We start from the raw sequence: 235,822 nt of genomic DNA on the forward strand, positions 1-235,822 counted from the left end.
ATCTGTGTGTGAAAGAGAAGAGACAAAGACAAATGACCTTTCTGACACAATGCCATACTCCCTCCAGCTACTACACACACACACACACACACACACACAGGAGAAAGTGGGAATGAAACAGATATTTCTTTCTCGTGCACGAGTGCTCAGGTTTTCCTGTCTCATTCCTCTCCTCTCATTCCGCCCCAGATGATTGTTTCTTCTCTGAGAGACTGAAAGATTGAAATACCTGCTCAGCAGAGGGAGAGAAATCACGTCCATTGTGTTGCAGGTATCAGGGATGGGTGTGCGACTCTGACCTGTTACACAATCTGGGTGGATTTCAGTGACAGATGCATGTATTTGTTTTTTTATTTTAAGCTACACTGCTGATGCAGTTCGAGGGCCGATGCTGCTACTTACATTTAGCATTGTAACACTACACAGAGACAGTAAATAGGACAAACTTTATAAAAACATCACCATACTAACATGCTGATGTTAGCGATGCTGCACCTTAAGACTCACCATTCTTGTTGAAACAGTGAATAATTGTAATAACATTTCTCATTTCTCTAACACGGCTTTTATGCAAATAACACTGCTGGAAAATGTTCATCACTTCAGGACTTTCCTTGTTTCGCTTCAGACTTTTTTTTGGCATCACAGAAATCTGAAAAGAATTCCAAGTTTGTCCTTAACACCAGCAACTCAGGATTTGATTTGGACTTGGGTTTTATGACTTGAACGAATTAATTTCAGCCACAAATCCAAAGAGAATAATATTGTTTTATAACAGGACAGACGTTCAGGACAGTATCCAAACTCTAGGTCTCTGGCTGTATTGTTCGCATCGAGGTCACTGCAGAAGGTGCAGCAGAAACAGATCTCCTTTGTCATAAGTGTCGGTGAAGATTCTCAGTCGTCCAGGTGAAGTTATCTGGAAGTTTAGTCATGGCAACTGGACTTCCTTTAGTTAGGTGAAACGTTTCGCTACTCATCCAAGTAGCTTCTTCAGTCTTTTGTCATAAGTGACTACAATCAGGTGTTTGTGTGTATGTTTTATGTTCTCATTCAAACCATTAAATTACCATTATGTAACAAGCTCCTGTTACTTTTTTAATTTTTCTTTGTTCGGCCCTTTTCTTATCAATCATTTTTCATCTCTCTGCTTCCACCACTCCTCTTTATATCAGTTTACTGAAGTGTCCCTCCCCATGTGTCAGATTATCTCTGTTTCTCTCACACACATCAATGTTTTGTAAGTGTGGTGACTTTCCACCAACGGCAGTCATTCTCTGAGGGAGGGATGCTAAAAAGCAGCACATTTAGATGACACATATACATTTAGTCCATTGTGATGTAAATACACTACAAGCGCAGCTAAAGTAGTGTAACACAGTTACAGAACACACCTATTCATGTCAGCTCTGGCACTGATCAGCAGGTATAAACATCAGTCAGCCCTAATAGAAAGTAAATATCCACCTCCTGGACACAGCACAGTGCAGAATGTAGAGCAGGACCAAAAACTGTGTAGAGAATTAACCTTTATATATAAATGACAAACACCACCTCAGGTAGATTTAGAGTGATAAATGTCATTAATATCTTTATCAAAATCTCATTTGTACTAACTTGTATTATTGTCTGTTTAAATGCAGCAGCTCTCTGATTGGTTGCTGTCTGTTGATGTGTGTGTGCTGTGACAGGCCGCTCTCTGATTGGCTGTCAGAGTGATGATGCAGGTATGACTCATCTTCTATTCTGAGCCGAAGAGGTGACACAGGGCTCTGACCTTTTGTCTCCTTGGTGCCCGGTGTGATGTCATCACCTCTCGTCTTCACTGTCGCCATCCTCTCGCGTCTCTCAGGTTCGTTGGCAGCACAGTTAAGAGGAGCAGGAACTTCAAAGTACTGAGGTGGAAAACACACTGTCAGTGTGTGTGTGTGTGTGTGTGTGTGTGTGTGTGTGTGTGTGTGTGTGTGTGTGAGTCATGTTCTCTCCACCACTCCATCGCCATCAGACAGTTACTATTAGTCCTAACATCGTCTCTAATTTGCACTCTCTGCACTGACCCTGTTAACAAGCTTCTGTCTATTCACTGTAGCAGCCATCCATGGCGATGAATATAAATTAACGACTTTAGTTTAATTACTCGTATTTCCATGCAGTCTGATGAAGAATAAATGAGTAATCAGGGCTGGCACAAGATGTTTTGGGGCTCCGGTTAGGCAGGAATCGCTGTGACCACGACAAACCAAATCATTTTTATACACACATTTAAACAAACCTTAATTATGGTGCTTTTCAGGTGTTTTATTGGTGCGACTGTGATTATTGTAAACTTTAGAAGACAAATTAGGTTGTCCTGCTGATACAAATGAAAAATCAGATGTATTGGCACTATTATTTTCTAACCTTATTGATCCACCTCTCAGTCTCCTTACAAGTGGTTGGAGATGGAGCAGTCTGTATAAACAGTGTGGACACATTTAGTGTGGCTAAAAGCAAACAGCCTTTTTGTGCTTGTTACAGACAAATAAGATGCCAAAAAAAATCTTTCCATGTTTTCCTTCCATGTAATACTCTGTCTTATTTTCTGTTGCTGTTTTTTTTTTTTTTTTTTTACCCATTTGTCTCTCGATGATCATAAAGTTCAGAAGTTCGGAGTGAGCACTGAGGAGAACTGAGTTGAAATATGCCAAAACTGTAATAAAAAACAGCCGTGTACTTTACACACTGTTACATCATCTCTACTCGTACAACACGGGCAAGTTTGATTGTTTTACTCACAGACTGGTGGCATTTAGTGGCTGGATCAGTGATTGACTCGCGTGATTTTTGTGTTATAGTATAAACATCAAAGGGACAAATCATGTTCATAAATCTGCCTCTCTGACCCATCCTGTCTTCTGGGAGGATTTTACAGGGGGTTAAAGGGGTTCGGGGTTCTGTGAACTTCTTCCACAGCAACCGAGACAGAGTTCTACTGTATTTTATGCACATAACTTGAGTCACAGTGTATTTGACTATGAGACTGAAATGATTGTACTGCCCTCTACTGGAGAATGAAAACCACACACAACTCCTGTGGATGCAAATAACTGCTAATTTAAAAAACGACATGCAACAAACTGTAATAAGAGGCACATATTTTAATTGTGCTTCAAGTTGTCTTACTGTATTTCTACCTGAATGGCACAGATGTTATTGACTTTTGAAATAACTTTGTGTGGTTATTTAACATTAAACTTCAAAAGTTATATCATCTGTCCTTGGGTCTTCTAAACCCAAGGACTTTTGCTCTTTCCACAAAAGAAAAGTAGTTTTCACCTCTGATTAATTTCCCCTGAAAATATTTCCAGGTCTATTTAACAGTCTGCTGCTTTTAAAGAGGATGAGGGGAGCTGCTGTGATAGGGAACGTTACTGAAGCTTGCCCCAACTCTTAACCTTAACACATTATTTCACCCTCTAACACCGTATTCATCCTGAGCCAGCCTGTTTCCAGATCGCTTGTTTGTCACAATCATGTCTTGATTACTAAACGGGCCAACCAGGCACAGGTCGAGCAGCCCCAGTAACACAGATAAGAGATATGTGACAAACATTAATGGAAAAAAAAATGACCGCTAACCATCGAAAAGAGACCAAAAAGAAACATGAGTACGATAGATTTGGACAAAATGGCAATATATACCAAACATTAACAATAAAGGACACACTGAAACCACAAATAGACTCAAAATGGCCACAAATTAAAGCAAAAAATATTTCATAAAACTTTGTGACAGCCTCATTTGTTGTCATTTTGTCTCAGTGTGCACAAAAAATCCATCTTATCGTTTTCTATTTTTACTGATTTGCTTTACGTAGCAAAACATTAGGCTCTGGTGATTTGTGTGCCATTTCTCCTTTGTTAAACCAACAACCTGTGAATCCAGAAGCTGCTGACTGACTGAGTGCCGAGCAACTCTAAAACAGTACACAACCACAGTACAACATACACAGTAGATTCATTAGACACAGTACAAACTACAGTTTGAACCTTGTACCTTGATGAGGTTCCTTTTTTCTGGTGCCCCCCATACATGCTGAGTGACAGAAAGAAGATTCGACAAACACCATCTTTAAATTTCAGTGTTGTCTGTTATGAGACCAGTCAACAGAAACTATTTTAAATGTCCCACAGTAATAATAATCTGGTGAATTGTTTGTTTGCTGCAGTCACCACTGCATGGTCTTAGATCGCGTCAGTTTCCGGGTCAGAGCGTGGCGAACGCTCAGCATGTAGGAGCGGCGGTCAGGTAGAGGACGCTGCTGGTCCAACACCATCCTGTGAGACGGGAAACAAAACTTCAACATCATTTTGTGGCTGCTTTGTGGGACACATGCTTCCATCAACAGCACAAATAGTATGAGTATGTAGAATATGTTGCACATTGTTTATCACATGTATATTCTTGACATTAAAGAAAAGAAATTAACTAATAAATAATGGAGTTTGTGGTGTTGGGTATTCAAAACTGCGTGAAGTTGAATGTACTACAGTTAAAACACACCTGATGAGCTGAAACACTGCTGATTCCACAGCTAAAACAGTTTCCGCCACAGACAGCTCCCTGAAACCACACCTACACAGATATGGTGAATGTTACCCTGGATATTTAAATATCACATAATTATCAAACACCATCTTCTATGAGCTGATTTTTGATAAATGAAACTTTATATACAGTTCTACTCTAGATTGAGCAGAAGCTAATTACTGTAGATCCATAATTAGTCCATGACATCATCATCATCTTCTTCTTTCCATGGTATTATTATAACAGTAATAAAACAAACGCTATTTAATTTATATAAATATTCACATAAACAAATTAGATTACCTCAAATTTATGGAATCCACACACAAACCTTAAATCTTTGGCCAGTCTCTGTCCTTCCTCTGTTGTCACCTCCCTCCCTATTTCCAAGTCGGCCTTATTGGCGACCAGCACTGTGGGAACAACTTAAACACACACATACAAGAAACCAAAACTGTGATGCTATTTGTGTTCTAACACATTACCTACAGAGCACAGGACAGTGTGTGTGTGTGTGTGTGTGTGTGTGTGTGTGTGTGTGTGTGTGTTTGAAAGTGACAGAGAGTCAGAACAGACAGTCTGTTGTCAGACTGAGTCAGAACAGAAACTCACTACACGTGAAGACGAATACCGTGAACACACTGTTCCTCTGGAGATCATGGTGCTGCTTCAGCCACTGCAGTGTGTTGTAACTACTGTTTCATATGTTTTTACACTGGTATTATATTTTCATTATAGTGACATTTGAAACTTTTGACCAGCAACTACTAGTAGTAAAATAAAAAATATACTCTCGTCAGTCAGAGGAGAGAAACATGCTTCCACTTTTCTTTCAGATTCAGATATTTCAGATAATCAGTGACTTAGATTCCTACCTAGACTCTGTTTGGTTTGCTCGATGAGTTTCTTCAGTCGTGGCACCTCCAGAAAGGTGAAGCGTTGTGTGATGGAGTACAGCAGCAGGAAACCATCAGCCCAGCGGATCGATGACTCCAGAGAGGCCACAGAGCTTTCCTGGAGGAGATAATGTCACATCATCTAATCTTTCATGAAAAACCTCAAACGTATTGGTTTATTAAATGCACTTAAGGTGCAGTTGCTACCAGGCAGATAATCCCAGCAACTGATTTTTTTTTTTTAAGGCAAAAATATTAGTTTTATTATTTTAGAATACACCATTTTCAATTCAATTTTATTCAAGTTTATTTGTATAGTGCCAAATCACAACAAAAGTCATCTCAAGGCACTTTTCAGTGTTTAAGGTTTAAGAACTTAAAATATTACTGTAAACAGAATTATATTAAAACCCAACAACCCCACTTGAGCAGCTGTAGGAGACAGTGGAGAGGAAAAACTCTCTTTAGAGGAAGAAACCTCGAGCAAATCCAGGCTGAGGGTGGGTGGCCATCTGCCTCGACCGGTTGGAGTGAGTGGAAAGAGGTGAGGGAAAAGAACAGCAGGCAACAAAAAACAACAACAAGCAATAAAATCACTGGACAGGCGGGTAGGAGGTAACTGCACTCTGGAGATACTTTGCTCCAAGGAGGAGGATACCTGCAGAGGAGAACAGAGAGGAGGAAACACAACTACGGCACAGAGAAGATACAAAGTTGATGACATGCAATGGTGGCATTATGAATGGATAGAGGAAAGGAGAGAGGAGAGAGGAGAGGAGCTCAGTATACCAGTAAAGGTCCCCCAGCAGACTAATTACAGCAGCATGACTAAGAGATGGTCCAGAGTCATCTGAGCTATCTTTAACCATAAGCTTTATTTTTTAAAAAAGGTACGTTTTAAGTCTAGTCTTAAATGTAGAGAGGGTGTCTGCCTCCTGAACCTGAATTGGGAGCTGGTTCCACAGGAGGAGAGGAGAGGAGAGGAGAGGAGAGGACAGAGGAGCTTGACAGCGAAAGGCTCTGCCTTTAAATTTGGAAACTGAAGGAAACACTCATTGATTAGTTTCTTCAGGTTTCATAGATAAATATAGGAGGGTACGAGTGCTTCCTAATAATAGGGGGGGGCATATACAGAGTGAAAAGAACCGTCCCAAGCACATACCCTTGTGGAACTCCGTAGCTAACTTTTGTTTGCATGGAAGACTCATTATTAACATGCACATACTGGAATCCATCAGATTATCTAATAGTTATGATTTTATTTGTAAAGAAATTCATAAAGTCATTGCTGCTGAGTTAAGGGGATACTAGGCTCAACAGAGCTATGACTCTTTGTCAGCCTGGCAACAGCGCTGAAAAGAAACCTGGGGGGATTAAATGATCAATTTCAACACTGCAGATCAAGGGTGTGATTAAAACAGCGAGTGGGTTTATTTACATTTCGAGTCAATGAAGTCTAATAGTGAATGAAATGCAGTGTTGAGGCAGTTATCATCAACATCTACATGGATATTAAAGTGACCCACTATAATGACTTTATCTGCACTAAGAACTAAATCAGATAGAAAGGGACTAGAGGAGCTTAGCTTAGCACAAACACTGGAAGTTATTGGAAACTGTCAGCTTTCATTATCATTATCAGATGTCTTCATGCTGATGCCACTGAAACATGTTCTGTATAGTGTGACATCACTGTATTTACCTTATTAGCTATGTCCAAAATCTCCAGATCAACAGTTTCCTGATCTATCACCCGACTGCATCTGTAGGTGACTTCTGTCTTATGGAAAGACAAACAGGTTTTAGTTATTTATTTCAGTCAGAGATAGAAAGATGGTTTAATATCAGTAATGGATGATATTATGTTTCCATGTCAGTGGTTCAACTGCAGCCTTACCCTTTTTATGGTCATATTCACCAATGAAGCGCTTGGTTATGAAGCGAACACACAGTGCTGGAGACACAGAACAGACACGGTCACCAGAGAGTGAGCAGACATGAACTAATTCATATTTTGCTTCACAAACATGAAGTCTGCATCTGGTCTGCGGCCGACTGCACGCTCACGTTTTCCTCCTGGTAAAGCTACCTGCCTTCCTCAGACAAATGCTCTGCTGCGTTGAGTGTTTGTGTGAAGGAGTCTGGATCAGTTCAGGCTTGTTTGACTTCTGTGTCGCCTGTTTGAAGGCTCACTCTATTTCCTTTACGCAAGACGCATTAAAATGTTGTTTAAACTTATTTGAGAAGTTATAAAGTTCACAGATGAATTTTAATTAAATCTATCTTTATCCCATGTGGGTAGTTTTAGTGTGGATATTTTTAAGGCTGTACTTTGTTTTAATATGAGATATTTGCTGACACCGCCAATATAGTTTAGGTGAATGGAAGTTAATTTGTGATTAAAAACATGTAGTTTATCTGGGTTCTCTTGACTAAGGACTGTGGAAAAACAGAAAGCTTCAATTGTTTTACTTTGGAATCAGGATCTTAACAGAGTAGGTATTCGCACATATTAACCTGTGTAAAATAAATCTGCTTGTCGTGCTGTTGTGCAGGTGTTCTGACTTAACGTCTTAGAGGACTTGTTGCTACCTTCTGCTAATTTGTGTCTCTCATTTTATGGTAGAGATGCAACCTAATAAGTCACCCAGATCATATAGTTCTCAATAAAATATGCAAAATGCAACAAATTAAAATAAAAAAAAAAAGTTCTTTACATGAAAAGCACAAAACATCCAACAGCAATTTCTGTTTTCCCTCCATTAAAGGACACAATTGGAGACAGGTAACAGTGATTACAGAGAAGGATGGAGACAGTTACACATCAGCTCAGAAAGAAGGGTCAACTTTAGACCTGTGTAATGTTTCCATATTTAGCAAAACCTTTTCAACCATGACCACAATGTAACCCATAACATAACCTTTAATATTTTCACAGTTAGATAATCCTAAAAATGTGCTCACACATTTCCATCCCGTCTCTCACTTGTATTTCTGTGTGTAGCTCACCTGTTTTTCCAGTGTTCTGCGCTCCCAAAATGAGGAGTTTAACTGGAACCATTTCCCTGATGGACCTGCTCCTCAGTCCTGCTGTTTGTCCCCAACAAAGAAGAGCTGATGCTGACAAACAACATGCAATACCTGGAAGAAACAATTCATACTTCATGCAACCTTTATGTGTAAAAATGCAAATGTATCACGAATGAGCCAAAAACTCTGCCTGGTGTTGCCTTCATACTCACCTTTAAATAGAAATAAGCTCCAGATATTGAGAGGAGTAAAATAACACAGTCATTGTGCTCAGTCTCATGTGCAGACAGGGAATGAAGAGATGGGACTGTCTTCTCTCTTTTTGTAAGTGAGCCACTCTCTGCTTGCGTCCTGTTTTAAGAGCTGTCTCTCTCTATTAGGGAACTGTCGATGACGAGAACCATTTGTCTGGAGGGACTGTGTCCAAGTCCACACACCAATAAACTATTCTAGACCCATTCTAGACACAAATAAACACCCGTTTTAAGGACTTTACTGCAATGGTTTTGAAATGAGAGTCTCTGAAAGTTCATACACAGTTCAGCCTCAACATGTCAGTGAACTGGAACAAAGCTTTAGAATATGGGGGGGCGCTGTTGTATACTCAAAATCAAGCAGCAGTTAAAATAATTTGTGTGCACGATGGGGATCTGTCCTGTCAGCTAACCAACTGGTGAAGCCTTGTTTCTTACAAACAGCTCAACAAAAGTCCTCCGCCTCACTCACACAACAGCCTCGACGTCACATCAGGACGCATTTGGCAAATGCTGCATAAATTTCATGTAATGCAACTTTTCAAAACCCAAAAGGACATAGGGGCATTTACAAAATTATCATGTTATTAAAGTGGGCTCCGTGTGTTCTGACCAGTGAAGTGTGTCTGCACCTGAGGCCATGTGACTAACAGGAAAATTAGGTTTCATTCAGACGTGCGCCTCGCTGTCTTTATTATTTTCAACATTTCAATGGCCATGAAAGAACAGAGCCAACATCACCTGAACTGAACTCACTCTTCATTATTACTCCCCTCATACTTATTCACAAAAACAGTGTTTGGCACCTCTTATCACATTTGTATGCCTGCAAGATAAATGCATGCGTAAAATAGAGACATTTAAACATTACAATCCCGAGCTGATGATGACTCATGACTGTATCATAAGCAACACCTCACAGTGAAAACACTCAAACTGGGATAAAGACAGTAAAGATTTTATTCATATTTTACGTTTTTCTTTATGCAACAAAGCTCGTTCTCAGGAGTGAAAACGATTCAACTGTTTACAACAAGCTCTGGGGACAAATTTAAGTTAAGGAGCGGCGAAGTGCGTTGGTTCTGTAGAGAGAGAGAGTGTTCAACAAATCGAAGGCTCTTCAACTGCAGCGGCTCCTTCGGTCACAGCCTTGACGCATTTGGCCATCGTCTGGGAAGCCCGGCTGATGGAGTCTGAAAACAGAAGGGGAGTGAGTCCAGGGAGATTATCTTGTATTTGTATATCAAGCTTGTTTATCTACTAATAAAAAATTCACACACCTGTCATATAGAAATCCTTTATTGTAAGTTGAGGTGGTACCAGAGGAGCTGCTAAGAGGTCCTGTTTTACAGCCTGATAAAACAGAGTGAAACACAATTAACAAAAAAACTCACAACATCAGCAAAAAGATATTTTTAAGAGAGATGAGGGATGGAGAAACAACTCCAGATATACCTTGGAAAGTTCATTGGCTTGTTTGAAGTAGTTTGCCTCCTCTACGTCATCATAACGGACCAGATTAGGAGACACCTCAGCTAGTCTTGATCGGATCTCTTCCAGTGAGTCGTAGGGCAGCGGCACACCAACCAGCTGCAAACGCAACAGCGTCTTTAAATAACTGAGCTTCTGGTCAAATTAAATGTTAATTAGAAGTATGAGCATTTTATGTGATATGTGAAGAACTTCCTGCTCACTTCAGATAGAGCTCTGATGATCTTCCAGTCCTCTCGGGCCATTCCAGGAGCAGTGATGGCCACCCGTGTGTGCTGGCTCCTGCCTTCGGTGTTCACATAGGTGGCGTTCTTCTCTGTGTACGCAGCACCAGGTAGGATGATGTCTGCCATAGTAGCTCCCACATCACCATGGTGACCTGAAAGGGATGAAACCACATGTTATCATATTTTCAGAAATGACTAACAATGCCTTTTGATTTTCTCTCTGATTGGGAGTATGCTGTGTAGCATGTGTGTACCCTGGTAGATGACGAGGCTGTCTTTAGGCAGGTCAGCTCTGGTGATGCAGCCGGCATCAGCTCCCAGCAGGAACAGGACTTTGGGTGGATTCTTCCTGATGGCATCCACACCAGCCTTGTAGCCCAAATCCAACGCAGCTACCTGACTGGCCACTCTAGTAACAGACACACATATACAATGTTTGAGCAGGAGGAATCTTCACTCACGGAGGCTGTGAACTAGGACTTGTTACTCCATGTGTGTCAGAATTAAATCCACAGAAACACCAACTGCTGAATCCAATAATTCGCACTTTAAAAGAATCTGAAGCTGCACCTGTGCAGTACGTTGAGGACTTTCCAACCCTCCTCCACTCCACTGCTGGTTCTGGCGTTCTGAGCAATGGTAGAAACGGTGCTCAAAATGGCAGCTCCATCTTGTCTCTGCAGAGCACTGCTGCCCACAATCACCACTGGACGCTTAGCAGCTGAAAGGACCTGGAGAAACGCAAAGGAAATTAGACATTTAAGTAACCAAAGCTCAATATTCAGATAAAAAAAAGACCACATCAGTTCATTATTCAGCACTCAATTCCTTGCATGATCTGTGCACCACTTACCTGACAGAAGGGGTGTGTGCCATTAGCCAGCTCCTTCAGTACTGAAGTATCTTCTCCCAGGTGGTCATAACTATAACTGAGGTCAACACCGTGACCCACCATGGCAACACGCAGCTCATTATGGAGCCAGCTGACCGAAGAGGACAGTGGGAGGTTAGTTTATGTATAAACAATCAAATGACAAACTGACCATAATGAAAACAAATTACTGAGTAGTGCAACTGAAAAGACTAAAGGAACAACTCCATCACATCACTTTCTTACATCAACATCAGGTTTTAAAAAAGAAAAGCATTTAAAGATGTTGGTGTTTATTAGTGAGTGAGAAGATACTAACTAAGCAATGACTGGAAAGTGTGATGTACACATTTACCTCTTGCGGATTCGGGCGTTGAACAACGGGGCTTCGTAGCGTGGGTTGGTTCCAATGAGCAGCAACAGGTCACAGTTCTCAATACCAGCGATGCGGGAATTCAGCAGGTAGTTGGAGCGGAGGTCGGTGCTACAGAGACAAGAAAAAAAAAAAAAAACAAACATACTCACGACATGCTCCACAGCAGAAGACACATCTGGTACATCGCACACATTTGTTTACTTCTTGAATTGTTTAAGCTCAAAGCCATTACAGGACAGGAACACACTTACCCTGCTCCCGCCATAGGGAAGACCTCCTCAGTGCAGAGATCTTCTGAGTTTAGTCTGTTGAAGAGGTCTTTAAGGGCAACAAGAGCTTCAGCGTCGGCCATCCCTCCTGCTATGGCTGCTATGCCACCACCCTGCACGCCCTGGAGCTACACAAACAAACACACACGTATTCATACAGGATCAAATACAATAATAATAATAATAATAATAATAATAATAATAATAATAATAATACAATTACACAATTCCTCAGCTGTCATAAAAATTACCTCTAATAACTGACAGATATATATTTGGCTGCATGAATAACGTAAAGCATATAGACATCATGTCTCCCAGTAACACTTACTACTCCTGCAACACGGGTGAGAGCGTCCTCCCAGGTGGTTGGGATCAGCTGACCTGAATCATCCTTCACCATTGGCTGAGTCAACCTCTGCCTCTTCAGACCATCATATGCAAACCTGAGACACACAGTTCGGATCTCTTTACCCTAATTATCAACACATATAGCTTTTAAAAGTGGAATAAACCTAATGTCTTTAAGGAGCCTCAATCATTCAAATCACAGACTCTCTTGTAAGACAGAGTTAATGCTTTTATCCAGTTCGAAACATCTTCATGTTTGGTGTCCTACCTGGTCTTGTCAGAGATCCACTCTTCATTGACATCCTCATTCATTCTGGGAAGCACCCTCATCACCTCACCTCCTCTTGTGCTCACCACGATGTTACTGCCGACAGCGTCCAACACATCAATAGACTCTGTTTTTCTGCAAAAAGAATCAGACACCAAAATGAAAATGCTGTCTAAGCTAAGTTCAAGAAGACCTCTTTAAACCTAAGCAACAAACATTTAGTCTGAATATATAAGAAGGAGTACCAAACCCTTTCCCACCTGGTCTCCCATGGTCGTGCAGTAAAAGCATAGGGTTTGGAAGTGAGTGCTCCAACAGGACAAACATCAATAACATTGCCCGACAGCTCTGACATGAACATCTTTTCCACATATGTCCCGATCTGCAGGTCGTTTCCTCTGCCTGTTGTTCCCAGGTCTTCAACTCCTGCAATCTCACTTGCAAACCTTCAAATACACACACAGAAATGCAAGAATATTCTGTTAGAGGACCTGAAATAAGATTGCAACACGTGGTTTATTACATTTTTCTCCAATTGATATAAATAAGGATGCTAATGATGCCCTTACCGGACGCAACGTGTGCACTGAATGCAGCGGGTCATGATGGTTTTGATGAGTGGCCCCAGGTTCTTGTCCTCCACCGCTCTCTTTCCTTCTGTGAAACGACTGCGATCTGAACCAAACTGCATGGACTGATCCTGAGAACAGGAGCAGGCAGAATGTAGGAGGAGACAAATATGTGAAAACCGTCCACTAACTGATTTTTATTTGCTTGCACTGTATTAAGGTTGATGTCTCAGCAGCAGATATCTCTGTCCGCATGGTGAGATACAACGAGGGATAAATGGAAGTATGTTTTTGTGCATGAACCAACCATTTAACCTCCATAAATATGTGTTGTTTTTACCTGTAGGTCACACTCTCCTCCTTGATCACAAATGGGACAGTCCAGCGGGTGGTTGGCCAACAGGAACTCCATCACTCCCTCTCTAATGACATAAACACACAGAGATTCATTGAGCCTGATTAAAATAACTTTGGTCAAGTTTCAGTCATACTGTGATGAACCCACAGACGTTTGTACCTGGCTTTACGTGTCTTCTCTGAGTTGGTGAGGATATTCCAACCCTTCATAACAGGCATGGCACAGGCGGCTACAGGCTGACAGCGGAGACACATATCAGTTAGACATTATTACTCAAGTGTTTAGTTTTATTTCAGTGTTTGTTGGTTAATTTGATGAGGGGCTACTAAAGAAGCCTATCTGTTACCTTTGGAGCCTTTTCAATCTCAACAAGACACATGCGGCAGTTTCCTGCCACAGAAAGACGTTCATGGTAACAGAACCTGGGGATCTGGATTCCTGCCTTCTCACAGGCCTGATGTTGGAAGAAAATCAACAACTTAGTGGAACTAATCTCTCACTAATCTGTGGTTATGTGGCAAATTAGAGTTTCTCATAAATCATGGTTACACTGATTATTATTCAGATTTCTGAACTACATAAACTGTTGTTCTGCTGTCTGTGCATGACACAAGTTAAAATAAACTTCCCTAACATAAAGATCACATCATTTTAACACCAAAGATAGTAATGTTGATTCATGTTAATAACGATTTAACAAGTAAGATGTTTGAATAATGTATGAATGTCAAAAAAATTACTTACTTACTATAAACTTAATTACTCACAGGACAACACAAAAAACAGAGAGCTGTTGCTGAACAAACATAAATAGAAGAATCTGTAGTACATGCAGTAAAATGACCTGTTTCTTACCTGCAGCACAGTTGTTCCAGGCTCCACTTCCACTGGTTTCCCATCCACAAACACTTCAACCATGTTGCTGGCAGCACGCACTGGAGTACGCACTGGAGTACACGCTGAAAGACACCAAGACCTAACTTACTGAAATAACCAAAAACACTTCATTCAACAAAATACACTGGAATACATGAAAAATTCACCATGGGAAGGCACCTCAATACAGAGACATACCTGATTGAAAAATAAAAATAAAATAAATACAATGAACAAATACATGATTTACATAAAAAATAACTACAATAGAACAACTAAAATAACTCACTCACAAAGAGTGAAGGAGAATAACTGTTGTTAGGCCGCCTTGTCTCTTTCTCTCTCTCTCTCTCTCTCTCACACACACACACACACACACACACACACACACACACACACACACACACACACACACACACACCTTACCAGCGCTTGAAGAGGCCTTGGCAGCTCCGGCTAGAGCTCGGCCGACGGTCGGCAGTCGCAACATGATGCTGTGATAGGTGAAAAGAAAGCAAATGAGCAAACATAATGATGTACCACACACCAAACTATGAACTATAAAAATCAGCGTGTATCTAATAACAAAACTGAACTGAATAAAGTAAAAGAAATAACTAATTATTAATTAGTCTGGCAAATGTTTTCTTGATAAATCCATTATTTCACTAGTCTCTTACTTTAAGTGCCAAAAGTTAAATACATAAAAAAATAGAAAGATTAAGCACTAAAGTTCCTTATAAACAATCGTGTATATTTACTATCATAGAGGACCAAAGAAAGTCAAGATTTCAAAAAAGTGAAAAACTCCCTAAATAAGAAACTGAAAATTGAAATAATTGATTTTTTCTGTCAGTTTAATAACAAATTGTCTGAAAACTGTCTCAATGTTACACATACTGCAATTACATGTTGAACCGTTTGTTTATTTATAGGTTAAGAGAGTCATGTTCATATATTTTTTTGTCTGTTATGCATTATTAAATATTTTCTGTTTTACTAAAGTAAAAAACATGAAGATGTTCAACCCCAACATACAAAAACAAATGATATAACTATGTGTCTTTAACATGCACATTTACTATTTCATGCTAACTATTAAACCCAAAAATGCTGACAGCAAATGCTACAAGATCCTTAATTAATTTTAAGGTGTAGAAAACATGAAAAATCATGTATTACTATGTGAATTAAGTTATTTTGGATTTCATACCGCTATCTGATTAAATACAGGGGCACAACTAGAGCTGTGCTAGCTGTTAGTGCTAACTAGCTTACTTGCGGTCAGTGACAACAGTAACACTTCAACGTAACGTTTCAAAAAGATAATACCCAGAGAACATGGGCAAACTTTAAAAAACACGCCAATAAAATGAACATATTAGGCTCGAAAACCAACTTGAACTGTGACTGACTTCTTGCTTGCAGGCTAACAGCGCTAGCTAACAGTACCACTCAAGGACACGGGCACTGCAACGTTGTAACGGGGTTGAGGTCAAACACGTTATTGTGCACTGTTCTTGCATTGAAACCACGTATGTATTTAAACGTTTATTGGTGCATAATGTGGTTATGGCACTTACCTTTCGCTATTTGGCCTTCTTGACCAGAACAGCGGTGATCTGGGTTCACTACCAATAAAAATGCTATGGCGTTGTTAGCGGAAGTACAATAGGTTCTCCTTCCGTTTGAAATGAGGTTCGAGATTTCATAATAAAAGCACAATTTCTAGAAAACATAAACAAAACAACCCAGCTGCATGAATACTTGAATAATATTAAATAATAGAAAATAAACATTTTGGTTCAATAAATGTCTTTAAAATATGGTTATTTTATATTAGTTTACACATGAGTTTACACTCTCCATGACATCACCCTCGACTACATTTCCCATGATGGATCGGGTGTTCCCCGGATGTGGCTACGTGTTCGGTTTCGCGACAGTTCAGGAAGTGTCTATAAACAGCTACAGAAACGAGCAAGAGTTGGTGCTTTCTCCTGTGAAGGAGTACAGCACAACAGGTAAACAGTCTTCAAGATATAGACATGTCGTTTATATGTATTTTTAAATTGTTAGGATTGTGTTAAAACCTACAAGTAAGATTAACCAGTCGTCTCAATAAACTAGCTAGTTAGGAACATGCTAACTGTGTCTGCTAGCAAGAGCAGCTTCAAGTAACGAGGAAATAAAAGTTATAATAATGTTATTTAGTATCTGTCGGTGTTGAAAGTGATAACACACAGTATGTAGAATATGTAATTGGTTTATGTAGTAATTGCTTGGTGTTTTCGTCCCAATTTGGTCAGTGTGTAACATTTAGCTTTGTAGCTAGCACCCTCGGTTTCTGTGTTGTCATTTTTAGCAGTTTCTGCCCATCAGCAGTGTTTTAGACTGATCCGTGACAGTATGCTTACTATATAAAGTAGATATTACAAGTTTAAAATGGGGTGTTTTAAGTTTAGGAAACACACGACTGCGTGTGTTGTTGTCAACATGTTGTAACTAAGCTACACAGTAGTAGTGTGTGCGCCAGTAACTCCTCTTGTCCAGTGGCCTTTTTTAAAAACACTGAATGTGTCAGCTCCATATGTGATCCATGGAACTGTGGTTAAAAGTCTGAAAATGTATGGCAAAATAATATGGCACTAATAAAACTTGCAGAAGTGATGGAAAAAGAATTGCTTTGCTTTCCTGGATGACATAATCTCCATATTACCTGTGATTTATATTTGTCACTGTAAAATTAAGGTTCTTGTTCTTGATGTACAGAGTAAGTCAAGATAACCTATAGAACAAATCAAAACATTTAAAGGATCATACAATTTAGACAACATTTGTAAAAATGTCAGAAAAAGTCAGAAATGCTTATTTCATGCTCAAGTTGGACAGCTTTAGTCTAATGTTGGTGTTGAATTTCATGACGATGTACAAAGCATTTTCACCTTGTTCTTTTTCTTTGAAGTTCTATCCATCCCCTGTTTGTACTTACCTCCCTCATTCCTTGTGAACTTGTAATCTATTTTTCAGCACCATGTTGCCGACCACCTCCCCACACGGCAACGGCACTCTCGGTTCCAGGGATGCCGCACGCCACACAGCAGGTGCAAAACGATACAAATACATGCGGAGGCTGCTGCATTTCAGGCAGATGGACTTTGAATTTGCTCTGTGGCAGATGCTTTACTTGTTCACGTCACCACAGAGGGTCTACCGTAACTTTCACTACAGGAAACAGACCAAGGACCAGTGGGCCAGGGATGATCCTGCTTTTCTGGTTCTCCTCAGCATCTGGCTCTGTGGTGAGTCTGTTGTTATTATCTGTCATGCTTTTTTATTAACCTGGCGGTGTCTATTAACAGTCTGGATTATAGTATTGGCCTCCTGGTTTACATGTCTCTTTTCAGGGTTCATCTCTGTACAGTTTTCACAGTTTGAATATATTTTAAGAAATGCTGGTGCATTGTAGTTTGTTTTAACTTGACTTAATGCATCACTGTATTCAATTGCAGTTTCGACAATAGGCTTTGGTCTAGTGCTGGACATGGGTGTCCTAGAGACTCTAAAGCTGCTTCTATGGGTGGTTTTTGTTGACTGCATAGGAGTCGGTCTGCTTATATCAACACTCATGTGGTGAGTAGAAAGTTTAAATAGTTTAGTTTATTAAATAAATTGGAAATACTGATTTCCTTCAGTTACATTAACTGAGACTTGTTTTCAGTTTCTTATTATTGGCACAACAAACACTGACTTTTGTAACCCTGTGCTGTAGGTAAAAATATCATATCATATATTGTCTTTTCAGGGTGATCAGCAACAAATACCTGCTAAAACATCCCAGCAGAGATTTTGATGTTGAGTGGGGCTATGCATTTGATGTTCACCTCAATGCTTTTTACCCACTTCTAGTCATCCTGCATTTTCTGCAGCTCTTCTTCATCAACCGTGAGTAAATTGTGTCTCTGGAAATTGTATTGGCTTTTATAATTTTATTATTATTCAAGCCACTAAGTGGTCTTCATTACACTAAATTCACATTTAAAAATCACAAATCAGTTTCTTAAGACATGTTTCTCGTGGCTGGCGTGTAATAATGTTCTCTCCAGTGAATAATTCAACCCTTGACACCAACATACTAATAAAAGGATCAGTAAGTTTTGGATATAAAAATATTGAATATGTTTTTTTTTTTTTTGTCTTTCAGATATTGTTGTGATAAGCTCAGACTGGTTCCTAGGATACTTTGTTGGAAACACTTTGTGGTTGATTGCCATCGGCTATTATCTCTACATCACCTTCTTAGGGTACAACGGTGAGTCCTCTGCACTTTAAAATACATTGAGTGTCTGAGTTTACTCAAAAAAAAAAAAAAAATGACAGCATTGCTTTAAACAAACGATCACACAGTGACAAAACAAATGTGATGTGGCTACATATGGGAGGGGTTCTTTTATTGGGTGCAGTGTTTATGTAGTTCTACCAACCACACATTTTACATGCAGTAGTTTTATTTCAGTGGGACTTTATAGAGCTGCACTGTTTACAGTGTCTGCTGTCTGTAAACCATCGTCTTTGGTTCTTCCCACAGCTCTACCGTTCCTGAAAAACACAGTGGTGCTGCTCTACCCCTTCGCTCTGCTTGGCCTCATTTACGTCCTCTCTGTCTCTCTGGGCTGGAACTTCACTAGGGGTCTCTGCTGGTTTTACAAGTACAGAGTCCAGTAGAGCAACAAAACAACAACTCCACCTCCAGCTGCTGTCAGTCAACATGTGGTTGAGAGGAACTTGACTTCTGATTGACTCTTAGTAAACTGGGACCCCGCGTTGATTGACACTAAGCTGGTTGACTCTTCACTGATTTTCTGTTTGGCTCTGACGTGGGAGCTGGAGCTCCAGTGATTAGTGCGATCCAGTGTGTTTGGACTAGTTTCAGAAACAGGGGGACAGATGAGATGCAGCTTTTATTCCCGTTCTTTTTGTATGATTTGTAAATAGGACTCTGGGAGGTTGAGTTGTAATATATGTGCAAATGATTGTTTCTGAAAAGGAATACATTTTCTTTGTTTGTTTGAGTTTTCTCAAAAAAGACTGAAAAGATTAAAACCTGGTTAGAAAGTGGAGAATCGTGGGATGTAAACGTTTTTTCTCTCTCTCTTTTTTTAAAGGTTACATTCCAAAGCACTTTCAATAAAAGGTTTAATTAACTTAAGTTGTCTTTGTTTTAGTCTCTAGAGAAATATATAATTGTTCACATTTTGGAACCAGCAATCAAACCAGTTTGGGGTTTGTAGTTGATTGCTCTACCAACTGCTGCCTGGCAGAAACCTATGCAAGTACATCACTCACATTAACAGCAAGCAGTCACAACATGTAAAATCCTGAAGATAATTGTTAAAGTGGAAATGTTTCTGCAATAATTAAGGGATCAAGTGTAGTATACACCTTTAACTGGAATTTTTCTTAGCCTTTCTAAAGACCTGTCAAATGTGAAGACTCCTGGGGCAGCATGTTAGTGGAATGGTTTGCAGCAAGTCACGTAACAGCAGCTGCACTGGTGCGAGTACAGCCGAGGACCTTTTCTGCATGTTAGACACAACTCTCTCCTCCCATGTTTCTAGTTAGTTTGTCCCCTTCGTTCCATTACTTACAAACCTGACTGTACAGTAGTACCACATAGTACTCTTATGTTCTGCTACTTCTTTATGCTCTCAGTGTTTTTCCTCCACATCCTTTTTCACATTGACATGTTTGGAAATAAACATTGTGTTAAATCAAATTACTGCTCTCACTTCTACTTGAATTTTTATGTGGATGACTAAAGTTTGGTTGTATGATTTTAATAATAATGGTAAGTAATTAATTTTATGAGAACATTAGAAAGACCAGAGTTTGAAGTTTGTTTTGTCCATTCATGCTCACTTGCTTGAAAACAAGAAAATATTGTAAACAAATATATTTATCAGCTTTATTTGTGTTTTATTTTAACAGTCAATCAACATAATCTTCCAGCGGATTTTGCTTTTTCATGTCTTCACATGGACGTTAAACATTCCAGTGTTTGATGTTTGATTTATATTTGCACAACTGCATACTCTCATCTCTTAACTTTCTATTTCATTGAATTCATGAGCATTTGCTTGAACATCTCCAAGTCAATTTTCTTTATGATGAAGGCCTTGTGACTCTTCTTCAGCTGCTCCATGTAGTCCAGCACCATCATGCCTCGAGTGTAGGTCCCCTGCAGCTCCACTGTCACTGCAACCTGCAGGCGGAAGTTATTAGAAAATGAATAAAAGCGCAATGAGTTGTATTTAAAACACATAAAAACTACAGTTCATCACCTGTTCGCTCTGTGTAATCAGTGAGTCATTGATGGCTGCAGCTACAGCGTAGCTGTCACAGGAATTGAACCCTTGTCCTTCTGTGGACTCCTTTTTATAGTCTGCTGACTGAGCTTTCTGCAGAAACAATACAAATTAAAGAAATGTAACATGTTGACAGAAGATCAGGCCAGAGGATGCCCAACACAGACTGGACTGCTGCCTGTCCACAAACACTGATGAATGTGGGGTTGGTTTAGTTCTTTTTATATTTGCTCTTGTGAGTTTTTACACTTCGTCCACACTACACTGGCTCTATATGCCAACCTCCCCCGTTGTCTTATTAAAATCTTTGCGCTCTTACCTTAAAGGAAAACTCTGAAATCTTTTTCATGAAGGCAGCCTTCTCAGTCTTTTGGGCCAAAATCTCATCACAGAAACTCTGAAGCAGAAGAACAGAGACGCACCAAACTACTAATCTGCAGGCTGTGTTAACTGTTTATGAAGTTATTTAGAGCACATGAATCGCTTTTTGTAGTCTCACCCACGGCAGGCTGTTCCTGCAGCTGAACTCCCAGGTGGCGATGTAGGTGGGACAGGTGTAGCGGTTCAACACAATGTGGGCAGCTTCAGGGTCAGCGACGAAGTTAAACTCTCCACACATTGTGGTGTTGCCTCTTGCTACACACACACACACACACACACACACACACACACACACACACACACACACATCGTGATTCAGAGAAGGAAGTCATGTGAAGAGTTAAGATATATGACAGATAACTTACATTCAGTGTTTCCTCCCATGATGTAGAGCGCCTTCAGCTTTTTAGGAAGGGAAGGGTCCAGCTGTACTGCGACAGCGAGGTTAGTGAGGGGGGCCACGGCCACTAGAGTCACCTGAAGTCAACAACAGCAAAGCAACACACAGTTTGTACCTTTTCTTAATTCCCCTGGTTTGAAAGTGGTCAGCAGCTGAACAGATTTTGTGAATATAGTTTATGTTAATAAAAATGAACCCCCCCGTTTGTCTCACCTCTCCTTGATTCTCATTAACAATCTTAATCATGGCCTGTGCAGCTTTATTCTTCTGCAGCAGCTCCAGGCCTGGAGCGCTTGGATCTGGGACGTCACCCAGCCCGTCCTTTCCATGGTAATCTCCTGCATGTTGTTTAGAAGCCACAAGAGGCATTTTGCAGCCACGATACACTGGAATCTGTAGATTATGATAAGTTATGTTTTATAAAACATCAACAATGGTTTAATCCCCTAATACAAGCAGCTAATCTCAATAAAGCACTTGGCACACCCATGTGCTGCAGCTTGTCGTCTGTAACACTTACATCCAGCTTGTTGCAGACTTTCAGGACACGCAGAGTGTTTTTGAGGACATTCTCCAGAGTTGTGTTGCCGTGGCAGCATGTGATCCCCAAAATGTCCACATTGGGATCTGCGAGGGCCACCATGATGGCCTGGGCATCATCCACCCCTGTGTCTGTGTCGATGATCAACTTTTTCTTCATTCTACGTTCAGGAGCAAGAAAAAGTGTAGTTTTATAATTTACAGTGGCTCACAGAGCTTCCCTCTGTCAGTGTGGGTTTCTCTCTCTCTTTTCTCGAGTATAAGGTGTAAAAGAAATACTGAATAATGCCCATCTGTGCTACAGGTCATATGATCAATTTACCATCAGGTGTGGCAGCGTCGGGGACTTTTGTTTGTTAGTCAGAAGAACATTAAAATTAAAAATCCCAAACACGAGTCTCAGACAAATATTTGAAACGTACTGACACTTTTCTGTAGATGAAATAATACAGCACCAATGTTTCAAGAGAAATGTTTTAAATGATTAAATGCTATTTTAGTGTGACCCCCAACTCATACATAATGTCCACGGCTGGTTTAAATATTTATCTAAAATTAGAACAAATATAAATTCCTCACCTGTTGAGTGGATTGTGACAGATGTTCACTGCTTCAGAGTGGAGACGACTGACTGACCTAACCTGACACTCTGCCTTTTAAAAGCAGAAACGTACAGAGAGGTGTTGCACTGCATGCCGCTCGCCTCGGGGATGTTTTACTTACACAACATAACATGACAAGCTTTTAGTTTTTGAATGGTTTGATTTGATTTTACTTGGCATGTTACATCTCTTCACGGGGCACCTTCTCACTTTTCATTAATGCATTTTCCTTGTTGTTGGGCTCATTAATGTCAAAAGAAAAAATGACCTAGCCATCAAATTATACAGAGCAACACCCACACAGTCATCACAAAAAGCTACTGGTGTGTAGAGTTAAGATCACATTTGTACAGAAAACCTGCATTTCCAGATTTTTAAGCTCATGAAACAACTGGATTTTCTGGTTAGAGCCAAAGATGACCAAACACAGGTAACGAGAGGAATGCCCCACAGGACAAACTTTAAATATATTATATAATGGACTTGTGCAACTTCTTCCAAACTAACTATAACTATCCAATAATGTCTAATGTCTAATAATGCTGCATTGAGTCAAAAGGAAAGTGAAATTAAACGTTTTAGTAGCCTTAAGAGAACTAACAAGCAGTTAAGTGTAGTGTAATGTGGGTAATTTGTGTTTTCTAATGTTATGTGAACGGGTGTGTTTTTGTTTTAGCTTTAAATGTCAACGTGTGCTGATTCAGACAGACTGGGAACATGGATTAAAGATTTGTAAGTTCATTTGACCTGTGGACTCATACTGCACGGAGTTAATAGACTTTTTCAAAGCTCCCAGTTGCATTTCAAATTCCACGATGGACCATCTGTCCAGATATCACAGCACATCTTAAATTCCTGTGTTTGACTGTGTGTCTCCTGCTCTGCTTCTTGTGTCAGAGATCCATATCTGTGATTAAGTGGCACATAGCACTAAACAGCAAAGATAACAGTGGAATTTGGTGTGCAAGTGTTGATTTTTCTCATAGGGTTTACATAAAAATAAAAGATTTAATACATATATAAAATTATAAATTGACTGCACTGATTTTCAGTGTATTTAAGTTAATTCAGATTTTTATTGAAAGTTTGTTTCAATATGCAGCTGATTGACCTTTTAATTCTTTCAGGAAACATAAAGCACTTTTCCTGTAGTACAAGTATTATTTTTATATTTAAATGATTTACACCTACTTTAACAATATAATGATATTGTGAGAAAAGCAAATGTACTTAATGTATTAATGAATAAACAGCCATTGGCAATGGTTTTAGCTTAGATTCTACATGTCAATGTCATATGGTTAAATAAAATTTAAAAAAAAATCAAAAGTAAATCTGACAAATGAATACAGCGGAAAAAACAATTCTTCCTTTGAATTTTAAAAGAAAATGGAAATTTCCAACACCTGAACTCAAAAACAGCATCACAGTTAATTTTATCCCACCACTGTTGGGCTACATACGTATATTATATAATCATATCATTTATAGTCTATATAATAATTCATGTGATTAATATGATGGTAACACCACGTCACATACGTCACTCTGGAGCCTGCTATGTCGTCATCCTTCTGATAGTAATGACGTGACAGTGACGCTGCAGCACCTCCTCCTCCACTTCTACTGAGCATCTCCATCCGCGGACAGTCCGGGTCTGCAGCGGGTTTGTTGAGGACTTAACTCCGGTAAGTTGTCCTGTAAAGTACCGTAGACTAGTTATAGGAGCACGGTCACGTTTCGGCATGTGTACTTTTTAGATAACTGCGCTGATTTCAGAGTCATGTTTGTGAGATAAATGTCTGAGACGTTAATTGAAGGAGGATAATTAACGGGAAAGTTAATTGAAAGACATCAGATTCATGACAGCACAGGTCAGTTTAATAAGCAGCTGTAACATTTGAAGACAACAGAGGCTGGTTTCAGTATAATCTACTATACTGCTGCAAGTGTTTGTACCGCTGGGGTCGTTCTATAAATAGGCATTTTAATTATTTAGGCCGTTTTAATTATTCTGTAGTGGCAGAGATTTGAAGCACCGTTTGATCTTTTGATCTTTGAAAGAGTGCACCATGTAATTAAACGTAGTCTACTATACCCACACATACTGCTGCTTAGGATTGTTATATTGAGTGTTCATGGTGACTTTGTGGGACATCACTTTGCACCTTAACAAACACATTTTTAATTCCTGAATGTTACTATACACATTCAGGTTTTACGTCAATATATGTGCAGATTATAGAATATGATGCATCATTTTCAACCAGATGAAACATATAAACACTGCATATAACAATCAAATAAATCAAATTCTATTAACATAACACAGAGAGGATCCATTATGTTGCAGGTTTAACACCTTTTATACTTCAGGTACATTTCGCTTCATACTTTAATAACTTATTTTAGTTTATAATGAAGTAAACTAAAGCACATGATTAGAGCTCTGCTGCAGGTTGCAATGCAAGTAGTTCTTCATAAAAATGAGGTAGGTGTTAAATCAGAGTCTCTGTTTGTTGTGACCTTTTTTTTTACACCTACTATACAATGCCTTCAAAACGTCAAACATTTTATGAGATGCACAGCTCAGCTGAGACCTCATAAAACCATACAGTCATGTAGTGACTCACATAGAGATGCTTTGCACTGTGTGTGTGAGTACAGAGGGGGGTCTGGACTCCAGCTGGTTAACTCTGCCTAAATATTTAAGCTATGATACACGGTAAAACAATCCCCCATCACTCACAACAACACTGTAGTCTAATTCTTCGGTTGCAGTCGAGTGTCTGTACCTCAGCACAGAATCAAAAACAAAAGCAGTTGTGTGACAGAAGTTAAGCTGCTGCTACGTGTGTCTGGTCGATAGAGCTGAGCTGCTGGAGATCGGCTGAACTTCAAAGACAACCCTGGTGGCCTAAACCTTCAGAGACTAGCACGGAGCAATTATCCTTTATCTGAGGAATTCAATAGTTCACATTTGACATGTATTTGTACTACTTATTTCAGCCCTAATGACTGTGAGAGTGTAGTAGTTGGACTTACAGCACCTTGTGACTACTGTAGTCATTTTAAACATTCGGTTTTAGCATTGGGAGGTTTTTTTTCTGCACATTTAACTGGTTTGAATCTGTACAAATATCTTGTCTAACTAATATCAACTGGATGAATTTGGTAAAAATAAATCAGTAAGCATTTTTAATGACACACATCTTTGTGTCATTAAGACATAAATATTTCTGTGACAGTTTTTAAAAGCCAACACTGACTTGAGTTACATGTGTCTGGTTGTCATCATACATACTACAAATTTTGCACATAGTCTCTGAACTTTTCATGATGGATTTAGAGGAAGAGGCTCGGCAGATAAAACCAAACTCATCTCTGTTATGAAGAGGTTTATTTTTTTTAATGAGAAGTCTTTGTTTTTAAAATTTGGAGGAGAGAACATGAATAAACTGTGTTACACTGACACTGGTTACTGTATGCACGAAATAACCAAAACTACAACAGTACTAGCTGCATCCTACAGTATCTCACTAATAATATCACAGTGACCAAGAAGCTGCACAGTTCAGGACCCCTCATCGACTTTTACACTGTTGTCAGGGGAGACCGGAGGATTTAAAACGCGCTCTCCTTCAGATTCTCTCAGCCCTCCGTAGCCTTTTTACTGGGACCTGAAGGAGAGGGTCGGTGTTGATTGAAGCCTGAGTGATATAAAAACCTCTCCATCTCCATCCCTCTCCAGTCGTAACAGGCATCTATTGTACCTAATCCTCACTCTCCTGCCTCCTCCTCTCAGACCTCGACCAAATTTTACTCCAGGCAACGCAGAGCATCTGTCAGACAGCTGAAAGTTGGAGAGCTAATCTCAACTTTCCCTTTCAGCACATAGCATATCATTAGAGCTATACAGTAGTACTAGAGCTCAGAGCCGTTTAATCAGACTGAATTACTTCTCTTCTATTAGTCAAAGTAGTATTGTATTATGTAGTCAAGCTGTTTCCAGAACAGCTCGACTTTTTAGTGCTGGCTAGTTTTAATTAGAAGTGATGCAAAGATAGAAACTGAGCTACAGATGAGATCTGACTGGGTTCATTAGTATCTAAAGACATGCAAATCTAGAGAGGAGGCCTTTATTATTTTAATAGCACAAAATCCATTTAAACAAACTAGCACTGAAATAAACAGTGTTACTAAAATCAAAGATTGACTACAGTAAAGCACGGTGTGGTTCTTTCTGCAGCAAAGATGTGCATCAGTTTTACTGGGGCATAGATAATGCAAAGAAAACAAGCATTTGCAACCACACAGCAAGAACCATGCCTGAGGATAAAACCCATGAAACACAGTCGAAGGCATCTGAACTCAGAGCTGATCTTAAGCACTTGTACTCGTCCGAGTGCAGAACCAGGTCATCTGGTATTTAATTCATTGACTGACATTTCAGTGAATCCAATGGCACATTTGGTGCGAGTGTCCTAGGATGAGTAGTTTGTGATGTCAAAGAAATTAACCCAAACCCAGCTTTATTCTATAGTTATGTTACTTTAACAGATGATGCTCTCTTACTGAGAGTTACTGAGCATGATAAGATTTTGAATTGTACTATATAAAACTGAATACATCCAATAATATATAATAATGGAAACTATGGCTGAAATATGTTGATATATGCATCAATATTCATAGAAAACTAACATTTTTCTTGGATATAAATGGTGCTTTTAACCACTTAATACTGTATTGTCGGACTTATTTAGACGTCCCACAAATAAGTCCTGTAATGTAATGGCCAGCATGATAATCTTTGCCGCAATAATTGAGCGGCTGTCTTCCTGTTTGAAGCAAAGAGCTTTCAGATACTCTGAATGTGGTTCAAGCCTGGAGGCAACAGAGAGATGTTCATGCTGGGGAGTTATTCTATGTCCATAACTGGCCTGTCAGTCAGTATCAAAATAAGGCATGCTGTGATTATTAAATGGTCTCATATGTTGTGTACATTACACATAACAGCTTTTCTTATTTTAGTTAATAATCTTGAAAATAACATTTGATTTGACCAAAATTCAGTGTATTAAAAAGGTGAACGTAGCAAACAGCATGTTGACATTGTCATTGCTTTAAACATGCATTTAGTTACTGTAATTAAGTTTCTCCCGAATTAACAGCATTAGTAAAAATTTATCAACAATTATGAAGTGGGGTCAAAGTTTTAGCAGGTATTAAAATATGAAATATCACATCTTACATACATTGAATTGTTCACACAGTCATGTAACAACTTGTGGTGTAGTTAATATTACCAATTATTAATCCAATACAATACAACACAGTTCAGGTTTTTAAAGGCCAAATAGACTTCCTATGTTCCAGTAAATAAAATAAATTAAAACACTCTCTTTGCTGTATTACAGTGACATTTCTATAAGAAAAAGATAAAAAGATGAAACGAGTTCACAGCATGAGCAGCACACAAACCGGTTTCTTTTGTTAGATTTCAGCATCACCTTTCTTTCTTGAAGCCTCCTGTTATATTTGTTTTCAGAAATAATGATTTAACCTACAGCAGGTTTATTTTTTTTAAAAGACATTTTATAACACGCAGGTGAACAATGAACTGCATTTCAAGTTTATTTCCAGCTCTTTACATCCTGTACTTTCATTCACAAATGATCAGGTCCTGAGCTCCTTGCCTCTTCTCCTTGATGGTGTTCCCGTCTCTCGTTCACTCTCTCTGTGTTCAACAGGTGCATGAAGATACCTGGGGCCCATGATGGAGGCATGGCCAACAGTGGCTTGGGTCCTGCTGCTAACCACCATTGCTGACTGGCTGAACACTGCTCAGTCAAGGGACTTCACCATGAAGGACATAATACTGCTACATCCATCAAGTAGGAGCATAATAATACTGCAAATGAGAGAATATAGTCACATCATGTCTATCCCACAGTGTAATAAGGTTTGTGTCCGTGCTCCACAGCTACACCTCACCCTGGTGCCTTCAAGTGCTTCACATGTGAAGATGCTGCAGATAACTACGAGTGTAACCGCTGGGCACCAGATGTGTACTGTCCAAGAGGTACATGTTCAGTATCATCTGTATAAAACTGGTATGGCTCAGTTTTTCTCACTTGCAGCTGATCTTAACGTGCTGTGTTTTCCAGGAACTAGATACTGTTACACGCGCCACATGATGGATAATCAAGGAGACAGTGTTTCTGTGACCAAGCGCTGTGTCTCCATGGAGCACTGTCTGTTGACAGGCTGTGATGATGTTCCTTCTAATGGAAATCGGGTGTGTGTGTGTGGACCCTCTGGGCTAAATTGATATATTTGTACATTCAGTACATCTTCTCAACAGTTACATCTCATCCGTCAGGTGTGCTCGTCCTGCTGTGAGGGAAACATCTGTAATGTGATGGTGCCGAGGAACGAGAGTAGCGCAGTTTTCTCCTCAACTTCTCCTCTGATCAGCTCGAGCAAGAAGCTTCATCCTGCAGCACTGAGCTTCATCATCAGCATCTTCACAGCTGCACGTGTTTGAAGGGAAACTCAGCATCTGTAGTGTAGTAAAAAAAAAAAAAAAAAAAACACTAACTAAAGGCACTAAAAGCACTGATGTTTCAGGAAGTTAGTGTCCAGGCTACTACTGCAGCATAGTCCCTTCAAATGTGTTTTCCAATATGTACATTTTCTTTGAACTAATTGATAATTTATTTATGTCCAGTTGTAACAGTATTACTGTAACCATGCCAGTCAGTATTTTTTACAGGTTCTATTAATATTAAATTGCTTGTTTTTGTATGTAATTATTATGAGTGCTTTGTTAGTGTCTCCACGACCAAGAACCATAAACTATTATAAAAACATGCACAATGACAAAAATACACATAATAACCACAACGCATAATAAACAAAACAGAACCCACAGAAACATACAAATACAGGTAAAGATTCGCGTGTGTAGAACATTATGGCGTTCCACAGGTGTGTTCTGGAGTTCTGGTTCCTTATGATGAATTCTGTTCTATGGTCGCTCTGATCTCAGCACAGACACAGAGTAAACAGATCTCCTCAGAGAAAGCTACGGAGAAATACCAAACATAGAGAACATCCTGGATAGTGATTCAGACAATAAATCATGTGTCGACCCAGAAGATGAATATTTCCAGGTTATATCAGATGAACTGGGAGAAATGAGGTGTAGTGATCTGGACGTGCCTCTGTTCACATCACAGGTCTTCGAACCAGTCATCAAATCATTTCTACCCAACATCACAAATGAGTAAGTCACAAGTCATTGAGTAAACCAGCAGCATAAATCACAAACAATAGTCCAAAGGTGTGTTCTCTTACTATTTCCTAACCTTTTCTCCCAGGCAGTGGACGTCCTTGACAGATGGACACACTGACACGCAGACGGCCATTCTTCTATCCAACGTTTGTGATCAGATTGTAGATTTAATCAGCGGCTTGGTCCTGGAGGTTGTGTCTCCCCAAGTTATTGCCAAGATGCACAGCCAGTTTGACCTGGACGGTGCCAGCAGCTCCTCAGACACTTCCACCAGAATGTAAGTTAAACGTATGCACAGACAAACACTCACGTCTTCTTCTCAAACACACATAGAAGGTTATTTGACTGATGTGTGATTGTGTCTTTTTAAGAGACAGAAACTTTTACAGAGTGACAGAGGAGGACATGCAAGCCAGCCTTGGAAACTCATTTCGCCTCTGCTTTGGCGCAGCGTTGGGTGTCACACAGCAGAAGTCGTACGACTCTGAGAGGCTGGTTGAGATGTTAGCAGCAGATGTGAAGATGAGGGTGAACCAATCACTGGCTCTAATCAGTGAACCAGCCTCTATCACACAGCTGGATGGGGCTGCTGCTGAATTGGAAAGATATACGTCTGACGCTGAGGATATGGTTTTTCACATCGTCCATATATTGAGAAGATGCGAAATAGCACAAAGGTTTGAGATGAGTTGCAAAGATTGCCCGGACAGCGATTATTCAGACTGTTCCTGGTCAGATGAGGTGACAGACGAAGAGGAGTTCTACTTTGCAGATTCAGAAAGAGTCAGCACTGAAGAGGAGTTGTCACAGCAAGACACCGCTTTTCTCACTGCGTTTCTTAAAAAGCTGATAGACCACATTACTAACACCAAGACATCCAGACTCAACCTGGACTTAGATAGGATGTTGTCATGTCTCAGAGAGAAGGCTGTGGGAGAATTAAGTTACAATCTCCCAACAACTGTTGGAAACATCCACATCCCCGTCTGTAAAAAGCTTACTCAGCAGTTTGGATCTGCAAAGCTGCTGCAAGCTGCCATGATGTCAAATGAGGGGACGTTTGAAGAAGCTGTTGTCAAGATTTTAAAAGCACAGCTGCAGAAGACAGAAGAAAATGTCAGCTTTTTGAAGAAAGTGAGGCGGTCTTTCTGTAAGAGGATCAGCAAAGTTGCTCCACTCTGTGAAGAGAACATATCAGTGTCTCCCAGTGAAGCCATCAACCAGGACAAAGAGCCGACGCTCACGAAGAAGAAATGCCCTGCTGTCATCAAGATGCTCCCACCTGTCGCCAGGACTTTGATACAGACGTTAACCTGCTGTATCAGCAATGGATCAAAAGATCACTAGGACACAGAGGTGTTCTCCAAACCTGCATGTTTCTCTCAGCATCTTCTGTTTTGTACTCATCTTGAAAAAAAACAAAACAATAATTTGATCTTTTTCAAGATGAATACACACTTGGAAATAAAATTACAGTGATTAGCCCTCTTCTTTTATTTATTTTTTTGAGATTTATCAAGTTTAGATTCAAATGAGTCGCTTGTGTGCAGTAAATGTAATGCTAATTAAATACCAGATGGTGAAAGATAACATCACTCTCATACACACAAGATGAATCTACAGGGCTCACAGACCAAATAATAGATTACAAGATTCTGGTGTTTTTAACCAAAGCATAAAATGAAAAATACAGTACTGAAGAGAAATTTGGGTCATTAACTTCCAAACTGATTAAAGACTGTGTTTATTAAATACATTTTTAACGCACCTTGGTCTTGGTCACTCACACTGACATACATACAACTTTAAAAATCCATAACTATTTGCAACAAGAGATGGTCTGAAAATGTTGCCTGAATCTGTTTGCATCTGCTGCTGCTACCCAACATGTTAGTTGGTTAAATTATTACATTTAGGATGTTTTTAAGATTAAGTTCAGTCATAACCATGTTAAGAAAACTGTAAAAATTTCATTTGTAGAACTCAGATAACCCCCAGAAAAAAAAACTTCATCACATGACAAGTCACTTTATTAGTTCAGCAGCTCGGACAAGTGTAGTGCTTCAACTGAAACAGTTTCAACTCTTCTTCAGATCCTGTGCAACAGATAAACACTGTTTACGGAAAGTGTCGATAGGTGTTTTCACATTACTCGCAGCTGGCTGAGTATGTCTGAAGGGTTTCTATTTCATATCCGTCATTTTAACATCATAAAACACGGATAATGTGAACCTCCAAGACTTCTCAAATGGGAAAGACGTATAAATATATAATTTATACGTATAAACTTGACCAATCAGAGACAGCACAGAAGTCTGTATTAGTCTCTCAGTCAAGTTCTTAATTATACTAACTGTGTCTCGCTGCTGTGTGCGGCAGTAAGACAAACTCTGCACAATCTTCCACTGATACAAACCATGTACCAACAATAGCCGACATTAGCTTGCCAGCATCTTCAAATCATAAATAAAGGCCCTGTGTTTGGATTTAGCTCCATATACATACAATTTAAATAAAAGCCTATTCCTCATCATCAAGTATGTTTGAAAGTCCTTGTAGCCTGGCAATGGCAGCACTGTGAGTAGGTGCGTTGGTAAAAACCGTCCCTACAAACAAGGGCGTTCCTTTCAGGACATGTTGAATAACTGTGCAGGAGGCCGACACCTCGATGTGAAAGCCTAAATGTCTTAGCTCCTCATCTGTTTGCAGCGTGGTCTGACTGGATGGAGATGCAAAGAACTGTGGAGCACAAGTAAAAATAAACAACTATTATATTAATTAAATATTAATGTTGCACATCTGTAACAAAGTTCTATATTAGTCTAGATCCTCTGTGTTTACTCAGTGTATTGTACAATACATACATTTCAATACCACTGACTCTCAAAACAAACTTAATACAGTGCATCCAGTATTCACACTTAATTTCTTCTACATTGTTATGTTATAGCCTTTTTCCAAAATAGACTGAATTCATTGCTTTCCTCAAAAAACCACAACAACATAATGTTAACGTGAAAACTCAACATTGTTTTTGAAAAATAAAAAAACAATCAGATATACATAATTATTCACAGTCTTTGCTCAATATTTTGTTGAAGCACCTTTAGCATCAATTACATCCTCAAGTCTTTTTTAAGTATGATACAAGCTTGGCACATCAATTTTTTTGGACAGTTTTTCTCATTCTTCTTTGCAGCACCTCTCAGGCTACATCAGGTTTGATGGGGCGCATCGGTACAAAGGCATTTTCAGATCTCTCCAGAGATGTTCAATAATCGGGTTTAAGTCTAGGCTCTGCCTGGACCCCTCGATTACATTCTCAGTACCGTAGTAACGCCTTTGTTATCTTGGCATTCAGTGAGGACTGGTTTCCGCCTGGCCACTACCATACAGGCCTTACTGGTGGAGTGCTGCAGTGATTGTTGTTCTTCTGAAACGTTCTCCCCTCTCCACAGAGAAACGCTGGATCTCTTTCATACTGACCATCGGGTTTTTGGTCTCCTCCCTGACTAAGGCTCTTCTTTCCCAATCGCTCAGTTTGGCCGGATGGCCCACTCTAGGAAGAGTCCTGGTGGTTCCAAGATTCTTCCATTTACGGATGATGGAGGCAACTGTGCTCATTGGGATCTTCTGCTGCAGTAATTTTTCTGTACCCTTCCCCACATCTGTGCCTCAATACAATCTGGCAATTTCTGAGACTTCATGGTGTAGTTTATGCTCTGCACTGTTAACTGTGGGACCTTATATAGACAGGTGTATGCCTTTCCAAATCATGTTCAATCAAACCAAACAAATTGTCGAAACATCTCAAGGATGATAAGTGGGATCAGGATGCACCAGAGTTCAATTTTGAGACTGTGAATTTTTTTTTTTTTTTAATTAAAAAAGAAAAAAAATAATAATTTCACTTTAACATTATGGGGTGTTTTCTTCTAGAATTTTGAGGAAAATTATGAATTTAATCAATTTTGGAATAAGGCTGTAACATAACAAAATGTGGAAAAAGTCGCTGTGAAAACTTTCTGTATGCACTGTATCTCACTCAGGTTAAAACAACAGTTTTTACATTTTCAAGATCATTTTTGTAGCAGATTTCTGTATACTAAAAAAAATCAAAGAAAATCTATAACAAATGAATCCCAATTGCTAGAAATCCTGAGGATCCTCACAGAGTGACACATTCACATGGAGAATCCAGACAGAATTTAAGGAAGCTTTTTTTTATCAAGGACAAAAAAAGTTCCTTTAGAAATTTAAATTGTGAGCAGCAGAGCAATGAGTATGACATGACTGAGGTACACATGTATCCTCACCTTCTTAACCCTTTTAATTTTAATACCTTTTTCTTTTTGGTTGCAATGCATTGTAGTTATGCTTCGAGACCACTGAGTCAAATGTTGAAATACCAGAACTAACATTCCCCTGTGTTTTCTGTTAATACCTCACTAACACAACACTACTGAAGACAAATGAACTCACAGGTGCGCCTGTTGTTGGGTCAATGAAGTCTGCCCAGTATCCTGCAGTCCACAGAGCGAAACACATCTCCTTAGCACCACTCATAAACTGTAGTTGGGAAGAAACAAAACAGCAGCCGCTTCAAGTTTATGCTGCTCACAAACATTGAATGTTAACGTAAAAATATCACAGGACTGACTTTATGAAGCAGCTGATCTCCGTCCTGCTCAGCTGTCTCCTCACGCCGATTGCTTCTCTGTGTAACTGTCACAACTGTGATGGAAGTTGTGGGCGCCGTGGGGAACAACACCTCCAGATCTGACAAACATTTGTATTATTAATGGTAATGACTCACAGTATAAGATGATTCTACTGACAGGAGTTATTACTGAATCCCCATTACTTACCCTTTCTTAACAGCTCAGGGCAGGAATTTATGGAGCACTCTGTGTCTTTTTGATTAAAGTACTGCTCAGCTTTCTGAACTCTTGCAGATATAGGACCAAGTTTTCCCTGGGGAAAACACAAAAGCACAGGTTTCAGCCACATATTTAGTTACAACAGTGTCCACTGGAAAAGTAGTCTTGTTAGTCAGTTATTCTATTCCTTTCTAAACATTTTTATTTTTTATATTACGACACAAAATCAAATCCCAGTATTACTACTAAAGATATAGCAGTTTCTTAAACATCGCCAACTATTACAGGTGATTATGAAATGTGTCACTGATTTGCTTTTGTTTACTCTTAAAAAATACATTCTGGGGAAGAAATGCTAAAACTTATATTGATTTATGCCCTATAAGTGTCATACAGATATCCACACCAGTCTGCTTAAACTCTTGCATTTTTAAATAATAATTAAAATAATAATATTAATAAAATTTCAAAATAAAAACTAAGGACAGGCCTTGCCCTGATATTTATTTAATAACTAATAAATGGTTCAAAAACTTACGTTGAACTCATTGACAAACTGTGCCAGTATAAATTGGTGTCTCTCTGTGCTGCTTGGAGTCGTCAGTACGTCAGGCACCATAGTGCGAACTAGAGGTTTCTTTTGGTCTGCCATGCCTTCCAGGTGGCAGTCAAACCCAACATTGCCTGGTAACTGAAAGCGCTGGTCCTGAGGTCCAAATGGTCCCATGTTCTCATCAGGCCACACAGTCCTGGGGCCTGCGGGGGACATGACAGGCAAACTGAGGGCTCTTTGCCGTCTTACGTTTAGTTTTGCTTGATGTTGAAAAGCATATCCACACACTGCCTGTCTCACCATCCCGTCTCTACATGTAACTTTGGAAACAATTCTGGAGAAAGTAGGAGGAAGCAACCAACTAAAACTAAGTTGTATGAACTCTTCTTAGACATCAAATACAATAATAAATGTACACTATGGTTATATTCATTAGTAACTTGTGACTAATTTACTCCTCGACTCACCTGAATGTGTGGGGGATACAGCTATGTAAGGCTCATCTGAGCTTGCAGCAGAAAAGTTCCTGGTTTTACAGACCCTGAGAGCTCCTAAGGCTTGGCGTCCAGCGGTACGAGATAGGACCAGCCTGCCTCGACTACACAGCACCTGAAGAGTGAAAACACCGTCTGTTTATCTCCAGCATCATTTTAAGATAAACCACATGAATGAGGCACAGGAGTAATTTCCTTGCCCTTGAGCCTTTCTGCTATATACTCCTGTATTTGTGCACCACCATATTAATAGCCAACAGACAGTTATTTACCTGAATAAATATTTTTTTTTTAGAACTGAGCAAGTGACAGTAACATTTTATATTCTGTGTGCAGTGTTTTAATGATAATATATTGTGAAACCTGTCGTAATTTTAATTGACACTTTTACAAAAGAGTGTTGATTTGAGAAGGAGATGTCACTTACGCCGCTGGACATTGTAGTCGCTCTTCTGTTTTGTACTTGTAACCTGTTGGGTAAAAATACGTCAACTATTGAAAAAAAAAAGACGCCTCATACTGTACTTTACACTGAAACAACATGCTGCAGCTGTCTATACGACTAGCAGCTAAGGTTACAGTTCATGCTAGTTACTCTAACATGCAAACATGATGCAATGGCTGTGTTATCTTTCAGGAGGCAGAAAAGGCAGCAAGAGACAAAGATATTGTTTAGTTTCTTCATAATTAACAAGAGCAGTGAACCTTTACATATATGAATTTACACATCAGAGAGGTTCAACACAAACAAAATAGCTAACTAACCTAGCTGCTACCGTTAGCACGTTGTTAGCTAGCGTTAGCTGACATTGTAGGTCAGCTGATATGTTGTTTTGACTCTTCCAATGTGAAATTAGACAAAATAGCATACATCCTAAGTTTACTCTTAAATTAAAGACTTACTATTGCTAATACAACACATATACATAATTCTGTTAATGTGATTACACTATAAAAAGTACATGTTGTTCTTACCTGTCAAGCTGCACGTCTACAACTTTTCGCTTTCGCAAAACAACTACGGGAAGTGACGAGGGACAAATGGCTCATGCGCAGATTGAATAACAATTGCGTCAACAAATGATCTACAATTGTAAAAAAGATGAAGTGATGTGAGCGTCAATATGTGTTTTAAAATGTATTTAACGATCCACCAATCACTGTATGTAATATTTGGTTATTATTAGTTGATAAAACACCAGACTTTTAGTGCTTCGAGACGCACATGTCACACATTAGGTACTAATAACTGTGTTTTTCCGTATCTACACAAGATGGCAGCAAATTAACACTAAACAGCACAAATAATTTGATGGTGACATCAGTACCTCCCGTTTATCTTCACACTGTGTCCAGGATGCTATTTGGCTTTCCTGATTATTTAAAGTTTTCATTGTGTTAAATTATTTTCCATAAACAGGAGACAGAAAATCTATTTTTCATGAATAAGCTCAGTAATAAAAAAAACATCTTTTGATATTTATGGAAACCAGCATGATGCCAAAGCAGCCAAACAACCCTCCAACAATAAGGATCAAGTAGAATAAAGCTCAGACACATCATTAGCAGATCCATTAATAATTAGAACATACAATGTAAAGATGGAAAAGTCCAACCTTTTATTTTGACTTTAAAACTCCCAAGAGCTGGTAGAGCTGAAACAACAATTACCACCAGGTGTTCCAGCTGATTTCAAGTTAATTAACCTGGTGACATCCTTATGGACTGATTATACTTTTGTATTTGCATTTCCAAGAGTTAACACCTGATTCTGCATTTATTTATATTTCATATTTTAAATTATTGTTTTTATGTTATGGTTTGTAATGCTTGCTGACTGAATAGAACAATCTTCAGAATATAATTTGTGTTTTGTTTTTTTTGCTTGATTTTTTTCTGTTGATTTGAGAATCTTATGGACATGCTGTAAAAGTTCTGGTCCTAATGGCACAATGAATATGAAGTAAAGTGTACTACATTTGCAGTTCAAAGGCTGGTCATATTAAAAAGATTAGTGTACAGTTATCTGTATTATTTCTTGTACAAAAAAAATACACAGCTGTGTCTAATGCTTTTACTGTTGTGTACATAACTTCAGTGGACACATGAGCCTATCTTATGGCAATGACTTTTGACTAGTTTCTATATTTTTCTTATTGTCAGCAAATCCCCTAAAGAGATGTTGTCATAGACCTCTATAGTTATGAGCTGATGCAATTCATCATTGGTGTTTTTGTCTCTACGTGATTTGTTAACAATAACACAAATACTGAAAATCACAGGCCTTATCTTTTAACTTCTTGGAATTTTTATTAAGGTGAACATCACCTTAGCTAACATCTGAGTCCAGAATCAAAGACTGAGCGTGTACAGGGAACCTGTGGAGGAATGGTACCCATGCTCAGCACAATCCCCTCCCTTGATCAATAAGGTTTAAAAACCAGGACAGAGGAACTGTCCTGGCAAGAACAGTGTTTATGTGCTGTCAGACGTCATGAAGGACAAGGGCAGCTAGTAAAGTACATTTTGCTGGCGTTGACACAACTCTTTAGCTGATTTGGACAAGCTGATTGACACTTTCTCTGAGCTGACAGGATATGCAGTGGGAGTTTACCCTGGGACCAACATGCTTCAATCACCATGGGCAACTGCAGCAATGTGATGTGTGCGAGTGGAGCTGCACACAGTTTGGCTGTCAGTGAGTCTCCCACGGGATCATTTGTACCAGTAAGGCAGCATCCACCTAAGATGGAGCCCCTGTGGGACACAGACACACACAAACACACAAACATGCACCCTGAAAGAAGCAGCAAATGAGTTCTTCACCTCAGGCTCTCTCCGACACCGAATAAATGAAGATGAGCTGACTCTCGTGGAAAATAAACTTTCTTGTGAAGTGATATATACCTGCAATAATCAAAAGCCCCACAAACTTTCTTAAATGTTAAATCAATCTATCAGTGTAAACAACTTTTACTGCTCTCCTTTCTCTATGTTAAAGTTAAAGTTATGTTGAGATGTCGAGTTGCTTAGCTCTCTGGTTTTAAGGCTGTTCACAGTCAGGTCATATCTATTTATCAGCTAAGAAGATGTCAAAGTATTCCTTCAACAATTAAACACATTCAAATCTAAATGGGCACATACAGTAGATACAATTTATTGTGTATATCTGTGGTCAGGGAGCCTCTGTTGTATCAACAAGGACCTGCCCCGCACCCAGCGTAAGATAACAGTCCATTAACAGTAATTGTTTCTGTGTGGGGCGTTGTGAGAGGGATTCCAGAGTGCAGTAAAGCCTTGAGACCTTTAGACAAAGCTATGAGTCAGTAGAGGTCTTTTTATTGCTGCACTGTGAGGCCGCACTGTATCTTGTCTGGAATCAGCACTTTTCTTTTGCCATTTCATCCTCTGTCAAAGAACATATTTCAGTCTCCGATATTTGGAGCTACCTGCCTGTGTCAGCACACCATTAACGGCAGTCTGTCGTTAACTAAAGACTTGGTAAGTGCCATTAAAGGTCAATTTCCCGTCTCCTGAGCTTGTAGGAAAGAGAAACCATGAGTCATCAGGATGAGTTACAGGTTTTGGTCATGTTTCCCACCCACCACCACCTCCACCTTGTTTACCCGTGCTTTCTTGTGCTGAATTTAAAGTGCTAGTGCTCATGTGTAAGGTTTTAAATCCTACACCACTGACATTTATATCACTACTACTTAGTTTCAAGCTTGCAATAGCAAACTTAAACCAGTCAGGACAAAGCATTAATACGATACAAAAAGTATTTACATAAGAATGTGACAAAGGAATTTATATTTATTTTTTTCCTGCTGAGAATTAGATAAAAATATATGTGGGTTTAATCTGTCATCTTAAAGATTGCTGTATTTATCATTAGGACTGGAAGCAGAAAACAAACAGGCTAGACAACAAAAGTCCACTGACTACCACCTCTAGGGCTCACTAAACAACATAATATACAATAGTGTGTTAATTTAAGAAGTACATTTGTTTCCTGGGCTGTGGCGGGTTGACAAACTCATGTTAATAAAAAGATACCAAACTAAACAGGTGAACGATCTGACTCACCTGTCAGGCCAACAGTGCACTCACATTACAGTGAATGGATATTGAGTGACAGTAACTTGTTTATTTATACTCTCGAACGTTTGAGAAATAAATAAACTTAATAGCTGTTTTGCTATGACGATATATACTGTTGATGCTGCTGAAGTAAATAAACAAAACTACTAGTTACTAATATTAATTATCATGACATACTTGATTGATTTCTTTGGGAAAATTGTAAGAGAGTTAGAGTTCCTTGTCCAACAAAACTCCTGAAATCAGCAATCAATCCACTGATCCTAGGGTTTATAGATGAATTCTCTACCACCTCAGCACCCTAAGTCTGACTCTGGTGAACCCACAACATTTGAATCACATCTCAAGTGCTTAACTTGAAGTCTGATGTGCTAACCATCGCACCACAGATCCAGCTGCTGCTAGAGGTGTTTATCATGACGTGAATATAATGATGATATGTGATAAGCTGGAGACAATAAAAGTCTAACTATAAATCAAACTGATTTGAGAGAGCTAGAGTCTGCAAGCAGCAGGAACAGCATCTACAGTCTGCTATGACCCTGGTGCACAAACATATGTGGTGAAACGCCCCAACATGATGTTTTCTAGGATGTTTTTTGTGTGCAGGTTGCAGTTTGACTTGTACTCTGTACATGTACAGTAGGTAAGTCAGATTAGGTCAAGTCTACAGGTTTGTTGTACTTAGCGACCAATCGCAGTGCGTATAGTTAAATGTTGTCACTGGTGCTCAACAGATCATGTCTACTTCCTGTAGCCAGTGAGAACCAGTGCAGAGCATGTTCAGAATGAACTTACAAAAGTACCACTCAGACTCTTTTTAAAATGTCTTTAATCATTCAAATGGTCAGACAAGTTGCCACATGAATTAGTGATCACCCACTACTGTCTACAGAGTCTCATCACCATCTGGCTACGGACTGCCTGCTAACACCGCAGTGGATGCTTTCCCAGCTGGCTGACAGAAAAGAAACATAATGTGTCCTGATTTTTTTTTTCTCCAATCTTCTCTGTGCCAGTCGTGTTGGTGTTTTTTTGTATGTGTGATCTGTTTTTCACTAGATTTTTTTTACATGAATTTGAATTTTTCCTTTAAAACATACACAGTGTTTTAGGGCAGAGCAGGAGGGTTTGGGGTATAGTTTAGTACAACAGTCTGATTCCATGGACAGGAAACTGTTGTCAAATTAAGTTTGGACAAGTTGGTTTTAACAGACCACTCATCCCAACCGGTCAATTGATTAATTGATCTCTCCAGGTCTCCAGCTCTAATTTCTTATGAACTAAACTTACTGGATTATGTTTTGTTGCTTTTTCATCAGTGGTTTAAACAACTCAGTGTGTTAATCTACATCTTTGTTATTATTTCAACTCCTCTACTATAATACTATAATTTATATATGAGCTGATTCCACCGATGAGGTTAATCTTAATTTTTTATCCATTTTGTCACTTTTGTCACTGATATTTTATCTTTTTGAAATAACTGTGAACATGGTCATAATTGGCACCGATGCAAAATGCATGAATAGCCCCTCCTGAAATATACATATTTGTATGAGTACAGAATTTGAGCACACACACAGTGGTACTTCATTAGTGGCTGTGAAACCCAGACTTGCACTTGGGAAATAATTCAGCAGCCCTACTGACAACGCTCTGAGCGTTTTGGAGCACATTTTAACATAAAATCAGCAGGTGCAGGTATGGAGGACAGTACATTTTATGATAATATCTTAAGAAATTTACACAGAGGGTCAAGCAAGTGCCACAAACCACTGCAGAGATTTATTTTAGTTTAAGGTTCTTCACAGCAGTCAAATAAGACTCGACAGCTGATTATTAATGGTGGCCTGACGAGAATCTGGAGCCACTCTAGATGCTCTGTAAGTGCATTTCTACTCACCTATTTTTAATGCACATTTTTAATTTGCACATAAGAAACCTTAGTGGAAACTGAAAAAACATGTTGTAGATAGTTACTGATAAAAAAAGTAGAAAATGCAAAAGGTGCGAAGGAAATTGACTTTGTATCAAATGGAGGAATTATAAATTGAAAGTGTGTCAGTTTCTTCACTGTGATTTATTGTCTGCATAATAAGAAAACTAATTACTGGTGAGTCATAGTATTGACTTGACCACAGCCTGGACTCTGCACACTATAAAAATCAAGTTAGGTTAGCATAGGAGCTTGGATTGCTGAGTGCACTTGGCACACGCTGGCACTGTCATCCACACAGCTAGCACAGATAAAAACCATAGATAAACATACTACAGTGTAGCATAACAGTATAACAGCATGTTTACAAATCAACAGCTGAAGAATATTTAAGACATTTAATTTGTCTTGTGCACAGTGACATGTGAAACCTAACAGGTCCAACTTTTTGGCTTGTTCAGCCTCAGTGAGCTTTTCTTTGTCCATCTGTGCTCCACAAAGTTCGAGAGACTTACTGTGAGCTTAACTCGGCGTTAACAACTGTGACAGGAAGGGACAGAAATAACAGAATATTACTGTAGGTGCTTGCACCTGATGCTCATTTGTCAGAGTCTGTTCCAAAATGCTCTGAGCGCTGTCAGTGCTGCTGAACTGTGCAATTAGACCTTTCCTCAGTTGTAAGCCTCAGGGCTGCAGTCACTAATGAGGTAACAGTGGGTGTGTGTGGTGTTATAGAGTGTGCATAAAATTATGTATATGTGTGGAGGACCCCTGGGTGCAGCTGCACCGCTAGCACCAACTGATGCTCAACTAGTGACTAGTAGTAGTTCAAGACAGCTGCTCGTGTGCTGGCAAACCTCCTGCAGAGCTGAGATCCCAGATCACGGTTTGTTGAGTTTTACTTTGTTCAGTAACACCCACGTCATACCTGGGTACAGCTTCTTCATGCAGCAAAAGCTTCATTAAAATTCAGGGAAGTAGCAATTATGAGGAAGATAATTACCACCAGTTTGTATATGAGAACACTCAGGCGTGTAGCACCCTAATCATTTATGCTTTTTTTACGTATCTTTACATGTTATGAATGCAAGCACCCCTATCAGGCTCAGACAGGGGTTTAATAGTAGGTTATTCAGTTTTAAATGATTTTTATTTCTTGCACAAGCTCTGTGTGCCAAAATCATACAGCTGGTAGCACTGAGAGACCTGGAATTTCCATTAACCATGGGAATATACCTGTAGAGATGTTGACAATCTTGTCAGTTTTTACTCATCTTCCTATGAAATTTGAGCATACAGTACATCTTTATCGAAGTGAGGAGGCGTCCAAGATTTTATCATCTCTAGTTAATTAATGTTAACTAATGTTAACATTTTAAACAACAAAAACTCTGTAACCTGGTCTTAAATGTAAACTTGATAGAGACTAAAACTAAAAGCTTCATGTCACCAGGCAAAAAGTCAACATACTGACAACAAATAAATAATCTCACATCCTAGATGTAGCATTGTTGTACAGTATTGTAAGAAACAGATCAATAAAAATTGTATAATAGCACATTGTTTAAAGAAAAAATTAATGTTATTTATGTTTTTTAATACTGTTTGGATTGTCACTACAAAACACAATGTACCCATATCTAACAAAATAGAAATAACTCAGACAAACACCTTCTTTACTTATATTTTTGGTATCCTAGGTGTTGTTCGTTCTAGAGCTCAGCGTAACCAGCTTTAGATTCTTGACAGATTTAGCAAAATGTCATTTGGCTGAGTCAACTGGCTCATCAGCCTACATGGCCCAGGATTAATTTGGAAAGGCTGCAACAATACAGAAAACCCGCCTTTCTTTATGGTTATTATCATTATTAACAGTTCCAGTTAGAAGACGATTTTAGATTTTTCCACCTCTGGATCTGCAGAACCTGAAATTTGATGTTTACGTAGCTAAAATTTCAGTCTTCCTGTGCATCCGCATGACATCTGTGCATGAGTTTGTGTCTGTGCTCATCATCTTCCAGGGACCAGAGGCAACGTAGGGTGACATTTTTGAAGGCTCGTAAAACCTTGCCACTGTCTCACAGCACTGTCGGTTTGGATTATAGCTGCACTATATATGGTGCTGACAGGGAAATCTTTCTGAAAGTGTGTGAAAATATCCAACTTCTGTCATGTGTGATGCACAGAGAGTGAAAATAGACAACAGAACTGCAGTGAGTATTAAAAATAGCTGACAAATACCAGATTATGTTAAAATGTTTAAGTGTTACACACAGGAAAACAGACTGAATAATAATGAAGTGATGAGCCACAGTTTGACGAATTTCCTACACATTTAACTGTAATTCTTGGAATAAAAAGTCAGGATCAGTTCACCTACTGTAAATTTTATAACTTGATCCTCGTGCAGACTCTTTTTAAAATTATGTATTTAATTAACCGACAAAATTACTTAATGTTTTTACTACAGTGTAGTATTTTGTTATACAAAATAAAATTTTCACAATAAAGTTAGATTGAAAGGTGGTTTAATATGGTAAAATAGTAGTATTTCAAGAATAGTCACAGTTGTGTGTTACAAAAAGGTCAAATGAAAACAGTGTCTTAGTATTACCAGAAGAATGCACCTTTTGTAGATTAATTGGAAACAAACGAAATACATGCTTTTATTATCAAAATATTAAAACTTTACTTTCAAAATATTGCAAATAATAATATTTCACGTACAAAATACCACATTATTCCTAAATTATCATGAATCAGTATCATTGGAAGTGAATTTCTCTGCACAGCGTCTCCCCACAATAAGTTTTAATATAGTTTTTTTTAATTAATTGATTTAAATATGCATTCAGTAGCTTTATTGATGCTATCTGAATGAACAGTATACACAAACAAGCATGCAGTATTGTTTCAGTGTGATCGACCACGATCTTTTCTCCCAGCAGCTTGACCAGACGCCTGTGAGAAACTTCTCTACAGCTTCAGGCTGAATGACACAAGCCGGCATTGTGATGACTCTGTGGTGTACAGAGGGTGTGGAGGGGGCTCGGCGGTGTCATGGCACATAATGCCCTGCTAACCTGTGCTTTCAGATTCCATTCAAAGCAACAGAGGATCATAGTCTTTGTCAGATGTAAGAGGAAACCACAGAAGAGATGGGTTTTTCCTCTCATGCCTAGCAGTTATGTATGAACTAATAACAGTGTACAATGCTGCTGTTTGTGAACTAAAACAGTTCCTTCAAGAAATAGAAATGCCTCATGGATTTGAGACGTAAAAACGTACTTCTCCAGATGTTGATATCACAAAAAGGACATCTTACAAATTGGGCAGATCTGATTGGCGCATACATTTCTGCAAAAAGTTACCATGTTCATGATGTAAAGCCTAATGTGTATTGAAGTGTTCATGTCAGTTGTCTGTTTGTCTTCATCACTCACTCTGCTGCCTGAGACCCACCTACACAGACCACATGAAGGTTTGAGACAATAGTGAACATGTGTCCACATGTAGGAGGATGTGGTAAGATGAAAGGCTGGAAGGAAGCTGGCGTCACTACAGTATATCAACACTGAACCATTTTTGATAAATAATTCTTAGCTGAGTCAAGCTCTCAGCTAAGAATTTCTACTGACTCTATGAAATGTATAATTTGCTCTCACACCACCCAGGTAGTGCTAAAACAATTAAATGTGAAAATTACCCTGCAGAAAAATGTCCACCTTCACTAAACAGGACAGTAGCTAATGTTAGCAGACAGCTGGAGGTGCTCTAGTGAGTTCATCGCACGTCAGACGCCTCAGGGCTGATTTACTCTTCATGGTTGGATTACATACACCAGCATGATACTGTGCCACAGGGCAAAACACCTTTGAGAAACATAACCTCATTTTGTCTGGGCCATTGGAAAATCTCGAAAAGGTCAAGGGTTGTTAGGAGCGAACAGTTTTCTAAATATGTTTGTCATTTCAAGTCAAATAAAAGGCTACGTGAATTATGTGTGTGTGAATTATGCAGTATTAGTATACTAGTTGTACACTATTTTATTTACTAGATATAAAGCTAATGTGTTCTCATGTTATATTGCTTCCTTGATAAGTTTCAGGGTCTTAGTATTTAGGATTAGGATACGGGTATTCAGATAAATGTGTAATTCTTGATTCAGACACAAAGTTTTAATTTCCATGTTCAGAATTGCACATCACTGTTATCTTAGTCATTTTTGTCACCTCCTATAAGTGGCAGCAGACTGTAGTTGTTAGTTATCCAAAATACTGTATGAATGAAATGGAGGTATTTTTACAGTCAATAAATTCTATGAAAAAAAAATATCATAGCAGGTTTGTTGGGGACTATTTGCAGCAGTGGATTAATACACATTTAGCGGTATTAGGAGTACATGGGGGTTGTTGCACGACATTGATAAAATCAACTAGATTCTGTTTCTATCTATCTAGATTCTAGGTTTATGGTAGACCTGTATGGCACAGAGGGCGTCAGCATAGTATAACATATCATACAACTACAGAAGACTGAAACAATGAGCTGAAAGACAAAACAGATCCACAGAGGTCAGGTAAACTGTAGTAGCCATTTGGCCCATGTTGACATGAAGATACTGTAACCTGTAACCGTTGCAGCACCACTGAATAAAAGCCTTGTGATATGTCAGAGTGTGCACGTCCCTTCCTCTTTTAATGACTCACACTCTATAAACCAGAATACCACCAGCGGTACAGTGGTGAGCACTGAAGCGAGACCATATTGCACCACTTTTACAGTTTTTGTCTCCTGGCTCTGTGCCTGTGTGCTGTGCAGGAATGTCTGTATGTGTGATGTGCCAGACAAGGTGAGACTACTGACCTGTCTCAGTCAGTAAAGGGCAATAATCCGGCGAACACTGACCTAATTCGGTGGGGTATCCATGATCCGGTCATGTTACCGTCAGAAACCTGCGCTCCGCTCACAACCCCTGCAGCTGTTAGTCTTGACAGGTGGAGAGAAACCAGTGGAAGTGATGGTGTGTTTGGTGATCCAGGTCTGTGTTGTAGTTATTGTTGTTGTGTGAAGACATTGTAGTGTATTTGTTAGCCAACATTTCATTTATATATTCCACAAGTCCCTGTTCGGTTAGTGAAAGACTCTAACACAAAACAATATGCACATTAAGTCATGTTATGTGCAGATACTTTTATGCTATAGAAAGACTACATTAGGCTAATGTACAGTAATAAATGCAGGGACAGTTCGTCCAATCTTTCCCTTATGAAAGCATCCATTGTATCTATTTTGGTATTGATTAGCCCGTCATTCCAAAAGGTCAAAATCAAATCTACAAGGACCAGGGGTCTGAACAAATTAACTTGACTAAACAGAAAAACGTATGTGTGGAGGCATCCGTCTATTTTTTGGTATGTAACCAAATTAACATCAGGAACAGATATTAATTGAGGCATTGAGCTAGATGCCTCGGTAAAAACACATTTACTATTAAAATTATGAAACAGACCAAATGAAACTACACTAGAGGACATTTTGGGACCAGTCCCCTTCTTCTATTTTACTTCTCCAACTGGATTAAGGTAATCAATTCACCCGGTGCAGTTCGAGGTCAGAAATTGGCTGTTTGCCCAATCAATGACCACCTTACTGCTGTCTGTCTGCCAATCAATAGACCCACCTGCTTTTAAATTTCCCACAGCACCTCCACAACATTCAGCCTAGTGTCTATCGATGTGTCTCTATATGGTCCTACATCTTCTCCAGCAGTAAAAAACCCATAAGGGAGCACAAACTGGTCTGGATCCCCTGAGGAAAGAAATCCAGATCAATAATAAGAGAAAGAGAAGCTGAGATGTAGCACACAGGTATTGTTATGTTAAGTTGTTGTTCGTCGTAGAAAACCAACAGTGGAGAGATCCAGGTTCTACCTACCTGCAGCAGGTAAACACACAATCAAATGTTTTACTTTGACATGTTACAAAACAGTAGACGTTTACTTAAAGCCATCGTTGTTTAAAGATTTTAATGATGACTAGACGAGATAAGCAGTGAATAAAGACAGTAACCAGGATGTTGGGCAGTCGTACACTCAAAGGTTAGATAAACTGGTTTGGGAGCGCAAGGTCTCCTTAGATCCCAGGAGGATAGGGGGAGTAAAAAGCCCCTTTAAAATGTGATCAATGAGGTTCCTGCTATTTCCCAACAGGAAGACAGAAGCTGCAGTAAAGATTAGTTTGGCCACTAATGCTGAAAATCTGTGTTCAACTTAGTACATACCACATCAGTATCGTCTTTACCAGCAACAATGGAGTGAAAAGAAGAAGAAAAGGAGCATTTTGTGGATCATCACACAGTAAGAGGCAGTGACAGATCACCCACAGCCCATCACCCCTACTGTGCTCTCATGGTGGGGCAGGGCCAGATGAAGGAGGGAAATAGGTTTTGACAGCGCATTGCAAAGCCTCTCGGCTGGGCTGGATAGAAGCATTGTGTGTTTCAGAGGCTGCTGAAGGACGCACAACACGCAGTAGTATATAGTAGACAACAATATTTACATTCAGGTTTGCTCTATTTTAGATGTGGTGTAGGCAGGTATAGGTGAGATATGGACCGTTCACAATGGTGCACATGAAGATAAGATGCTGAACCACCTTCCTAAAAGCTCATTAAGATGTTTGTATCTCTTTTATTCAGTTGTATTTACAGATTCTGGTTAGATGTCGAAATACAACATATTTTATTCTCTAAAGCTCAAGATACAAATAAATACTTTTTGCTTACAAGGCTATTTAAGCTAACCACCTCTTGGCTTTATATTTAGCAGATAAACATCATAAATCAACTTGTTTTACTCTCAGAAAAAGCAAATATGTTTAATTTATATTTGGGTACATACTATTACCAAAATGTTATAGAAACCAAAATGCAGGCTACTTCATTATGTAAGAGTTAAGATGCAGATCCTTATGTAATTTTATTCCAGCAAAAAAATTGTCATCACAATTTACACAATGGAAATCAGCTCAAATCACTTGCTTTATTCAATACATGAGGAAACACAGTAAATTTGACAGATATTTGCCCACTTACTTTGTCAAGGTCACAACAACAGCCTCCCCTGCTCGAGGCGAATTAGGGTAAAACATCTGGTTGTGCAGGGACATGTGGAATCTCTGCAATTATTTTCTGCTCTCAGGAACCTTGAATAATTGTTGGTATGAATGCTATAATGCTGCACTCCCCCATTTTCTATTGAGTGTCTCTGAACCAACCAGGATTCAGCTGTTTTTTACCCCCAAGGTTAAAAAATACTCTACCCTTTACCTCTGCACACACAATGTCAACCTCCATTGCTTATTCATACAAACACACACACACACACACACACACACACACACACACACACTGGCAGCAGAAGATGAGGGTCAAGGACATGTAGGACCTGAGAGAGACATTGTTGAAAGCTGATGGCCTTTCCAAAACAAGCACAGAGGCTGGGATGCAGAGAGAGAGAGAGAGCGGTAAATGAAAGAAAGCTATCAGAAGTAGCAGCTGGATTGGTTGTGACAAGGCACTGATGGGATAGAGAGGCTCCACCAATATAGAAAGCCCTGCCATCAGCAGTTCTGTGCCTCCAGGTAATGGGCAAATAACATGAATTCACTACCTTGTGGATGCACTCACTGCATCAGTGTGGCACTTTGATTCCTGGGAGAGTGCTTTCCTTTGTCGCCCTGCGAAGCAACAAGGGTCGTGGGAGAGGCAGCCCATCTGGTCACACCGTTCCTCCTCCAGCAGATAAACGTCCGTCTTTGTCTTCCAGACTGTTGCTGCTGCCTTGCATGTTTCTGCTGAGCATCCAAAATGAAAAAGAGAAACAGTCATTTCAAGCAGCTTCTGTTCCCTGCTACACAAAACCAGCTCTGATTCACTTTACCCCGACAGATGGAGGTGACGCGCCTGTTCCGAGTTGCAGCCACCAGCCGGGCTTCACTCAATTACCCAGTGGCGTTTTAGTGACCTTGCACAAGATAGTAATGCCCTCTCATTCCTGCTGAGCTCTTCCTTTATATATTTTTCTTTTTTTTTCACGGGACAGCGAGTCTTCCATCACAGCATGAGCTGATTGATGTCATAGGTGTCGAACCTCATGTTAAACATGAGGATGACAGGAAATCCATTCTCAAGTTTCTATTCCAAAACCCAATTATTTTCCTAGGGGGATTTTCATGTTCTTATTTTATTTTAAAGACTTTTCACATCTAGAGTTGGCTGAATTTAGAATAAATTATACATTTCCTGTTAAACATTAACCAAACCACACACAGATTCCAGATGTACTCCCTCTGAATCCCTCTGCATGAATAATCAGAAACACAAGAAGGACCCTATGTGCTGCTTTCCAAATGATGACATGAGAACTGTTCTGCTCAAATGTTGTTTTACAATAAATAAAACTGAGTTTAAAACATGCTGGAAGCAATAACCACACATGAAACAATAACAGAGAGCTGCAGACAGGATCGTTTAAACATGCTAAATGCAAAATCTGTCAGATCCAAGAAAAAACATTTTATCCTGTTTCACAGTCAAACTGATGGTACAAAGTGAACAGAACCTCATATACAAGTGCAGTTATTATGCACATTAGCACCATGCATGTATGATTCTTATTCACAATAGCTTGCTGAATGTATATTTTATTAGCAAAGCAGATTTTCTGGCAAAACATTCAGTTAAATTTAACATTTCTTCTTCAAAAAAAAAAAAAGAAAGAAAAGGAAATAAGTCACACATCATACTTCCTACAACATCCTAATAAGATTAACACACACAAAATAAATCACATTTTCATCTTTCATAATCTCCTTATTATACAAATCAGCTCTGTTTCAAGTGAAACACTGTCCTACTTAACAGAGGAAAACACGAACAGTTGAAATCCTCAAGCTTCTGTGGAGAATAATTTGGGAACAAAAAGGAAGAAGTGCTTGACCTTTGACCTTGATTGTGACGCATCAGAGTTTTTCTTGTTCACGCTGCTGGACGAGGAGATGATCAGTCAGGGGAGATGATGCATGAGCATGATAAGGTCAGATGATGATTAATCCGAGCCAAACAAAGAGATAACAAACAGGACAGTAAGGCTGGATGCTGAGGCCACAAGCGCCACAGACGATCTGTAGTATAAACTGGAAGAATCTAATTAGGAGAACGGGGGGCAGCAGGTAAAGTGAGAACATAGAGGTGCTTCTAGAGATGGTGTGATGCTGTGTCCTAATGCTACAGAATCAAATACAGTAAATCTTCATAGTTTACTCATTTCATCATTTGTCTACAAGAAATAATAGTTTTATATAAGCAAATAATTATATTCTGGATGTCACTCAACTGTGAAATTTGCAGTTTTAACTAAACAAAAGAAAGTGAAATGTTTTCCCCCAAAATATTAAATGAAGAGTTGAATTTCAATTCTGCAGCTGGTTCGTTATAATTTGTTTGGATGTATTCAGCTGCGAGCAGCTCCTCGAGTCGTCCTCGGTGCAGTGCGTTGTGGAACAATATCCACAGCACATCCAAAAACAAGCCTTTTCTAGTATGCACGCTGTCTGTTTATACTGTACATGCTTTATTTTGCTAATGTTTTGCTCCTAATTGAATTTTTTCCTGGAATAATTAGTGAAAACAGAATTTTCACTTCCACAGTCATTTTTGTAAAATGACTGTTCAGAAAACTTTAGATTTAGATGATGACACTTTTGTTTATAGTCACTATAATTGACTAAATGAGCTTTCTCAGTCAGAGTAGTACATTAATGCTGTTAGATGCACTTCATTACTACCTCATCCTCCTCACATTACTGCACACAAACAGCTTCAAGCTGCACCAGCATTAAACTAGAATGCCTCCAGGAGACTGTGAGTAAAACACACACTCAACACACACCTCGCTGTTGACGAGCAGTGATTTGAGCAGTGACAGTCACCGCTTTGTGCTGTCTAATGAAGTACAGCGGCCTGGCTCCATATTTAACGTGTCACTTGCTTGTGTGTCATTCTGGGACTGAAGTGTTGTGACTGAATATGAAGCTTTGATGCACACAGTAGCTTTTGTTCAGCAGTGATGTACTGACACCCCGAGGCCTCTGTGCCGCTCCTCCATGTGTCACGACGATGATGAAGTTGTTCACAGACCTATTTGCACCTTTTGTTCATAAACAAGTGTGTTTGGTTGTTTTAAGTATTGAGAGAGCAGAATGTGTTTGCAGTGACAAACAAATAATGTGGTGCAATAAAGAAGTACATGCAGTAAATTTAATCTGAACTGGTGAAACAAATTAGTTTAAAGGCAATAAATGGTCTTATCAACATTTTACAGAGTCTGCAGAACATTGGCTCAGTGAGATATCATTTTCAGCTTCCTGGGGGAATGTGCCAGTGTTCATTTAATCTGTGGCTCCCTGCGACACTTCCCTGAAAGTGGCGAAAAACAAAGGAGGCGGAGAGAAAGGAAAACACAACTCGTATTTCATTAAATCAGTAGGAAACCAGAAAGCAATCAATGCACAACACGACTTTGCCATTTTCTTACTGACTCAGAAATGAAAGGATAGAGATCTTGTAATTTAAAAGCTAAATATTAATTCTGTTTGCGTGATGGCGGCTGTAGTTTGTATGTATTTATAAGTATATCGATGCATGTGCAAGTGAAAGTGCACTCACCGCAACATTGTGACTATATTGGTTATTCATTACAAACTTCTCCACATTTAGAGAGTGTACACACACTGTCATATTGATTTAAAGCCACATCAGTGTACGGAAACAGTTTTTCTAAGCACCATAATTTTCAGCTGTAACTGGATATAAAATAAAGTAGGAGGTGATGAGATGTACAATTTCCCCAAGGGTACCAAAGTGGGAGCTTCTGTATAGTATCAGCTGCAAGAAACAAGTGGAAATAACTACATAGAAATATCTATTTCTGTTATTTTAGTGCATACGTATAATATTTCAAACAAATTTCTTCTTTGCAGCATCCACTGAGTGTCACAGGATGTGACAGAAGGCTGAGGACAGCACCGTGCTCTGCAGTGACACTCTGTCCGCTTGCATTAACAGTACTGTCCCCCACAGCGGCCCGTTGCTGTTCTGCCCCTGTAACCACCTGCTCAAGGGGGAAATACAGCAGCAACACCTGCCCACATCTGGCGGCTCTGCTGCCACCCAGTCACTGTTTTTATGGGTCACAGGATGATAGCTGGTCATTTTTCTGATGACCGGGTACAAAACGCTGGCAGGCTACCGAAGCAGCACAATAGTTGGTTTTACTGCATTGTAAAGGAAAGATTCAGTGGAAATAGTTTAATTTTAAAACAAGTTTTTATTATGATTTATTATGATTATTATGATTTAACCCTTAAAGATACATTCTGTGATTCATCCCCTCACTTCTTTTATCTACACCCCCTAAAATTGATGCATGTTTATTTGCACTATATGAAATTTATGCACGCTCACTATGTTCGCTAAAGCTGCTACAGTGGTAACAGGAACATTAGCTCCACACTCCACTCCTGTATCTAACAAAATAACAACAATAACAATGCACATTTGCAAACAAGCACGTTCGCTGAGTGGCATTTGCAGCAGCCAGTGCTCAAGCATGAATGAGTCCGTCTGGGCCTCTTGGTTAAAGGACTTTGTCATGTTGGAGTCTGTATCCAGGCCCTATAATACATCCAATGATGCTAAAATTTGTAGACAGACAATCTGTATTATTTTAGGACTAAGTTGTTTGTCGTTATCTTATCTTATTTTTGCACATCTGGTTTAAACAACTAAACACATTTACCAACAGACACAGAACTCCTCGATATTGCCCGATAAGCCCTTTTGCTTCTGTGTGAAGTCTGCAGCGTGTGACGCTGATTAAATTACAGCAGTTATCTTAATCATCGTCACAGTTGGGGTCTGCATTTATCAGAAGATTAAATAAATTCAAATGCAAACTGCTCTAACTGCGGAGAGATCAGTCTGCCATGTTGTGAGACAGAGATGAAAACCGTAAAATGAGCTGAATTACTTTATAATGAACTGGGACATCTGCAGGAACTGTTCAGAAAAATACCAGAAGGGAACAAAAAACAACTGTATGTGCATATTTGTTGTTTGCAGTCTGTGTTTCATGTGGTTTTCATACTGTCACAGCCACAGAGATCACTGTTTGCCCAAAAAGGAAGTGCAGTAAAGCATCAATAGATGGTTTTTAATTGCAGTTACAGATGGGGTTTGTATGTATTAGGTTTAGGGAACATAGTTTTTGTTTTAGAAAGAAGGACTCAGGTAGCTAAAAGTTTCTGATGTACAAGTTATGAAAAGAAGTTTCAGTATGAAAACTGGCACTGGGCTGTAAGAAAAGTCATATTCATATACACAAAGCCTGAAAGCTGTAAAGGCTTTTTCATTGCTTTTGTAATATTACTGGGAAAACGGAGCAATCTAGAATAAAGAAGAGGAACAATATCCTGTACAGTGTCTCATAATCAGAAAAGTCTCGAGCAAACACTGCCGTCGTATATTTAATTTAAAACTTTTCCATTTGCAGAATGTGAGTGCAAACACTGAGTAAGAGCTTTTGGAGGCAGGTGAACCAGGCGAGACAAGAAAGAAGTCGTAGCGGTTAACACATTTTTAATGCTCATGCTCGGCTTCACTGTTGTCTTGGTAGGATTGAGTCGGCAGTGGTCGTGCAGCAAAGCCACCTTTTAATTAACACACTGTATTTGCTCATCTAGCTTGAAACCACTTCAGCTTCTGGCAGCTCTTCCAGTAAATATTACAATTATAAGAGAGCGAGCAACTGGGGGTTCTTCATTTCAGTTTCTGCAGTTTCACACATTATTCGTTTGAAAAAGAAATTCATGAAATCTAATTTTCAAATCTAATTTCCCTCACAACGCTCAGCTCCCCCGGTGACAAGAACAGATTAAACTGAGCCAAACCAGATGTGCAACAATAACCAGTTTATTAAATTTCCCCTTGAAGTTCCTCAGCAGCAAATTACTTTTTAGGCTGTAACAATTTTAACTAAATGTAATTGCTGCAAACACTCCAGAAGTTACCTGTTTAACTGCAACTTTGATTTCCAGTTATGCTAATAATAAACTGATTTCACTAAAAAGTTTTCTTTATTGTGAATTCAAATTGTGATTTGATTTTCAAATTTTGGAGAAATATTCATTTTTATTTATTTATAACATCACAATACATTGTCAGTTACTGGAAACGTCTATGTGTTACACAAACCTGGTCAAAACAAACACTCTCTTTTAAAACATGAACAAATATGCAAACTGGCTGCAATTTATATATGAAATAAGATTAATATTGAGTCCAGAACAGGTTGGTGAATGTTTATTTTTTCTAATAACGTATAAAACCATCCTTCCAAGACTTCATGGTCAGCAAACAGCTCAGTGTTCACTCTGACCTCCACTTACAGCCAACTCCTCGATGGCAGCACTGTGGTGTGGCCTTCTGTCGTTTCTCTGTTGCCATCCCCTCAAGACCAGTAATGACTTTGTTATTAAAAGACCAGTCGCTTCTTCATGTGCAGCCTTTCTGCTCAGTGGGACGTACACGAACCAAGAGACAGCCGCCTGCTGCCTCCACAGAGCTGGAGGAGAGAGAGAGCTCAGCGTTACACAGCAGCAGAAAATAATCTCCATGATTTAGTTCGACAAAGCTAAAATGTCAGGACACTTCAGCAGTGAAAAGGTCTTCTAGGATTAGACGACTGCAGCTGCTGCACATTTCTCTGTGGTTTTTACTTTTACATTATGTTTATCTGTGTGTATAAGTTCTATTTTATCCCCCAGATGCCGAAACACTGGAGGTGAAAAGCACCAAAACATGTAAATCTGTATGATTATGAACTCCCACTCAGCACCTGTTCTTCCTGTCTGTGACTCAGCCAATCTGCTGGCTCAGTTACTAACATCTCTGTCTGTAAAGGTATGTGTGCCCCATACGCACACGTGCATGCTCAACACACAGAGCAACGCGAACCGTGTCTCTCGCTTCATCCTGATTCGTCTTCCAAGCCGTTCTGACGACTCTTCAAGTGTATCTGCATATGAGAGATATGCAGCTTGCTTTTGTTAAACCGCCATTCTCTGCCTGGAAGAGAAAAACTCCCCTTTTTTCACTGCTTGAAAATACTAAACAAAACATACAAAAGAAAACCACAAAGAGCCAAGAGCATCCGTTTGGTTGCTTTTATCATGAAAAGGCAGCAGTTGGACTTGCGGGCTTATTGGAGAAGGAGAAGTCGTGCATGCACTTATTATGGATGACAATACCGATAAAGTACAAGCTTTGTGTGCCTCTTTACAGCAGTGCCACATCTTAATTTTGTCCTTGGGTCATGAGTTATAGTTAACTGCTCTGTCTGGTTTTTCACCGCCAGTCTGTGCCACCATGTCCGCAAAGTAATCCCATCAATTCTGCTTCAGTTTTCTATTGATGTTGGCCTTTTGTTCGGCTTCTGAGTTTAATGTGCTTAGAAACTTTTGAGTAAGTGCCAAAATGTATGTGTCATGGCTGCAGTCCAAAAGACACCACTTCTGCTGGACTATTTGCTAAAGGAAGTAGATACTTCAGTGGGGCTTTCCGTCATTGTTTTTGTCCACATAAGCTTGAAATAATCAAATCAGATCAAAATCATTTACCAAAAGATATTACACTGCATCATAACAGAGCCTAGGAGATAGGATTTAGCAATCCCTCCCTGCAGGCCAGCAAGCATCAACAACAAAACACATTTACTGTAAATGTTACATTTGGTGCTAATGGATTATGAAACAGTGATCCCCACGGGTGCAGCCGCATGCATCGCTCTCAGTCATTATGTGCCTTTTGCTGCTGGTTAACGATCACACTAAAGTTTTGTGCTGAAAACAGATCCCAGACTTGAACAGTTTGTTCACGTAGAGATGAAGAGAGGCTGGATAAATCTCTGCTGCCACAGCAGATGTATTTTGACACATCTCCTATATGCATGTTATATTTATTTTCAACAAATCCCAGAAGTCAACTCTCAACACTTTGTAACTTGCTGAACTTGTCTCTCATGCTCAGGCTCACTCGTCTGTACTAAAGATGTAAAACTTATAAAAAAAAGGGGGTCACGAATATATAATTTTAGTTTTTCAAAAACATTATTTCCCATGACTGCAGGTCGCTGTAGATTTTACCAAACGATACTCAGACAGGAGTAAACAATGCAGCTGTTGAGGACGGTTTTCAGCAGTGGATTGATGCTCATTTGTTTGAAAAAATATTTTTGGCAACAGGACAGTGTATGTGGAGTACCTCAAATACTTATTATGCTACAATGCCTTCTTCTAATCGATCATACTGTATGAATTTGTATTCACAACAGTGGAAATTAGGTTTCAAACAGGCTCTGAGTTACCTGTTTTTACACTGAAAACATTATCATCTCAAATGCATGAAAACACGCTTTCAGTGACATAGTCTAATAACCAAAGGGCAGTTTGTGTGTGTGTGTGTGTGTGTGTGTGTGTGTGTGTGTGTGTGAGGAAGATGTCATATTTACACAATCTGACAAGCAAATCTATTGTGGAGGAAAAATGCTCAGCCACTGGAATAAAACTTTGCAGCTACAGAATTTGAAAAGATAAGTCTTCTATAAAACGCATCACAGATATGACAGATCTGGGTCTGCACCAGCGTAGAAAAATTGTCTCAGACTCGTGCATGTAAAGTCACAACAATTTGCTGTCATATTTCCGCTCCGTGCTGGCGTCAGTGAGTCAGCTGTGTTCAGGATTTCAGGCTTAAATTAGTCAGGCTGCTCCTGCTGTGTCAGATGATTCACAAATATAAATTATATCTACCCAGTTACTAAGCACAGTGTACAGCATGCTACTGTATCTCCAGTTTATAAAAGCCTCCACAACTTCTTTTAGTAAAGTAACAACATTTACGACTGCTTCAAGGGTGGAAAAAGCCCAACTCTGTGTATGTAGTGTAGAGATGAACACACACATACACACACACTTGTGTTATCAATGGGATCCTGCACTGTGCGCCCCTGGCATCCGGCTGTCACTTGGGCAATAGGGTGTGTGCGCGTTTCTGTGGAGCCAGTGTCCTCATAAGGAAAAGACCAGGAAACGATGACATATTTGGGTTATATGGGATGTGGATTTGGGTTTAAAATCAAAGCTGGAAACGAGATTTAAAGGCCAATTTTAACCCTGTTTTGGACATGGTTTAGAGGATCTGTGCTGCAGGCTGAGAAATAGAGCAGGTCACTGGCAGTCAGTGCTTATGTTGAGTTTATGGTGAACACAACGCGTCTGTTTGCTTCAGTAATTGGCCAAAATTTGGAGAAGTTAAATTAAAATTCTGCTGGAGAAACAACCTGTAAACTGAGGGTTTCACACAACCTGAACTTTGAAGAACCTCACTAGATTTCTGCTGTGTATTTAACACCAATGCATTTAATTTCTATTCTCTTTTTACTATGTATGGATGTAGCATATGTGATGTTAGATGGAGATGCTGAAAGTCTCGACTAAGCCTCTAGATTCCCACTGCCATTCTCTGGCATTCACATCCACACAGAGAGAGTGCTTTACCGCTTTAACGGTGCATAGGAAGCGTGTGAAAAACACAGAGTAGATAATAACTAACGTGTCAAACCTGGAGCGAGATCAAAGCAGCCCTGTAGCCAACACAGCAACGGTGGGTTGGGAGAGGAGGAGGGATTTACATGTTACGCAACATGGTAGCTGTCGTATTACTGCTCAGAAACATGCGCAAAAGTTCTAAATGAGATTCTGTTTCACGTTGCACTGAACCTGGCAGCCCTAAAGTCATTCCACAATCAGAAAAACAAAAACTGAAGGCCACTTGTCTCTTGCAACTCTATTATGGGATATGATTTGCAAATGGCACTTGCAGCAGTGCAAGAGTTTGGTTTTAATTGATCTTCTGTGGCGGTGCAGACGGATCCCTAAAAGCAATTAAATGCTTTTCAGTTCTTTTCTCTGCAACTGACGACTAATTGTGTTTTCATCAGAGGCAGGAGAAGAGCTGAGATACACCTGCAGCGTTTTTTAATTAGTCGGTCTTCTGAGGCGGCATTAGAGAGTCTAATCTGTGGAGAGATGCTGGAGTCTCTTGATGTTTACCTCGCTCCTCACTCCCACATGGGTTTATACACAAAACATGAGGATAATTAAGTGTACAAAACATGCAGAGGGATGGAGGAATGACAGTACGCCAAATCTATTTTTCTTTATTTTGGCAGATATCACATCAGTCCCTCTTCATCTGAGTAAAGTTTTCCTGTGACAGTTCCAAATGCACCCTTGAAAACTATACAAAGTTGAATATCTCATGTGCTGCTTCAAACTTTTTTCCAAAAACTTTCAATACCCAAATGCATGGTGTTGTTTTATTTAAACTTTTGCCATTTATTATTAATCGTTTATACAATTCTGTCAATGAATTCGTAATAATTTAGCGATAGTTATACAGTTGTGACCTCTTTTAGTAGCAGAAATCTTTGGTAATATTGGATGTTGTTACTTTTTCAAAGTCTACAGTCACTGATTTATAAACTAGAACTGACAAAAGACATTTTGCATATAGGTGCATTAGAGGTTCATAATTATAGGGACTGTCTCTCAGCTGTGAAGAGGAGATTTCCTTTTGTTTGACCCAGTTAATCCAATAAAGTTTGGGGTCTTTGAACGACATGTGTGTTAACTGTTTAAAAATTAAAAAGAAGTGTGAAACTAATGGAGAAGCATTAACGTATATACAAGAGAAGACGTGTGCTGTGCTAAAAAGCTGATGATGAAGATCAAGTGTTTACAGGGTTCATGAAGTGAATCTTAGCAATTAAGAAAAGCTGTGAACAAAATAAGAGTTACGTATGTTATGGACACTATCGCTTCTTTGAATGATATTCACACTTTATATTCACAAATAAAGACAAATACACAAAAGATATTACTGTATAAAGAAAGAAAGTGTTTAATCAATGCAAATACAAAACCCTTGCGACACAGAGACAAGTCATTATTTGAGCACACAACTGGGTCTGAAGGTATTTAAGTTAGAAACTTGAGTCAGATATATTTTAAAGGGAAGTGATCCACCAGGATGTTTAAGGAGACCAGCCCCCATCCTCCTCCTCCTCCTCTCTCCATTTCTTCCTCTGTTTCCACTTTGAACTCCACCAGCTTCAGCCCCAGCTGAGAGGAAGGAAAGACAAAGAGAGAGAAGAGGAAATAGGAGCGCTCAGGAGGAGGTGGATGGGTGGGGAGGGGGACACTTACAGCGAACCCTCCATGAGTTAAGAATTTGAGAGGAGATGAGCTAGTTCACACAGAACGAGCTCCTCCACACACATCGTGCTGCAAAGTCCAATTACACACAAGGTCAGAGTGTAGAGAAACACATTTCTGTGTCTGTAACAAGGGTCTTAAAGTTGTGCATCCAGTTTGTAGGAGATTGACCCGTTGACCTGGTGAGTAATGACAGGGAGGATGTGTTCAAGGTCACATGCACAGTACATTATACCTACAGGACGAGACAGGAAACAGGATCACTTGTGGGAAAATAATCAGTAATTTGAACAGCTAAATTAAAATAAAGTTTTAGCTTGTTCTTGTTTTTACAGCTTTTCCAGGCAACAAAAAAATTAAATTTATATTTTACTGAGTGGTAGTTTAAAGGTTTTTGTGTGAATTATTTCTGACTGTATCCACATGTACAATAGCTAATGTCATTAACAACAAATGCTTTAATGATGATGGACAATGTGATGAAAGAATTATACTTAAAGTAATGACATACATTAAAGTCTATGTTCTTTTTTCTCCATTGAACAAATATTGATCACACATGTCTGCAGGAGATAAAATGAGTCTGGGCAGGATGTGGTGAAACTGCTGTCATCTGATCCTGGAGGTTGCAGGAAGTAGCCTCATTGATTCCTGTGTGTGTTTCTCCAAGTGGTCTCTCTACAACACAACCGAGTAGCTTTATACAAAATTAATGAGTTACTGGATGGTGCTATTAGACCTTCTTCCTTTGAGACTAAGCAATTAAATTTAACAAATAAACTTACGGTAAATTAGACTGAATTAAAATAAAAGTGACAGGAAATGTAACGGGATTATTTTAATAAATACTTTTCTTGTGTTTGCTTCAGTTTTGAATAGTCAAAACAAACCAAGCAAATATATATTGATTACTTTGTAAAAACACATTTTGATTTCAGTTCAACTTAAATTCTGCAAATTTAACCCCTAGATGAAGGTTGAATATCAGATAATGCTTTTTTTTCCATTAAACAAGGTCATGTCATCAGTGCTCCCCAGATTTTTCACCCCGATCAATGCAACATGGATGACTGCCTGGTTACATGGTCTCCTTTGATCAATTATTAATAATGCTGACGTGTTGCTTTTTGTTGTGTGTGGGTCCTCAGAGGAATCTTGGTCCATACAGCATATATTACTGGTAGCAGCTACAAGAGATTGTTTTTGGCAAACCTCCTGGAAAAAAGTTTTTAGTGCCATAATGTGGCTGTTGATTAATGTTGCAGCCATTCATCAGTATCAGTGTTGTCATCCTCCTACTCACGTTAAACCAGGAGCTGCAAGAAAAGTATTTGTCGTTTTGTGTCATCATGATAATTTAATTCTCAGCACAATTTAGAGAGTTATTACTCTTTAGCTTTTTCAAGCTCTCCTCTTCTGAATCAGTCTGAGCTGTTTAATGTAAAACGCACTCACTACCAACCCTCTTCAAAGTAAAAGCCTTGACTCCACGCTGAGATAAATCAAAGCTCCTCTTATGCTGAATCACAGGAAGATGAGTTGCTATTAAAACATGACACCGGTGTGACTTCTCCTGTAGATGAGAAATAGTTTGAGGCCTTTGAATCCAACTACCTGACACAGATGTAATGACAAAAAGTTCATTCTCTTGTCGAAACGAGTCAAAGAAGCAGGTAAACACAAGCAGATGAAGCAATCTTTTGGGTAAACAATGGCCAAAGATTAGCTCTGTGTCTGCAGACGTCTAAACCAGACCTCTCTGTCTCTCTGGTGCAAATGGAGAGAACAACAAAAAGCTTGGTTTTAAATATGCACTTGATGGAAACACACTGCACAGTAAATTATGTTGTGCTGAAAGAGGTCAAAGCTGCGAGTCCCAGTCAAAAAGACACAAATTATGTATGTTGTATTACAGGGTGAAGTTCCCTACCCTAATACAGTATTATATTACAATAAAAAAAACTTTAATTATGTGTTATTTTGTTCTTTATGTGGGTTTGGATGCTGATATACGTAGCTTGATTCATGCTTTGTATTTTGAAACATGTTTCACCTAGGCCTTAATCATACTTTCATTTTGAATCACTTTAAGCTGTGATATGCTAAACACACCGACTGCCAGACCTCTTCAAAGTCTTTATGTGGATGGCACTGTAGCAAATTAGCGTGGTGACTGCCAGAACACCAGAATAATTCATGGATATCATCAGCAAATAGCAGTGTAGACAACATTTAGCAACTATATTAGCTTCATTTGCTGATTAAAATTACAAACATTACATTGTTTGTCACTAGTGGATCCTAATATGGATAAAAGTTGGATTCTTCAGTTATTTGTTCATTTATTTACTGTAATATTAATAATGTAGGCTTATAAACTTAATATTTATGAACCAGGGCCTCCAGTGTTTGGATCAAGCAGAAAAATAGGGTGTGTCACATTACCTAACATACAGTTGGTCTGTATGTGTGACAGAAACATATTATTAAATAGTTGCTTTAAGGAAAAATAATTATCAGAGCAGACTCAGTAAGGACACGGTTATTGTTTGTACCCTAAAACAACCTTTTTACCATTAAACTAATTTACTCCAGTGAGTCCAGTATGCAGTTAATATATCCAAGGCTGCAACAGTTGCTGCTTCGTGTTTATTACTGCTAGTGGTGGTTAGATTAGAAAAAAAAGTTTTTGTGAAGAAAATGATGGAGTTTTGATTTAAAAAACATGGGAATATGCTCATTCCTGACACAGTGTGAGGCACACATTAAACAACAATACAAGCATTCAGCCAGGGACACAAGGTAACAACACAGAAAAGGCTTTTTTTATTTAGAGGGACTATTAAGGGATCTCTTAAGGGGCCTCTTTGAATGTCTGACATTAAAGCAACTTGAAGCAATTTCACATACTGGCAGCTGCAAATGGAGGCAAAAGATAAGTGCTTGAAATGTAATGGGTTTGGTTGTGAGAAATCACAGTGTGACTTAAGTAAACTGCGTTTTATATGCACATGTTAACAAATGCAGGACTGAAGCACATTTAAGAAACAAACTAGGCAAAAGGTCACATGAAAGGAAGGAATGTTTTACAGTATATTTCATTTTTGAGGTGGGTGGAGACCTTTTCCTGTCAAAATCAAATTCCACCACTCTTCATTTAATAATAACAAATGTCCTTAGCGTCTTTTTTTTTAACACGGCCCATACATCTCAGTTTTGAAAACACCTGATTAGATGATGCAGGATGTTCTAAAAAGTCCTTCAGGATTTTTCCTTGGGTGATTTCTTAATTTTCCAGATGGTGGGGAAATCCCAAGAGTTCGCCTTGAAATATGCAGAATGACAGCGGAGGTACAGTTTTCCCCCTGTTTAATTGAGTTTCGGTTTTTGGGCCCCCACCTCACAGGGATTCTGAGGCATCCATAAACTCACTGTGGTTTAATTGCTTTTGGCTGTGGAGCACCTCGGGTAGAAAATTGGCAGCTGTACAGGATTCCTGTGTTAGGAGGTACTCAGACACACTTTCACTGCACTAAAAAGCTTCAGTAGTCATCATACAGGGCATTTTTCAACTTTTAAACAAAGACTATCATGGATACACCAGCATTGAGGTGTTGTCGTCCTGCTAGTAATGGTTTTCTCATGTTAGTGTAAAACCCCGCCTCTCCGTCTGTCCTCCGCTGATCACTATGACAAATTAACAACATAATTATCTTACATTTTCAACCCACATAATCCGTCATGATTAAACAGCTGACAGGCTGTTCAGTCGCCTTGTGTTGTCTTAAACATGTTGTCTTTACTCACAAATTCACCATCTCTTCCTTTGAATTGCAGCTTTTAAAAAAAAAGGAGCTTCATAAAGGGGCTCAGTTTTTTATTTCTACTGGTTGTCCCACTCTTTCATGCACTGATGCTGTCATCAGAGGTATCTCCTTGAACACACAAAGGAGTATCACTGTTTGCTTAATTCACCTTGATTCTAATGATCACATTCACCAAACAGAGAAAGCAAAGATGCACTCTCTCACGGCTCAGCAATCTACTGGCTGCTCTCTATTAGCATGCATGTGAATGTTTTTCAAAGGCTTTCTAATAATAGTGTTGCTGTGGTTTCTTCCATCTGTGATCCATCCACAATCTTTGGCTTTGCTCAGAGATGACTGATAGGTGAAGAGTCAGTAGGCTGCACACAGCTGATAAGACAAGTCTACACAATCCTATGGACTCACCTCTAATCTCAACACACAGTTTGATGCCAGAGGTTTATGTGTGTGTGTGAGTGTGTGTGTGTGTGTGTGTGTGTGTGTGGTGTGTGTTTGTGTGTGTGTGTGTGTCTTGGGCCACCTAACCTTGACAGTTTCATTTAGTGATTCTGGCTCCAGAGATTTTATCTTTCAGGCTTAAAGTAGAAAAGTAAAGACTGGGCAACTTGGTTTTTAACACTTTACACAAAACTGCACTGACCTCACACACAAACATCTTTAATGCTGATTAGAAAGTGAAGAATTGTTTGTTATTTTGGAAAAGTTGTGGAAAATATACAAAAATATAAAATAATGCACCGGGTAGTCCTTGAGAATTTGGCATTAACTAGCACTAAACACAAAATACATCTGAGGTCGATGGGAATGTCATTAGTTTGCAGCTATTTAGTCATGAATAGTTTCATATCAGATTATAGCACTAGATTAAAATCACATTAAAAAGTTATTACACTTAATCCTGTTGGACATCAATGTCTGGTCCAAACTTTCTGACATTGTTGGAATATTCCAGTCTGGTGGTGGACTGGATGGACCGACTGACAGAGCAGCTCAGAAGCATGAAGGCCAGTTCATACTTTGCACGTCTGGTATGTGATGTCTGTGACGAGCCAGATGGACTGTCTACAGATGTCTGCACAGACTGTCTGCAGTGCCAGAAAGGTAAACTAGCAGCTTATTTCATACATTGGCTGTATGTAACATTTATTTATGTTCAGGTGAAACACATGCAGCAGTTAGTATTTTAATTTGTTTCCCCTTTTTCCAATGTGCATTTGCTACTGTCCACAGATGTCATCAAGTTCCATAAGGCTGCAGAAGAAACGGGACGTTCAGAGGTGGAAAGTAAACTTCACGTATATTTCCTAAAAAAACGACAACACAACAGTAACAGGAACTTGCATCATTGCAGATGATGACAATCAAAAACTTCTTTGAGCTGTTTACTTCCAGTGGCTGTTCAGTGCTAACATCAGCATGTTAACAAACTTTATTCCAACTCCAGGCTTTTTAAGAAAATAAAACATTTGGAGACTGACACCTGATTAGTCCTTAGCTGACCCTGAGAGGAGGCTTTGATTACAGTTATGCTAATCATGCTTGCACCTCCACCCACTGCTCCATCAGCACATGAAGGATCCCAGAGGAGGAGCTCCTCCCTGCTTCCTCCCTGCTGAGACACTTTAGAGTCATATAGAGATGCTGTTACTTGTATTTGCATTTTTTACCCATTTATCAACCATTAAAATTAATCACATGTTTTTTAACAAACATTATTGTGCAGAGTTCACAGAAAATTCACTCACACTCTTCCTCTTTGTTTCTTTCTTCCTTCTGGGTGAGCTCCTTCGCCTCTCATTCAAAAGTATGTGAGAGGCTCTCTGCTGAGCTAATGCATCTGAATACATTACAGTCCATTAACAAACAGCCGCAGCAGGAATGTAATTGTGATTTAATAGCCTGAGACAGGAGAGGCACCAAATGGATAAGACGGGATTGATTTAAGAAGGCGATCATTAAGTGTGAACCATTCTTCATATGCGCATAGATTGTTAAGGTGAAATTTAGCTATAGCATAACCTTGATCTCACTCAGCATGTTTCTCCAATCTGATTAAAGCCTGATGTTCATTTCTGTGCACAGCACACACTTGAACTGACAAATATAAACATGCACCATATCTTTGAGGCAGAAAAATAATCCTCTGACAATAACACTCGTCATAGCTTTCTTTTCGGTAGCAAAATGCGATCTCAAGACATTCAGGGCTCATCAAAAGAAAACAATAGCCATCAGCAACGATGAGATTTTTAGTCAAATTGAGTTACAGCTCAGCAAAACAAACGCACCGCAGGGTTTCAGCAGCTCGCCAGGAGTGGCTGACAACTGATAAGCGTCTCTGGCACAATGACACATCAGTGGCACAGTGGGGGGTTTGAGTGTGTGTTGGGGTGTTGATGGGTGGTGGGCATGCCATGGACTAATCCAGAGCTGATTCATGTTAATCAGGGCAGGTGGGAGTCCTGGGTGCTTTTTGTTATTAGTAAAGTAAACACAGTCATTGGGGGTGGATGCAGTCCCTCTGTTTCACTCTCTTTCTCTCTCTCACACACACACATACAGTGATTTTTGTCTCATCTTTAGAGGGGGCCTCAGCTCATGGAGACACTGTAAATTAACCAATAAACAAACACACACTCACAGGCGTTAATGCCTCATTGAGAAGGGATAGAATTTGCATTAGAAGTGACCCAAGTGTGTAGGTGTGTGTCGGCCAAGTCCGTGTCTGCTGGACAGGAATTAGTGAGGTTAACAAGGTTAGAGCCTCAAGGAGATGCTGCTGAGACGAGCCAGGAAAAAAGCTAATAGGGCTCCGCTGCTGTGCGACATAGCAACATGTGATTTGTATGAGAAGAAAGTTTGTACTGAAAATGTTTTTACGATATATCACAACATATAATTTGTTGTAATCAGTTCTTGTTGAGCTGGATAGTCACTAAGAGAAAAACTAAATGTGATGCACGGTGGTGAAGTGGTTAACACAGCTTCCTCCCACAGTCCAAAGACATGCACTAATTGTTGACTCTAAATGTGAGTGTATGTTTGTCTGTCTCTGTTCATCAGACCTGTCGCTGGTGACCTTTCAAGGGTGTACCCCGCCTCTGCCCCAATGACAGCTGGGATAGGCTCCAGCACTCCCGCGACCCTTAAGAGGACAAGAGGTTAAGATGATGGATGGATGAATTCCTCTACTACTACATTTGATTTGTCTTTGTCTTTGTGTTGAGATCCTTTAGGTTTTAGTCTTGAAGTTATTTTGAAAAACACATGGGAATCTTGTAGATTTCTAACATTTTCTCACTGATGAGATAAACTGGGAAATGTAAATGTTTAATAACTAATGACTAATAAATATTACCAGACAAGAACGTCTGCAACTGGATGATTCTACAAAACCCTGGATTTATGTACATGCATACACATCAGATGGTGCGAGGGGTACAAATGCACCCAGGTCTGATGCATCATCGTACAATATTGTTAAATAATGTTTGTTAAGAGGCTAATTACTAGTTACTATTAGGGTTAATGCATTACACCTGTACATGGACAATGGTTGGATCATGTTAATGCATTACTGTTTAAATGCACCGAGGACAAACTTACTGTAATTGACTCTTGTTTGCACAGATATAATTATAAAAATGTGTTGAGGCTGGTGTCACGAGGCTCTAAAGCAAGGATTTCGGGATAGAGGAGAAACGGTCCTTGTTTGTAATGTTACATGTTAAAACAACACAGAAACAAAGTCCTCCATGTTTCCCCAGCTGATCCTTGGCTCTATCCCACATAATGTTAACTAATATGTTTGCTAAAAAGCAGATACATTCAGAGCCCAAGCAGCCGATAGGGACTTTCTCCTGACAACATGCTCAGACATGTGTTGAGTCAGTCAACATTTGGCCCCTGACCAAAAAGGCCAAGCCGGGGAGCAGATGGCAAGGAGAGGAGAGATGTAGGAGGTGAGTGGTGTGGTTGTAGCCCACAGTGAGGATCAAACATATGGCAAACCGGATCGGAGAAGAGAGCATGTTGGAGAACGATGAGGGAATCCAGTTTGCCAGGATATAAAAATCTGTTGTATGCAAAGTTCAATATTTAAATGCAGCTTAATGTCAAGTGTAAATGTCAAAATAGCTCCGAGCTTTGTAGTCAAAGCTCAAATTGTTCCAAAATCTACGGCAAGACTTGGCACTAGTTAACTTATTGGCAAACTCTGTACCCAGCAACACATGGGTCAGGATCATTTCTGGTGCTTTGGAAGCCACTCAACAGTTCACCACAGAAACATTCCACCAAGAAGAATGAAAAGCTTTTCCTGTGGTTCCCACAGTCCTCCTCCAACACAATCCCACATTATATACAAATAAATGCTGGACTGTGTTAACAGTTATAATAACACGCAGCATTTGGCCCTTTTATCCAAAGAGAGTTACAAGGTACAAGACAAAGGTGGGGTAAGCATAAGGAGGTCTTACCTAAGGACCTCTACTGGACGTAGAGGATCTTAAAGTCCCTGAAAAGCTGTTTTCTCTATCAGTAAGACATGACCACAACATTTTCTGGGAAAGTCAGAATGATTTTAGAAGCCACAGCAGAACTGATGAAGCAGAGTTTAGGACAGTGAGTGTTAAAGTGAGACTGTTTAACTTCTGACACAGTCTCACAAATCTGTCTCAGATCAATACCCACACTAATAAATAGAAAGTTTATGAAATGTAGTTATATATATTGCAGATCTACACCACTACTGTATGCATTAACAACATATTGGAGGCATTTGGAGTATTCTGTTGACAAAACATGGCTTTATGTTATAGCAAGAAACAAAATCCCCACAATTAATTAAAATATGCAGCTGGACATGTGTCCTCGGGAGGGAATGAGATCGTATCTGTGTGGGAGAGTGAGCACGGATTATGAAACAAAGTAGGAAGCTTGAGTTTCCAACTTGGTCTTTTAGCAAAATCTTAAAATACTGATTCCCTCTCAACACTGAGATCTCAGTATTAAAAAGTGGATTCATGAGAACATTAATGTGCTGTAAATTGAATTTTGAACTTTGTGCTCTGCTTCAGTAAAAGATTCTTACTTTTTGCTTCATTTTTTATTTTTTATCTGAGTAAACCCACTCTTGCATGTGGAGGTTCTACATCTTTACTTGCCTACTCGTGTCAGCATTTTAGATTAAGCCACATTTTTCCCGTGTTGCACCAGTTCATTCATAATGAACTAAATGCTTGTCATTAAGCCCAAGCCGTCTGTGCGCCTCAGAGCCACAGGGAACACGTTTTTCTCTTCATCCTCTTTTCTCAAGACTTTCAGCTCGAGTCCAGCACAAGCTTTTTCTGTAAAAACACCCATTGTTTTGCTTTCAGACTGTCTCTATTTTACAGCTGTGCATGACTGATTGTCTGAGGCAGTAGGATTTGGGGTGGGCGGTGGGGGGCAATGCACCACAAGTTTAGACCTATTGATCTACACGCTCCCAGTCTGTGTCCGCCCCAGCTGGTCCTGCCGGAAAATAGGAAAACGGGGAGGTTGGGGGGTGGAGTCTAGCCGCTGGTCCCACACACAGTATCTTGGGGAAGCCAGCACATTTACATTCAGATAATTCAGCAGAGTGTGTGAGGATATTCTGTGGGCGATCAACGAGGGCTTCTGCTTTATCGAGCTGTTGTACGAGACATAACAGCTCACTTCCACTTCAGCCTTGACTTTACCAGGTTCAATATCAGACAGTCGATTGCACATAAAAAGTAATATGTGTGTGATAGATTATCATCTCTGCTCAATTGAGTTGTTGCTTTTGCCATAACAGTTCATCCAATTGTATTATAATCCAATTTTATTATTTAATCAGGATGAAAAAAGACCCTTTTTTACTTCTATGAAGATGGTGACGAATGCCGTCCCTCTCGCTCTAAGACTGTTATTCCACACAGATTAAGACATTTATTCTGTTTTGCTCTGGAGAACGGCAGGAAGATCTTTGGCTTAATATTGAAACGATTCATCAAATGTGTGCATGCGGGGAATCCTAACTGATGGTTTCAAATGGTATTTGGAAAGCTTACAGATTTGCCCTTTATGAATCAAACTCAAGCTTTTTATGCATTAATCCACTTATTTCTGCCAAACTAAGGAAAATGTCCAATGACGAATGGCATTTTGTAACAATTCAACACCTCGCAGCTACATTTCAAAGCACACAGTTTATCACCTGTCAGATTAATGGACTGGAAAGCAGGTATAAACAAAAGAATATGATGGCAAGATTCTCTAATCTCTTTTCTTCAAACAATCCCTGTCTTTTGGGACTCAGCTGCCAAAGGCTACAATAGAGCTCAACCTTTTCACATGAGCCAGATAGGAGTGCTCTGTTATCACTTTTAACACACATAAATGCCACTGCTGAATGTGTGTGTGTGTGTGTATATGAATCTATTCGTCAGTGGTTGCAACACTAAAGGCGTCTACAGCCACGCTTGCAGCTCTGTGATGCATCCAACCAAGCTGCCAGTGACAGTGCTAACATGTTGATGCATAGCAGTTGTAATGTTTTAACAATCTTAATTTAGCTTCTTAGCATTATAATGTTCGCTAATTATCTCTAAACACTGTATTGTACTGGGGACATTTTGGTAGTGGAAAGGTCAGGAGATAAGTAGCAGTCAGGTTAGGAATCGCCTAAAGAAATAAAACTTTGTTTGTATCAAATGATCCGTTATCATACAAAATTCACTAAAAACCATAGATTTCAACTTAGTTAGTGCCACACTAAGAAAAGTCAGGTGATCAGAAAAGTATTACACTGTCTGGAAACCATACACACACATTTTGTGCCAATCCATCTAATGAATGTTGAGATATGTCACTAGATAACCAGATAACATTGACCTGATGGTGACAGTAGGAATAATCCTCCGGGCACCGTGTATGTCTGCCAATAGTTGATGAGACAAAAAAACTCATCCTCCTGTTGGCAATAGGGGTGAAGTTATTCTGGAGGATCCACTCGCTGAGAAACCATGAATACTGTATAAGTACAAACTTTCATTGCCAGCCATCCAGTTGTGGTTGTAAATAGTCGTCGACCAAAGTGGTCAACCAACAAGCATCTAATGCCACGATCGTGACCAAAAGTAGTATCTGAACAGCTGCAAAGCATAAGAACGCAACCTTGGGAGCGGCGGAAATAACTTGCAGCACATCTGCAATCAATGCATTAGCTCACTTCACCTCCCCTACTTATACAACACGGCTGGGTCAAATGAGGCGGCGTGGGACACATGCGGTGCAGGACTGGGTGGACTGCAGACTTGTTAAAGGCAGTTTTTCTGCCAGTTCTGTCCACCCATAAGGAGTGCTCAGTGGTATTGCTTTCCTATTACAGTATCTAGGTCAGACTAAATACTATTACACGCTGGCCCCGGCTGTAGACTTAACGTTAAATGGCCTCATAGATGTTGTATTCACTGTAGGGGCAGTGGTCGGTTTTCCACAGCTATTGTGGCGATTTAGTTTCAAGGTGTAAATGTATAAAAGCGTAGCTGTGTCAAGTCAAGTCAAGTCAAGAAGCTTTATTGTCATTCCAACCACATATAGCTGAAGCAGTACATAGTGAAATGAGACAACGTTTCTCCAGAACCTTGGTGCTACATAAAACGGCAACAAGATAAACATGGAGCTGAGGACTGCTAAGTTGTCCTAGCAAAACACATAAAGTGCATCCTGTGCAACCTAGTGCAAACAGTGCAAGAACACAAAGAAAAGACAGACGTCTGAAGACAGTGCAAAAACAGAACACAAAACACAAAACAGCAGCGACCAATAGCGGAAATGAATACAATTTACATCTGAAAGATGGAAACGTGACAAATCTAGAGAGTGTGTATGTGTGCTCGGTTCAGTTTGTTGTGGTTGTGTTGAGGAGCCTGATGGCTTGGGGGAAGAAACTGTTCAAAAGTCTGGTTGTGAGGGCCCGAATGCTCCGGAACCTCTTCCCTGATGGCAGAACTGTGAAGATTGGGTGTGAGGGATGGGTGGGGTCGTCCACAATGCAGGTAGCCTTGCGGATGGTGGTGCTGGAGATGCTGTTCCCGATCCGGACTGACTGGGGTCTCCCAGTCAGGAAGTCCAGGATCCAGTTGCAGAGGGAGGTGGTCAGACCCAGTCGGCTCAGCTTCCCAATCAGCTGCTGGGGAATGATGGTGTTGAATGCTGAGCTGAAGTCTATGAACAGCATTCGAACATATGTGTCTTTGTTGTCCAGATGGCTGGGGGCCAGGTGGAGAGTAGTGGTGATGGCATCGTCCGTGGAACGGTTTGGACGATATGCAAACTATGTACTGGATTTCTTGCATGTGGACTGTTCTATCACCAGCTGCTGTAACTTTGCATTAGCAGGAAAACATTCCTGCACTATTTACATGATGTTAATATGTAAATGATCATTTTCATAGTAACTGTACAGACATGAGCATGGTTTCTATCTTCCTATGTAACTCTTTCTCTTACATTTCATTTACAGTTGGCTAAAATCTATTCCACATTTGTATTTAGGCTGTTAAATACAAATGTGGAATATTGTTGCTGCAGTTTGTCATAAGTCTTTAAAAGCTGGACTTAAATCTAACATTAAATTAGAGGCATGTTACTGAAAAAATGTTTCCGTGCAGGCAGAAGGAGTTGTGTGTCTTTCATTTTTCACATGACAGCCCCGTCCTCCTGCCCCTAATACAACTCACATTACTTGTACTCCACGTGATGAAGTCATTGCATGATATATAGGCTTGCTGTGTGAAGAAAAGCAGTTTGCATGCTCGGCAGCCCCAGGGAATTTACCACTGCCTGTACAACTCTGTCACTGCTTTCAGTGATACTATAGCTTTTCAAGTAGACAAGATGATGCAGTCTGACTCACAGAGAGCTTTTTGTTCCATTCCGTTGCTACAAAACCTGCTTTTCACTGAAATGTCAAGGCAGTCAAGGACTCAAGTCCAACTTGTTTTTCTGAAAGTTGAGACTGTTTTCATACAGCGAAGAGCTGAAGAGGTGAAAGTAATTGTATTGAGTAAATGCTTAAATCGTTCAGTGCGGTGATTCCTGATTTTTCTAGTATGTTCAGCAGGCACAGCACTTTTCATTTCATACTCTCCCGTATGTGTACTTTGTTCACTAGTATTGTTTCAAGCTTCAAACGGCTCAGCTGTAACTGGCATTAAAGTGTAAGACAAAAAGTAATGTAAGCAGTTTAATTTGTATTAAAATCACTTAAAACTCGTATCCAGTTTTTTTTCTTAGTCTTATATAGAAGGATTATTTTGCCTATTTTGTAACTTGTATTTGTCGCTGTTGCCAGCTTGCCCTTTTTAAGTGTACAAATTCTGTTTTAAAGCCCTTTGTTAATCATTTATACATATTTACCTGTTATTGTATAAGTTAAAAACAGATTTCAAGAATGTGCATGTGGAATCATAATTAAATGTGGTGTCATTTATATGTGACAATGACTTCCTGTGACTAGTGAACGTTATATATGCCTTAAAAACAAACAGGCAATAATAATAATCACCAGTGAAGTGAAGCCAAATCAGTTTTCCCTGTACGTACAAAGAGCAGGGCTCACTAAAGGATTTAGCATATTGTTGACACAACTAGGGCTCAGTCCCCACCTGGTTATCAACAAACCTCCCTGTCACAAGCCCACATCTCATCTCTATTAAACTGAGTCATTAAAAAAGAATTATCCTCCCCAGACAGCCTGGATCGGGGGGGTGGGGGGTGGGAGAGTAAACTTTGCATAATCCATCAAAGTAAATATAAATCCACTAGAAAAACAGACTAGATTTACGGTTTCTAGGAGATTTGACTCCGGGGATGTCTGTGTACTGTACATGTATAAAGCTTTTTGTTAGAGCGCACAAACACTGGGTAAAATCCACCGTCACTTTCCAGCTGCAGGGTTTTGTCTGCGGAAACAAACAAGTCTTTTATAGGCCGCACCTGTGCAATCACTACAATACATCACAGGTGTGCCCTCTGCTCACGCCAGTAAAATTGAAGGGATGTGGATGAAAACTAAATATTTCCTCAAACATGTAAATATGATCTGAGGTCAAACTCATTATATATATAATTTAGAGTTAGAAGCTGCACCTTTTACTTTTTAGTCTCTTCAACTGCTTTATATAAATGTTAAATACAACTGAACTGGTTTCACTTCTTCATGTCTCATATGTTCCTGTGCTGGTTGCAAAGCCCTTCACATAAACAGGTGTGTCTGAATTAAATTGTGTACACCACAGGTTTTTCCCTGATTTCTACATCTCTTTGTTTTACTGTTGAACTAACTTGGATTTGAGTGCGAGAGTCGAGTAGACAACCACACACTGAAATCACTAAGCTAATGGTTTCCATACTTGACTTGAAGGGGAAAAAGAAAGATCACTGACAGCAGCCTGAACTTGTGCAGCAATGCCTGCAGTTCCCCCGACTCGGAGGAAAGTGTGAGTCTTGGCAGGAAGCCACTGACGTAATGGTCAGAAAAATCTGCCAAATCTTATTTCACTGATATGTAATAAACAGATTCAGTGCATTTTGTCCCGGTTTGTTTGCACACGTATCTCAAGTAAGAGGTACGCGTATGTGTATTGTACATTTCTGACCTTGAAGTGAAGTAGTTTAACAAATTATTAGCTTTCTCTGAGCTTTTAACTTCAACTCACACAGATTTGTTTTGTCAAATAAATCAAACAAGTATCATAGAGAGTATACACTTGAGTTTATCCAAATTCAACTCTGTTTTAAGGCAATATGAACTTTTTACAACCAATAATACTTCTTGTGTGTTTGAAGACAACTGCTGCTTCCTTTAAATGATTTTGCTGAAGAAGAAAAAAATCTGACTGCCCCATTTCACTTATTTGTTTCTTTTAATAAACAGAAAACACACTGCTCTTCAATTTCAATTGCATTTATTCTAAAGGGAAAATATATAATTCAATAAATACTGTGGCAACAACATTGGCAAAGACATTTGAAGATGACATCAACATTCAAGAAGACATGATAATGTACACAGGGAAAAGACAACAGATTAGAAAATCAAGAGTTGGGTCGTTCAGCTGCGACGTGTGACAGCATTCGAACAAGCGAAGTGGGAAGTTTGACTGTTACGTTAAAAGTGCATCAATAGCTTTTGATGTTTAAACAGATTAATTCCTCCGTTGTTAGAGGAAAATCTAATCCGACAGACACTCATTCCTCGGTAGCATTGTGACATATTTAAAATAAGACCCACATGCCTTTGTAAACACTCAAATTAAACAATAAACACAAGAAAAACAAAATGATCCAATTTGAGCTAAGGCGTAGTCCCACCAGAAAGTGGCCCAGCAAAACTGAGCTGCGAGTCTTCATGAAATGTGTGGTCCAGAAGGAGTGGGTATCTGCTAACATGTTAACCAGCTGGACTAAAACTAGACTGATGGACTAGTTTGCTTTCTGTATTCTGTGCGTTTACTTCCTCTCTGCCACGTCGATTCATTCAACACAGACTTACTAAAACCTTCTACTTTACATTTAGTTAGCAAACTTGTTGCTAACGGAACCTTGTTGCTAATGTGCTCCATAAGTTCACACAGTTCATACAAGACGTATTATTACAAATGAATCCCATCTTGCAGCCATCTAAAAGCCATTATTCTTGTATGGACCCCAAAACACCTACAACTGCTTCCTCCAAATCCAAAACGTTGGTGCATAAACACCAAAGTTGCGTGAAAACATCTGCGCATCCATTCCAGTAAATCCACTAACAGCCATTAGAAATACTGGTGTGAGCAGGATTTCAGCCAACAGAACAGTCAGAGAACTCCAGTGAAAGCTTTCTGCTTTCATTTCCCCTTTCTCTCTCTCTAAAGTGCAGCGGGAAAGTGATTTACAGCTCAAACTGGCTGTAGGCCTGTTGGGACGTCCTCTTTTTACACAATTAGTCACATTTTCATTTGCTAAGTGTTGTTCAGCAAAACCTTTTTGGCCCATTAAGGATCCATTGCTGTTTAAATGCATTTGTTTATCACGTGAAGTGAGGGAGCTGTTTGCCAAATCTCAGTAGCCGACTCCAGTTTTGTCCCATTTAGCTTGTGACTCTGCAGTTTCGTACAAAAGACTCCATGAACCTGTCAGCGTGTAAAACAGTCGGGATGATTGGTCTTCTGAGAGTCTTTATGTATCTATAGCTGCTGAGGTGAAATAAACCAGCAAAATGGCTGTCTGACTGGAACAGACAGGCAGTGGCGATGAGAGAAATCATCCAGGTCCAAATTAAAATAAAACGATGACGCAGTTACACACCAATGATTTCACATACTGACAACATATCAGAGACAGGGCACACACACAGCATCAAGTTTCCTCTGCACAGAACAAAAAACAATCCTCTTCTGATCTCCGGTACACACAGACTAACAGTTACAGAAACAGGGGTGAGAGTGAATCAGTTCCAAACCACAGTGACGAGTTGTCGTATAAGCCCTCCGAGCAAAAAGTCTTTGATCCAGCACAAACAAGAGCAGCTCCTGTTTTTCCCCCAGGCAGCACCCCCCCCCAATCACCAGCTTTGGCTCTCATTCAAAAGATCACATGTTCTTACACTCTTCCACATAAATGAGCGTCTTCTCATGACATCACTCCTCCAGCTCATTTCCTGTTGGTGTGGAAAACCTTGACCATGTCCGCTAGCTCCTTCCTCCCAGAGGAAGCAGGTCAACCCCCCCTAAGCAGGTAGCCCGCTGACACATAGCTTCCTCATGTGGTGGGGTAGGGGGCCTCATGGATTGGGATGCTACTATGCATTGAGCTTTCATTGGTGCAGAGTATTCCTTTAACATGTACATGAATTTAAGCTTATAAACCCCCTTTCCAGACAAATAAGGGGTCTTTTGCATGCAGGAAAGAGTGTCGCCCCACAGCTTCCTGCTTTCACTGTGCTCCGTCCTCATTCTCCTCAGTCCAATCCCCCTCAGCCCGAACAGTCACATAACTGAGCAACTTTTGGCTTTGTCCTTCCGGAGGTCCGAGGTCACAGGCGTCAGGTCGGGTCTACCGGGCATGTGTGAAATCCTCTTGTTGGAGCGGGCGGTCTTACTGCGCTTGACGTTTTTGTTGTTTTTATTGATGCAAGCCAATGTGGCCACGTGGAAAATGTCTCTGACGCTGTTCTCTGACTGCTGAGCCGAGCACTCGATGTAGGGGGCCGAGATCTGCTTGGCCATGCTGGAACCCTGAGCAGGGAAGAGGTCAGATATGGTCACCACCGGAAGAAAAGGCTTGTGGGGCAGCTTAGTAAGGACTTAACACATTTCTAAGTAGTCGCGTCAACAATGACGAAAGGATTTTTGCTTTTGGGGTCAATTAACAGAGCACAATGAGCAATTATTCATCTGAGATTACAGACAAAATGCATTAAAATATCTGCTGATTAATGATTTAGAAATCATGAATACGTACCTGGTCATAAGAGACTGGCGTCTGTCTGTGGTTTGAAAGCTCCACCAGTGTGCTCAGATCAGTTCGGAGGTCTGATTTACAGCCGACCAACAGCATCTTAGTGTTGGGACAAAACTCTTGGATCTCCCCTTTCCACTGTGGAGAAGGACAGAATCTCTCAATCATTCATCATTAACAATCCCCCATCCTAATTTTCCTCCTTGCTATAACTACCACAGCTGCTGAAAAAAAAAAAACAGTATGATGATTTCACTGTGATGCTCAGATATGTGTTAAAGAATTCATATTTCCCAGAATGACCTGACACAAGATCCCATAAGTTCCACCCTGCATCACCCACCCTTAAAAAGGTTACAGCCACCACTTCCTGGAGCCCCTAACACTTTGACCCTGGAAAGGAACTACAAATAATCTCTATGTTTCCTCCCTGACAACAATAAATGCTCTGTGGTATTTCTCCAGGGGCTTTAATCGGAGGCTAATGTGCCTCTGGCTGGCGCTGAGCCTTGATCAGGGGATCAAGTTCATCGGCATCCAATGAGAAAACAGGATTGTACAATATGTCTATTATTTCCTGTCTATGCAAACACCACTTGACTAAAAGCATTGACCGATGCCAATTCAAATCTAGATGCTACACTGTCTGAAACACGACCTTGGCAGTTTCTACTTCGACCCTCACACACAGCTTGAGACAATTGGTTAACACATTCCTAATAACTTAGCTTATAGCTTTAGCCAGAGTGTGGTAAACAGAAGTCCAAGATGTTAAAGTGGTTGACTAGCTGACAGCTGAAGAGCTGCTAAAGAAGCGCACATCAGGTGAGTTTTTCCTGTAGAATCAAAGCATTGCATCAGTCAGATGACTGATACTGCCTGTTCTGCTTCATGTTCAATACATGCTCCGACATGTGGGAGTCACCCACATTCCACAGTCATCAGATGCTAACCACCAGCGGCTCCATGTGAGCATCTGGTGGCTCAGCCCTATCTCGGTAGATGCTTGAGAGCCACTCAGTGGAGAACGGCTTCCTTCTTCCTTCTTAACCCAATGACCTTCCAGTCATAATAGTTACAACATCACAAGATCTGACCCCAGCTACAAAATAAAAACCCTCTACAGACATAAACTGTACAAATTAATGCAGAAGGATTCAGTGAAGAGCAACAAACCTTTTTCAGGACACTGTCCAGTGTTTCAGGACGGCTGATGTCAAAACAGATGAGGACAGCGTCAGAGTCTGGGTAGGAGAGAGGCCTCACGTTGTCATAGTACGGAGACCCTGAAACAAAGGAAAAACAAGAAACTCAACAACATTCAAATTCAACTTGGCTGCTCTTCGGAGCGGTTACGCAAGGACTTGGACACACTAATCTGCCCACACCCAAGTTCATGCAACAGATTTGTGACCATATTTTCAGTTCATGCTTGTAAATTAAAGGACAGTCTGCAAAATGTAATGCAAGCGGCTTCATTTGCTCCTACACAGACTCAATTTGCTGTTGTATGCTATTCTGGGATCATTTAAACACAAACACAGATCCAGAAAAACATCGCTAGCTGTTCCACAGAAGATACTTTATTGGTTCAAGTCAATCAATCGGACCAAAAGAGTAGTTTTTAGGTGTTCCTAGTCAATATATAAGGGAAATGAAACCTGTCGCTTCAGTGGTGTTTTAAAGAAAACACTGAAAAGTAACTATGAACTTTAGGGCAGGACCTCAATTTGCAAAGAAATTCAAACATATTGTGTAATTTCCAATGTGCAGACATGACCACATCATCAGTTTAATCTCTAAAGCGTTTCTTACAGTTATTTTCTTACGACATGACATGCAGCTCAGCCATAATCCATAGCAACCAGGCAAAAAAACAAACTAATAATGCAGCATCAGTAGGAAAAATGTGCTGACTACAACAAGATAACTTGTTGAAGAAATCCTTTTAGAGAAACAGAACTTCAGAGCAGGGAAATGACTGCCTTCACTCGTTAAATTGAAACCATGTGTGAGGGAGACACCCATCTCTCCACCAGACTGAAACATCTCTGGAGGGGAGAAGGGGGAGAACATTTTTTAAGAAAATGTTAAAAAAGAGGGTGGCGTCATGTCAAGGTGAGTCAAGTTCACATGACAAGAAAAAAAAAAAGAAAAAAGCTGACCACACACACAACCAGCTGCCAAGAATGTGGGGAATTTTGTTTTTGGTAACTGAAGGTTCCCCTGGGAGGTCCTTTCTAAACACTGCTGTGGAGAAAAGCCAGCAACACATGGTCACACACACACACACACACACACACACACACACACACACACACACACACACACACACACACACACACAGATCTTGTGTTCCTAATCTAAACCGTCTGGACGGGAGACGAGACCATTTAAACAATCCGTGCTTCCTCGCAGGGCTGCGCCTCGCACAATAAAGCATGACGCTAGCTGATGTGATGTGTGCAATGAACGTACCACTCATGCATGCAAAAATCTGAACCATATCTATATCCCACATCATACGATTCCCAATGTTGCCCAAGGGTACGATAAACAATGGAGTAAGAACAGTACACCTTTTGAGCGCTTCATAAAACATCAGATATGAAAATATAAATATAATAAGTTACAGTATATAACACATACATCAACACCTTTTTAAAACGGTTCCAACAAGAACATCTTTAGAGGCGACAGAGGCTCTGTTGGTCGGGCAGCCTTTAATCTGGGTTAACTTAAAATAAATGTTGACAAAGTCTGTAAAACTTTAAAATGAGAAGGCTACGAACACGGAGCCTCCCCTTGGTTCTATCTGAAGTACTGTTGTAGGGGAATCTTTTATTGCTATGTCTAAATTCCACAGTGCACCATCACTTCCAAATGTTGATACATGACCCAGCTAATTTGTGTTTCTTAATTACCACTTCAAAAAGAGACAGTCAGCGGAGCGTGGATGCCAGAAACTACACAGAATATATTATTTAGATGTCTTGATCTACAGTAAATATAATGTGTTTCAGATGGGAATACACAGGCTTGTTATTTCCCAACGGCTTTGCTTTTCCACTCCCTCCCTAAGAATCCACTGAGAAGCCGTCCAACAGGTGACACCACCTGAACAAAGACTAAAAAGCCGTCACTGACACAGCACAGGAAGTGCAAGCCGAGGAGGAATGTGGAATCCTCCGCAGGGATTAATTTCCCATTTTTCATGGCTACCTCACAACAATCTCACATTGTTTGAAGGGTCTTTTCGTTTAGACTTTGCTGCCTGGAACCAATCACTGGAAGACTAAAACTCTGCAATTGCAGAGGTAAACTGCAGTGTGTGAGGTCTTCTTGTTGATATGTCTCAATGTCTTCACATATTCCTGCAAATTTACCTGGAGATTGAACTATTCATAGCTGCAAATCCTCTAAGTAAATCGTCGCAATCGTGCAAAACTGCACACAATAAACAGCGAAACGAACAGTAATCACGTCCATGGAGGATCAGCATTTGCATGTGGCATGTTAAAGTGAGTGTACACTACTGATAATGGTGTTCAGCAGACATTTACAGGGGACGTTTTCTTTCTTGTCTGCCGTTTATAGCGCACTCGTAACTGCCTGAAACCTGCATCTGAGACTAAGCTCCACTTTGAGGTCATCTTCCTGCCAACTGGAAAGATAAGAGAGAAGCCCACAGCTAACCTAACACACATACACACGTATACACACACAAAGACCTGGTGACTGTCATCTAATTAGCTCCTGTCATTGTTCTCCCACAGGATCTCTAAATCTGGAAGGCAGACACACACCCTGTCCTCCCTCTCTGTCCCTTAGACACACACTCTCCAGCCCCTCTCACCCACTCTTAAATCCATCCTCCCTTGTGTCGTGTTCCCACCAAATGAACACTATTGTGCACAGTGACGTGAGGATGCAGGACACTGTGAAACAATACCAAACCTCCACTGCGGTCTTGATGAAACGATTTTCCATGACTAAGTAGAAGGTTTCCCAACATGTAAAAGCGTTCTTCCTTAGTGGTTTGTTAATGTGCTTTTTCAGGCCGGTTTCCACAGAAACTGGGATCAAAAGCATCATTTGATGTAATAATTATACTTAAAATGAATTCCACTCTATTCCTGAAATGTGACCTAAATTCCCAGATGTTCCCCGATTTCCACAAACGCTTGAAATCTCCTAATGTTGCCTGATTGAAATACAGTTCTTAAATATTCCATGATGTTCAAGACACCCCACTTTCTGTAGGAAGCCTTTACAATAATGGCTTACTGACATGGAAACATACTCCATCTCACACTAACACACAGGCCCGAGGAAAGTCAGCTGCAAACTGACAGTCTGGAGGTATCGCAACAGGTCTGCAGGCCTGCTGATTTACTGCATAGCTAACATAGCTGAGCAGAACCGAGCTGAGGGGAGGTGAGCATGTGCGTGTGGAGAGACGTTAGGCCTTCAGGGGCACCTGTGGAAATAACAAACAGCGGCACGCGTGTTCAGTTCTCCCTCACCTTCAAGATTAAGTGTATAACCAGTCACCAATCAGGCACATCCAGTCAAGACAGAGAGCAATTTAAACTTAAGTGACCTAAACCAATATCAGCTGTTGTTGCTGTGGTTACCGAGATTATCTGTTGCAGCAAACACCGACATCAAAAAATCTAAAAAGGTTTTGTGGCATCATAATGTGACATTCAATACAGTGTGAGAAGCTGCAATATGACACATTAAGTTATAATACCTAACATTACAATCTGATACGTCCCAATGTTTTGATAAGTGATGTTACAATATCTCATGTTATGATAAGCTGATATGTTATTGTATGATATGATTCAATATGATATATGTTATAATAATAATTATAATCATGTGTTTTGATATAGTGTTCTATTACAATAACCACCACTTTAACCTATTACGATATGATCTGTTGATACATTGTGATATGCTGCACTATTATAATGGGAAAGTTTATCATTATTATGGTACAGTATTTTACTATACAGCGTGTATAGTAAGATGATGTGGTACGATACAGAATACCAAAAGCCATGTTATGATACTGTGTGTAAAAATGGAACAGGATACCACTTGACTTGGTACCAGTACATAATTGTGAAGTCCAACATTTATCTAACTAAATAAGCCAGCATTTCATTGGTTAATTCTAAAGGCGGGATAAAGTTAGGACACTGGCGACCAAGATTGGAAGGTGTTCAAGACCAGAAACACATTTTCATGTCAGGTTAACAGACAAGAAGTTTGTTAAATTCTTCCAGGACTCTGCTCTCCTTCAGTTCAGGTCCGCTATAATTCATTTTCTTCTTAGGAAAAGAGGGAGGGCTTTGCCCTGCTAAGGATCTGGGCCTGCTGGGTACAATAGGGGTCTTTGTCGCGGAGGATGTAGAAACCTTTAGTCTGAGGAATGCCAGACATGCGGTTCCAATTCGCTGAGCCCTGAAATGTGATCCAGTCCAACAATGGCTGCCGACAGAGGATTGGACAGTATGTGTGTGAGCAGCAGTTCATGAAAAAGTCCCACAGTTAAACTGTGCACAGTTACAGGGGAAGCAGCACATGCAACATGCTCTAAGGAGAAGGAAACGATGGTGACGGAAATGATAATCTGAGCTGCTCGAACAAAACTCAAACAAAACATTATGCATCTTCCCTTCTTCCTCCTTTATCTGAATTTCTTCCTGTTTTTTAAAGTAGGTCATGTTTTTCTGTGTGGAGTCGACAGCCAACAACTTGTTTCCCATAAGGAATCCTGGGATAAATATTATCAAATGACATCCAGGGGGTCCAACATGTGTCTCCTTGGGAGTCGTTTATCTGAAAATGTCCAAGTTCCTGTGGTTGTTGATTTTCTCCGATAAGATTTTACTGATGCTTTTATTTGTCCTACTGTAGCTTTGGGAAATAGGAATAGAGACTTTAACAAATACTGAGCTCCTTCCTGCAGCCCTGTGCATTCAAAAGTACATCTATGGATACATTATAAAACGGTGCAAAGGCTTCCATGAGCCTGGAATTAGCAATGAAATGACTGGTGATGGACATAAAAGCAAAAACATTAAAGCAGCTGTCTTTGTTTTATTTTAAACAATGAGTCATATCACTGTTCAATAGTTAAAGGTTTTCAAAAGTGAAACTTTGATGCTTGTGCACCAGTAAACTGTGACTGTCATCACAATCTAAACTGTCAATACCAGTAATTGCTGTTAGTTTCAGACCTGTCTGAGCTGCCGTCATAGTTCTGAGAACGTTTTGCTCATTTATACTGTGGAAAATGAGAAGAGGCCTCAGGCATGCAGGCACTGAGCCACAGGGGTTGCTCTGTTTACCTTCGCCGCCTTCCTATCCTCCTGTTTGACTCGCAACCAAACACCTTTGCGGCTCATTCAGACGTGCAAAGCAGACAGTAAACCGCTTCCTGCGCCCGTGAAAGAAGCGCAAAGCATCAAAGGCTGCAGCCTCGGCCCCAGCGGACCCCACCCTGAGGCCGGGAAGCAAAAACCAGCACAGACAAGCAGAGTGGGAGACAAATGGAAAGCACTACAACAGGCAGGCATTTACCTTAATGACCTGAATTACTCTCATCACCCTCTTTTAAACACACGCTCATTAAACCACTCATCACTACAGAACAAAGACCACCACAGTGTGTGTAGGTGTGTGTTAGTGAGGGAGAGGAATGGCAGGCCGGTGTTTGTCTTCACCCTAGCCTTTGTCCTGAGTGCATGCTGGGGTCACTCACACGCCCCTCCCCAGCACACCTCAGGAGATAAGGAATCAATTTGATTGGCCATGGCCAACAGGGCTTTCTACAAAGGAACCAGTCAAGCCGAAAGCTGTATCAATCAGTCACTGGGTGTGTGTGTGTGTGTGTGTGTGTGGATGCTTGTGTGTGAGCGGTGGGTGGGGGATAGGATTGAAGGTGGATGAGTGGGGGGTCTGGCTCCATCTCAGACCCACTGATCTAATAGGAACCGCGTCCCCCCTCGCTGTTTTATGAAGCAGAGAGAAAAAGAAAAATGGCTCCAGGCAACTGGCCAACACAGTGCAATAAAACAAAATCCTCACTCAGGCTGGCTTTCATTTCTTCGCCTTTCCACTTCCACAGTACACACACACACACACACACACACACACACATAGGGCTGAGGGAATCTGAAATTTGAGCTCCTGGTTTTTCTTGCTTGCAGTGTTGCCGAGCCTGGAACTGGGCATTATCTGCTGATACTTCTAGTTTCATTTCCTCTGGAGAATAAAAGTTAAAAAAAAAAAAAAAGGCCCTGAAACACACTTTAAATGTGCTGCAGGACTGGACTGGACTGAAACACGCTTCACGCTTGACATTCGAGTAAGTTACTCAAACACTGCTCAGGAATTCCAGGCCAGAGACCTGCAACAGCTGGCTGTCGGCTTGTCCCCGCCCATCACTCCCCTCCACCACATGCTCACACACACACACACACACACACACACACACACACACACACACACACACACACACACACACACACACACACACACACACACACACACACACACACACACACACACACACACACACCTCACTCATGCATGACTGTCGTGCCATTCACTGCTCAAGCATTGATGGATGGGATGGTGGGTTTGTTTACACACACGCAGGGGATGCAGCAGCTGGTTTGGACCCAAAGTCCAACCAGCAAGCAACAAAAGCAAGAGCCACGTACACATACACAACAACAACAACAAAAAAGAAGCAGAAGAAGAATTTCAAAGTGTGTTCTCCAGATGTACAAGCTCAGTCATTATCTTTCCCTTCCTGTTTCTGTTTCAGCTCTGCTCAGCTGGAAGGAATTCATAAATCACATCCACTCCTCTTTGGTAACGGCTGAACAGTTATATTAAACATTTCCATGTGGGTAAAAGGTGAGTGTTTCCTAATCTGAGGGCAAACATGTTCGGCTTGTAGGGACTCCAGACTATGAGAGAGGATTAACCCAGCTTTATTGATCAAAATGGGTCACAGATTCATTTCATTATTCAAAAAAAAAGTCCTTTTCCGTCTTTTAATCACACGACTGGGTGAAATACCTGAGCATTAGCGCATGAAGACAACGGCAAACATCTCCCAAAGTTGACAATAATCTACTTTCACATGAATCTAGTCAGCAGCGAGTAAGTCCAGATGGGGTCACGGGTGGTGGACTGCATGTTTGGACAAGTCTGGACGTTTCACCTGAGCTGATGTGGCATGACACACAACATGAAGCAGACACAAGAGAGACAGAGAGACAGAGAGAGGCCATGACGGTTACCTGAGGTGTCCCACAGACTGAGCTCAATCCTCTGAGTGTCGATTTCGAAACTGGCTGTGTAGTTTTCAAACACTGTGGGGACGTAACTCTACAGTAAAGACAGAAATAAAGTGCATATTAGAAAAGAAGCCTGGTGGAAAATGTGCTTTTATCTTCAACTTGGATGAAAACTCCCCTTATTAAGCTTATATGTAGGGAAATAATACTACTATTTGGACTTGTGACATTGTTATAACCTTTCCAACAAAAAACACTCAACTAGTTTTAAAGCTGTTCCCACTATTCCTGCTTTATTTACTTTAACATGATGCAAACATAGGTGGTTCATAAAGGCTGAGTAACGCACAAGACGGTTCCTTCATCAGATTTTACGCATGAACCAGTCAGCGACAGTCCTTCATTAACCCAGCAGTTATTCTGATTATCATACCACAGTGAGTTATTAAAAGGAGGCTAATTAACATCACAGTCAGTCTGCAGGGTTTGCAGGGTTTGCAGGGTCTCACCTCAGGGAAACAGTCCTTGGCAAACACGTGAAGCAGCGCAGTCTTCCCGCACTGGCTGTCCCCCACCACCACTATCTTACACTTCACACTCTGACTGGGATCCATGCCGGATTTCAGAGATAATTTCTGACACGACCGTCTCTCCCTCATTGATTTCAGTCGGGATTAAATGTAAAGAAATGAGTCCAATCCTGCAGGAGACGGAACCGTCGAAATGCGAAGCGACAGCTGCGGCCGGTGCGTCCTCCTCCACCCTCGGTGTCTCCGCCTGCTCTGAGCCGGTAAATGCCATTTGCTTGTATTTATAACGTCGCATGAGCCAATGGCAGCGGATCTTCTCCAGTCTGGACCAGGCTCGTCCCCCCCGTCAGCCTCCCACAGCAGCCTGCAGGGCCTGGCCTCCGTGATGGCGCCCCCTGTGGACCGAGCGCAACGTTTACACCGAAAGATCAGAAATAAATAAGAGACATTGGAACAAACAGTGGGAAACACAATGTTGTATATATGTATTTTATTTGTATAATACACAATTTGTACATGTTTTTTTTTTCGAGCATATGTAAACATGTCACACAGGATTTTTTTTGGATTGATGTGAAATATCAATTATTATTCAAACCTAGAGTTGGAAGGTAACTATGTAGGTTTCATTAACTTATTCCTTTTTGCTCCACTATACTATACTTCAGTTCTGCTTGATGAGTGCTTTTACTTTTCCTAATCTATTATTAGATAAGATTATTACTTGTTTGTTTGTAATGTTCACCAAGCATTACGTTAAACTGGTATGATTTGTGCCAGATGATGAAATACATCCTTAAATCACATTTAAACTCCTCTACTATCATTTTCCTCTTTGCCTGCTGCACATTCATAATGTATGTAGTACAAAAGGTACCTGTTTGGAGAACATTAAATTAATTATTACATTACATTAAATAAAAGCACATTGTCATTATTGTTATGAGTTGTGCTAGAACTGTACAACATGTTGTCTTGTGTAAAAAGTAAATGTTATATTGTCACCTACATTGTCTTTTTCTATTATTAATTATATTGTAAAATATTTTAAAGTTGAGATGCTTTACTTAAGTAAAGTTGTACAAGTAATAGTAAAAAAGTCGTCTCTATTAATGGTTAAGGCGACAAGTTAATGAGAGTACTTTCTTAAAGTACTTCAATTATTACAACTGGTATGATAATAATGAATATTTTAACCAGTTATTGATGTCGACTCCACTGTTTTCCATCTTTAGAGGAACATTAGAGCATAAAGTTGGAATATGGTTGTATTATATATACTAATGTCAATGTCGTCTTCACAGAAAAGTAATTAACAAGTCATTTTACTTATTTGACTCTGTAGTAATTCAGGTAATGATTAAGTTTCTCTCTCTCTCACACACACACACACACACACACACACACACACACACACACACACACACACACACACACACCGCTTTTTCTTTAACAACTCCAAAATTTCTGTCTCATGAAAAAAACAATAAACCCAGTGAAGCCAGTAACAGATGCTGCTTCTTTCCAGTGAGCAGAATTAGTGGTGTCCAGAGAGGATTCCCTCATTATCTGTGAATAATATATGTTCCTAACATGGAACAACCAGAAAAAAAAAACACATTTGCGTTGTCTCGGATGCTTATGGGGAGAAACACAGAAAAGGGTAGAATGGAAACTAAATTTCCCTGTGGGGGGGGGGGGGGGGGGGGGGTCCGTGACACCCACAATGGCATTTTACTATCTATTTCAGAGTGTGAACACGAACCCTTCTGGTCTCATCTCTCAGCCTTCAGGCTACGTCCCCAACATGGCATCGCCACTCATTTTTACAAAAATGGGAAAACAGCAGTGTTCTGCATCAGCTCTCCCCTGTGCGACAGAGTGATTGGACTCTGGGTGTTGCTGGCAGCATTTTTACAGTGAGGCAGCTCCACCCTGCAGGCTGTGTGGTGGGAGTCCCGTCTGTTGTGTGGAAGCTCTGCCTCCAGGACACAGCACTGCCAGGAGAGAAGGGACAGTGGGATTTTACACACTATAGCTCTGCTATTTGGCTTCTATCTTTGCACCATATGCGTTTGACCTCATTCAAATTCAGTCTGATTCAGATCTGTGCATTTTGTTTTGCGAATTTTGGTCATGAAAAAAAAAAAAAAAAAGATCCCCAAGCTCCCAGCTAATCCATTATCCTTCCTCTGATCTTTATCGTATCTTTATGTCCAAATAAATCCTGGCTGCTCAGACTGAAAGTGCCCTAGCAGAGGAGAAAATGAACAAAAATCACGTTAACGGAGGTGTTTACACATTATGCCCCTGTGCCCTTCTCCAGTCTGATTCAGGCTGACTGCCTGTGCGTGTGCTGCACAGCTATAGCCTGCAGCGTTGCCAGTCTCACTTGAGTGCAGCCTCACATTTGGGCCAGAGTGAGACTGTGCAGATTGACATCGTGTAGAAATCCCACCCCTTTATAAATCTAATATCATCAGTTTCTTACATCTGATGCATTCTGGGGTTAATTCAGTTTTTTATATGTGTTGCAGTAAACCAGAGATAAAGGACATAAACCTTTATTTTGTCTCTGAGAAACTGATTCCTCTTCTACAACAACCTCTTCTGCTTTTATTTATGCTAAAAGATGACACACAGTGGACATTAAGTTGGGCCTTTATGTTAATGGAGACTAGTACCGTTGTCCAAATACTGTACATGGCTCCCAGAATAGAAATGAGGGTACCACCTGTTTTTAGTCACATGGTGCTGTCAACATCCTGTAGGTCTTGTAAATTTCCATGAGGGCTAGCAGCCATCATATCTTCCACATCAGAGCTCATTTTATTGCACCAGCATTTTCCATCATATTAGACTTTTTTAACATTGAAGCAGAGCAGAGCTGCATAACAATGTTACACTGAGCATTTAAACTGTGATTCAGAGATGTTGAGGTATCGTGTTATGTAGCAACCTAATATCCTCACTGCCTTTTATACCTCTAATACAGGAATGTCCTTGGAAAGTGAGAGATTCCTGTTCTGCTCTGTGAATGTGTGCAACAACTGTAAAGCAACTCAGTGATCCAAAGCAAACAGAATTTGAGCATTAGACTGAATAATGTTGTCCAAAGTCAAGTTTGTATGCACAAAATAATGATAGACTGGACAATTTAATTAATACACTATAATAAAAGCTGACCTTGTGTGTATCTCATGATGCTTTATTGCACAACTAGGTCAGCACACATGCACCTTGCAGAATCTTTGAAGCTTTTCATTGTGAGTGTTGGCACAGTCAATGTGAAAAACAGAAAGCAACAGATATTTTTACAGCTATAAATAATCCAAATTATTCATACTGAAAATACCTTGGAGCAGCAATCCTGTAGTTTCCGATGATAAACTCACATTTGTGCGTGTTGTGCGAGAACCCGCTGGTATGTGATATCCAACACAGTTCATGTCTGGGTCACACTTGGGTACACATAATTCTTCCTGAGCGGGAGCGCTTCTCGGAGCACCAAATCAGGGGAATTACCACATTGCTGCAATGATTCCCATCAATGTTAGGCAACCGCAGGTAACAAGTTAAAAACAATGATGAAAAAGACAGTTAAACATGCCCCAACAGGTCACATGATGATTAAGAGTGAGTAACTAATAAGACCCAGGTTGGAAGTGGTTTGGTTTTAGGCAGTGGGCCAGCAGTGCTGGAGGTGTGTGACGAGTCTAGGTCACTGGGTCTCTCTCCCTCTCTGTCCTGACAGCGTGCTGCCCCACAGTTATCCCAGTGTGTCGACGTGCATTCAATCAGCGGAGCGCTGACATTTACTGCTGGGGCAAAAACAGCACACATTCACTTGTATCAGTCAGAGAGGGATTTCCTCCACTGTTAGTCACTGAGGCCGGGAAATTAAGGGCAGATTCAAAACAGTTCAAGGAGAAATAGCATTTTAGGTTATTCACAAGTTCAGCACCGTGGGATGAATTGTAGTGTCTTTTCTGTCATGGTTCTAAGATGTTCTCTAAATTCTAAGATGCGATAATGTTGAATTAAGTATATACAGCAAGTAAACAGCCTTCAGACCATCATTATCATTAACATAACATTTAAATTACTCGACTGTCCACTGTGTCGTGGCTCTGTGCTTTGTGCTAAACAGCTAAATAAAAATCTTCAAAGCACATCTGTAGAATAAAATAGCTTTAGTTAAACAGGAGATGTCAGAGAGTCGTTTAACTTTAGGCTCTCGCCTTGATCTCTGGCTGACAGCGACGTGGGGGCTGCAGTCTGAAAGTGCTCCAGTTTCAGAACAGGGGGGGGGGTGTTATTTCACACCAGCTGGGTCAGTGAGAGACCCTTAATGACACATGTTTTATCTTTGTGTGTGTGTGTGTTTCTGTGCATTCACACGCAGATTCATTTTTTTGATTGTGTGTGAAAGTCAATGCTGATGCAAATTTACTCTTCATGACATGATGGACCCCAGTCTATGGTGTGTACAAACACAAACACATGTTGGGGGCCTCAGTTTGGTAACATGCTAACAAAGACACCACCTTTCTAAGCTGAATTTCAAATGATTCAACATAACTTTTTGAAATTTCCCACTTTTAAGCCTGTTGCTGTGACGTCAGTGATATTTCTGTGACGTTATAGTGGAAGTAAGGGTAAATTTGAAGATATTACAGCTGATCAATTACTCACATCACCTATGACATCTTTGTGAAATCTTTGTAACTTTCACATTGTCACAGTGTTTTAGGGAATCAGATAAATATCAATGGAATGTGGATTCGTATCCTTCTGGGAAAAGTTTTTAAAATGTGTTGAGAAACAGTTCTTCCAGAAACTCATCATCTCATTCTTCTGTCAGCTCCTCGCGTAGTGACAGAAACTCGTACAAGCAGAGGAACGCACATGGAAATGTGTTTTCTGTGATGAAATCAGCGACTTCCTCTCATTGATTTTTGGGACCTTATCTAAAGTGAGGCTGGAGTACACAGCTTTTCCAAATACAGCATGAGTCATCTGCTAACTCCCAATATTACATCAGCTAAAATGTTGGTTTAAAGCACCAGAGCCAAATGTCTCCTCATCTACCAGGTACAGACTCACTCTGCTGGAACCCTTTAATGAATCCTAATAAGCTTCAGCTCCCTTTCACCCCCTTTGGCTTACTAACACATGACTTTTTCTTTTAATAAACCATTAGCTTAATATCCTCTGCTGAATGTACCGGTACTGTAGGGCAGCGAGGGCGCAGCACACACACTGTGATGGAGACACACACACAGACGTGCACACACAGAGCAGAAAGGCAATGACACATTAGACAGAATACAGTAAGACCGTCGAGTGTCTCCCGTCAGTCATTAGGTCTGTTCAGGCATGGATACACACACTGATGTAATGAGGCACAGTGAATGAGCCCAGTCTGTGTGTGTGTATGTGTTTAATAGACTGAAGGATGAATTTTTTCCAGGGATGACCTGATTCTTCAGGGGAGTCTGAGTGTGTGTGTGTGTGTGTGTGTGTGTGTGTGTGTGTGTGTGTGTGTGTGTGTGTGTGTGTGTGTGTGTGTGTGTGTGTGTGTGCATGTGTGGAGTTAATGGCGCATGAAATTATGTCTTCATTAGCATCTCCTCAAGATGAGCCACATGATGGGACAATAATCTTATCTGCCAGTTACAAGTCAGAAACAGAGGGTATTTGTGAGTCTAACGATCAAATGACAACAGTGAAAAGATCATTAAAACCTTTTATATCTGTTTTTATTTGTACCTGTTCTGGAATAAAGTGATTTAAACACAAAAAGCTGCTGTCTGAACATATCTCAACGTTGCTTTTCATACGGTAAATGTCTGCATCCTTGTTTTAATAGCCATTTTTAGCGTTTTTAGCTATTCTCTAGTCGGATTCCAAATAAATGGAATAATTATCTGTGTGCTATCTGTAGTTTTTGTTGTAGTGTACTTTTTCCAGTAATTATTTACTAAGATTAGACTTGTTTTTATTACAGCTTCTTGTCTGTTACTGCAGAAGCATTTTGTCAAAGAAAGAAATAATGTTGATGATTTAATTTAATAACTGAAAGTTGAAAAATATTTGTGTTAAACACTTCAACAAAATGCTGCCCTCTTCACCTTAGCTCTGACTACATCTTGCAGTCACCAGGGCTGAGATGTAAACCAGCTGCTGCGATTCCTCATAATCTTGGAAATGTGCGGCTGCTGTGCACGGATGTGGCTTTACTTTTATTGTGCAAGCGTGTGCCGACCTACCGCAGCCACTTCGGATTCAGAGTCAGATCGCATCATAGGGCAACCCAGGTCTGAGGCGGTGTGTATGTGTGCATCTGTATGTGAAGTGGAGAAGAGAATGACAGCCAGGAAACAGCCTCTGGTCTCATTCAGCTCTTCACCACAATAATGACAAATGAGAAGCTCCATATGTTGCAATGAGTTCTGTGTCAGGTCTGAAATGTTCAGATCAAAACAAAGAGAAAGCAACCTGCAGTCATCAACGTCCAGCTAATCAGGAGCTGTGAATCTTTCATTACCGTGATTGTTGTTGACGTGTTAGCACAGTTTTGATGTGCTCTTAGGGGGCGTTTAATGTGTCCTCTAGCTGTTATAGTAGAGATTCCCAGCTGTCAGTGACAGAAAACAACTGATTGGAGCTTTAAAACACAATGGATCCATGGACAATTTCAAACTGTGACACTTTAACTTCACTATTATTACTTCCTGATAGAACAAAACATGTGGTTACACTGGTATATTCTGTATGAATTCAGATTTTGTTTGTAGAAATACGTTGGCAGAGTCAACACATATTGTCACAGGCTTTCCTCTGTTTGAATACTTGTTTGCATACATCACGTATTAAAACACTATACACACATTAAGACCTTAACAAAACTAAAACCTGTTTGTTAAGTATGTTTATCTGTGGGCTATTATCACTTAGCTACTGAAATGTCCTGAGATTCTGCAGCACTGTCCCTGCTACGTGGATGTGCATATTAAAATGAAACCTGACATTCAGACACAAATCAGCCATGTGTGTCTGGCTATTTGCAAATGTTAAAGAAATAAATTGGGTAAAACGCTTATCAGCGCTTCCAGTCTTTATGCTAAGCAAAACTGGCTTCCGTCTGTGGCCGACTAGATATGAGAGTGAAATCAATCTTCGCTTGGCAGCAAATAAATGTAATTCAATCGAACAATTTCTTGTTAATGTTAAAATGTTAATCCAGTCCAATTAGTAATTACACTTGTCCCCTATTTATCATCCCACCTCTCCCCGATCAGTAACCAATCATAAATTCACGATGGTTTAATTTAAGTGATGCTGAACAGAAAAATGTAAAAAGCTGTTAGCAATGTGGTGCTAATTTGACTGTGACTGTATTTCTAACATTGGATATTACACATTTATGTGTAATAAAAGTGAGACTGTTTTCATGGTGTGTGTGTGTGTGTGTGTGTGTGTGTGTGAGTGTGTGTGGTGTGAAATCAATGACTCACACATGTGCAGGTACACTCCAAATGTTCTGTGAACCCTGTCCAAAGGTGGGTGGCTGAGGGAGGGTTAGGGAGTAGTACAGAAAAGAGATTCATGAATCCAAATGAAAACAAAAAATAATGTGCAAACACAATAAAAATGAATCTAAATGTTCATTATTTCTGTAATATATTGCATTATATTTAATTATTATTAACAGCAGTTGAAGAAAACATGGTTTTTGATGCCGTCTTTCACCAATGGCCTTGTTTTTGACACACTTTTTAGTTAGCGGTGTCACAATAAGCAAATATTTGATTAGAAATCCGCCCTCTAACTCTGTAAGTAAGGCTTCTGCATTCACACTAAAATAACCTCGGATATTTCTGGCTAAATATAGCGAACAACCAGGCCATCTCTCTGGCCCATATATGTGCTAACGCTGCAACAGACCTATATGAAAGTGGCAGACATGACTGCAGGGAGGTTTGACGGCCTGTATGGGCGATGATGTGCTGAAGTTCAGTGTGCCTTGTTAACTCTGAACAGTCTGATGAGCCCCTGCTGTAGAAAAATGTTTACACACTTTGCTTTTCTTTATTTTTTCAGCAGGCATTTAGAAAAAACGTGTTAATAATAAATTAATGTCAGTTATGTTTCATTTAGGATTCAGGTGTGTGGTGGATCACTGTCTTAATGCAACGCTAACTGCTCACAGCTAATCTTAGCACTTTATTTACAATTTCCAGTGACATAAAATATGAAACAAAGCAAGCTTTTGTGCTTAACTGATCAATTCATTTAAATGAATTATTTATTTTCTGGATGCACGAGCAGTCACAGCTCCAAATTTTAAAGCATGTTTGAGTAGATTGTTTAAAATATAACCGGCTTGGCCTAATGGAAATCAGTTATAATGACAATGAATTGATTCATCACTGGTCTTAAGTGAGATGATGCTACTAGAAAGCATAAAGCACAGCGTACAGCATCGTTGTCATCTCTCTGCCTCTCTGTGGTGGCCCACACAGTCAGATGAGAGCAACGCACTGAGTTTTTCTTTCTCGTTTTTTCTCTCAAAGTCTCTTTTTCTTTGTCAGCGCCCTGGTGATATTCATGTGATCTTAGGAGTGCTTCCAGAGCTCAGCCTGCACACCCCCCACACCCCTGCCTACTGGCAAGCCTCTGCAGCGTGGCTTGGAAATCAGCAGCAGACATAGCGAGGATGCACTGTGGCGAGCCAAACCATAATGCTGCCCAAACTGATGGAGATGAGCTGCAGAGGGGGGATGGGTGTAGAAAGAGGAGGTGTGACTGTGTCAGCATCTGTGAATGCGCATTTATCTACAGGAATATGGTAATCCAGCACACAGACATGAGAATATGTGGATATTTAATGTCTGTACGTACACAAAATAGCCACTGTTTAATAAAAACTGGGATATAAGGGGAGAGAACTGTAAAAAAAGACCTGTTCTTTAGGGTTACAGTGGGATTTTGAGGTTTTAGGAGGTGGGGGATTCTTTCCAACATTTCTTTGATCTCCTGAAGTGGCCTGAGGATTTTGCAGCCTGCTGTGAGTGGAGCGGCTGGGTGGAGGCTAAGTATATGGTGAGGTGTGTGTGTGCGTGTGTGTGTGTGTGTGTGTGTGTGTAATTGAACATATAAAACCAAGGTTACACATGAAAACATTACAGTGCATAACATCACACTGAAAGCTAATTGTTTTAATGAGAATATGTGTCAGGTGAGATTTATATGAGAGGCTGTGTAGTTCATAAATCATGCTTACACACATACACACGCCTTTGTCTCACACACACTATCATTCTCGCTCACACTCTCACATACACCATTAAAGCTTTAAGAGTCTTAATGAAAACAAACCTGCACTTGCTCCGAGTTGCTGCAAGCAAGGAACATTTAAATCAAGCCATGGTGCGTTTATGGACAATTTAAAATTCACCACATTTTGTTTTAATTAGAGCAAATTTACCAAGAGTTGTTCTCTTTATGTAGCTATCTGTCTTCTCCATGTATAAGATCTAAGCCAATCAGAAACCTGTACCTAATTTCACTACAATATACACTCATTCTCTGCCTTTTAAATTTCACACAACATATATAGTGTAATCTTATAATTAACATACACACAAATTGCCAAATTGTCGGCCAAGATGCTGAACACCTACTGCAACTAAATATGAGCATGCAGCAAAAACATACGCCTGCACATTCAGTGACAGTCCACTAAACGTAGTGTTAAGGTGCTGTGTGAAAGGTTTGGCCAATGTTGTGCTGCAGAGAAATGTTTAAAAGAGTGGGCTCTCATTTTTTGCTTGTGTGGCCAATCCTGCCACAGGTTTCACGCTAAGCTACCGATCAACAGTGGTGGTTCTGCACAAAGAAGTGCTGCCTTAAGGCACTGAATAAGATGATTGCAAGCTACCAAACACAGATGCAAATGTAGACTTTATAATATTAAAAATTTGAATTGCAAATGTTCAAGAGCCAGGAAATGTGTAATGCTGCAAGGGTACGCACAAAGCATTTTGGTGAGACACAATGAGCATTAACATAATTGTGTTTGTGTACAAGAAAACTACCATCATAGTGTCCAATTAGGGTGAAATACTGTGATGCTGTGTTCATAAAGATGTAAGATTTGTAATCTTGATGGCCTCCCATAGATTTACTGTACTTAATTTACTCTTATGTTGACTAATGTTTTGGTCCTCTGCGTGGTGAAACTCACTATTTGTCCTTCAAGTGAATGAATAAAAGCATGAAGATTACTGGATCTGTTAACCCAGGGCAAAGCACATGTGCACCTTATCTTGCGGAGGTGGTAAAGCACAGAGAAAGTATATTAGCGTGATATATGAGGAGGCAGCCTGAGCAAACAAACAGGAATTACCTGTTACACAAGGATGATATCACACAGAGTCCATGTGATACATTTGCAAATACAGCAGAGAGTTGGTGGGCTGAGAGTGTAGCTAACAGGAGGAAATGTCACTTGTCTCTCCCCGTTTTTGGTCTGTCTCCACTTATAAAACTCCCATAAAACCAATAATGTTGTGCAGATGTAGACATTTTGCCCCTGAGCTAACGATATAGCAGGCGCAGTATGCCGAGAATGCCTTTGATCAAGGTTTTATGAAGAAGAAGGCCTCTTTGATGATTTTGCTGACATTTCCAGGAGACTTTAAAGACTCGAGTCGGGCTAATCAAATCAGTGTGCATTTTCTCTCTTCGAGGTTAGGTGGCATGGATGCGGCCAGCCTCTAAGTAGCTCGGTTTTTTATGGCTTGAAGATGAGGAGACATTGTGTCTAAGTGCTTTCTGAATGAATGAAAAGACGTTTGGATTTTCTCTACAGATGCTTGTCCTTCAGCAGACCTCTTAATGTGAATGAAACGCACGTTTGCCTCCATGTAAGTGCTGAAAACACACATCCTTCAGCTTCCTTCACTTAACCACAGAGAAATATTGGTTATTTAATTCATCTGCATATTTAAACTTTATCTTAACATCTTCATGCTACTGTGTTGTTCATACAGTAGCATTTTATTGTCTTTACTCTGGAATAAAGTAGCTGTTACCCACTGACCTGGCGCAGTCGTGGTGTGTTGCTTTATAAATTCTGTTTACATTTATCTCTCTGGGGGACACAGGATGTGTCTCTGTCCTTTGTTTAAGCAGTGACCTTTTAAAAAGCCAATGCAACTTCACCCTGCAACTGATTTCTGATGCAAATGCACTCACACACTCACACAAACTTGCATATGAAAACACACCTGTACTGATATGTTCTGATCACTCAGACAAACCTAGAGCTCAGTACTGAATTACACAGGGATTCATTTTATGACTGCACAGACAGTAAAATGGCAAAGTGTCTCATTTTGGTGACAAATTATTGCAGGTCTTTACACAGTGTAATCAAACTCTCTGATTACATGATCTGAACCTCCACAGTGCCACTTTGTATTACTAATCCGGGGTCCTGTTGTGGTCACAGTGGCACAGAGTCCGTGAGATGCCATTTCTGTGGCGGCTTCAATTTTGAAAATGTCCAGGCCATTAAATCACCCAAGTGCTGTCGGACAAATCTGTCTGATCAGACCTATTTCTGCAGCATTTCTGCCACCTGAGAAACGTGGATCTCTCAGGTTTGGGGTATCTTTTGTCAGTAAATGGAGCTGAGACATAAGAGCTAAATGAGGCCCTCTTCCAGAAGGCAGCATTGTATTGTACTGTGGACCAGCTGCAGATCACAGCAGATAATACTCTATCATGCTAACATTGTATCATTCATCACTGTATCATTCAATTTCCTCACAATGACAACATTAGTTGGTACTAAAACTGTAGCTGACCAGCTATCTGCTAACATGCTAACCAGTAGTACTAGTCACATTTCCTTTGATTTGTTCTGCACTGGGCCATTAAAAGTGGACTCTGTCAAAATGACCATTAAAAAAAGGTCTGCTATTGTTTTTATATTTACACAACAGAGACTTTATACTGCTAGTTGCAGTAAACAGGCACGTCCTGTGTCTTTCAATAAACAAATGCAAGTTCTGAATTCAGGCGGGGGCCCACATGTGGCATCCGTGTGTTGCAGCCTGTGGTGTCAAGATTTAACAGGCAATCACATTTCTTCTTCACACCCCACTGACTGTGAGCTTTTTGAAATGGTCGGACGACAGACTGATAATTACATTGACACTTCCTGCATCGGCCCGTGAGTGATGTTGTACACGGGGGCGTTGTAAAGTAAATAAGAAAGAGGACACATCTGCAGTACAGGATTGAATTGTATATTATAACTGCTTCCGTACAGCTTGGATCTTATTTAGTTAGTTTTATTTTCTGTTGGTCATGACCACGGTCATGTAAACAAACCAACATTAATGTAAGGAGTATTGAATGGTTGACTGTATGTTGCTGATGGCCTGATACAGACAGAAGCTGAATTAAATTGATTAAACTGAGACATCATTACATTATGCGGCTATGAAAAGATCAGCTCCCTTTGGGGATGTCAGTGGATGTGATGTAGACAGAAACATGTCTCCAAATTAATGCTGATGTTCACCATCTGCTGCTAACAAGCTGGACATTATCTCATGATGTGTTCACAGCTTGTTTCTGCTGCCCCGAGTGGACAAAACATTTAGTTAAAGCTGCTTTAAGGTAATAGTAATATGTAATAAAAGTGATAGTAATAGTGTCGGCATTTTGGGAAATATACTCATTTACCAATGTTTTCAGCAAAACATCCAACATTTTATAAAATGTCGGAGGTAAAAGGTCATTTTTCTGTTTGGTAACTGGGGTAAAATACCTAAGTAGCACCACAATGAATGGGATCACTGGGGTGATACATGTCACACACTGACCATTAGTCACACTTAGGTTACATTTGCAAAATTCAAGGGGATTGGGTTTGTTTACCTTATGGGTCATATATTGTGAGACCAATTAAACCCCATTCATTCTTTTTCCACAGCTAACGCACACAGATAGTTTTCTTGGTCTGTTGCCCCCAATTTCCCCAACAAGGCTCTTCCATCACAACCCTCTAATACCCATACAACATGTAGGCAGAGCTGCAGGGGGGTGGGAGGGTAACAACTCATATCCCTCCCCACTTTCCCTCTCTCGGGCAGGGTGATGATCTGTAAAGAGAATCATTAAGACGCAATTTGTGACTGTGACGCACACACACACACACACAGGAACACACACACACACACACACGTTGCCTGGAGAAGGCTATCCATCACCAGCAGGCCCATCCCTCACTGTGAAAAAGATGCAGAGGTTTGCTGCGTGTCTGTCTGACCTGTGACCTCAAAGATGTATGTGTCTGAACAAGCATACACACTCAGAAATACAACAATATGTGGTACGGTGCTGACAAACACCTTCCAGTCCATGAGACAATGTGCCTTTGGGTCCAGGTATGTCCACACCAGGAACACACCCACACGACTGCAGACCAACTGCTCTGTAACTGTTTTGCGTCTCTTTGTGATTGTTTCAGTTCAAATTAAAAACATGTTGCTTCTCTTTGTTTTTTCCTTTTGTGTCTCTCTTGTGGTTGTTTTGCATGTTTACATTGGCATTCTTTGTGGTTATTTTGCCACCCATTACCACTATTTTGCTTGTCTTTGCCATTGTTTGCGTATTGAGTCTTTGTAATGATTTTGCCTTCATGTTAAATGTTTATTCCCAAACAGAGGCTCTGGCCCAGTAACCCTTTGACCCCTCAGGCTATCCAATAACCCACGTTTTGACCCCTAGCAGAGCCCGTCTCCTTTAAAAATGTCCTTGAGAGAGACACTCGAGTTCCTTTTCTGGCCTGCTGCTGTGTGTGACCTCCATCATGAAAGTCACACATATGTAATTTATGCAAAAACACAATTACCCAATTATATTTTTTGCATAATGAGAAGAAAGAATGAAAGAGGGGATATAATGGAGGACTCGTATTGAGGGGAAATAACTCCTGCTTTCTGCTTGTTGACCCTCCTGTCTCTTTGACCATAATAACTCCAGCCCTCATCCAAATAATGAGTAATTGTTGCAGACCTGCTATCAGAGGGGCCTGGGTGTTAACAGGCAGCATTCTTTCCCCTGCCTTTCTTTGATGAAGGGTTCTTCTGCTGGAAATCTAATTCTTCCATCCTGCAGGATGTTTTCATTGTATTTGAGAGCTTTCCCTTAACAACGCCCAGCGCTGGAGCTCGGCAACCTCTTCCACTAGGTTCCTATGGTAACAACCCAGTGTGTGTGTGTGTGTGTGTGTGTGTCTTTGAGATGAGCGATTGTCTATGTTTGTGTGCGTGTGTGTTCATTATGGCAGTGTGGCTTATTTTTACATAATGAATCAATTATCAAGGCTGCAGAGGGAGCTCATTTGAATAATCGCAGACAAAAACGCTCCACACAACATGATTGTACTGAGCATCTTCACATGATCAGTGTTTCCCTTGGAAAAGGTGCAACACTGTCTGTGTGTGTGTGTGTGTGTGTGTGTGTGTGAGGAGAGGGGAGTGTGTATAATGGGACATCCAACTGACATCATTTGTCTGCCAATCTGCCTCCTCCTTCCCAAACCCAGCCTCCATAATTGCCTCACTGAGTAGGACTATGACAGATACAGAGTCTCTATTTTTAAACAGTTCACCGTGTTGGAGAAAGAGTCACACTGCCCCCTGCTGTCCAGTGTTGGTGCACGATTCTGGCTACAGCAAGACTAAAGCTTAATGTAAAGCCATCATGGCATGTCAGTGAACAAGAATCTAATTTTAAAATCACTTTAAGTCTCTTAAACTGCGTATAAGCAGGTGTTTAAGCCTCTGTTGTGATTATTCTTCTCTTTTCAAACTTCTTTTACATTGATAAACTCTTACAAACTAATATGTGATTTTGTTATCTGTCATTTCTGTTTTTAATTAGCAGCGTCTTTTGTAATTAAGATCTAAGGAGGTTAATTAGGACTTATACCTACTGCTAAAAACACTTTTTGGATTGACACCTGCAGCTTTAAGGCCTTGTTATTAATACATGCACAAACAAAAGGAGAGCTTCACCTCAAAAACAAAAGCAAAAGCAATTAAATAACCAGATTTATTTTAAAATTTTCCTTATTTATTAAGAGCACAACAAGGGAAAACTAAGAAATACAGCATTATTATTCTCTGTAGCTCTAATAATGATAAAATTAAACATAATAAAAACATGCTGATTCACATTACTTAAACTGAGCTAAGCAGCAAGTAGCACAACTACACCACCCTGTGGTCTTTAATAGAAGTACATTCATTTACTTTTATTCCACTTTCATATTCACAGGGGTACAGGACGTTTTATATTTAGACTGCGTTCCAGTCTCTTATAGAACAGGAAACTAGATATTGAAGGGCCGACCACTTTTATGCTCGAGTCCTCAACAATGTAAAGAACATCATCGTACATATCTGCAAAATTCGCTTCTTTGCAGATCTGAATTAGTTTGTGTTTCGAATGCTCCCCCTTCTTATAGCAGACTTCATGAACTCTTAATGTCGACTGCTTATCCTCCACCAAAGTCTTCAGCTTTTCCAAGGCCCGTTGGACCCTGAAAGAACCCAGGGAAGGCTGCTTCTCAGTCAAACATATCCGCACAAGGTCGGATCCTTTGGCTTCTTCAACGGATGCATATAGACCGCTCAAGCATCTGTCGTACTCCTTCTTGTCTAGTTTTTCGATGTACCTGAATATGTTGGAGTCGACCCAGATGCATTCACCCTCTGGATCCTCCGAACATCCTGCCGACAGGTCTTCTGTTTCCCCAGCGCTGCTCTTCCAGGACAGAGAGACATCTTTAGGTTTGGTGTTAGTGACTGATGAGGTGCTCTGATACATTCCCTTCAGATAGTTAGAGTCTAAATGAGTGCTTCGTACGGTCTCTGCTGCTGACATCGTGTCTGTTCTGCTGTGTTTTTGTGAAATACCATCTACTTCTGGACCTGATGAGGAAGATCTAATCCCTGCATTCATCTCCTCCCTGGACAGTTGTCTGGTTTTGGCCTTTGCTCCCTCGGTGCTGTATTTTGTGATCAGTTTGAGCCTGGACCCAGCTTTCAGCTCTTCCTCTTCATCAGTGTCTGGGTCACAAAAGCTTTGTACGTTCTGACTGGCAGAGTTGTGAGTTTTTGCATTTGAGAGCAGGCTTTGGACTTCAGCTGCCTCACCTGTGCTCTGTTGGAGTGCTGATAAGCCGTTTGAGGCTGCTGGCTTCAGCTTAGCTTTAGAACCGCTGCAGCTTACAGAGTCGAGAAACTTGTGATGAGATATTACCGTTGGATTAGGAGGAGACTCTCTAAGTGTGATGGTACCAGTTGGGACTGTGGATTTAAGCTGGCTGGCCCTGTGGATGAGGTCCTCTCTCAGGGCCTTGATGGCAGCGAAAGGCCCCTCAATTGTGGCTTTCCTGTCGTGGGACAAAGGCTGGAAACGTATGGACCTGTGAGCTGCTCGCAGACTCTGAATCAACGATGCTTGATCACTGTTGAATAATGAAAGGTCGACCTGAGCCCTGGAGACATAGAAAAACACCTGCAGCACAAGAAACCATCTGAATCAGTACCTTACATCACTGGATATTTGAGTTCTGACGCAGAGGTGAACTTACTGAAGGTGGCGTATTAGCGATGGTCATACTTACATCTCTGGTGAAGGGGAACACGGTGAGAAGGTATTTTTCAGGAAACGTGCTGTCTTCCATGATCTGTTGCTCCTTTCTCGCCACCCTCTCTGCATCTGCCAAGAAACAGTTGTGCTGTGTTCTCCGCCCGTGTAAACATTACAAAGATACTTCATGAACCCATAAAGCCTAATGCCTCTGATGTTCTACCAGTGTATTGTTGGCTCGCTTACGACAAATTAAACCATTTATCAGCTGGGCGTACATTTAAGCGACATTTCATGTAAATAAATATTTGATTTATACTAAGCCTCTCTACATAATGCACAGTATACTGTGGCTGTGTTCGAAACCACAATTTATTCCCATGGGAACCAATTATAGCATATAACAGGAGCTTTGATGCATTCAAAAGCTCACTACTCTGTGGGGCGTTCAATGACTTGTCAGTGTTCCATTTTACAACATAAAGCTGGCAGCTGAAATGAGGGCAGATCTGACATTTTGAAAGTATTTTTCAGAGTATTTGACAGTTGCAGGTCTAGGTTTTTCTAAAATGCACGGGAACCCTGAATTTAATTTGCATCCACTGACGGCAGCGTCTGTTTGCGCCTCTCACAGATCTAATAATCATCCAATCTTCTGAGATACCCATCTGTTGCATGTAAACATTTGTGTTTCTTTAATACAGATATCTGGATATTACACACAAGAAAAATGTTGATACTTTTTATTTGACAGCATAAGATACTGGAACAAAGCCGAGTATATTCTGTTAAACTGATGTTTCACTGTGAACCTCCCTGTGCAGAATGACACACTGTTATTCTGTTGAACCAAACACGTCTGGTGTGTTTTCGTACAGCTGAAACCTCCAGAGTACACACTGTGGACTTTTCAGAGGAGGAGACGTCTTAATTTATGTAGTTGAAATGAGATTTCTTGCAGTATTAGAGATTATGGGTGGATGTGGGAGGAGGATAAATGTGTTTATTGTTAGCATCTAATCTGTTTTGTCCACTAACTACTACTCAAAGCAAAATGTTTGGATCTGTCTAAAAACTTGCCATCTTTGTTATTTCCTGTCATAATCTTTGTTTGAATCAGGACAAAGAGGCACAAGTTAAGAATCAGGTTAAAAATGTTTTATATCTGCAGCAGAGAAAATATTGTTTAAGCCAGAAGGTTAATTAACCTTTAAGGTTTCTGAACTCTTTCAGAACCTCAGTGAGGATTATAAAATGCCCCTTTCAAGGGTGGACATGTTTGATGTTAAGAACACCGGATGTTTAGCACTGTGACTTGAACGCAGCTTGTGTTACTGCTAATAAGACGGATTGAACGCACTCGCACATAAAAACTGCCAGTTTTTGAATGGAGTTTGGTGCATGAACAATAATCTATTTTAGCTTCTTTGCAGCTAACTTAATAAGGAACTACTTGAAACACCAACACGACACATTGTAGCCTGATTAGCATGTGTTCAGCTACAACCTGTCCATTTACCTTCGGCTCGGTCAAAAGTGACGAAGGCGACTCCCCCCATGCTGGTGGGGTAGGTGACCACCTCCACGTCTCCTCCGTGACTTCGCCTGCGGGTCTGGAAATGAATCGTGAGCTTGTCGCCCATCCTGCAGGCGGGCAACACGTCGGGAACACCGGACACAACCACAGTCCTGCTCTCGTCCGACAAATCTCTCTCCATTGCGGCTGCGGACATGAAATAGCGGCTTTACGCGCGTTTTGCATTCACCATAAACCAAACACACCCGTTGCCATACGCACAGTTATCGGTTGAAGTAGTTTCACTTTCACTCTGTGCAGCTCTACATGCAGCAGTGACAGCATCTGTCCACTGTGTGTCTCTGTTTCTCTACACTTGGGATGATGGTTTTACTCAAAATGGAAAATTAATGCAGCTGGAAATGAGGCTACTAAGCAGAGCAAATATCTCTGCAATGCCCTAAAGGCACAGATACAAACTACACGGCAACATTTTCCAAATAGTTGCCTCATTTGTTGCTCCCCCCTCCGTGCACACACACACACACACACACACACACCACCCTGCCACCTAGAAACATCTCACTTTATTCGACCCTGCATCTGCCGACTGTCGACGGTGCTTTAGAGTTTTTAGTTGGGGAAAAATCTCTGTCAACACATGTGGTGCAAACATTTATTAGAGTCAAACAAAAAAAGAAAGAAAGAAAAAGTCACACCAGACACAGAACACCTCTCATGATTCACACACAAGCAAACAAACAACAACAACAACAACAACAAAAAAAAAAGCCAAGTAGAGTGACAAACTCGATTGCATTTTTCTTGTGCATATAAACATTTTAATTAAATATAAAAGAAAGTGGCCTGGCTGAGTGCAACAATCAGGTATGAAGGGTTAAAAGAAAATCCAGGCCCTGTCCAATACCAATCAAATCTCCATCATGATCATCACTTCAGTGCAAATGCAACATTCACCGTGTATAAAAGTGACTTTAAATAATTCAGGTAGTACATCTACTATTCAGTGTTTATTATGTATGGGTGCTGCTGTGTGGTAGATTTCCTAACGAGACACAGATGCTGTTCAGTCCCATGAGTCAACCTGACAGAATAACTGATCACAGTTCAATAAAACGCTTGCTTTGATATGAATTTAAATGCTATAATATTGTCAAATTTTCAACAGTAGGCAAAAAAAAAAAAAAAAAAAAAAACATTCTCGAACTAGAAACGAGTAGATTATGTGTACGTTTCACTTGAAATGGTGCTCGCACTCATACACCTGCTATTAAAATAGCCACAGTGGAGACACTAAAATCTTAGCTTGCAAATAAATCCCCGAACTCTCCGAACACTTTTGAACAACAAGCTAGATTTTTAGAATAGAGGGGGGCCTTGAGTTGAGCTCAGCAGCCACAGACGCATTTTCACAAACCAAACCAAACCAAACCGGTAGGTGGTGCTCAGACCTGTTGGCAAAACAAAAAAACAAAAAAGGAGAAAGCAAACTAAAACAAAACCAAAAAGAAAAAAAAAGTGAACATTCACTCTTCAATAACGTTATACTGTTTTTGATTTGGACAGAGTCTGGGAGACAGTCCAGGCGGAGGCAACAGAGGCAGGTGGTTGGGAATGTGTTCATGTGGCGCTCCTCAGGTGCACCGAGATCTTAGCAGCTATGAGCCGACCTTGTCCGAGTTGCACAGCTCCCCTTTGTGCCTGGTACTAATTCGAAGTTTAAATGTGGCCTGGGGGCTGCTGTGGTGGAGCGCGGTGCTAGGAGCAGCCAATCTGCAGGGGAGCATGGCAAAGACAGAGTATGATGAGGCCAGGTCTCCGCTGGGAGCGTCTCTGGTTGTGTTGCAGAGCCGCCGCTGATGGTCAGACAGCCTCTGGATCAATTCGCCCCCTTTGCAGAGCCCTGCCAGGAGGTGGTGGGAGTCTGTACAGCTGATCCCCTCCGGAGGATCTGTCACTTCCAGGATCTGACTGCTCACTGCAGACACACAGACAGACACTGTGAGCAGCAGAGCCAGTAAATAAAACAACTGTCAAGGGTGAAGACAAAAATCAGACCTGCTCCATCGGGAGGCTTCAATAAACTGCTGCTGTCAGCTTTAAAGCTTTAAGGTGGAGGGACGGTCAAACCTCTTGCAGTATGCTAAAGCAAGATTATATAAAAACCAGAACCTCACCTGAATTTAGAGGTTTTTTATTTTTCAGAAATGCACACATCATCATTTTAACAAGTCTGCCTTTCTTCATTTTTCAAAAATAGGCACCAAGGTGATGCTGAACTTTCCACTGACACGAGGCTGAATAACCCCCCCCCCCCCCCCGATAGTATTCTAGTAGAACTGTTGACAAGAGCACCTAAATACAGCAAAAAAAAATCTCAGCGAGTGCAAAAATACGACGTGATATCTGAAACAATCAGCACATTTCTTCCGACACACACACCGCCGGGGCTGCAGGTAACACTGCCAGGTGTGGATTCTGCCTTGTCTGGAATTTATTCTGCTTACTTTCACAAACGTTCACTCTTCCTCGGCTACAGACCTGCATGTTTTTAGGAATTGCTTATTTTAACTTGCATACAAAACTCCACAGAAAACACTTCATACTATCCTAGAGTACCATTTAGAGAAGAGGTGAAATCAGTCAAAATGTCTGATAAGGTAAAAATGACGGCTGTTAACTCGAGGTCCCCTAAACTCAAGCCTCCCTCTGGACTTCCTATTACCTGCTTCACCTACACTGAGATCTGAAGACAGTGATTTTCTGCTGGCCTTCCTCCCATGACCGCCACGCCAAACCCCCATTGGACCCTGAGGAGACAAAGAAAACATTAATTTGTAAAAGCTGGATGAACTTTTTTTGATGCATTTATTAAATTTTGATTTAAAAAATACCAAAAAAATAAAAAAATAAAATGCTGACCTGGTGTTTGGCCACCATGGGGGCAGTGTGAATCAGCGGAGGTCTGATTGAGGGTTTGTACTGCAGAGGTTGGCCCAGTAGAGAGTAGTGTGCTTCACCTGGACGTCGCAACCAAAACACAAAGTTAGAAGAAATCCTAAACAGAACATCTTATTCGCAAATAGATTATTCCTGTTCATATAACATTTAATAATAATTATAATAGTAATGATTTAACAGCCACACAGTAGCATCATGTCCTAAGAAAGTAGTTAAGCAGTAGGATAGTTTGTTACATAGTTTACATTATATAAACCTTAAATAAAAAAATATTTATCTCTAGTTTACTAGTTTGCAGGCGTCTTGATAGAAAAATTCTGTAAAATAAGCAATATCCTAACAAGCTAAATATGAATGAGCTAAATCGAATTCGAAATATTTTGTTATGTTTAGTTAGCTGCTGTTAATGTGGCAGACGTCAGCTAAATACCTATGTACAGAGAAAGCTAAGATGTGCAAATTAAATAAAACATTTCATTAAGGTTCAGGGAACAAACTAAAACTGTAATTTAACTAGTTAAACATTTGTTTACTGTTGGTTAACCAGCAACAAACTAGGATTTTCGTATTCCCCTAATGGCAGATAATCTTTCACACATTTCACAGCAGAAAGTTCAGGGAAGTTAAACTACAAGTTATTAATGTACAACTATTTCAATATTAGCAAATAAACAAATTATGACAGGTCCTGTGACCATTTGGCTCCTGCACAAACTAATTTTTCACTGTTTAAAATGTCCCGTTGCAAACTTAGGATTAATGCACAAAAGTTATTTTGATTTCGCTGCCATGTTGGAAAGCGTTTCTTCTCTATAACACTAGTGTGTAAGTGAGCAACCACACATTGTCCATGTGTTGCTGACCTTGTCCATTGTGGCAGAAGGATGTAGGGAGCTGCGGGTGGTGGTGCGGGTGGTGGGCCATGACAGGGATGGGTGGGATGCCTGATGGGAGGCCCTTGACGGAAGGAGGCTGGCCTGGCGAGGGAGTGAGCGCCGGAGACGAGGGCAGGCTGCTCTACACACAACACACCAATGGTGCAGTAATTCATTCAGAGAAAGAAAGGAAAAGAAAAAAGCAACCTTGGCTTTATCTTCCTTCCACAAAGTCATTTTGTCGTTCAAGTTGCTGCTTTAATGTACCATTCTTACCACATTAGTGCCCCTAATGTACCATTACACCCTAATGCGGAGGACTATTTTCTCCTCATTTTCAGGTTACAGCAGCGTCAACTTAATTTGCAGAGACTATTTACTACAACATTTAACCTGCCTGGAGCTGCAGGGAAGGTGGTTTTGGCTAAAGGGGACAATTTTGATGTCACTGTCAGACTGAGACAACCAGACTAAATTGGCTTTCCAATTGCTTTCGTGTGACGGTTTTAACTTTGAGACATACACTGTATTTTCCTATGTAGCAAACACAACTTGAGTAGATTCATAATTTAAAATTATTTGGAAATTACTGTTGTGAACTTCAAACCTCTAGGCTACTGAGCTAATTACATGTTTTCAACCTCAATGAGGCTTTTAAAAAGGTTATGGAAACCAGATTCACACAAATTACTTTACCAACGACTTCTCCTAATCAATGCACTTGGGTAGTGTTTGTACCTGGGTGTTGTCAACAGGCACAGTGAGCTCCGCAGGCCTGTGGCTACGCTGGTGTTCAGGGCCTGGGTGTTTGTGGCTAGGCGGTTTCCGCTGGCACGGGGAGGGGGCCCGGGGCTGCTGGCAGGGGGGCGCTGTCATTTGCAGCATCACCATGCCGCTGCCAGGCGCCGGTGGCAACAACCCTGCACACACACACACACACACACACACACACACACACACACACACACACACACACACACACACACACACACACACACACACACACACACACACACACACACACACACACACACACACACACACACACACACAAAGACATTTAAAAAAAGGCCGAAACACAATGTTAGTATAGGGTTACGCTTGATAGGAGGCAAATCGGGTCAGTAAAGCTGTTTAATTCATCACATAAACTCATCATTGAAGTATCCGAGTAAACTGACAGACTAAATGAGTTTTCCCCAAATGTCGTCTTCAGCACTTTTGTTCAGCTACACACCTCATCAGTGAAAACGCCGCTCTCACACTGTTAGCTGCTGAACAATTAGGGTTTAAATGCCCTGATTATAAGGCCACGTCTGTAGTGGCAATAACCGAGTCCATTCTCTATTCCTGCTAAATCCTCTGATAATCCAGAGGATCCAATTATCTAATTAGTTTCTGACACAGTGATATATGCCAACATGACTGATCTGCAAAATATATCTAATTAATTATTGTTTACATAAAGCTTGCATTAGGTGGAAATCATATAGCTAGCTTTGCTCAGCCGACGCTCATGTTGATTTATGAAGTAATAAATAATAACAGTAGCAAGGACAATGGATATTTGGACTTAATCTGCAGATTATTTCTGGCCCCAGCCTAGCCAATTAAAATGTTTACTGGTGACGCTGTAGGTAGGGCCGCAGTGAGACCTTCATCTGACATCATTACTGACGGCCTGGAAATGACGACTCTGTCCATTGCTCTCTCTTAATAATCAGACATGAATAATAAAGGTCATTAGTAAGGAGTCTACCCCACCTGGGGCCTCAACGGCAATTCTGTGAGCCCTCAAAAGGCAATAGATGAAAAGAAAGGTTACGCTGTTTTGTAAAGCATTAGTCAATTTTATTTATGCTATTTTATGCACCCCACTTTATTACTTTCATTAATATAGCTCTCATTTTACCTAAATATCTGTTATGAACTAAGCTCAGCCTATTTTATGTTACTGCAGTTACCAGAGCATGACCAGTAACAGACTGTTATTATTATGATAAAGTGATACGAGTTGTTTGTGTTTGAGAAGGAAACTGTAATGGGAAATGTCATAGACACACATTTCACACACTGAACTAAATAAAATGCTCACTTTTTCTGCCACTTCAAAGCAAATTTCAAAAGATAAACGGATAATATGAAACTCTAGATGTCCTTGAAACAACATGGTAAGTGTTTTTTTTCTGCTCTCAGACTAGTTGAGTTATTCACTCATTGATTTTATCATTTATATTACAACAAAAAACACTTGTGAAAGGTGGAAAAAAAACTGTTACCTTAAATATACTGCAGCAGATTCAAACTATATGAAAACACTGTACATTCCAATATAATCAGCACTGTGAGATGCTAACACCTTCATCTGGGGAGTCATGACATTGGTGATTTCCTACATTAGGAGTTTTTTCACTAAAACAAACAAAATGTTGAGGACATTTTCATCTATATAAGATCTGCTGGACCTACTGGAGGTTTAATCTTAATCCAGCTCTAGTTGGGAAGAAGGGGACGACGTGAAAATAATTTTCACTTATCAAAACGCCAGGAAGCCGCCATCACCACGCCTCACTCTTTCTCATTTTCAAAAACCGGAGTGTAAATCTAATCATGATTCTGACACAATACAATGGCAAAGTAAACCCAGGGAAGATTATTTCATTATGAAGGGCGAGCCGAAGTTATGAAGGAACACACTCAGTTATTGACACTAAGAGATGGGGGAAAATAAAAAATGTCAGAGCGCTGGCTGTTTTAGGGAGTCTCCCAGGCGGCTAATGTCAGAGACTAAAGTGAAAAATACCCATTTACTGTGTGAGCGTACTGTAGATCAGTGTGTGTCTCAATCTGGTTTAGCGGTGAGCGTACCGGCAAAGTGTTGGCCTGGGTGCTGCTGGGAGATACAGGTGGACGAGGTCTGAGGAAACTGGAGCTGCTCCATCATGGGGGTGGGCAGGAAACTCACTGTAGAACTGTGAATGAAACACACACAAAGTATTCTTTATGAGGGTCTCTGCAGTGGTCCTCAAATATGAGAATGTGATGCTTCCATTTTGTTTTACATCACAGTAAATATTTTGGATTTTGAACTGTTGGTTAGCCAGTTTTCTGTTGCATAAACAGATAATTAATTAAAAAAAGCATGTGCGGATTAATCAAAAACATATTAGCAGCTAAAAACTGATGAATCATTACAAAAAAATAAAATAGAATGCTGCTAAATGTGTCAAAATAAGTTGGTTCTGCTACTCTCAAACCCAAAAAAGAAGAAGTCTAAAGTTATGCTCACACCTAAGTAGGTCTTTAAAGTGATCACATAAAAACCACCTCTAAACCTATACAGACGCAAATCTCCAAGAGCTCTGAGATCCTAACGCTGCAGCAGAGGTATTAAAGTTGTCCATCTGCAAAGTAGGTGCTCTGCTCTGTAAGGAACCTGCCTGCGGGGAATCATGTGCAGCTGGTGAAAAAGCAGACTGCAGGTGGACACTCAGTCCTCGTGGGAGAAGAATGAGCTGTTCGTACGCTGCCACATAAATCATTTCCACACTCACTGCCCTACTAAAGCAGCCTCATTTTACAGCTGGGACAATGAGAAAGTGACCTCTCCTTGCATGTGCATGTATCTTTGCATTATTCTTCTCCAGGTGATGACTGCGTACATGTCTGTGCTCATGTCTGGTGTTTGTTATGTGTACGTGCACAGTGGTCCCAGCAGGGTTTCACTCAGCAGCATCCAGATTGATTTGGTCCATGGAGGTAGAAACTAATTACATGTTTTGCTTTCTGTGAACTAGTTCTATCAATCAGTTATAATGAGAGGGACCACGGCGGCTCCACACTACTCCACATCAGCAGTAGTAGAGGAAAATGACTACAGCTCTTTGAGAGGGTGTCAGAGTAGACATTCATCAGCTAGACGCAGTTCACCAAAAGCACCATGGTAATAACTTCATTTTTTCTCCCTACAGTGAACACAGATGACCTTCGCACTCAGCTTCTTTGGGGGATTCACTCATCAGGCTCGTTAGGTCTATAAATAAGAGGCACCTTCAGCATAAAGTACCTGCAAATCGGTTTCTGGGACAAAAAACATCTATAGCTAAGCCAATAATTCAATCTTAACCTAAATCTGATTAAAACATCCTCAGCTATGAGAAACTGGGATAATAGGATGAGCATAAATCGGACCTTTAGCTGGGTTGATGAAGGAATCATGTTGATACAAAAACAGAAAATACCACCTTAAACTACATATACTACATAAGTATTCATATGCGTAAAACTGTTGTCTTCAGTAACACAACTGAATAATTTCTCAATGACTAAAGGCCCCTAAATGATTTACAAGGCTCAGTATTTCTCTGCAACGGTGGACATTCATTAAAAAAACACAACATATTTTTAATTTGACTGACTTTGTTAGTTGTTCTCCCTGAACAAGCTCTTCTTCTTCTTGTAATTATTAGTGTAACACCAGAATGAGAGAAGTATGTTGGTGTTAAATCTCAGGTCGTACCTCATGGTGGTGTGCTGGTTAGGGGGGAGCAGGCTGTAGCAGGGCTGCATGCCAGCAACAGCCACTGCCCCCTGTCCTGGCTGGCAGGACACAAACACTGGCGGCTGGTAGTTCTGCTGTGGCACAGAAACCTGCTACAGAGGGGAAAAAAGATTAGAAAACAGAAGGTAAAACCTCGAAATCCAACAAATAAACACTGAGAACTGTCTTTACTAGCTAAATACAGAACATTTAGATAAGTGATGTTTGCCAAATACATAAAATGCAAAAAGATTTTTATTTTGCCGCTTTGCCTTTTTCTGTGTCTGCACTTGCAAAAAACAGCTGAATTTTGTATTGATTTGTGTATTACTGGTTAGACATTTTAATATCTACACCTTCCATAATCTTAAGGACAAATACCTCAAAAGTCAACACTGGTATTTTCCATTCATATTAAGCTTATAATGTTTTTTTGTAGTTTCTGCTCCTTGAAAATGACAATGGCTTTAAGGACAGAACATTTAATTCAGAACAAAATTAACTTTTACTATTTTCAGACTGATATTAATAATCTATCTGACGCTCATAAGTAAAGCTCGCGGAAGCATCTCCTTATCACCAAAATACCTGATAAGACTGCATTGGAGGGTACTGGACCATCATGCCTTGCATCTGGTTGCCCATATTGCTTTGCTGGTTGCCAGTGAGAGCGAGGTTGGGTGTTGGCTGCACGCCCACTACGGTCTGGTAGCTGGACGCAGGGTTTGGCATCACGGCTTGGTGCACTGGGGCAAAATGAGAAAGGCACAAAACTGTGACGGAATGAAAAGAAACTCCTGATAGGAACATGGTGATAATAATACTACATAAAAACACTGCAATTAATATTCATGGTTCATCTGCAACACACTAACAGCTTTAAGAGAGGGGCTTAGTTTTTAGGATTTTATGGTGGTTATTATGTGAAATTTGCCTTTTAGAACAATCACAATTGAGAAAAACTAAAGCAACAACAGACAAAGCAGCAGACTGAACTATTTTGAAAGTCAGGACTCGACTTGGGGAGCCGAGCTGCTGCGGTCATGCAGGTTTGAGCTACTTGTAATAAACGAGAAAGTCAATATATTTGATTTAGCCTGTGGTGGCCTGAACCTAAAACCTGAGCGGGCAAGCCACTCCTCAGCTGGGGGAAGAAAAAACCTTCCTCTTCAATGAATGATTAAGTTCAGGGGGTGAACAGAAAATGGGATCACATTTCTACAGTACTTGTTAAAAACCCATTTAGAGAGTCCAAAGAAAATGACACACAAAAGACGATACAAAGTCACGTAGAGCCGGCCATTTTACAAAGGGTCTAAAATGGCGGTGCTTATTCCTAACTGGGTGTGGGTGGGGGGGGGGGGGGGGCAGACACCTAAATGTCAAGGTGACAAAAAGAGACATTTGAAAATACTGTCCCTTGTGACACACACGTGGTAATCCAAGTGACAAAGGAGAGGACGTCCTTTTGTGAAGGTGTCTTTACAGTCTGCCACCCTGGGAGAAGAGGAACTAGACAATGAAAGTGCTCCACCAGGAACAGAGGGGCGAGGACTATTTTTATCCACCCTCGCCTCCCACCTTCACTTACAAGCCAAGCATGAAATGACCAGAATATCAAATGCACATGATTTTATTCCATTTCAGCAGGCAGCAGATGAGGGACGACTGTGACTTCTTTACTTAGAAAATTCCTTCAGAGGTTGATCATGACCGGACAGCTGACCGTTCCGTTTTGTGCAGCTCCTGTAATAAAGTCATCCACTGAGGACAGGCGAAGAACAAATTTAGGGGAGTTTCTGCCTTTCATACACATTCCATCCTCTACTAAAAGCTAGTTTTACAGTTGCTCCTTCACCATAGTGATTAGTGTTTGTTGAATGTCTGGCCATGGTGAGGAGTGAGGGGCTGAAAAAGAGACCGGTTCACTGTGAGATTCATAGAGGCCTCTCAGACAGCGTCCCGGCCCCGCATCCCGCCTCTCAGACTCGAATAGCTTTCTTCGTATTGTATTAATCCTTTAGAGTTAGACCAAATGATCAACCAAGATTATTTTTGGAATTACCACATATATCAGTCTCAGAGTGAATTAACAAGTTGTCTCAGGATTTAAAGTGTTGGTAATGTTGCTTTAATCACAAGTACAGTTCACCAGTGATGTCTAGTTGGCTATCATGAGGATTTCTGCTCAATTTCTACAATAATAATAATCATCATGCAGAAGTACCAAGAAACTATAAAAAATGCTCGTTAGAATAGAAAGTCTATGAAAACACAATTTGAATATTTGGGTATAAAGATAAATATATTGTTTAATTATCACATATGATGAAGTTTTAGCATTTTTGCTCGAGAATGACGAAATGAAATAATAAAATAATTGATTATATAATAATAAACAAAATGTTCTTTAATCCTCAAAAGAATATATTCTTTTATTGTACTTCATTTTGTGGAGTAATTAGGTTACAGTTGAATGGAACATTTTAATAACCTCTAGCACCTTTTGGAGTAAAGCGTACTAAAGACAAAGCCTTCAGTCCTTTCACGTATATTATGAGATGCTTTCCCAGAATGACCATGACTGACACTGAAGCTCTATGGTGGAGGTGGTGGTGGCTGTCTGATGCAAGACAGTGGCAACATGCACAGGTTTCTCTGTGGACACCGACTGAGCCATCTGAGAATTTCCACTGATAACTTATTTATTTTGTGCAGTCCATGCTGCAGCATATTCACCTTAAGATGGGCTTATATGTGATTTTTAAAATGAATATAAAAACAGAAGGGAACAAGGAGCTGAAGTCATTCTTTGCCCTGTTTCCCTGAGAAATAATTGCTGTCCTTTGCCTTTGTAGGTCAGCTTCATTTGTCCGCTGTCTATTCCCCAGGTCCCCAGCAGGGAAGCTGCATTTGTAGCCTACAGATGACAGAATAGTGCCGCAGCCACTTACAGAGATGTGTGCGCCTGTGCAAGTGTACAAGTAACAGCTGTACCAAGATTACGTGCGTGTGTGTGTGTGCGTGTGTGTGTGTGAGAGAGAGAGAGACTGAACAGGAGCTAACAATCTAAACTCCTGTGGTGAAGGAAAAAAAAAAAGATTGAAAGAATAATCAAGTGGATGACTCCCGGGGAGACATCTGAACTCGCAAAAACAAACAGAAAGGAAGGGAGAAATATGTGTCCTTCACTAGAGTTGTTGGACTGCAAGTCCCTTGTGAAGAAATAAACAAGAACAACAACAAAATACTGTTTGAGAGCTCTTCAGTGGGAAGTTCACAAAATTCACTGACACAGCAGCAAGGCTGAGATTTGCTCTTGACAACTGGAAAACTACTTATTAAACGATGTTTGATCTGTGTTTAGATCATTCAGTTGTAGCTTTGGTTTAATCACAGTAAAATGAGAAACTGAAACTGGAGAAATTAAAAGAAGCTGACATTTTTTGGATCCAGGTGTGTTTAAGTTGAGTCCAATATTTGACATTTGTAAAAAAAAAACAAAAAACAAACAAAACATTTAAAATTCGCCATAATGACAATTACTTGTGTGAAAAGTGAAAACAATCTGGAGTAAATCCTAGTCACCATGAAACCTTCATAAAAAGGCTGGTTGTACCTTGTTGATGGGGCAGGTTTTGGTTCTGAGGGCAGTTATAGGGCAGCGCGTTGACAGGGGCCCGGTAGTGCTGCTGCTGCTGGCTGGAGCAGTGCGAGTGGTGGGCTGAAGAGCAGTAACACGTGGACATCTGTAAGAGAAACGCAGCACAAATTCAGGAACGGTGAAACAACTGCGTGAGTAACTCATGGTGACAAATGGAAATAATTAATATTTACAGCCTGCACTATATTAGATGTTCGCACCTGCTGAACAGGCTGCTGGATGTACGTGTGCTGCTGGAGTAAGGGCTGGTTCAGTGTGGAGCCAGGAAAAGCAGCAGGGCCTGGGGTGGAGCTGGGATATGCAGAGTTGGGGCCTGTGAGCGGGACAGGCTGGCCTTGCAGCACCCCTGGGTGTCCTCCTGATGGGCCTGCCACAACATAGCTAGCAACCTGCTGTGGAGGAGCTCCCTGCAGCACCATAGGAGAGGGGTGGTGGTGGTGGTATACAGTTGGATAATGGCGGGCATCTGAAACTGAAGCTCCACTCTCACTGGGCGGCTGCTGCGTCAGGGTCATGTGACTGAACTGGGTGTTGAGGGCATCAGGCTAGACAGATAATTCAGTGTTTAATCTTTGATACCATAAATCACATGCAACAACAAACACCACAAAGTACAATTAAATATAAAGCAACAATCAGAACTTGAGTCACGGTATGATTATGCCTATTAATCCTCATCAGACTACCAATCAAAACAGTTCAACCGACTTTCACTTGAAGGTTTAGAAAAATAGAGTTTAAATCTGACCCAGGTCTGCAGAGACCAGCTAACTCTGAAGTGAACTATTTAACTGTTTCACCAGGACATACCAGTCCAGGGCATTTCTGACATGTTGTTGGAAAAGTAGTGTTTTTAGTCATGGTTTATTCAGCGCTAACATCTGGTGATGAATTAAATATTAATGGAACTTTCCACCGGCATAATTAGCCACAGAGGCATGTCTTTCACTAAAACCAGGTCAAAAATGAGGTTAAGTGAATGCATGATCTATATATATATACATATATATATATGTGTGTGTGTGTAATGGCTCCGGCTGGATTTAGGTACACCTTTTCACCTAAAAAAAAAAAAAAGGCTCAAAGAAAAGTTGATTGTGGGAATAATAAGGTCTGACTTGAAGCTAAACAGACCTTTCTGAGCCAGATCACCAACAATGCAGACCAAAGAAGTGAATATACTGAATGTGGTTATTAATTCAACAATTTAAAAACCTCTTGTGGCAGTAAGAAATATAAAATAATTTATTATTACAGGAACTCAGTAACAGGCACACAGATACAGTCTAAAGAGAAACCAGAGCTCAGAACATTTCTCTAGTACAACACAACCTTTCTGGAAATCTAGCGCCACGGTGTAATTTATTAATTTATAATAGTCTAGAAATAAACTCTTCATTAGCCAGGTCTGACAGGAGACGGAGTGGGGAAAGAATATTAAAATGGAAGAAACAAGTGCTGTACCACAGTGTACTGTTGGTTAGGACAGACGGGCAGGAACTGAGAAGGAGGAAGAGGAGGAGGAAGAGGATAAGAGACCATTGGGTTGTGGACAGGCTCAGATGACGGCTGGAGAGGAGGACAGATCGGCTGAGGAGGGAAGGGAAGAAGAGATGGACAGAAGGAAAAGGAGATGAGACATGACAAAGGTTGCTAGTAAAATGAGGAATGCTTTAACTGACCATTGGCTAAATTTTTTTTCATTTTTTTAAATAAAGGATCCTTAATTTCAGACATTTATAGCGAAAATCCGTGTATTTTACAGGCTTAAGTAATGATAGATACAGACAGAGTTTATCATTATCTAGCTAATCTGTGAGTTGGTTGAAAATGTCTTCAGCTGTTATCTTTCTGGATCATTTGTTTTATATGAGAAACCCAAAATGGTCTCTGTTATGCACTTGTAGTCGTGCAGAGGAGTTAAAGTAACATTAAAGGGAAATAATAATTGAAATAATAAAGTGAAAGTACCTTAAAATGGAACTTGAGTAAATATACCACTGACAGCTACAGTTAAATCACATGTAGTTACAGGCAAAAATCAGCATCCACAGCAGTTCATAAACAGCTGGAGCTCATTTTTTCCTGCTAACATTAGCCTCTCTGCTATCTCTAGGACTCTCACACAGTGAATGTCCTATCACAAACATGATATTCATTAATTTAAAGATGTAAACTAATTCAGTATTCATGTACAAATAACTGATGTAGGTAAGAAGCTTCTATCTGGACATGCTAACAATTATAGCAGAACACATTTTAATACTTTTGCCAGTATCGCTGTTACTATAACCCCATGCACATTGCTTAAGCGTTGTGGGGAAATGCAACGTTTGACAGGCTTGCTGCAGTTATAGTAGGAGGTAACAGGAGTTAACAGTGAGAGTTGTACTGTGTATAACTCCTTCTATTCTACTATGAGCTCCCATTTCAACACTACAATGTAATGAGGTTAAGAAAAGGTCAGGACAAACCCCTCTTCAGTCCTTATTTGAAGTAAATATGAATGAGAAAAATAGCTAAAAAAAACTGACCTGGGTGTGGAGATGATTGGTTGGCTGTTGCTGACTTGTTCCAGAGATTGGCTGCTGTGTGGTTTTCCCCTGCTGTGGGTTCCTGCCAGCAGCGGGGACGATGCTGGCTGGGTTATAAACTACAGCGCTGCCATCAGGATGGATGAAAGGCTTGCCTGTCAAATTAAATTCATAAGAGACTAAAAACCATGGTGATGTGAACTGTACACACACTAATAATTCAGCATTATACAAGAGAAAACACTTGAATTATGCTCCTTGTGACAGGGAAGGACAAACCCAAACACGGTCCCGGAGAGTCAACAGGAATTAACAACCTTGGCAGCATTTTGTAGTTTGCAGCCCAAAAGTGCACAACTGTGTGTTAGGCCCATGATGAATATTTACTGATTTCTCCCATCTGTTTGATGCATTTTGATCAGCATGCTTTGGTCTGACAAACCGAGTATAGCCCCATGCCAACCTGTAATTCTGTCCCAGAGTCATAAATATTTATTAGGAGACCAGGAAATTACAGAACGAGGAACTCTGTTTTGGGACTGTGTTCTTTGATTTAATGCATTAGATTTACACTGGGTCAAAAACCTTGAACATTTCTTATTAATTTAATCTTCTATTATGGTTACTTATTGAAAAGGGGCTTTTAAATACAAACTAGCTTCTCATGTTCACCTGTATGTGGGTTAACCAGAACAGTGCCAGGTGGTATCCCTGAGGCTTCCAATGGCACCACATAATAGTTTGTAGTGTCTGTAGCTGGTGGTGGCTGTGGTGGGATGTTCTTGAGCATCTCAGGGTGTCCAGTGCCTTTAGTGTCAGCAGCCGGGTGGATTAAGGGCACGCTGGGGATGTTGGACCGGGACGAGGCAGAAACTGGGAGAGGCAGCTGGGGACGGGATAGCGAGCTGGATGAAGAACCGACACTACTACACGATTCTGAACCTGGGGAAAAGCAGAAAGAAGTGATTATTATCTCCTTTCTCAATTTTCCAGAATGACTTTAACACAGTCTCTGAACGGAGAAGAATGAACCTGCTACTTTCTGATTTTTACATGCATGGAAAAAGCTGGTGGTGATAATGACGCAGGGGAGAAAATTCACAGTTGTGCCTCTTGCTAATAACACAAGCTCTCTTGTGGCTGCTTTGCATTTTGGTGTCTGGAGGCAGCTGTTGATGGAGTCACTGGTGTCTGTGCACGCCTTTACTTTAAATGTGATGCAGACAACGATGGAAGGAGAATTCAATTCCCACACTATGCAGAGTTTGACACTAGAAAGGTGTTGTTATATTTATCTGCTAAAGGAAGGACTTCAGCATTAAATCACATTAAAACTCAGTTTAGCAGGTCGGTCAATGTCCAACATCTGTATGCATGAAACATGAAGTCTCTGGTGTACACAGACTAAGAATGGATTTTTCAGTGAGGCAGGAGATATAATGGTGTGATGTCTACAATACAATAAGAGCATATTCATAGACTGATTTTTTTATTAATAAAAAAGTTGAATATATATGTTTTTCTTAAGGTATTTTATGCTAAATCAAATGATTAGACAAATTATTATTCAAAGAGATGCCTTTAAGTGTCTGGAGGATTTTTTCGAGAAAGAATCTTCATGTCCTAACTGCAGCTAATGAGCAAATGTAGTTGTATAAATGTTAAGAAAAACAAAATCCTCCATTAATGCCTGTAGAGTTTGGAGAAATTGTAGGATCTCAAGCAGACTGTTGCAAGGAAAGGTTACTTGAGGGCTGAGAAGATGGCAAAATGCAAGAGAACATGGCAGCACAGGCAAGATGTCTCCTTGACTTATGCTCCCAAAACACAAAGTGAGGGCAGCCAGCCCCTTCAAAAACAACTTAAAGAACCACTCAGGCAAGAAGCTGCTGCTGCCTCACAAAACACACACACACACACACAGAAAAAAAAGAAAGAAACAGGAGATTGGAAAACAACAGAAAAATGCTAGAAAGCAACAGTGGTGATGACCAAAGGGTAGGGGGCACCTAAGGATTTTTATAGTGAGGAACTTCCATCCTGTGCGTATGTTACAGTGCAATCATATTATATTCTATATATATCAGTTGGGGGGCAGCCCCTAACATCACCTCTGTGAGATGTGTGGCACTTCCCAGCGCTTGGACTTTTACATCCTACAGTAACTCCACAGTAATTAGTTGTGTCAGCTGTCCAGCTTGAAGGCGGCTCCCAGACTTTATCGACCACAGCAGGACAACAAACATTTGTTCTGATAAGAACTCAGTTGCCCTGAACGCAATTATGCTTAAACCTCGATGCAAAATGAGTATTTCGGCACCATCTAATCAGTGAAACTTTTCCCTTTTCTTTCTGTAACAGAAAGTTTCCTCTCCCTTGTTTCAATGACTGAATTAATGAACAAGAAATCCCTTCATCTACATTCAGAGTTTTCTTTCACAAGGTAATATTAGGACAAGAGCCATAAATTAACTGAATCTGATCCAGAATGGCTCACCAAGGTATTTTTGAGTGATTTCATTTAAAACAAGAAAATGTGTTTAGCATTTAACAGCTAGTTCAGCTAGTTCATTCAGCTCTACTCCATCTGCCTCCATCCCAGCCGTTTTTCTCTTGCCTGTTTTGGAGAGCCTCCCGGTGCTCTTGCTGCTGGCTGTGCTGTCCCCTCGGATGAGGCCTGGGGAAATACCGCTGAAGCTGCTGGCCTTAGTCATGGCGGGCCGTGGGGCGAGCCGGTTGGAGCTGTCCGAGCTGTCGGTGCTGCTCCATGGCCGAGGCTCGCCATGCCGTGGCAGCGTTTCTGTCTCCGAGCTGCTCTGCCGGCTGGCACCTGACCGGCTGGCCCGTAACCTGAACAAAAGAGTATTTATTTACAAAAAAATAAAACTGTATGGTAAACATTTAAAACATTTAAATGAATACTAAAGACTGTGAATTGACAAAGGAATAACGATTTTTTGGCCACCAAATTGCACAGGCAGGGAAAAACACTGAACAAAAACTTTAAAAACAAAGATGCATTTTTATTAGGCAATTCATGACATCTTCAATGTGGCCTATAGACATCTTTGAAGCAAGACTGCATCTTCTTCCAGTAAACATTACATTAATTCTGATCAAAAAAGATGACTTAAAAAAAAAAAAGATTTCATGGTTTAATTGGTGAGCTTTGGCCTGAACAGCCTGTCTCACATGACGATGCCTGGGCTGAAAATCCTATTTAAGAGAAGCTCTTTTGAGCATCACAAACAAATCCTCAGATCAGCTCTCCTGTTTCAAACGAGCTGATTAAGACAGACGGCGATTCAAAGGGTTGGAAGCTGTCCTGCCTGCGGTTCAGTCTGTGAAAGGAGCTGAATAATGTGTGGCGGGGGTGGTCCTACCTGAACATTTGCCGCCTCTGTTGGGTGCTCATGCATGCATCTTCATCCTGAGCACTGAAGGGAGGAGAGAGGTATTACAGAACAGGCACTGACAAAATGAGATATCCACCATTTTTAAAACATGACAGAGCTGACTCTAATTGCTGCTCTGAAAGGAAAACTATAAAAGTGACTGAAAATCATTTAAAGTGAAAAGCGTTATGCTTTAAAAGGATTATATTAGCTTTATCTTGGCCAATTAACTGTCAATTCATCATCACACAGCTTTTTGGAACAATATTATTACTCAAAGTCAGTGGTATTGGACTTAATGCAACTGCTTACCTTCTATCTAGTATGTAGTGATCTTCCTTTGGGGGAAAAAGAAAATTACAGTCAGTTACAATGGTACAGATCATTTGTAGCATAGTCCTTATTTTCTTGTTGTCTTCAACATATCTCTTTGTATCTGAGCTGTGCTGAAAGCTGTGTCTCTCTCTCTCTCTCTCTCTCTGTCTCCCCCTCTCCATATAACAAAAAAAAAAAAAAATCTTCATGTCCTTCCAATTTCACTGTACGCTGTCAGTCATTAAACATCATATTAAATTTGATGTTGCACTGACATGTGTTTGGACCTGATTATGTCTACTTGCCGGCCTAGTTATGAATTTGACTTCTCCACAATGATGTAGCTCCAAATCAGTGCGACCCCCCTCTATAAATTCATAAATCCAGCAGTGGTAAGTGGTAGCAAGAAATCTACCAAATTTGCACATGAATAGGAACGACACAAAGATTTGTGCAACATGGCTCCCCACATCCCCCACCCCCCACCCTGCCTACACAAACAGCTCTCACATCATGTGCAAATATCCTTTCTCTGGCTCGCTGGTACTCCTCCTCCCTCTCCTCCATCGATTTGCTCCTCTTGTCAGCTTTCAAACGCATTCGAATCTGGCAAGGACACAACACACATACACACAAGCAGAGACACACAGGCTGCTTTAGCTGCTATGTCAGGGATGCCAGATTGTCCCACTCTTACCAACATGTCAGAAATTAAAGTGACAGCTTGGTGAAAGAAAGACAGAAAAAAAAAAAAAAAAAAAAAAAAAACGCCTACCGTGCTCTCTTCGCGATCAAAGCTGGAGTTGTCTCGTTTGAGAATGTAGCGTTTCTGAAAATCGTCCGCCCTGTCATCCTTGATGTGCTCTGAGAATTTCTGATCAGGTCTGTCGGTGGGGGAATTCACAAGAGTTTTAGAGGCAGCTTAATTTCAGGCAGATGCTGACAACAGCATATGTTACGAGCAGGGCAGGGAATCAACTTAACTGTCCACTGATTGGAACCATTTATGGATGAAATACCCTCATCACCAGTTACCACAGGAAGTGACAGTGTTGTACAATAGGAGGTCCACTGAGCGACTGAACAACAATCTATATATAATTTAAAATCTAAACATTGATTTCACTCAAAATAAAGTCAAGACACTCACATTCTAGTGTTGGTGGTTTTGTTGATCACCACTGACTTTCCACTGGGGTCCACATTGTGGTCCATGCCAAAGTAGGCTGCCACTCGGTGTAACAGCATCCTATGGTAGGACGTCATAGGTGGGAACTTTCTCTTTTGGCTTCTGTAGCGAGATAGAAATGTGGTTAATGGTCTAAAGTTTTAGATTGATACACTGGAGGAAAAATAACACTATTCACAATCCCAGTGTGAAATGAAGATAAAATGCCTGTTTCATCTGGGAGAAGTCCTGTTTTTTTTTAACCTTGTAAGGAATAAACTACTCTTCAGTCTGTTTTGAAAATGTTTCAAAGTACTTCTGACTTCGCTGGAAGAGGGCTTTTGAGCCCACACTAACTCTATGCAAACATAACCGCATTAATGATAGCGATTCGGTCTGAATTTTCTGTACTTATAAAGACACAAAATGGAGACTTAGATGACCAAAGCTGCAGAGTCTACAGAGACGTCAAAACAGAAAGAGCTGGGACAATGAACAGATGTTCATCTTAATTGTGTGACATCAATCACAGAACATCTGAAAGACTAAGGATCCTTATGTGTTCCTATTCTAGAGCGCTCTATTATCTCAAAACAACTTATTATGTAAAATATTCTCGATGTAAGAGTTTCCAGGTTTTCATTCACATCAAAAACTAAAGCAGCTGCGTTCTCTGATCAGATTTTCTTATGTGGTTGAATGTGTTTGAGAGACACCAGGTGCTGTGGCGTTTAGTCAGGATAAGAACCTGAAAAGAAACCTACTTGATAACATCTTAATGAATATTTCTTACTCATTATTGCTGATGAAGTCCAAGATGTCCTGTTCCAACTTCAGTAGCATGATTCGATCCCTGAAAAAATAAAACATATGCTGTAGGCTTTTCATACACGTCTATTTGAATTATGTATCAAGTCACAAGAGACATAATTAATGTTTAATTATGTTGTGCTTATGATCTAAAGGCCCAATCACAACAGAGAGTGGCAAAATTCATCCATGTAGTGGATTAGGGTCTGCACGTAGAGCTCGTAGCTAAACTCAAACTAATAAATTGTAGCTGGCAAGCTAACAGCTAATGTGTTAGCATTTAGAAATGTGCTAAACAATCACAACTGCTCACCAACATAATTTTTATTTTTAATTAACACTACTGCTAATCTGTTAGCTTGTTTGCTAAAGGTATAAGAAGTTCACTGTATATACCTAAGTCACGTTGAAAAGCGTTCTTGTTTTTGTGGTAAAAACAGATTTTGTAGTATTATATAGATCAGAAATACAGTGTAGACACCGTTAATCTTGAAATGACGATTGTATCTGGAAACAGTTGATTTTTATTGGAATATCTACACTGATGTACTGAGGCCCATTATTAGCAAACATTAGTCCAGTAAATTAAATACCTAGTTTGGACATCAGAGATGGTTTACTTTTCGATCAACAACAGATATTCACTAAAGCTCATTACCTTGAAAACTTAGCCCCATTAAGCGAATCCACAGATTTTAGCAACTCTGTGAATAAACTGATATCACATACACAGCACCATTTCTGTTTTTAACTGTTGGTGTGATCTGTCCTGTACGAGTCAGTTTCCACTGCAGTAGTTTTATTAAAGTGTGTACATCGAGGATACCTGGGGTTGCCCTTCAGTGTGTTCACCAGGAACTCGTGGAGATCTATACCAGTTGAATCTGTGTAGTCTTGACTGGAATCTAACGAAAAGACAAGCGAGAGACAAGCCTTGTTACGGCACTACAACACCCTTAATGTTACCTGTAAACAAAAAAAGAAATATACAAATAGTTCCTGATTTATAAAAAACGGTCCTTAACTGCATCTAATTTTCTCAATTTAATTATCTTTTTGCAAATAACCAAAGGTTCTCAAAACGTTCCAGCCTGTTAACTCCCCAAATGACTGAAACAGTTAATGAAACGCCTGTTGTGAATATTGATATGCAAATGAATGAGGTTGTCATTCAGCTGATGGTGACAGGAAAGTCAGAGTACACATCAGAAAAGAAACTTCACTGAGGGTGACAGTGCTCAGTCTGTTTGTTGGTCGTTGCTGGTGTGCCCAACATCAAAGAAAAGACGAATCTGGCAGCTTCTATCAGCAACCGTGAACGCTGCCAGCTGAACCGTTTAAGAAATGAAGAAGTGGGTGGGCTACAAAGTTGACACTGAAAAAACATGTTCCAGTGAACCAACAAAAGGATGGGACCCATCAGTGGGAGTCAGGGGACAACGGAGCTCATTCCCCTCAGTGGGTGTCTAGTTTCTATAATTGGACACTGCCTCATCAGTGGTGTTGCTCCACAGAGGGAAGCAGACACCTTTATACGCCTGTGGGAATCCGTATAATTGCTTCACACCTTGAGCTTGTCGCAATTAACTGAATCACGTCAATTATCGGCCCATAATGAGGTATCGTTTAAAATGGAGAAGTGCTTTTGGACAAACTGGAGGGCACTGTGCCGGAAAAAAAAATGTTTAGGATGTGACATGGTAAGGGATATAATTATTAGAAGGCTGTAATTTGCCAGAGCGACATGGATTGTGTGATAAGTATCATTAAAGGATTTGGCTTCATTTCAGTACTTTGCCTCCAGAGTCGCCACTGACACCTTGTCACCAAGATGATATCATGAATTGTATAAATAAATAAAAAAGAAAAAGATCTTTAGGGTGCACCACATTTTCCTTTCACATTTTCTATATGTAATATTTTGATGGAAAATAGCTCATGGTTCTTTCAAGCTCCTTATAGGGAGTAAGCAATGTTTATAAATGAGGCCCCAGGTGTTTATGATGTAAAGGAAGCCAAAGTAATAATGGAAATATTTCATCTCCTCTGACTGTGATAGCAAATCAGTTTCACTGACACTGATCTCACCAGGTCTTTGTGAAGGTTTATAACAAAAAATGATGATAACTAAATAAAAACAGGGCTGTTGCAGATTGTTAATGGGAAATAAATATGTTAAAGTGGTAAGAATAATACAAAAATCTGTGGATGTTCAAGGAAAAATCCAACAGAAGAACATAAAAAGAATACTTCTGAAATCAGCACGTCTCTATGGGTTTAACTGCATTTCTCACCTCTCGACAGCATTTTTCTCTGTGTTTTCTCAGGTTTCTCCTTGTTGCAGCTGTCCTCTTTCTCAGCTTGGTCCTGTGTGGCTTGTTCTTCCTTTTCAAATGGCTGCAGAAGGAATCCATCCTGTTCAGAGAAGAAAAAGATGTGAAAAACCGTTGGAGTCACAGATATGTGTCTGAAATGGTTGTTTATTAAATGGCCGAGGAAGTGTGAGAGAGTGTGTGTGCGTGCAACAATGTCAGCATTTTAGCATCAAACACAGAATGTGACCCGAGTCTGTTCTGAACAATGAGACACTCATTTAGACAGGAGGCATTAAATATGAGGCATTTAATTCTCTGTGTCTTGCCTCCGGTTCTAGGTTAATTAGGGAATAGTGTGGGCAAAAGAGGCCACTGAAAGACACTTAATAAACTCTCCTGATTTATCATCAACCCGTTTCCTTGCTGGTAATAATGCAGACGCATCCATTAATTCCAAATCACTATGGCAATTAATCTGCCAGATTAGCTTGTTTTTATTAAACCACCTGAATAAAACATGAATTTCAGCCCGAAATTAAACAACACAGCACATTTCATTCCTTAAAATTCAACATAAGGAGTTAGCTGTAATCCCCCTACAACTGTAAAAAAGGGAAAAGAGAAAATCCTAAAATTGACTGTGATGAACTCTGGCTTGTAAGACCAGTGTGGATGTTTTGTGTGATCTATTAAAAATGGCCTTGGTTTACCCCAGTCATGCTCTTTCTCACCACGCACACTCACACACGCTCGACTCAGAGGAGAATCTGATTTGCTTTTCAGGCAATTCTGCAAAGGCTGAAAAGAAAAGCTGAACAGAGGAAAGGGGTTGCCAGTGCACCATAAGTGGATTAAAAACAACTCCTGGAAAGCTAACATCAGAGAGTTTGAGAGTGTGTGTGTGTGTGTGTGTGTGTGTGAGAGAGACACACAAGAACGAATGAATGAGCGAGAGAAAAGATGACCTAACGGTGGGAGAGCGGCTCATAACCAAAAAAAGTCACGAGTTTGATCTCTGTAACAGCTGCGAACCAAGATAATGAGACGCTGCGTTCTCCTTCACTTTCAGACGCTCTGAATATATGTGAAAATGTAATATGCTAATGAGAAACGTGACTGACTAATTGCCTGAGCGAGACTCGGAGAAAGCGAAAATGAGGCTAGGATTGTGTGTTGTACAAGTGACACCGAGCTTGTGTGTGTGCGTGTGTGAGAGCGTCGAAGCAAAAGGATTTTTTCTGGTGAGAAGCGGTGATGTTTGCTACTTAATGCCACCCTCGGCATCACATGGAAGACGCCTGGTTGATGTGCAGCTGTTGCGAGCTGCCTCATTTGTTTCCTGACATCCATTTACCTCGAGATAAAAGAAAAACAGCATGAAAATGATGGTCTTCTGAATATGTAATGAACATGCTGTCACTCTAAAACAGTAAATACTGCATGTCTTCAGATGTCCTTGACTACCGGGCATTGATTGGAATTGACAGTCAGGCTTACAATATAAGGACATATTGTAGTCTCTCAGGGTGTGGAGGCGGCTTGGAGAGTCCATTAACGACGCATCGTTCATGAACGATATGGTGTTTTTGAACATATGGTGAATGAGAACGATTCTGTCAGGTAATATTTGTCCTCATAAATTATTAGGGATATTTACTCAATGTTTGAAAGAGATGCACTGAAACCAGTATTGAGGATTGGGACCAATATTATGCATGTGCAAATGCACAAATGCCACGTATAGCAACATTATATTATTTGGTTTATTGGTTTAGAGGCTGAGCAGAGACTGAGTAATAACGTACAACAATGGAAGCCTAGTGATGCGCTCTGTGTTGAAGAAGGGACGGGAGGAGTGCCACAGGCTGAGAGGGGAAGGTTGTAATTATTCAAAACGACTATGCTCAACATGTGCAACACAATCCAGGGATGGTATGAACAAACACTCGTTGTACAAACATAAGACAAACGTGCAGAAATAAAATACTCCTCATTCCCCCCACGTAGTGTCTCTCTTAACCCACTAAACCACCAATATTCTTATGGTAGCTCTATTGCATGATTATTGAGTAATTGTATCAGCAAATCTGCAAGTTGTGTCATGTCAACCACACTTCATTACTTTCAGTAGCTTTTTCAGTCTGAGGAAAGTTGGTAGAAGACCTCAAATTTATCCTCCAGTGTGGTTTCAGTTCACACATGACCTGAATTGGCTCGTTAGGTGGAGATGGAAAGGGGGGAGGTTGGTGTGTCTGTGTGTAATAGTCACAACCCTTTTGACCCCCATTAAAGTGATGGTTGGAAGGGCAGTAAAAGTGGGGGTTGACCATGTATGGCCTGTCGTGCTTCATATCTTCTCTGTTCAAAATGTGCACATCGTCCTCCAACAAGGATCCTTTGTCTTTCAAAAGAAGATACACAGATGATTCTGGTTCTGTGGTGTTGCTCCTCCTGTGCTAGGCCTTGTTAAGTGTCTGTTTAGTTTCTCCATTGTAGAACTCTGGACACTCTTCACTACGTTAGATCACTCAGAGAGTTCTTCAGACAAAGGAACATGCACCGTCGTCCTAAGATGGCCGCCAATAACCATGGAAAATGACCTTGCTTTAGAAGATCAACACATGAAAGTGTCACTGAATAACTTGATCACATGACCAAATCTTGGGAAGTAAAGTCTAAATGAGGTTTTACACCTCCACAGCCTATAGGGGCCTTTGGTGGGGCTTACAATTTGACAGTAGAGAGGTAAAAGGGTAACAATGGAACATTTTTCAATTTGATAATGATGAGGTTTGAATGACAATCAGTAATCTTACAGCTGAAAGTCTACACGACTAATGTGTTTTTTCTCCTCTTTCTTTATTGCTTTACCTTGTCCCTCTAGGTTAGGCTGCTGCAGAAGGAGTCTTGACTGCGGGCCCAATAATAGTAGCGGGGGAAATATCAGTAGTATTCAATTAGAGCGCTCCACAGCTCTCTGTAGCTGACGTGTGGAAATTGTAATTTCCTCGACATGATTGATGGCAGTAATACAGGACGTCGTGTGAGTGCAGACGATGCGAGACTGTTATGGGAATAACACCGCCCTCTGGTTATGGTTCTCGGTGCTGACTGGCTGAAACACCAAGAACAGACACACCTGTGTATATGTGTGTGTGTGTGTGAGAGAAAGTATACTAGGAGCTGTGCAGAGTGGCATGTAATGGAGAAAGCTTGATGAGAGGGGGCTTTGCCTGGAGATACAATGTAAAAGAAGAGTTGATTTAGCAAAGTAACGTCCAGCTCGCTGTTGGAGCTCCACACTTTCTATTTTGATGATGTGATGTTTTCATCAGGCGGTCACGGCCAGGCATTTAATCATAGCTGTCAGACGAAGGCTGCTAATCAAGCATCAGAGGTCTACCTGCTCAACTGTAATGAGCTGAAATGAAGAACTGATCCCAGGTCAGAACTTCAACGTATGCATGTTGACTCATAGGCTTAGCAAACTGGTACGAGAATGTCACACTGGGCTTAATGAGATGACTGATGAATTCCAGTGTTTAAAAAGCAACTTCTACTCCATATGAACAGAGTGTTACTGAATATGAATTAGAGATGTGCCAGTATCACACTTTCAAAATTCAGTTTCAACAATTTCACTCTGAATTGGAAGCTGAACAACAAATCGGATGTTACAGACGGAAACAAAAACCGGTATAAGTGTAAATTCTCTTAAAGAAATACTCAAATAAATTGTGCCTCTTTCAACTTCTATGAACCAATTCATATTTTAAACACATTATCAAGTGTGGAAGAATCAAGAGCATCTTGTATCCAAATTTAACCCAAAGTTTAAATTCCCTCCACTATAAAAATACCACAGCCAGAGATGAAGTTGACAGATGAGCTAAAATATAAAGTGTGTGATCTTGATGCATGAGGTTTCCTCTTAGTTTGTTGCATAAAATGCAAGTGGGTCCCACTAACATTTTGACTCAACATTAACCATTAAGTTGCTGTGTTACTGTACTGACTGTAGCTAGACTTGCACGAGCAATTAGCCTGGCTTGCTGGTCCCACTGTGTCACTGTTTATGGTTTATAGTGTGATCTGAAAATGACAAAAAAACTCAGTATTGATGCACACAGACGTTGTGCGTACCAGCACATCTCTAATGTGAACACACTCTGGTTATTCAGGGAGATTGTTACCTGAGGTGCTGCTGAAGGCTCAGGAATAGGGCAAGGACAGGACTCTTCACACACTGCCAGGCTCCGCACAAGCTTTAGCCTGGTGTTGGACTAAGGGAGGGGGGTGCAGGTAAGTGGGCACAGTTAAAACCATGCACACATACAACTGCGTCAATATCATCACAAATCACAGTGACAAGCGAAAGGAAAACTGAAATAACCAGTGAGCACAATCAATTCTTGTAAGCAAATTACAAATTATCGATATTTTACATTTTAGCTGACAAAGTCTTTTCAGAGTGATGGAGCCTTTAAGTGCTAAGATGACTGTATAGTGGCTGCTGCTATTCTCAGATAACCAGTAAACATTTTCATGTACGTGCACCCAAGTACTGTCATGATTTTCATAAGGGAACATTAACAGCAATGCAGCAAGCACACAGGAAATGTCCATGTCAAACTACTGTTTTTTTTCCAGGCACATTTCATACTAAAGTCTCCACTGTCATACATAAAATGGTATATCAACATATTGTAATGACGTAATTATTGAAATCTGCGGCAATGCATGTGGTGACAACTTGCTTCACAAAACACAGGTGTAACATCCAGCTCAATCCAAGCAAACAACACAATCCAAGTGCACAGGCTGGAGCATCGTTACACGACATGCATGTTGAGCGTACCGTACCTTAGAGTACTTCACAGGCTGTCCAAAAGGAGGGGAGGGGTGTGGGGAAAAAAGAATCAAATAAAAAAATTCAAACAAACCGTAGAAGTTTGTAGAGGAAAAGTGAAGAGGTTTGAATTAAATATTACTGCCCTACATTTTGTGCATCCATGTGCTACAAGCTCTAGTACGACAATTCTCACACACACACACACACACACACACACACACACACACACTTTTGTTTGGCAGTTAGTGTGAGGACACTCATTGACCTAATCCATTTTAAATTTTGTATTCATCCCATGTACTGCCTTACCCTAACCATTACCCTAACCAAACCCAATTCTAACCCTAAAACCTAGTCTTAACCCCGAAATTGTTCTTTGAACACTCTTTCTAATTGTGAGGACTGGCTAAAATGTCCTCACTTTGTAATAATATCCTCAGTCTAATGGTTAAAAATTGATGCTGGTCCTCACAATAATAGCCATACAAACACACACACACACACACACACACACACACACACACACACACACACACACACACACAGAAACAAAACATCATGTAAAGGCTGTTTTTATGTCTGTCCATAAACTGAAAAATGTATGTGTACAGAACAAATAGTAGCAGGACTGATCTGCAAAAATAAAATGAAGACTGACTTTGCAGCATGAAATCTCAAGTTCAACATTAGCTATTCCCTGCAAGCATGAATTAATTTCTGCAGAGCATATGCTATCAAAGTGGCTGCACTGTAGGACCCCTTTCTCTCATTCACACTCGCACACACTGAAGAAAACAAAACACATTTGGCTGTGAGCGTTTCAGGTCAATTTTCTACACTTCTCCCAGCTCCATATGGTTGTGATGTGAATCAGACCTACACGCTGGAGGTGAGCTGCAGAAAGCAGAGAGGGACTGGCCAGCCAACAGTGTGTGAGACAGCTTGGTACCTCTGTGCTTCATGCACTGATGGCTGTGTGCATGTGCGTGTGTGTGTGTATGTATAAACAGAAGGTCTCTCAGTAGCACGCATACAGGAGTGGAGGAGGGGGGAGACCTGGCAGGAGCCAGGTCAGTCTAAATTGTAACAGAGCCCAGTCCTCTGTTTCCTAATCCCAACATGCATCCCCACACACAGAAACACAGCTCTGTCCTTCCCACCTGTCCTCTAAAATCAAAGGACAAACCACTCCCCTCAACACTGAGCTCAAGGCCCAAATAAGACCTATAAAAAAATTAAAATGGACCGTTGTTCACCCATCTCCAATGGCTGTGACCTACCGCACTCCTTTCTACATCAGGTAATACGAATGTGGAGGAGGGGAGGGAGAGGGCTGCGACTGTGAGCGCACTGCTACCCCAGCTAATTGAGCGACGTGGGGCCAGTGGGGAATGAACAATGCCGGCAGCAGATAAAGGAACAGGAAAGCGGGAGAGAAAAAGGGCTGAAGTCAGCAGAAGTAGGGCGGCCACCAGCCACCTGTCCTGCCGCAAAGGACGGAGCTGGAGAGCTGGAGGCAGATGGTGGCAAAGTCACATAGTCTTTCCTCGCCCTCATTCCTCTGTCGGAATGTTTTTCTATCACCTTCACACCCCCTACCCTGTCCTTGTTCCAACTACGTTCACCTCCTCCCCCATTTCTTGTCCCCGTTTCCTAGCCCCTTCATTTCCCACCACATTTTCAGACATTTAACCGTGGCCCTTACACAGAACAACAGAATTAGCCTCAACTCCTTTCCTGAAAATTAACACTGTGGTGGCAGTCAGTGCAGTCAGCGTATCTTGGCATATCCCATGACCAGGGACTAATTACATCAGGGTGAGTGTTAGAAAAATGAGGAGAATGAGAGATTCTGCTATTCTGAATATAAAGAAGTCATAAAAAATATAGAGGAGGCAGGAATGCATACAAAGTCAAATTAAGGCGAGACGTGGAGGTGGAAACGACTGAGGCAAAGAGCTGCTTGCATAAGTATAAGCAGAAATGTCAAGGACTCCTCATTTCAATCACTATAAATGGTGTTGGTTGAAGTGTTGAAATGTGGTATATTCAAACAGTATCAATTTCATTCTAGTGTGGTTGTTGGTATATTTGATTTTAGGTTACCAATTTGTAAAAAATTTACGTTCGTTGTGGTAATTACATAATAACGCACTGAAGTTCTAATCAAGATCAAGTTCCAATCAAGAAAGATCTCACTTTGTTCCCAAAAGTAAGATAAAAGTCATATAAGACACATTTATTAACTAAATATGATGCTAAAGCAAACAGACAGTTTTTGGGCTGAGCTCCATAGTTTTGTTACTCTAATAAAGCCAATGAAAATATTCAATGCGGTACTTCAAATATTTTAAAAAGGTGGTAATAGGCAGATTCTGTTACTTTTATACCAGAGTTAATCTAACCGTTTCACACTGCTTGCTGTCTTTATGCTAGGTTAAGTTAACTGGCAGCTAGTTACATTTAAATAATAACTGTTCAGTGATGAGAAGGGTATAAATATCTCATCTAACTCTCAGAAAATGAAACCAAACAAGCATATTACACAAAATGCTGAACTGCTCCTTTAAAAATACACCACATTTAGGCAATCTAACTAAGCTATAATGTGGTATCTGTAGCAGAATAGTTCAGTACTGTAGTAAAGAAGAAACCTAATCTTAGACTGAGTACGGTTTCTATTGTTTGTTAACGTTAGTCTTCATAAACTACTGGTCATATTAGACCAACTACGGCTATATAACAGCAAAAGCCCTAAGTAGACTGAACTGAGCAATGGTGTGTTTTATTGCTGATTAAGTCCATTTTTATATTATGATTCGAAAACCTTCATTGATTCACTTTAAGTTATTTTTCCCCAGTCTGATCTGGATAGATGAGGTTTTCAATTTCTGCAGGCCCTGCCTAAATGATTTAAAACATGGTCAATGGCTAATTATTTCAGCCAGGACTACCTTATCAAAATGACTAATTGATGGGAATTTTGTTCTAACCATTGAAGTAAAAGTTATTCTCCACCTCCATCTTCTTTGCCCTGCTCCTCCTCCTGTCCCACACATTCACCTTACAACCTTTCATCCCATCCCCGCCTTTCTCTTCTTCCTCGTGTCCCTCACCTCTCTCCCCTGCAGATCCCCCATGCTGGTGTCATTCTGATCCTCAGGGTAACAGACACAGGAAGTTGGTAGATAAGCCAGGATTTGAGCTCCAGATTATCTGCCTGTCAGACTCCAACCAAAAGGCCAGATTGGCCTAAATCCTATTTTTAGGCTGCAGCCAAAGAGACAATTCGTTTCCTTCCCTGGATTTAGTTGCCTTGACCACACTTGAAGAGATTTCTCGTAATTTTGCCATTTGCGCTTTGAAGTGTCCACACCTCTGTAAGCCCAACCTGGTCGACACAAGTTTTAGCTGAAAAGCCAAATTAACTAGTGTAAATTTTCTGCAGTCCCGAAGCGCATACAGAAAACTGCAATAGCACGGAGACCTAATTAATTAGCAGTTTATTTGAAAGTGATCTCAGCTGTCCCAAATCCCCTGCAGATCCAAACCTACAGAGGGAGCATCTGGATACATGACGCTCGCTAGTTCACATGCCCAAATGATCTTTTCCACAAACTCAAAAGTTTTGAGCAAAGAGGACTGAAGAGTCTCACTCTGGCTGACCTAAATGCTGTTGTAAAGCAGAGTCAAGTTCCACATTATTATTTCAGTCTGTGCAGATTACACTTTTTCAGGAATAATTCGAATCTGCTGAAGCAGCAGTGAAAATCCATCTTGAATGCCGCAGGTGACAAGATATCCCCAGGGCAGTTTGTGTTTGACGTTGATAGTTAGTGAATTTTCATGGAGGTGAGTGAGGAGAAAAGTGAAAATGTTTGGTGAAATGTCAAGTGTCCTCAGCTCAGCCCTAGTCTGGTCAGGGTTGCTGACAAGTCCAACTTCTCTGATTAGACGTTTATGAGTATAGTAGAAGAAATACTGAAAAATATGCCATCTGAAAGTGACAATTCCCTTCACAAAAGTGCCCATTCATTCAGTCAATACATTACTGGTCAGTGGTTTATATGGCACAAATGTTACCGGAGGGTTTCTAGGGTGAACATAAATCTCCCTTCCCTTGTGGAACATGTCACCAATCACCAATCTCACCTGTACGTTACTCTTGTTGTTACTGCTGTGTTCATCTCTGCTGCTCTGGCTCTGGTCCAAGACCTCAGACTTGGTGGTGTTGTCTTTGGGAGATGACACCGGGTCAGCGGCCTCGGAAACCTTCATCGTTTCAGTGTCAACGGTATCTGACATTCTCATTGCAAAGTCTTACAGGGAAATGCTGGCAAATACGGAGAACCTGAAAGACAGGAATGTATCCTTAAGGGTTATAGTCTTTGACAAGGTAAAAGTAAAAAGTTTGTTTTTGAGATATATGGGGTTCTGTATGTGGGTAGCTCATTAAACGTTTTAGCATTTCACAGATAAATTAGTAAATACAATAGAGCACCCATTAAGTAATAATATTGCCAAAAGATAAGTTTGAAGTCTATATATTTACTGGTCACATTTATGGATTAAAAAAAAAGAAAAAAAAGATGAAACTGAAGTGAACAGCAATGATGACTATAACATTCCTGGATTCTTAAAACTGCGTTGTTTTTCCTTTTTCTTTTATTAGTTTTATTAAGAAGTGTTTATTCACTAATTTGTATTTGCTCGCTTTCTGTTCCCTTTCCAAGGAGCTTACAAAATGGCATGAATGTGTAAATTAACACCATAACGATATACTTTTTCCACTGACTGGAGCAGCTTTATTATTTGAGAAATGACATAATCATAACAATCATTTTGTGATTTAACAACTTGTTAAAAGGCATGAGACAAAGACCAAGGCATTAAACATCTTTGTGCCAGTGTACAGTAAAGGATGAAAACACAGATTTCAGGGTGTGCTTAGTGGTTGTAGTGGTAACGTCCATCATCTTCATCCCCCTCCTCCTCCTCCTCCCACAGACTGTGAGAAAGATAAAATGTACTATGACGTCCAGGTAAATTAAAGTATAAACAGTAAATAAACTTAATATGTCAGCTATTGTTAGCCATATATAAAGTATATACATATATATTATCATCATAATAATGATTTTCAAAAAAAACTTACGTGTTCACACTGGATCATTAAATCAGGCCTGCAGCAAAACACCTGCTCTTCATCCGTGGTATTGTCCACATCTTGTTTGAAATGTGCAGTGAAATGACTGCTCACTTAGTTTCTGTTTGTCTTATGGGTATTATATTAAAAGAGAAATGCATTTTACTGCAGGAGTAATAACCATGATTCACCCCATGGGTAAAGATGCAAATTTCCCACAGAAAAGCTTAACAAGCATTTTCAGATTATCATTTGATCCTTAGTTTTCTTGTTGAAAATTTTGGGTTGCTATGGCAGGAAAAACACAGGCGTTACGGGTGGTAACATTAATAAAGGTTCAATATCTAAAAGGAGTTCAGAAAAATATTATTGCTATCAGTTACACCAAAAAATGTTTGTCATGAGGAAGGTCTGTGTAGACGCAAACAGGAAAAAAAAAGTAGAGGTTCACAGTCTGTGGTCATCAGTCATTCTGTCGGTGTTGTTTCTCAGCTTTGCAGCTGTTCAGCAAGAGACAATGGACATGACTGCACAAGAAGCAGCCTGTCAGTTTGCTCCCATGAGATCAAACAGATTTAGATTAGGGTCCGCCTCTACCCAGGCCAAAAGAAAAAAAAAATTGATGACGTAAATAGAAAGACTGACTTAAAACAGGACAAGGTTTTCCCTTTAGTACTATACTTAATTTGTTAAAAATGCAATTCATTATGAGCTAAAATGTGAATTAGCCTAAGTTATTTAAATTCCTATAAAGGCATATTATTAAATTGGGTTTTTACTTGTCCCAAAGCCAAAGTATCTAACTGAACCATAAAGGTTATATCAACTATTATCTCTTTTGGTTAGCTGCAAAAACACTGTGACATTTGTAGTTGATGTCAGCTTGTTGCAATAAAAAGCATCATTTTGAAAATAAAGGAACTTCACATTCGGCTTCACAAGAAGCCAATTCTGGAACATTAGTTGCTTTGCACCTATGGTCCACTCCAGGAAATATCTGTGTAATGCCATGACCTCCCTATGTTGAAGTCATGGTGCGAGTTCATCCTGCTGATATGCCCTAATTACGCATTCGGGCCCCATGCAGTGAAACACGCACACAAGAGGGGAGCGCAGACATCTGGTACATGAGAGCTATGATTAATAGGTTAATTAGAAAAGGGCTCATCAAATTCACTTTGCACATCAAAAAGAGATCCACACATGACAGCACGTTTTCAAGGCTTTACTGTGTACGTGACTGGCAGCGTGTGTTCCAGTCTTCACCAATCAGCAGGACCTCAACCTATTTGCCCGGCAGTGATCAGGGCCATTATCCTATCTGATCACTGAGCAGCAAAGCTGCTGGCTGAGACTTGATTGTTTATCTCCATCCCAAAAGAGCTGAGACAGCGAGCAGGAGCTGCTCTCTTTAAAGGGTGGCATCCAATTCCTCTATGTCAGAGTAATTGGTTTCTAGTGAGGTCTGCGGCTCTCCTGAGTTCCTCTGCCTGGCAAATGTACCTCTAACCCAATGCTGTGTGAAGCTAAGAGGTTAGCTAAAATTTAGCTGGGCACTGGAGAGTCAGATGTTGAATTTCAACGACCTGTCAGACGTTTGACAAAAGCAACCCCAGCTGCTGCTTTACATTATTTTTACATTCTGAAGGAAAACAGCTTAATACTCCAGAGTGATGTGCACGCCTTTGAATTTTTAGTGTCTGTTGCTGACATTTTGATGAGTGAAGTCTCTTGAGAGCTCTGTTGAAGATTTGCAATATTGGACAGATATTTTCAAGAGCTGGGCTTGTGATGGATAGCTATTTTGTCCCTCACCGAATCATTCATTCTTCCAAACACATTTTATCATGGGACTAGAGTGTTGGACTAAATTTGTCTTCAGACTTTGATGGCATTTGAATTTCACTGTCTCATCTCTCATGGCTGAGGTAATTGCACCGTATGCCTGTTTAGAATCCCTGATGTTTTGACTGCATAAGTAATATGGCTCATCATTTGATCCTTAGTGTTACATTAAGGAAACATCTGGGAATTTAGGGAGCAGCAAATTGGTCTCTTATGAGTGAGACTTTAAATGGACGTCAACATATTTTTCCCTTCCTCCCATACTTTTAAAATACTGACTTCACTGCAGATTTAAGGTTTCCCTTCTAATACAGTAGAGCACTATAGCATATACTAATGAAAGCAAATAGCTGCCATTGTACCCAGATTCATAATTACTCTACAATATGAGAGCCGTACTGTACCATCTACTCTTAAACATGTCATGATCAACTATGTCATGATCTGGGACTACAATAGTCTTTTGAAAACCTTCAGTTTAAAGGGAAATCACTCATTTATACACTACTGTAATACTCAAACATACACTGCTACCATACTGCTTACATTATACTGGATTAAGAATCCTATGAAATATAAAAATGAAACAACATCAGTGTTTTAATATTATATGTGAGCTTTTCTAGTAGTATGAGAGAGGATTTCACATGTATAAGAGAGATAAATTGTAATTAAGCATCATATTTAATATAAGTTTAAGATATTATATAAGTAATATATAGGTTTGAGAATATATTTTATATGTGAATGGGCACTCAGATTGTCTCATGTATGTAGAGAAATTAGTGAAAATGTTTGTGTAGGTATTGGTTAATACAGACCATGATGAATAATAGTAAATATATATTATGTAATTTCAGGTGTTTATGTGCAGTATTAGAATTAGGTACAAGAAAATATATATGTATGTGTAGAAACTCGGCGAGCAATAAAAACCTGCTGAAAAAACAAAATTTCTCTGTGTACCTAAATGTAAGAGTCAACTGATAAAATAATGTATATTCACTTCTATATTATCACCTATGATTACGGTTTATGATATTGTAATGTATCATGGCAAACATTTCATATTTACATTGCAGTCAGTGTACTTACAAATAAATAATTAAAGTTAAATTCCATTAAAATATGTCAGTGTGAGATGTTCTTACTGTGCAATTAGGAACTTTCTCAGAGCTTTAGAAATAATATTGTGATGATTAGTGGTTTTTTTTTGTTTGTTTTTTTACTTTGTTAGTGCTGCCCATCTTTTTAATATATACACTGTCATCCATCTGCTCGTATACACATTTCCTAGTCTGAGGTATACTGATGAAGTGCAAAGGAAGCAGACTTCATCAATAAATTATGATGCAAGTCAAACAAGTGACTTTCTTCTCTTCCACTGAAGAAACAAAAACAACTGTGACATATCAAACTTTATAAACTCTACAGATTAATTTCTGCATCATAAGTAAATGCTGCATTTCCATTCCACTGAACATGAGTAGTGGCGCCAACAGCTGTTAATACTGACATAACAGTAATGGAAACAAACACACTTTACTTTTTTAATTGAGTATTTATCATATTCCCTGACTGACTATTCAAACTGAAATAAACAGGAGACGTACTTTTTAGATAGCCAGTGGTGGTTGTGGTGTAGGAGGATGTGGCTGGTGAAGTCGATGAGGCCGAACCTACCGATGCCATCTGAGAGGTCTTTGCCCATGTCTGCTTCAGCTGCTCTGAACAGCAACTGGGGCCTCCGACACCCTCATGACCCCTGCTGACCTGCCAACCAAAGAGGCACAGAGTTAGCACTGTGGCGTTAAAGGTGAGAGAGGTCAGGGGTTTGAGGTCACACCGACTGACAGCAGTCAGGATGTCAGCAACTCTGAAATATTTGTGTGTCAGAGCAAAATGTAAGTGTGGTTAGTGTGTATTTCTGGGTTTATGCGTGCCTGTGCACAATAAATAATGGATGAGCACAAAGATGGGAGTGCGGTGGAAGCAATAGGAGAAGGCACCCCTGCCAACCTCGTAAAAACCAAGCATTAGGAATTCAGAAAGCAGCAGGGAAGATAGCATTTCTCAACTGAAAATCCTCTGCCATTTGGTGGCACGTAAATTTCAAATATGCCAGCATACAAATTGTATTTTCCAGCAAATTCCTTTCCAGCTGAACTACAGGGTGACAGTAGTTGGGGAGTACACACATCTGAAAATGCCAACATCAACAGGACTGCAAAATACTGACAATATTGGAGAAAGTGGTATAGTAAAAGTGACACCTTTATTACTAAATCTGTATTTTTCTGTGCACCTTACTTGACATTTCATTCAAATTTCTGGCTTAATTAGCTGCATTTCTTCTCTCTGTTGTGGAAAAAGTGACTTTATCGTTTGTCTTTACTGGCTACAGTTCGACGTATTTTGTCAAATGAGGCTAATAAACAACAGCTAACAATTATTATTACTGATTGATCCTCTTGATTGTTTACTCCATTAATCCATTAATTGGTTAAACTATAAAATATCAGTGAAAAGCACTCATAAGTGACAAAAGCAAATAAACTACTTAAAATTAAACACCTTCACAACAGATGAATGAATGTTTAGCAGTTTTGATTAAGAAATAGAAATTAACTTAATTACTTGCTGATAAACAACTCTTACAGCAACATACGTAACTGACCCATGTCCAGGCTTCTCATTGTCTCCCCGTTTGTCCCTGTGCCTTTTCCCCCCTTCAATCTCCGTCTCAGTGAGCAGGCGAGGTGCCACGCCGACTCTGGCACCCAACTGTGCCAGGGCCTGGCTGCTGCTCCTAATGTGGTCTTAGTACAACCCCCGTGCCAGCCAAAAAGGTCAAGTGAAATCCCTGCTCACTTTATAATCTTGCTTCTCATGACACTTCTGCCTGCAGCCAGAGCCGCAGATGGAGAGGATGACGGGCGGGAAAAATGCGCCATGGAGCAGTCACCATTTGGTGCACTGGTTTTGTTCAAACTCATCGACATGCTTGTAGAAATTTGATATCATACACAGAAACTGTAATTAAAGAGAACAATGACTGTAAGTAAATGGGAAATTTAATCCATCAAGCTTTAAAATGATCATTTTAGCAAATCTGTGAGAAAACTGTCCCGGCCTGTAGCATTTCTCCTTGGCATTGGCAAAACCACAAGTTATGCCCAAGGTAGACTCCAACCATGAATGCTGACATCATTTACATGATTAACTTTTATCCAGGTAATCTATTACTTTAAGCTGCCCATCCTAAGACAGAATCACCCATCTTTTTCCTCCTGTTCCAAGAAGCTCTTATCTTCCGCTCTTCTTTTCCGCTCATCGCTTTCTAAATGCACCCAGCACTTTTACACGGTTGTTCATGTGTGACAGAAGGATCATCTTGGTGCTGTGGCTGTAGATTTCCTCTCTTTCCTCTTAGCTGAAGGCAGTAGTGGTGCCATTTAAAGCTGCTGCAAATAGGAGTGCCAGCTAAATGTTTGAAATGGAAAAATGTGGAGCCTGCTCTGTAATTCAGTGCTGCTCCTGCAGCTATCACACACACACAGAGTGTAAAAGTTGCTCTGACAGCGGTGCGGCTGAGTCTGGCCATGGGCGCTCCAGGTTTTATAACCAGAGCTGCTGAGCGGACAGTGCAGACTCGACTAAGCCGACTGGCTTCAGGACTTCACACCGAGCCAGTGTGTGTGCAGTATGGTGAAGACAGCCCTATGAATGCTAATGGTGCAAACAATGCACACCCAAAAATGTCTTGACAGACAGAGACACACAAACGTCACTGACGGTGCTAAACAGCTTCTAACAAAATCTAACACCGCAACCCATGCGTATACGCACGTGCACACGCACACGCATGAAAGCAGCAGTGAACTTGAAGAGACGCTCCTCCTGCCTGTGCGTCTTCCAGTATTGTGCTGTAGCTGACAGGGAGTGGTTCACTGGCATTACAGTCGCCGCAGAGCACAGCAACCTTAACGAGACTCCCTTAGGCATCGTTCAGTGTCACACCACCTTTATTGCCATGCCCAACGGCATGTCAGCAGTCTCACACACATCAAACCTGGCCTTCTGCACACAGCTGCAACACAAATTCATGAATGTATTAAAATCACATATATGCTAAATTAGATGAATATAATATTAGATTAGAATATGAATATCAATGACATGGAAATAAAAATGACAAATATCAATAAAAATTATCCAGCCTCCGCTGAATATCCTATCCATATATTTTTGATGGAAATTAATTCTTGAAAAATACACAGTGGGGGTGATAAGGGTGGCCGTCAGCTGAGCACAGTTAATCATACACTGTGCTCATAACGGACTACTCTCATGGACAATTATGTTCGATGGCAAGCTAATGAGAAATTTCTCAATCACTGTGAAGCGCATAAGAGCCTGCTGGTGATGGCGTGCACACACAGGAAGAGACGAGCAAGCACACTCCAGTGTACTTATTTTCTTTCCCCTTCACACAAGCACGCCCGCACACACAAACCACCTGCCTTTCTCTCACAAAGGCTGACCTTTCCCTCCCACACCTCTGCTGTTCTGCACAGCTCTGCGTGGATCAGGGCTTGTGTCTAAGCTATAGGCAGCTCAACTGGAGGTGAAGGACCCTCAATCCCTCCATCTATCTGCTGCTCTACCCCCGACTCTATTCTCAGCAAAGAACGAGGAGTTGAGTCAAACACGGGGTGAAAAAGAACAAGCCATCTACTTCACAACCTTCTGGGAGATCACAAAGAAAATCTGCTAATTTGATTTCTATACGCATGAGTAAAAAACACAAAGTAGCAGCATCTCCCGTGCACGCAGTCTCAGATTAGATGTTAAAATATAAATCATGCTTTATTGCGACCGATGAGCTTTTGTAAGTGTCACATAAAAAAGGACAACGATTTGAGCGGTGCCAAACAGCTGGGATATTGTGTGTAGAGATGTGGAATACTAAACAGAGCTCTATTCAGTGAGGCATTGTGAGACGAAAGCACAGACTCAAACCCAGAGGTAATGGCATGTCTGTGGGCTACATTTTTTTCTGATCATTTTTGGCAAATTTAAACCACAGGAAACAACAAATGCAGTCAAACATTTCGTATATATACAGTTTGCCGATTTCCAAACAAACCAACAATGAGTCAGATTTATAATAATTCAGCTTCTGCAGAGTGCAAAGGACATGCACCCTGGCTAATAAAAATCAGGGATCAAATAAACAGTTAATTAGGTTACTAATGCTGGCTCATACTCATGGTGCTGCAATAAAATTGATTTCAGTATTTTGCTAAACTGAGTAACTAATCTCCTATTTTCTAGTCATTTCTGCTAATTGCAAAGCAAGAAAAGCACTGACAGGGGAGCTATATAATTGGAACAGAAAACGATTAGTGTAAGCCTATGAAATGATATCACTTTCATACACTGCTTGCTTCAATTTCAGGGCGACTGAGGCAGTGTCAGTTTAAGGAACTGCCTGTAATAGCTCAGACTGAATTAACAGAAAATAAAACATAAACAGGCACGAATTAGCCCTTAATTGTGCTGCTCGCTCTGCCTCGAGGTCGCATAAGACTGAGCGTGATGCAGTGCAACAGAGGCGCAGCCAGCCAGCATTAATAAATTAAATCCACAGCAGAGCATGTAGGTAATCCATTACCTATCCCATAGGAGGGCTTCCAGGGAATATCAATCTAGGCAATTACAGAGAAACAAATACAGAAAAGTAACATGCAAGTCTAGCAGTTTTAGTCTATGGAGCCTTATGAGAGAGGAATAACTCAAAAAGTCAGCCAGAGTCATTAAAAGCCCATTTACAGACAACACCTGCAGAACAAACACGGGAGACAAGAGGATGAGCTTGGCTGGGAAACAATGCAGAGCAAAGCCTCTTATTGGCTGATCGTGGTTAATTATCCTCATAATGAAACGCAGAAGCTGCACTACTGTAGCAAACTGGTGAGGAAATTTCAAAAGCTCTGGTTCAGCTCACAGAGTAAGACAGCGCTGACAGCACACCAAATCTCATGTTGCGCTTAGTTTAACAAGCCAAAGAAGAAGACGGCACACTTGCTGAAAAAGAAACACACAAGCTGATGCTGAAGAGATCTTCTCTTGTTGATTTTTAGTACAGAACATGCTCTCACATAAATAATACAAGTAATATTTAAAAACTGCTTTAAAAAAAAAAAAGGTACATGACAAAGAAATTGTTTAAGAGAAGAAGAAGAAATTAAACTGCAAGAAAATAGCAGGAAATCAGAGATCAATGGTTGCTCACTAACAAAGTGGCTTGAAGCTGCTGGACCTACCTGCCCGGCAGCTCTGCCCTCCATTCCTACTGCTACTCGCCCGTTTAGTTTCCATTGTACAGGAGGCACAATTTGCTGGAGAGGAAGCTGGAGTCGCCCCACAGCTCACTCCTCAGCAGCTGCCTGCTGCCTCCTGTACGCTCACTCGACTGAGTGAGTGTAAGACAGGGAGAGGGTAGTGTAAAGGGAGATGGTGAGGGAGAGTGGGTGTCACAAAAAGGGAGAGAGAGGGAGAGATAGAAAAAGAGAGAGAGAGGAAGAGAGGGTTGGAGGGAGGGAGAGTGCTGTGCGAGCACAAGTCTACCTGCCACAACCCATCAAGCCAGCCAGCCTTGGAGACAGCGCCAAATCAACAGCTGGCCCCTGTATGATGTCAGAGCCTCCACAGCCAGTCACAGCAGCCGAAGCCAGCCGGTGCTACAGAGCGCTGACTGAACCAAAGTCACCAGCTAAATGGGGCTCTTCATTAGCTACTCTGCTTTAGGATGGAGGCAGGGGTGGGAGGAGGAGGAGGAGGAGGAGGAAAGGGCAGTCAGGGACATAGGATGGATAGAAGGAGAACAAGAGGAAGAGGAGAGGAAGCTGAGAAAGCAGGAGGGTGGGAGGTAGTAAGGGAGAAAAAGGCAAAGAAAGGCACACGGGAGGCAAAAAAGAAAGCGAAGGAGAAAGAAAGACAACAAACAGGGAGGAGGAGAGGACAGGGGATAGGAGCGACATGTCTGTGGCCAGCTAGGTGCTCATATACCAGGTGGAGAGTCGATGGGGAGGCGCTGGCCGCTGAGAGGCCGAGCTGTTCACTGGGCTACCTTCCCATTAAAGCTGGCACCCTGCTTTTCACACAAGAAGACAAGGCTACGGCTAATCCCACAGCCTCACAGAGAGAGCCGCCACCTGAAATACCACCCATTACTGACACAGAAAAGTGAAATACTGCAATAAAACATTTAGCTTTAGGCAAATCTGAGATAATCTTATTGGTGGAGCAGATCTTAAAAACACAAGCATGCACGCATAAAGAAAGAGAGCAGCTGCTTGTGCATGAAAACACCACACCCTTAACCTCCTCCCTTTCATCTAAATATGCCTTTCATGACTTTAAAGGATTTAAAAGGAAAAACAATAAGGGATCATCGCCTTTGCAGTACTCACTTTGCTTGTTTATTTCACTAAAGATCAAGTGTTCTGTCCACTTTGAACATGCAGAGGAGAAATCATGCTTTGAGCTCTGAATAGAATCTACTTGATGAAGCGCTTTCATCAGTAAGTGACTGACAAGCTGTCAAAGACATAGGAAGTCACAAACAGGTCCTGTGTGTGGAGCCGGAGTCTAGACTGCCATAATGTGATTGTTTTTGTCCTTTCAGTCACTCAGACTTTAACAGCAAACACAGTGGGTGGAAAAGTTCCTGCTGTCACTTAGCAACCAACACCAGGCTGCGACAACCGATCCAATCCAATCCTGCCTCATAATTGTACCATTCGTTATGCCAGGTCTCTGAAGAATTTATTATTGTGCTTCCTTAATCCCATGAAAAGGTCACCAATTGAACAAACAATTTATGGATAGAGGGATGAATAATTGAATGGCCCACACCAAATATTATAGGAAAGAGATTTTCCCCCCGTGGAAGACGATGAATAATTTAGTCATCGGGCCACATCTTTGGTGAAAGCTATTACACAACATCCTCAACCTCAATATCTGATAATGTCATCAGCTCCAAATATGCCCTAACCTGCGTAATGAATGGTCAACAGTGTAGCGGCTGCAGTGGCCCGAACAGCCGTGGGTGAAACTGTTTGGGAAAACAATTATTAGCATTTATTTTAAGCCTTGGAGGGGTGTGCTACAGAGTACAGACGATCATAAGAGAGCATTTGAGCAATGATTCGATGCTGTAACTACCACTTCCTAATACACTATACCTCACACTGCAGGTAAAAGCTAAAATGTATTCCTCTAACATGGGTCCAATCAGACTGAGGACCTCTAGACTGATGTTAGACAAATAATAATTGTGATCATAATTCAACACACACACCACTAATACGGAGTACAGTTTCCATTTCTGTCATCTCCACACTCAAAAACAGCACCCTGCTGGCTGTGCTAGTATCTTCATGAAAATGACACTATCACGATGCTCAGCCTCAGTGGAGATAACTTGCAAGCTTTCACTTCCATCTCTATCAAGTCTATGATGCTCAGAGTCGCCTCAGAATGATCATGGACACAGATTACTTATTAAAACAGCATTAAAAATTTGTTCTGATTCAAAGGCCTTTAGCTAGATGATAAATGCAGTTCAAGTCAAGTTTAACTAGTCATATAATTTATACATTTACCGAGAAGAGGAAAATGTTGTACTATACCACTCTATATGAGTTTTTCATTTCAAAGCTACACTGCATGAGTGATTATATTTAATGTATATTTGCAGTTATTTTGTAGACATCCACAGGATTACTGGCGTTAGTAGATCTGACACCTTTGAACTAATTGCTCATGGTTACATGTCATAAATTAATAGGCTTGATTAATTACCTTCGAGTTGCCTTTCTATGGACTCTTTAACAAATACGATATCACATTGACAGTTATTTATCTAGCACAGAGAGACCATGATACAGACAGAGTGTGGATAATCAATCATTTGTCGTGATTAATCATTTAGATGAATATAACTTGAGTGCTAGTCCGAGTTTTCGCTCCCTATTCCACAGCGAGCCCGTCACACCAGACTCCATTACAAATTTGGCAATTTAACGCATCCTGCGGCGTACGTACGAAACACGGAGCCGATCTAACATTTCTGTCAATTAGATAACGAAACGGTAAGACATCCGACTATGCAGAGCAACAACTGATTTAAAGCTCAGTTAATTGAAATTGCTAACAAGCAGTTCAGTACACATTGTTCGTTGCCGCATATATAACTAGCTGGTAGTCGAAGCAGGCCTAAAAGTTATTAAATTAAACTGTGTTATTCAATAGCTGTTGTTTAGTTCTTTCGGATGAACGCCGAATTAAAGTATGTTCGCTTATATTTTAGGCACAGGGTTTCATTGCGAGGTGTACAACGTTACTTTAGCCAAAAGGCAGCACAACATTATGAGCTACATCTGCGCTGGATCGTGTCGGGGCTAAGCTAGCGATTATTACCTGGCACTGAGGCTTGCTAACGCCAGAAAACGGCCAAACACCGGCGCCCTGAGCTGTCACGCATTAGCAAAAGAGAGATGTTTACTGCTAACGAGCTGCTGTTACAAGACTGCAGCTACCCGCTTTATGTGTTGTGGCAAACAAGTAAGAGCTGGACAGGATGCTGCAGATTGTGTTATGTTGCCTTACCGCTTTGGTTTACAATCGGTGCACGGCCGTTGTCTCTACCGAGCGTGAAGCAGCTAGTGTTTGTGGCGGAGTGAAGACGACGACGAGGCGGCGGAGTCCGGCAGGCTGACGGGGAGAGAGTGCGTCACCTCCTGCGTGCAGCACGTAGGGTGTTGAAAATTTATCACGTCGCGTCCTCGCTGGATTTTCATTCCACGCATGCACTGGGTTTGCCCGGTAATTCCGTCTGTGCATTCAATATGCTATAACACTACTGTAAAGTATTTGCACCGTGGTGTAAATTGTGATTAAATCAGATCGTAGAGTTTAAAGACGTCGCCTTACACACCCGCTGATAACTGCGGGCTGTGGACACCTGGTGATATAAACCGAGTGCACCTTGAATTTGCCGCGAAACTTTTTAGTCTCTCAGCTCAGTCTCAGAAAGTCCATCTCATGGAGGGGGTTCATTCTGTCTCACGGGTAGGGAAACGACCCATACAAAAATAATACTCGTCGCTTTTTACGCAGCTTCGCTAACACAACCTTTTCAAATGAATGATATGTGATTTTTTTTTACTGGGGCTCTGTTGTTACTGATATCCGAGAAACTGCTGTGGCCACATCGGCTCTGACTAACAAATACATATGTAACATATAAACACACCACACGTAAAAATAGAGCTATGACGTTAGCATGTGTATATATCTGTTATATGGCAGCTAGGCACCTTCAGAGACATATTCTGGTCAAATTCAACATATAGATAAGAGCTGAACTGCATTTCCGCTTTTAAATAAAGAGCAGTACTTTTATTTTTGAAGACGTGTGTGTACTTCCGGTTTGTTTTGCTATCTCTAGCTAAAGATGCTAACATAACATTTGTAATATTACTTTTTTCAGTCTGTTAACTCTAAATATTTGAGGTTGTCGGCCTTCAGTCTGCTAACCTAATTCTGTAAGTCCTCATACATTGTTTATAAACCTATGGAAAGATTTAATATACGTTTTCCATTTTAATAATGTGTTACACCCATAGTTTCTTTCAGTTTTTATTACAGAAGACATCTTTATGAATGCTTCATGTTATTATACTTTGTGTCTCAGACACTAAGCTACAGTAAATGAAAACTGTTCATATTAAAGAACGAGTGGCTCCTGATTATATTTTTAAACGGCAACCAATTATGTGATAATTAACATAATAGCTATTATGACAACCTTTAATAACTAGACAGCAGCTTGTTTGTGCTTTCCTATCTGTACAACATTAGTGTTATGGGAAACAGTTACTTTTTGACACAGTAATGATTATGTGGTGCTGCTGGGCCAACATAAAAAATATGTTGCTGCCTGCTCATGTAGCTAACTAATGGTCTTTGTCTACTGTGCTACCTCATCCAGCATCTAATAATGCTATTCCTGTCAGAGCTAGTACACCACACTGGATTGTCAGTCAACAACATTATAAAAAATGCTGAAATAAGTAATAAAAATAGTATATAAAAAACCTCTTACATGTCTGATAACTGCTGCTGATAATTCAGACTAAGCCTATCTTACATTAGGACACACTGGTATGTACATTTTGTTGTAATAATCTTTTTTTTCCAGGCTAAATCAGAGCTGGCTGAATGAGCAACAACCAAGAAACTGATGAAGACTTACTAATGGAAATGGATGATAATGGCCCACGGACCTCTTGCTGTGATACAAGATGGTCACAGCAACTGTCAGGCCTTCCTCACAAGCTCCTGCAGCGCCTGATGCCTTTCCAGAGGGAGGGAGTGGAGTTTGCTTTATCACGGGGTGGACGGTTAGTTATATTCCAGCATTGTCATTGGATTTATGGCTAACAAGTTTTTATGTCAACGTCTTTGTTAATGTACATCTTTGACATCAAATCAATACTAAAATGCAGTATTCTGAAGACATTAAAATTAAAGGTCAACTTACATCTTGGTTGGAGACTTACACTTAAGTAGATGATGTTCATTTTGAGTGGCTCTTTTAGAGAACAGTGCAACCCCCCTCTGGGTTTGTGCCACTTTGCAGCCTTTTTATTCTACTCCACCTCTGAAGTGTGTAAATATTGATTTATTGCTATGAAGATGCTTTCAAATCACATCTATTGTCTGAGCGATTCATAAAAGAAAACAAGCAGCTTCTAGAGACTTTACTCAGCAACACATTGGTAACCAACAATTACAGGGAGAAGCAGTGTGTTTAAGCGAGACGCTTCAACTTCTGCCCTACAGGAGCCACTTAGGTAACCATCTACAATAACAAGATAATATTAAAGTGTACAATGCACCTTTACAGTAGCACAAATAGGGAATTGCCATTAAGACTAAACTAATGAAATTTATACAGCAATAGCTATCTAAACATTGCTAGTATTAGCTAAAACAAACTGCCCTAGGCTACCTGTCTTACCACACCGAGTAAAACTGTAGCAACAAAACTACACAGTGTATTGAGCTGAGAATGTGTGTGCAAGCATAATAATGTGCATACATCCTAGTGACACAATACACAATCCTACTAATGGTGAGAAAGTATAACTTGGAATGAATGTAAAGGTGGCAAACAATTCCAAGAGTACGCTGTACAAACATTTTAGGATGTTTATTACGGTTTGAGGATACCAGGTTTTCTTAGAATGCCATGAATAGAAAAGTTTGTTTACAAAAATACTCCAAATGTTTAATATCCATAAATGCTGTCCCAATCTGTCACTCAGCACTAATCTAAATCTAAATCTGTGTATATTTTGCCTAAGGGAGATTTAAAGTGGGTAGTTTCAGTGCACCTCTATGGTGCAATAAAAAATGTGATTTTCCGTTAAGTGCTAATACATAATGATGGCTCAAGAAGTAAAAAGTAAAAACACGCCCATCAGAAGTTTGTGAGTTTTCTAAAGTCTGTAAGTGTTTGGATGTGTTGAGAATTAGCTGCAGGGATAGGCCTGTACTTGGCCATTTCCTCTTCCCTGACCAGTCGATGTACGCTTGGGTTCTTGGGAAGGTCAGCACAGGGGGAGCCAATCTGAGCGCCACTGCTGTGATGCGGATCGGCCATATTGATTCAAAAACACTGGGAGGCACTGCTTTGTTACATGGGTGGGTCAGAAGTCAATTGGCTCTCGCTGCACTATGTGGACAGATACCTCAGTCAATTGGCATCAATGTGACAGTAAGAGCAGCGCGGGTAGTACTTTCCTCTGGAGACAAGAAGAAGTGGCACAAGACATTATATGTAGATCTCTGAAAATAGAATGAGCTCTGGCATGATGCTTGATATCTATTTAATTAGCTTATTGATATCTTAATACAGTATTTAAAATAACTAACTAGCTAACTAGTGGCTGGTTAGTGTAGCGTAGGGGTCCTTAGGCAAGACCTCCTCACGCTCACCCTGCCTACCATTGTATCTGTATCCTCCTTGTAAGTCGCTTTGGATAAAAGCGTCTGCTAAATGACTAATGTAAATGTAAATTCTCAATACCAGTACTATATGACATTGTACACAACAGACTTACAATAAAAATGGTGGAAATAAAAATATGTGTAACTACAGTAGGTTGAACAGACCAAGTGCATTTGGAGATGTATTGCATTTTAAGAAATAAGTGTAATGGTTCTGGGAAATGTAGGATATCACTAACTGAAATAGTACTAGATGAGGCAGCTGGCAGACAAAAACTAAAAGTGAGACCTTCATTATCAAATGAATCTAAAATGCAGTGAACATCACAGATTTATGTTGAATATCAAACAGTGGAGGAGGATCAGTGGGCGTATTTTCCCTTAAATCTCATAGTCATTGTGTCTTTTCACATCCAGAGCATCAAGAGTAGCGAACCAGAACATCAAATGTTGTTGCAATTCAAATACTTATGCAGCCCGCTGTAACAGTGTGTGTAGGAGGCTGAGGGATAATGTGGGAAAGTTGTGGCACAGTACAACAATAAAAACCCATGAGATGTGGTTGATTGTGTTGTTTGGAAAGTTGGGCAGAAGTTTGCCATTTGAGTGCCGACATCTGTATACATTATGCTGTTTAAAATGTACCCAGAGTACATTTGTAAAATGCAGTACTGAGTGGGCCTACCAGATACTGAAAAGAACATCAATTTGGAGTAAAAGTAAATCCATTAAGCGCTCTTGGACACTTCCATCAAGGTGTTGACTGCAGTTTAAATACAGCCATATGATGCAGCACATGTCCAACCTGCTCTGATTTGTACAAAAATATCATTGCAAGTGACGGCCCGTGCTTTTATTGAATAAGGCCCGCTCTGCTGATGCAAGAGAGGATCAATAAGCAGACTGGGTTGTCTCTGCCAGTGAGAGTCATTTCCAGAGATGTTTGTTTGTTCACATACAAGTTGATGTATTTACACAACATTTGTACTGGTCCATAAGTGTTTTTCAAACTACAAAGACTATTTGGAGACATAAAATCATTGGGCTACCCTGCAGCACATTTGGGAGTTACAGTAATGGTGGTACAATGGAACTTATTTCCAGAGTCCCTGTAGAAAGTCCATCCATGTAAGACAAATGAAATACAACCAGTTTTAAATGTGACTCAGTGGACATTAGACAAGTAGCACTATTAGCAATATGAAAATTATGACTAAATATGCAAAAGGCACACTGAGTGTATTAGTTACTCATACAATCAGTGTTGATAACATAAGTGATCATAACTGAAGCTATAAAACATCATGCATGCATGGCTGGATGGATGATTCCTGATTGGTGCTGCTGAGACTTATGTGACATCATCTTTTCCCAGCTAACAGAAAACAAAAAATCTAAAGTGAAACAATCAAAGATGTTTAAACTGTAAGTAAAAATAGCATCTGTGTGGCTCCACCTTGCTCAAGGCTTGCTGAGGAATCAGTTTACTGAGGATTGTGTCAAAATGAATGAAAGATAGGTCAGAATATTCTGTTCGGTCCTAACTCTAAAACTGTAGCTTCTTCAAACTTCGCTCTCTCCTGAGCTACAAAGGACATTATGGGTCTGCTTTCCCCTACTGAGTGGTACTTTTACAACTAGTAAATCTGATGTACATGTGTAAAATCAATGAAGCTCCACTTTAATGCAGACGAAGGGGGATTCAGTACACACATCAACATGAAAGCTGGTGTTTAATGTTTCATAGCTCTGTCACTTGCAGTGTTTGCTGATTGTTGGACGTACTTTATGATGATAGGTTGAAGCAACAAAAGCCCATTTTAATCACTGTCATTAAACTTCCCTCTGACAGCTACTGGTCAGTGTTGCATATTGTTTGCATAGTCGTATAATACTTACTACAGCAAATAACTGGTTTGCCCCTAGTTTGTTACAGGCAGTGTAAGGCTTGTTTGGGTACCAGTTGCCATACTGTAAAAGCTAATTGTATAATGATTTTTCATTACAGCTAATCAAATTGTTAATAATAATGTTGTCAGATCAGCTTCAGGTCAGGAGTGAAATCCATCAGTTTATGAATAAAAAAACACGAAACATTAGATGGACCATTAGGTCTGGTATCACCTTAAACATAAGCACATCTTCAAATTGCTCAGTTACAGTATTTACTTTCTGAGATGCTCTAAATTCCATTTCCTCCTAATTAAGCATGAAATTTGTTAGGGTTTTAATGGAGCGGGGTATTATAGCAGGCTATAAATAAACTTTATAGCCTGCTGAGTCACTTTATGTGTTATATGGAAGAATTGTGCTGGTGGAAAAATAAAAAATATGTCCAGTAATTCAACTGAACTGAAATCATTAGAGTAAATACATCATCAGAGCCAAACAAACTGTGAATCCATAGATGTTTGTGTACATTCTGCTGTTATAGATAGAAGAGAACAAGGTTTATGATCAAACAAAAGGAAAAACATCACGAAAGTGAGAGAATACATTTGATAAAACTTTTAAAAAAAATTTCAGGTAGTGCTGCTTGATGCAGGTTTCTTTGAAATGTTCAAAGTGAAAATGTAATTTATTTTTTTCATTAAATTAACTTTTTATTTATCAATGTAAATGCTTCTACAAATATAAATCTTTTTTGAAAGGGAGACCTGGTCAAGATAGTCTAACAGATTCACACAACACAGAATAGCATTGCAGCACACATAGTAATGAAAGAGACAATGGATACAGTATATTTAAAGGAGTTGCCACTCTTCTGTAAGAACAGAACAACACAAAAGCAGGACATAAAACTAACAGAGGTTAAATATAATACATTTTATTTTAAAAACGATTAAGCCATGAGTATTAAATCTAACCATAGACGTCATATTGCACATTTTAACCTCTCTTTGTAATATGTAAGTGAAAAGTTGTTCTGTAGTTCTGTAGACCTATGGTTTAAACTTTTCCCTACAGGCTACTGAAAGATACAGTAGTCTTCCATCTCCAAGCAAGAACAAAACCCTTGAAAACTCTTTTCAAGGCTACTTTGCTGTGCTTTAGGTTCATTCATAGTATACAGAAAAAATGGGCTCTGAACCCATAACTGTGAGAGATCCTTGTAGGTCTGAGCATGGCACACTCTAGCACCCTTCAAGTGAGTCTTTTGTGCTGCGTCCAACCTCTGACCATTTTCTCCACTGACCATGGCACACTATAGGTCCAGTCCTCAGAAGAGAACCTTAACAGTGCTGGAAGATTGGGGTTATACACAGGGCCACAAAACACATCACTGTGCAGAGGTCAAAGCCATCAAATCTTCGTAGCAAGCTTGGGAGGTAGCAGAGCCCATTTCCTGACACTTTGGGGCTTGTGGGTTTCAGAGATAACATTAGAAAAATGCTGCGACGGGGACCGTGCCGTCGTCAGGCAACAGCACCGCAGCTTCCTCGCAGTCTCAAACCGTCAAGACGACACTCAGGTTATTTAAAGGAGGATGATTAATGTGTTGAGAAATGGCAAGCACCTGCCCCAGTCGCACTCCCTCCCCAGTTTGTGAGTGTGGGTGGGTGTATGCGCAAGCACATTTATATATATATATATATATATATATATGTGTGTGTGTGTGTGTGTGTGTACATTAGCATGCATTTGAATTGGAGTGTGGACTTCTTTTTGCTTTTTGTTCACGAGTCTGTGTGTATATTGTCTACTTTTTTGCATGTCTTTTCTTTTTTGTGGCTATAAATGCACACACACACACACACATATATACATTGTGGCCCCTGTCTGTGTGTGCATGTGTGTGTGTGCAATGCGCTGACTGGGCCAGTGTGCTGGCAATTAGAAAAACCACCAGTGGCAAGGTGCACATTAATCATGTTCCTCAGCTGAAAGAGAGAAATGGGGCGGAGATGGGGGGAGGAGGTGGAGGAGGAGGAGAAAGAATAATGAGAGAGTGTGTCTGAGGTATTCAGAGCTGCTCTGTTGCACTGTTTGCTCTGACATGATGTTGGACGCATTTATGAATAAGCAAGGTCATGACAATAGGCCCAAACCCACTGGGCAGAGAGAACCAGAGGTTGATCTATCTGCACTTCTTCTAGAGGGACAACTTCAGCTGAGCACTGTGTCGTGTTTTCATTGTTCTTTATAACTAGTTGGCTGTTCTGTGGTCGCTAAAACATATTAAATCAGTGACAGCAACCCAAGGTGAGCAGCTACTTTTATCCTAGTTCCTGGCTAAAATTACTACCTTAAACATGTGGATTATAAAGAAAATCAGGATTAACAACATAGATTTAGACTATAATAATCTGTGAAAATATAATCATCAGCCTTGATTACTTTCTAATTAAATAGTGATACAGCAATCATTAAATTTGTTGAATATTTCTTAAATTATTAGTCATTTATTAAAATGTAAATATAAATTGCAAATGTAAAACAGTACTCTACTGTAACTGTACCAACACTATTTCACAGCTTTACAACATTTTCAGTTCAATTTCAGTTTATAATGACACAAGACGCAGTACAGCAATAAATGCTCACAGCACATTGTCTTTTGCGATTAATGCCTTAAGTGATTAATTATTAAGATAATTGACAATTCATTTCCTGTTGATTCATTATTTAATTTGTTCTAACAATTCTCCAAATCCACTGTTTGTTTCAGACCTCGATTTTTGATCCACAGTTCCTTCTTCCTGAACAAAAACACGAAACCTGGACCTTTGTTTTGTAGTTTAAGCCTCAGTTTTAAAACTGTTAAACCCCCAATTATGCTTTGGTATCATACTATATTAAGCCAAGTGCTTTTGCATGATGACAATGGGGAATATCATCATATTTCCTTCATTATCTAAAATGTTGGTGGCACTGAAAACCTTTCGCACCTCGCTATCTCAACACAATTGTCCCAAAGAAAAGTGTTATTATTGCAAGAGATAATAGAAGAAGAAAGCTGTATTTTTGTACTCATAAATCTCCTAAATGTAAGTAGACTGTATATATATCATGCTCTTTGTTCACATGGATGTTTGCCACAGTGAACACTCTCCAAAGAATCACAGCTGCTTCAGAAACATAAAAACTGAATAGCAACAACAATTTTCAAACTCCAAGTAACAGTGGAGACATAAATTACAGGTGACAGACTTGAAATTTGTCCAACACTCAAGGTAGTGTTGAGCCTCATGAGTGTATGTGTGTGTATTTTCTGGGGCCAAATAGCTTTTAGAAGCTGGGTTTTGACAGGAGGGCGTCTGGTATGAGTCCGTAGATAAGATGGGGATGTTGGGGCAAGGAAATCAAATAAAGGGCTTTTTAATCACTGCTGCTGTTCCCTTGAGCAAAGCCGTCATGCTGCTGTTGTATGTACACATTATAATGTAAAATTTCTAAACCCATCTGTTTGCTTTTCTTTTACAGATGTATGATTGCAGATGAGGTAAGCACACACAACGCTGGCTCAGGAAATCTATTTTCCAAAAAAATGAACCTGAGACTTTGCTGCATGCCTTCCAAATTAATTTGTCATCCCTGTGTAGCACTCCCATGTGTCTAATCGATTTTGACACAAGAATCATTCTGAGACCTTATTACTCTTGGGCTTGGCCGTCATATGCAATTTACCACAGAGTCGGTGCACAATTGACTTGTTTTTCTCCCCGTCCTCTGTGTGTTGATTTGGTCGGTCCAGATGGGTCTTGGGAAGACGGTGCAGGCCATCGCCGTGGCGTATGCTTTCAGACAGGAGTGGCCTCTCCTGGTGGTGGTGCCCTCGTCCCTGAAATATCCCTGGATCGAGGAGTTGGAGAGGTGGATCCCAGAGCTACAGCCTGGAGACATCAACCTGGTAGAGAACAAGAGTCACAACATGTAGGTCATCCCACCATAACCTCCTCCACCTTCACCCCTTGCTGGCACGCCATAATTTTGGTGACAGCACAAACCAGCTGTAAATACAACATTGCGGTTGCTGCTATTACACACAATGAATGTGTTAGCAGTTACCTGTTTATGAAGTTATATGTTCATCATGTAGCTCTGGTTATTGAGAAAAATGATCCTTTGAAGATGTGTTTGTGACCACTTGATGAAATTAAATCCAGCATCCTTCCTTTTTTACTCTGTTTTGGTCTCCTCCAACTCCGATAGCTGCTAAACGCTCCACTGTGTTCACGTAGCAGTTAACTTTGTGAGATGGGTGTTGCTGAGCAGGTAGCATACAATGACTTTGTTAGTGCCTCTTGGTGCTGCTGAAAATTAAGCTAATAAGAGTGAATTAAAACAGCTGTAGCAAAATGAAGGACATGAGCTGAAATGCTGTGTAGAACTGAGGAAACTACTAAGTTAAACAATATGTGTCTGTGAGTTCAACACTATAACCACTTTAATAGAGGTAATCATGTAATCTATTGTTAGCATAATGATTATAGCAGCTTTATAGCTGCAGTAGTGATTGTTTCATTACATGAATAAAATAGTTTAAACCTTACACTTTCTCTTGTTTCAGTTCTAGAGATTTTTTTAAGCTCATTGTTTCAGTTTTGTGGTCTCACTGAACACTACCTGATCAGCATTAAATGGCAAACAGACAAAATTAGTGACTAGCTCTTGAACAAAGTGGAGCCTTCAGCAGCTACAAAGCCAGTTGGTGGGAGAACATAACAACTAAACGCAGAGTGACTATTGGACTTGGATTCATCGGATAAAGAGAATCATGAGCCTAATATAATCTGAATATTGCTCACATTGTAAATAGTTGCAAATCAGCCTTATTAATAAACAAGAATGCAGTTCAAGGTCCAGGAAGATGGACTTTGAAGGAACTATGCAGAATTTCATACTGTTGAGTCAAAACTAGTTTAAGGTTTACATTATTTACTTTTTCCTAATGCCTGACAACATGATCAGTAATTTAACCATTAATTACTAAGGTGTAGAAACCTGGTTAATTAGTTCTTCATTTATAGTCCATACAGTGTAGAAACAGTGTGAAAAAGCTGAATAAATTGTTCTGGAGCCCAAGGTGAATTCTTAAAATTCCTTGTTTTGTCCCATAAATATTTAATTTTACTATTTTAAAAAACAAAGAAAACAACAACTAGTCACATTTAAGAAGCTGGGACTAGTAGTCTTTACTTTGAAAAGATCCTTTTATTATTTATTAAGTTGTACATTTAGACATTCAGACCTGCAGCCTGTGCAGAAGTGATCTCTTTATAAATACGTTCAGGATATCTATACAAAGTTTATAATCCGCAGGATTATGCTGATGGTGCACTAGCTCGGATTATGTAAGTGATGCATCCATTAGTTGATTTAAAGCGAAAGTTCCTCATAAGAGGCTGTGTGTCTAATGTCTCTTTTTATGACTCTGTCTCGCAGCCTTCTGCTTCTACATATTCAAGTGATGATAATTTACATAAGAGATATAATAAAACATGAACATGTTCGCTCCACACAGTGTGAAAGCGAGGCAGTGTGACAGCGTGATAGAGAAGCAGCAGCCAATAAATTAATCTCAGAGTGTCCCTCAGTGTCATGGGCCAGTAGGGGCCGATGTTTGACAGCGCTGACAGACAAATCATGTCAAAGTGACGTCTGCAATATTGAACAAGTGCTGAAATTTTTTAGTACAGGAAGTGGGAAGATAATGTTGTAGATAAATGTGTCATCTTCACCACTGTTTTTCTGCATCGTGGACTAATGTAGCATGTAGGCCTTGAAAACAGATACTTTTATAATCTTCTCAACTTTCCCCTAGTTCACTTAGCTTTTATTTTTGAATGAAACAAACTTTCTATATTTGTGGGGGGGGAGGACTCCCCACCTCGCATCACAGATCAGGCGCAAAGAGGTTGTGAAAGCCTTCTGGGGAAAACGTGTCCTTGAACTGGATGTGTTAATGACTGAACGAGGAAACGAGAAAAAAATTATGCAGCACCTCCTCTCAGTATTTTCACTCGCATGTTCTTTTGTAGAACATGAATGGCACCTTAGGTTTTATTTCAACTTGGAAATGTGTGTGTGGCGAAGGCAAAGAATTAGAGCCTGACAGATGCTGGAAGTGTTTCTGATTTCTCAGAGATTCTTATTGAGTTTCATGCAGCTGACTGTCGCGTCTGTGTTTGTTTGTTTATCTGTGACTGCGCCTGTGTATTTGTGTGTTTGTGTTAGGGTTGAGCATAACCTGGAAAATACAGAAATTGCAATAAAGCCCGGGAATGGATTTCTTAAGCACTGCAGAGATGTATGAAAAAGCTGCAGCCCTAGTTTCTCCCTGGCACGGTGTCCGCGTGCATGTGTCTTTCTTTGTGTGCCTTAACTTTCACCCACACACCCTCTTTAAATAGTCTAGTTTACTTTACCTCGAGGGCTCAGTGGCCAAGTCAATAAATGCTAGAAGATTTGAACAGATGCTGAGTTTGTATTGAGTTCTAACAGTTGAAATGCATTTGTCAATGTTAAAGGTGACTACTGTAAGAGCTACAGTAGGCAGTTTAAAGAATACTGTAAGTCTGGTGTTATTTTTCTTACTCGTACTAACCAATCCCTTGAAAACACCAAACCAACAATTAATTGTGTGCATCTAAACCTGATAGATCGTATTCCTCTGTCCCGCACACATAACTATTAAAACACATAAATAAGCTGCTCTGTTACATTGGGTGACAACTTCCTTCACTGCAATAAACACACACAATTTATTTTGTCTCAGCCCCTAATACACCATGGTGCTGCTGCTGGTAACACTAATAAAACCATAAAAACAGAAACAAAACAAAACAAAGAATATCAACATTCTTGTCCTTTTAATGTAACAAAAATATGTGGCACAATCATTAAAACACGCAAACGAAGCAGTGCTTTTTCAACCCTTTGACTATTTGCAGTAGATTAAAGCACAAAATTTCTTAGTCATTATAAACTTGTTGAAACGATCTCAAAATCTAGCTGTCACACATTTACAAAGATCCTAATTTCTATGGTATTTACTTTTACAGTGGCAAGAAAAAGTATGTGAACTTTTTGGAATTTCATGGGTTTCTGCATTAATTTATCATAAAACATTATCTGATTATCAAATGATGTGCGTAAAAATCGGATATTTCATGTCTTTATTGAGAACAACCATTAAAACCTCATAGAGCTAGTGGTCAATGCTAAAGTGAACCCTTAGAATAAAAATAAAAAAAAGCTAACTGGAGTCAGGTGCTAGCATATCTTGAGTCTTGTTAGGAAAATTAGTTTGGAGGTGTGGACTAGAGCTACTTCAACTGACTTAAAACACTCAATCTCTTTGAGTTTGCTCTGCACTAGAAGAATATGCTTATGTAAGCCATGCCTGGCCAAAAGGAGCTTTCTCTATGATCAAGAATTGATGATTTACATAAAGTTGGAAAGGGTTCCAAAGTGATTTCAAAGCCTTTAGAAATTCACCAGTCTACGATTAGGCAAACAATCTACAAATGGAGACACTTTGGGACTGTGGCTACTCCACCAAGAAGTGGGCAGCCAATCAAAATGACCCTAAGAATACAACAAACCCTCATTAAAAAGGTAAAAGAAACAACCAAGAGACAGCCAAAGATTTGAAGGTAAAACATTGAACAAGCAGGGTGTCTATGGCAGGACACCATGAAGGAAGCCACTGCTTACTAAAAAGAACATTGCTGCACGCCTGGAGTTGTGGTAACATCATGATTTGGGCCTTCTCTGCTGCATCACATACTTTTTCTTGCCACTGTACATTATATTTAGCAAATGCTTTTATCCAAAGCAACTTACAGTAAGGTAGAAAGGTAGGCAGGTTAGCGTTAGGAGGAGAATAAGCAGACTAATTAAAAATCTGTAGTTTAAAATTTTAGTCCTAGTAAATGATAATAACCAAATAAATACAATTCATAACTTTTGTGTTGCACAATTCAACTTGTGAGACATCACCTTGTTCTGGTGTCGAGCTGTGTTCTTGATCTTGTGTTCTTGTTCCTTTAGGGGCATCAGCAGCAGTAAAGTGACGGTGCTGGGCTACGGCCTGCTCACCACAGATGCACGCACCCTGGTGGAGGCTCTGAGCAGGCAGCGTTTTGCTGTGGTCGTGGTGGATGAGTCACATTACCTGAAATCGAGGAACGCGGCACGGACTAAGATTCTGGTTCCTCTAATACAGAGCGCAAAGCGGGCCATCCTGCTCACTGGTACTCCAGCACTGGGTCGACCTGAAGAGGTAAAATTTGATGAAATGATGTCCCACATTTAAGTGGAGTTTTGTTTTCTTCCTATGAACTGAGCAGATTTAACATTTCTGCTTTGAATCTTTAATGCAGCTCTATGTGTAATTTTAATGAAATATTAAACACAGAGCTGAACAATCTATATGCATCAAAGGGGCCTACTAATCTTACTTCTGAGCCCACACTCATGAAGCATGATTAGTAGGTCAGAGAGCTAAGCTGTGGCTTCTAACAAAGGTGTTTCACTGTACGGCGCAGGTGGATTGCCATGGTAACTTGCTCAGGAGCAGGTAATACTCAGATCCAACATTCAAAAACCCAATTAACTCTCTCCGGCATCACTTATCCTCGAGGATCCCTTCGACTTATTTCAATAACCTTTGTTGCAAAAACTTCATTTACAAAGGCCGATATGAACAGACACTGCACTGCAATAAATGAGACGAGTAATAAAAAGAAGCGCACAAGAGGGGGGGACTATTGAATGAAGAGACAATAAGAAGGGCTGTTCACAGGACAACGGTGTTTGGAGAGCGGCAGAGCCATTCCCCTCTCCATAATGATTTATTATATCATTTCTATATACAGTATGTTATATTGAAGTTTAGATTGCAGCTGTATTCCATCACTGCAGCCGTGGAAGATGAAATGGACTTGGTGAATAGAAAATCTTTTCACAGTCTCGATGTGAAAACACAATACAGTATCAATAACAAGTACTGTCTGCCCACTGTACCCTAATGATAGGGCACTGACACAGCTTTGTGGTTAGGCACCTACACCTACCTACCAGCATTACTTTAGACTTTTTCTAAGTTTTTTGTTGCTTACTACATATTACCTTGATGATTATTTAATAAAGAACTAAGAATTATAAGTCATGGTATTTATTGAATTTCCAAATTATACAAATTCTCATTACCTTCAGTAAAACTTTGCTTTACTTTTCTGCCTTTTTGCAATTAAAAGTATCGATTGTGTTGAAAAATGTAGAATAGTTTATTATAGAACTACACATGCTGCACAGAACATCCTGTATATGAATAACTCTGTTCTCCAGTGTTCACACACACACACACACACACACACACACCAAAGCTCATAATTATTTATAACCTGCAGTGTTGCTTTAAAAAAAAAAACTGAATCTGTTTGTGCTGTATAGTGACTTTAACACAACTTTATAATACAGTTTATACATTTTTCAAAACTAAAGGTGATTTATAATAGTACAAAGGATACATAATATAAAACAGAAATCAACAGAAGAAAGATAACACTATTGACAATATTAATAATACTAAAACCAAGTTGGGGGTGAAACATTCACTGGTATTGTTTATAAAGAGTTACACCCTAGTTGGTGCATGGTAGTATGTGTATCACCTTTTTTCTAACTTTAGCAGCATTTGATTAAGAATATAACCTTAGTATAAAGATTCTCAAACAAACTGCCTAAAGACCACCAGTAATAATGTGACACCTTTCAGCTTAATTTGTTTGTGGCCGCTCACAAATATTTGGTTACAAAAGGCTAAATCATTTCTTAAAACAGCTGGCTACAGTAGTTTTGCTAAGACTACTGAAACAGGAGGAAATTGTGCATTTTGCACTATTTTGAGCTGTGACTTAATAAATATGCTCCTACAGTTAGTGTTCATGGCAGCAGGATATTCTGTGTGGGCCAGAATAAACTACAGTGCGTCTGTGTTAGATTTGGTCTTTTCATGGGATTTGCTGACAATATGGACTATAGACATCATCAGACTAGAAGAACAAATCCAAATAAAGTATTTCATAATAGAACATAGAAAACATATCAAATGTTTAAACTGACAAAATGTACCATTTTAAGAAAAAAAAGGTAATTTTGAATTTGATGACAGCAACACATCTCAAAACATTTGGGGCAGTGTCCCCTCTCCCTCAGTCTGTAAACCACAGAGAACTGAAGAGACCAGTTGCTGGAGTTTTGGGAAAAGATGTTCTGGTCTGATATCAGATTTTAACTGCTCAACAACCTCTGTCTTCTTTGTCGTATTTTGCATTTCATGACGCACTAAATAATTTTAGTAGGGAGTAGGTCTGCAGGCAGGCCAGTTTAGCAACCAGACTCTTCTACTATGCAGCCATGGTGTTGTCATAGATGCAGAATGCGGTTTAGCATCAAATATGCAAGTCCTTCCCTGAAAAGTACGTCGTCTGGAGCATATGCTTCTCCAAAACCTAAAAACATCTTTCGGCACTGATAATAAGCCGAAAAGTTCCTCTCCTCTTTAGTCTGGAGGACGTGGCGCACATGGTTTCAAAAGAGAATGTCCAATTTTATAATAACTTTTTTAGAATTGGGGTTGTAAAAAACACTTTGAGGTAACATTTATATTAGAAATAGGGTGATTTAATTTTAAGCGACACTCAGTGTAAGGATCTTAATAAAATGGAAGATCGTGAAGAGCTTTAGTAGTTATTAGTAAAATATTAAAATGAATTCTAAAATGGATGTGAGCTGCTGTGGGGCAGCTAAATGTAGTGTGAAGAGGAAAAGTTGTTCACAGATTCCACCCCTGCTGTGTAAGGACGCTTCCTGGGGAAAACATGTTGGTTAAAAGAGGGAGCTGATAACCAACTGTATAACTACTGCTTATCCAAGACTGACTTCACCGGGGTTTGTGCTGATAATGTTAAGTATCTATGTGAGACAGTTCTTAGATGCTGCTGTCATCTAACTGTCACGCTGCCTTGAGGAAAACTTAATTATTGCCTAGACCCAATGTTGATAATTAACTGATGAAATTCAGGCAGCTAATTAATTCCAAAATGAAGTGAAGTTAGAACTTGTAAGAAATCTTGAGAAGGTGCGTCATAGATAAAGTGTGTGTGTTGTACAGTATTCTGTTTGTGTGTGTGTGTGTGATACATGCCCTCTTGTCTCTGCTACTGCCTGTCTGCAGTGGTGAGGTTAGTTTTTAGATGTCATCTCTCCCTCTCTCCGCCACTAGAATCTGAAACTGAATATAACATTTTATCATCCACAGCATAAACCTGATAAGCCCTGTCCCTGCCTCTGTGCCAGTCTCCTCACTGCCATCATTACTCACTATGGCTCTGACATCAAGTTAGCACACAGCTCAGGGCATGCTGCACCGTTCATGATGTGCCCTCATTCCACCCACCTATTATATCAACAGTGTGAGGGGGGAAAATGCAAAGCTCCTGTTGAACAAGCGCTGAATTTAGAATAGCGCTCTCACTGTGGCTGCTTATTCAGATCGCCTTGCTGATGATTACCTGTCATTACTTCAGAAATTGCTGCAAATACTGAAAATTGACAAGGATGCGGTGTGTACACACAAACACATTGACTTTCGCACATACACATTCTGGGAGCTATGTTGCAACCTGGAAGGCATCCACACTCCTTAGTGTACGAAAAGGGCTCCTCTCAAAATGTCATATGTCCACTGACGACAGAAAGAAGCAGCCTGTAATTTATCAGTGTTCTGAAATCAAGTGATTCAAAGATCTTTTGATGTCTCATAATTTTCATGTCAGTAGCTATTTAGAGGGGTCGATTTTTTTCTATTCACGTTTCATTTAATTTTCAAATCAGTTTCGCTTTTTTCGCCTAGTCTGACTGCACAGTGCTTTGACCTGGTTAATTGGCGTTGACACAAATTACCACAGAGTTACACTGCACAGAACTGGTAAACTAGGCGAAGGACAACAGGACCTTGAATAAATTGCACACAAGATGCACTTGAGTTTAAAGCCAAAAAAAGGTTTGAGTTATAGTGTGCTGTCAGCTTTCAAAAACTAAAAGGTGAAAAGTTGTAGGAACTAAAACAGCGTGCACTTTTCATGATGTTCTGCTATGTGTATGTATGTATTTTCTATAGGATTGTTCAACTGTACAAAATATAATACAGAAATAACACTTTTAAAAGCAATATTTAATTCCTTGGCCAAACTAAAATGAAAGTATTTATTCCACTGTGATAGGTATACTCTGAGCATGAATTTTCTGGTAGTAGCCAGTTAGCTTAGCTCAGTATAACACAAAACAAACTTCATTTACTTTCCCATTTTTTATATAAAGTCAGCGGTGTGACTGTATTTGTCGTAGCAATATCTAGCAATATCTTACCTTGTTGTTTCTATCGTTAAAAGTTAAAATGACAAATGAGACAAAACACTGCATTTCTAAACGTTATTGGAGTATAAAAGGTATTTTATACAACATTAAAATTACAATTAAGAGATTCATTCAAAAATGAGACATTGAGATTTTATCATACACTTTCTCCTTTTTCTGTTACAGCCGCACATTCATGCATAGTTTAGTACAAAGTTTCTATTAAAGTCCTTTTCCTGTTTTTGCATTTTACAGCTTTTTATGCAGATTGATGCCCTCTATCCCAAGAGGTTTGGAACCTGGACTGACTATGCCAAGAAATACTGCAACGCCCATTATAGGTGAGGTACAACAAAGACACAAGCTGACAAATGTATATCCTCACATTTTCCAGTTGGTCAATTTAACATTTAATACTTGTTACTGACAGTATACATTTAATTTACATTTTGTGTATTATATCCGGAATGCAAGTTATTTTAGTGATTTCATATTTTCCTACATTTAATCTACAAATTTTACTTACAGCAGCTAGCCTAGCTGAGAATAAATACAGAGAAACACCCAGCCTGGCACTGTTGATTAAACAAATATTATATGTTAGTGAGGCTTAGAGGTGCTGGTAGGTGGATTTTCTACCCTTGCATTGAGCCAGTGTAGCTGTATTTATGGTAAGCTAACCATCTCATGGGTTTTTTTTTTTTGCCAAATAGATGTGAATGGTATTGAGGAAAAAATCTAATTAAGCATATTTCCTAAAATTTCTACCTATTCCTTTAGGCTTAATACTTCAGTTTGGTCTGTTCTTATTCAAAAAATCTTTATGTAGCTTGCAGGGTTTTAACAGATCTCCTTTTTCAAATGTCTGCTGGGATAAGGTGGGCTGTACCTGAGTTTGTAGTGGAGGTGCTGCTGAGTTGAGAGTTTGTTGTCAGAGCCAGACCACAGCTGAAGCCAAGCGGTAAATGCCAACTGGCTGCCAGTTGCCACAGACGATCAGTTACATGTGTGAACGAACACATCAAATGCATTGTTTTGGATGTCCATCAAAGTAGGCTTCTCACTCGGGGATGGGCCCGGCACCATTAATGACAACACTTTGTATATCATAGCACTTAGTGTGGCTGGGGAATGCTGCTTTGAACCCCACCTCCCCCCACACATACACACACACACACACACACATACACACATTTTTGTATTTATCACATATACTACCTTACCCTAATCCTAACTATTACAATTAACTGCCTCACCCTAAACATAACTCCGAAATTGCTTTTTAAACATCCTTCTCATTGTGAGGACCGGCTAAAATATCCTGAGTCCAATGGTGAAAAATTCATGCTGATCCTCACAATAATAGCCATATAAACACACACACACACAAGACTGGACTATGTCAAGTTAGCAAAGTCTTCCCATTGCATTATTTTTTATAATAGTGAAGTTTCCATGGGTAATGGCAACATCCCATGTGGCAGCAAAGCAGTATTGTATCAGGGGAGTTGCTAGCTTAAATCCCCACGTGAGGCCTAAACATTATTTTAGGAGGAATTAGTCAGTTTTTCTTCGCTCACCAACTACAAGTTTAAATACTGAAGTGTGAAACAGCAAATTTGGCAGTGCCTTGTTAAGTTTGTCCACACAGCCAATATGGCAGATAACCAGGCTTTGTGTGGGGGGCCAGTTCTATTCTAAAAATTCATTTGGCTGATAAATTGTGAAAGTTGCTGGTGAGTTTTGGGATGAACCTGCCGCTGTGGCCATTAGACAAAATAGTTTCCTGCTCTGCAAAGTGCCCTAAAGCTAAAAACAGATCCCCTGACTGCTCAGCGGTAAACAGTGGAAGGCTGCTGTAGTGCTGTGCAGCTCTCAGGTGGGAATGTTTAAATGTGTTTAACTATTCCTTCAGGGCGATGCTGTAAATAAGTGTTTTCTTGGGACTTTTCTCTCAGGTTGGAAATGCGTATAAAAAATGAATGCATCAGCAAGCACAGCTTCCCCACTCATTCAATCTCTTATAGGTACTTTGGGCCTCGCAGACAGTGGGACTGTCGGGGTGCGTCCAACCTGGACGAGCTGCACCAGCGTCTGAGCCAGATCATGATCCGTCGTCTCAAGGCTGACGTGCTCACTCAGCTGCCCCCCAAAATCCGCCAGCGTATCCCGTTCGACCTGCCCAAAGAGGCTGCAAAGGTACATGTTAGATGACACTGAAGAAAGTTTTTTCCAGAGACACTTTTTTATTATTCTCAACACTTGCTTGTTGTACTCCACAAATGCAAGTCTCCACATGCTCAGCACAAATGTTTAAGCATTAAGTCCAAATATCCACTCGAGTGTTGATTAATGGAGATGCCAGAGAATTAAAATTAAGTTCTCTCCAGGTTTCTGCATTTCTCAACACACAGGGAGTGATTCATTGAAATGCAAACTGTCTCCCACTCATCGCCATTTGATATTTTGCTGCCGTTGTTTCTAACTTTTCTCTCTAGTAATTTCGAAAATCAGTTAATAGTTTTAACTTATTCATCAAACAAAAATACCAAATAAAAGACCTCATTCACCAGTTTTCTTAAATCTAATCTTTAATACAACCAATGTTCATGAGTGATTCGAACCTGTCCTAAATTATTAGACATGTACAGATAAATAATGTTTTTAGTCCTTTTTAGGCAAAAATAAGAAGTATGTGTTGTTACTAGCGTCTAAAAAATACAGATTTGAGGTGTATCTTTGTCACACATGATAATATAAAGTTTCACCAAGGCATTTTGTACTATTGACAAAAGAAGAAACTTAAGTAACTTCAAGTAAAGTACAAAAATGTCAAAATTTCTCTTAGCTACAGTACTGAGTAAATGTACTAAATGTGCTTTTTAAATTATGTTTCATTTCACCCTCTTTATTTAATTTCATTATACGGCACAGTCCTCATGGCAACTGTACTAATTTTCTTAAATATACTTTTAATTGTACTCGTTTTTGTCAAATTTCTGACATCAGACTTCCACCCTACTGAATCCTTCTAAATTCTTATGGTTTTAAATGTCTTAACTTAGACTTTGGGGCATGTTTTACTTTTTCCAATCATCTTTAGCTACAGTTGATCTCCTTGTTTTCTCATTTTGTCATTGTGCTAAACTTGATGATGATGTTTTTAGGTCGATCAACCATTCTTACATTGCATTGCATATTACGTTGCATATTACTTCTATTTGGAGCTAACAGCCTATTGCTATAAAACTGCCTAGTGCTGCTTCAAGATTAAATAACTCTCCTTTAGCACAAGCAGAGATGAGTGTGTGTGTTTCCCTCCCACTATTGTAAAGAGGATACCAGGATATTTGTAGAGTAAATGTCATGTTTCATGTGTAGGTGTTTGCATCTCTTTTAGCATCCCCAAAGTTATGGTTGCAGTTTCTGCCTCCCACGCTGCACTGGATGCATGTGAATGTACGTGTGAATGCTAATGTGGCTTTGACCTGGCCTGTGCGCCTGTCAGTGTGTCTTCTCAGCTCTGTTCGTTGGGTCACCAGTGTCAAGGCTATGAGGGGTTAGGTTTCCACTGGGAGAAACAATACACACTCAGATGCATCCACTGAGAAGCTTTTTTATATTTTGCATTATATCAGCAGGAATGGAAAACACTGGAGGAGCTCTTTCAGTGTTAATTATGCACAGAGCCACCATCCTGGCAATGACACAACAACAAAGAAGTTGCTTGGAAAAGTGATGATACAGGATTTTACTCAAATCTCCCTAAATGTTAAGGGACGCTTTAATTAGGGGCTAAATATGGTTTCTACATAGTGGCTCCAGTTAGAACACCAAATGTACATGCACTGTTGGAATTGTTGTCGTAGCTTATCTAGTTGTTCTCACATTGCTCCCATATGTCAGTGGTCTAAAACAGCAGCTTTGATGCGTAACATCCTCAGAGGAGCTGGTTCAGAGATCATTTGTCTTTGGTGAGAACAAAAAGCAGGGCTGTAGCTGTTCTACTTTACATTTGATGTGCTTTTTGTGTTCATGAGATGAATCTGCAAGTGTATTTTTACAGTTTCATGGGAAGAATAGGTAGACATTTCGTCTGCCCATGTAAATGGACTGGTTTTAATAGATGAGAAAGGGAGGTGCGAAGTGGCCAGTCACCCAAATCCGCAGCCATTGTGCTTCCCAAAGGCAGGGAAATATGAACAATATAAACTATAAAAGACTGAAGGGACATTATTTTCCTCTAAACAAACTGTGGTGATGTATACTGTACACCAGGACCACTCACGAGTTCATTCCTCCCATCTCATTTTACTCCCTAATGATGGCTTTTATCTTCCACAGCCAGAGACTTTTTATGCCCCTCCTGCCCTTTACGTTTTCAGCACTGGCCTTTTGTCAGTGTTAATCTAGTTAATATTATCGAGGGAGGAGTGCTTAGCCACTCATTTTTTTTACCAGCAAATTACAAAGAAATGCTCCAATCTGAAATTTTTAATTAGAAAAATACATTGAGAGACAGTCATAACTATGTTTATGCAGGTGCCGCTGAGTGAAACATCTGAGGAAAAACATAAAGGAGACACAGCTTTGTGTTCCTGCAATATGATACTATTTATTCATTCAACCGTCCTTGACTTTGACGAGGTTTGAATCTACTGAAATGCTAATTATTTCACTGAATGGTGCAAAGCTTTCATGTTCTACCAACATCCTTTCATTGTACTAGTCTGGAAAACAAAAATACAGTTGTGAAATTTGTTTGCTGCAGAATCTTCCATTGTACTGTTGTATGTGTGTGCTCACATTAATAAGGCTTCCTTGCACTTCTCATGCTGTTTTCTTACCCTATGCCCCCTCCAACCTCACTCACACACTCACTGTTATGTGTATGTATCTGCCTAATCACGCGTGGCCCACGGCTTCCTTCAGCTTGCCATATGGTTCACAGTTTTACAATGTTTGATATGCAGCACTTTACGAAAGTGTTCATTCCTGTGGAATTTTTACACATTTTATGGTGTTGCGGCCTGAATTCAGACAGATTAAATTGAGAGTTGCTAACAATAGATGCAAAATAACCTCTAATGACAAAGTGATTTAAAGTTAAGACAGTTTCAAAAAGTCAAAAGGGTTCAACACTCTCTGAAGCACTTTAAATTACAGCTATACTGGAGTTAATGCACAAAAATATAAACCATACCACTGCCATGCTGCTTTTCTTGACATATTTCTGCATAATATGTTGTGCTGTAGCTTAAAATATAATAAGACTGTGTTGAAACCTGCTGTTAATTGAAGTTTCATAGGAGTCCTATTTTTATGATAAACAGAGCTAACCTGCATGTCAACAAGAAACGCATGTTCCCTCTGCGTGTCTCGTTTATGAACACAATGCAGCATATGCTGGTCTTCACCAGCAGCCTCTCCCACTGCGATCCTCTCTGCTCTCCACTCCCGCCTTAAATACTTCTCGCCAATCACCTTGAGATCACGCGAGGCGTCTTTGATTTATTGTACCAGCCCTGCTCCTTCTCCATCTTCGACCCCAGCTTGTCACAAGGCAGCTATAATTGGGAGGCGCTCATGACCCACCTAACACAGCAGCCCAGTCGGAGGGGGTAGCATCCTTGGGAATTCTCCATCTTTCTCTCCCTCTGTCTTTTTTTTTCTCCCTCTTTGTTTCTTTCTCTTCCACAGAAAGTGGGACACCCAGCAGCACCATTAATTGTTTTGCCCTTTATATCTCAAAACAGTAGAGAACAAGAGAGAGATGAAGGTAGATGAAGAAAAAAAGGACACAACTTCACTGTCTTTGTGCTCTCCTTGCTTGCAGGAAGCTTCCGCCAGCTTCGCAGAGTGGGAGAGACTGATGAAGGGACTGGGGTCGGGGGTCGTTGCCATGGACAACCCCTTCACTGAGGTCATGGGACTAGTGACACAGATGTACAAGCAGACAGCTATAGCCAAGGTAATGGGAGACCAGGTGGTGTTAGAGTATGTCTTTTTCTGTTGTTATGTCCACCCCTGCCTAAGTCACTATACCATACAGTACAATGAAAAATACAGGTGGTGAATCTGTGTATGGAAAGCCTAATATATTGCATTTCATGTTGTAACTTATCTATTTGCACCACGAACAGACAGGCTGTGGTTTATTTATCTGAATCCCACAAATACTGTTCCCGTAAATACTCATCATGTGCATTAATCCACAGCTGAAAATAGTCACAAACTAATGTGCACTTTCCTCCCGATTGAATAATCTTCACTAAAAGCATTTTAGAAATGTATATTTGTGACCCATTTTTCCTTTAGTACGAACCATAGACTTGGGGCGGAGTATGAGAAAATCAGAAGGTCTTGATAGGCGTTGTTGATTGTAGTCTTTTTGTGAACTTGATAAGAAACATTTTGAATAACACCAGCCTGCTTTAGACATCATGGCAGTCCAGTACCTAGAAACTGAAAATGACATTTCTTCTCAGAACATTTGTACTTAATGCACTCAAACCTCCACTGTTGGTGGGCTTCAGTCAACATCTAACATTAGCTGCTTTCACCACTGCTACTTCTCTCAGTTTTATTAGATAACAGGGCAGTTAAATGTTAACATTTCAACTGTTCAGGAAACACAGCCTTGAACAAGGCTGAAATAAAAAACTGGGGATGTTCAGCGAGCAAAACCAAAGCCCATGATATATAATAAAACCTCTTGTTCTGGGTCACTGTCAGTGTAATGAGAGGGCCTTGGATCTTCTGTGTTTTTCTCTCTTTTTTTTTTGTTTGGATTGCATCCATGTTGTTCATGACAATTGACCTTGACAGTGTACATATAATGTCAGCAATTTGCTCTACATGTACTGTAGAGAGACGTAAAGTAAGTGTGCGTAGGCGTGCATGAGCATGTAGCACATGCCAGCAGGAGACCCAAGTGGAAGTCCGGAAATAACACTAATTTTGTAATGAACCATAACCAAATTTCTAAATTCGCAATTTTTTAGTCTGTTTAGAAACAATTCACAACAACTCCTCTGTACACTGAAGCACATCTTGCTTGCTGTGATAATGTCTCCTGTTCAAACAGGCTCTTCAAGTGTATAGTAAGTGATGGTCGATGAATTTCCCCCTCAAAAACAACATACTCCACAATTTATCTGAAGTTAATATGAGGCTTCAGCATCCAGGCGTTTGGAGTATGATCATCAGGACTGGCATTCCTCTCTTTGACAACTTTGACAATCTGTGTAAGGATAGAGATTACCCCTAATAGTATTTAAGGATGTACAAGTTGTATTAAATGAGTTTAATGGAGGATGTGGAACATGATTTTTTGACAGAAGGTTGGAAAACCACAGTTTTAAAAGCTGTCCTGACAAATATATCTCTTCGTGATGTCACATTCAATAAGCTTCATCTGTCCAGATGGGGCTAAAAAGTAAAATAAGACACCTGACAACAAGTAAAATGCTCAGTTATTAGTTTCTGTATTTAAAGCATTTGTAGACACTTTGTGCTTTATGTAACCACACAAGCTGTCAGAAAACAGGCACCATCACATCATTAGCACCATATTCCACATGCAGTCAACAAATCAACAGATTCTCTTCTTGAAAAGTGAAAATTGGCCTATGATTAGGAGTCCAAAAGTTTTTAACTCCTGTAACTCCTCTAAAAGCTGACAGTTAAAAACAGACTACGTATATAATTCAGAGTAGTTTAAATAGCTTAGAAATTGGCTAAAGAATGTAATCTTTATTCATTTTCATGTTTCAGGAAATGATGGTACAGAATCATGTTCAGAGAGCTTGGCCGACCACTCAGTGAGATCTCATGGGAAAGCATTGCCATGGTAACAGAGCCTAATGGTCGCCAGTGAAAGCACTTAGACAAAGTAGGGAGTTATAACTGAGGTATTATTTAGTTGCGTCCAGCCTGGCATGATTACACCTTATCTCAAAGTTACACACCGCACTAAAATAGCATCTCTGTGATGTTGTTGCTATGGAAACTCGGTCGGCACTCAGTTTGAAGTGACTTTTTTTTAATGAGAGAGAAATGTGAGAAGGTGGCTGGATGCATGCAGTATGAGGGAGGTTGGGGCCAGAGCAACTGGTGTCAAGAATCTTACAAGCTGTTCCTCAGTGGAAACATTTTTAATACAGTGATGTAATTTTCCACCTCTGATCAGTTTCCAGCCTCGCTGATCTTGATGCTAAGAGAAGAGGCTGTTCCTCAATCTCTTTTATTTGTAGTTGAGTAAACATTTCCACCAAATAAAGTATCCCTCTCCCATCTTCTGCCATGTTTGTAGGCTGGTATTCCTCTCAATTAGCCCAACGCCCTCAGCCATGAGGAGCGTGGCCCAGAGGTTAACGAAGACCGGAGATAACCACCGAATGCAATCATCGACACACTACTCGCTCAGCCTGCCTCCAAGCTTGGATCTTTTTTTGTGCTTGGTGTTGTTTGCTGATTGGATTTCTGCTCCGTTTAGCCTAACACTGGACCTCCTTTCATTACAAAGCCACCCCACCCACTCACCCACCTCAAAGCCGATACTGCCAGTCCAGTCTCATTTCCTCTCCTATCGGTTTTTAGAGTCAGACACACTTTCTCTACTTCAGGAAAAAACTTGTTCTTTCTTCTTTATTTGGATCATTGGGTGGGGTGGAATGTATGTGATAGATTCACACATCTATGTCACTCTGACGAGCACCGTGGCCCCTGCCTGCCTGCCAGTCCGCCTGGCGACGGAGCTGCCAAACGCCTTTGGGTGTTTTTATTGCTTTACCCGCCAAGCATCTGCTCCCAATTACCCAGAGAGGACAGCTCTGATGCTGGACTTTAAAGCAAGCTAACGGGCCGCTTCAGACAGCCGAGAAGTTTGTGCACTAATTAAACTCAGCGGAAGGAAGCCGGCGAAGCCAAGCCGTCAGTAATGAGGACCCCCCAGATCAGAACGGGGTCGGCAGGCCTGGCAGAGAGATTCATTATCAGGCACATCAGCTAATTATCAGCAAGGCAAAGCAGAGGTTCTCCCATAAGAGCAGGTGTGATGGCTGAAGAGGTTGTCAGGTTGCAGGAGGTGTGGAGATTACAGGGGTGGGATACACACCACGGAGAAAGGCCTGTCTCGAAAACCGTCCAGTAAGGGCTCTGTTTGACTCAAATCAAACCTCGGTATTTCTCACTAGTTGGTGCTATTCTTGGCTGCTTTTTGGCCTGGGGCTCTGAAATGAGCCAAGCCCGGATGCTCAATGACACGCTCATAGAGCACATCCATTCCAGCTTTGCAGAAAGTAGCAGGAACGGCCACAGCCATCACAGTGTGATCGCTGGGCAGCAGTGCACAGTGAAATGATAGATACAGATACCTGCGGGGTACAGTTAACTCACTTGCACTTCCACTGCTTTCTTTTTTCGATTGTTAGCTTCACGCTGTCAATCAAGGTCGGAGGCTTTGCAGGAAACAAGCAAATGCTGTTAAATGTGGACTGTGATGTTTTTAAAGCATTGTTACCATTTGACTTCATAAATAAAACATAACAGGTAAAAACTGGGTTATGTAAGAACAAACAGGCAAATAACTCAAGAATAAAATAGTTGAGAACTGAACTTTTACTTACTGCAGTAATTCTGGACTGTAGCTGTCACTTGTGACAGGTAACCAGCCTAATATATCTGTTTTGTCATTTTTGCAAGTCCTGAAAAACTCTATGTGGAGTGTTGAAACTCCTGACTGGACTGTACTGTGTTTGTCAGTCCACTAAAACATCAGCCCAATTAAACTGACTCTTACCTCTTATTTCCATATCCAATTAAATCTCAAAAAGCACTTTCTTTCTTGATGAAGTTGTTAAAATCTGGCATTCATCTGGTTCTTCGTGGCTCACAAGGTGAATGTTTGTGTATCTGGTGTCACCAAAATCCAAAAAACAGAGCACACACCAATCATATCTCAAAGTCGTGAGTTATTGATTTGCTCTCACTATCTGTGAGCTGACAAATGCGCCCCAGTCACTCTGGGTGCTCTCTCCTTTAAAGTCTGGATCCCTGGCATTCAATAGAGAATCGATCACACAGAAAGGATGCCGCGGTGATTAATTGACTTCTTCACTGATCTCGCCGATTCCTCTGTGTGTGGTCGACCAGTGATGGATTCAGTAGCTCTCTTTCATCTGTGTCTATTTCTGTATCTGTGTGTGGCCAGGCGGGAGCTGTGAAGGACTACATTAAGATGATGCTGGAGGCAGAGCAGCTGAAGTTCCTGGTGTTTGCCCACCACCTCACCATGCTGCAGGCCTGCACCGAGGCTGTCATCGAGGCCAAGGTAACCACAGGGGGTCCGCAGGCAACTGGATCTTCTAAACCGTGTTAAAGGGATAGTAAGCAACGGCTGCAGGAGCACTTGCATGAAATGCAGCTACAACGGCATGACGGGTTTGGGAAATATTTTACATTTTGGGCTTGAATCGAAGTTTTTCAAGTAAGAGTTCTTATTTTTTTACCATGTCTTCAACAAAAACAAAGTGGATATTAAATTGTCGCCATAGTGCACAACCCTGGTTACCCCTTCCCAGATTTTTCACACAACTTCCATTCAGACCCATCTGCCATAGCAGCTCTGAACACAATACACCGTTGATTACAGAGACTCACTTATCTATTTATGGATGAATGGATGTGTATGTATGGATTTAGATGAGTGTTTCTGGGTGTATGCACTTTGTGGATTTATTTATCTTCCTGAGGCACGGGTGTTTCTTTTTCAACTGCAGAATGTGACATTTATCCTTTGTCATAAATTCCTTCAGATCATTTTATTTTTAATTTCTAAGTGATGAGACTAAATGAAAGTTCCAGGTACTTGCACAAGCACAACAACCATAAGTACCGTTTTATTACTGTGTCTAGATGGAGAAAGACAACAAATCACTTACATTGCTAATTAACTAATTCCAAAGGTATTTTTTAAGTATTTCTTCCGTTCTTCCCACATATTTTGTTAACTCCTAGAGACCATAAATATGATGTTGTCCTGCTGTCGACTATAAACAAAATATATAGACCTATATCCTGTATCCAGCTACCAGGTTATCTCTCTAAATAGTTAGCTGTTTATTTCTCTCTTCCACGCACCTCATCTGGCTGTTTAGTTAAATAATCACAATTAAAAAATACTTATTTTTAAACTTCTCATTTTCCAATACAGTTAAAAAAAAACATATATTTTATTAAATTTAAAGCAGGAAACTTTAAGTGAGCTAAATGCTGCTGTCGGCTTAACATTATCTCACTTACTGTAACCTTAACCAAGATGTGGTTTTAAATCATGTAGGATTTGTGTTATTCTTACACTATCAATCATTTTGCAACAAGAGTGAGCACAGTTTTATATGGTGAATTTTTTCATTTTGGCACAAATGTTCATTACTGTCATTTTTATTTAAGATTTGAAACTTTTTTTCCAGCTGCAGAGACACAAACCGCCCATTAACAGTAAAATGGTAGTACTAAATATGCAGAATATATTCACGGTTTACTCCACCTGGCTAACCAGAAGTAATTGGCCCCATACTTTTACCCCCATTCATACGTTTTCTTTGCTTCATGCATAGTCACACTGTGTTTGAGTCAAATCCCTGCCATATCTGTGATTAACTTGGACATAGTACTGACCTTTACAGTCACAGGTTTGAATACTACTTACATTGGGTGATATGCAGCACAGGTTAGAAGTCAAGTATTATTTGAGTCTTCCACGTATTTGCAGAATTCAGGTCCACAGGGTGCAGATAAACTGTTTAGACAACAAATGTATGTTTGTAATACAGTAAAACTTTAGTTATGTATTTATTATTGTCTAAGAGTGTTCTCATTCTTGAAGAAAGTCTACTTTTTCTGTCTCAGAAAGTAAACTTTACTTCCACAGCTAATCTCCTGAGGTGTATTTCACAAGTCTTCACAAGCAAACGATATCTCTTAGCTCGGCGCCAGCAACCTGTGAAAGAGTTCAAGCGTGTGTCTGTGTATGTGTGTGTTTGTGTGTGTCGCAGGGGTCGCTGAGGTGTTGGCTGAATGTAATGCGGCGGTGTGACGTGTGATAACACTTTCCTATGTGAGACCCTCACTCTTTGGTGCGTTCACACTCACCAATTAACAGAGATAGGCTTAAAAAAGGAACGACAGGCAATGTGCCGCGATGAGAAGCTCAGCCGAGACAAGTGACTGTGCTCTAATCACAAGAAATTATCACTGATTTTGTGCTTCACACTTTCGCATTTCTCACCCGGTGTCGAACTGGTCGAAGGGTTTGTTTAATAAAGCCATGAATGCTTTAGAATTGTAAATATAGCACATAAAACAAACATACTGTTAAAATAGCAAGTTAATTTGTGAATAGTTTTTAGTGGTGTTTAGAAGTTGTTTACCCCACCTAGCGCTCCATGAGCACATTTATCTGACCTTTATTTTTCAAGTAAAACAGACCTCTGTGTTATTTCTCAGCAAGGTTCTCCTTCATATTCATGTAGTTACAGCTACATTTTCAGGTGGGAGCTGCTCAGTATGAGCACACTCTCCTACCGGTGGCTCCGCAGGACCGATGGAATCAAAAGCGAGCAGTCGCCACAGTGCATTAGCAGCTCAGTGAATGTCAAGTTCAAGTTCAGGTTTAATGAACATGCATCCACTGCTGTCTTTGTTTGGTGTCATACAATGTTAGAAAATATTGTATTACTCCTGCTCTCATTTTCTTTCAAAAATGCTATCTTACTACAACAGTGTTTTATGTTTTGCTCCATTCATTCATGTCACCGAAATATCTATAGAGCATAATGAAAAGCACCCCTCCTTTAATTGAATGTTTATGCGCATATTTGCACCAGCTTTTAAAAGTTGAACAATACTGTCCATTATTAATTGTGTGAGCCTCTTTTCAACATGTAAATTATCTATCTATTATATTTGCATGATCCTCCCTAAAATGCATATGCACAAAGGACCAGTGAACCAGTGAAATGCATATTTGCTTATTTGTGTTTCAAGCTGTTATGCCGCATTAAGGCAGACTCTCAGTTTGCAGGGAAATGTGGCCTTTCTTATTAAAGAGAATGGGGAAGTGCAACATGACCCGGCACCATGGGGGTCTCCTCCAAAGTGACACACTCTCAGTCCACGTGGACTTCAAGGGTTGTATTTCATTGTCTCACCTGTACCTGAAACAACACAGGCTCATGTTGTTATATTGTAGGGTCAAATGTCTCTGTGAATACAGCCTTGCTTGGTCTGACCGGGACCTGCTGATGGTCAGTTGTTAATGTCAACCAGTGTTAGTTTAGGTGAATGTACTGTAGCTAAAACATTTTGTTGACTTTAGTGCAGCTTTAAACAACAAATGGTTTAAAGATATTTTTCTTTTCTTTTTTTCCAAAGATCTCTGTTATACAGGTGTCCCATCAGCTGTGCTCATGGCAAGTGTTACTGTCTGGTTTGGCACTGCCCACCTGTCATCAAGCGTGAATTGGAATCTCCTCTGAACAATAAATATTCTTGCATCTGTTAACACAGGCTGGTTATATCCGTATCGACGGCAGCGTCCCATCCTCAGAACGAATCCAGTTGGTCCACAAGTTTCAGACTGACCCGGAGACACGGGTGGCCATCCTCAGCATTCAGGCAGCTGGTCAGGTACTCACACACACAAACACATAGATGCTCTATGACCAAACATAATGTTCAGAGAGTGATAAAGTAAATCTATTTGAGGAAATAATAAAAGACAAATTAATAAATGTTTCTAGAAGTTACAACTACAAGAAAAATCTGCAGTTCAAATAAAGAAACTTGGAAATAGTTATTGAAAAGTTATTTTATAATAACGAAAAGAGCACAAATATTAAAAAACCCATGAACACATTGTCCTCTATTCCATCCTATTTCTGTGTATATTAATTACAATGATGACCTTTTAGTTTGTAGCGAATCATAATCAGTATTTGTGCAAGTAGAAATGATGAAAAAAGCGTTAATAAATTCAGTTATTCTAAAAAACTGTATTAGTGCCTAAATGTTCTGTGTATTTTAGTGAAAGGAGGTAGGTCCTCGAAGCACTTACTTGGCAATTAGCTGCTAATATTCTGTCATTAAAAAGGATTTCATCAAATTACATTTTATTGGAAATGTGATGGAGTGATCTATCAGTGAGCGTGTGTGTCCTTTCCAGGGTTTGACCTTCACTGCTGCCAGCCATGTGGTGTTTGCAGAGCTCTACTGGAACCCCGGCCACATCAAGCAGGCTGAAGATCGAGCCCACCGCATCGGGCAAACCTGCTCAGTGAATGTACATTACCTCATTGCCAAGGGCACTTTTGACACTGTCATGTGGTCCATGCTCAACAGAAAGGTACTGCGGGTGGTGTTACAGCAGAAAAAGGGGGGAAATCTTTGCTAAGCTTTAAGTACACAATCTGCCACTTAGACATTTATTGATGTCACTTTTAATTTGAATGATAAATCACTGAAATAATTATTGTATTGATCAGCTGCCTCCTTCAGTCTGTTTTATGGGGATTATACTAAAATATGCAAACACAGCTCAAAACACATTGTATACTTGTCTCTATCTACTCTGAAAATTATTTATTGTGTGTATGCATAAATAAACGTAGACAGAACTGTCTCCTCGTCTAATTAAAACTGAAGCATTCCACTAAAACATTATAATTAACATTACAGTTTTACAGAATTGATGTGATTTGTGAAAGATTTGCACCATCGTCATGACGTTTGAGCGTGAAACCAGAAAGAAGCCACTGAGTTGTGACATTGGACTTAACCGAATGTCCTGTGCTCCCCAGGAAACAGTGACGGGCAGCACTCTGAATGGCAGGAAGGAATACCTGAAGGCTGACGAGGGCGACAAAGACAAGTGGGAGTTCCTCAGCTTTGCCAATGCATGGACACCCAGTGAGACGCTGCAGCCGCTGGAGGGAAACTCCGGAAATGTAAAAGACGACGTGTTCTTTACTCACGTGAGTTAAATGATATAAGCAACGGTGTGGCTGATTTTCATCCCCTGGTAAATTACATAATATAAAATAAGTAGTACACCAATAGAAATTATTAACACTTAAGCTATTGAATGGGGAAAAGATGACATATTTCACTATTAATCTGTGTAATCTTGTATAAAACAGGAAATAGTTTTATTAGCTTTTCACCACTAATAATTTATGTTCAGTATCTAAGTCTAAAATATTCTTGAGTTATTATTACTGGAAAAGCTGAATCCTTGTGAACAGAACAGTGTCACTGAGATTTGTAAATGTGTTCACAAATCTATAAATTTTAAAAACCTCAGTCAGAGTGCATACAGTATGTTTGCAGATTATGCAAAATGCAAGTGTATTGTAGAAATGATAACTTACTGATAACACACTGTCCCTTTAAACTCTATTTGACAACACATGATAAGTACGTGAAGTTGGACATGATGAATCTGAAGATTAGATCCTGTTGGATCATTTAGAAAAACTTTTATGTCAGTAGGTATTTAAATATTTCAGGTATTTTTTCCTGTAGATGTGCATACGATTTCCATAATGATCACATGACACTAGCATGGGCAGAAAGGTTAGTTTTACTGTAGTTTTTATATTTCTTTTTAGTGTTAATAGGACACAGTTTGGCATCAAAATTATGCTATGCGTCCGTATTGAGTAAAATGGTTGAGTTTTAACAAGCGTAGCAAAAGGGAGATCGGTGTCATGGATGCTATGTTGCTTTACAGGTGTATTAAAAGCTATCACACATTTAATCCATCTCAACTGACATTTTTTCTTAGTTTGAGAAAGAGAAGCAGCACGACATCCGTTCCTTCTTCTCCCCGGGTGCCAGCAAGGAGAAAAAGAGAAAGAGAACAGAAGATGAGGAAACATCTCCTTCCATCTCCTCAGGGATGACTGCTGCACCAACTGGCAGTGGAACAATCTCTGAAGAAAAGGAGGAGAAAGAAAAGTCCTGCTCACAAACGTCCGACACCCTCGACCAGGACTTCTCACCACAGCTGAAAAGGCTACGGATGCCGCTAACCAGCTCAAGCCCGAGTTCTCGATACAGGAAGAGGAGTTCAACAGCAGGGGCGACCACCTCCGGGAGCCCCAGCTCTCTGGTGTTCTTCATGGCCCCGAGGAAGCTGTCAGAGCCCGACCGTTCAGTTGAGACGTGGAACTGTGGGGCCTGCACGTACTCCAACAGCAGCCTGTTGCCTTATTGTGAAATGTGCGAGTTCCCATGCTCTGCATCTGCTGTCAGGTCAGGTACGATTTAGAAACAACAGTAACACATCATCTTATCAATCCTTCTCTATTTTGTATGTTTGCCTGTGTGTTCCATTTTTTCTTTATTAATTCACAGACTTCATTCCACTGATTGCAAACAAACTGGATTCCATTAAGCAAAAGATCATGCCTTGCTTGAAATGAAGCACCTGAAGCTGAAATCCATTCATTGCTTTATTTTCATTCCCGTCAATATCAATCGTAGCAGTCTGTTGACATAATACTTTTGAACAGCATTACAGATTTCACCAGATGGAGATGCGTGATAGCAAAAGATGGAGGCAGGCTTGCCAGAGTCTGAAATAGCTCCGCTCAGAGAATATTGTCTGTCTTGCTCGCTCTCTCTCTCTCTCTCTCTCTGCAGATGACAAGGACACAGTATAATTCTCACCTGTCAAGCTGAGAGAGAGAGAACAGGCGCCTACTATTGCTGCAAACGTCTTGCACAAAGTTCGGAAAAGTTGAGCTGGCTCTAGCTGATATCTCTGACAGCCTATGATTGTATCTTGCAAAAGAGAGGGGAGGGAAGTCGTTATGACCTGGCAGCCTGCAGGTCCATGCACTTTAAATGTCTGAGATGCATCAGATCGGCTCAGATGACAAAAAAAATACCTCAAAATTTTGATGTGGTTTCAGCAGCAGTAATAGTTAGGCAGCAGTAGTTTTAGAGCTTTTTTCAATGTGTGTTGTTCAATACAATTTTAGGGTTTTACTAATATGTGGAACTTTGAAAGTTAAATTTAGTTGTAATTTAAATTGATTATGGTGTGTCAAAATAAACTGCTCAACAACACTAATGGTTAAATGATCTAAGGTTAAAATATAGGAATCTTATTAACTAGTTGACATTGAGATATCAGACTGTATCAAGAAGATACATTTAAAAACCAGCAGATGCCCACCTTTACATTGACTTGTAGAAGAACAAATTCTGAAGAATACTGTACATCTACTAAGTAGATACTGCTTAAATGCACTGTGCTATAGAGAGAAACTGAAGGAAGGATTGATTTGAGTTAAATTTCCTTGTTTAAAGACTGGGAGTTAGAGTAAAAAATTAATTACAATTTACACCCTGGCTTTCCTGATGAGAGCTAAGTGAAAAGATCGATACCACTACTGCACTTACACTATGGAGATGGTGCCAGAAGGCAGTTATCTTAGCATAGCATAAAAACTGGAAATGGTGAGCTCTGCTTAGCTTAAACAGGTTTATCAATGTAAAGCTTATCAACACTAATTGATGAGGTTGTCAAACAATCGACAAGTTATGGTTCAAGAGGAAGGAAAACTCTCCACTTTGTCCCCTGCGATGACCCTCACTATTTTAAAATTTTGTTGTGTTCATAGCACATTCAGTTTCTCACCTATGTGTTTAAAAAAACGTTTACACTGAATAAATGTCTCTCAAGTCTCTGTATGCTAATGCAAGATTTATATTTAGTGTAAGTATACAGTGAATATTGGCTTTGCTTGAGGTCTGTTTGCAGCTCTGTCCACTGGAAGTGAGGATGGGGCCACTTAAAACACACAGAGTTCAAAGAACCAGTACCTCAGCCTTTGAGCAGCACAAAAACACACACCCACACACTCACCCACACACTCATTTTTTAACAAAATGCACCCCACATTTTATGCTCAGCTGCAGCAGATGCTTGATAACTATTCAGCAATCACACTCTCTTCTTTGTCAGAAGCGCCACTCTGCATTCACAGCAGCAGGCTGTGTCAGCTCACTAGACAGCGAATTTAACAACCTGCTAAATTTGTAAATGACAGACTGTGCTGAAAAATAACAACTGTATTTATGGAGCTATCTCTCTACTTGGCACTGCAGTCCTCAGCTCATGGAAATGTAAGTAAATAAGCAGGTCAGGGCCTATATGACGGGTGTTATCTCTTTCAGAGCAACAATTTCTCACAATAAATATAAAGAAATGTGTGACACTGTGTCACAAATTGAATTATAGAATACCAACACAAGATTCAAGGACATTAGGGCTTCATATTTAAAGTAAAGGAACAGAAGAAGTAATATCATAGACATTTGGCTTTCACAGTCTGTGGATTTCAGCAGCATGGCAAAAATACTGCAAGCCAGCAGCTGTCCAGGAAGAATAGTCAGCATCCAGAAAAAAAATACTGGTCTGTTGTAACAGGAGGTGTTTATACCAGAATGAGATGCATTAAAACAGGAAGAAAAAGAAAGATCTTTGTTATGATTTGATGGAAAGTTTTAAAGTTTCATGGTGGAAATGGCAGAAATACCAGGTAAGAGGGTCATTACCAGAAGTCAAAGTGGTAGAATGACCCTTAAGTACGTACAGCTCAGCTACTGCTACTGTCAGTGTACAGTGATAACACTACCTGAAATTCAGAATTAGTTTTGAAATAACAGGTCTTTGGTTTCGCCAAATTCAAGAAAAGCGACTTCTCACTTCTCACAGGCGAGCCTCTGTCAGTTTTGTCAGGTACCAGATTTTAGAAGCTGTAACCAGCTAACTAATCAATACTAACCCAGTGAGACACTAACTCCAGCTGACTTGTAACAAGAACCCTGTAAAAGAAATCTTAAGTCAGAGCAGAGAAACACTTTTGCTCTTGTGTTTTTGCCGTTTTACTCACCGTCCTGCAAACTATTTATATGTGTAGAAAAGCTCTTGCAGTGTCATGGACACAGTTTTTTTTTTGTGTTGAGGAATTCAAAGCTTGATGGCCTGCCATGCCTAGCTACAGTTGTTAAGCTGCAGTATAATTGGACCGTTCAGTCAGTGAATGGTAAACTGTGAAAAAACAATTGTTTTTGATTCCCGAGGAATCTTTGGCGAGATCCTGTTGTTTGTATAACATCCAGTCTTCTTTGGACTTGACGTGGCAGTTTTAAACTTGGTGTTTCCGCAGGTCGCTCTCTTTGTTTAACTCGTTAAGCCATGGCAGCCATCACTTGTCATATTTACTACTAGAAATTATTTCCCATGTGGCAGGAGAGCTTAACAAATTCCAGGTGTTAGACAACAACAGCTTTCATTAATTGGATACAAATTGAATCACTGTTGAGCTATATTGTCAGAAAAGAGGGGATTATTTTTAATCAAACTGTCATGAATTATTGCCTCCTTATGTGAAGGGGTTTGGCATCTCAAGTTCGCTAGTCTGTTTCTTGTAGTTGATTTTGCACCAGTGAACATCCAGACAGCTTCTGTTCTGACATTTTCGGGTTGAAACAGTGGTGCTGAGTTCCTGTGTTTGCAGCTTTTTCGGGCCAAGAGCGTGGGCACGGTTCAGTCCTTCAGCTCTTTCACTGGTAGACCATCAATTTGTCTCTCAGCACCTGCTGTGAGAGATGTATACAAGGAGAGAGCAATTTGGTTATCTCATGGCTGTCTACGCCTCTCAACTAGAAATCTACCACTGTCCTGATATTTCTTCTCACATCTTTAGCATCTAACAGCAACTTCCAGTTGAAACATTAATGGTTTGATATTATAGATCATTTGAGGACTTTGTACCTCTGTGTCTGTGTCACAGGCTGCAGCTCTTTAACTCCTCACAGACTGCAGATAGCCATAGCTCTTGCCACTTTATTCTTGAGTGTTTTTTATGTGAGGCCTCACAGGCTGTTGGCTTTTGCATAGGATCACATGCTATGTATTTCCATATTAGCATGTTTGTGTGTCTGGATTCACTTTTGGAACGTTATCAAGCCACTATAAACATAATAGGGGCTTGATTGGGGGGAAAACAAGGGGGCTGACTCGTAAAGTCGTGGCACGGCCCTGTAGGATTTCCCTGTTAACATCTTCCTTGGTGGGGACAGCTTAACACAAATTGAGTCGTCGCTCCGTGGTCTCGCTTGGCTTGTTAGCGAAGGGGGGCAGCGGCGGGGCCAGGAGCCCGGAGACTCAGATGACATTTGAGGAAACCGACTAGAGGCTGGCCTTTTGAAGAAACAAGCCAGGGAGAGTCAGGCTCACTAATTAGCCCTCTGCATCAAAGTCTCACAACTTACTGTCTTGTTAGATTTCACACCTCATGTTCAACAAATAATGTGAAAGAATGTGATTCAAGTTTAACTTAGAAATTGTATAGCACTTCTCTAGAATAAGTTCTGCTCAGACTGAGTGTTACATTAGGCTGTAAATAACAGTCTCCCTGTCTTTAACAGCTAATGTGTAAATTTTAACTTCAGCACTATCACATCCTCAGTGTATGAGTGACAGTACCTCAGAACAGTACCTGAAAGTACATTTTTAGTCTGTGAATGGTGATGGCATAATCCTGCATTCATTAACATTTTTGTAGCTTACATTTCTGCTTGACCTTCACAGAATTACAACATTCTGCATAAATGGAAATCATATGAATGGTTTAAGAGTGGAACTGCAGATCAAGCTTGCTAGGCAGTCTACAAGGGGCCATTAGCTCATTTTTTTAAAAGCAAGATCTGCGATTGGCAGGCGGCCATTATCAGCTGTTTGAACACTGCCTGGGTGCACAGATGCAGCAATCGCTGACAATTATTTTGTTTAGGTTTGATTGCACATGATGCAGGCGAGCAATTAACAAAACAATGTGACACGAACATAATTCATTCTCCCAGCAAATTATATTGGCTGTTTGATCCAAGAGCTGGTGGAGGGGCGGTGGCAGGTGTTCCATCTGTAACGCTCTGCTCCGCTGCCGACGTGCTGCTGAGCAAGTGCTAGAGACTGTTAAATGTCCCTAAGAACACAGGCATTCAGTTATTGGTCAGTATGTAGCCATCAGCTGATAGATACTATGGTATTTTAAAAAGTAGGTTTTTGTGAACTGTAAATGCTTCTACGTAAAAATCTAAAGCATCTACGTAGCATAAACAGATTGGTGTGTTCACACATTCCACTACATCTCTGCTTATGTCTATCCATTTCACAAAATCACATCCTTTAAAATTGTCAACAAAGGACTTATGATAGCTAATAACATCACTAATGAGCCATATTGAGTTTTACTTTCATGTCAGCAGTCATTTTGTCACACTGTCACACTCTTCAGATGATGGATATCTCGCCAGGGAATGAAACTCTTCAAAGTCTGATTATACTCTGCAACTCGGCCAGTAAAGTAATCTTCATCTTTCTTCTCCTTTCCCTCTCCCTCTTTCTCCACTGGCTCAGAGCCACCCAGGCCTCAGCAACCCCCCTCAACTGAGACGGGCCAGGCGTGTGTCGTCCTCTCCAGCTCTGACAGCGAGCCAGAGCTCAGCTGGGGAAAAGCCCAGTCTCTGGAATCACGCAAAGACAAACAGAGCAAGAAGGAGGAGGAGAAGACTGGGGAGAATGAGCTTCCAAAAGACAAACAGAAACTAGAGGAAGCAGAGGAGGAGGACAAGCGGCTGCTCAAAGGCAAACAATCAGCGGGAGAGCAAGGCGACAACGTCGCTGACAGTGGCGGCTGCCTCCCCCCTGACCACACACAGGGTAATCCCACCTGCAATCTTCTCCTTTTCATATCTAGGGAAATTGGCTGGTGCCGCATTGTCACCTGCCCATATAATGCTGTTTAATATCACCACTTCAAATCAATAAGGGCCTATATCTCATTCCATATGGGCCCAGACATTATTATACTTACTATTTTTAGTATCTAGTTGAGGTTATTGCCCATTTCTGCACTCGTGAAGCTACAGGAGATATTAAGTAAAATTTAACTAATCTCTAGAGTGTCGCTTGTTGAAACAAGTAACCTGCTGGACTACCAAAATACACACAAGGTTTGAGGTTCAGTCACTGTGCAGACAGAGGTCATATTGCATCAAAGTTTCCTCTCTGCACAAAGTGATGCTTGAAACACAATCTGTTTTCCTCGTCCACTCTGGTTATATGTGTGCATGTCTGCGAGTCTCTGAGGGATGTGAAGAAACAAATTCCCCATTACACAGTGTGTAATATTGCAAATTAAGACCTGTGTTCAAGCACTTGTGTCTCAAAGGAATACGCAAAGCAATAAATTGTGCTAATTACAAAGAACTAATTACACTGTGTGCAATATGAAGAGCTCTAAAAAATTGCCAGACTAGCAGAGTCTAAGAAAAGATTGTGACCTGGGTGTTGCCTCTGTAAGCGTGCAGACTTTTTGGCTTAGAGATATTGAAGGATGAAACTGAGCCGATAGTAGTTCAGTGCTGTTTTTAAAGCTTCTTTGTAGAATACTTAACATGGGAAGAAATATTGCACAAGCCATTTAGGTTGTAACTGGCAAGTTATCAACCCCTATTACCCTTTAACTTTCTAAGATCAGTGTGCACCAACTTGGCAGATTCCTTTCCTTTCAGAGCCACACACACTTTGACATCTATTAGTGCCCACAGATTGTTGAGTGGTTAATTTGCTGTCTCTGTAGCTACCTGTGCCCCCCAACGGTCTAGGACTCCCACTGCAGCTCCTCCTGCAGTGTCTGCTACACTCTGTGTCCCCTTCTACTCTCAGGTGAAAAAATACTAAAGGTGAGCGAAAGGCCTGCTTTCTTTATATAAAAAAAAAAAAAACGCCTCTATTTAGTCCAACTCCAGGGGAGAGATAAAAGCCTCACTGTCGATCAGAAATGGCAGCACTAAAGAGACACTGCTGGAGGCCTACTTGGCCCCCTGTGTCCCCTGTAGACATGTACTTTTCCCTGAAGACAATTAATATCTACCTGTCTTTCTGTCATCTATTACCTGTTGTCTATCAGTCTGTCTTTCTGTCATCTATTATCTATCTATCCATCTATCTATCGATCCATCCATCCATCCTAGTGGTTAGTCTTTTAGTTACATGCCGTGGCGAGTCCGTTCACGGCAGTGTGGGTTTAATACGAAACACAGCAGTTGTCCAATAAAAGTGACCTATGGGGTCAGGAGCTGTGCCTAATGATTTTCCTCTACCTGCCTGTGGTTTTAGAAGGCAAACCGCAGAGCTGTCGGCCGCCCCCACTTCTTGATTGCTCTGAGATTACTTTTCTCAGAGCACAGACAGGCAATCACTCCTCTACCTCTCTGTCTCTCTCTCCTTACTGTCTGTCGCTCCGTCTGTCTGAATGACCAAAAGAGTTAAACATGGATGCATGTGTTTTGGGATGTTAGTTCAAATGTTACAGCAGCATCAACTGCACCAAACATTTTCATACTTGAAGAAGGCAGTTAGATTTTTTTTTCTTCATATCTTTTGTTTCGATCCTGCAGAAGATGAGATGACTCAGTCCAATTAGGCGTTGTTTTCTTTCTCTCGCAGTAAAATAACAGATAAATCCCTTGGGGTGTTTTGAAGACACTGTTCATACTGTGTAAGTGACAGTCTAATAAGACGGCTTTGTAAGATGAATTGCCCCCATCGTATAAATGGCCCACTTAATGCAGCTGGCGCGTTCCGCCACTGCAAACAGGGAAAGAGGGGAAAAAATAGCTTACAACAAATATATGGTGCACATTGCAGAGCTGCTAGGTTTCATTACAGATGGAGAAGGACAGATAGATGGGATTTTGTGAGACGCTAGTGTCCTAAAAATGTTGTGCATCCAGGTTTGCAGCTCTGCATTATGCTTTCGGCTGGTCGTCTGGGTATTTTCAGATACAAAGTGGTCCATTCCAGCTAAAGTCGGGGCGAGATCAGACCAGCATGTACTGTACCAGACCCAGGAAAATTGCACCTATAACAAGGACGAACATAAAAATGAAAGATATGGACATTGTACAGCATAGGTCAAGGAGAGGAAATGTCTTATTAGGATGATCTCACCTTGCAGCAAAAAATGTAACATCAGATTGCATCACAGATATTGGCTATCAGTGGTGGAATATAACTACAGTAAATTCTCAAATAAAAATAGACATCCTCAGTATTGGCAAAAAGTAATTTGGTAACAATACAATTTCTGTTGTACATTTAGGGAAGGTTTATTCAAGTATTGTACTTTTATGCTGTATTTTACTTAATGACTTTTATTTCTGATGCATTTGTTGTACTTTTAACTTAATTAGCAACCTTGGAGATTATAATTTCCTTAACAACAACTATGAAGCCTATGATTATATTTGGGTTTTTTATACATCAAACTGACCGATACGAGCTATATGAGGACCCAAATGAGTACTATGAGAACACCTGCTTCCTGATTATTAGATTTAGCAGTAACAGTGTTTGTCTCCCACTCAGTGTAAGTCAGTTGGATATGGAATAATGGAAAATTAATCATAAAAGATGAAAGTTAGAAACATATCCATCTGATTCATAGCAAAAGTACTGCAACTCTTCTTTAAGTGGAAAGTTTTAATTGTGATTAGCAAATTTCTAGTTAAACCCTAAAGGACATTTGTAGTCATCCACAGCTGCTGCCTGCAGTAACCCACAAACAATGCTAAATATGCATGACCGAATTGATAAATAGGGATTAAAGGTGGCACAAACAGAGATTAAAACTCAATGGTCATTTGTTCTTTAAAGTGACAAAGGTTTAAAATGATAAAGCTGTCTCTACGTTGGATTTAAATATGGCCAAATCTTGACTGGTGCAGGAAGGTCACCAGAAAAAGAGCATCTACAAAAACACCCCAGGCAGAAATCATCTCAGTCTGTTTTTGTCATTTAAAATGTTCTAAGTTTGGTGGAAAATTGGGTACTCGTGTAGGCTCATCATACCATAATGGTAAAATGTTCATAGCATTTGTTGACATCCCCAACAATGATTCAGGCCCACCTTCAAAGCATGATGGGAGGCATGTCTTTGTTCGTGTGTCATTCAGCCCTCTCAGTGTTTCATTACAAAAACTGATTCTGTCCCGTAACCACCAGAGACCCGGTGCAGGTACATGGCAGCACTTGTTCGAGGGAAACACTCTTGTCACAGACATCGGTCTATGTCAGTTTTCCCCCCATTAGCAAGCCAAATGGACACACGTACACAGTCTCTCACACACATACACACACTGACAAGGCAGACAACTGGCCACGCGAAGTGATTTAAAGCAAGTATTATCAGAGTGTTATAGGTCATTGTCTAAATGAAGCGTGGTCGAGCAGCGCCGGTCTCATTTCCACCGCCTGACCTTTTCTTGCTAGATGCTGGCAGGATGAGCGAGCTACATAGCTGACATTAATGACCTGCTCTCTCTCTTCTCTTTCTCTGTTTCTCTCCGTCTGTGACAGTCATTTTATCACTCTCACTCTCTTTCACTCTCTAGCTGTGTTGCTCTCCTGTTGTTGAACAAATTCTTGAGTGAACTTGTGAAAAATAAATTGGGAGGTTTCTGTCAAAGTGATGGGACTTGTTGGCTGCACGGTAGAACACAAGATTAAAGGAATAATTCAGCATGCTGGGAATGCTTATTTGCTTTAAGGTGAGACGACTGATCTCATTTCTGTATAATAAGTATAAAGCTGGAATTTAAATTTGATTATCCTACAGTAGCTTAGCATAAGGTCTGAAGCCAGGGAGTTAACAGATAGTCCTGCTGTATCTAAAGTAAAAATAAATGCACCACGGTATAACTATTTCTTATACTTAGGCACAGCTTCCTTAATCATGTTACAGTAAAAGTTTGAAAGAGACCTAAACCTGTGCTCACTGACCATATCTGGGCTGAAGCCATCAGTAGTAGATGGATGAATACACAGTTGTTGTGAAGATGTTTCACCACAATAGGCCACAAAGCCACCACACCAAAAATATTTTTATTTTTCTGTTCTGTGCAGCTTAAACATATGAGGTATATTGTGTAATAAAGACGGTTTAGACAGGTCCGATAACACCAGCATTTAAAATTGACAAGTGTCTGCTGCAAAATCAATTTCATTCTAATTGCTGGAGTCGGTGGATTGTTGGACTGTGGTGACGCATACTTATTGGTTGTAGCTCTGTTAATCAACTTTAAGCTTATTTACCAAAGTCTGAACATCTTCATAGATAAAGAATGGTTCACAAACAGGTATGAGATGTGGTACAAATATGCTTTTGAATGTGTCAACTTATAACTCTAAGTTAGTTTTGCTAGAGCCATCCCCCTTCTCTTGTAACTTTTTATTGGATTTAATAAAGTACAATGATCACATGATGTGTAAATATATTGCACCAGTGCAAACTGGGTGAGTGACTGCTAGCTTGAAAGAGTTAGATAATGAAATTATGATTGTGAGGGACCAGTAATAGTAATAGTTACTTTACAGTGTTTTACATACAACATTATCTCTGTCCTCTAAGGATAGTGACTATGTTATAAAAAGTGTCTTAATCAGGACCAGTTTTTAAGATTTTTTTATTTCATGCTAATAGGTTAAATGTTCATATTTTCTCCTGGTACATGACATAAATACAAAAGTCATGTTCATCAGTTTTTAAATTTGGCTCTTTTAAAATTCATATTTGACTGGTGCTGGATAACTCATTCACAATAACCGGATGATGTTGCATTTAAAAAGAAAACGTTATCCTTTCACATGTAGGCCAGCTGTTATATCAACTGGGGATACCAAGAAGCAAAATCAACTTTGATTCCCATTTATATGAAAATGTCAAAGATAATTACTTCAACATTTTCATTTCAGATTCTATAATCAAGTGTTTGAAAGCAGTAAGCATAAATATAATGTAATTTTTCATATCACCTCAATATTGTGCTCTGTATAATAAATCGTACAAGCTGCTGGAGTTTAATGTCTCTTCTAGTCATTGCATCACCAGAGGAGCAAACAGAGGTAAAATAAAGCCGTGAAAGCCAATAATGAGCCAATAACACATACTCAGTGAGATATTATTCAGCCCCTTTCTCTCTCCCTGCAGACCAGAGAGCTGTGCCGTGTTTGTCTTCTACTGCTGATGCTAATGACAATGATGGGGCCAGTGATGGAGATGGCACCAGCACCGCCCATCCTGTGTATCCGGGCCTGCAGTTCTGTGCCAGCCAGTACACAGACCGAATATATCTGTACACCAAGGTACTGCTGCCTCTGTGAGCATTTGACTGTGCAAATTAGAAAATTGGATCGTAGTTAGATTGCACTAATAGGAGCAGAGATGTTTTAGTTATAATTTTCCCTGGCTGCTCTTGTGTTTTTTTCTCGAGGTTGTGAATAGGTAAGGCAGTTACAGGAAATGTTGTAATGCCTTCATTGCAAAGTGTTTGACTGTTTGGTGCCGAGTTTGTGTAAGCTGCTGCCAAGAAATTCAGCATGTGGCCTCGTTGAGATTAAGACTAAAATGAGACTTTTTAAAAACAAACTTGCAGAGTTTTAGACTCATAAATTGGCTTGAAAAAAAATCAAAGAACCTTACCTTTCCGGGGCATAAAGATTATGTCAATCATATTGCTCAAGCAGGTGAGAAAGGTTCATTTGACAGTATACACAGAGTACGTTATCACGTAGACACATTGACACTTTCAGGTAAACAGAGCTGTAATTACATTTTGTACCGGTTTAAATTAGAAAAGTCAAATCATATCAACAGGAGCTAATTAACGTTAACAACGTAAGATACTTGTCTGGCTCTCACAGATCATTTATGAGGTGTCTGAACTGGAATTTTTATAATTCAGCAGAAACAAACAAGTTTCAACTAGTCTTATCTAGCACGATGATCTAGTCGACCACATCAGTTCGGTTGTTAGAATCTCCCACTGTAGTTAGACTTTAAATTATATTAAATCAGGATTTTAAGTCAGTAAATTGAGAAGTTTTGAAATAGGACATTAGAACAAGTAGCTTGAGTAAAATAAGGCATGCCAAGTGAGTAGGCTACAGCTATTTCATGTGTCAGATACATATTTAATCAGCATTTCATACCATCTGTTGCTCATCTCATTTTCTGGTTTCATCCATGAGTTGTGATCAAGCTTTACTGTACACAGCCACTCTCCATTTCACTGCTTCTGCCTTTTCAGCCAACAAAAAGTACAGATCTTAATTAAAATCTTTGAGTTGTTTTATGTTTTGTTACAAATGTTGAAGGGTTTGTGATCGTTATGTTATATTATTATTAGGGAGGGAGGCAGACGGGAAACATGGGGGAAGAGAGGGGGGTACGTGGTAAAGGCCCCAGTCGGACACAAACTGGTGGCACCAGTTGAAGAAGTGCAAACCAATTTTCTGCAGCTCAAGAAACAGGCATAGATAGTCGTATAATGTGAGAGTTTTCAGTCTAAATGAGAATAAGACACAGCAGAACAGCATGTAGAGGTTAGGTACCCATTCAAGTTTTTATTCCTTACCGCTGCTAAAACATAATTAATTCCTTATTTTCTGAGTGGGAAGTCTCATTGAGATCAAGTTTAAATATAGAGCTCAAAATAGATGCAGACAATAAAGAAAAACAGAAGACATGGAGTTCTTTCACACGTTGCCAATTAACAAAGAGGACAGATGTGAGAAACTGTCTAGAGACAATTTGACATTAGGAAAGTCAAAAGTTAAAGAACAAAATGTTTTCTGATCTAATGGTGATTGAAAGAACTGTAAATTACTCCAGGTACAAGCTCCATGGCAACAAAACCAACTGGAGCTCAGACTGTGAAAACACGTTATAATCTGTCATTAAGGGTTTAACACAGTGTAAAAGTGCTGATACTTGATACGTACACTGATTTACACCTGTCTTTTACCAGCAGAACAAGAGTTTGTTGTTTGTCATTGCGTATGTTTTTTGTTGTTGTTTTGTCTGAGATTGATCAACGCTGTGTGGTCAGAGGGGATAGAAAAGCTCTTGAAATCCATTCATATTCTTTGGTTCAATACAAATTAAAGGTTTAGGAATTACTGGAGGATTACGATTTAAGAAGGAGCCACCCATCTTCTGCCTTCCAACTTTTCCTTTTTCACGTTCAGTTCTGCATTTACCAGCACTCAGCAAGGCAGTCGTTTAAGAATTGGATTGCTGATATGTTTGGTTCTAAAGTGTCTTTGCTTTGTTAATACAATTGTTGCACAAATGTTACATGCAGAGAGTAGAACCAGTGTGTGAAAATCTCTAAAACGTCTTAAGGAGCTTTGCCAAATCAGTGGAAATAAGCCAGTCAAATTGATGTCATCTCAGTTATTGGATTAAACCTGGAAAAAACAAGTTTTTAATAGAAAGCCTACATTACAGACTTGGGTAATGCAGTTTTTATGGTTTTTGGTATTTGTACCACCCCCCTTAGAAATATGAATCACCATCAGTGACAGAGCAGATATTTGCTTCTTAAAGTTTTTGGGCAAGACCCTCCCCTCAAACCAGTCAGTGAATTTTAAATTATTTGATTATAGCTAATACCTGAACGGCTGTCCATAATAAGGGGCAAAGATTATGAATTATAGCTATATAATATTTAATAAATATAACATGCGGCTAAGTCACCACACCAGTTCTTTAGCTGCTGTACAGCCTTACCTGACCATGACCAGCAGCTTATTGTGACTAAATTTAGCTGATGTTATCTTACTGTAACTCTAATAACAAGTCATTTCTTCTTTTAAAGACTGCCATGGGACAGTCTTCCTTGTTTCCTAAGTAGTATTAAAATTGACTGCTAGCATGTGTTTTTAATACTAAGCATCAGTTTTCTTGTAAGTCATCATGATATAAACTACAGTATAACAAAAACATAAGGTAATGTAGCTGGAGACGGTATTGTAGGTAATATGTCCGACAGATTTGATTTGATATCTGCAGTGAATGAGGCTGTGTATTTCCAGATGTTTATAGTAGACAGAAGTGGAAATATAACAAACAAAATAATGCACAGGGCACATCAAGTCAATACAGAGTCACACATTGCTGCTTTGTCCAAATAGGTGTAATGAACAATAACACGAGCACTGCTGACTGCTGAGGGAATAGTGTTTTATCACTCACAAATTTACAGATATCCTAGAACAGGCTCGTGTCAATTTATTTTGAAATAACTGACCAAGAGGTAACAAAGGCATAGACTGAGACAGAGAAGGAGAAACAGGAGACAGTTTACCTACAGTAACAAATTGTGTTGTGCTTTAAACAAACTGCAGGCAAGCAGTCAATCACGGGGGGGTTTGTGTGAAGATTTCAGGTATTTCATTCAGATAATTAAGTGAAATGTTCTTTAAGCTCTTTTTGTCATTGAAATGTCTGGAGCTTCCTGCACCCTGACAGACTAAGACAAACTATAGTTTAACCTGAGTATGACTCTGATTACACTCTTTCTTGGCTCTCCTCTTGAGTGCCACTTGCCAACAGACCTCTGTATTGATCGAATTGTGATACTTAACACCCTTTTGTTTCATTCATGAGGGATCAGATTCCTTTCCCACTAACGCAGATAAGAGACGAGAGGCTTTTACATAGAGAAGACCAAAGCGCTGAACTGAATCACCAATGGAATATTACCCTGACGGCTATAGACAAGTGCCATGTATGCGTGGTTGAGACGATAAGCCGCAGAGATAAATGTCCCCCGCTGTCGTTTAAATGATAAACTGGAGGAATTCAGGCTGGAAAGCTGTCACATCGGGATAATCCTGGACCAGGCACAGGGGGCCGCTCAGTGCACAATCAGAGGAAGATTTGTCACCAGGGCTTGAATGAGAAATATTGAGAGTATTAAGAGTTTTATGTCAATTTTTTACACATCAAACAGTTGTTTTAGTCAAGGATCCTTTGTTCCCGCAGTCAGGCGTGTGGGTGGTTTGTTACATGTTAACACATGGAGGACCAGATGGGTGGGGTTTACCACATCAGGGTGATTCAGACACACATTATGCAGTTATAAACAAAAAATTAAAATCTATAGTTGTAGGAACATAATAAGTTCTTTATTTAAACTGCACAAATGCCAGAAGTTGTGCATCTAGAGCTCCGTATTTTAAGAAGGTGGTGGAGTCTAGTTTTAGTCAAATCAGTGAGGAAGGAGCATCTGTTTTATAGTAACACCGCCCGTGTTTATGTCTGTTTAACAGACATTTGTCAAGCTCTGTGATCAGTGCTTAGGTGATCAGTTTGATATGTGTTTTGAGTTTCAGGGTGGGCTCGGTGACAGCTGATGGAGGTGAAGAGTGATGACTTCACATAGAAATATGCATCACGATGTTACACTCTGAGGGAAAAATATCACAAACAGATGTGCAGAGCACTGTTGCCAGACTATACTGATAAAAAATAGCCTAATCAGAGCCTAAAACCTGACACAAAAGTAGCTGAATGTTACATTTCCACTTAGGAATAAGCGTTTTCTGTACACACTATACAGTACAGTATGTTCACTGTAGAGAAATAGATATGAATAAGTAGTCCTTTCATTTTATCAGCCTAATTAGACAAACTGAAAACCATGGTTGCAGTGATAAAAATGTCTAATAGGAGTCTTAAAGTAAGACTTTTATATATTGTTACATCAAATATTGGACACATATTCGACAGTATCAGTTGGTGGAAGACTGAAATGCTGTCTGTGTGACAGTTTGTCATGAAGATTACCACTTGTGTCATGTTAGCTGTAACATTACGTAGAGCTTGTAGATGTCTAAATAAGAAGCATAGTAGAAAAAAATATTTTAGGATGAGTGCTATATGTTAATTCACCTCTTTTTGCTTCCAGCAATTATAAAACTGTAGCAGTGTTTTCTGCCTAGATGCTTCATATGAATTCTGGATTATCGATACTACACTGATACTATAATATTGGTAAGAAAACAAAATGACCTTATGAATGAATCATTGTTTCTTCTTGATTTTGGAAAGAAGGCCTGTTCTGGATGTTTATATTTGTTACTCGTGAGTTTGCTAGTTGGATAGTACGTCTCTGTTCAATCACATCTAGCAGGGCTCTAATCCTGCTTCATGCTGTTACAGCACAACCCGCTCCACCGTTCCCCTGACTCTCCATGATATTTATTTTCTCATAATCCAAATAAACACGTGGGCCTCTGTGCACTGTGGGTACAGCACAGGAAAAACTTCCTAATGTTGATTTGTATCTCCAAATCCATGTGTCGGCAGCCAGCAGGTATTAACCTTTAGACTTGATCCTTTCTCCTGTCTCCTGCCTAGCCTCTTCGTCCACCATTTCCATGCCTGAAGTGAGAGATAGTAGCTTTTACCTAAATTCACTGGTCAGCCTCTTTCTTATAAAATGCTCCTGATGTTCTGCACAATCACCGTCATTTGAGTAAAGTTAATACTGAGGGTAAGTGGCTTCTCAGGCTTCAAATTGGCAGTAGTTAGCACTAATGAAGCAGTAATAACTGGGAAATGTTCTTTATTGTTGTTATTTTTTACAATGATTATGCCATTACCTCCAAGCCACAGCAGTGTGATCACCTTTCATTATATTGAGGTACATTCCTGTGCGTATACGCAATTCCTTTATTTTTTTCAAGATCCTCATTATTTTTGTTAATATTGCATTCATTCTGCCACAAGAGAGGCATTGTCTTTAAAGTAGTTTATATATTTTAGAACAAAGGGGAGAAAACGAGAGATCACTTAACAAGCTCCTTGGTTACCACAAGGATTACCATGGCAACAAATAAAGAATAAAGCATGCCAGATTGCACAACTTGTATTGTTTAAGTTGAAAAGTTGCACATGCTTGTTGAAGATACCTGTAGTTTAAGTACTGAGTTAAATACACACTGAAATTAAATGTAATAAGGTCCAAACCTTTCTGTTTGTTTTACTAAGAAAAAAACAGTTTTGTACTCTAAATGCTTTACAATATTATGTTTTAAGTTGTCTTTAAGATTTTATAGCAATCAAGTTATAAATCTTGACATGTAAAAACAGTGACAGTTTGTGGTAAACATTTTAACACAGTGTCACTCTCATATGCAGGTCTGCATTAGAAAACAGTCTGCAGGCATACCAGCAGCTCTCTGAGTCCGTTTAGCTAAATGCTAATGTGTCAACATTGTTACAGTAACAAAGCTAAGATGCAGATGTTTATCCAGCTCAGTGTTTACCAAGACATTATTTTAGCATCTTAGTATGCTAACATTTGCTAATTAGCAACCTCTGTAAACAGAATGAGAGGGGAAAGAATGTTTGTACCAAATATGATGGCAGACATCCAGTGTTTGACAGCATTTCACTGAAATGAAAAATATCTATGTGTTGTGGCACCATAGGATGAATAAAGTCACTAGGCTTTGTGAACATCTGGACTGGAGTTCAGAGGAGATCTCGTCGGGCTCAAGCCTCGAGTCATAACCCAAACCAGAATAGAGAAGACTCAACACTATTTCACGTTGTCATGATAGTTCACAGTAGCATTAACTTGTGGTATCAAAGGAAGTAATGCTAACATTAAAAGAAATTCGTCTGTTATAACTAATGAAAGTTCACTCACTGACACCCACCTTCTCTAACACATAAAGGTAATATTTATCATGGAGATTTGTTTGCAGTATAACCTTCCATCTCAGTTTGAATTGAAGTTATATAACTTCAATATTACCCTGACATTTATTCTTGTCAGGCAAGTGAAACAATAACTCTGCGGTGGCGTCATTCACTTATAGGGACACTCGGAGAGTAAACCTGCGTGGTTGTATTTCTGTTTGCTTTGGTTACACCAGTGAGTCAGCAGCAAAATCCCACGTCTCACCAACTGTTTGGGCTGGAAAACATCCTCGTGTTTTCCTGGCAGGCAGGAACCTCCAAAGAAACATGGAGGGACTGCGTGTACTGTAGTGGTGCCTCTAGGTACTGGAACATGGAGTGCGCTTTATGGATTTCATTTAATTAATTTGCAGTATTTTCTGTATTTTTGATAGCATTTCTTTTTGCCATTTATATTTCAGAATTAGATTAGATTCATATTGATATACACATGGACAGTTGAATTGGTAAACAGTAATAACTATGCAGAAAGATGAGTACTTTGAATTAATCTTATTTGTAAAAGTAATGAAATAGATTTTTATTATTATTACTTATAATGTATATTAATACTATAAGAGAGATTTTTGTTATTCAGATATTTTACTACAATGTGACAGCAGAATAAGACAATAAAACATCATGCTTAATGCAAAATCAGTATTAATATAAAACCATATAAAATATTTTAAAATACTTTACATAACTTTAGGATTTATAGTTCACCAGTCTACAAAACATGAAACAATAGAGAGAAAAATATGAATAGCTTTAGTTTTCTTTTCAGTATTCTTGGCCAGGTTGTGAAATTTTTCTTTGAGACTACTTTCTACAAAAATAAAATAAAACTTTTTAAAGCATGCACTGTGGATTATCTAGAGTAATGGTGACACTATTTCTGGAAAGAAATGTTTCAGGTGAATTGTGTAAATGTCATTTTTCAGTGCTATGAGCACTGCAGACGACATTCCATCCACCTCCATTGTATTAAGGTGGAAGCACATATCTCAAATTCTGCGCAAATTAAACTAAAACATATATATAGATACGACTGCCTAGATATCACTCGTGGTAAGTGATGTATGATGAGGAACAGGAGGAGTTCTGAACAAAATACATTGTGACATGCTTAAAAATGTGCTTATATCTACTTATAGGTACAGTATTGAGCAGTATGTACTGTATTATAGTGTTGTACATGATACGAATACTACATAAAACTTTTACAATGTGGGTGAATTAATCTCTTTAATAGAGAATAATCAACGTATATGTTTTAATTTTAGAGGACATGAACCTTGCCACTGCCTACCATGGTCTACACAGGTTTAAGTGAATTTCATGTTATCCCAGCATGGTATCACTATGTTCCAGTGACTTTCTTGTGAGAGCTTGGGTTTCTCTGTCTTCAGGTGCCCCCATGAATGTTGAATGGGGTTGAGGTCAGGTGGCTGCGGAGGAAAGTCCATGGCAGTCGGCAATCCATGGTCTGATTTGGCCTTCAAGTAGTTCTTTCAAAGCACTGTGATGTGGTGGGCCTCATTGTCCTTCTGCAGCATGGATCCTTCTCTGCAATGAAGCAAACCAGAGGGTACAGCGTGTCTCTAAGGACTGGTGTGGTAGCCCTTTCTGGTCAGGCTGTAGTTGATTTGGTGCAGGTGTGTCCAACTCCAGTGGTCCATTGAGAAATAGTGGCACAGTGATCATAGCCCACCACAAGTATTTGATCTTCTTGCCATTCCTGAGCAGTGGTTTACATACTACTACTCATTCTTTAAGAACACTGTTAAGGCCACCTTTGTTTGGCAGTGTGGTAATTTTGCTAACTAGAGTGTTGCATTGTTTATTTAACAAATTCTGTATCTGTGATGAAGTTGCAGTTGCAGTTGAAGTTCTCTTTCTATCAGTGAACAATACTGTGGATGCAATTGATCCAATTTCTGTTTTACAGTGACATATACTGCCCCCTTAGAAATCTTCAGTCTGTCCATCATTTGATGCTGTTTGTTGCCTAGAATAATAATTTACCACTTCTTCCTCTATCACAGTAGTATTAAGTAAACAATGTTTGAGGGAGACTTTATAAGAGGTGACTGCAAGCTGAACAAATCTAACATGGGTAGATCAAATCATCTGAATGTCCTTCACCTCACCTTTTGTACAAACGGGTTAACATAATCAGTGCCACAAATTTGCTCACCTAGAAATAGAGCAGAATCTTAAATGAGCTGTAAATTATTTCCAGGTTTACATGAAAATATTGGTGATTTTCAGTGTGGTCTCAGACTGTTGGGCACCACTGTTTACACTGTGTATGACAATAAGAGGCGAATATACTGTAGCAGGTGTGATGGTGGTAGCAGTAACAGTAGAAACAAATCATTCTGCTTAAGGCTGTCTTCTTTGTCTGTGTCTCCTCATCTGTTAGGACGGTGCTGCGTTGAACTTGAGCTTTGTCCCTCTGGACATCAAACTAACCAACTGGGATGACCTGCCTGAGGCCTTCAGCCAGCACAAGGAAAATCGAATACAGGTCTGTCCTTCCCGCCAGGCTGTGTGTGTGTGTGTGTGTGTGTGTGTCTTGCATGTGTTTTGATATTCATGAATGTGCGAGGGTGCACTGGTGGATTGGACTGTTTACACAAGAGAGATGAACCTACTTAATCTGTCTTTATTGTAAAAACGCCTTAAGGGGAATTGGAGTACATTTTCTAGGTTATGAAATGTGTCAATATTTTCTGCTTTTGATTGATTAGAAAAATACGACTTTATGACTTCACGCTATTTCCAAGATGATGAGAAAACTCTACATATTCTCATATGTGTAGTTTGAGTTTGTTCACCCATAGGCTGCTTTAGGGATGACCTTATTTTTAGACTAAGATCATTTAGTTCGATATCACAGTCAGCAGAGCTATTTCAATTCTACTGACCCAGAGAAGATGAGGCTGTGGGGGTTATTAAACCTAACAGATATGTGTGTGTCATGTGAAACTAATGGCACCACTGAATATGTGGAGGAAGAGCAGCGTCGTCAGCTTGACAGATATGTGGAGCCTGGACGCCCACTTTCCCCCACTGCAGGGTGTGGAGAGGGAGGTGGTGGGGGGAGATCATGGAGAGAGGAGGAAAGAGAGGGGGCGGTTTGGGGGTTTTGGGTAGCCAAGGATACAGGCAAAAGAGAAAGTGCCATTTTATGAGGGTCGTTAAAGGAGACGGATTATTGCCTCTAACGACCACGCACGCCAACCAGCTAATATTAAATCTTGCAGTCTGCCATGGCAGAACCAGAGCTGCTGACAGACACCCCACCTGTCAGGTTGTTTATGTCGGTTTGTAAAACAAAGGCGTGAGCTGCATCTATCCTCTGACCCATCATTTATGCCCTGTTACACTCCAATTGTCCATCAAAATCAATACCAAGCAGGCAGTTTAATGTGGGCTGCAGCACATCTTGGACAAGGAGGCAGTGATACACAAACTCAACTCCATTACAACTAAATCACTAAGGCTGGCCAAGCAAACATATATAAAATTATTTTGTTACAGCTATGTAGATTAGAAAAAAGACAATATTACTCAAGCAGTTGTAAATAGTGTCTTATTGAGGGACTATTTACATCCATCCATCCATTTTCCTCTGCTTATATGGGACCGGGTGGCAGGGGCAGCAGCCTTAGCAGAGATGCCCAGACTTCCCTCTCCCTAGACACCTCCTCCAGCTTTTCCAGTGGAATACCAAGGCGTATCCAAGCCAGAATGTGTCCTGGGTCTTCTCCAGGGCCTCTGGGTGGGACATTCCTTCTGCCATTTAAAAAAACATGCAGATGGAGGAGGATTATGAAGCAGCAGTGATTTTATGTCAAGCTCCCCTTGGGTTACCAAGCTTCTCCATACCTCTTTACGGCGCGCCCAGCCCCCCTGTGGAGGAAACTCATTTTGGCCACGTATTCTGAACCCTATCCTATCTGTTAAGACCCAGCACTCGACTATTGGTGAGAGTAGGAACCAGTAAATCGAGAGCTTTGCCTTTTGAGTCAGCTCCTTCTTCACCACAACACCTGATGCACCGATTTGTCTGTCAATCACCCTCCATCCTTCCCTCACTTGAGAACAGGACCCCAAGATACTAGAACTCCTCCACTTGAGGCAGGATCTCTCCTGCAACCTCACACTCGGCTGCAAACACGGTAGTACACACTGAAGGTCTTGATGAAGCCAACAGGACAATATCATCTGCTAAAAACCGGACTCCCTCTGACCCCTGGTTGTGGCTAAAAAGTGGTGACAAAGGGGAGCCCTGTTGGAGTCCAACATACACTGGGAACGGGTCTGACTTACTGCATAAAATGCGAAACTCTTGCTCCCGTCACACAGGGACCAGACAGCCCTTAACAGAGGGCCCCAGACTCGTGTCATTGTCAGGGACAAACGTGGGGACACTGGATTATTTCCAGCTGCGGACTAATACACGTCGTGACTAAGTTCACTGTAACGTGTGGCTAAAGAATGTGTTTTTGAACAGTGGAAGAATAAAATATACGTGGCTTTAGATCCACACTTGTTAAGATCCTTTAAGAGAAAAGAAATTATTAACATACAGCTTTGGTCGAGCTACATAGTTATAAATCAAAGCCCTCACAGTTTCTGCCCACACAGTTTCTGATGCTCACCTATTAACCCCTCCGACCTCTAGAAGCTATAAACACTATCCACTCTCCTCTTCAGCCATAACATTTGACATCTTATTTGACCTTTCTTCAGCCTGTGCTGACCTTGTGAAACAGTTACATCTTAAGATATAACTAAAGCTTGTCGGGAAGTTTTCATCTGTCTGGGGTTTCTAGAAATTCAAGTATATGTAGAGCAGGAATTCCTTGTTCACCCATGACATTACATCGTTGCTCACCACAAATCTTTGACTGCGGATCAACCTTTTATTTATCACCCCAATCTCAAACTGCAGCTGAGTGATAATTGTGAAATTTCCACAATTACACCACAAACAACTTACAGTAATGTTGAAATTCTAATGTATAGACATATTTTACATTTAAAAGCTTTTGACTGTATGATGTTTGATTCCCAAATCTAAATGAAGTAAAAAAAATTAACATAGCTCAGTTTAGAATGGAGAAATTCAGAACGGAGAAACTGAACATCTAGAACATCCAGGTTAAAGAGGGATAATCAATAGAGTCTGAATGCAACTGATTAAAATCCTGATCTAATGAAGTCAAGATTATTAAAGTAAATTTTATTCACATCATACTCACTGAAGACTAAGACTAAGAAGAATTGCATCTTATTCTGGATACAGCTATGAAATGACCTGTATGGTCTGTAATACATATAAGAGCCAAACCATAAAGTACTTTATGGACCAGCAGCAGGATTTTGAAGTTAATTGTCTCTTTGACTGGGAGCCAATGAAGAGATTTAGGATCTAGAAGTGATATGTTCATATTTGCATATTTGTGTAACTGAATGAGTTGCAGCATTGAGGTTGCTTGATTTAGTAGTCTGGTAAAAAAAAATTGTGAATGCATGAAACAGAATCTTCTTGAGAATCAATCAATGAAGTAACGCAGCACCCACTTTACTTGATTGACAGATGTTCACAATGACGTTCACACCTACTTTAAAGTCAACAGTTAATCTAATATGAGCACCTAGAAGAAACCCAAACCCAACCTCATGTTCCATACTGTATCATGAATCAGTATCAGAAAATTGCCTTTTTAGCCACATTGTCACTCCTTTTTCCTGTTGCATAGTGTATTTGCTGCAGTTTAACATTTGCTGTTGATGAATTATAACTAACCAGTTATGATTCTGTCAAAATATGCATGACTCAAACCTAAAACAACAAAGCATGCCTTGGTTTGATAGGTGGTTTGATAGCTTTGAAAACTGCCTGTATAATTTATACTGAGTTTTATCTTCACATATACAGTATAATGTTTCTTTGAGACTAGATGTCATCCATGAAAAAAAAAAACTCTTGGAGTGTAATATACGTAGGTAAATTGCCCATTAGGCCTTGGTGCTTGGTGAGCTATTTGTTATTTTGCCAGTGGAACTCTTTGAATCTTTGACTTGGCTGAAAGCATATACAGCTCTCTCTTGGTTTGATGAGTTTTGTTCAGCTATCTGGAAAACTGTCTCCTTGTGTGTATCAGTGTGTATATGTACTCTGCAAGTTTAGATTGTTTGTTTTCAGTTCAAGTGTAGTTTCAAAATTGAAAAGTAAAAAAAAAAATCTTCTGCTTTTGAAGAGGCTCCAATGTCCAAACTATCAATTTGTGTTAAAGATGAAGGCTCTAACGCTTTCTGTTTCAGCTTGAAATTGAATATGAAATGAGACGTTGTGTCCTCTCTGCAGGTGCTGAGGTTTGTTCAGGAGTGGAGTAGCCTTGCAGCCATGAAGCAGAAGCTGCTTCGACGCAGCGGCCTCCTCTTCCACAGCCCTATCCTGGGCTTGCAGCAGCTGGCTGCCACCCAGCAGACTCACTCCAGCACCAAGAGGTCAGATTCTAGCTGGAAATGTGTTCGTGAAGGAAAGACACTACTTTGACTTTCAAACTATGATTAAACATTCTGATACTGATAGATGGTTCATTAAAACCCTTAAAAAAACACAAATTCTGAAATGAGTCATGGCAGGATGGCGTCTCTACACATGTGGGAGCAAGTGCAATATTTGGTATTTACAGAGTTTCGAAGAACAAAACTAAAACTGCAAGGACTGGATTAAAACTGTTTACTTTTTACAGTAGTAAATGACTATGACATTATCTATATTTCTAATGTGAGAGGTTACATGAAAAAGTCCCATTTACAGTTTGCACATCCCCTGGGTTTTGTAGTGAAGGCCAATCTTGGATGCCATGAGAGGTTTAGGCTAACTTTAGCATCTCTGCCTTGATCTATATTGTATCTGTGAACATTTACTCTACAGAAACCCTAGCTAATCTGACTTAAAACAGATTCAGCAAACACATTTTTTTTTTCCTCATTGTAAATTATTACATTTTTCTTAGCATATACATAATATGAGAAGAAACCACTGTAGCTCTTTACATATGTAGGAACAATGTTGTTTTATTACCATGGTCGCATTATGTCTCTTCAGCTAATTAGATAGCATTAGCTTCAGTCTAAACAATATCAACATCTACACACATTATACTACAGCCAGACTGTCAAAATGTTAATGTAGCTAGCTTAATTAGCAAACTACCAGGTGTTAGTTTAATAAGCATATTAGCATATTTTAATTTAAAAAGCTGCTTTTGTCTAGTTCTGTATAAAATATGATTTTTTTTAAAATTGGGAATAATTCCTCAGGGTAGTACTGTAAATATGTAAACAGTAACAAGACTACAAATATGTCTTCCAGTATGAGCTGATCAGTAACATTTAATTGGATCTAGCGCCCCTGTTGTGCTAGTGAGTGGAAATTTGAAAATGGTGGCAATAGTGAGATGAATTAGTTCCCAACATTATGTCAGAGTCCAAGAAGAGATGTGTGAGATTTCACAGAGGAACAAGCAGATTTGTAAATACTAAGTGCCCTAGGCGTCACGGAAGGCTCCAATAGTACTGTATTTGTGTGTGTGCATGTGTGTGGGTGTATCAAAGGGTGTCAGCTGAGGCATAAGAGAGGATGGGATGAGTGCTGTGTAAGTGTAGATGTGTGTTTTTTGACAAACAAGCATTGTTGCTGGCACACTAATTACAACTGGCGTGGATAGGAGGCAGGAAGAGTTTGCCAATTACAGGGTACACTCCTGTGTGTGTGTGTGTGTGTGTGTGTGTGTGCGTGTGTGTGTTTGTAAGAGTGTTTCTCAACTGGGGAATGTGTTTGGGTGCATGAACCTAATCAAGGTGTGAGTAGGAGGCAATTGGCCCGGCTTGATTTGATACCTGTTTGATTTATTCACTAATCAGAACCAATCAAGCTCCAGCTTCGGCTCAGCGGGGCGATCAAGGCTCACCTTCGCAGCACTGAGATGCTCAGTTTTCAACTACTCCGAACTTATTGCACTTTGCCTGGGTTTCCAACACTGTGGATATTTTCGTCATAAGCCACTCATGGTGATTTATAGTGATTTTAAAATAGTTAAGAGCATTTTAATCCAGTTTGCATCCTGCCTAAGCATGCTTCATTTCTAAAATTACAGCAAACACCGGCTATAAATGGTTTATTGCTTCTATAATATGTCATTGTAATAAAGCAAGAATGATTTTTTTTCCCATGTATATACGTATACTAATTTTCTACATATTGATTGTTTAGTTGCTAAGCAACACACGTTAGTAGTACTGGCTGGTAAAATTCAATTTAATGTTGAATGTTTTTATGAACTTCTGTCCAGGCGGAAGTTTAATCCTGCCAGTCACAGCTGATTAACACTTCAACATCACAGTATTGTTGTATAAAATACTGTAGTAGTAAAATAAAAATGTGCAGGTTTTAAGATGACTGGAGAAATGTTAATAAAATCAACAAAAAGAAACCCAGTATAACCCAAAGTAGCAGAAATAAACATCTATAAACTTTAAAAAACATCTAAAACATGAAATATTGATAAGTAATCAAAATATGTAGCTCACATTATGTAAAGGACTTTTTGAAATTATGTCATTATATGATATCATATTAAAGCTGTACTACAGCAATTTGATGTGGTAATAGGATAAAGTTTGGGGAGTTGTGAAAAATCGATTAAAATAAGAAAAGAATATTTGGGATGTTTTGATTTTCAGGCCAATGTATCAAATACAAATACAAAAACACTGGGTCCTACATTTCCCATTATGCAATTTGATTGCATCTTCCCTCCCTGATTAACACCCACATCTTTCAAACTCCACACCCCTGGTTTATAACTGATGTTTTTTGTTGCAAATTGCAAGTCTCAAGTGGAAGCAGTGAGGAGATGGTTTTCTTTACTTGGCAAAGCTCCTTCAGAGGCACAGAAGACATTCTCACAAGCTGCCATGGTGATGTGTCCCCGTGAATATTTTAATAATTACTGTAATACACATTTTCATACTGTACATTGTTAACTCAATCAGGTTAATGCCTAATGGCTATTTTCTGAATCGTATTGCTGTTCCAGCTCTTTTGCTGAGGCTGGTGTAGAAGAGCAGCAATCAATCAAAGACACTTCAGCAGGGCAAAAATAGAGCAGCAGCTTGTTAGTTTAACTTCGCACAGCTGAGCAAGGTCTGGTCCCGGTGCTGGACCACAGGTCGACCTGGGTGGAGCTGGGCTGCTGTCTGCAGCTCTGCGGGTCTGCTGTCAGCAACCTGCTGCCACCTCAGGCCGGCAGCAGCGCTCCTGCAGCTGTTCATCAAATGACTATCAGCAGAAATCCATGTCTAGATGATCCAGTACAAATCATGTTAGCTGCTGTGTTTTGTCAGAGCTGCTGTAGTTTCCACCACTTCTGTTAAAATATTTAAGAGATGCTCTGACATTTTTGAAAATGTTTACATTTGGTTATCTACAAAGATTTAGATGAGGCGACTGATATTATTTTTATATTTGTGCAGTAAATGTGAAGCTGTCCCCAGTAGCCAAATAGTTTCTTAAAATCTATCATAGAATAACTCCCTACCAAGAAAGAGTCAATTAAATTAACATTTTTAGAGTTTTAAAGGTGCTGGCAGGTAAATTGTGTTACCTTTCCATATGGCCGGGTTAGGTAAAACTAAGTTAGCAACACTATGTTTACTATAAGTGTTTTCTTTGCATTGCATTTTCAAATGTGTTTATTGCTTTTCCTTGCTCCATAAAAAATCTACAGTGCTGCCATTTTAAATATTTTAAAACATTGTTTACATCAGTGTTTACTAGTTTGCAAGACTCTTCTTCACTGCTTTGTGTTGGCACATTGCTATGCTTCTTTGCTTGTTACCACCACAAATTGTCAGTCAGTGGACTAGTGTAAAACAACATAGGGACCCAATTAGACTTGATTTTCACACAGACGTACATGTTTGACAGATGTAATTCAACAAATCCATTAACCAGGCTGCTCCCCTGACAGTGGCAAAACCCTAAATAGCTTTGGATCATGACATAAAACTTAAAACATTGAAAAAAGCAGCAGTCACCTTGGTGTACAGAATTACTGTCCAAGCACCTGGCTTCATAAAAACATGCAAACACACACATCTTTACTCTCCCAGAAGTGCAGTTGGACTCCAGTTTAGTGTTAGGTATCGTGTTTCATCCAGTCTCTGTGCTGCAGCTGTTTGAAGCAAAGGAAGCTCTTGTGTTTGATGGAGACTTACCTTTTTCCTCATCTCTCCTCGGTTTCCAGAGAAACTTTTCCTCTTTGATGTGTCTCCCTCCTCCACTTTCTGTCTCCTGTCATCCATCTTTCCTTTATTTCTTTTTTTTTCTCTCTACCTTCTTTCCATCTACCTCCCAAAGAAGCTATTCCGTCCAGATGGAGGTGGTGAAAATGCATGAAAATGTCACTGCATAACCTGCTTTCTATGCTGGCTAGTGTTTCATTAGGGAACAGCACAACGTTTTTAAATCTTACTAAAACTACAATAAGTCACGTGTTTTCCTTGAGAGTCCTTTCAGTTGGAGAATATAGGTCTGACATATAACTGTGAATATTTCAACTAAATACAGTTTTATTTAGTTTTAAACTTGAAAAATACTGAATAATTCTACATATAACCAATGCCAAATCTTATCTGTCTTTATATCTGCCTTCTATCTGTGTGGAAAACGTTTTTGTTTTCTACATGCCCTATAGTTCTAGGAGCTCTTCCAGTTTTTGGTTTTATTTCACAGTTGGCAAAGCTACTGTTTGCCTGCCAGCAATAAAGTTTCATCAAACTAACTTAAAGAATTTACATTGCTGTCAGAACAAATGGAATATACAACATTCACTATCAATCTACGCAGAAATTAGTGAGCAGTTTTATTAGCTGAGTTGATTGTCCGTGAAACGGCTACACCACACAGTGGCCGTCTCCTCTCTCCATCCATCTGCTGCACTCTCCTACCATACCTACCATAGACGTTAGTTATGCTTCTGGTTGTCAGGTGTTGATTTTAGCAAAAATAATTGTAGTATTTCTTTGTCAGCTCTTAACTGAAGTCAAATGAGGAATATTACACATATCTGGATTACTGATAGGTCTGCAGGGGATCTGAATTCCAGATAGCTACAGTATGTTGTCTGTTAAACACATTGTGATTTGTTGGTGAAGTAGTGGCTGATTCACTTCCCAAAACTGGCAAACATAAGCTTTGCCAAAGTGTCCTTGAGCAAGCTAGTTTGTACCAGCTGCGGGGCTGATATTTAGTAGCTGAGTCCAACCTCTGACCTCCCTGTAGAGAAGGAAAGAGAGACGATAATTGCACTATGGGGACTGTGATAGTGTTATATTATGCCCCTTTGGAAAGCTGTAGTTTCACCTGGAGATGTTTGGTGATTCATCACTTTTCCACTATTCTACTCAGAACAAACAAATCCGTGATATTTTTCCTAATCTTTACTCTAGGATTTCACGTCAGTTCTTACACACTGGGGTCATTTTAATCCTGCAGATTGAGCTGTAGCGTTTCCTGCAAATTTAAATCTGCTCACATAGTATCTGTATTACAAGGGCCATAAAAACAGTGATGGGATAGATTGATTAGATTAGATGATTGACGAGTCCTGTGGGGAAATTAGATTGCTGCAGCAGCAGTAGTAATAGAATTCGACAGGGAAGATGACAAACAGAACATAAGCACAAACACAGAATAGAGAATAAACAATGAAAGGAAGAATTTGCACATTTAAGCACAGATTGCTGTACTATACTAAAAAAAAAAGTGCATTGAGGCCATTTGTGGAGTTTTGCCAGTTCTGTGGGTGGTGGTGTGTGTTACAGATATGTGGGTGAGTCCCAGGATTTCTGCAGTCCTGACCAGATGACTAAGATTACTGATGTGTTTAAGCAACATCAAATTTCCTATCTTACCTGGTGCTAATACCATCCAGAGAGAGACAGAGTTTATGAATCCATCTCCTTACAACTACTCCCCCATGCTCTCAGTGTGAATCAGCGCTCTGGTTATATAACATCTACAAATCCTCCATTCCCTCACAGCCTTGTTTATCCCATTTTCACAGGTACCTCAGCAGAGACGATGTGGCCCAGGCCTCCATTAGCAAGGCCCAGAGGGAGGGAGGCAGCATCCGACTGGTCACCAAGGAAAACTTCTTCACTAAGAGAAGGTCTGCCTCTTCACTAACATCAGCTGCATCAGAGAGGTTGGTTAAAGGGACAAGCGTGTGGGTGGATGTCCAGGGTAGAAAAGGTCATACTGTCCTCAGGTCTTTAAAAGTCTTAAATAATATCCTCTAGGCCCAAAGTTTTACACAATTGAATCTTTAAGTTCAGGTCTATCTAGTAGTAAAGAATACAAACCTTATTTTCAATGAGTGAATAAATCATGTCCACTCTTCTTTGTGGTTTTTAAAGGTGAGGTTTCACAGTCGGTCCACGGTAGTGGTTTGTTTAATAATTTGTCTTCTCTTTGGGGTTTGGTATATTTTCATTTTCCTTCCCTCAGCTGTCTCCATGGAGATCTGTATGTGCCTTGTGGGAGAGACACAAAAGCCTGCTGAGTGTGTTAGTACAGTAAATATAGACTATAATACAATCTACTGGGTGAGATGCAACATCCAGCTCACCCCAGGAGGGAATATCGCTATGGAAACGAGCAAACACATGCTCCCACACAGATGTACACGCATGTACATGGCAACTAGTGTTACATATGAAATGTGTGGGATTGTATGTGAAGTGTCTTAAAGGTGCCAGAACCCAGGATGCACAACCTTGTACAGTTGGGATCGTATATGTGAAAAAAGTAAAAATACAGAACAAACATTCCTGTCTCTCTAAGCTGCTAACAACATGAAAAGAGAATGTGGTGATGCAAAACCCTACATACTTACAGTTTTCTGTAATTAAATGTTTTATACAAGTGTAAATGTTTAGCAAAAGAGCAACGGGAAGAATTGTTGTCTCGCTAACTAATAGCTAGCATGGAAACAACTTTAAATACTTTTCTCTAAAACCTTTAGGATAAACTAACATCCCTAACTAAAGTTCTGATAAAATGTTTAGCAGAAGCTAACATGAAAGATTAACATTAAGACTGAGCGCAAAGGGAATCCTCCCTACAAAAAGTCCACCTACCTGCATGTCTAAAGCTCACCAATTAATATTTTATAACCACTACATTAATGTAAAGACAATAAGTCTACTTAGCGGAGTGTCAAGCTATTTCTTAAATCAAATCCCTGTGATTCCCTGTGTAATCAATCCTAGTAGTGGCAGCAGCACCATGTACCTTTAATCCCAAATGTCTACTAAATGTAATGTTAAAAATTAGATGCACTGGATTTTCTCAAATTAAGCTGTCCCGTGTTGTTGCCTTGCTGTCCACAGGAAACAACAAATTAAAATGTAGCAGTGAGCAAGGTCGATTGACAGCTGGACTCACCAGCGTCAGATGTTTGTCCTCTCATGTGCCTTTGCTTTCCTTTGGTATAAAGCATCAGAGATGAGCCATGGTGGCAAACAGGAGCAGGCTGTGTGCCATTTGCTGAAGGCATGTTGCGTGATTTCTGGGGTTTAAAGTATGAGTTTTCAGAGTTACCTCATGCTGTGATGTCGCACTGCCAACATGCTCACATGCTTTGTGCATATATGAATTTAAATTAATTGGAAATATATGTGAAGTGCATATAGTAATTAATAGGAACACAATTACATGTACATTCCTACATGTTTTGGTGTCTTTGGTGGCATTGCATTTTTCTGTTTAAAATTTACAGTTACTAGCAAACCATGTTTTTCTGGATTACATTTTTCTTCCAAAGTACCATGTTTTCACCATTCTCCATTTGGGCACACCAGTAAAAGGTCTATTTCTGTCTCTCTTTCATCCACTAGACGTTGCTGGCACAGCATTTGTCTCTTGGTGCTTCCAATTTTTGGTATCTTCTCAACTTTGAAGCAGCAAGGTTTTTTAGCGGGTTTTCTTCTCAGTTTCAATGATTAAATCACCCTCTGTAGTGCTCTGTTTCTCTGGCTCTTTGTTCCTCTCGCTGTCTGTCTGAATTGTAAACCACGGGGAAAGAGAATTTAGTCCATCTGTCCCCTCCAACGTGGCTCTAACACCCTGCTGGGACAACGTGGCAAATGCCCAAGATTGCTGTCCTCTGCCAAAATGAGAGGCACGCCCATACACATACTGTACTTGAAATGTTCCTTGGATACATCGTGTATATATAACATAACCAACCACATCTGCAGCACACTAAGCAAGGATTTGGCCTATATTAGAAAGACTTTATACCAATTTCACCAGATCCATAGATATATTTTATCATATTTCTGCACACATTAAGGTATTTCATACATAATGTTATCTGTGAACTGTGAATAACTAATTTAGTTATCATCAATAAAACAATAGTAATAAATAATCAGTCAATGCAGCCAAAGGTTCACAAAGCAGTAAAGAAAATCATGCAAAGCAATAATGAGTTGACATTCAAAAATTAGCTAGACATCATCAACAATTAGCAAATTGTAATCAATTCTGAGGCCATTAAATATCAAATGTAACAGAACAATACATGTTTTCCAATCAATTAAATATGCAAGTAAAGAAATAATCAAAATGTCACTCAATGACAAATCAATTAGTGTTTAACAAGAAATAACAAATTATGTGTCCATTGCTCAAATTACATTTTTCAAATCATCACAAGTAATCAAAGAAATTGTCAAAAAGTACGTTAATAATGTGAATAAAAATCAGCCAGAATAATAAGAAATAAAGATGAAGTCAATCTAGGACGACGGACAGAAGTAGGAACCACTCGCAAAACGCTGTTATAATGCCTTAAATATTAACCTGTCTTTTGTTTGTGAATTTGCAATAAGAAACAAGTGAGAAGCCGAACAACTGATGACTGCGGATTTCTGTCTCCATAGGCTGGACAAGGAGAAGGTGGAGGAGCAGCCATCGTCAGAGTCCGGCTACCTGCAAGCTGTGGACAGTAAGGGTGTCCCTCTGTGTCTGTCCTGCCAGCAGGCCTGCTCTAACACCGGCGAGGCCTGGAGCACAAGATTCTGCAGCCACAGGTACAGTGACACTAAATAACGTAGAGATATTTGTAGAGTGTATTTGTAGAGTGTAAACAGTTTTAAAATCCACAGAGCAGATGTAAATTTAAACATCCCCTCCCTCAGAATACCAGATGGGTGGGGTTTACTGCAGTGGGACAATTTAGACCGTCTGAAGCAAGATTAAATCAAAGAAAAGCATATTAAATAAACTTTTAAAAAGTTTGCGTCTGTCATGTGTCAAACTTTCCAGCACTCACTGTCCTCTGCGCTAAAGCCCGCCCATCTGGCAAAAAGTTTAATTATAGTTGGAGCTTAAACAATGTTTGAGCAAGCTAACTTAAAAATACAGAAGTGTAATGTTGCTTTGCTTTCTAGAAAAAGATTCATTCAAATGACCCTCGTCTAATCCTTTTTTAAAACAGTGTTTTTATGATCCTTAATTAATGACCAATGCATTTGAACACAAATGTAAAGAATCTTAATGCTGGTAGCTCAGTCTCTGCAGTGTCTTTCTTTCCTTGAGTGGGACACTGCAGTTTTTCCCACTCTCTCGCATGGTCGGCTAAATTCTTCTGATAAAACGTGTTGCATGTGTGCATCCCGTTAGTCTTGCTACCCTTTTAAAGCAAAGAAATTCAATTTCCTCAAGTGGTTTTCAAGAAGCAAATTCAGGTCATTTGGTCAAGGTGAGACACCTCACTCTTCTATAACTGGTTGTTCTCAAACTTCAACACACTGTTATGTTTGTGCTCCTTTCAGCAGAATCATAACATCTTTAAGAAAATAACCAATAGCACCTTCAATTAGTTTGTGGAAATAACAAATTTCAGATGTTAATTCTAAATGTACCAAGGTGAAGATTCCAGTCCAGATGTATTTATGTTCTCCAACCGATAGGTGTCAGGAGGAGTTTCAGTTGCGCTCCAACCAGCCATACATGCGCTCCCGGGTGCTCGAGGTGGAAAAGGGCATCTGTCAGCACTGTGGTCTCCATGCCCACGACCTCTTTCTGAAGGTCCGTGATGCCCCACCCTCCAACCGCAAGGAGATGCTGGAGAACACATGGCTGGCCCAGCTGTCACTCAAACAGGTCAGACACAAGAGCAGAGGAAACCAGTGTTCACTCCAGTAGTGTTGGGGGCTAGTTCACTAGATCAGCTTTAAATATGTCTGTTTTTCAACTTCAGTAGGAAACATGGGACTGAAGGTTTCTGAGAGGGCGGTGCATGGGACCATAACACTTTGCAGAGACTGGATCAGTTGTATCTAAAGCTCACAAATCCAGCCTCAAGCATTTCATCTTGTTTCATGTCCTGAGAACTTATGTTTTCTTATTACCAGGTCTCTATGAACATTTCTATGTGATCACAAACTTTAGCACCGCTCTGTACATTATAAACATATAAAAGACTCTGCTAATGTTAAACCAGTGGTTCCCAACCTGTTTTGCTGGGACCACATATTTCAGAGGAGCGATTCTACCAAAGATAAATATTATCTTTAAAGTTATCTGATAATTTTAATATCTGTGTGAGGCATAATGAGGTAATCATCTCACACACGCCACTCACCCCTCACGGATTGCTGCATCAGTATTAACAAGCTCATAATAGTCTTTACAGCTCATAATACTACTAAGTTGAATAACTTTATTAGATTTACAGTATTAAGCATCTGAATGTACACAGTCTCCTGATGTGAGATAAATAACTGACAAGGGAAGCTATTTTTTTGTCTTTGTGTTTGTGTAAGTGCAAAAATAAATTGCCCTGTACTCTGCATCTCACCCACCTACACACAAACACACACACATTTAGGTTGATCTGCACTCCAAGGGGCCAGCTCCCAGTAAATGGATTGCTGGGTCCATTGATTTTTTTTTTCCCAGTGCCAGGCCTCAACCAGTAAGCCTGTTTGATTTGGTTGGCTGTTATCCTGCAAAACCAGCCTCCCCCTTGCACGCACACACACTCACCCCCTTCCCAGTGCCGCTGGCAGCAGCTTCAGTGCCGATCGATGCACCAAGCTTTAGAGGAAACAAACTCAGCCACATGATAAGACGCTGCAGCGGTGCAGGAGCCTCAAGATTATAGGCTCATTCTTTCATTCTTTGGTTCATACTGGGGGTTCTGGTGTGCGTGTGCGTGCGTGTACATGGTGTATACAGGTCTTTGTGAGTACCTTGGGGTCCATTTTGCTGTGTGAATGAATATCTTGGCATGTGTGTTTTGGTATTTTGTGTGTGTGTGTGTGTGTGTGTGTGTGTGTGTGTGTGTGTGTGTGTTACAGGTGCCTGTAAGCCGAATACTGCTGTGTGTGTAAATGTGTAGTAGTCAGGTCTGGTGCAGCAAGGTGCACAGTTTTGGCACAAAAGCAGGTTCAATTGACTGCAATGTGTGTGCATGTGTGTGTGTGTGCAAGAGTGTGTGTGGAGACGTGAACTCTGCCCCTGTGAGCGGGCCTGTTCTTTAAATCTGTTGGGATCAATTCCAGCTTGCTGCCTTAATGTCAGCAGAGTAGCACTCAGAGCAGGAAAATGGATTTTTGGCCCTGAACTCTTCCCATCAGGCTTTTCTTTCTCTGTTTCTAATTCTCTCAATCATCCTTTGCTCTTCCACTTCTCTGTATTTTCCTTTCCACTCTGTACTCCTTTCATTCCTCTCTGTTCTATCTCTGTCTTCTCCCGACTGTCTTTTAACAAACTCGTTGAGTTTCTAGGTCGTTCTTGGGGGTGATCTGCTCCACTGGAGCTGAGTAATCTGGTCTAGTAAACATGGACATGAGCAATTCAGGTCCAAGGAAGGTTCATCGAGTAACTTATCGGCTTTGTATACAGTTTGTGCAAGTGAATTAGAAATTGTTAATTCCTTTGGACTTCATTTGTCCTTAGTATTTTGTAGCCAGATACATTACAAATAGCTGCTATGATGTTCTCAGATCTACAGAACATTTACTTTCTGCTCATTGTTTTGTCTTTTATAACTTTAATATTTTGGTTCAGTTCAGTGAAAAAACTTTAAAACCCACTAAAATACTAAAATACTTCACTGCCTAGCAGGTGATTATATATAAGAGCATGTAGTAGGAGATAAAAAGCCAAAAACAACACTAAAAGAAAATGAATGTTGAACACAGATTTGTGAGGATGCCAGAAACAGTATTCAAAATCTGTAATTTTTGGCTGCTGGTCTAAAAATAAAAGCTATCTGTAACCACCACGTTTCTGTTTGTTATAGAAATTTTGAAATCAAATGTTTGATCTGAAGAAGTGCACTTTTGAGCACTAAGTGATACCGTGACAGTCAATTAGGGCTTTGAAAACAAAAAAACGAGAGTTTGTCCAGGGAAAATCAGCAAAATCTTTTGGTGATTTTGAATTATATTCTTCTTCATCTTATTTCTCTTAACAGATTTTTTTTATTAGACCAACAAACATTACTAAAAGTATGGTGACACTCACGCCTCACTGAACTAGTGCTCATCTTGAAAAGCATTAAAACTATGATGTTATTTGTCTTTTTTTTTTTGTTATATTTAAATGGAGAAATCCCCATTGTGCTGTTTGGTGTAGTTGTGTGCAACACATTGAACATGGACAAGACAAAGAAGACAATTATCTAAGAGAAATCCACTAAGCATGGTCATTGTAAAGGTCTCGAGACAACATGCTGTTCCTGTGACCACAGTTGCTAATAATATTAAGACGTTCAAGGCCTCAAGAGGACGACTGAGCCCAGGTTGAACAGAAGGAAAGTTTGAGTGGTGTAAAAAGAACCAAGAAAAACTGAAAGCTCCAAGATCAAAGTACAATAGTGTTCAGTCGCACCATATGTTGTTTGTTGAGTGAAAGTGGGCTCCATGGAAGAAGACCCAGGAAGAGCCCACTTTGAAATAGAAACAGAAACACTTCATCACATGTTGACAAACCACAGTGCTTCTGGAAGAATGTCCTTTGGGCAGATGAGACAAAATTAATTTTTTGAAAAGTTAGATCATCTCACAGGAGAAACTATCACGCTTTTAAAGAAAAGAAAACCATTCCTACTGTGAGACATGTGCGAGACTCTGTTAGGTTGAAAAAGCCAAAGCTCACAGTTAGGAGAAGGCACCCATCACACCAGAGAGAACTGAAATAAGTTGAGAAGTGAACAGGTCTCATTAAGAGCTACAGAAATCCAACACTACAAATAGTTTAAAATTAAATGTAGGAAGACATATCCTGCTGTATCATGCTATCCCCTGCGGTTTATTCAACCTAATTTTGGTGTCTTTGTCTGGCAGATTTTCAAGTATAGCTTTAAGTCGTAAGTTTTTTCCTATAGCTGCCAATTATATAGACCAAAAACATTTTATTGATTGATATGGCTGTATCTGAGGTATCTGATGGTGATGGATAATAGAAAGTCAAAGGTCACTGTCATTGATTTGGTGAAATTATAGTTTTCATCAAATGGTCTTATCCTCACAGTCACACAGGCTTACATTAATCTCAGCATTTTAGACCTTTATCAGAGACCTTTTTCTGTTGTTTGCTTTCATTATTTCCTTTTGTGAATTTCTGCCATTTATGTGTCCTGCTGTCATGTGTACTCCTTGAGACTTATTTGTTTTTATCTTCTTTTATTGTGAAGCGCATTGCAGAAGTGCCCCTGTGGTGCAGAGATTTGTTTAATATGAATGATTTGTGTGTGTGTGTGTGTGCATGGGTTCGTGTGCTGTAGAATAACAATTTAAAGTGCTGTAGTGCTCTGAGAAAGACATAATTTCAAAAAATTAACTTTAGCATAGATGGATGTCTTGGGTGGACAGTGTAATCACAGCTTATTCTTGGGAGTTTAAAGCAATATGAGAAAACATCCAAGGGTAATCAGCGTGCTGAGGCGCTCACTGCTTCTTTCTGTGTGTTTGTAGCTGAATGAGATGATCCGCGCTCCGGTCGAAGGGGATTTCTGGCAGGTCGACCACATCCGGCCGGTCTACAGCGGAGGAGGACAATGCTCTCTGGACAACCTGCAAACGCTCTGCACCGTCTGCCACAAAGCTGTATGTGCACACTCTGCATCACTGCACCCATAGCAACCACAACAACCATTTTTAGAGCCAAAGGGCTTAGGGGGCAAAAGCAATTTGTCTAACGTTTAAGGTGCACAGTGGATAGACCTCTCCTTTATCCCTGTATAAAAAGAGAGTCCCATCACTCATGTTGAGGATCATAAGTGGTGGCAGTAATATGATACATGGTCAAACACATTGATCAAGAGTCATACCATCCCTCACAAAGCTATATACTGCCTGTAATAACATCACATGATATAGCTGTATGACATGTTGATGTATAGCATTTGTAGCAAAATGCTATATATCTGTCTTGGGAACATTTTCCTTCTTGAGCTTCTTCAGTCAATATTTCATAATCACACACAATTCACTTCTTAAAAGGAGAACTGGTTGGAGAGCAGAGCTTTCATTGTAACCTAAAATGCGCTTTACTTTCACGCCAAAAAGCATTTTCGTCAGAGTGGGTGTCAGTTTGGAAGGAGATGCTTCGTATGTTGACGTATATAAACTGATGTGGAGAACTGCACGTTCTGATAAGGGGATCCTCTCGCTGTTTATGCCACCACTCAGACGCTTTAATCTAGAGATGCTCAATATATTGATCTCACTTTTCTCTACAGTGTCGACTGCAGATTTAACCTCTTACATCATGTTACATTTTTTCTCCGCAGAGGACGGCTCAGCAAGCCAAAGAAAGGAGCCAGATGAGGAAGAATGTTGCAGCTTCCAAGGTTGCATCAGACATCAGCAGGTTCTTCATAAGGAAATGAAAGGTTTAATAAGGGTTGTATAGATGTAAAATTTCTCGCTAGCTTGATTTCTAAAAGTCTGCGTAAAGATGCATCATGTTTCATCACAGACAAAACTCACATTAAATTATTAGAAATGCCAATCACAGTTACAGATTAGGATTAAAGGCTAGAATTTATTTCAATCTCTTGAATAGCCCTACTTTTCTTCTACATCACTTACCAGTAACATCGGCGGCATCCCGTTGAACTCAATTGCTGAAGATGTTGTAGCGAAGGGGGTTTACATTAAAAGAATTGTGACGACTGCATCAAATGCAAATTCGGCCAGCTCCCCCCTCGTCCCCGAACCGTCACAACTGCGGCAGTTTTGATTTATGACGGCCCCTTTTTGCTCGAGGCTGAAATGGGGCAGGTTGTTTAGAAAGATGCTGCTATTTTAAGATTTTGCAAACTTGGTGAAACATAGCAGGTGAGAGATGAATTGGGGGCTTTGTGATTAAAACTCTACGGCTGAAAACGCAACCAAGTGTCCTCATTGACAACAAGTAGCACCTTGAAAACAGATGAGTGCTCCCAAGTGAAATAAACACCTATTTTCATCTTGATTCATGTTGCCTTCTTCTGTTCCTCTGGTGCTTTAACCGTGGTGTAAAACTGTAAATACACCAAGAAGCGGTTATTCTGACAAGCTAGCAAATTGTTTCATCGCCTCAAGTCAGGAACATTATTGTCCATGTCCACGCATCTACCTCCTCTTCAGCTGTGCTTGATGATCTGAACAGAGCTAAAGTCAGTCAGGAGGGCTATGTTTAGAGAGACGGAGAGCAGAGTTACTATGGAAACAAGGCTTCAGGTTCAGCAATGTCGGGAATATTGAATCTGTTCTTGTGAGAGTTATACAATGAGCCAGACAGACATCAGAAACTCCAATCGATATCAGCAGGTTCCTGTGAAAATGAGGCCGTCACATTCCTCCACAGCAGAATTTTACTTTCCCTCATGGCGAGGCTCTATTGTTGACGTCGCAGATGTCGTCATGTCATGATTTGTCTGTCTGTCAGCCGTGTCAAACTCCAAACTCAGCAAATTCCACCATCCCTGGAAAGTTTCAAATTTTTCTGACAGCCCCAACTTCTCCCAGCCTATGAGAGGGCTCGGTTAAAGCCACAGCTTCAAACTTTCTCGCAGCCCATGTGGGTGCACGCGTGGGTGTGTGTGTATTTCCCCTACGGCTGCTCCAGGTCTCCACTTAATAAGACCGTTGTTCCTCTCCTGTCCAAACCGACAAGCTTTGTGAGTAATGAACATCTCCCAGGCAGCCTTCCAACAACAGCAGGTTTCAGTGTCAGTCCCTGTCAGCAGTCAATGACTCTGATCTGCTGTTTTATTACACCCAAAAGGTGTGCGTTCATGTGTGTGTGTGTGTGTGTGTGTGTGTGTGTGTGTGTGTGTGTGTGTGTGTGTGTTCGTGCGTGCAGGAGAAGGAAAGTGAGTGAGGAAGAAAAGTAGTGAGAAAATATAGCATTTTCTGTAAGGTTACACAAATAAAGCGTGTGTGTTTGGCAGATGAAGTGTATATTGGAAGAGGGAGGAAGCGGTGTGTGTGTGTGTTTGTCAGATTGAGCCATAATGAGGCAGCGCCCAGATGAAGATGTCTCATGTTCTTCCCAGAGGGTCTGCTGGGTAAAGAGCAGCACTGCAGCCGCGTGACACTGTTTGCGTTGGACAACTTATGAGCCCAGAGGAGAAACATTACCTCTGCAGGTGATGACAGTAATAAAGATGGACTCATGATGGTCACCGGGGTTTGTGTGTTTGCTCTCGGTCTAACACACCCCTCCCTTTCTTTTTTCTTTTTTTTTTTAAGTCAGCATCAGAGCAAAATCCAACTCACTTTTTCCATCAAGTGCAATCAACATCTTTGCCTCGGTGCCACAGCTGCAGAGACGTTTCAACAGGTTACATAGCAACACAGCATACAGTGAACGTCACACGGCCAAAATTAGCTGGGCAAATATCTAGTGGAAATAATCACATATCGTTAGAAAATCACAGTGTAGAGATAAAGGAAAGGCAATAGGAAAAGAAAAGAAAATAGTGCCATCTGCCAAGCAAAGGAACTTGTCATAAATGAATTAAAGATAAATGAACCCCATGCTATATCTTCTAGAGTGGCAAGAAAACGTATGATGATGATAAAGATCACATCTTTTGTTAAATGAATGCAGAAAACCAAAAGGTTCACATACTTTTTCTTGCCACTGTATATTGTTTATGATACTGGAACAATCAATTAATTGATCCTATTGATCCTAAGTGTGATTTGTCTTATTTTTCTGTGCCATTGGCCAAAAACTGTCAAAAACAGTGAACAAGGCGTCTTTAGCTTTTATAATGTAACGTGTTGCCGAGTCAAATACAAAATGTTTGGAGTGAGTAGTTGCACAAGACTGGAGAGTGGGGTTTTCAGATCTGTTATTGACAGACCAGAAAATTAAGGAGTTGAGGAAAAATTCAGTGGCAATAAACCTTAAGACAGAAATTAGCAGTGAGTTTCAGTTGAAGTCTGCCTAACTAGTCCAATTAGCGTGAGTATTCAGAATAAATCTACCAGAGGTTAGACTGCTACAAGTCTTTATAGTTTATTTTCCTGTCATGTTTTTTTACATTTAAAACTAAAAAAGAAATACAGAACAGGACAAGTCGATTAACAAACAGTATTTGCTGTCCAAGTTTTGTGTCTTTTTCAAGGACAGTTGTAAAAGACAAAATACCAAGACGGCAGAATACTAGTCAACTGATGTATTTGGTTGTCCTGTAACAGTCTCCCACTATAAACAGAAGAAACATAGGATAGAAATCAATAAATTAGACCTTAACCATACTTTTAAAATAACATTTTAATGTATTTGATGCAATCCTGCACCTCTCACCCCTAATATCACTGCTCACTATCACAAGACAAGCCTACAGTCAAGAACGGTTTTGAATGATCGTATCGGCTCCAATTACATTTCATTGTGCGAGTGAATATATTCACCCCGAGGTCAAGGTGAAAATGTTTAAAAGGAAGAGTAAAGAAAACTAACTGGATATATAAATAATTATATTCAGTCTTTTTTTTACATTTATCTGACAGAAACCAAGATATAACTGAATAATTATCACCTGCCACGTCACTGAGTTGGATGACAGGCTCCTTTATTACCATTAAAATTAGCACTGAAGCGTATTGAGCCAACAGTGATAGCCAATAGCAAAAAGACTAAAGAAGCATTTGGAGAGACCTTTTTTTTTTCCTACATGCTTACATGCAACAATGTCCCTCAATGTGGGTCACAGGACCTCCAGAGGCCTTGACAGAGCTCCTGAGGGTCCACAGTAAATTGAGAAATAGATTAAAATCTCAGTTCCATAGGAAATTCCTCAATTACCTTCATTACCGTATGTATAAGAATGACAGTTATGGGTTTAATTTCAATATCGTCTCCCCGTAGGTTGACAAAGTGTGCCTTTTTGAAGGTTTGTGGCGTGAAAAAGACTGTTCCAATTCGGCAAACTATTGGTAGTAAACTATGAAATCTTTCATAATTCAATCATAATTTGCATTCAGACAGTAATGCGTTATATTTGTTGCCATTCCATTGGTTATTCCATTTCAGCCTCGCCTGCCCTCATAATCTACTTTGGCCTTTTCAGCTGAAGGAAGCGCTTCTACAAACCCAATCTTGTGTGACAGGTGTGATGGAGAAGGGCCAATAAAAGCCTGCACAGTGCACTGCATGCAGCCGCCGGCTCTCCAATCCATGGCTGAATCCTGCTGTGGTTTGATTCCTGGCTGCCATACTCTCTGCTGTGATCCCTCTGTGTCTTTGACCCTCCCTGCCCTTCAGCAAGGAAAAGGAAATAGACGTTAGGGAGGCTGTACCCCGCTGCTCTCCTTCAGGAATGAAAAACAGGAGCGGCTCCCTCTCTGTCTTGCCAAAGCACCTCTGATATTCTGTCATTTGGTGGAATGTGAACTGCAGAACCTCATTATAGAAAAGGAAAGACCTCCAGTCAGACCTCTGCAGTGTTGTGTTACAACATTCAGAAAGCTTGTATTCTAAAAGGCTGGACCCGTATCGTCTAATTGAACCCCGGAGTCAGCGCTTAGGAAGCAATTCTTGGCTTTAAACAGCCACAGCCGATGAGAGGCTTTTGTCTTTATTGTCATATTACCTCTTGGGATAGTGATGAGATGATTAATCATTTCCTGCTGCAACCTCGTGCTTGCAGAAGGCTGGCACCGCTCGACAAAGCGTGACGCCCTGGGTGGAGGAAAATGGTATTATGGCCCAGGTAATTGGTGGAGGACCATCATTCACAAGCAATCTAATTAATCTCATTAAAACACGCTCTCTGGTTGCACAGCCTTGTTTCTTAAGGACCGACACAACAGAAGGCGTTTTGCAAACTGGGCTTATCCATCCTGATGAGTGTCATACACACAAATGATATTCGAAGAAAAACTGCAGCTGAAGCGAGCAGCAGAGAGTCGATACAACAATTACACAACAAACATGTGAACCGTGGCTGGCTATTTTCTAATGTCATTCAGCGTAGTATGGGACGCGCAGTGGTAAAACGATGCTTTCTCATTGCTCAGCTGGAGATGGCTTTTGTCAAGTCCAAATTCTATTTATTCAAGATGGCTCCCTGGTTGTCTCCCAAGATGCATGGCATGCTGCGGATTAAGACCAAAAACGCAATCAGTTCACCCAGCAGGAGATCAGGGGAAATAACAGATAAGGTTCTTAGCATAATTCATACAGTCCCCAATCTGGCCAGGATTAATGTATGTCTTCACTGTAGCTCGCTCTCATTTGTATGTTGGAGCTCGTGTGGGGCTAAATTGGCTCTTCATGTGGCCCATTACAATCAGGCTTTGTTTGGAAAAGTTCCTGTGAGGACTGGATCTGACCACATTGTTTTACAAGGCATCTGCACTAAATACAATTTAGAACTGATGTAATCTCATCTAGATTTTATTATCTTTCTCAGTATATTAATTTGTTTAAACAAAGAAACTGTGGGAAACGGCTGCCAAATGGATAATAGCAGTTAAAGTACATATGTAGTATTAACAAAACATAGTGTTCATACCTTAAATGTTACATATATGACTACATGTAACAAGAGTCTCAGCCGCACTTGACATCAGAGCCAGAAAGCCACAGTAGGCTGCAGTATTACCGTTTTCCCCTTTCATGTACACGGTGTTCAGATGATTGAGGTTAAAAATGGAAAGCTGAACAAAACGCCCCCCAACAAGTTTCCTTTTCATGAGCTTTAAAAGACGTCTTTTCATCTCCCATTTCATTTTGCAGCCATTGATCAACCATCTTTCATAGATTGCTTCCAGACATCTATTCAGCCACTGTGTCGCTGCTCAGCGTGCCTCCATTTCATAGCCCTTAATGGCAAGGTCTGGCTTTTGTGCTTAGATTAAAACCTGAATCACAATCACTTAAATCGACAATAAATTTGCAGGAAATATTCTTTGTTGACTTTTGTGAAAAGCAAATCAACAGCTTTAGAAAGTTTCACAGTGTGCGCTGATGCAAAACTGGGCAGATTTTCAAATTTGGAGTGGGATAGGACTTGCCTCATTCTGTGAAATTAGTTTTTTTCCTTCAGCGCGTGAGCCAGAAAAAGGTCATGTCAGTCTTGTGACAAGAGTGACAGGTCTGGGGCATCATTACTGGGACTTGGAAGGTCTGTGTAAGCACCTTTGGTCACCTCAAGAGAATAGATCCCCATTGCGCTGCTGCCGGCCTAATGAGCACAGGCAGCCCTGCATCTAATGAGCAGAGGGCAATTGCGACCGTCTTCCATCAGCCCTCTGCTCCGTCGTTACAACATCCAATGATGCCTTGAACACACAGCGTGAGCAACTGAACAGCGGTGGATATCTTGTCATACATCAATGCAGGACCTACAGATTTCACGAAGGAATCTGCCAAAATGTCCTCAATGCAGAACCAGAGCAGAAACATTGTGACTGCGACCCCTTTGGTTGACGTGATATTTATCCACACCTCTACACAGTCAGTTGGATCATGTGACAGCATGTCTGGACAGATTGCAAGGAATAAATCAAGCCCCATTTCAGTCATTTCAGGAAAAATATCAACAGTAGTTGCTTGTTTCCAGCTGGCAAAACTTTTTGGATTACATCTACTAAAGCAGTCTTTTTTTAGTTCCAAGTCAAACATTTTGTGAATTCCTGGCATATCAAACTCTAAAAACCCTCCACACTCCTGATAACTTATTTTTTGGTCGTGTTCTCAGCCTCTTTGAATTTTATATTGGACTGTGTGTAATGGTTTATGGATCCCAGAAGGGAATTGCCGCCCTGTTCACTTGCCCCTGTCCAACAGCTGACAAACATCTCACCTCGCACATGTTGCAAACCTACCTGCATCTAAAAACACAACTACAGGTTTGCAGCCTTATTAGTTCACTTGACGAGAGTTCAGCTGCGAAATTAGGTCTTATATCCACCTTGAAAGATTATGTTTTCATCAGGGTGTCTCTATATCTCTCAGTGGATATTGGTGGACAGATTGCCTTTGGTCTCAGCAACAATTGATTCTCCTTTGGTGGTGATCCAGATCTGGGATTTATGCCACTAGATGATTATCACCTTGTAGCCATAATTATAAAACTAACACAAAATACAGGCTTGATTTCAAAACTTTTGGGAAAACTTTGCAGAGGCCAAAAAATCAGTGTGAAGTGTTAGGAACAATTTCTTTGGGTGCAAGTTTGAGAGTTGTGCAGCGTTGGTGGAGGTTTTCAAGCTCCCTAAAGTTAGTCCAATTAGTCCAATCAAAATCAGGAGGGAAGGAGACACCTTTTCTTAGCAACAAACACAATTATTCACGTTCTGCAAAGATATATTGGCATTTAAATTTACACTACCAGCCAAGGATTTTTTAAGGTGCAATGTGAGGCCTTTCTCCCTTTATATATTAGACGTAGCATAGAGCTAGACCTAATAATACACTAAAGAGCAGTTACTGTGATTGCTGTGCCACCACAAAAATACGTCATGTGCTGAATGCCTTTTTTTGACATAATGAATAAACAATACTAAAAATATTGTGTGTCTGAAAACAATCTCACCAGCTACTGCTACTCAACAGTGCTAAAAATACATGTGAATGTGCAGCCAAGGGAAATGCAACCACTCTGTCATCAATCTTTCATCATATATGTAAATTTGACTTCATACTAATGCAAAACCAATTATACCTGTTACACAAATGTCCATTGAAATTTATTGATGAGTACTTTCACAATTAGCTGTTTGAGTGGGTTGCATTTGGCCACTCAACCGTGGACATCTTCACACCCACACTACTTTTTTTTTTTTTTTTGTATATTCAGTTATGCCAGTTTCTCAATTACTGTGTGAGTGGGTTGGTGCAAAAAGGGGGAAAGTTGGCCAGAGCAACATTCACCATCAGCCCACACAGAATTATTCTGTGTGATGATATAAATCTTATTTAATTATGTGATAGCAGGCAGGTTTGCCAGCCGTGATGAAAGGAGTGAAGTGTTCAGATATAAGCTACCTGGAGAAGTGAGGACTATGGTGTAACATACAGCAGAAACCTTGGCTCTGCTCCTGAGTGGAAAAACCAAGTAAACACCACACCAGTGTTTATATAACTCCACACCATTGGACAACTCTACTTTTTTTAAGGTAATTTTGAACACATAATGTCCTAGATTCATATCGGGTGCATCAGTGTAGAGGCAACCCTTCTAACAGCCATAAACAACAGACAATAATCCTTGTGACTCGATCGTAGACAGTCATGATCCATTTTGTCATCAGACCGATGTTAACCACTTGTACTTGAAGTGATGTGTACAATGGACAAATTAGGATTGTATAGCAAGAATATTCCTGGACTAGAATAACAATATAATAAGTTTTTGTGGTGCTGGTAAAAGCACCAGTGTGCTTCGAAGTATTTTGTCCATACAAAGTGTTGTCTAAACACATTTGAAGGCAAAAGCTTTACACCTTTTTGGTTTGGATGATTATGACCCTCACTTTTTACATCCAGTGCCAGCATTTGGTACCATTGTAGGACAAAAACAACTTGTGGATGGTGAGATAATACCTGGTGAAACCATGACTTGTTTTTTAAAAAGATTTTTATAGAGAAAAACAAATGAGATGAAACATTTGAATCAGTTAGCTCTAGGGGTGTTTTCAGTTTTTTATTCTAAGCAAATCTAATTGGACAATACACTGGTAAATGGACTGGTGCATTGATGCTGGAGCAGGAGTGATACTACTAACAATCTCTTTACAGTCTTTCATTGTGGTTTAGGAACAAGTGTTTATGTGATAATATAAAACCATTTTTTGAACCACCACAAAAACACAGAAAGTTTAACTTCTGGCAACTATTTTTTGCTTGGCTAAACTCAGTGGGATGATTTTACTGTAGGTTTTGGAAATTAATGTAAACTGTCGGACAGGACCCCCAAATCGAAACATCATAGACATGTGGATCTAGAAAGGTTCAGGCACTGTCGACAGTTTGACAAGCACTTTCTTTGAAGTATCCTTTTACCTGAAGTGTCCTCTGACCTCCGCACCTTCAAAAATCTTCAACTATCTTGACATCTTTTGAGCTTACAGTTGGCTTGTGAATTTCTGTCCTTCAGTCTTTCTTAAATACTGTAGTTAAAAAAATACAGTATTAAACCACATGTTAAATACATTTTATTTGAATGAGAGATTACTTCATGTTATTTTCTAGTTAAATTAGTGTTATTCAGAAGAGCTGCCCATTATTCCCTCACAGCTCTGTCTATTATTTGATCTACGTATCACTTTACTTTTAGTAAGTAAAGTACTCTTCTCTACATATGCAGGTTAGATTAGCTAGGTTCAGATGACATTTTAATAATGTCTGTTGGGAACTTTATTTGCTTTAGCTGCAAAGAGGCTTATACAGAGTAATGAAGATGATATAACCAGTGAATACGGCAATCAAACATATTCAGAGAAAAAGCGAAAATAAATAAAGACAAAATGTCTTTGTATGAGGATTCAATAAGCATAATATACAAAGACGTTTTACATAAATATGTCCAGACAGGCAAAAATGCTTCACAATTCCTAGCGTTTGATGTAAAGGAGCATATGTGCTGAAATGAGTCATTGAGTCTTTGTCAAATTAATGAGACGCTGATTTAAAGAAAGAAAATAAGAGGACATGAACACACAGTGGAGGAATTATTCTGAAGCAGGTGCATCTTTAGGATATTTCTCACACACAGAGGGGATTAGGTTTGTTACACCCACCAACGTGAACACAAAAGCATGAATTGCTGGCACGCACACACACACACCTCTGTTTTAAAGAACATTAATAGAATATTACATATGTTTACAATCTTTTGGTGTCATTATTTCAGTGTCTGTCCTGCAATATTTGACACTGCATTAAGGCACTGTAGGTGAACTAAATAAAAGTTAAATATATGCACAAAAACAAATGCTTTTATACCTGCTGTGCTTGTCTGGCACTGCGGGTATAAAAAATAGAGTTTTTAGTGTGTTTCATTATTGTGTAATATATTTTATGAAACAACCTTAGTTATAGAAACAAGACACCATTATCATATCTCAAAACCACAACCAGGGTCGCTATTTTCATCTGTGCTGCTTCACCTTAAAATATCAATAAACCCTTGGCAGCACCCCCACTGCTTCACCCTACTGCTGCGAGCACAGAAAACCAGATTTCTATGCTCTGTCGACCCAAATCCAGCTTTGGAAAGCTTCAACTCCTACCTTTCCAATTCAGCTTTCTCAATAACCAACTCATCCTCCTCCTCATACTCCCACTAGGCAGCATAATCCATAATGCTTTGTTTCTCTGCTACGCTGATGACACCCAGCTGTATCTCCCACAGCAACCTCCGAATAGCTGAACCTCAGTTGACAACAGTTATTTTTAATTGGCCATCCATCCACAAAAGCATCATCATAAACAAATGAGCCAATCGGTTTGGCAAGAAGGTCAAGAAGGTCAAGGAAATAGGTCAAGAATGAAGAAGAGAATATACTGTAGGATTTTTCCTGTAAATTTCAAGATGTTCCTTTGCGTTTAAGTCTTTTTAAAAAACAAACATCAAAGCCCGGCCAGTTGGGATTTATTTCAACATCTTACCAATCATTTTCCAAAATGAAAGCTCTTAACCTCAGTATATTTGTCGTCTAAACCTTAGTGCTACCTTAGGCTGCTTGATAGATTCAGTATATAAACAGACTTCTTACAGACATCAAAGCTCATCGAGTTCTACAAAGCTGTCTGGTTCTTTATTTGTTATTTATTCTGAGTAGAAACATTTTGCCTACTGAAGGCCTTCTTCCAGAACAAGATGTTCAAGCAGACAGAATCAATGAATAGTATATTTGCAGGAGGTTACTGAAGTCTTTAAAACTCTTTCTTGTCTCAATCATCATTTCCTAACCTTGTTAACAAATACCAAACTATGACTCAGGTCATTTTTTGTCAGTGGTTAGCCATTGATTGTTAGCATGGAAACTTAGTTCTTAACTTTTTAGACTTAAAATTAAAGCTGTGAAGACAACATTGTATTCACCTTATCGATTTTATATGCGAGTGTGTTAACAAATAGCTGAATTACCCAAGGCGATAATTTGTGTTCTTGGCCACTTGAATCAATGTCCAATATTCACAGTCATTTCAGCTTTGCTTTGGTCTTCTCTCCTAATAAGCTAGCTAACAAAAAAAAAAAAAAAACATTAAAGCTGCAGGATGTAAATCAGAAACAATAAGCTAAAAGATGCCTAAATTCAGACCTGAGAAAAAGTGCAGAGTTAGGTGATAACACTGTGTGGATTTATCACATTAACTGACCCTTTTCAGATGACTTACTGTATAGTTAAAAATATTGAAAGTGCAGCTTTAATGGTTAGTAACTAATACAAATTATATTGGCTTCAAAGCAACATAATACAGGTTTAAACCTATCTGGTTTAAATATTTGGATAATTATCAATCTACATCATAGATAAATATATTTACATACAGAAATGCTATAAATTGAGGGAAAAACTAAAGAAAATGACTAAATGAACTGGGCCACCAATAGTTTTATTTGCTCTACTTTAACGCATTCATTTTGAGCGTTAGAGTACTGATGCCACTGTCTGTGTTTGTATCTGAAATATAAAGCCAGAGTATGGAGTATGAAAGAGCTAAGGTAGCTGTTTCAGCCTTTATGGTGAGCTAAGCTAACTATTTCCTGGCTCTAGCTTCAAGTTTGCTGTTGCCAATGGTATCAGTCTTTTACAGTTGTGGACTATATCTGAGAGAAATTAAAAACAACAAAACAAGAATACATATCATGATTATTATTATTACCATGATTAACATCATTAATCTTTTCAGTTGTTGAGGCACTGATGACAAAAGCCATAGCAGAGTATAAACTGAACCATTAGGAGGAAAATAATTATTAGGGTAGGTATTTTCTTGGTGTTGTGATTGCAGGGTCATTATGCTCTCCCTAATGAAACAAACCAGCAGAGAGCCTCCATCTCGGCTGTAGCCGTTATCATCGCCCTTCAGAGAATATAAAAAGGAAAACACTTCAGCAGCAGGCTAATTAAAACCAGAGAGGTCTGGATGAGGAGGCCAAACAACCCACACAGGTGGCGGGCTCTTCACTGTGTGTGTTTACGTGTGTGAGCTACTGTAGCACATCATGTTTATGCATGTCTGTATGTGTCTGTAGAAGTGTGGGTGAGTGTGAGGCAGCAATTTGTGTTTTTTTTTTTCTTTATTTGTGTATACATCTTTGTGTGTGAGAGAGAGGCAGCAAAAGATGACGTTGAGTGTATGGTGTGTGCATGTGTGTGTTTGTATTGGAGGCAGCAGTTCCTAAATGTGTATGTGTATGTCAGAGGTGTATGATTGTTAGAGTTGCTTTCCATTCATTTAATGGCTCCAGCCTCCACTGCTGTCGCTTCATTCTGCTGCTTCCACCGCTGACAGGAAGGACCTACACGCTTTCATCTGACAGGACCCTTCTCAAATAGGCCATTGGTGCACCATAATTAGTTCAAATGTCGAAGTCCGTGAATTATTGATGATTGGGGACGAGTAGGGAAGAAGACATTTCACATCATCTGTGTGTGTGTGTGTGTGTGTGCGTGAGTGTGTGTTTTAAGCTGTCTCTTTTTAAAGGACAGCTGGTGCTCTGCAGTTCCCACCACAAACATGAATCTCTGGTGTTCAGGCCGCAAGAGGATGCATTTGCATCAGGCGGAGAAATAAACTGGGGTAGTAAAGGGAATAATTACAGAGGAAAACTGTGAAATAATGTCTTGTTTTTCACCAAGAATAGCTGGATAAACAGAGTGTTGCAGCTTGTCTTAACCAACTGAAATAGGAATACCTTAGCACTGATTGGAAACAAAAAGTAAACCACACCATGAAGACAGAGGCTAAATTATGCTCCTGCCAATCATTGGATATAATTGTGGTACCATGGCATAATGGCAGCCCAGGCCCAGTCATTTTCCCCCTCTGGCTCTATCTCAGGTACTTAGAAGGGTTTCCATCAGCTCCTGATTTTTCAAGAGAGACCTCTCAGACAGGAATGACAATGGACTTTCAATGGCTTATAATTATGCCACTTTCCTGCACAATTTCCTGGCCATCATTTGCATTAAGACTCATATGAGTATAAGTGCACCACATGCTGCTCTGCAAAGGCCTTTTGATCAACTCCAGCACTGAAATTACCAAATGCCGTGACACTTCCCGGAAAGTCTCTGAGCCTCAGCCATCTGACGGTTATCTGAATCTGTTAATGAGATGGATCAAGTCCAAAGTTTGTGGCTCTATGAGCTGACGTTTGTGTGATTGTTGTGACTGAGGATAACAAAGTGTGTAGAGAGGCACCTAAGATTTATGGCATGAAAAACAGAATCCTTTTTTTTTTACAAGGTTATTCAACACTGCGTCTTGTTTGCTTTTTTATATAAAAAAAATTGTGCTAAAAACAGATATTGATGCTGGAGGTTTGTAGTGGTGGAGTTAAAGGCCAATGGTAATACTGCCATCTAGTGGATACCGGGCAATTAAACAGCTGTGAATCACAGAATCATGACATGAAGAAGAATACAGATTTCAGCTGTATGCTAGAATCTGCAACTGTTTGAGAAATGGCTGCGAGTGCTTCTAGTCATGTCCCACACAAAATAAATTGACGCGATGCTATCGTCTTTTTGCATTAATTTATCTCGCAGCTAGAGAGCATTAAAAGGGAGACATCGCTTGAGATGGAAAATATCTTATTAATAATCTTTTAAAGTGTAAATTAATCATCCAAGAACTTCTATTTTGCTGCTAAAACAATCATGATAATAATGGTATTTGTGTCTGGGACCTTTGCCGGCACACAGCTATAGACAGTATGTTCCTGTTCTTTGAGTTGTAATTAGAGCTTGGATGGTGTTTTCCTTTCAGATGGCTCTTAATTCTGGGATTTGTTGTATTCAAAAGCTGCTCATATCTCTTCCTCTCTGCGGATTTTCAAGCAGTAGGCGTCTCTTATTCAGCTTGAGAGGTAGCTGAAAATAAATCATCACCCTCCCACCAGTGTGCAAGAATGTCCAGATGGTTGAATTTTCACTGACGTCCTCCTGCTGAATTTCCCCATTGTCTTCCACGCTAAAATTAGAAGGTAATACTTGGTGAAAACGCTGCGTCTGCTCTGAGGGTGCTAGTTAATTATCAGGAACTGGATTTATGTTCCACCCACAAATGAACCATCAACGCTGCATTGTTAGAGTGTAAAGTCTAAAGCTAAACCTTCAAAGCTCATTGAGGTTTGTTGGAGGGACCAAACAGCAGGTTTCTTTCCTGCTGGGTCCTTTTGCTAGAACAAAGGAAAATGTAAAGTAATTCAGCTGTTACATTTTTTTTTCTCCTAGTTCCCATGGTTATTAAGAGAAAATCCTGTTAATATGCTAAATACAAAAAACAAACAAAAAAGCAGCTCACCATGTATTTCCAATCATGCCTTACCCACATTTACATTACTAATTCAGTAGCAGCAACCAAACTACTGATTAATATAGTACATTATTAATCCACTATGCTTTAGAAGCCAAAATAAGAACCAGTGCTCCATGTTGATTTTAGGAATGTTTTGGCAGAAAGGGGCCTTTGCATAAACTAGTATGTCAGACAAAAAGAAAAAAGGAAACCAATGCTTTAATTAAGAAAGTTAATATCAACAAACAGGGTATAAATATTAGTAAATTATTTTACTCAAAAAAAAAAAAAACTAATTATGTTGAAATTGTATCAATAGATCAAGTAAATGTAAAATTGTTAACTTATTAACTAACTACTTTACTTTACTTTATTGGTTATTTAGTGGTTTAC

At 40.0% G+C, this 235,822-nt stretch overlaps 9 protein-coding genes across 15 annotated transcripts; 2 read left to right on the forward strand and 7 right to left on the reverse strand.

Annotated features, from left to right (window-relative positions):
• Positions 1–4,208: 4,208 nt before the first annotated feature.
• Positions 4,209–8,527, reverse strand: zgc:110699 (RERG_RasL11_like domain-containing protein). Its single transcript, XM_026364183.1, has 7 exons — positions 8,476–8,527; positions 7,364–7,420; positions 7,169–7,242; positions 5,446–5,584; positions 4,902–4,995; positions 4,544–4,615; positions 4,209–4,317 (listed from the first exon to the last, which is right to left on the reverse strand). Exons 1-7 carry the CDS (start codon positions 8,525–8,527, stop codon positions 4,209–4,211), a joined length of 597 nt encoding a protein of 198 aa, XP_026219968.1.
• A 1,160-nt stretch (positions 8,528–9,687) lies between these two features.
• LOC113164675 (NADH-ubiquinone oxidoreductase 75 kDa subunit, mitochondrial-like) lies at positions 9,688–16,079 on the reverse strand. The gene is made up of 19 exons (XM_026364071.1): positions 15,990–16,079; positions 14,833–14,900; positions 14,386–14,489; positions 13,877–13,984; positions 13,690–13,766; positions 13,513–13,594; positions 13,173–13,303; positions 12,864–13,049; positions 12,604–12,738; positions 12,316–12,430; positions 11,967–12,112; positions 11,695–11,823; positions 11,322–11,451; positions 11,039–11,199; positions 10,723–10,877; positions 10,445–10,620; positions 10,206–10,340; positions 10,031–10,103; positions 9,688–9,943 (listed from the first exon to the last, which is right to left on the reverse strand). Exons 2-19 carry the CDS (start codon positions 14,894–14,896, stop codon positions 9,852–9,854), a joined length of 2,199 nt encoding a protein of 732 aa, XP_026219856.1. The 5' UTR covers positions 14,897–14,900; positions 15,990–16,079; the 3' UTR covers positions 9,688–9,851.
• A 260-nt stretch (positions 16,080–16,339) lies between these two features.
• Positions 16,340–19,610, forward strand: unc50 (unc-50 homolog (C. elegans)). The gene is made up of 6 exons (XM_026361028.1): positions 16,340–16,430; positions 17,437–17,708; positions 17,919–18,039; positions 18,212–18,351; positions 18,611–18,718; positions 18,995–19,610. Exons 2-6 carry the CDS (start codon positions 17,441–17,443, stop codon positions 19,129–19,131), a joined length of 774 nt encoding a protein of 257 aa, XP_026216813.1. The 5' UTR covers positions 16,340–16,430; positions 17,437–17,440; the 3' UTR covers positions 19,132–19,610.
• Positions 19,611–20,515: 905 nt separating this feature from the next.
• Positions 20,516–22,252, reverse strand: LOC113164379 (inosine-uridine preferring nucleoside hydrolase-like). The gene is made up of 7 exons (XM_026363660.1): positions 22,073–22,252; positions 21,766–21,945; positions 21,518–21,629; positions 21,271–21,407; positions 21,091–21,168; positions 20,748–20,864; positions 20,516–20,668 (listed from the first exon to the last, which is right to left on the reverse strand). The coding sequence occupies exons 1-7, from the start codon at positions 22,250–22,252 to the stop codon at positions 20,516–20,518; spliced, it is 957 nt and encodes a 318-aa protein (XP_026219445.1).
• Positions 22,253–32,006: 9,754 nt separating this feature from the next.
• On the reverse strand, positions 32,007–36,940 carry mmadhca (metabolism of cobalamin associated Da). Its single transcript, XM_026364496.1, has 8 exons — positions 36,897–36,940; positions 36,349–36,391; positions 35,895–36,036; positions 35,413–35,630; positions 34,863–34,968; positions 34,655–34,773; positions 34,477–34,563; positions 32,007–32,733 (listed from the first exon to the last, which is right to left on the reverse strand). The coding sequence occupies exons 2-8, from the start codon at positions 36,358–36,360 to the stop codon at positions 32,515–32,517; spliced, it is 903 nt and encodes a 300-aa protein (XP_026220281.1). The 5' UTR covers positions 36,361–36,391; positions 36,897–36,940; the 3' UTR covers positions 32,007–32,514.
• A 38,205-nt stretch (positions 36,941–75,145) lies between these two features.
• Positions 75,146–86,800, reverse strand: rnd3a (Rho family GTPase 3a). Its single transcript, XM_026362872.1, has 5 exons — positions 86,532–86,800; positions 86,026–86,113; positions 78,872–78,981; positions 77,699–77,833; positions 75,146–77,472 (listed from the first exon to the last, which is right to left on the reverse strand). Exons 1-5 carry the CDS (start codon positions 86,679–86,681, stop codon positions 77,224–77,226), a joined length of 732 nt encoding a protein of 243 aa, XP_026218657.1. The 5' UTR covers positions 86,682–86,800; the 3' UTR covers positions 75,146–77,223.
• Positions 86,801–101,729: 14,929 nt separating this feature from the next.
• On the reverse strand, positions 101,730–105,030 carry LOC113162909. Its single transcript, XM_026361161.1, has 3 exons — positions 104,758–105,030; positions 103,273–103,367; positions 101,730–103,163 (listed from the first exon to the last, which is right to left on the reverse strand). The coding sequence occupies exons 1-3, from the start codon at positions 104,969–104,971 to the stop codon at positions 101,913–101,915; spliced, it is 1,560 nt and encodes a 519-aa protein (XP_026216946.1). The 5' UTR covers positions 104,972–105,030; the 3' UTR covers positions 101,730–101,912.
• Positions 105,031–106,006: 976 nt separating this feature from the next.
• LOC113163671 (R3H domain-containing protein 1-like) lies at positions 106,007–149,019 on the reverse strand. 7 transcript variants are annotated; one of them, XM_026362475.1, is made up of 27 exons: positions 148,877–149,019; positions 140,809–140,968; positions 136,357–136,555; positions 132,216–132,233; positions 131,546–131,635; positions 127,332–127,452; positions 125,864–125,942; positions 125,021–125,080; positions 124,210–124,350; positions 123,835–123,943; positions 123,570–123,665; positions 123,057–123,082; positions 122,733–122,786; positions 121,967–122,199; positions 120,022–120,291; positions 119,350–119,504; positions 118,280–118,405; positions 117,016–117,360; positions 116,771–116,900; positions 113,740–113,897; positions 113,131–113,261; positions 111,480–111,583; positions 109,350–109,531; positions 108,600–108,753; positions 107,698–107,795; positions 107,501–107,585; positions 106,007–106,753 (listed from the first exon to the last, which is right to left on the reverse strand). In XM_026362475.1, the coding sequence occupies exons 3-27, from the start codon at positions 136,513–136,515 to the stop codon at positions 106,434–106,436; spliced, it is 3,444 nt and encodes a 1,147-aa protein (XP_026218260.1). In that variant the 5' UTR covers positions 136,516–136,555; positions 140,809–140,968; positions 148,877–149,019; the 3' UTR covers positions 106,007–106,433. The 7 variants fall into 7 exon arrangements, 6 of the variants coding, with proteins under 6 accessions (XP_026218260.1, XP_026218258.1, XP_026218259.1 ...); XM_026362473.1 differs by having other exon boundaries at positions 113,131–113,264; XM_026362474.1 differs by lacking the exon at positions 148,877–149,019 and adding an exon at positions 145,525–145,660 and having other exon boundaries at positions 113,131–113,264.
• A 194-nt stretch (positions 149,020–149,213) lies between these two features.
• zranb3 (zinc finger, RAN-binding domain containing 3) lies at positions 149,214–221,900 on the forward strand. Its single transcript, XM_026362472.1, has 22 exons — positions 149,214–149,338; positions 150,471–150,672; positions 157,709–157,727; positions 157,980–158,158; positions 162,281–162,512; positions 166,907–166,992; positions 168,679–168,850; positions 172,488–172,622; positions 176,865–176,984; positions 180,224–180,343; positions 180,879–181,058; positions 181,513–181,686; positions 182,499–182,973; positions 188,151–188,453; positions 193,786–193,940; positions 202,760–202,864; positions 206,717–206,859; positions 212,490–212,630; positions 215,374–215,523; positions 216,406–216,598; positions 220,420–220,551; positions 221,238–221,900. Exons 2-22 carry the CDS (start codon positions 150,491–150,493, stop codon positions 221,334–221,336), a joined length of 3,495 nt encoding a protein of 1,164 aa, XP_026218257.1. The 5' UTR covers positions 149,214–149,338; positions 150,471–150,490; the 3' UTR covers positions 221,337–221,900.
• The last annotated feature ends 13,922 nt before the right edge of the window (positions 221,901–235,822 follow it).

The sequence above is a fragment of the Anabas testudineus genome, chromosome 2, assembly GCF_900324465.2.
Source record: "Anabas testudineus chromosome 2, fAnaTes1.2, whole genome shotgun sequence".
In the NCBI taxonomy this organism is placed as follows: domain Eukaryota; kingdom Metazoa; phylum Chordata; class Actinopteri; order Anabantiformes; family Anabantidae; genus Anabas; species Anabas testudineus.

Coding starts and splice junctions, on each gene's coding strand:
- zranb3 (XM_026362472.1), top strand. CDS start 150,491: ATGAGCAACAACCAAGAAACTGATGAAGACTTACTAATGGAAATGGAT. Junction 166,993..168,678: donor TACTGCAACGCCCATTATAG/GTGAGGTACAAC, acceptor AATCTCTTATAG/GTACTTTGGGCCTCGCAGAC. Junction 220,552..221,237: donor GCACCGTCTGCCACAAAGCT/GTATGTGCACAC, acceptor TTTTCTCCGCAG/AGGACGGCTCAGCAAGCCAA.
- LOC113164379 (XM_026363660.1), bottom strand. CDS start 22,252: ATGAAGAAAAAGTTGATCATCGACACAGACACAGGGGTGGATGATGCC. Junction 21,408..21,517: donor CATGGGAGGAAACACTGAAT/GTAAGTTATCTG, acceptor GTGTGTGTGTAG/CAAGAGGCAACACCACAATG. Junction 21,169..21,270: donor GCAGGAACAGCCTGCCGTGG/GTGAGACTACAA, acceptor CTTCTGCTTCAG/AGTTTCTGTGATGAGATTTT.
- zgc:110699 (XM_026364183.1), bottom strand. CDS start 8,527: ATGGTTCCAGTTAAACTCCTCATTTTGGGAGCGCAGAACACTGGAAAA. Junction 7,243..7,363: donor TGAATATGACCATAAAAAGG/GTAAGGCTGCAG, acceptor TCCATAAGACAG/AAGTCACCTACAGATGCAGT. Junction 4,318..4,543: donor GCAGTGTTTCAGCTCATCAG/GTGTGTTTTAAC, acceptor CCCGTCTCACAG/GATGGTGTTGGACCAGCAGC.
- LOC113162909 (XM_026361161.1), bottom strand. CDS start 104,971: ATGTCCGCAGCCGCAATGGAGAGAGATTTGTCGGACGAGAGCAGGACT. Junction 103,368..104,757: donor CACTTTTGACCGAGCCGAAG/GTAAATGGACAG, acceptor GTTTCTTGGCAG/ATGCAGAGAGGGTGGCGAGA. Junction 103,164..103,272: donor TGTTCCCCTTCACCAGAGAT/GTAAGTATGACC, acceptor CTTGTGCTGCAG/GTGTTTTTCTATGTCTCCAG.
- mmadhca (XM_026364496.1), bottom strand. Junction 35,631..35,894: donor TGTATCCCCCACACATTCAG/GTGAGTCGAGGA, acceptor TGTCCCCCGCAG/GCCCCAGGACTGTGTGGCCT. Junction 34,774..34,862: donor CCCTGAGCTGTTAAGAAAGG/GTAAGTAATGGG, acceptor AATGTTTGTCAG/ATCTGGAGGTGTTGTTCCCC.
- LOC113164675 (XM_026364071.1), bottom strand. CDS start 14,896: ATGTTGCGACTGCCGACCGTCGGCCGAGCTCTAGCCGGAGCTGCCAAG. Junction 13,767..13,876: donor AGATTGAAAAGGCTCCAAAG/GTAACAGATAGG, acceptor CTCCGCTGTCAG/CCTGTAGCCGCCTGTGCCAT. Junction 12,739..12,863: donor GCACGACCATGGGAGACCAG/GTGGGAAAGGGT, acceptor TTCTTTTTGCAG/AAAAACAGAGTCTATTGATG.
- rnd3a (XM_026362872.1), bottom strand. CDS start 86,681: ATGAGGGAGAGACGGTCGTGTCAGAAATTATCTCTGAAATCCGGCATG. Junction 77,834..78,871: donor TGGACAGTGTCCTGAAAAAG/GTTTGTTGCTCT, acceptor CCTTCTCCACAG/TGGAAAGGGGAGATCCAAGA. Junction 77,473..77,698: donor CGCCAGTCTCTTATGACCAG/GTACGTATTCAT, acceptor TTCCCTGCTCAG/GGTTCCAGCATGGCCAAGCA.
- LOC113163671 (XM_026362473.1), bottom strand. CDS start 136,515: ATGAGAATGTCAGATACCGTTGACACTGAAACGATGAAGGTTTCCGAG. Junction 127,453..131,545: donor AGCCTTCAGCAGCACCTCAG/GTAACAATCTCC, acceptor TTCTCTGAACAG/GATGGATTCCTTCTGCAGCC. Junction 106,754..107,500: donor TCTCAGTGTAGGTGAAGCAG/GTAATAGGAAGT, acceptor GTGTGTCTGCAG/TGAGCAGTCAGATCCTGGAA.
- unc50 (XM_026361028.1), top strand. CDS start 17,441: ATGTTGCCGACCACCTCCCCACACGGCAACGGCACTCTCGGTTCCAGG. Junction 17,709..17,918: donor CCTCAGCATCTGGCTCTGTG/GTGAGTCTGTTG, acceptor ATTCAATTGCAG/TTTCGACAATAGGCTTTGGT. Junction 18,719..18,994: donor CACCTTCTTAGGGTACAACG/GTGAGTCCTCTG, acceptor TTCTTCCCACAG/CTCTACCGTTCCTGAAAAAC.